The sequence below is a fragment of the Mustela putorius genome, unplaced genomic scaffold, assembly GCF_011764305.1.
Source record: "Mustela putorius furo isolate JIRA1106 unplaced genomic scaffold, ASM1176430v1.1 tig00003858_pilon_pilon_pilon, whole genome shotgun sequence".
NCBI lineage: Eukaryota > Metazoa > Chordata > Mammalia > Carnivora > Mustelidae > Mustela > Mustela putorius.
Genome location: NW_025422010.1, coordinates 6,836,742 through 7,125,099, shown reverse-complemented (window position 1 = coordinate 7,125,099; position 288,358 = coordinate 6,836,742). Strand labels below are relative to the sequence as shown.

The 288,358-nt window shown below is 43.3% G+C and overlaps 3 protein-coding genes, 1 long non-coding RNA gene and 2 pseudogenes across 5 annotated transcripts; 5 read left to right on the top strand and 1 right to left on the bottom strand.

Annotated features, from left to right (window-relative positions):
- The first annotated feature begins 72,399 nt into the window (after window positions 1-72,399).
- LOC106004839 lies at window positions 72,400-74,584 on the top strand. The gene is made up of 2 exons (XR_001177885.2): window positions 72,400-72,442; window positions 73,277-74,584. It is a non-coding gene; the product is annotated as an uncharacterized LOC106004839 (long non-coding RNA).
- Window positions 74,585-89,358: 14,774 nt separating this feature from the next.
- On the top strand, window positions 89,359-122,847 carry LOC101679223 (annotated as a pseudogene).
- Window positions 122,848-123,872: 1,025 nt separating this feature from the next.
- GNAL (G protein subunit alpha L) lies at window positions 123,873-268,667 on the top strand. 2 transcript variants are annotated; one of them, XM_045065365.1, is made up of 12 exons: window positions 123,873-124,549; window positions 165,491-165,563; window positions 166,249-166,303; window positions 166,463-166,582; window positions 222,754-222,851; window positions 253,421-253,475; window positions 254,857-254,930; window positions 255,426-255,484; window positions 256,033-256,153; window positions 258,421-258,551; window positions 260,611-260,678; window positions 264,653-268,667. In XM_045065365.1, the coding sequence occupies exons 1-12, from the start codon at window positions 124,183-124,185 to the stop codon at window positions 264,797-264,799; spliced, it is 1,368 nt and encodes a 455-aa protein (XP_044921300.1). In that variant the 5' UTR covers window positions 123,873-124,182; the 3' UTR covers window positions 264,800-268,667. The 2 variants fall into 2 exon arrangements, with proteins under 2 accessions (XP_044921300.1, XP_004742746.1); XM_004742689.3 differs by lacking the exon at window positions 123,873-124,549 and adding an exon at window positions 164,662-165,210.
- Window positions 243,773-246,471, top strand: CHMP1B (charged multivesicular body protein 1B). Its single transcript, XM_004742688.2, has one exon. It carries the CDS (start codon window positions 243,906-243,908, stop codon window positions 244,503-244,505), a length of 600 nt encoding a protein of 199 aa, XP_004742745.1. The 5' UTR covers window positions 243,773-243,905; the 3' UTR covers window positions 244,506-246,471.
- MPPE1 (metallophosphoesterase 1) lies at window positions 267,041-287,051 on the bottom strand. Its single transcript, XM_004742694.3, is given in 12 exon segments — window positions 267,041-267,572; window positions 267,574-267,693; window positions 268,659-268,799; window positions 269,470-269,592; window positions 269,687-269,752; window positions 269,913-270,021; window positions 271,777-271,851; window positions 272,997-273,100; window positions 277,274-277,382; window positions 280,096-280,454; window positions 284,018-284,115; window positions 286,724-287,051. Coding segments are annotated over 10 exon segments (1,179 nt in total). The 5' UTR covers window positions 280,365-280,454; window positions 284,018-284,115; window positions 286,724-287,051; the 3' UTR covers window positions 267,041-267,509.
- On the top strand, window positions 271,398-271,513 carry LOC123387675 (annotated as a pseudogene).
- Window positions 287,052-288,358: the final 1,307 nt, after the last annotated feature.

Here is a 288,358-nt window from a genome sequence, read left to right as displayed (position 1 = left end):
GACGATCTATTATGCAGTTCTACCATTTTGCAAGTCTCTAACTGACCTGGGCTTCAATTTATTCATTCAAAAAAGAAACAGTAACCCAAGCTCAGTTCACTGCAATAGCATAAGGAGGTGTTAACAATCAATGATAGGGTCCACTGAAATCGGATGCACAGTATGGAAAGCTTTATTTTTCAACATATTGGGAGATTACAGAGCCAGTGAAATAATCAAGCCTCAAATTAAGTGTTTTCATTTGCATTTCTCCCACACTCCTCACCGTCATGCCTAACAATCACAGACTCACAGACTTCAAAATTGGAAGGTACCTGAGTGGTCATGGCAGTACAATGGACTCATCAGTTCTCTGTTTTCTTGTCTTCTCTTCACATTCTTAAACACCAGAATTTTTGATGATGCACTCAGAAGGCTCAAACAACTCACAACACCACCAAACAAATCAGCAGCAATTTTGGTAATATCTCCCTTCAGCATTATACCTCCATCTGAGTAGAACTCAACTCTGTTTTGTCCCTGCTTGTCCTGACTGTAACACACAAGCTTTCTTTGCTATCAGCTGGAAATAATACCACTTGCCAGTGGAAAGTTGTCCCCACTCATGGTCTTCTGCACAATCAAGCTCAGCTCAAAGTATACTGGACAGATATGACTCAAGGGTATCTTTCTTCCTTTCTTTCTTTCTTTTTAAGATTTTATTTATTTATTTGACAGAGATCACAGGTAGGCAGAGAAGCAGGCAGAGAGAGAGGAGAAGCAGACTCCCCACTGAGCAGAGAGCCCGATGCGGGGCTCAATCTCAGAGCCCTGGGATCATGACCTGAGCTTAAGGCAGAGGCTTTAACTCACTGAGCCACCCAAGCGCCCCTGAAGGGTATCTTTCTGACTGGCACCATTAAATCCACTTATGCACTATCTAGACTGGACAGTAATCCTATGAAAGATCTGGATACACCAGAGAGCTGTGATAACAGAAGTTGCAAAACACCATTCCACCCTAATAAAAAGATGAGATGAGAACAGAGAACACAACTGTGTTATTAAGAAATCTGAATTGTAGAACTGCGTTCTTCTACATGACTTTGGAAAGTCAGTCCTCAGTTTTCTCACTATCCATAGGTTGCTCCAAAGATCTGTGGTCTTCAGAGTCTTCTACTGTAAAGTTCCATGGTTCTTCAACAAGTCCCATAGCGTTCCCTGAATGGTGTTCCCTCACACCCTAAAGACAGATAGTTCTTGAAAGGAGTGCAATTTCCTAGGTATATTGGATGACTTTTTTTTTCCTGCTACCTACTAAACACTCAATTCTGTCTTCAAAATTTGCTTAAGGCACTGGCATAGAAAAGGCTATGCTGTCTATAGAATTAAAGATTGGGTATCAGCCATAGTACCAATTTCTTGACATTCAGAAAGGTTGGTTAAAGGCCAAATAATGCATCTTTTGTTATAAATGCATCATCATATAATAGTGATTTGTGTGTATATAAGCTTCCCTTCCCTATACTCTTTATCTTTCCTATAGACATAAAGTAACACTTTCATCAAATGCAGAGAAAATATGTCCTTAAATACATATCCATAATGCCATAAAACATTTTACAAATGATACTATCGGGCGTAACATATAAAAAGAGAATAAAAAAATAAAAGGAGAAAAAAATAAGTTTAACCATATTTAATGATTATATAGCAATTATAAGAGAAAGTAATAAAATTTTAAAGAACTCAAATTAGCTTCCATAACCAAAAGTACTCATTCTGCTGAAAGTAAATTAGCGTTTTCTTATCAATGAGATAGACTTGCTTTTTTTCCATTCATTCAGAATTATAAATTGTATGAATTTACAATTTATTATTTTTTCTAAATTCTTTAAAAAATAATTTTATTTCTTTTCATTCAAAATTAATGCTCATCTTGGGACTAATGGCTTGGTTTCAATAGCCTTCAAGCCTCCATAACACAATATGGCACACAAGACCATACCTATGATCTACCAGATGGCTTCAGGGCCTCTGAAAGACTCCTCAAAGTTACAAGCAATTCCTCCATAAAAAAATAATACCTGATCTAGGGGCACCTGGGTGGCTCAGTGGGTTAAAGCCTCTGTCTTTGGCTCAGGTCATGATCCCAGGGTCCTGGGATCGAGCCCTGCATCAGGCTCTCTGCTCAGCAGGAGCCTGCTTCCCCCTCTCTCTCTGCCTGCCTCTTTGCCAACTTGTGATCTCTTCCTGTCAAATAAATAAATAAAATCTTTTTTAAAAAAATACCTGATATAACATAAAACCACCCAAGGAAATTTCACCCAGGGTTTGACTCTCTGGACTTCCAGAAATGGTGTATCAGAACTCCCTGAGACACTTCAACAATACTCATTAAATACCTCACAGTAGAATTGGCCTTTCCAACAATGTATTCACTGCCAGTACAATACACGGCAAGAATCCCAGCTGGGAATCAGTGGGTTATTTGAGGGTGCGCTCTAATCTGAGTCTGAGAGTCTCTAGGGATTCCTACATCAAAGTTTCAAGAGCTCCTAAAATTTTGGATTTCATTTTTCCCTTTTCGTTTTCTGTTAAACCTTACCAGTCAGCTTTGTAAAAGGCTAAAAGTTGCACCCCACTCAAAAGATATCCATACCCTGATCTCTAGAAACTTAAGTGGTAAAACACACACACACACACACACACACACACACACACACCTTTACAGATGCTTTGCCAATGTGACTAAGTTATGGATCTTGAGATGGGGAGATAATCCTTGATGACCTGAGTGGGTTCTCGGCACCATCACAAGTGTTCTGATAGAGGAGCAGAGGGAGTTTTTATACAGAGGAGAAGGCCATGTGAGGGTGAATGCAGGGACTGGAGGGGTATTGCTACAAGCCAAGGAATACTCATGGCCACCAGAAACTAGAAAACACCAGGAAGGATTCTCCCCTAGAGCCTCCAGAGAAAGTGTGGCCTTGCCCAGTAATATTGATCTTGGACTTCCAGTCTCCAGAATTATTAAAACCGTTGTTTTAGGCCACCAACATTGTGGTAATTTATGACAACGGCCATAGGAACTTAATACAATCTCCAACTGGACTTTCCATCGTTTTGCACTGACCATGACCTCAGAAACAAACTTTGGTATTAAACACCCCTAAGAGATCTTCTACAGACAGTAACTATGCTCATTGTGCCAAGGACTGCTCTCAAAATAGTTCTGCTGGAGAGAAACATCCATTTCTGCTGACGTTAAGAAGCAATTCAGCTTGTTAAATATAGGAAAATGCAATTTTAGATTCTGGTTTCGGCAACTAGAGCTGCTTTATATGCAAATAAAATTAGCATTCCCACCCTCACTAGCCAAAACCAATAAATAAATTCTGCTTTCAATCTACAGAATGGTTATAATTATACTATTTATTATTTGTCTGCAGACCAAAACCCAAAATCAGGTCTAAGGGAGGAGTTTTCAGGACAGATAAATACATTATCTAAAATATGATCAATTTCAGAGAATTTACTAAAAACAAACTCCTTAGAAATGGCTCTTTCCCCCTATAACATGTCAAACCTTTATAGCCTTTGAGATGTATGTAATTTCTGATAAATCCACACTTCATGTAGGATTATAATTGTTACTGTGCTAAATTGAGACTTCGGTGTATTATGGTTCGTTCATATAAAATTCCCAGTGTAGATCCTTCGGCTGTGTCTGTTACCTCTGTTACCAAGCTACCTCCTGGCCATACGGCCATGCTTTCTGCCAATTGTCTCAGCAGCTGGGCGGACTCTCTATCCTCCTGTTGCGCCAGGACCATCTGTGTGTGGACCATAGTGAGATGGACAGTTTCCCACTCGTCCAGACATGGGGCTGATGAAATCTGGGCTTTCAAATACCAACATTCATGGAGAACTCCTGTTGTTTACACGGCCGGCATCTGCCAACTCTAAAGTGACATTTCAAAATAACAAAAGCATTCTTCCTCTGCATCAGCAAATGTAACAAAAAGACCCCATTTTGTTATGAAGTGTGAATGAAGAGTAACTCCTGGGCTGGGTTAAGCCATTCGGGAATGAGGTCATGGGAGGATACTAAGCTCATGTGGGGCATTAAACAAGCCAGGAGCCTCTCCTTTGGCAGACTCCAGCTGCACCACCCCCAAGCTCCCACCTGAATCGTCTGTATCTGTGACCAAGAGGGGTCAGCTTGGATACTGGGAACAAAGCCAGCCCTGGATCAGCCCTTACTCAACCCAGCCAGGAAGCATGGTGTAAGATTTGGGATGATCAAGGTTAAAGTGAGCTGAGTTTTAAGGTAATCGTCAAACCCAAAAATGTGGGTCTCATCTCAGGAACTAGCTGGCCAAGTAACCTTTCAATTTTTGGTGCTTCAGTTATTCTGCTATAAAATTTAAATAAGAGTTGAATGGCGAGTAGTCTATGTCTATGTGTGTCTGGTGTGGAACACAGGTTCACATCCACCTCTATAATAAACTGACTGAGGCAGAATTTCCTAATGTGTGCTCCAGAGAAGCCCTGTCCTGTGTAATGTCCCCTGGAAAAGGACAGCAGAGTTCCATCAGCTGGAGACTCATTGCATATGGAGTCCCCTGCATAGAGAAAGTAACAATACACATTAACATATTCAAGATTCTGAGAAGTCTAGGTGGCAGATACCACTATTTGCCTTTCCCAAACCCCTTCTCCTCTCCTTCTAGTAGCAGGGACCCAATTAATGGAAGGGATGGAAATCCTACAATTTAGCCTTCCTGAATGGAAACCATGCAATCAGCTAAAATGTACCCTGCCAGCCTCCTTCACAGCTAAGGATGGAAACCTGACATAGTTCCGGCCAAGGAGATATATAGGGAGATCCCTCGTGAGAAGACTCAGATTATTAATATCATTTTTGTCCCTTAACCTTTCATTTCTTTCTTGCTGAAATGAAAATGTGATGGCTGGTGCTTCAGTAACCATATTGTAAACATGAGGACAAAGGGCAGCAGAAGGAAAAGCTACAAAAAACTTGGATCCCTAATGATACTATGAAACTTTGTACCAACTAAGCTAGCTACCTTCAGATTGGTATTACATGAGAAAAAAATAAATCCCTGCTTTGGTTTAAGCCTCTGTGCTCTTGGGTTTCTTGATACCAGCAGCCAAATAAAACTTGCAACTGATTCATCATTTTGAAACCAGCATGCACAAACTTTTGGAATGTGCATTGAGAAATGCTTCGTGTGCATGTCTGTTGATCTTTAAACATCTTCATGGCACTCTTCTGTTTGCCTGGAGGACTGTTTAAAAAAATTGAGTCTAGGGGCGTCTGGGTGGCTCAGTGGGTTAAAGCCTCGGCCTTCGGCTCGGGTCATGATCCCAGGGTCCTGGAATCGAGCCCCGCATCGGGCTCTCTGCTGGGTGGGGAGCCTGCTTCTGCCTCTCTCTGACTGCCTCTCTACCTACTTGTGATCTCTGCCAAATAAATAAATAAAATCTTAAAAAAAGATTCAGTCCATCTCTTATAACTACAGGTTTTAACTGAATTCAGACCCCAGCAGAAGTCACAGCACACACTCCATTCTGCAATTCTAACGATGTTTAGTTTCTCATAAAGTATGGCAATGTTAGCTAAAATCTCTCAGAACCCAAAGTTCAAGGGGAAATAGGACCCATCATCCTATTAAATTAATTGTTAAATATATAATACAAAGGGAATTCAGCATCTAAGATTAGAGCACTTAGTCCAATTATGTGAAAACAAGAACAACAATTCTTACTCAAAAGGATATTAACATGGATACTGAAGATAAAGGCGAGTTGCTCATGTTGGAAATCCTCAAAGGAGGAGCACCTAGAATTTATTATTCTGCCCTAGGATGCAGTTGGTTCAACAGAAGAACATCTAGTCTTGAATTGGAGACCTCCTTTGGGGAAGTTCAACCATTCAAATCAGATTTTTGCCAGATCCTAACCATAACTAGAGTAAGTCCTAGAAAAAAATATTAGTCTGTGAATATGTGAAAAATGGTAGGAGCTTTTCATAATTCTGATCTGGGAGGGGAGCCTGGGTAGCCCGGTTGGTTGGGCATCAGACACTTGGTTTCGGCTCAGGTCATGGTCTTAGAGTCATGAGATTGAGCCCCCCCCCCATTGGGGTCTGCACTCAGTGCGGAGCCTGCTTGAGCTTCTCTCCCCCTCACCGTCTGCCCCTCCCACTCATGTGTTCTTTCTCTCTCTAAAATGAATGAGGTGAATCTTTAAAAAATAATAATAGTAATAATAATTCTGATCCGTGGGACAGGCTTAGTAATGAAGATGTGTGTGGGTGTTCTTCTTTTCCTAGTGACCCTGCACTTGTTCGCCTCTACTGCAGGGATGGGGTGTGACAAGCCACACCCCAGGAGCTGGGCAGAGACTCCCCCAAAGTCAAAGACAGCTCCAAGTGTCAATTCAGCAGTGTGGGTTCTCAGACAGCAGACAGAGTTTAGGGGCAGGCCTCACATCCACGTTTTTATAGGTGGGACCAGAGAGGGGTCCCTGTGTGAGTGTACCCTCTTGCAGGTGGAGGGTTGGGGCTCTAGCCTACAGCAGGAGACTACAAGCCCGGCTCTAGAAGATACAGCAGGACCCTGCATCCAAGAGCTCTGGTCAATGGATAAGGAAACAGACACGTGTCCCCAGCGCACAAAACTTACCCTCCTGCAATCCCATCACCTTCCCCCATGTGCTAATGGAGAGGACTCTGAGGAACCACAAGCTGAGAGGCCACTGAGAAAAGAGACCTTCCGAGTCCTTCTGAGTCAGTCCTTCTGAGTCCTTCTGATGGATGAAAGGTTGCCACCAGCCAGAAGCACAGCATGCTGTACTTAAACTGAGAAAAAACAAATGGGAATAGAATTTATTTCTCAGTCCTTCAAATCCCAGGAAATTCTCTGGGACACTTGCTCTCATCCAATCCAGGATGCTTCTGTTCTGTCTTAGCAGCAAAAGAAGAGAGCATGGGGAAAACAATTCTCAGCTTCAGCCCCAAAGTACACTGGTCACATCCCTCCCGACACATTGGTCAGAACAAATAGTGTGGCCGAAGCTAAGTCCAGGGCACCGGGAAATGGAGTACTCCCATGGAAAATTTGGAAAGTCTTACTGTCTCTGTCACAGGAATAGGAACAGAAAACTCAGAGCCTGGGGGTGGAAAGGAACATGGCAGTCTGGGGAGATGGAACAATATGAAGAAGACTTGAGTGTTGAGGACCAAGGGCCAGGGCACTGGAGAGAGCAGCTGAGACAGGTGGCGTCCAAGTGGAGCAGGTCGGTGAGAATGACTCTCCTACTCTTAAAGCCCTCAAACCAAGGAGGTTCGAGGCACAGGACATAGATTTGCCCTTTTAAAGAGCCATCTCCAGCCATGACCAGTTAGGACACTGTTTGTTTGTTTGTTTGTTTGTTTGTTTGTTTTGGGGGGATGGTCACTGGACTAGTGCGATGGCGCCGGGGATGGAGAGACCTTGGTGACAGAATGTGGGGAAGAGGGGTTCACACCTGTCCAGGTGGAAGGTTGGGAGGATGAACTATGTCATAGATGGATTTGACACTCTTTACGGAGATGGGAAGCACCAGACCAGAGCGGGATGCCAATGTCAAGTTCTGCATTACAAAGTCACTTCCTAGTTCCGGAGTATGGCTTATGCAGACCGTACACTAGTGTTCTGGGGAAAATAACCCGATGTGCAGAATAGCCTTTTCTCAGACATCTGTGCCATTGAAGGCATCCCGGAAGGCATTGGATTGTACAGCCTATCTTTGTAAGAAGAAAGAGCTGAGCTATTTTTCCCTCCTCCTCCCTTCCAGCCGGGAGTGGTTTCTCTGCACACTGCTCTCACCACACCTCTTTGTGCTGAAACCCACTAAACTATCCCACATCCCAAATCCGTGGCAGAGCAAGACGGTAGATGTAACTCCCCAGAAACAGAAGACGGTAGTCCTTATACCTCACTGCATATCATGGGGACACGAACAATCAGTCATGATTATGCCCCAGTCCCAAAGATTCTGATTAATTGGTCAACGGTGTTTTCAGGACATCGGAATTTTTTAGGCTCCCCTTATTATGTGTGGCCAAGGAGAGCCCCTAAGCTAGGGAAAGGAAGTGGAGGGCATAGTCCATACCACTCACCTTCTGCTCAACAAAGGCTTTTGGTTTGGAAGGTCCAGGGTTGGTCAGGGGGGCTGTTTGACATATAACATAATGTTATATGTCAGGTATATCCTAATTATATAAAATACATAAAATTATTAATTAGGATATACATTAAATACATTAATACATTTTTATGTATTAAATCAACACATTACACCTTGAGCCTATGTAATGTTATATGTCAGGTATATCCTAATTATATAAAATACATAAAATTATTAATTTTATTTATTTATTGTATTATTTTTATATTTATATTTTATATTATATTATTATTTATTTATTATAAGTTATTATAATTTATTGTTTTATTTATTATTATATTTATATATTTTATATATTTATATACATGGTATTGTATAATAATTTATTATAAATTATTAATAAAAATTATATTAAAATATAATACAATTGGGGTGCCTGGGTGTCTCAGTTGGTTAAGTGTCTGCTTTCAGCTCAGGTCATGATCCCGGGATCCTGGGATCCAGTTCCGCATCAGGCTCCCTGCTCAGCAGGAAGCCTGCTTCTCCCTGTCCCACTCTTGCTTGTGTTCCCTTTCTTGCTCTCTGTCAAATGAATAAATAAAATCTTTAAAATATATATAATACACATACCATCATAGTGTTAGCTCAACAAAGGTTTTTTGAGTCACTCACTTGATGGTTTGGAGTCCTAAATGCTTATTATAATACCTGGCACACAGTAGACCCTTCACCTGAAACTTGGAATCCAATAGCACCACTAAGCCCTTTCATAGGACATCTTGTCTATGAATGAGTGGTTATCTCAGATGTCTGTGCCATTCAGACATCCTCATCCAGGCATTCCTAAGGAGAGATGTTCAAATTTGCATCGCTCATACTTATTGTACACAAACATCCCACTGAATTAGAACATGATAACTCTTGAGGCACCTGGGTGGCTCAGTCAGTTAAGCGTCTGCCTTCAGCTCAGGTCATGATCCCAGAGTCCTGGGATCAAGCCCAGCATCCAGCTCCCTGCTCAGCGGGGAGTCTGCTTCTCCCTCTGCCCCTCTGCACGCATCTTCACACCCTCTCTCTCCCATGCACGTGCATGCAAAAATAATAAATAAAACCTTTAAAAAAAAGAAAAAGAAGAAGATGATGATGATGATGATAACCCTTAACGTGCTGCCAGCAAATGCATCCTGCAATCTTACTCAGTCTAAACTAAATCAGTCCTTCTATGTTTTTATCTCATTCAGTTCTTGTTAGAACTAATAATCATCAAAGTTTCTGGTCAAACATTCCTACCAGTGGATTTCCAGGAGAACTTTTAACTGCAAAGGTAGTTGGTAGCAGACAGCCAGCAAACTTGCTAACAAATGCTCAGAGTTCCTAAGGAACTGTATAGCTCTGATTCTGTAGTCAGGTGACAATGTCTCCAGCCTATGAATTAATGATAATTACATAATTGTGCTGGGGGAAATGGAGCAATCAACCCCCCGCCCCCAGAGTGTGGGAGCCAACAGGGAGAGGGAGATTTGGATATTTGGTGGTCATGAAGAGCTGTTAAATATGTGTTGTATAATCTGGGGACATGTTTTATAAATAGGTCATTTGAATGTTATTTGCCTGATATAGTATGGGTAGACACCCAGTTGTACTGTTAAGTGGCTCAAAAGGACTCACACTGAGAGGCTGTGATGAAAATATGGGGCCTCCAGACACATTTGGTTCCCTCCCTGGTTTATGTAAGAGCCAGACCCTTGAGAACCACCTCTCTCCACCCACTACTTCATCCCCAAGTATTAGCAGAGAATAGATCCTCAACACATGCACCAATTAAACACCTGCCAGATGGTATTTGAATTCCAAACTAGGGAAGGGCCTGATTTCTTATTAATGAATCATTAACACTTGCTTGTTTCTTCTGACTTTGATTGACCCAAATAATAACAACCACGACAATATTTCTAATTCCATTTAATGATGGCTTACCATCTGCCAGGAAATCCTGCCATGATTGCCAAACATTACTGGTATAACCCCCCGCACAACCCTGTGAGGCTTAGATATTATTAGTACTCCCATTTTATAAGGGGAATATGACCAGCCTACATTGAATGAGCAGTGTTTTTAAAACATTTGGACAAAGGCAAGTTTACATAGAAGTCCAGATTCCTGATTTTTCTTTAAGAATTTGATGGTGTAAATGTTTATAGCAGCAATGTCCACAATAGCCAAACTATGGAAAGAGCCTAGATGTCCAACAACAGATGATGGATAAAGAAGATGTGATGCATATATACGATGGAATACTATGCAGCCATCAAAAAGACCTGAAATCTGGCCATTTGCAACGACATGAATATACTAAGTGAAAGAAGTCAATCAGAGAACAATTATCATATGATTTCTCTAATATGAGGAATTTGAGAGGCAAGGTGGGGATCATGGGGGGAAGGGAAGGAAAAATGAAATAAGACGAAACCAGAGAGGGAGACAAACCATAAGAGACTCTTCATCTCAGGAAACAAACTGAGGGTTGCTGGAGGGCAGGTGGGTGGAAGGATGGGATGGCTGGGGGATGGACATTGGGGAGGGTATGTGCTATGGTGAGAGCTATGAACTGTATAAGATTGATGAATCACGGACCCCTGAAACAAATAATACATTTTATGTTAATTTTTTTTAAAATTTGATGGTGTGGTAACAAAGGATCTGCATTGCCCCTTGGCAAGAGTCAGTGCAGCCCAAGTCAGTGCAGCTCACTCTGTGAGCACCCTGCCTGGTCTCTTTGCCTTCTTTCCATTACCTGCCTGGCCTTTAAAGCATTTGCCCTTCTAGGCTCAGCTTAGAGAGGTCATGGAGTCAGAGAAGCTGTGGCAGGGATGGACTCGAGTCTATGTGGCTTCAGAACCTGCATTCCGGGTCCCCAGAGTGTTATAAAAGACAGCATGCCCCAGGCCCCATCCCTGCCCTTGTCATGCCCAGAGGGCTCATTTCTCACTGCTCCCTGAAACCCTGACAGGAAGGCATGCCAGCTAGCGTCTCCTGCCTTCCTCCTCGGGCAGCAGCTCTCCGACCCCCGCCCCTGCTGTCTGGCCACACATGCTGGTGATCCAGGCACCTGTGTGTGTGTGTGTGACTGTTCCACGGGCTCAGCTGAGGTGAGACACACAGAAGAACTGTTCATGCGACTCCGTGAACTTGGGCCAGTTGAAAGCTGAGTAGAAAACCCTTAGAAGGAAAGGGGGTTAAGAATGTGGATAATTAAAGAAACAAAGTAAAAACAAACAAATAAAATTCACCCAGTAGAGTTGAAAAGCCTAACCTCAATTTTTCTTTTTTTATTTTACTTTTTTATTATTACATTCAATTAGCCAGCATATGGTACATCAGTAGTTTTTGATGTAGTGTTTCAACGATTCATAAGTTGTGTGTAACACCCAGTGCTCACCACCACACGAGCCCTCCTTAATACCCATCACCTGGTTACCCCAGCGCCCAACCCTCTCCCTTCTGTAGCCTTCTGTTGGGTTCCCAGAGTCCAGAGTCTCTCATGGTTTCTCTCCCTCTCTGATTTCTTCCCATTCAGTTTTCCCTCCTTTCCCCTGTGGTCCTCCGTGTTATTCCTTATGTTCCACATATGAGTGAAATCATATGATAACTGTCTTCCTCTGCTTGACTTATTTCACTCAGCCTAATCCTCTCCAGTTGCATCCATGTTGATGCAAATGGTAGGTATTCATCCTTTCTGATGGCTGAGTAATATTCCATTGTATATATAAACCATATCTTCTTTATCCATTCATCTGTTGAAGAGCATCTTGGCTCCTTCCACAGTTTGGCTATTGTGGACTTTGCTGCTATGAACATTGGGGTACATATGGCCCTTCTTTTCACTACATCTTTATCTTTGGGGTAAATACCCAGTAGCGCATTTGCTGGGCTGTAGGGTAGCTCTATTTTTAACATCTTGAGGAAACTCCATAGTGTTTTCCAGAGTGGCAGCACCAGCTTGCATTCCTACCAACAGTGTAAGAGGGTTCCCCTTTCTCCACATCCTCACCAACATGTGTTGTTTCCTGCCTTGTTAATTTTTGCCCTTCTAAATGGCATAACGTGGTATCTCATTGTGGTTTTGATTTGTATTTCCCTGATGGCTAGTGATGTTGAACATTTTTTCATATGTCTCAAAACTCAATTTTCCAAGGCCACCTTCAAGTACAAGTTATCAGCTCAAACCTACTAGAGTGGCCCTCCATGGTGTGGGCAAGGGACCAGGGCACACCTGCCATAAGATCCAGTCCATTTCATGGTCTCCAAGGACCCTGGCCTTCATGGCTTTTGCTACAGAATTTAGCGCCATGAACTTAACAAATGGGTTCCTGGATTTTAAAATAATATCTTTTTTAAAAAAAAACTTAGACTATGATTCAGAGTTGCCTCAGAGAAACCCCGCTCTCATTCCTTCCTACTTCTTACCTCTGGTAACAGCTAATGTTTGTGAGTAGTACCAGAAAAGAAAGCTCCAAAACCAGGGTTTTGGTGAATGACACATTGTTAGTTCACAAACCATAGTTCAAAGGAAAGGGAAAAAAAAAAAGAAAAGAAAAGAAAAAAAGGCTTATGAACAGACCAAGGGCACATTAATGTGTGTGAATATACACACTAGGCAATAACATTCATGATATAATTTGAAGTGTTCAGAAAGGTCCCTGTACCCGTAATATCTTACCATCTAGCCACCTAGAGGGTGGAGCACTTAGCCCAGACCTGAGTTAGAAGATACACTTCTAATCAAATCCTGGCGTTATGAGAGAAATAGCAAATCAGCCAGTCAATTTTTTAGCGGCGACCCATTCCATTGGTTAGGCTAGTCTACCTCCTGGCTCCTACCAGAGATCAGAGCCTGGAAGAAACAAAAGCAAAGAGTTAGGAAAGGTTGTGGGAACACTCAGGCCCCCAGGACCCACTCTGGGTGCAGGGCTATGGTGAGCCTTTACCCCAGGTGGGACAGAGTGGGCAGACCAGCTGTGAGGGCTCTGGGGAGGGCAGAGTAGAATCATCAAGGACAGCTCTCTCCTTGGCCTGGGAAATGTGCCCATCCTGTGTGCCACGGATAACCGAGAACAATCCCTTTCTCCTGCCATGGATTGAAAAAGAGCCAGAGGACCGTTCCTAGAGCACACATTCGAGAATCCCATATCGCAGGCTCACCAGCTATCCTAGAGCACTGTCCCCACCACAACCCCACACTCCACCAGAGAGAGAGGGACTGAATCAGGAGAAAGGGGAGGAGACAAACAGAAGGACATCTTCACTGTATAGCCAGAAAGATGTCCTCCCAACCCTTAAGGTGAAATTGGGCCAAGTGGTGGAAGATAATTACTATCAAGAAAGAAAGAGAGAGAAGAAAGAGGAAGAAAGAAAGAAAGAGAAGAAGGAAGGAAGGAAGAAAGGAATCTTTGTGTAGGGATCACTTACCAACAAGCATTTATTTGAGAATTCTCTTTTCTGATCAAACTGGGGAGTATGTTTTCTTAGAGTATCCTGGTTTGGATGAGAGATATCTTCTATGAGAAATGCGATTATGGGGCTGCCTGTCCCACCCCTGTTCAACCACAGAAGCCGGCTCAGTGTTGCATCCTTGGGTACCTTCATATAAACTAGTTCTCATTTCTGCCTTGTTTCCCTGGGGCTGTTCATAAGAAGAATGCCCATCCTAGAACAGCAAAACCCAGGTTGCACACTAAGGCTCCACTCCCTCCAGAAATAAGTCCCTGTGGCCAAGGTCACGTAATAAATGGCTTTTCCGCAATTGGTTACTTGTTAATGGGCCTATAAAATATCAAGAAAAACACAGGATTTTCACTTAATTAGACCCATTTCTAAGTAGACAGCTCAAATAATGTACAAAATATCCTAACATGTATATAAGATGTGAAACAAATTGCCCAGAAATACCTTTACAATTCTTGATTTTTGAAGACTTAAACTGTTACTTTGTATTCATTCAGACCAGGCAGAGAACAAAACAATTCTCAACAAGTAACTTATAGATGTCTAAGCTGCCAACTTGTTGTTACAAAATGATGCTGTGGAAAGGACATCAGTAACCACAAAAAAACAGACACCATCAGGATAAAGCACTCTGCCTTTCAGGCGCTATGAAGGTTGCAAAGCTCCTAGTAAATCTACCGTTCCTTTGTTAGCCAACAGCGCCCTCTGATGCTACAAGGAGAAATAATATTTCTGTTGTTAAAAGAATATTTGGATGTTATGCTTTATGGCTTTGACCTTCTCTAAGCAATTGCACATGAGGCAGGACAAAGAAGAGGTAAAGGGGAGGGACCTCTGAGAAGAGGCCCTGATGGGGATGGGCGGCGGGTAGGCTAAGGTTAGAAGGTGGCCGAGGGCATGGCGTGGGGATAAATCATAGAGTGTCTCAAAATCCCTGCGGTTTACAGAAAATAGATCACTGACTCCACTGAGCAAGGAAGTATTGTGAGGGGAAGTTATTTAGGAGTCCGTCTTGATTCTGTGATTTTGCAGCTTTCTGACCTGCGGAAAAGTTTGAGCTCCGTCCGCAGAGCAGAAGCAATGACACTGGAGATGCTCCTTGTCAAATCCTCCTCCCAGCAGTCCTGTGTGACCTTGGGCATGGCACCTCCTCCCAGCTGGTTTCTGCCTTTGTCAAGTTCATAGAGTAGTACCCCCTCAGGGCTACTAACAGATGAAGGAGATGGTCCCTGCTCTTCTGCCCACTTGCAAGAAGCAGCCTGTGGGGCAGCAGCAGGGGGCCATGGGAAAGGTTAAGGATCAGGATGGGAGCAGCCAGCTGTGTGCAGGGGGAGGCTGAGTTGCAATGGGCGCGCGCCCCTCCCGGCATCACTAGACCTGTCCCAGCTCTTCGGGGCTTGGAAAATGTTTGCTGAGGCCAGGAGTAAAGAATGGTTTGAGGAATGGAGCCATCGTGGAGCAGCCTGCAAACTCCCCTGTTCACAAGGGGATTTGAAGGTTGCTTCCTCCACGGTAACTTCCGGCCACCTGTGGTCAGTGGATGTTGTCACAGGGGTCAGGGGTCTTGCAGTCAGTCCTTTGTTCCCACCTTGGCCTTCATTCTTCTCACATCATTACGGATTCCTGTGTTTCCAGATCTTTCATTCCAGAGCTGAGTGGTCCAACGCAGCAGCCACTGACCACATGTGGCTCTTGGGCATTGCACTATAGCTAATCTGAACTGAGACGCACCATTAACGTCAGTCATGCACTCAATTGCAAAGACGGTGTTTTTAATATAAAATATTTCATTAATAATTTGTATGTTGAGTACATATTTACATGATAATTAGGATATCTGCTTAGGTTACATAAAATATATTACTAAAATAAATTCTACTCATTTCTTTAAATATTTTAATGTCACCCCTAAAACATTAAAATTACCTTGGAGGCTTACATTATACTTCTCTTGGGCAGTGGCCCTCTAGACTTTGAGTATCCTGAAGGCAGGGATTGTCTCCCTCATTCTTAATTCCCTTCACACAAAGACTTTGTCCTAGTCCTCTTTACCATCTCAGTGATCCATCAGCAATAGAATCTGAGTAGTTCTCCCCCACCCCCACATAGCCTGTCACAGCTAACCTTGTCTCTGCTGTGCCCTAAATTCAAGGCTTGCTGCTTCTTGCCTTATCTCAGAAATCTTCACTAACATATGACCTATCAATGACCTGTAGAAACACAGAAGCACAGATTTGGAGAATGAATGTAATATTTTCCCCTTCAATATCATATTCTCTTTATACTTCATTCTATGAGTGAGATTGCAAGTCCTTCCATCCATCTGTAGTTACTCAGTTCTATTACTGTTTAGATGAAACAAGATATGCAATGAAAAATCTCAATTTACTACAGACAGCCATGCTTATAGTTTAGCTTAGATTATAGCTTGGATTTAAAGCACAAGCCTTAAAAGTAGACTAACTGGGGCACCTGGGTGGCTCAGTGGGTTAAAGCCTCTGCCTTTGGCTCAGGTCATGATCCCAGGGTAGTGGGTTAAAGCCTCTGCTTTCAGCTCAGGTCGTGATCCCAGGGTCTTGGGATCGAGCCCGGAATCAGGCTCTCTGCTCAGCAGGGAGCCTGCTTCCCCCTCTCTGTCTCTGCCTATCTGCCTACTTCTGATCTCTGTCAAATAAATAAATAAAATCTTAAAAAAAAAAAAAGTAGACCAACAGTTTCATAGTCTCTTGCATTTGAGTTCAGTTTTTCTGGAAGGCTTGGCGGGGGGTGGGGGGGCGGTATTTAATGATAATGTTTCCAGATGACAACTTTTTAGTCTAAAAAATAAAGCCAGAGTAAAATTCCTGGGAACCCAAGTATTGGGCAATTATGAAATAGAAACCCCATGACTCTTATTCTAAATATGCTCCACTTTCTCTTTTTTCTCTACTTGGCCTTACTCAGGCTGGTTGCAAAACTTCCATCACCTGGAAGTCTTCCTAATGTTTATTGCAGAATACGAGTTCTCTGGGATCCCACTATAAAAACAGAATCTCAAACCATCCTTTATCTAACTCCTGCCGAAAATCCAAATTAGAGAAAACTCACAGTGAGTTTGAAGGCTCTATTTGAAGGCTGTAGAATCTATCCCCTCCCCCAAGAATTCCATACATTCCAGTTTGAATTGTCAGAAAACTGGATCTCTAAATACACACATGAATCTTTTTAACTTAGGTTCCCATAGTAGTATTACCTTCAAGAGGTATATTTTTATACCATGTCCTTGACATTTATAAAAGATCATTTCAAGGAGGGGGAAAAAAGCACAAGAAATTCAAAGCTTCATTGCTGTTAAATGTTAAGGTTATGGTTTGCTACATATGTGGTCTCAGTGTCCCCTATAAATCCCAAGAGAGGAATTCTTCTAAATTTCAGTTTGAAGGAAAACTCATCATGATCGGCATTTTCCTTTCAAGTAAGAAATGCTATGTAAATCACTATTTCCAAACTGAGTAGTTAAAAATCTGCTCACAAAGAAAACCCCGGGTTCAAAGAGAGGAGATTTATCAAACGTGTAAGAAACAAAACCTTTCGGGTAATAGAAAGAGAAAATTCCCTAATTAGCTTCTGAAACTAAAATAAATACTCAAGACAAAGACAGGACAAGGAGACAATCTGGTCATCACAATAAAGTTGAGGAAAATAATGAAGTTTAAAAAATTCATAATTAAAAAAAAACTCTTGGAAAGCTAAAATTGGAAAGAAACTTTGTTATCCTGATAAAGAGAATACCAAAAATCCTCAATGTTGAAATAGCAAAAAACATTGCTTTAAAATCTGGAGGAAGACAGGAGTTTCTTCCTTTGTTACCAGTCAACACTTTACTGGTAAACCTAGCCAATTAAATAAGACAAGATAAAAAGTAAGAGGTATAAATATTAGAAAGTTAATGAGAAACTGATTATTTTTAGTTCATGTAATTTTTGTGAAAATCCAAGACAATCAACTAAAAAGCTCTTGGGACCAATAAGATAATTTAGGATCATTACTAACTAGATAATAAGATAAAAATGTAAAAGGTGATAGTTTTCATATATGTCAAGAACTAAAGGAGAATTGTAATGGGTTAAAAGATCAATTTTTAATAGCACCAAAAAAAGTTTAAAAATATCTGAGACTAAATAAATGTATAAGAGCGCTGGGGTGGCTCAGTCGGTTAAGCGTCTGCCTTTGGCTTAGGTCATGATCCTAGGATCCTGGGATCCTGGGATCAAGCCCCATGCTTGGTTCCCTAAACAACAGAGAATCTTCTCTCTCCCCTGCCCCACTCGTCCTCTTTCTTTCTCTCCCTCTCTCTCTCAATCATTCTCCCTCTCAAATAAATAAATAAAATCTTTTTAAAAATAAGAAATGTACAGAACTACATGAAGGAAACTATATAGTTTCTTGAAGTTCTCTTAAACAGCCTGAGTAAATGGAGAAATGTACCATGTCCCTAGAAAGGTACTGTATTGTAAAAAATGTTCATCCTATCAAAATAATTGCCCAATAAATATCAGTTTTAATGAAATTCCAAAAGCAATTCACTTTTATGGAACTTGATAAATCTATTCTAAAAATCATCTGGAAGAGAAAAACTGCATGCAAATTTTTAAAAATTTAAAAAGCAGTGAAGATACCTAGTAGAACTTAAACATGATATAAACCATTAAATCCATGATAATTGGATGTATATGTTTGCATTTAAAAAGACAAGTAGACCCATGGAATAAAAAAGAGAATTCTGAAAGAGACATATTTATATGTCAGAATTTATAATATGGTAAGGTGGCCTTTCGAATCAGTGGGGAAGAAATAGGATAGAATTAGGACCATTATCTCTCTCTCTCTCTGGGAAAAAAATAAAATTAAATTCCTGATATCTGCATTCCCACGTTCACTGTATTATTATTCACAATAGCTAAGATATGCAAGCAACTCAAGTACCCATCAGATGAACAAATAAAGAAAATGTGGTATATGCATATCCTGGATTATTACTCGGGCTTTAAAAAGAAGAAAATCCTGCCATTTGAAACAAAATGAATATATCTGGAAGATATTATGTGAAGTGAACTATGTCAGTTATTGAAGAACAAATACTGTATGACTCCACTTGTTTGAAGCATCTAAAATAGTCAAACTCAAAGAAGCAGAAAATATAATAGTGGTTGCCAAAGGCTGGGGGATGGAGGAAATGGGGAGTGATTCAGTGAGTATAGTTTTAATTATGCTAGACTAATACATTGGAAAGGTCTGTTGTATAGCACAGTCCTATAGTTAACAATATGGTATTATCACTTAAAATTTGCTAAGAATGTGGATCTTATGTGTTTTTTTGTTTTGTTTTGTTTTGTTTAAGATTTTTTTTTTTTTTATTTGTTACAGAAAGATAAAGAGAGAGTGCACAAGGGGGGAAAGGCAAAGGGAGAGGGAGAAAGAGGTTCCCTGCCGAGCAGGGAGCCACACGTGGGGCTTGATCGCAAAACCCCAGGATCATGACCCAAGCCAAAGTCAGACACTTAACCAACTGAGCCACCCAGGTACCCCTCACACACATACACACACACACAAAATAGAGAGAAAGTACAGGAAACCTTTGGAAGGTATTATATATATCTATTACTGTGTCCGTGGTAATAGTAATGGTATCATGGGTCTTTCATATGTCTGAACTCATCAAATTGTGCACATTAAATATACACAATTCTTTAAACATCAGTTATGCCTAAATAGAGCTGTTTTGACAAAAAGCTCAATTCTTTCCTCCTACCATCCTCAAAAGTAAATTCAAGATGGAACTACGGACTCAATATAATAATTTTATATCATATATGTGAATATTATTTAAGCAACAAAAAAATCCATTTTGAAACTGAGCTTTAACTACATTAATTTTTTTAATTCTGTATTAAAAACTCTATTAAAAAGTTTAAAGACAGAAAATATCTGCAACACATATAATAATTGAAGGGCTATAATGTATCAATAAGGAGTTCCTTAAAACCAACTAGGAAAACACAAATAACCCAATGGAAAAGTTATTACAGGCCATGAATAGACTATTCATACAGGGTGGGGTTCTGCACTCAGCAGGAAGTCTCCTTGAGGATTCTCTCCCTCTGCGCCTTCCCCCACATGAGCTTTCTTGCTCTGGTGCTCTCTCTCTCTCTCTCTAAAATAAATGAATAAATCTTTTTAAAAAATTAACAGCATCCACTGTTGTAGTGGGTAAAGAGAAATGGAAACTCTCATTTATTGTTGATAGGACCATAAATTTGTATAGCCTATTGGAAGAAGGAACTTTAAGAACATCTATCAAAAATTTAAACACACATACTCTTAGAAGCATCATCCCAATCTCTATCAATTTACATATCCAAAATCAACATATATAGAGAGAATTATGCACAAAGATATTTGAAATATAATACTTAAGAACAATTTGAATATCTATCAAAAGGACAAAACTCAAATAAATTCAAGTGCACGTAGGTTATGGAATGCAATGTTGGCTATACCGCTGATCTAAACATACTAAGATAAAAAAAATTCTCTAAAATACACAGTTAAGTAAACAAAATCAAAGAATTTGTACTATGACATCCCATTCATTGGTCTGAATCATAGAGAATCAGAGAGAGAAGCAGATCATGATAATATTACAAACTTTCAGAAAAAGAGAGCTATAAAATCTGGTTTTCCAGTAAATTCAAATAAGCCCCCATAGTTAGTGTATTGAAAAATGGGTTAGAAATTACAGGGTTTTTTTAGGACTTTTTAAGAAGTGTAGTCTTTTGTTTGTTTTTAGTTTTGTTTTGTTTTATAACAGAAAATGCACTAACTCTTACTCAGTAAGTAAATGTTTTACTTATTATACTTGCTTGTACTTCTATAGTAGAGTTCCATGATAAAATAAAAATAGCATTATCCATGTGTGAGCAAGCAATGTACATCTCCTGTTTCATTCTCTCCTCCCCACCTTTATGTCACACACATACACACACACACACACACACACACACTTCCACACTTCACCTGGAAACTACTCTATATTTTCCTTCTCCATACAGTAAACTTTTAGAAAGTAATAACTTCTCAGTTTAAAACATTATTATTTGGATGCAACTAACAAGCAGATCCTCCGACAATGACACTCTGAAAGAAATACAAAAACAGTGTTATAAGGTAACAAGAAAATAAACAAAAGCAGGCAGATTTTTTTTTTCAGGCAGATTTTTAAAAAGATTTTATTTATTTATTTGTCAGAGACAGAAAGAGAGAGCACAAGCAGGGGAAGCAGAAGGGAGAGGGAGAGGCAGGCTCCCCACTGACAAGAAACCTGATTCAGGACTCTATCCCAAGACTTTGGTATCACGACCTGAACTGAAGGCAGACGCTTAACCAACTGAACAACCCAGGTGTCCCAAAAGTAGACAGATTTTGAGGGAAAGTAGAGACTCAGAAGAAGTGGCTAACATAGGGTGAGTTTCCCATTTTTGTGGTTTTGCTCTGTGGGTAGTTGTAGTTGTGGAGGTATGGAATAAGATAAGTCTGATAAAAAGCTTACCATGTTTCTGGAATTAGGGACAGGAGAAGGAGCCCAGAGAAGTCAGAGTGAGAGAGAAATTGCTACAAAAGAAGACAGGCAAAGAAGTATTACACCTAATTCTGTGTCTAGACTCTGCTCAAGTTTCTGCCTGGCCCTTCAATCACATATGTTCACAGTATACCGAGAGTAACCCAAACTGAGACCTGAGCTGCCACTCACTGCAGCCAAGACAAGAGACTACAGTTTGAGTCTAAGCTGAGCCCAAACATCAACACCCTTTGGAACAATATAACAAAATCCAGAGTCTCTACAATATAATGGTCACAAAGTCTAGAACACATTCCAAAATGACTCAAAATACAGAAGAATATGTATTTAAGAGTTAGTACAGTATGACCAACCTATTATCATATAAATAAATAAATGAAAAAAGAACCACACCAAGATGAGAGATGATTTGGAATTATCAGAAAATGGCTTAAAACTGCTACTATAACTATGCTTAGTGAGGAAAAAAATAAACAATAATGAATGAATATCAGCAGAAATAAGAACTATCAAAAAAGAAACCATTAACAAAAAATTTAGTACAGAAATATATAACGCGAATTTTAAAAATAATTGGATTGGCTTAATATTAGAATGGAAAAAATAGAGGAAAAATATCAGTGGACTTGAAGATGCATCAGTAGAACTTTTTCAATCTGAAAAAAAGGAGGAAAAAATTGGAAAGAAAGGATGAAAGAGTCTTAGGGACATGTGGAATCACTGGAGTCATAGAAGGATATGAGAGAGAGAATGGATAGAAAAAGTAGTTTAGGATATAATGACTGAAAACTTCCTAAATTTGGTAGAATAAATTTACAGATTCAGAATCTCAGGAAACTCCAAACACATAAAAATGAATAAAATAGGGGCACCTGGGTGGCTCAGTGGTTAAAGCCTCTGCCTTCAGCTCAGGTCATGATCTCAGGGTCCTGGGATCGAGCCCCACTTCGGTTCCCTGCTCAGGAGGGAGTCTGCTTCTCCCTCTCTCTCTCTCTGCCTGCCTCTCTGCCTACCTATGATCTTTGTCTGTCAAATAAATAAATAAATTTTTAAAGGAATAAAATAGGGTCTAGACACATCAAGGTTAAACTGTTAAAATAAAAAATATACAGAAAATCTTGAAAGCATCCAGAAAATAAAATAAATGACATATTAAATATATGGGAGCAATACCTACAGACCATTATCCCTTATGAACACTGATGCAAAAATCCTCCATAAAATAGAAAATCAAATTCAGCAACATATTAACAAGATGACACATCATTCATTACCAAGTAGGATTTATTACTCGATTACAAGATTGTTTCCATATATGAAGATTGATCAGTGTAATATGCCACATCAACAGAATGAAGGGGAGAAGACACATAATCATCTCAATCAAGCAGGAGACGCATTTGACAAAATTGAATCCTCTTATGATAAAAAACACTCATAACCTAGGAATAGAAGATAATTACCCTAACATAACAAGACCCATTTTGAAAAAAAAAACCACAGTGAATATCACACTTCACCATAGTGAAGGATTGCAAGCTTTTCACCTAAGATCAGGAATAGGACAAGGATATTCACTTTCACCACTTTTATTCAATACAGTCCTGGAAGTACTAGTCAGAGCAAATAGACATTAGAAAAGAAATAAAGGGCATGCAAATTATAAAGGAAGAAGTAAAATTGTCTCCATTCACAGATGATATTATCTTGTGTATAAAGGGTCCTAAAGATTTCACAAAGATCTCTTCGAACTAATAAACACATAATAAACATGGCAAAATACAAAGTCAACACATAAACTCAGGTACACTTTTATACATGAACAAAGAACAATCTGAAAAGGAAATTAAGAAAATAATTCAATTTAAAATAGCATAAAAAGTAAAATCTTAGGAATTGACTTAATCAAGCAGGTGGGAAACTTATACAATAAAAACTGTAAAATGTTTCTGAAAGAAAATAAAGACATAAAAAAAACAGAACAATTTCTCAGGTTTATGGAGTAGAAGACAACATTGTTAAGATGTCAGTACTACCCAAGGTGACCTACATATTTAATGTAATTTCAATCAAAATCCCAATGAAGGGAACTTTTTTGCAGAAATAGAAAAACGTATCCTAAAATACATATGGAATTTCAAGGAGCCCCAAACAATTCTAAAAAATAACAAAGCTGGAGGACTTATTTCCTGATTTTGAAACTAACTATAAAGCTACAATAATCAAAACAATGTGGTGCTGGCATATTTTAGACAAACAGATCAATGAAAGAGAATAAAGAATCCAGAAATAAACCTTCAAATATATGGTAAAATGATATCCAACAAGGGTGCTAAGACTATTCAATAAGGAAAATACTTTTCAGTGAATGGTGCTGGGGAAACTGGCTATTCACATAAGAAAGAATAAAGTTGGACTATTAACACAAAGAAAAATTAACTCATAATTAATCCATAGCCCTAAATGGAAGATCTAAAACTATAAAACTCTCTAAAAAAAAAATATGGGATCTGGCAATGATCTCTTGGAGATGACACAAAAAGTACAAGCAACCAGAAAAATATAGACATATTAGATTTCATGAAAATTATAATTTTTTGTGCATATCCTATGACCCTGCAATTGTACTACTGGGTATTTACCCCAAAGATACAGACGTAGTGAAAACAAGGGCCATGTGTACCCCAAGGTTCATAGAAGCAATGTCTACAATAGCCAACAGATGAATGGATAAAGAAGATGTGGTCCATATGCAATGGAATATTATGCCTCCAGCAGAAAGGATGAAAACCTAACTTTTGTATCAACATGGAGTGAACTGGAGGAGATTATGCTGAGTGAAATACATCAAGCAGAGAGAGTCAATTATCATATGGTTTCACTTACTTGTGGAGCATAAGAAATAACATGGAGGACATTAGAAGAAGGAAAGGAAAAGTGACTTGGGAGAAATTTGAGGGGAAGATGAACCATGAAAGACTGTGGACTCTGAAAAACAAACTAAGGGTTTTGGAGGGGAGCAGGGTAGGGGAATGGGTGAGCCAGGTGGTGGGTATTAAGGAGGGCATGTATTGCATGGAGCACTGGGTGTGGTGCAATAACAATGAATCTTAGATCACTGAAAAAATAAAATAAAATTTTAAAAAAACTGTGTATCAAAAGATGCTGTTGACAGAGTAAAAAGGCAAGTCACAGAACAGAACAGGGGGAATATTTACAAATCACATATCTGATAAAGTATTTCAAAACAAAACTCAACATCATTCAAAAACAAAAAATGGGCACTCAGTCAGTTAAGCGTCTGCCTTCTGTTCAGGCCATGATCCGAGGGTCCTGGGATTGAGCCCCATGTCTGGCTCCCTGATCAGTGGGGAGTTTGCTCCTCCCTCTCCCTCTATCCCCAGTTCATGCTCTCTCACTGTCTTGCTTTCTCTCCCTAATAAATAAATAAAATCTTTTTTAAAAAATGGTTATGATACAAGTTTTATGTGTATTTTACCACAATAAAAAATGGGGGGGGGATTGGGTAACAATAATTTAACTGACTATAATCTTCCCGTCAGAAACCATGGAGGCCAACAGACAGTGAAACATCTGTAAAGTTAATAAAGGAGGGGGTGGGGGGGGACTCTCAACCCAGAAAAATATCCTTCAAGAATAAAATCAAAGAAAGCATAAGGAAATTTGTAACCACTCAGATGCATTACAAGAAAGGCTAAAGAAAGTTCTTTGAGGCAAAGGGAACTGTATATAACAAGTATAGCATTAAGGGAATAGAGTAGTGTATGAACCTGTAGAGCACCAAATTGTTTGCTTGTGCAATGATACAATATTAACTCTAAGACTGTAAATAAGGCTGCATATTGTAATTCCCACAACAAGCATTTTTTGAAAATGTAATTCAAAAAGGTATATCTGAAAACAAACAGAGTCAATTCATCAGGAAGATAACAATTATAAATGTCAATATGCCTTAAGATATATGAAGCAAAAATTAACAGATTCTAAGAGACAATTCCACAACTCTAATAAGGAGTTTCAAAACTTTCTCTAAGCAATTCATAGGAAAAGGACATGAAAGGTAGATAAAGATGGAGAATCTAAGAAACATTGCCAACTACCTTAACCTAATTTATATTTCAGGACATTAAACCCCAAAACTTTAAGTACAAATTGTATGTTTACCAAAGAGAACATGTAGTGGGTCATAAAACAAGTCTCAATAAATTTAGAAGTTCCGAACTTACACAAAGTATATTATCTAACCACAATAGAACTAAATTAGAAATCAACAGAAACAAGATATCTAGGAAAGCCCCCAATACTTGGAAATTAAACAACACACTTCTAAATTATCAATGTGCTAAAAAAGAAACTGTTAAGTTTTAAATATTTCAAAATGAATAATAATGAAACACAACATATGACCATGTGTCTGATGCAGCTACAGCATTCTTAGAGGAAAGTGGATAGCTTTAAATACTAATATTAGAAAAGAAATGTCAAAAATCGATAATTTGAGGTTCCGCTTCAAGAAGCTATAAAAAGAAGAACAAAGTGCCCCCAAGGAAATAAAATGAATTAAATATTAAAGATAATAGTAGAAGTTAACAAAATAGAATGAGTTTTTGGTTTTGTCAATTATCTCCATTGTTTATCTTCTATATAAAAATCAATAAAATGTTAAACTCCTGGCTATATTAATCAAGAAAAAAGGGAGAGAACACAAAAAAGTTATTATCACTGCAGATCCTATATAAATTAAAGGAATGATAAAGAGAATATTGAACAACTTAATGTCAAAAAAAAATTGCTGACCTACCATAGTTAGAATGAACAAATTCTCTGAAAAACACAGCTTGACAGAAACATAAAATTGTCAGTTGTACTTACAACATCCCTATAAGGACTAAATGTGTTATCTAAAACCTTTTCACCATGAAAACTCAAGCTCCAGAAAGTTTAATCAGTGAATTCTGTCAAACTTTCAAAAAACAAAAATGATACAGGAACTTTTCCAGAAGATGGAGAAGGAAACACTTCCAACTGTGTTTTATTACCAGCATATCACTAATTAAAAAAAAAAAAAAAAAAACAGGCACCTGAATGGCTCAGTGGGTTAAGCCACTGCCTTCGGCTCGGGTCATGATCTGGGGGTCCTGGGATGGAGTCCCACATAGGGCTCTCTGCTCAGCAGGGAGCCTGCTTCCTCCTCTCTCTCTGTCTGCCTCTCTGCCTACTTGTGATCACTCTCTGTCAAATAAATAAATAAAATCTTAAAAAAAAAAACAGATATTTCAGGAAAAAAATTCTAGACTAACATATCTCTTAAACAGACAACAAATTTTCTTAACAAAATGTTAGCAAAGCAATCAAACAAATTATTAAAAAAGTATACTAATGACCACATGGAGCTTTTCCCAGGAAAGCAAGGGAGATTTAACTCTTTAAAATTGATCAAGGTAATTTACAATTTCTTTTATTAAAGATTTTATTTATTTATTTGACAGAAATCACTAGTAGGTAGAGAGGCAGGCAGAAGGGGGTGGGGGAAGCAGGCTCTCTGCTGAGCAGAAGATGTGGGGCTCCATCCCCGGACTCTGGGATCATGACCTGAGCCAAAGGCAGTGGCTTAAGCCACTGAGCCACCCAGGCGCCCCGGTAATTTACAATTTTAACAGAATAAAGAAAAGGTAAGATTCTCTAAGAAACAGTAAAGACATTTGCCAAAATTCAACATTCATTTATGATATTCGCCAAACTAAGAATAAAAGGGAACTGCTTTGATTTGATTAAGGATAGCTAAAAAAGAAATCTACCACTAACCTAGTTGATAGTCACATTTTGAACACTTTCACCTAAGGCTGAGAACGAGTCAAGACTTTCCACTCTCACCATTCATCTATTCAGTGCTGTCCTATAGGTCCTAACCAGCTTCAACTGACAAAGAAAAGGAAAATAAAAAGCATGAAGCTTAGAAATAAGGAAGTGAGTTTGGAGGGGAAAAAAAAGAAGAAGAAGAAGAAGAAGGAGAAGGAGAAGGAGAAAAAGCAGCAAGATTATTCCTCTTCAGGGTCACCATGATTTTTTTACATAGAAAAATTCTGAAAAATCTACAAAACAACTAATAAGTGAATTAAGGAAGGTTTTGGACTACAAGGTTTATAGACAAAAACCAACTGTGTTTTCATAGAACAGCAGCAGAGAATTGGAAATGGAATTTTTAAATATATATCTGTAGGAAAACATAATCTCTAAGAAATGGAAGCAGGGATGGATTTAACAAAAATGATGTAAGATGCCTTCACTGAAAACGACCTAAATAAATCAAGGGCTATATGGTGTTTATGAGATAGAAGAATCGATTTTTTTACAATGCTTGTTCTTCCTAAATTGCAGGGGCTGGCAAGTCTGAAATCTGCAGGGCAGACCAGCAGGCTGGAGCCCCAGGCAAGAGTTGATGTTGCAGCCTAAAGCCAAAACCAGTTTTCTCTGAGAATTTCCTCTTCTTTGGGGTGTTGGAGGGGGCCAGTCATTTTCTTTTAAGACCTTCAACTGATTGCACGAAACCCACCTCCATTATGGAGAGTAATCTACTTAACTCAAAGTCTACTTATTTAAATGTCCATCTCACCTTAAAAATAGGCTCACAGAAACACCCATACAGGTGTTTGGCACATACTGGGTATCTGGCCTAGCCAAACTGACACAAAATTAACAGTCATACATACCTTTATTAGAAATGGATCATAAATCTAAGCCTCAAAGCAAAAATTAGAAACAGGAGAAAAATCTCTGTGACCTGCTGATAGACAAAGATTTATTAGGAAATTTTCAAAAACACACAAAAAACATAAAAGAAAAAAGCAAAGGTTAATGGGAATTTATCAAAATTTAAAACTTCTGGTCTTTGAAACACACCATCAAGAAAACTAAAAAGCAAGCCACAGAATGAGAGAAAACATTCACAAGCCAAGGTATCTGACAATGGCCTTGTATCCAGAACACATAAAGATCCCTTATAATTCAATGAGAAGAATTCAAACAACTCAGGTGTGAACAAAAGAATCAGTCATTTAACCAAAAAATTATATATAACTGATCGGTAAGCACATGAACGATTCTCCATGTAATTTGTCATCAAGGGAAATGAAAATTCAGTTCACAATGAAATATTACTACAAACCCATTAAAATAGCAAAAGTCAAAAAGACTGGCCATAGTAAGTGCTGGGGAGAATGCAGAACAATTGGACACTCGTGGTAGAAAAATAAATGGGTACCTTGGAAACTGTTGGGCAGTTTCTTTAAAACTTAAACATAGGGGCACCTGGGTGGCTCAGTCGGTTAAGCATTTGCCTTTGACTCAGGTCATGATCCCAGGTGGGATCAAACCCCACATCGGGTTCCCTGCTCAGCGGAAAGCCTGCTTTTCCCTCTGCCTGCTGCTCCCCCCACTTGCGCTTGTTCTCCCTCTCTCTGACAAATAAATAAAATCTTAAAAAAAAACAAACAACTAAACATATACCTACCATACTATATTGAACATATACCTGCATGTTTACCAAACAGAACTGATAATACATGAAACAAGTACTTGTACACTAACCTTCATAACGGCATTATTTGTGATAGCCCGTGAGTGGAAACAACCCAAATGCTCATCAGCGGGTGGCTGGGCCAACAAGCTGTGGCAAAAATATCCAAACAGTGGGCTCCTACACAGAAGGAGGAAAATGCAGTGCCACAGTATGGGTGAATCTCAAAATCGTTACCCTGAGTGAAAGAAGCCAGACGTGGAAAAGTACAGGCTATGTGATGTATTCTAGAAAGTGCAAACTAACGGGTTGTGCCAGAAACTAGATCAGGGACTGCCTGGGGCCGAAGATACAGAGATGGCAGACTACAGATGGGCATCATTTGCAGTGACTGAAAGGTTCTCTTCGTGTTAGGGTTAGTGGCTTCACGGGTATGAACAATTGTCGGAATTCATCAAACGGCACACTGCTCAACACACCTCAGTGAAACCATAGCCTTCTGGGCAGCGACGTGGTAATGGCTACATAATGCGATGAGGGTAGTCACACTTGTGAGCCAAGCAAAATGTATAAACTGGTCACACCCCTAAGGTGTACACCTGAAACTAACATGGTGTGTCAAATATACGTAAACAAATAAATAAATGAATGAGTAAATGAAATGCAAGTTAACCATCAGTAAATAACAGCATGGACTTGTATGAGATTTTTCTTCTCTGTTGCTTTTTTTCCACCCTCTCCCCTTGGCAATCAGGAAGGGGAACAGGGAGTATCCATTTATCAATGCACTTGTGATGCATAACAAACCACCCCAAAAATGACAGACTTAAGACAACTAGGGTTGTTTTGTTGTTGTTGTTGTTGTTTATTTATTTATTTATTTATTTATTTGACAGATAGAGATCACAAGTAGGTAGAGAGGCAGGCAAAGAGAGAGAGGAGGAAGCAGGCTCCCCGTTGAGCAGAGAGGCCGATGTGGGGCTCGATCCCAGGAACCTGGGATCATGACCTGAGCTGAAGGCAGAGGCTTTAACCCACTGAGCCACCCAGGTGCCCCACAAGTAGGGGGTTTTTTTAAAATATATTTTATAGTTGTCTTTTCATGTTCAAAGTAAGATTTTTGTCAAAAGATAACAGACTATGAAGGCAGATATTTAGACACTAAAAACAATACCCATCAACTCGTTAACTGTGTTCCCTAAGAGCAGATGATCTTCAGTGGAGTAGTTCCGTGGTCTTTTCTCCCCTCCTATTTTATTTGGAAATGTTCTAATTTTTGGAAAAGTTGATAGCTTTGCCGAGGATACACCGGCATGCTTGCTACATTTTTACTAGATTAAAACAACAGGTTCTTGGGCTCACAGTCGTACTGGAACAATGATCTGGCCAAGGCTGACCTGCTGCTCTTGCTCATTGGCCGCAGGGGAAGTGTAGGTGGGGGCTGGCTGGGCTTGGGCCTCTCTCCTGTGTCTGGCTGGTGTTGGGAATGCCCAGGAGGACTGGATCCTTGTCTATCACCATCCAGCAGGATAGCCAGAGCTCTTTACATAACAACCGTTCCAAAAGAAGCAAGACTATGAGATCTTTGAGGCCTGGTTTCTAACTTGTATAACATATAACTGCTATAACATTACCTCCATTGGATGCGATCGGCAACAAAGCCAACCCCAAATTGGTTGGGAGGGAGCGATGTGGCGATAAGCGGGGTAAACTCTATCTCTTGATAGGTCATCACTCTTGAAGTCTACCGTACTCAACCAAGAGGTGGATAATGGACTAATTCTCTAAAATGTTTGGGGTCCCCAGCCTCACCCATCTCTTCAGGCTGTGTCCTCAGCCAGCTGATGGAGTCCTAGATCGCAGACAGGCCCTGTCCCCCACCAGGGTAAGGGCTCTAGGGCATCCATGATAATAAGTGCCCGTTAGGTACTGGGCATTCTGCTTGGTATTTTGCATCCATTCCTCCTAAACCCTTTAAACAATAACAGGAGATGTTCCCATTCTACAAATGTAACTCACAAAAGTTAACACCTACGATTTAACCTCGAAAGGTTTTTCCAGCTCGCAAAGGTAAATAACAAGAGACCCAAGTAGGACAGGGACACAGAACTCAAACCTGGTTCTGTCAGACTCCTGGGCCTTTTGTCTCTGACATTACCCACGCTGTTCAACGGCTCCGAGAAATAGTAAACATTTTCATTTTTTAGAACAAAACTAACGGCGGAAAATATCCAATTTTCCCTCATAGAGTCGAAGAAGTTTCAGAACATCCCTCCAACACAAATACACACACACACACACACACACACACACATCCCTTGGAGCACCTGGTAATATTTTTTAAATCTCTTTAGTATTTATTATCTGGGAAGGACAGTTTAGAGTGATGAGTCACTGGTCCATCTCCCAGGGTTTAATAATAGCAAAACCTGCTGGAAGTTAAAAAGGGATCGGGAGGACAGTGAAGGTGGATACAGGGTTGCTGAGGGGGATTTCGACCAGATGGCAAGGCCATGCGCCTGAGAAATGCTTGTCTTCTTGTCCTCTTACTTCAGTGTACTTTTATATCCTAAGCCATCTATCTAGCAGGAACTAATACCCAAAGGCCAATTTCTGCTTTTAGGATCAGAATGAAAGATAAGGAAGTTCTTTATGGTGTCCTTTGGAGGATGTGGTTATTCGGTTTATGAACAGATGAAAAATAATGAAATGTCAGGAACCGTCCCTGTAGACTGGCCCGGGGGAACAGCCTACACGTGAAGAGAGGCAGGGAAGAAGTTTAAAGGACTATTTAGCGCCCCTGGCCCGCCAGCAGGCCACGAGCCTGGGAGCGCTTCAGTTATCCATGATCAGCCATCTGCTGATTCTTGGAACCTCCTGAGGCTCCACAGTGTCCCATGCTAAGATTTTACTATCTCATAACATTATAGACAAGAATCTTGGAGTGGCAGGCCCGGATATGAAATTGCAGTTGTTTGTGTAAAGATACTCCCCAAATATCTTCTGCTAGCCCCAGGATTTCCTCCTGTAGATAATATGCTACAGGTGTTACAGGTTTCTGAAAGCAGAAGTGAACCCAAATGAAAACCATTCACATTCACATTTGCCAAAAAAAAAAAAAAAAGCCTTTCTCTTCTATCATATACTGAATTTTAAAATTTGGTTTTCAGAATGAGAAAAATAAATCTGATTTTGAAAATAGGAAAAAAAAAAAAGAAAAGAAAATAGTATGTCTTGATTCAGAATGGATGTAAAAAAAGAAAATCATTTGCCATTCAGAATCAGGTCTCCAAAAAGACCCAGAAGACAATAGAAAAGTAGATACATTGTTGGTTAGTCCAGCCTTAGCTAATTTAATTCTCACAACAACTTTATGAGGCAGGGGTGATTATTCTTACTATTCAGATGAGGATTTAAGTACTTTGTTCTCTTGAAGGTCATGCAGACGGTGATGGGGAAAAGCTAGAATTCAAACTCAGGACAGCATGACTCCAAAACCAAGCTATTTTCACCTCCGAGAAAGAGATTAAAAGTAATACCAACTCCAGGAACGTAGGGAGTATCCAACACAGACTCTGAAGCTACTTCAGGGAAAATTTAGGAGGCAGAGTTAAGGCGAAGCCCACCTTGGAATTGCTGCATTTCCATGGCTAATTTAGCCCAATTTCTGGCCCAAGATAAAACCTCCCAGTCCCTGCCAGAGTGGCCAGGATCTTCAGCAGGAAATTTCCACAAGCTGTAATGTAGCTAAGAAACATCTCTCCATGTCAGTCCTGACCGGTCTCTGGTGAGTATTTTATTTTCCATTGCAGTGATCCTCAAAGTGGGGGCCCCACACCAACAGCATCAGCATCACCTGCGAGATTGTTAAAAAGGGAAGTTCTCAGGCCCATCCCCCAGACTTACGGAATCAGAAGCTGTGGGGGTGAGGCAGGGAGAGGAGTGCTCTAATAAGCATTCCTGATGATTATGTTTAGTCCTGAAGTTTGAGGACTACACCCAGTGCATAGCCCCTGTGATTCTCTCAACAGATAATGGTTGTTTTTGCTACAGGACGATTTGAGTGCTGTAAGTGTCCTCAGGTCAGGAGTCATAAGTAGCAGCCTCGGGAGCAGCGTGGACAGAGGCCTCTCAAGTGTCTGGGCAGGAGGCCCTCACCAGTCACAGTGACTCAGGCTTTGCACTGTGCCTCAGCTCTAATCCCACTTTCCTGAGCTCCCTCCCTCAGTGAGCTAATTTTTATTCCGAACATTTAGATCCTTTTAGGGAATTGTTTTCAACCTCCTAAATGTTAATTTGATCGAGATTGTGTTTGTATCCCTTGGTGAAATTATGCCATTTTTTCCTTCTAATTTTCCTGCCTACCTGCGTGCAGCAAAGATGGCGTCTGCTTACAACAGAGGCTCGAAGTGAGAGGCAGACATAGGTCCAAGTTGGCCTGAGGACTCAGGAGCCTCTGGAGATGGATGCCCTTCCAAAGATAAACTCAAGTCCCCCAACCAAATGTCAGCGATGTGCTTCCATTCTATGTCATGATGGAGGCATTGACCCTGGGAGAGAGCTGCTCACCAGAAGTACACCTTCCTTGAGTCACTGGTAGTCAGGTTAGTGACAGGGGAAAGCCAGACCCTTCAGGGAGGGGCCTGAGGCCCAGGTAATATGGGCAGCATCTCATCTCTGGCCTGCCCATAACTTGTTCATCATGAGTAGGTGTTTTCCACTATCCTTTTTCTTAAAGTTTTTGTTTAAATTCCAGTTAGTAAACATATAGTGTATTATTTTTAAGGTATAGAATTTAGCGATTCAGCACTTCCATACGACACCGAGAGCTCAACATGACAAGTGCCCTCCTTAATCCCCATCACCTGTTTAACTCATCCCCCAAGCCCTCTCCCCTCTGGGGATGATTACTTTGTTCTCTATAGTTAAGAGTCTGTTTCTTGATTTGCCTATCTTCCCCACCCCCCACGCTCATTTGTTTCTTAATTCCACATATGAGAGGAATCGTATGGTATTTGTCTCTGACTTAGTCAGCAAAATTTTAGCTCCATCCATGTCATGGCAAATAGCAAGATTTCACTATTTTATATATATATATATCTATACACACACACACACACACACACGTGTGTGTGTGTGTATAAAATCTGTCTTCTTTATCCATTCACCAATCAATGGACATATGGGCTCTTTCCATATAATGCTGCTGTAAACTTCAGAGTGCATGTATCCTTCCGAATCTGTTTCTGTATCCTTTGGGTAAATACCTAATAGTGCCATTACTGGATTATAGGGTAGTTCTATTTTAACCTTGTGAGGAACTTTCATACTATTCTTCAGAGTGGCTGCACCAGTTTCCTTGCCCCTGTTCAGACACATTTCCCATTAACATCCAGCTTCTCGTGTTTATCTTTGTGAACAACATAGTTTCACCAAGGATATGTTGGGATTTCAGTAACTACTTGAGAAAAAATTTGAAAATCATGTAAGAGACACTTAATAACAGAAGTGGAATGGGCTCTCTTAACATCCAAGAGTTACCGTGCTTTCATTGACATGAAGAAGCTTCAAAAACAAATTTAGAGTCATAAACTATCTTTTTTAAAATTTTAATTCCAGTAGAGTTGGCATACAGTAATATTAGTTTAAGGGGGACAACATAGTGAATCAACACTTCCATACAATACCCAGTGATCATCATGGCAAGCGCCTTCCTTAAGCTCGGTCACCTATTTTACCCATCCCCCCTGTGGTAACCATCAGTTTGTTCTCTATAGTTTAGAGTCTATTTCTTGGTTTATCTCTTTCTCTTTTTTCTCCTTTGCTCATTTGTTTTGTTTCTTAAATTCTGCATAGGAGTGAAATCATATGGTATTTATCTTTCTCTGACTTGTTTCTCTTAGCATAATACTCACTTAACTTCATCCATGTCCTTGCAAAGGACAAGATTTCATTCTTTTGATGGCTGAGTAATATTCCATTATAGATATATATACCACCTCTTCTTTATCCCTCATCCATTAATGGACACTTGTGCAGCTTCCATAACTTGACTGCTGTAGATAAAGCTTCTATAAACATAACGGTGCTCACATGTATCCCCTTAAATCAAAAACAATCTTTGCAGCACCTGGGTAGCTCCAGCTCTTGATCTCAGCTCAGGTCTTGATCTTGGGATTGTGAGTTCAAGCTTCACATTGGGCTCCATACTGGGCATGGAGATTACTTTAAAAAAACAAAAGAAAAAACAAAATTACCTGTATCTTTAAGAGATTCCTTGACTAGGTCAGGCACCAACCTTGTTCATTTTGTCTTCCCAAAGCCATTTCTCTCCTCTGTACCTTCCCCCTATCTTCAGCTCTGTCTCCCCTTTCTAATTCAGTTCTATCTCAACATCTCTTAAGTCTCTTGAGTCACTTTGACTGTCCCTTAAAGCCAAACAACTCGACAGGGAGCCCATACAAGTAGACTTTAACCCATGGGCTAGGTCAAAATTAAGAGGCATCATCTAGGACTTTTCTAAGTGTAAAGAAGGTAAAACAAAAAATGTACTGAGAAATCCAGAATAGTCCTAGAGTTAAAATCCTGATTGCCAAATACATCAAGTAGTCTCATGCTGGCAGCGCCCCCCCCCCCCCAGAGGTGAAATTCTGGATGGGAAAGTTTCACTGTGATCATGCTGTCGAAGTGATCAAGGACAGTGGTTCCATGGAGTGGCTAATCAGTTCAATAAGGTTGTCAAAATAGACTGGCTTCCTATGGGTAACATAGGATTATAAACCTGTAGAGATTGACTAAGGTCTTTATTCTTGTAAGCAGGGAACCGATGAAGCCACTGAACAATTAAAAAACAGATTGTTCCGCATATTTCTAAAGCACTGAGCACACATTTCAATGCCAAAGTGACCACCTCTCAGACTTGGCTGTCTGTAAAGTAGACAAATTAAAACTTGAAATTGGAGATTTAATTGAACAAGTTAGAATGGTAAATAACTCCTTTGTTTCAACTCTGGCATCTGAAAGAATATTTTGAAAGGGTAAGAGATAATCAACTGATGGATGGATTAAGGAGAAGTGATTTTATATATATATACAGTGGAATGTTACCATCAAAAAGAATGAAATCTTGCCATTTACAACAATGTGGATGGAACTAGAGTGTATTATGTTAAGTAAAATAAATCCATCAGCGAAAGACAAATACTTTATGATTTCACTCATATGTGGAATTTAAGAAACAAAACAGATGAACATAGGACAAAAGGGAAAAGAGAAAGAGAGAGAAGCAAACCATAAAAGACTCAACTATAGAGAACAAACAGGGTTGATGGAACAAACAGTGTATGATGGGTATTGGGGAGGGTACCTGTTGTGATGAGTTCTAGGTGTAGTATGTAAGTGATGAATCACTAAATTCTACACCTAAAAGCAATTTTACCATTTATGTATAATGGAATACTACTCAGCCATCAAACGGAATGAAATCTTGCCATTTGCAGCAATGTGGATGGAACTAGAGGGTATTATGCTAAGTGAAATAAGTCAGTCAGAGAAAGACAAAGATCACATGATTTCACTCAGGTGAAATCATATGTGGAATTTAAGAAACAAAATGGAGGAACATAGGGGAAAGGAAGGAAAAATAAGGTGAAAACAGAGAGGGAGACAAACCCTAAGTAAGAGACTCTTAACTCTAGGAAACAAACTGAGCATTTTGCTGGAGGGGAGGTGAATGGGGGGATAGGGCAACTGGGTAAGGTCTTTAAGGAGGGAACTTGATGTAATAAGCCCTGGGTGTTATAAGCAACTGATGAATCACTAAATTCTACCCCTGAGCTAATAATACACTACATGCTAACTAACTTGAATTTAAATAAATTATTTTTAAAAATAGGAAAAAAATAAGTAAATACAATGGTCCTCAGGTTAAGGAACTCCTAATACCTTCATGGTCCCAAAAGGGGATGTTATTATAAAAGTAGACGCAAACACAAAAGAGCATAATTTAGATGGGTTTTTTTTTTTTTTTAATGCTGCAGCTAATCAATTTGCCACATGAGCAGCCCTTACAACAGTCAAGGTCTTCTGATACTATACAAGGACAATTCTTGGACAAATTCAAAGAGGCTATCCTATGATGTCAAAATGTGGCTCCAGAATCAGATAAAAAGATGTTGATAATAACCTGGCTATATGTTACATGAGAACATAGTCTTCCGCACTCTTACATCAGCCTTCCAGGGATGCCAGGGAACTTCCAACAGAATAATATTCACTTAATTCTGGTGGAGAAACTTTACTAAAATTGCTGGGCAAGTACACGGTGCATATGTCATTTGTCACCAACATCACCTCGGAGAAGTATAAAAGTAAGACATGGCTACGAGACCAGTCCTCAAGTCCCCCTTAGACATCTCTGAACAGATTTCATACAGTTATCATCATCCTACCTAGAAAAGTCAAATCCCATAGGTGTCCAGTATTAGAGGAACCCATGTCAGTGAAACTGTCATTATGAAAATGAGAAATCTTACCACTCACCCAAAAACTCCATTTTGTCCATTTTTTTAAATCTTCAGGAGATATCTATAGGACAATTTTTTTTTTAATTAGCAAAACTCTCGGAAACCCTTGAGCTTCCAAAATTGTTGCTTTGGTCATGACCTTAATAACCATGGACAAATCCCACCTGAAGCTCATTGACTCTCCCTTCATGAGTTGATGGCTGACAGCCTTATACATCAGCAATATCATCCAGATCTTATTTTCCAACCTGTTACAAACTCACATGGCTAAATATTTAAAGGAACTAGGGCATACTTTCTCTTACTATCTTACTGGTGTCTTTTCCTCAGCATTTTCCTAACCAATCCCTGCATGGCTAAATACCCAGAGACTGATCTTCTAGAGAAGACATCAGTGTGGGGGATAGTTCTTGAATCCAGATGAAAATGACTTTTTTGAGTCCTACTTACCAACAGCTCCCTAGATTAATGACAAGATATTGATCCTTAGGTGTGTGTCTCCCAATTAAATAGAAGCCAGCTTTTATGGAAAGAGATCCCAGCAGAAGCCTCCAGATTTTTAAGAATCCTCCAGATGCATATTCTCTTTTGAAGACAACTGCTGAACCAAAACCCCTGGATACAGCAGACATAGTGACTTGAAATATACTGCTTCCACCTAAAAATATCAGAACAAGATCTCAAATGCCTACAACCTTTGATTGACATGCACTTGATTGCATGCTTTCTTATTGCCCTACCTATTGTCTTTCCTCTGTAGTTTTAAGGGCCTGATTTTCTAACAGGTATGTGTTATTTAGCAGTAGGACATAGAATGCCTCTATTCTTAATACTGCCATATGCACCACTAGTTACTCCTTAATGTGAGTACCATACTTTGCTACAACTCACTTGTGATTTATCTAAAACATACCACTGAACCATCTATTGATCACTTTCACTGGGGCAGTAAGCCACTTTCTTTTGATTAGTACCAATATGCTTTTGAGTGCCACATGACACTCTGTTAGTCATTAAAAGTAATCAGTTTCTTCCATAGACTCAACTACATGACACTCTACATGGCAAATACCACAACAGACCAGACAGTTGAAAGCCTAAGACCCTCTTATCACATCATAGGTTTTTACTTTTTATAGGAGCTAGCTTCTAAACCAAATTTTCATAGAAATGGAAATTAGTAAGGAAGTAAGAACTGGATTACAAATTGAAAATGCTTCATTTTTATAAGCCTTATAAAGAAGATCTAGAACTTAAACACAAAATCATTCCCTTCTACTACAAATATGCCTGCTGATCTTCTTTAATTTTCATCACCTGATGACTCGTCATGCTCAAATCAGAATTGCATGGCATACCTCTAGACAACCTCTTAGAAGTATTTAGGTCAAAATTACTTCACTAGGTGTTCCGCAATAACTGGTATGAGATTTTCAGCACAAAAACCTCTTACCTAATACTATAAGTTAAATAGGGCTTTACTTTGCTGGTAAATTAATACCTACATATAAGAAAGTCCCTCATGTCACTCAAGGTCCATTTTGGCCCATCAGCTTTCTTTCTCAGGAAAAAAAAAAAAAAAAAAGCTCTTTAGTCCATTTATAAAGAAGAAAAATTGATCCTCAAGTTTGTGAACTTAACTATTCTGGACCACTTTTTCCTTTCCTCATAACTCCTCATTTCCAGTTTCAAAGTCCACCCAAAATGTGGAGACATTCTGCACACAACAATTGCAGAACTACAGAAGAACTTGACAATGCCTTTAGGGCTATAGATCTTCCACCAAAAAATTTCACAAAATAGACAAAGTGGTTAAAAAATGAGCAGCCCTAGTCAAATGCAGCCTTCAAGGCAGAATGTGTGCCATTTAGTGGGAATAATAATGCTCACAAACTTTTGCAGACTCTTTCTTGTTCTATAAATACCCAAAAAGCACACGAAGAGATTATAACATTAGGTAATCTGTCTGATATCCCTAGGTCTGCTACTACAGGTTCTACAGATTAAGGACAGGATATGTTCTCTGGTTTAATTTGACTATTCATGATTCCTAGAGTCAAAGTGGACTACATCCTCTGATCATAATCCTCTTCTTAGTATTTATATTTTTGCAACATTCAAATGTGTGGTTCCCCGTGTCTAAAGTGATGTTATTCAGTTACTGTCTCATCAATGACTGCTCAACAGAAATAAAACTTTACAAAGTGTACTGAAAGTCAAGTGACCTCCAACATAGCCACAGATACGGTGATCAGCAGTGTACACGTAGAATGATCACCCTGAGAATATAGTCTATCTTAGAGAATTTATTGGCTTAAGTATAGCAGAAGGCAGGACTGAGGAATAAAATTTCAAAAACCACAACATGCAAATTACACAAATTGTAAAGAAACCATAATTCACAAAACAGAGAAACTGTATAGGAATCACATTTAAAACACAAACGCTTTAATCCAAAGGGGCACATGCACCCGAATGTTTATAGCAGCAATGTCTACAATAGCCAAACTATGGAAAGAGCCTAGATATCCATCAACAAATGAATGGATAAGGAAGATGTGAGATATATATAATGGAATACTATGCAGCCATCAAAAATGAAATCTTGCCATTTGCAATGACATGGCTGGAACTAGAGGGTATTATGCTAAGCACAAAAAGTCAATCAGAGAAAGACAATTATCATATGATCTCACGGATATGAGGAATTTGAGAAAGAAGACAGTGGATCATAGGGGAAGGTAGGGAAAAAATGAGACAAGACAAAACCAGAGAGGAAGGGGCACCTGGGTGGCTCAGTGGGTTAAAGCTTCTGCCTTCAGCTCAAGTCATGATCTCAGGGTCCTGAGATCAAGCCCCACGTCAGGCTCTCTGCTCGGCAGGGAGCCATCTTCCCCGCCCCCCTCAACTGCCTGCTTCTTTGCCTACTTGTGATTTCTGTCAAATAAAATATTAAAAAAAAAAAAGCAAACAAACAAACAAACAGAGAAAGACAAACCATAAGAGATTCTCATTCTGAGGAAACAAACTGAGGGTTGCTGGAGGGTGGTGGATGGGAGGGATGGGGTGGCTGGGGGATGGACAATGGAAAGGATATATGCTATGTTGAGTGCTGTGAATTGTGTAAGACTGGTGAATCACACACCTGTACCCCTAAAGCAAATAATACATTATGTTAATATAAAAAACACAAATCCTTTAAGCTCTATGTGCATTAGCAATAGTTGCCTCCCAGCTATATGCTAGAAAAATAAAACCAAAGTTTCAACAATAACCTTGCTCCACATACCCACCGAATAAGCTATTCCCTGGTTTCTAACTTTCTAACCAATCACTGACAAGCCCTACTCACTACCTCCTACCTAAAACTACTTTATGTCAAACTCCTCTCCAAAAAACCCAAGTGCTCAAGCTACTAAATTCATTTGGTGAAGGCTTTCTCCCTTGACAAGTTTCTAATGAATTCCTCTTGTTTTCTAGACATAACTAATTTCTCCAACCACTTTTATGGGACCTTTGACTGAAACCACCTGGATGAACTTATATAAAGACCCATTTTTCCCACGTCCAGGAGATGATGGACAGCAACTCCATGAAGTTCACCTGTATGTTCTTCTTGCCAAGACAAGAGTGTCTGGCACCTGATAGGCACACAACATCTGTTAAATGGATAAAAATAAGCCACCAATATTAAGTAAAGAGATTTTACTGAGGTTAACATGCATATTTGCAGTTGCCTATTTAATCTCAAGAAATTACTGAAAAGCAAAAACTTCAAGTGCATGAAAATATGCCCAATTTATACTGAATGAAAGCCATACTGAATGAAAATATTTGGAGCAGAGCCACTGAATATGTTTGTGCCAGAAGTTCAATGAGTTGGGAGTTCAAGAACATCCTTCATATTTTTAAATAAAGGGCTAATATTACTTCTCCTACTAATCAAAGACCTCTATGGATAGAGGCCAGGCTCTGGAAGGCCCTTTTTCTGCTTCATCACACTCAGGGCCCATCTCATTGTCCTCTGGAGGAAACCTGGCCTCCTCATCAGTTCCCAGGGCAAGCCAAGACACAATGAAGAAACAAACTACTATGATCTACAGAAGATGCTGTAAGACAGACACCAGCAGGCCAGAAGTGAGGGGAAAGTCAAAAGATAGAGCAAAGGCAGACGTTCGGTGTACATACAGATGAATAATGCAAACTGACCTCTCATTAGCAGCAGAGTGATAGCTCGGAGAAAGTCTCAGCCAGGGCCCTGATCACCACTGCATTATTGTCCGAAAGAATTTTGTCTACGCCATTGAAACCACTCTTATTTGCTATCAAAAAGTTGAGAATGAGGCAAACAATGAAAAGAATGTGGGAAAGAATATTTTAGAATGTTCTTCCATATGGAAGCGTTAGTGGAGGGAGGGTGAGATTGATGGAAAAACTTAAAAGACAATGCCTGAATAAGACAGTTGCCCAAGATGAGGAGGCAGTAAGTTACTACCCTAATATGAACACATTTCTAAATTAATCGTACCTATTCTTTTGCTGAAACATGAACCAAGCAAATGCCTTTTCTTACATTACTCAAACCCTGTCTTTATTTTCTGTTCTCTTGTCTCCTTTCCTACACTTTCTTCAATGGAACTCACATTTACTTGCTTGATGATAAAGCTGGGGTTTGTATGTCCATCTTTCAGGCAGTCTTTCCTCGGTGTTTTCTAGCTACATCAGTCCATCCCTTATTTCTTGGCTTCTCTGATTTAGGGGGTTTGGTCTTTTAACTAAAAGTACTCCTTACTACTTCAAGGATGGTAGAAAGCCTTCTTTCCTTCTCCCCAAGTGCACTAGAAAGTAGTTTAAAAGGAACCATTGAGGGATGCTCTAAAGGTCAAAAGGCCAACAAGCATCCAGTAGGTGATCTACAGGTCTGTGGTAGCCTGCCTATTCTTGGGTTGCACACCACCTGCCATTTTAGCAAGAATGTTTTCACCTAATTAACCTGCACTCATGAGCTCTCAGAATTCAAATTCTCAGAATTTTAGAAGTTTACTCAAAACATGGAAGAACTGAATTAATCAGCAAGGAAAACTAGAACCCTCTGTGAATGAAGGGAAATGTGTCAGGGGTCATAACATCCTTAGGGTTCCATTGCATCATTTATTGTAAGTTTGTGTTATGAAGTCTGTAAGTCAATTCTACGGAATGATGTAATGGAGGAAGCTGACTCCTTCACTCTTGCTGGGTTGGGGAATATATGGAAGATTCTGAAGCCTAGTCAAGGGATTCAATTTTCTTTACTTTAGTCATATGACTAAACAAGGAAAACTGGACAGATCTACTGATCTATTTTCTCACATCAAGGATCTTTAAGAATTATAGCTCCCACCCCAGTGATTCACCAGCTGCTGCATTCTTACTGATGTAACAAAACATTTGAACACACTAAAATTTATCCTTTGGGAGAAAAAACATTTGTGATTTCCTCAAAAAAGTGCACTTGGACAGCCTCAAGCTCGATTTTCATACGGGAATAGGGACAATCTATCCAAAAACTGTGGCCCTGAAGTCACCAAATAGAGGTGAAAATACACCTGCCTTACAGGTATTTGCAAGATTTCATTTTCCAGATGGAGGCTTCTAGGCTATGGGCTTCCAGAAAAGCCATCACTCATGCTTAATTCAGAGGGAAGGACTTTGCAGTTTAAACCAAAACATTATGCCACCCTTTCAATTTGACATAAATTTCAATTTACGTGCCCTTCCATCATCAACCAGTCCCCTTTACAAAAGGTCAACAGCAGAAGTTTCCTCTGTGATTCTTAACCAAGAATTTTTTCTCAACCTTTTATAGATCATCTGTGATTCATCAACGGATGTGTAGGTATGGCAGCCTCTTCAAAACCCAAGGCCATATATCAAAAATTATGTTATGAACCATGCATATGACTGATAAGAAATAAGCCTTCCCCTCATTTTCTAAGTCCTTAAACAGGAGGCTGATATATTCTAAAGACATTAGTTGCCATCTAAAAGAAGTGCAGTATGAGTTCTGGAATCTGACTTTGCAGGTTGATCTCTTGATCCTTTGACTTACTGTGTATATTTGGGTTAAACATTTTACTACTCTATAAACTCTGATTCCTTCAAGCAGATATGTTGCATTTCTTCATTGGTAGAATTGTTTCATTTTACATTGTCTGCCATTATCAGTATTGAAAGCTCCATAATCTATTTCTAAAATGTTTTTATTGACAGGAGACCCATTGTACAGACACGAAATATTCTGACTTCCGGAAAAGAATGGCATAACTTTAATAAAGATAAGAAGAGCATAAAATTCAAAAGTTTTCCTCTTCACTCTAATTTTTATTTTATATTAAGCTTGAATATGAATATTAGTTACCTTGCAGAATTAGAGATTTTTATCCCATACATATTGAGCTCTGGAGCTTGGTAGCCTGGTTCCCTCAAGGCTCTTCTGCTTACTAGCTTTGTAACTTTGAGTGTTTTGCTTAACCTCTCTAAACTTTATTTTCCTTATAAGTGAAATCAGCATAAGAATAGTTCCATTCCATAAGGTTTTGATGGTTTTAAATGGGATAGTAATGGTTTAGCCCAACACCTAGCACATAGTAAGTTTTCAATAAATTTTAACATCTAGAATAAGAGAGAAAAAGTAGCATCATTTTGTGGAAAATTATCACCCAAATCTAGGATTTTTCAAAAAAAATTTTCAGGGATTACAAATCAGAAAGACCTTGGGAAGAATAAAGAAAAAGGTAACTTTGCTTAAATATATCATATTGAAAATTTGGTTATCTCTTTTTCATTAAAATAACACTTAAAATGGCTTTTAAAAAACAAAACACAAGAATGGAGGGAATGAGAGAGGATGACACCTGATAAAGATAAAATAAAATGCTGAATGGATAAAGAAAATGTGATACACACACACACACACACACACACACATAAACACACACAAACACAATGGAATACTATTTATCCACAAAAATAAAGAAGGAAATCCTGCCTTTTGCAACAACATGGATGGATCTTGAGGGCATTAGATTAAGTAAGTAAGTCAAACAGAGAAAGACAAATACTGTATGATCTCATTTTATATATGTGGAAACTAAACCAACACAAACCAAAAACAAAACACTGAACACAGAGAATAAAGAACAGTTTTGCTATTACCAGACACATGGGGTGAAGGAGTCAAAAGGTACAAACTTCTAACTATAAAATAAATAAGTCCTGGGGATGTAATATACAGCACAGTGACTAAAGTCAACAATACTCTATTGTATATTTGAAAATCGCTAAGGGAGTAAATCTTAAAAATTCTCATCACAAGAAAAAAATATTTGTAACCAAATGAGATGATGGATGTTAACTAGCCTTATTGTGGTATATCCAGACTTATGGATTTAACAATATACATTTAACAATACTCTAGGGGCACCTGGGTGGCTCAGTGGGTTAAAGCCTCTGCCGTCTGCTCAGGTCATGATCCCAGGGTCCTGGGATCAAGCCCCTCATCAGGCTCTCTGCTCAGCAGGGAACCTACTTCCTCCTCTATCTCTCTCTGCTTGCCTCTCTGCCTACTTGTGATCTCTGCCTGTCAAATAAATAAATAAAATATTTTTTAAAAAATTTAACAATACTCTATTGTATATTTGAAAATTGCTAAGAGAGTAAATCTTAAAAGTTCTCATCACAAGAAGAAAATATTTGTAACTAAATAAGATGATGGATGTTAACTAGACTTATTGTGGTGTATCTAGACTTATGGTGTTGAACATTTAACAATATACACAAATATCAAATCTCTACACTAAAACTAATATAATGTGTCATTTATATTTAAATATATATGTGGTTGAAATATGGAAAGCAAATGGACAGTTGTAAGTGATTTAGAAAAATAAAGCTGAAACCAAACTATCTAAAGAAGGAAAACTAGAAAAAAGCAAGTAAAATCACATCACAGAAAGTCTTGGAAATTAAAGGCAACAGGCATCTTTGAAGATATAATGGAGGAGTAGGCTGAAAACAACAAAAGTAGTTAAGGTATGTACAGAGGGTTGTTCATTCACCAAATGTACTTCCTTCAGAAGATGAGAGATTTACTCTCTGAAGATAAATGAAGCACAGTGACTCTGGACCTCAGAACATCAGGTACAGAAGAAGAAACAGGCAAGGCAAACTGCTATAAGCCAATAAAAAATTAGAAGCTTCAGTACAAATTGAGCAGGCTGCTACTCCTGCTCAACTCAAAAGGCTGGGGGCCATCTTACAACCCACAGTCAGAGGACTGTAAATTCCTCAGGGAATCTAAAAATCACAAAAGACTAACAGATACTGGTGCTTCAAATCTCTCAATGAAATAGTTTAGTCTCCAATCAACAATCACACAAGAATTCCACTAACAAACCACACACATGTAGCTTCCAATCAGCTTTTTTACCCTCATGCTCTTTAATATGAATGCACAGATGTGTATTAGGAAACAATTTTCTCAGTCCCTATTTACTCAGTTATGCTGTAGTAAAAAACACAAAAAATCAAAATGGTTCACAAAAATAAATAAATAAATAAATAAGGACTTCCTCTTTCTGGTCCAGCATATGAAGAGTGCAGATGTCCTCACTCTGATTATTGGAACAACTGAAGCAAAGAGATAAAAGCTGAACAAACTGAAAATTAACAACCTTTCTGGCTCCATCGGAGAATTGAGGTCACAGACAAACACTACTCAAACAAGCAGGCAGGTGCAGAAAATCACACCCTATCAGGAACAGAAGCTCAAGAGGAAAAGCCTACCACTGGAACCAGCACTGGGGCAGGAAAATCTAACATGCAGCTGTCTAATTGATTAACTGCTCAGTCTGGACAAGCCAAAGAGTTAAAACCTCCAGAGGAGGCCATGCTCAGAGGGGGCCCCATACTCTAATAAATTTTACTTCCATCAGCCAAACCAGGTTCTCATGGCAGAGGTCAGATTAAATCTCCTCATGCTTCTTGCAGGGAGAAAGGAAAAGTAGCCATTTCGAAGTACACACTCAAGAGACACTATTTTATCAGAGCCTGACTAACTGGGGAGGCCTCACTGTCCAGGGGAAAGGGAAATACCCAATTTCAATTTCTTCTAACCTTATCTTGACTAAGGGGGAAAGGGAAAATTGAGAAGCACTTTTGCAGGTCACAACCCAGTGACACATGGTCATTAAATGACTGAGACCCAGTCATAGGATTATAGACTGCTTCTTTTCCCCCTTCACCCAACATACACACTTTGCCAACACATCAGTAAGGCTCTTGTATAATAACAGAGGATTAAACTAAAAGCACTGCATGTCTCAGACCATATTTTTAAAAAAGTATCTAAGGGAAACCCAAAGACAAAAGAAGAGATAGGAATAAAAACATCAGAATAAATCTTAGCCTCTGACACCTACAGCTACAGCAAACAGTAAAGATAGCCGAACTTCTAGCAAAACAGATAAACATAAAACCTCACACTGAAGACCTATTTACCCCAGCTCCTTTTACCCAATACATGAAGTCTGACTTTCAACAAAAAAAAAAATTATAAGGCATACTAGAAGATAAAAAACACAATTTGAAGATACAGACCATCAGAGCCAAACTCATGCATGGTAAAGATTTTGGAACTATCATATCAAGAATTTAAAACTCTGAATAATATCATGAGAACTCTAATTTAAAAAGTAGAAAACATGCCAGGACAGGTAGATAATATAAATGAAGAGATAGAAACTCCGTGAAAGAATAAAAAGAAAAGGCTAGAATCAAAAACATTGAAATAAAAATGAAGAATGCCTTTGATGGGCTCATCAGTAGTTTGGACAAAACAAGGAAAGAATCAGTAAGCTTGAAGAAATGTCAATAAAAGCTTCCAAAACTTAAGTGCAAAAGAAAAAGTATGAAAAAGACACTGTTACATCGTCCCATCATTCTTGGATATTCTGTAACATACACATCAGTAGGAATGCCAGAAGGAGAAAGAATAGAAAAAAGAACCAAAGAATTTAAAGTAAAAATGACTGAGAATTTTCCAAATTAATGACAGACACCAAACCACAAATCCAGGAAGCTTAGAGAGCCCTAAACAGGATAAAAATCTGTCCCCAACAGGAAAAAAAAAAAAAAAAATTAGGCATACCATATTAAATTGCAGAAACTCAAGCACAGAGGAAATCTTAAAAGAAGCCAGAGGGGGAGAAACCACTAACTATGGAAGAACAAGGATAAGAATATATAATGGACTTCTCTTCAGAAACCACAGAAGCATGAAGAGTGGAGTAAAATATTTAAAGTGCTGAAAAGAAAAACCCACCAACCTTGAATTTTTTAAATCCAAAATTCCATTCAAAAGTTAAGGAAAAATACTTTCTCAGACAAGCAGAAGTTGAGGAATTTATTGCCAGTAGATCTGCCTTGCAGGAAATATTAATGAAATTTTTCATTTAGGACTAAATGAAAATACAATTTGTGAAAATTGGTTGTATGTAGCAAAAGCAGTAGAGAGCAAGTTGTAGCATTGAATGCGTATCTTAGAGAAGAAGAAAAACCTAAAATCAATAATCTACACTCCACCTCAGAAAACTAGAAAAATAAGAGCAAATTAAACCAAAGTAAGCAGAAAAAGAGAAAAAATAAATCTTTGACAAAATATTAGCAGTAGAACAAACAGCCAGAAGCACACAAAAAAGGAAGGAGAGTGACACCCTGTCAATGCCCATCTAGAGACCATGACTGGATGCTGAAAACAGCCAAGAGGGTAAAAATACCCTGTTAAGCATATGTAGGCAAAAAATTCCTAACATTTACCAACCATTCAAGAAAGCATAAGACAGAAATAAGGCCAACATTACTAATTTTTTTTCATATGCTAAAAAGGAAACAGAATCAGAAACAAGGGATCCTGAGAAGCTCCCAATCCAAGTAATACCTTGTGCATAGTAAGTCCAGAAAACTAGAACTAACTCTTGCATCATCAGAGGAGCCTAAAAAAATGGCCAACCTCTTAAAGACCAAATCTTACACCTATGAGTACACCGATAGTGATGATTAAAAATAAAATCTTAAGTTGTGAAAAGAGAAAAGAAATTAGCAAATCATCCAACAATGTATAAAAGGAATTATACACCATGACCCACTGTTATGTACTCCACTTTGAGTGGTGAAAGTACACAGCAATAAATAAATAATAATAATAATAAATAAACCATGCAAAATCACATGACCACAAAACTTCAGAATCTTAGGGGGAAAATTCTAAAAGCATTCTTTTTTTTTTAAAGATTTTATTTATTTATTTGACAGACAGAGATCACAAGTAGGCAGAGAGGCAGGCAGAGAGAGAGAGAGGAGGAAGCAGGCTCCCTGCTGAGCAGAGGGCCCAATGTGGGACTCGATCCCAGGACCCTGAGATCATGACCTGAGCTGAAGGCAGCGGCTTAACCCACTGAGCCACCCAGGCGCCCCCTAAAAGCATTCTTAAGGGAAAAGTGATCAAAAATAAGTATTTATCCAACTTCTGAGCAAAAACTTTTGGAAGAAAATGCAGCAATGAAAAATCTGAGGAAAGCATTTTCCCAAATTACATTTTTTACTATCTTCAAGCTATCAATTCTAAGAAAGGAAGAAGGCATTTCAGATGCACAAGTTTTCAAATATTTTTCCTATTATTCTTACATTCTCATGAAACTACTAGAGAAGGTTTGTTTTACAAAACTGAGGGAGGAAGGCAAGAATACCAGAACAAGAAATCTGACACTGGAAAAAATTAGTCAAAATTCTGAAGATAATGATGAAAAATGGCTAGCTGGCCTAAAGAGATATAGGCCTACTAGAAAAGAAAGATAAAGGGCTCCAGAAGAGGTGACATAAAGAGAAAAAATATATACCTAAAAGATGATCAAATGTATTTTTCCTCAATTGAGAGGAATTTTGTAATCCTGTATCAATGTTTAGAGGAAGAATTTATAACACATACATTAAGAAAGCAAAGGAATATTGAGGTAATTAACCCTAGGAAAATAGTACATGAAATAATATTGCATGAGAAGTAACAGTGCCACTAATGGTTTAATAGCATGTATCCTACCAACCTTCCAGTTAATAACATAGACTCCATATTATTTTTTCAAAACAACTATTTGGTGGAAATAAAAAGTGAGCATAAACAAACAAAAAAGAAGAGGTTATTTGATTTTTTTCTTTAATGCCTTCTTTCTTCTAAAAGAAGTGAGCCACATAAAATGAGATCTGTGTTTAAGTGGTTTATTATCTGAGAGCACGATCCAATCTCTTCAGCACAAAACTTAAACTCAAGCAGAAAACCACAGTATTGTCAGCTTGAAGTGTCAGTGAGTGAAGATTAATATTGCTATATTAGTGAGAAATTGAGGAAGTATACACCAGGAGAATGGGAGACAAAGAGGAGAAAGACTCCAAACAGTCATATAAACTCTCTTAATTTCTTGTTGAGCCAACATGAACAGAACATGCACAGAAGAGAACACTAGAGCCTTGCAAAAGCAATATCTAAGGAGTTGGGGAAAGTGAGGAGAGATTTCAGCTATTGTTCACCACAAATTAATCAATATTTGGAGACTGAATCTCATCAACAGAATCCTCAGAAGGGCAATGTCTTAGAAAAGGAAACTATGTCCCATGATTATGATTTTCCCTAAGACTAAGAGCAAAACTGAATCAGATACAATCTAAGGTAATGTACAATCAAACATCTACAACTTTTAAGGTGAACTGCCAATAATTGAAATGCATGAGAGAAAAAAATAACGTTCTTCAGGTTCTAAAATCCAGAACCTTCATCTTGTAACCCACGATGTCCAGTATACAATCAAGTGAAGATGAAAAAACCTGACCCATAGTCAATAGAAAAATCATCAAATCAAAACAGATCCTGAGATGATACAGGTATTGAAATTAACAGACAAGAACTTCAAAGCAATTATAATAAAAATGTCCAAGGGCAACTAGAAAAGATGGTCATAATGAGAAAACAAAGGGAAAATATAAATCGAGAAATGGAAATTTTTAAATGAACTTTCCAGAACGGGAAAGTACAATATCTGACATGAAAAATTAACTAGATGAGCTTATCAGCAAATTATAGAAGGCAGAAGAAAGAGTCATTAAACTTGAAGATAGAATAATAGAAAATATCTGCTCTAAAGGGAAAACTTGGAGGGGGGAAATGTGGGAAAAAAATTAACAGAACCTCAGTAACTTTTGGAATAACATCAAGAGGATTAGTGTATATGTAAATTGAGTCCCAAAAGGAGAGCAGGAAATAGGGTTTTTTAAAAATGTTTTGAAGAGAGCACCTGGGTGGCTCAGATGGTTGTCTGCCTTCAGCTCAGGTCATGATCCCAGGGTCCTGCTGCTATCAAGCCCTGCATTGGTCTCTCTGCTCAGTGGGGAGTCTACTTCTCCCTCTGCTTCTCTCTTCTGCTTGTGCACTCTTTCTGATAAATAAATAAAAATCATTTCTAAAATGTTTTGAAGAAATAGTGGCTAGAATTTTCCCTAATTTGAAGAAAAATATTAACTGAAAATACAATAAACTTAATTAATGCACCCCCACCCCCAAAATACAAGGAAACCCACACCTATGCAAACTGTGGTCAAATTGCAAGTAAACAAAGATAAGGACAAAATCATAAAGGAATCCAGGGAATAAGAGACCTTATATACAGGAGGAAATTATATAAATCACAATATCCATTAGGAAACAATTAAATGGATCAACAATATAAGGTACACTGGGAAAAAAATTAAAACTCTCAATTCAGAATTATATATCCAAGAAAAATACCCCTCAAAAAATCAAGAAAAAGGATTTACTTTTCTGCTCAAGAGGGAAGAACAAGAGCCAATTACTTTTCATCCTGAAACAGCTAAAAATTCAGCCATTTATAAAATAATGACTGTTACACAGTGGAAGTCAGAAAGTGTTGTACAGGGATTCAAAAAAGGGTGGAAATAAAAATGGTGAGCCCTAGAGTTGCTGAGCTTACTACCTTGAGATAGTTTCCAGGCAACACCTAAAAAAGGGGGAATCAAGGCACAAACGATGATCTCCCTGAGTTGAAAAGCAAGGAGTTGGAAGAGGCTAGCTAAGCTCATGGGGAAGATTATCAGAGATGAGGATGCTTCACTAAGGGCAAGCTCTGGAGATCTGAAGAGAGCTTCCTTGAGTCTTCATCACAGTACTAACCAACACCTGTATATGAAGAAACTACCCAAAACTTAGAAAAGACCACCATAATGTAAGTAGAGGGAAAAAACCTCACATGGGTTTGGAAGAATCTCACATGGGGCTTGGAAGTATATTTTACAACTGTCAGAGTGTAAAATATCATAATTGATACGACAATGACAAGACTGATGGGACACTCAGAAGGCTATTACTTCAATATTGCTTCATTGTATCTAATAAAGCTAAAATACAACCTTGAAACAAGCAAACAGTTTCCAAATAATTGTGTCCCAAAGTAAAGCTCAAGAATATATATAGGAGGGGCGCCTGGGTGGCTCAGTGGTTTGGGCTGCTGCCTTCGGCTTGGGTCATGATCTCAGGGTCCTGGGATCAAGCCCTGCATTGGGCTCCCTGCTCCATAGGAAGCCTGCTTCCCTCTCTCTCTCTCTGCCTGCCTCTCTGCCTACTTGTGATCTCTGTCTGTCAAATAAATAAATAAAATCTTAAAAAAAAAAAAAAGAATATATATAGGAAAAAAATACAAAAGTTTCCAGCATTAAGAGTAACTATTTGAAGATATGAATTTAGTGTCTATGTATATTACCTGTAAAGAGTCTGTTTCTGTATATTGTCTCTATTCCTTTGGGGTCAATGATACTTTTGGATTCTCTCTTTGCTTAGAGAATTCCTATAAATATTTCTTGTGGGGCTGGTTTGGTGATCACAAATTCTTTTAGTTTCTGTTTGTCCTGGAAGCTTTTCATCACTCCGGTTTTGCATGACATCCTCCTGGATAAAGTATTCTTGGCTGCATATTTTTTTTCTCATTTAGCACCCTGAATATATCATGCCAGTCCTTCCTAACCTGCCAGGTCTCTGTGGATAGGTCTTTTGCCAATCTAATGTTTCTACCCTTGTAGGTTATAGACCTCTTGTCCCAAGCTGCTTTCAGGGTTTTCTCTTTGTCTCTGAGATTTGTAAGTTTCACTATTATATGTTGGGGTGTTGACCTATTTTCACTGATTTTAGGGGGTTCTCTGTGTCTCCTGGACTTGGATGCCTGTTTCCTTCCCCAGTCTAGGGAAGTTCTCCACTATAAGTTGCTCCAATATACCTTCTTCCCCTCTCTCTTCCTCTTGTTCTGGGATCCCATTTATTCTAATATTGTTTCACTTTATGATGACACTTATCTCTCAAATTCTCCCCTCATGATCCAGTAGTTGTTTATCTCTTCTTTTCTAAGCTTCTTTATTCTCCATTATTTAGTCCTCTATATCACTAATTCTCTCTTCTGCTTCATTTATCCTAGCAGGTAAAGCTTCCATTTTTTTATTGCATCTCACTAGTAGCCTTTTTTATTTTGACTTGTTTAGATTTTAGTTCTTTTATTTCTCCATAAAGGGATTCTCTAGTGTCTTCTGTGCTTTTTTCAAGTTCAGTTACTATCTTTATAATCATTATTCTGAGCTCTACTTCTGACATCTTATTTATTCCATACTAATTAGATCCCTGGCAGTCAATACTGCCACTGGTTCTCTTTTTCCAGGTGAGTTTTCTCTCTTATCATTCTGTCCATAGAAGAATCTATGAACAAGAGAACAAAATACTAAAATGGCAACAACAACCACAGAGAAATAGCCACTAAACAAATCAGAAGAGACCCAAAACAGAAAAAAAAAATTTATAAGAGAGAATGTGAGACAGGTGAACAGAATAGAGCAATATTCTGGATCCTGTGTATTTCAGTCTGTTTGTTAGAAAACTAGATCCCAGAATTTTATAGAAAGAAAAATTCACATGTGTACAAAAATAAAATTAAATACAAAGAAAGGATAGAACATAACTAAAAAAGAAAATTAAAAGAAAAACAACAACAAAAAAGGGAGGGATATAAACAGACAGGTGAACAGAACAGAGCAATACACTATCTTCTGAGTGTATTTTTGTCAGTTTGTTAGAAGCTACATCTAAAAATTGTAAAGAAAGAAAAACTTCTATACATGTAAAAATAAAATTAAATACAATGAAAGGATAGAATATAACTATAAAAATGAACATTAAAAAATATTTTTTAAAAAGAGTTGATAAAATAAGAAATTGGCTGAAAAGGAAAGAGGAAAATTTTTTTAAAAAAATTCAAATTGAAAGACTAAAGAATCATGGGGAAAAGGCCATGAATTCTATTTGCTGTATTCCCCCAAAGGAAACAGTCAACAAAACCAAAAGACAACCAGCAGAATGAGAGAAGATATTCGCAAACGACATATCAGATGAAGGGCTAGTATCTAAAATCTATAAAGAACTTATTAAATTCAACATTGAAAAAACAAGTAATCCAATCAAGAAATGGGCAGAAGATATGAACAGACATTTCTCCAAAGAAGACACACAAATGACCAATAAATACAGGAAAAAAATGTTCAACATCACTTGGCATCAGGGAAATGCAAATCAAAACCACAACAAGAAACCACTTCAAACCAGTCAGAAAGGCTAAAATTAACAAGTCAAGATTTGACAGATGTGGGTGAGGATGCAGAGAAATGGAAACCCTCTTACACTGTTGGTGGAAATGCAATCTGGTACAACCACTCTGGAAAACAGTATGGAGGTTCCTCAAAAACTTGAAAATAGAGCTACCCTTCAACCCAGCAATTGCACTACTGGGTATTTACCCACAAAGCTACAAATACAGTGATCTGAAGGGGCACCTACACCCCAATGTTTATAGCAGAAATGTCCACAATAACCAAACTATGGAAAGAGCCCAGATGTCCGTTGACAGATGAATGGATAAAAAAGATGTGGTATATATATAATGGAATACTACTCAACCATCAAAAAAATTAAATATTACCATTTGTAATGACGCAGATAGAACTAGAGGGTATTGTGTTAAGTGAAATAAGTCAATCTGAGAAACACAACTATTATATGATCTCACTGATATGTAGAATTTAAGAAAAAAACAATGGATCATAGAGGAAGAGAGGAAAAAATAAAAGAGATGAAACCAGAGAGGAAGACAAACCATAAGAGACTTTTAATCATAGGTGATAGACATCAAGGAGAACTTGTGATGTAATGAGAACTGGATCTTATATTAGACTAATGAATCACTGACCTCTACATCTGAAACCAATAATACATTATGTGTTAATTAACTGAACTTAATTTTTTTTTAAATAGGGCGAAAATAACAAAACATTTGCTGAAGCCACAAAAAAAAAAAAAAAGTTTCCAGCAATCAACAAGATAAATTTCACTATGTCTGGCACCCAACCAAAATATATCAGACATGTAAATAAGCAGGAAATCGTGGTTCATGAGGAGGAAATCAATAGAAACAGACCCAGAAATGAAACAGAATATAGGATAAATGGGCAAGAAATCTTTAAAAGATTTATGACAACTATATTCCATTAGATGAAGAAGTAAAGGGGAAATCAAATATATTAAGATACAGAAGATATAATAAAGGTCAAATCAAAATGTTAGTGATGAAAACTTCAATATCTGAGATGAAAATTATACTGGATGGTTTAAAAGTAAAATTGACACTGCAAATGAAAGATTTATAAGCTTGAATGCCTGGCAGTAGAAATAATGCAAAATGAAACACAAAGGGGGGGAAGAAAAGCAGAAAAACTAGTTGAACAGCAGTGATATTATTATTCCAAATATTGTGATAGTTATAAACCCACAAATCTAATAATCTCAAAAATATCCAAACAGAAGAAAAATGAAGAAAAGCACACCAAGGCAAATCATAATTTCATTCATGCTCATAACCAAAGGAAAAATCTAAAAAGAGCCAGAACAAAAATTACAAAGAAACAAAAATCAGAATAAATATGTGTCTCATGACAAGTAATATAAATAGAGTAGATTGGAGAAATATCATTAAAGGAAAAAATGCCAACCTAGAATCTATACCAATTGAAAATATATTGCAGGTTTTAACAAAATGATATCAGATACAAATCCAAGTCTATACAGAGAAATTAAGAGCCCTAGGAATAGTAAATATAAGAAATGGAAAAGACTATTATCTTCTTTTTAAGATCTCCTTAAAAATAATTGACTCATTAAAAAAAAATAAAATGATTGACTCATTAAAGTAATAATAAAAACAGTGCATAATGAGGTTTCATAATATCTAGAGAAGTAAAATGTGACAATAGCACAAAGCATGAGAATGGAAAAATGAAATTATAATATTGTAAGATTCTTATACTATATGTGAATGACATATTGTTTGAAAGATTTTGATAAGTATATATACTACAAATCCTAAAGCAACCATTAAAATAACAAAACAATGTTATAGCTAATATGCAAAGAGAAAAGATAAAATGGAATCATAAAATAAATATAAAAATTTGTCTAAAAGAAGGAAGTGGATGACACAAATACCAAGATGATATAAATAGCAAGACAATAGATTTAAATTTAATCATAATAATATTCACATTTTAATATGTAAAGTATACTGAAATGTAAACTGTTTATACAAAAGAAAAGGCAGAGGATGTCAAGTGGGATTTAAACATAACAAGACACAAGTGCATGAGGCTTATGAAATAACCACTTTGAATTTATAGACAATTAAGTTGAAATGAAAGAATGAAAAAAGATATGTCAATGCTCCTACAGATTATAAGAAAGGTGAAGTAGTTATACTAATTTCAGACAGGACAGATTTTAGAGGAAACAGTACTATCAAGGATAAAGAGGAACACTTCATAATAATGAATCAATTCTTCGAGAAGATGTACAAATCCCAAAGGTTTATGTACCTAATAACAGAGTTTCAAAATAGCAGCAGCAAAACTTTTTAAAAATAAGGCGAAATATGTAAATCAGAGTCAGAGTTTTCAACAGCCCTCAGTAATTGAAAAAACAAGGGGACAAAAAGTAAGTAAAGATATACAGAAGAGTTGAATAACACTATGTACCAACATAAGACTTAACTGACTTTATAAGATAATCCACCCAACAAGAGCAGAATAAACTTTTCATTCAAATGCATACAGAACATGTGCTAAGATGGACCATATTCAAGACTATAAAACAAGTCTACATAATTTTAAAAGTACCCAAGTCATACAAAATGCATTCTCTGACTACCATGGAAGCAAATTAAAAATCAATTAACATGAGGATCTCTAAGTGCTGAGAAAAAGACTGCCAACTAAGAATTCTATATCCAGCAAAGCTCTTATTCAAAAGTGAAGATAAAATTAAAACGTTCTTCCATAAACAAAAACCTGGGAGAGTTATTCATTACTAGCAATCTGTCCAACAATACTAAAGAAAATACTTCAGACTGAAAAAAAAAAAAAAAAAGACACTGGATAGCAACACAAAAATCATGCAAAGAAATAAAGAGCACCAGTAAAGGTAAATATAACATTTTAGAATAGTATAAATGTAACTATTAAATGCAGCTCCTTTTCTTCTTGTTTGATTTCAAAAAGACAGTTGCAAAAACCAGTAATTATAAATGTATGTTAATGAAAACACAATGTTTAACAATGTAATTTGTGACAATAATAGCATAAAAGAGGGAGGAATGGAGCTATATAAAAGCAGTTTTTGCATACTATTGAAATTCAGTTGGTATTAATCTAAACTGTATTGTTATAAATTACGAACTAATGGTACCCTCCCAGGTCAATCAATAAGAAAATTACAAAAAAATTTATTTTAAAAGAAATTTTAAAATGAGTTTAAAAGATACAGTGGGAAATTTCTATTTGATACGAAAGAAGGCAATAGTGGAAGAACTGAGGGAAAAAATATAGAAAATAAATAGCAAAATGGTCACATAAATCCTACTTTAGTACTTATTGCATTAAGTATAAATGTATTAAACTCTCCAATTAAAAGGTAGAGTTTGGTAGAATGGGTATCTTTTTAAATTATCCAACTATATGCTGTCTATAAGAGATTCACTTTGAATCAAAAGGCATGGGGAAAGTAGAAGAATGGGTAAAGATATACTATGCAAATATCAACCAAAGGACAGAGTGGCTAAATTAATATCAAGGAAAAATGGACTAAGTAAAAAAAAAAGTTACCAGAAAACTAAGAAAGATGTTTTATGATCAAGGGTCAATTCACTAGGAAGATATGATGATTATAAACATATATGCAGCTAACAGCAGAGCCCAAAATATATATTTAGGCAAAACTGACAGAATAGAGGGAGAAATTAATGATTCAACAGTAGTTGGGAGACTTCCATATTCCACTTTCTGTAATGGGTAGAACAACTAGTCAGAAGGTTAGTAAAGAAATAAAAGACATCTGGGATGCCTGGGTGGCTCAGTTGGTTAAGCAGCTGCCTTTGGCTCAGGTCATGATCCCAGCGTCCTGGGATCAAGTCCCACATCGGGCTCCTTGCTCGACAGGGAGTCTGCTTCTCCCTCTGCCTCTGCCTGCCATTCTGTCTGCCTGTGTTTGCTCTCTCTCCCTCTCTCTCTCTGACAAAAAAAAAAGAGAAGAAATAAAAGACATGAACAACACAACCAACCAACCAAACTTAACAGACATCTACAAAGCATTCCACCCATCAACAGCAAAATAAGCATTCCTCTCAAGTTCACATGGAACATTCTGAAGAATAAACTATATGCCAGGTTATCTACAAATCTCCAAAATTCTTTAAAAATCAAAATCACAAAAAAAAAATTTTTTAAAATCAAAATCATGCAGAGTATATTCTCTGACAACAGTATAATGAAATAAAAAATCAATGATAGAAGGAAATTGGAGACTTCATAGATATGTGGAAATTTAGCACTCTAACCAATGAGTCCAAAAAAATTACAAAAGAAATTAGAAACTGTTTGATATGAATGAAAGGAAAACAGAACATACCAAAACTTGTGGGAGGCAATAAAAGTAGGGCTCAGAGAAAAAGGTATAATTGTAAATTATAAATGTAAATGTATAATTGTAAATGTATAATTGTAAATTGTAAATGTATAATTGTAAATGTAAATTGTAAAATATAAATGTATAAATGTAAATGCCTATAGTAAAAAAGAAGAAAGGACCCAAATCAGTACCTTGACCTGTCACCTTGAAAGTAGAAAAAGAAACTAAAAGCCAAACTAAACCCAAGCAAAAAGAAGGAAGAAAACATTTTTAAAAACTAGAGGAGAAATAAATGAAATGGAAAATAGAAAAACAACAGAGAAAAATCTATGGAATCTAAAGTAGTTTCTTGGGGCGCCTGGGTGGCTCAGTGGTTAGGCCGCTGCCTTCGGCTCAGGTCATGATCTCAGGGTCCTGGGATCGAGTCCCGCATCGGGCTCTCTGCGGGGAGCCTGCTTCCTCCTCTCTCTCTCTCTCTGCCTGCCTCTCTGCCTACTTGTGATTTCTCTCTGTCGAATAAATAAATAAAAAATCTTTAAAAAAAAAATAAAGTAGTTTCTTTGAAATGATCAACAAATTAACAAATTTTTAGCTAGAATGAATGGGGGAAAAAAAACCCTCAAATTACTAAACCCTGGGCACCGGGATGGCTCAGTGGGTTAAAACCTCTGCCTTCAGCTCAAGTCATAATCCCAGGGTCCTGAGATCAAGCCCTGCATTGGGCTCTCTGCTCAGCAGGGAGCCTGCTTCCCCCTCTCTCTCAGCCTGCCTCTCTGCCTACTTGTGATCTCTTGTCTGTCAAATAAATAAATAAAATTTTTAAAAAGTTGCCTGGGTGATTCAGTTGATTAGATGGCCAACTCCTTATTTGAATTCAGGTCATGATCTCAGGGTCATGGGATCAAGCTACTGGTCAGGCTCTGTGCTCAGCATGCAGTGTGCTTGGGACTCTCCATCCCTCTCCATCTTCCCCTCTCCCCTCTCTCTAAATTAAGTAAATAAAGCTTAAAAAAAAGATAAAAGAAAAAAACTATAGACAAATGTTCCTTATGAATACAGATATAAAAATCCTCAGCTAAATATTATTATCAAACCAAATCCAGCCACATATAAAAAAGATTATACACCCTGAACAAGTGGTATTTATCCTAGTAATGTAAAGTTGGTTCAATACACAAAAATCAATGTCATACACCATATTAACATAAGCAAAAAACTCCTGATCACCTCATTAGGTACAGAAAAGCCATTCAAAAAAATCCAAAACACCCTTTCATGATTAGAACAGTCAACAAACTAGGACAAAAAAGGAACTTCTTCAACCTGATAAAAGACATTAACTAAAAATTCACAACTAATGTCATATTTGGGAGTGAAAGACTGAGGGCCTTCCCCCTAAAATCAGAAACAAGTCTAAGAAGCCCATTCTTACCACTTCTACTGAATATTGTCCTTGAAGTTCTAGCTAGACAAAGCAAGAAAATTACTAACAATGACATTTGTGACAGAATAAAATACAGCAAAATTTAACAAAAGAAGTATAAGACAAGTACACTGAAAACTATAAAACACTGCTGAATAAGTAAAAATCTAAAGAACTGAAAAGACATCTATATTAATAGATTGCAAGACTGAATATTGTTTGGAAGACAATCTCTCCCAAGTGAATTTATAGATTCAAAACCTATCAAAATCCCAGCATACTTTTTGGACAACCTGATTCTAAAATCTGCATAGAACTTCAAAGGGCCCAACACAGACAAAACAATCTTGAAAATTAAGGACAAAATTGAAAAATTCACACTTCTGAGTTCAACACTAATTACATAGCCATAGGAACCAAGACAGTGTGGTACTGGCATAAGGGTAAACATATAAATCAATGAAAAGGAATCCAGAGTCCAGAAATAAAGTCTTATATTTATAGTCAATTGATTTTTGACAAAGACATCTAGAAAACCCAATGAAAAAGAAATAAACTTCAACAAACTGTACTGAGAAAATTACGTACCCACATACACACTAAAAAAAATTATTTGAGCCCCTGCTTCACACAATGCACAGAAAATTAATATAAAATGGACACATAACAAAAAAAAAATTCCACCTAAATGTAACAATCAAAAGTTTAAAAGCCTCCAAAGAAAACACAGGAGGAAAGATTTGTGAAACTGGGTTAAACAAAGCCTTATTGGATACAACATCCAAAGCACAAGTGACAGAAGAAAAAAGATAAATTGGATTTCATCAAAACTTTAAAACCATTGTGCATAAAAGGACACCGTCAAGAAACTGAAAAGATAACCCAGAAAATAAGGGGAGCAATGTAGGTCTAATAAGGTACTTGTGTGCAGAATACATAAAGAATTTATACAACTTGGTAACAAAAAGACAAATAAACCCCCCCCCATAAGACAAATAGCCCAGTTTGAAAATGGCAAAAGATCTGAATAGACATTTCATTTCCCCAAAGAGGATATGGTCAAATAAGGTAATTAGTCAATAAGCACATAATGGGATGCTCAAGGTCATTAGCAATCAGGGAAATACAAATCAAAACCATAATGTGATACCATTGTCACACCCACTCAGATAGTTCTGATCAAAATAATAGAGGAAAACACAAGTGCTATCAAGAATGTGGAGAAATCGGAAAAATTGTACATTAAAGGGTGGGAATGTAAAGTGGTAGCAGCACTGCAGCAAATGGTTTGGCAATTCCTCAAAATGCCAGAGTTACGGGGCACCTGGGTGGCTCAGTCATTAAGCATCTGCCTTTGGTTCAGGGAGCCCCGCCTTGGGCTTCCTGCTCAACTGGCAGGATGCCTGCTTCTCCCTTTCCCACTCCCTCTGCTTGTGTTCCCTGTCTTGCTGTGTCTCTCTCTGTCAAATAAATAAAAGCTTTTTTTAAAAAATGCCAGAGCTACTATATGACTCAGCAGTTCCATTCTTAAGTGTAGACCCAAGGGAAAAAAATCTCTCTACATGACAACTTGTATACAAATAGCAGCATTATTCACAATAGCCAGAACCAGAAACAACCCAAATGTCCACCATCTGATGGACAAGAAAAACTTGATAAATAAATCCTTAACCAAGTCAGGGTTAATATATCCAGTGCTGGCATATAAACAGCATGTACTTCTGTTACGATGTAACATTGTATTCTTTCCAAAAATCCACAACAGCATTTTAATCATGAGAAAGACCTAGACTGGGGAACCATGTTCAGGATACCCAGCCAATACTCCTCAAGATTCTCGATGTCGTGAGCAACTGCCAAAGTCCAGAGGAGACTGAGGATATCTGACAACTAAATGTGGTAACATGGATTGGATCCTAGAACAGAAAAAGGACATTAATAGATAAATGAGATCTGAATAAAACTTGGAGGTAATAGGACTAATATCAGCTTCTTCCTTTTGGAAAATGTGTCACAGTAATGGAAAGTGTTAATGATGGGGAAAACTGGGTAGAGGATATACTGAAACTGTATTATCATTGCAAGTTCTATGTTTAAGTCTAAAATGATCTCAGAGAAAGGGTTGAACACACACACAAGGGAACTAGAATGGTATCCAACTTCTCAAAAACAACACAGGCAACTAGAACTCCATGCTGCTTTCAAAATTCTGTTGGAAAGTGACTTCTTAGAATTATAAACTCCAAAATATGAATTCAGCTATGTAGAATCTCAATTCACTTTCCATGTACCTTTCTTTGAGAGGACTACTAGAGGATATGCATCAGAACAATGAAAAAGTAAACTGAGAAAGAGGACACTAGTGCACAATCATTACTTTGACAATTGTGAATAACAGGATTAGATTGTCAGAAAGCACAGTAGCAGACACCATTTTAGTAAGTCAAACAGAATTTTCTCACCTCAGTACTCTCAAGGAAGACAGAGAAGATCATCTACAAGCAGAAATTATTTTTTTAAAAAGCATTAGGAACAGATGAAGAGAGGAGGGTGAAAGTTTTCAGATCACATGACCAGGGCATAAAGAATTATGGTGAAACCTTCTGAGGACAGGTCACTTCAGACTTTCTGGATTGCACCCTCCTGGCCCACCTGAGTCAGTGACCCAGCTATCCCTATAACACTCACTAACAAGCTAGGTTTCTGGGCTTTGTTTCATATCTCAAGTACTTCAACAGGTTGAGTCAGCTGTACTCCTTCATTAATAGCACATTATTCTTTTTGTTTGTACAAACAAAACCATAATGTGATACCATTGTCACACCCACTCAGATGGTTCTGATCAAATTCTTTTTGTTTGTTCTTTTTGTAATGGCTTTGTTATCATAAGGACATATATCTTTATTTACATAAAATGTATTATATTGTATTGTTGCATTGCATCTCATTTTTTCCTTCTTTTTCCTCTAAGTTATAATATTTTAAGATACACCTATATTACTTTTATCTCTAAATTGTGTCTGATACAAATACCACACATGATATGTCCATTTTGTTAGAAGAGACACTGAAGTATCCTTCAACTCCCTGCTCCCACAAAAATGCTGCAATAAACATTCTCAAGAATGACTTCTTATAGATCTGTGCAGAAATTACCCTGGGATAAATACCAGGAGCAGTTGAATCAAGTCAGAGAGTACATGAGTACTTGACACCAGTACTGGCAGATTGCTTTCTAAAATGATTACATCAGGGGTGCCTGGGTGGCTCAGTAGGTTAAACCTCTGCCTTCAGCTCAGGTCATGATCTCGGGGTCCCGGGATTGAGCCCCACATCAGGTTCTCTACTCAGCAGGGAGCCTGCTTCCCCCCACTCTCTCTCTCTTCCTGCCTCTCTGCCTACTTGTGATCTCTGTCAAATAAATAAATAAAATCTTAAAAAAAAATAAAATTACTACATCAATCAACAGTCTGTCTAGCAGCCTGCAAGGACTCCTCTGTCTACATATTCCCACCAATTCTTAGCATTTGCACAGTTCCTTAGCTTTTGTCAATCTAATGGGTGAATAGTGATTTCCTCTTAATTTGAATTTCTCTTATAACCATTGATTTTGTGCATCTCTCTATTTATAGAGAGAAATAGACCAGTGATTGCCTAAGACTGAGGGTGAAAGTAAGGATTAACCACAAATCAGCACAATCTTATAGATGTATGGAAGTCACCAAATTCACAATAGGTCAATATTATGGTATGTAAAATATGCCTCAATAAAGTTGTTTTTAAAGATTAGCAATAACATAAGGATGCCTGCTTCACCACATCCCTTTACTGGGAGTCCTAGACAAAATAATAAAGCCAGGAAAATAAATTAAAGTGAAATAAATCTAAAATGAACTAGAAATGAAGGAACAAAATCATTTCTGAGTGAGAAGATTATCTACATATAATATCAAAAAGTCTACAAAGTAATTATTACAATAGCTTTTATCTGTAAGTGAGCAGATTAAAACTCAATTAAAAATTACTATGTGAAAGAAACAATTAGAAAACATAGTTTTATATTAGCAACCAAAAGGGTAAGGTAATTACAAATAAATCTAATAAAAACATGCAATCACTGTATGGGGACAATTTTAAAGCTTTATTGAAAGACATTACACATTGATACACATACACGTATCAGTAACACTGGGGAGATCTAAATAATATTGGTAGATTGCATCAATGTCAATATCCCAGTTGTAAGATTATACTGCAATTTTGCAAAGTGTTAACTTTGGCAAAAAGTAGGAAAATCTACAACCGCATATGAATCAACAATTATTTCAATAAAATTCAACAAAAAATATACACTAGATGGAAATAACAGCAGATAAAGCACTACAGAAAATAAGTTTAGTGAATCTAAATATGCCAACAACTAGAAACTACCCAAAATGGAACACAGAAATAAAAAAGGGGGCCAGTTAACTGTAAATCAAATTTAAGGAACATAACTGTAGTCCCCAGATAAGAGCAGAAATTAGGACAGAAAACAGTACATTAAGAACTAGTGGCTATAAATATTCCAAATTTAATGAAAACTATTAGCCCCTAGTTCCAACAAGCTCCATGAACCCTCACTTCCCCATGCACCATAGCATATCACAATCAAATTGTTTAAAATCAACAGTAAAGAGAAAATACTAAAAGCAGCCAGACCAAAAAGTGTACAGGAGAATAAAATTTTGAATGGCAGAAGATTCCTCAACAGAAACTATGTAAGCCAGAATGTAGCAGAGCAACATCCTTAAAATATGATAGGGACAAAATTGTTAACACAGAATTCCACTCTAAGGGAAAGGTCTTTCAAAAGCAAAGGCAAATTAATATATTTTCATACATTTAAAAACTAAAACAACTTACTGTCACTAAAACATTATAGGAAAAAGTCCTCAGGCAAAAGGGAATAAAGGCAAACGTTTCCAGATGGAAACTTGAATCTACACAGAGAATGAAGACCACGCTACCTTATAAAAATGTGAGCAAATATGATGTCATTTCTTAGGTTTTTAAATTTCCTTAAATAATTGACTGTTCAAAGGAAAAAAATAATAACGCATTGTGGAGCTTACAACAACATACCTGAAAGTAAAATGTATACACTAGGACAAAGACTAGGAGAGGGGAAGTGAAGAGATACAACTGTAAGATCATTGTCTTAATCTGCTTGGGCTGCCATAATGAAATATTCATACTAGGTGGCTTAAACAAAACTATTATGTTATTTTCTCACAGTTTTGGAGACTGGAAGTCTGATATCAGGGTGCCAGAGTAGTTGAGTTCTGGTGAGGCTCTCTATCTGGCTTACAGATGGCCACCTCTCACTATGTGCTCATATGGCTTTCCTTGGTGCGTGTACTTGTGTGTGCATGTCCTTGTGTGTGCATGTAGAGAGCTCCTGGTGCCTCTTTTGTAAGGGCACTAATGTCATCATCTAACCCTGGTTACCTCCCATTACACTGGGGATCGGGGCTTCAACATATGAATGGGGGGTGCTCAAATATTCCATACATAATAACTGTTTTTATATTATTTGAAGATAGACTATTTCAAAGATGTACACTTTAAACCCTAAAGCAAACATTATACAGGGTATTTTTAAGACAATACTGGAAATAAAACAGAATCACAAAAAAAACTACTCAGGTAAACCAAAAGAAGGCAAGAAATGAGGAGAAAGGAGATGATGAATAGATGGGACAAACAAAAATTCAAAAACAAGGTATAAAAGATTTAAACTCAATCAAGTCATTCGTCACATTAAATGTAGATGGATCTCAACACCCCAATTAAATTCACATATTGTCAGAATGGGGGAGGGGAGCATGATCTAACTATGTGCTATTTACAAGGAACTCAATTTAAATATAAAACATAAATAGGTTAAAAGTGAAAGGATAAAAAATATATACTACTCTGCTTATGTTAATAAAAAGAAAGATGGAATGGCTATATTACTATCAGACAAGTAGATTTTGTATCAGAGAATATTACCAAGGATAAAGAGCTATGTTTCCTTATGACAATTATATCCATTCATCAGAAGGACATAGTAATTCTAAATGCAATAACCGTCTCTAAAGTCATGGAGCGAGAGCTTTATAAAACTGAAGAGACAAAAATAGACAAATCCACTATTAAAGTTGGAGACTTATCATTCCATTCTTGGTAACTGAAAGAACAAGTGAGAAGAAAATAAGAATATAAAGACTTAAACAACACTCTCCACAACCTGAACTAATTGACATTTGTAGAACAATCCATCAAACAACTGTAGAAATAAGAGGAAACTAAATCAGAAGAATCAAGAGCAGATTATATCCAAACATAAGAAGAAAACCAGGAATAAAGACAAAGTGGAAATCAATGAAAAGACAACATATTATTGGCATGAAGATAAACAAAGATCGATTAGACATAATGGAGACTATAGAAAAAGAAATGTCTTTTTTTCAAGAGTGTAGGGAAGATTTACCAAGAGGAATCAAATTTTGGGCCATGTAATAGTGTCAATTTTGAAGAAATAAAATCAAGCAAAGAATGATTTCTAACCACAGTGAAATTCACTTGAAAATCTGTAAAAGAAAGGTATGTGGAAAATCCCCAAATACTAGAAAAAATAAACACACTGTATATAACACATGGATCAAAGAAGAAATCAAAAGGAAATTTTTAAAGTATTCTGAGCTGCATGAAAATGAAAATGCAACATGTGAAAAAATTTTGTAATTTAGCTAAAGTGGGGCTCAGTGGGAAATGAAGAGCACTAAACAGCTCTATTAGGGAAAAAAAGAAGGATATCAAGTCAATGGGCTAAGCATCCATCAGAAGAAATAAGAGCAAATTAAATCCAAATAATCAAGAAAAAAATAATAAAGAGCAGAAATCTGTGAAAAGATACAGTCCTATTGGCTTGAAGACAAACATGTAGATCAGTCATACATAATGAAGACTCCAGAAACAGAAATGTGGGACATGGCAATGGCAGAAACAACAATCTTTCTACCAATACTGGACTGACAGGAAAGCCATATACAAAAATAAGTTAAATGAATCTTGACCCTTACACTTAACACCACACACAAAATTCAATTCAAAATAGATCAAAGACCTAAATATAAAAGTAAGAACTTCCAGGAGAAAACAGAAAAGAGATACCTAGTTTACTGTACTTAACATAGATTTCTTAAACAGAGCATTATAAGCAGGAACTAGAACACAAGAAAATGTATAAAACGGACTTCATCAGAATTCCAACCTTTTGACCTTCAAAATACAATGTTAAGAAAACAAGGACTGGGAGAAAATATTTCCAAAACATATATGCAGGGAGTCTGGGTGGCTCAGTGGGTTAAGCATCGGCCTTCAGCTCAGATCATGATCTCAGGGTCCTGGGATCTAGTCCCACATCCAGCTCCCTACTCATCAGGGAACCAGTTGTTTCCTCCTCTCTCTGCCTGCCTCTCTGCCTACTTCTGATCTGTCAAATAACTAAAAAAGGACTTGTATCTAGAATGCAGATCTTACAAAGACAAATAGCTTAATTTTCTAAATTGCCAAAATATTTCAACAGACACTTTCCCAAAGAAAATATATGAGTAATGTAACAGCACATGAGAACACTCTCAACATCATTAGTCAATGAAGAAATACAAACTCCAATGAGATACCATGACATACCCACCAGAATGGCTAAAATTAAGAAGACTGAGTACGTTAAATGATGGCAAGAATTTGGATCAGTTGTAACTAACTCTCTTATACTGCTTGTGGGAAAGCAAATGACACAACCAGTCTGGAAAACAGTTGGGCAGTTTCTTAAAAGGTTATGCATAACATCTACCCTATGACCCATCTACCCCACTCCCAAGCACTAAACCAAGAAAAAACCAGTGTGTATCCAGATAAAGCCTAGGACATGAATGGCAGCTTTATTTGTAATTGCCAAAGTCTGGAAAATCACAAAATGTCCACTACCAGGGAAATCAGTAAATGATGGTATATTCATAGGATGGAGTGCTACTTGGTGATTTAAAAAAATGAACTATTGATACATACAATGGGGGATGAACCTAGAAATAATTACACTGAGTGAAAGCGGGAAGACAAAAACAGAGTCCTACTGTACAGTCCCATTTATAGAAAATTCTGGACAATACAAAGTAATCTATGGTGACAGAAACCAGTTTAGTGGTTACCGAGAATGGATTACAAAGAAATGTGAAGAAACCCTTGGTGGTCACAAATATGTTCCTTATTCTGATTGTGGCAATGGTATCGTGGTATGTTAAAACTCGTAAAATTATACACTTAAGGTAGGTGCCATTTATTTCATGTAACCACACTTCAGTAAAACTGGGGGAAATGGGCAAAAAAAGATTATAGGTCCTCTTAAGTAGGTGTACCATAACCATAACCTATTTCCTTGATCATGTCAGATCACACTCAGAAGAAATGTGTTTCCTGTAAGAGTGGGTTAGCAGAAGTACAGCCATCTTAGCTTGGGCAGCCTTCTCAGGCCCAAGGGCTGAACTTTCCCCTACTTTACTTTAGTTCCAGGGACCCCCCCACACACACACCCTGCATTAGTTCCAAGAAAGCACCCCACCCTGCAGCACCCCGGCAGCAGTTAGTCAGCTTAAACCACCAGGGCAGCTAGGCGGTTGCACCACGGGGACCAGCTGTTGAAAAGAGCTTATCTTACTAAACCACCAGGGGGGTGCAAGCCAAAAGTATGTATGGTCTTTGAAGTGATGGAAAGTTACTGTGAGTTGGATGTTCTAAAAAAATGCTATATAAACCCTTGGCTTTGAGTGCTCAGGGTCCTTGTAGAAACCCGCTGCATCAGGCAGATACTCGGACCCCAGCTAGCTGGAAATAAACCTGTGTGATTTGCATTATTGAGAGTGCTCTCTAATTGAGGGGTGGTTGACTCCATACCCTAACATTTGGAGGTCCCACCGAGATCTTAAGACCCCTCCTCAGGGAGACCGATGACCCCAACACGGAGGTTTACATAGAAGCCGCAGCAGGAGGTTTGGCCACCGCCAAGAGGGGAGGACTAAAACAAGTCCTCCACTAGAGAGACTGAAACAGGTCTCTGCCCGGCCCCAATTGAGAATTCTCACGGGAAAGAAGGAGTGGGTTGCGACCTGGAGGCTCCATTACTGGAAGTCGCGGGAAACGTCCCCAACGAAAGGGTGCCAGAATGACATCCACAATGGACACCATTTCGATGGCTAGGTACGGATCCTGAGTGTTGTGTGAGTGGGACGGAGCCTGTGGATGTGGTGTGGCTGATGGGCTAGCGGGTATTAGAAAACTCGGTTCGAATTTATGTGTTAGGTTAGAGTCCCCCGCTGTTTCAGGAGGAGTGAGAGTCCCCCTAGGTGGTCACCAGGGTGTTCGTGGTCCCCCAAGGCAGCCAGGGGGTTCGAGTCCCCTAGGCGGTCAGGCATCTTGTTTTTATTGTCAGTTGTGCTGTTTGTTAAATGCATGGGAATTTTGTCTGTTGCGCTGTTTGTTAAGTGTATGGGGCTTTGTCTTAGTGCGGACTGAGGCTGTGTGAGTGTGTTCTTTTTGTCATTGGTTGTCTTTTTTGCCTATTGTGTTGCTCATCCCTAGGGGACCAAGAAAATCCCCACTGATGAGTGTCTCTAGGGGGCCAAGAATGGTAATAAGACCCAGAAACTTGATGCCCTCTCTATGTTCCTGTTCTTATATAAAGCTGGCTCTCTTGGGCACGGGACAGCCACCTAAGTCACCAGGACGGCTGCCAATCTTAGGACTCCCGTGTGAGGTTTCCTCCTGACTGATCTAATGTGATCCCCTCCACATCCCTGGTCTAGCCACTTCTGGCTGCAGGACCTCCATTGGGAGCCAGCCGAAACCAGTACCCGACTGAATTAAAACGCAACGGGGAACCGTTTCCTAGGGAAGTTGACTATAAGGACCACATGTGTTGGAATGTCGCACAGACTGTGATGGATTTCAGTCTTTACTGTTTCTTGTCGTCTTCAACTACTTAAAAGCTATACCTTCATTCCTCATACCTAAACCTTCACTGCTCTACACCAGGACCCCGATCTAAGGGCCTTTTGCAGAATAAGCCTAGTATACCCAGGTTGCTGGGTCACCCCTAGCAAAGGGGATTCTGACTTTATCTATGTTCCTCCTAATAGATGTGGGGGCTTCTCCCTCATTCATTTCCTGTGTTAATGGCTATAACTGGAGCCAGCTGGGGTTGATCTAACTTGAGACAGAGACTTTAATATTTCCAAGCAGCTGCTGAAACTCCCTTTATTTCAGGGAAGTTCCTTGCCTGCTCTGGCCTGACATGGACTGCCTAGCCCCTCCCCCTTGCTGGTGGGAAAGCATAGCGTCTGCTCCTCTGTTGGGAGTTGAGAAGCTCTAAAACCGGGAATCCTTTCTCTGCCTCCTGGCAGCACCTTCTTTCTTCTGTCTCCCCCTTCTCATGTTCCTGCACCAACATGCATGCAGCCTGCATGACGAGCCTCTAGATCATGCACCATGGCTCCTTCTCTCTTCACTGTCAAGGAGGAGCAAGACAAGCAGCCCCTGGACCTAACACTCCCCACTCCAGATCCTACATTCAAAGTGGAGTGGGCCCAGGTGGAAAGTAAATCAGTATTTGAAATAAGTTTGTTAATTAGGATAAACGTGTCTTTTGAGTTAACAGTAGTAAATGTGAAACTTCAGAATTTTTACTTCAGGTCAAATAACCTCGTGTTATTTGTTAAAATCTGTTGAAATCTGTTAGCAAAGAGAGGACTAAACTGATGCTTAATTGTCTCAAAGTTTTATTGGGTAATTGTTAAAGTAGCTTTCAAAATCTTTGCTAACCCAAAACTTTAAACCAAATGGGATAAAATGCTAGACGCTAATTGCTAGAACTATGTTTGTGCTTTTGAAATCTGTTGGTAAACCTGTTTTGTGCTTAACTGATTGATCAATTTGCCCTCTAAAGAATTCTATTGTAACAGTTCACAATAGGTTTATATTTAATCTTCAGTAGAGGTTAAGGTATTTCTAAGAGTACAAAATTCTGCTAAGTGTAATTAAGACTGATGGAAAGAAGGGAAACGACTCTGTAGAAAAGTAGGAAATCTGTAAAAAGGGGAGAAAAATACCCGATGCCTGATCCTGTTTGAGTAAGAAAGAAAAACAGGCCTGGAGGCTCTGTCTGAGCTAGATCCATTCCTAAAGAATGGACGGGGAGACCGGATGGGAGGAAGTGTCCAACTTGTTTGAATCTGAAGAGTGCCTGGCTGTGTGAATGTGTATGGCTCCACCGCTTCGGCTACAGGCTACAGAGTCTGAGTGGGCTGCACCCTGAGTCTCGCAGGGCGTCATATGGCAGAACGGTCATCTTCTCCACGGAGTAGGCTGGTCCGGGGTTTATATGGACAGACCTTAGCTAAGACGCTCCTGCGAGGGACCCGAGCAGGAGGGCATCTGAAGGATCCCCCTCCCTTTGTTTGCGACGTCATTCACGATGGGAGAGAAACCCAGAAAACTCTCAAGATTGCACGCTTAAGAAAAAAAAGGAAAGGCAGGGGTATAGATAAGCTGGTTTTCTGTTTAAAAGGGCAAAGTTTTCTTTGGTTAATTGAAATGTAAATGGTTTTCTCTTTGCCTGCCCAGAGTTGTAAATGAGATCTCTGTGGCTCATAAGGCTTCCTTGATATGCTAAGTTACTCAGGGAGTACTGCTAAACCAATGGTAAACCTTGGGTTAGATTTGGGTAAATGCTGTAGCTACTCCAGAGGTTCTATACATTACAGCTTTATGTTTTGATAAGGGTCATCACTTGATATAGATATCACATATCTATTCTGAGTTTTTGTCATTTGTAATCTTTTTAATTCTCTTGTAAGATGAATTGCGCCTTAAAGGAAATTCACATGGGAAGAATTTCAAGACAAATACAGGTCTTTGATATGTTAAAATCCTGGGAACTGAAATGGGTAAAAATTACAGAAGTAAGGGCTACATTCAGACTAAACCAAATTTAGCAACATGGGATTAAATGAACTAAAAGATTATAGTGTTATGTCTCTTGTTTTAAACATTGCTGGTTCTCCAAACTTTTTCTTAAATTATCTGTAATTTACAGAGCTGTAAAAGTATTCATTTGTAAATGAATCCAGACGTTCACCTTTTCTTTCTATTTGAACCCTCTAAAACCAAAAGGTCTCAATAAGTATTCTTTCTTCCTTGGCAATCAGTCATTTTCATAAATTCAATAAGAATCTGTTCTCCTTGTAACAGGACACTATTGGAAACATGGGTTATTTTACCAAGGCTTTGACTGGAATGTCATATTTGAAAATACTCAGATATGACCAGACAGCTTAAAGGAACTAAGATTGGCTTTATAAAACCTGGAGCCATAAAGTCCCTTGGAACTGTTGGCCTGATACCTCGCTTACAGAGTTCCCAGCAGCCTCACCAGGTGAGTAAAGAATATCACTTCCTGGTAGGTGCAGAGCCTCAGGATACTTTGAGAACCTCAGGAACCGACAGGTATTGCAGGCTTGTCTGATGGCAACTGCGTGGCTTGGCTTCTGGCCTGGAAAGGCTACTGAAAGTTCAACCTAGAGATTCCTTATAAGAAGTTCCAACAAAGCAGATTTTAAAAGACTATATGATTTTTCACTGTTCTTGCTGAGCTTATGTAAACAATTAGGCCAAGCTTGTTAAAACTGGGCTTGTTTTTCAAATGAATTAGTCCTGATTTGGCTATCTCTGGAAATGAGGGTTATTTTAGAGAGGAAAAATTATGTTTTAATAACACACCTTTATGGGTTTTAAATTCTAAATTTGACTGTTTTAAAATGTTTACCTAAGCTAGACAACTTGAGGTAAACTTCAGAGAAGTTGCACGATAGCTCATTTAAATGATCTTGCTTTTGCCAGTCAGTCAGCCCCAGCATTGGCCTTCCCAGATGTTACCAAGCCCTTTAACTTGTATGTGGATGAAAAGGCAGGGGTGGCCAAAGGAGTTTTGACTCAGACTCTGGGGCCTTGGCAAAGGCCAGTAGCCTATCTTAGCAATTAACTAGATCCAGTAGCGGCTGGGTTCCCCCCTGCCTCTGCATAATTGCTGCCATGGCCTTCCTGGTCAAGGATGCAAGTAAATTGACTTTGGGCCAAAATCTCATCTTGATCACCACTCACGCTCTCAAGGGCCTTCTCCGGACTCCACCAGACCGGTGGACGACAAACGCTGGAGTGACGGGGTATCAGGTCCTCCTCTTTAACAATGACTGATCAGTCTCTACTCCAGTCACTGCAGGCATCATTACAGTGTGTCTAGCCCACACGGGGATCCTAACTGCCCACACGGAGATGGAGACGGAGCTGGAACCACATCCTTACCAACCCGGGGACTTAGTTTGGAAGCGCTGCCACCAAGTGGAAACTTGGGAGCCTGGCTGGAAGGGACCCTACAGCGTGATCCTGACCCCTCCCACCCCTCTCAATGTAGGTTGACCGCATTGGGCCTTGGGTCCACCACTCTCACGTGTGCCAGCCTACCCCACCAGAACAGAGACAAGCCACAGAGTGGACCGCGTGGCAGCACCCTGATAAGCCCCTGAAACTGAGGATCTCTAGACCTCAGGAGCATACCAAATCTTCTGCCCAGCCCGATGATGAAATGGCAATTGATCCTGACCCTGTTCAACAGCTGGAGAGAGACCCACATGGGAACCAACCCTCATCAACCTTAGAAGCAGACATGGATCCTAACGGATGGACAAACTGGGGGACTATGTGCTGCACTAGGAGAAGAATGCTGTTTTTACGCTGACCATTCAGGAGTAGTAAAGGAATCCATGGCCAAGTAAGAGAAGGATTAGCTAAGAGAAAAAGACAAAGAGGCACAGGAGAACTGGTTTGAGGCTTGGTTTAATTAAGTTTCCCTGGCTCTCCATCCACCCTAGTTTCTACCTTAGTTGGCCCATTTATTCTACTTGTACTCATTTTAACTTTTGGCCCCTGCATTCTAAACAAACTTACTAATTTTGTAAAGGACCATGTTAATACCATCCAACTCCTGGTCTTAAGACAACAATATGAAAAGTTGCCCACTCTTGAGGGCCCCCACGACTGCCCTACAAATGACCAAGATTCCTCATTATGAAGAACTAAAAGGGGGGAACAACTAAAAGTTGTTCATTATGAACTACTAAAGAGTGGGTTAGCATAAATACAGCCATCTTAGCTTGGGCAGCCATCTCAGGCCCAAGGGCTGAACTTTCCCCTATTTTAGTTCTAGGGACCCTCACCCTGCTTTAGTTCCAAGAAAATACCCCACCCTACAACACCCCGGCAGCAGCTAATCAGCTTAAACCACCAGCGCAGCTAAGCGGTTGCACCACGGGGACCAGATGTTGAAAAGAGCTTATCTTACTAAACCGCCAGGGGGCGCAAGCCAAAAGTATGTATGGAAAATTACTGAGTTGGATGTTCTAAAAAAATGCTATATAAACCCTTGGCTTTGAGTGCTCCGGGTCCTTGTAGAAACCCACTGCGTCAGGCAGATACTCAGACCCCAGCTAGCTGGAAATAAACCTCGCTGTGTGATTTGCATTATTGAGAGTGTTCTCTGTCTAATTGATGGGTGGTCGACTCCGTACCCTAACATTTCCTTCAGGGAACACCTTCCTTGTTCCAATCCATTCTCCATGTTTTTCAATAAAATTGCTATCCACCTTCAGAAGTGACAAAAGTCAAAAATAGACACTACCCTACATGTACACTTGAAGGATCTCTTTTATGGAAGACAGGAACTTCCTTTGTCTTGGCTCTGAAATCCATCCCATATCTGGCAAGGACCTGCTCCTCCAGACACTCTTGAGCCTGCAGATCCTCTCTGGTGGAAAGGATTGAGGCAAGCTGTGGATCTGGTGAAAAGAGATTTGACTCCCACACCTGGAGAGGAAGCGGATCCTCACAAGAGCTGAAACATAGAAACTACTGGAGACAGCAGGAAAACTTTCTGCTGAAAACACTGATCAGTCCAGAGAGCTGTGCAGGGTTAGTAAGCAAAACTGCCCACTGTTCCATCCTCCTTCTGCTCTGCTGCCTTCGACCTCATCCAGCATCAGCATTGCCTCCTACCAACAGCCAGAGAGCTGTGGACCCATCAGTACAAAGAGGAGAAGACGGGGGTAGGTGGGGATCCCCTTGGAGAAGTTCTCGCTGTGATTTCCTTGTTCTAAATGGAATGCAAGATTCCTCCTAGGGGACATTATGGCCCTCTCCCTGGAGCCTATTCCACAGTGATCCATTTGTCCTCCTTTTATGAAGTCTGGAGACGAAAAATCCCAAGAGCTCTAAGGCAAAATTACATTCACCCAACTCATCAAGCCCGCACTTGTCCACACAAGGTGTTTTCTGGCCACGTGACTGCTCAGGAAGAGGCGCAAGGCCGCACTCATGATCAGTGAGGCAGGTGGCCAAGTTTGGCAGGGTCTCCTCGGAAGAAAGCTATTTCTGCTCATTCCTGCAACATACACTACATGGGTGCCCATAGTGCATCGAGAAGGTGAAATATAGGGTGACAAGATGGGGCCTAATCCCTGGCCTCAATCCCTGGGTTCTCTGACATGCCCAAGGTGAACTATATGTTGCTGCCTCTGGGGGTGCAGGGCAGAGAATTTGAGGCTCAGAAACGTGGCAATGGCAAGCACACAGGCACCCTACCGGAGGCCCAGAAAGCGGCAGGACAGACCAAAACAGCCCTTGCTGTCTTTAAGGACAACACTAAGTTCACTGAATTTGCATATCAATTATCTGACTCAATAAAACATTTAAAGTTGGGGGGGGGGAATGAGAATCAACCCCAGAGAAAAGTAGACAGAAGACTGGAATTGACACTCAAAAAAGAAACAGCAATGATTCAAAACCCAGAATACAAAAGGTTCATATCCTCATTACTAATTAAGAAAACAGAAATTCAGGGAAACCTAACTCACCATTTAACATCCATGAGATCAAAAAATAATAATTGTGAAGTTAACGATACCCAAGTGTCGAGCAAAGGGAATTCTTTCAAATGGTAATCAGAATATACATTCTTATATCCACTTGGAAAAACAGTCTGACATTACCTTGTAAAGTTGAACACATATATATTCTGAGACCCAGGAACTGCTCTGCTAGCTCGTACCTAGAGCAATTCTTACACAAGTGCATCAGAAGAAATGTGTAGGTGATCTCATACCAGCAGGGTCTTAGCAGCAGGATAGAAAACAGAACTGGGAAGAACAAAATGGCCATTGTCAGGAGAGAGACTAAATACAATAAGGTATGGTCACACGGTAGAACACTACGCAGCAGTGAAAATGCTACACGTTTCCCCATGAACGAACCTCAGAAATAAAACAGCAAACAAAAAAGGCAAACTCTAAAAAAACATTCAAAATGAAACATGTTGGGTAGAGACACCACCACCAAGCACAGTGTTAGCCAGTACTCCCTGGCGTAGCCGTGCTGAGCACCATGGCCTCGTCTCAGCTGCCCATGCCCACATCACACCGGTTGTTAAATATTTTGAATGTTATCCCTCCACACATCTGTGAAGCAAGCAGAGGTCACATAACCACAAAACCCAATTCCTTCCCATTTGGCGAAAGGAACGAGATGTGGGGAACAAAGGCTTGAAAGTTAAAGTTATTGGTAATGTTCTCCTTCTCAGACTTGTCTGAGAGTACCTATTTCTCATTTTATTATTCTTTTATCCTAGACACATTTGTGTGTGTGCGCGTTTGGGGGTGGCTTTTTTCTCCACGTGAATACATGCATGTATTTCTGTACATTCTTCTGTTCACATATCTCAGGGGATAGCCAGCCTCCAAGATGGCTCCCCACCCCACCCCCCAACCCCAGTTTTGCTATCTGGCATCCGCTCCCCGCTGTGTGTTCCCTGCCACAGTAAGTGCAGCCAGCTCTCACTGCAGAAATGACACTGTGTGTTTTCCACGTGGTGGTCACAAAAAGTAAATTCTCACCCATTCTGAAAGAAGCCAGAGGTCGTGTTGTGAGGACGTCAAACAGCCTGGGATCCGCGCAGAAAGGAACCGAGGCTTCCCGCCTACCACCAGCAACAACTGGGCAGCCATGTGAGTGAAAAACATCTTGTGACTGGATCCTGCTGGTCCTGGGAAAGCCTTCAAATGACAAATGTCAGCTCCGGCTGACATTTTAACTGCCACTCCCAAAGAGGAGACACCCTGAAGCAGGACACCATCGGCTGGGTCGTCCCCTAATTCCCAACCCACAGAAAATGGGTAGAGATAATAAATGGTCACCGTGTCCAAAACATCTAAGTGTTGGGATGGTTTGTTATGCAGCAGTGGGTAACTAACAGATCGGGGACCACGGCAGGGAAGGGCTACCAAAATAAACTGACAATGAGAGAGAAGCTGTGTGCTTGGCAGTGGGCAACACCCCACAGGACTTTGAAGAAGGTTAATGAGAGCCTAGAGGACTTGGAACAAACTGTCAGCAAAAGCTGGTGACATTTGAGGAGGCTGCCTGTGAGGGTGAGGGCTTCAAGGAAGCAGAGGAGACTGTTCTTGGAAACAAGAGGTTGTGTAGCGGCGGAAAGTTGATGATCAACACTGTCATCTACAGAACATGGGAGCGTATAAACATACCTCGGGAGCTGAGGGACAGAACTGGATTCTGAAGGTGCACAGATTTTCTTCTCACTGCTCATACTAAAATGCAACAGGGCAGAGATAAGCCAGAGGAAGGACCATTTAACAGGAAGGATCCAGGAATGGTTGCATTTGAAACTGCCACTCCCTGTCATCTCCTCAAATGGAAAGGATGCTAAAATTAAGAACTGGGCTTCTGGGCAAAGAACAAATCCAGGGCCCTCTCAAGAAAATGTGGTCTAAAGACGAAGCTGGGAGTGGAACTGAAAAATCCTTCATTAGGACCTCAAAGAACGGTTCAGCCCCGCACTGTCTGGGACTTCTAAGGACTTTGAAGGTGTTGCCTTTCTGACTCTCAGTCAGTAGCAGCCTAAGGTAGAGATAAAGTCTTATCTGGAAGAGATTTGTGGGTGTGGTTTTCGTCCAAAGAAATAAACCCACTATGGCAGGACACCCCCTAAAAACTTTAAGAGGATCACTGTGGCAGAAACACCACCAGCTTGGGCTGAAAGGGCAGAGACAGTTCAAAATGAAAAGTAGACTTTGGACCTCAAACATCTACAGACAGGAAGACTGGGAAACTACTTGGTTGCAAGCATAGGCTGCCTCTCGTGGGAAAGGAAGGATGATTCAGGTAGAAGTGAGAGCCAGACGGCAAAGCCAAAAGGCAAAGAGACTCAATCCAAGGCAGGAGTCGGACTGAGTCCTTTTAAAGTAATTTTTTAAATGTATCCCAATGGATTTCAGAATTGCTATGGGCCAGTGACTCCTACGTGGCCCCCTTCTCCCTGCTTTTTGGGTAGGAATCTCTACAGCAGCTTTCCTGTGCCCACTGCCCCACCATTGAACACTGGGTGTGTAAGAGGCAAACAACTTGTCTCTTTACCTCACAGATCTTCAGACTGTGAGGCACTGGCCCTGAGTAGCCCCCACAGTTGGGCCTAATTTAAATAATGAGATCCTGGGGTTTGGGGTTTTGGTTTTTTGGTTTTTGCTTTTTTTGTTGTTTTTGTTTTGAAGACATAATTTAATGGGATGAGACCTTGAGGAGAGAGGAGTACATTTTGCGTGTGGGAAGGGAGTCACTGGAGGCCAGAGGGTGAACTGCGGTGGCCAGTCTCCAAGATGGCCCCCAATGCTCCTCACCTCCCGGTATTCATGTCCTAGCATCCTCTCATCTCACAGCAAGCAGGGCCTGTGTGTGTAACCAACGGAAATCACAGCATCTGACTTCCAAGACTAGGTCATCAAAGACATTTGGGATTTCCCTTGAGCGCTCCTGGATCACTGACTCTGGGGGAAGCCAATGACCATGCCATGAAAACATCCAAGCACCCCTAGCGGTGCAGGGTCCGTCCACATAACAAACAACTAAGGGCTCCAGCCAACAGCCAACCCTCCCTTGCTGGTCATTAAAGTGAGGCATCTTGAAATTGTTGTTTTAAGCATTTAAGTTTTGGGGTGACTTGTTATGCAGTCATGCAGCCATAGATAACTAATAGACCTTAGAACCTGGTAATAGGACACTACTCTAACCAAAACCTGAGATGGAGGAGAAGCCATGGATTTAGCAGTGGGCAGAAGCTGTGCCCTTGACCCCCTGCACAAAGCTTCCTGACAACTACAGGGCTGGACCAGGCCTTGACTATAACTTCGTGAGCAATTTCAAGCCAAACCACTCCCAAATCCCTGACCTCCCCCCACCGCAGTCAGTGTCAGAGGATACACACATGGCCATTGTCTAAAGCCACTGAGCATTGTTATTTTTTTTTTTATGCAGCAGTAGATAAATAATACATTTCATAGTCAATATTTTACAAAAGAAATTTACTGAAATGCAAGGGAGGTGTGGACCATGGTCAGGAATCGGTAACAGAGAGGGCCAGTAGTGTGGAGACCTCTGACTCTTGTACACAAATGAGATCATACTATACTTTCTATTCTGTAGTCTGTGATGCACCTGAAACTTCTATAATTTTCTGGAGAAGAAGGAAATGGTATGTCCGTTGTATGTATTTTAAGAAAGATATTTTTAAAGCAATGGCTACTGAAAATTAAATTCTGGGTGGTTTTCAAATGGAGATACTCATTCCAGTGAAAGAAAACAAAATGGAAATGTGATTTTTGCTCATCACTCTATAATGAACCATAATTAATAAAATGAATTTATGAATAATTGCATTTTATTAATAATAAATACCAGCTTCGTAAAAATCGACCCAGGTGTCTAACACAGACACAGTTTCAGCTCCTTGTGCTTTTATCCTGGCTTCTACCCAACTTCATATAATTTTCAGGGGTGAAAATCAAACACACAAGGTGTGTTCTTTGCTCACGTAACATCACATCTTATGGGATTTTTGTGTTGACCCACAGACTTTCTCATTATTATGAGTGGATATTTTCAAATATTTTAAAGCCAACTTCAAGTTTCTTGTAAAATTTATAAATTTCTCACTTGATACCCGAGTGTGCAAAGAAAACATGGGTTCTTTATCCTCTCTAACTACTTGGATATTCTCATGACCCCACACCTCCCTGGGAATAGGGACAAGTAACTATTTGTCTGCTTAACAGTTTATGCCACCACAGTCCCTGCCCAATTAAATGAGCTATTTTGCATGACTTCTGGGGGTGAATAAGATGTCCTATGTTCTTCCACTCCCATGCCCCTATCCAAGAAGGCATCAGGACGTAGGCGGGTGCTGCTGCCCTTATATACTCCCACTTCACAGTGTGAAGGTTCTGTGTAACCCATCCAAATCAAAGCATATGACGTCTAGGACTCAATCATTCGGGATTTCCCTTGAGCTCTCCTGGATCACTCATTTTGGGGAGAAGCCAATGACCATGCCATGAAAACATGCAAGCACCCCCTAGCAGGGGGGTGGAGACCCTGCCATCCTTCTGCTGACCTCCTCCTTGGACTGGGCTCTGGGTGTCCATCAGCTGGTTTCACTCAGCAAGGTGGTCTGGTCCTGCCCCTTGTATCCAGCGGGAAAATGAGGCTTTTCCTTCAGCATGGGCATTTCTCCCAAAAGGACTGTCCATCTGCTCTGACTGTTACACCCCAGCTAAGCCCTTGATGGTGCTATGGGCCCCTCGGGGTCCCCTTGTCACAATTACAGTACTTGTCCCCACCCCATTCCTTCTCCAGTCATGTTCATCTACAGGGTCCTATCAGCACCCCCGCCTTGGCAGTCATCCAGAAGATTCAGGCTGCATTCCCCTGAAGGTGGGCATGCGTGTCTGGGTGCCAGCCCCCCCTTATGCCACACAGGAGCTTTGGGGTTCAGACATGCCAAATGGTGCTTTTCTCTGTTCCTAGACTGTTCCATCCAACCTCATCAAGTTCCCCATGACCACTGCCACAACCACCACGGCTCCACCTACAGTTCTGAACTGGAAGCAGGACCAAGTTCCCTCCCCTTTTGCTTTTTATAGCCAACCTATCCCTCTCTGCTTTGGTTTCCCCACCCCACCCTCCCATTCCACCCCACCCACCACCCCGCTCTGTTTCCATCTCCTTTTAACAGGAGAGTGGGTGGAACAAAGCCAAAAAGTTACCTAGGACAGAACCCAAAAGGAAAAACAAAGGTGGTAGGACCCCCCCACACACACTCACTACAAATAAACAGCCAAAGAGGGAGGAGGGAAACCAGAAGCATCCAGTGTAACAGTGGTCGAGGGAAGGGAGAGGCTCACGGAGGGAGGGCAGAACCCTCTAGCCACGAGAAGACAGGAAATGCCCAAGTGACATGGAGGTCAGTGGTGACAAGTTTTGGGGGGAGTGGAGAGGAGGGAGGAAGCCAGACTGGGTGGGCCAAGAGGTGAGTAGGGGGAAAGGAGAGGGAGACAGTGAATGTAGACACTGTTTTCAAGAAATTCGGCTGTGAAAGGGAGGAGACAGAAGATAGAGTGGGGGTGAGGCATCCTGGGAGAGGCTCCCTTTTTGTTTTGTGTTTTGATTTTTTTTTTTGGACGGGGCAGGCATGAATAAGTTAAATACTGACAGGAGCCATGAGAGAGAGGCGGGCAGGGTAGGGGAGCTCTTAACCAAGAGCTTCAGTCTTCCTCTGTGAAGCAGGAGGGAACAAAAACATGCGCTAGGAGTTTGGCGATGGGTGGCAGGACTAAAGGACTGGAGAAGGAAGCTTTGAAAGAGCTCTTGTGCTCAGTGGAAGGGAAAGCGGTGTATGAATGTGCACGGGAACTGCCACGGAGTCGATGCCCTCGTGACCTCAGCAAACGTGACTCGACAGGGGCAGCCACCCAGAGGGAAGCGCACGTGTGTGCGTGTGTGCGTGTGTGCGCGTGTGCAGGCGCGTGTCAAGTGCTCAGGTCCAGTCACAGAGATGGCCAGTCAGCCATCATGTCAGACCACTTCACGCCACCAGCCACTCCGGGCCACACGCGTGCTTTACCACAGTAACCACTGGTGGCTCAAGTGAACGTGCCACCTGGACTATACACTCCTGGGAAGCAGAGATGGTGCCGCCGCCTACGATAGACACAAAGCTGGAAGAGTCCTTAGAAATCATCTAGTCAAACTACCTGATTTTTCTCACAGCTTAACACCCAGGTTGGGGAAGGAGCCAGGAATCCAAGGCTGTCCTCTGCCAGCTAAACCCAGCACCTTCTCCCCAGCACGGGCCACCCCTGTCTCAGTGCACATAGCCCCTGCTTTGGCTTCTAAGGAGAGTGTGGCTTTTCAAAGGGCAGCTTTACCCCAGTGCCTGGTTTTGGTAAAATCATAAAGCAGAAATACCATTCGATTCCTGAAGCAACACAACCTCCCCCTGGTGATGCTAAGCGATTTCCCAAAAATGTACAGCTCCGGAGAGGGGACCCAAGGGACATTAACAGTCTATGTCTTTGGATTTCTAAGGGGCTAAGTTGCTTGATTCCGGGGAAAAGCTGTTTCTTGGTTAACGCGACGCGGAGCGGGTTAAACCGAGGCTTTCTGCGGTCCCGAGTGTCGCCTGCAGAGGGCAGTCGACACCACCGTGTATGACCTTGCCTGGGGCCCGTTATTTTAGGGCTGAAATTCGAGGGGTATCCGTCCCCTCTCACTCTCCGAATGGCTCACACTTCTTGGCTCACCTCTAATTAATCCAACAGTAGAGAGGTTGGGGGAGAGCTACGTCTGGACAACGGGACCATTATGAGAATGCGGCTATTTGTCTACTAAAACCAGAGAAGAAAACAGAACTTGCTGATCCTCACAGCAAAAGGGAACAGGCCCCGCTCTAGAAATTCGCAAGTTCAACATCTGTTCTTTACAACTGAGCAACTCTTCTGAAAACTCGAGAAGGTGAGCACATCAAGAAAGTACGGAGTGTGAAACACTGGGGATACAAGCACGCGGGAGGCACCGTCCCGTCTTCCAGGAGCTGAGGGTGTCGAGGTAGAAGGAGGCACCGAGTCCAGAGTGCTCTGTGGGCAGCTCGAGGGGTTTCAGCCTGGCCTCCTTGGCATAGCTAGAGTAGAAGGTTCCTGCCATGTGAGCCTGGCCCAGGCTGGGAGAAGTCGGAAGTCAAGAGTGGCACGGGAGGCGGTGATCCCGTTCATGAAAAGCTGTTATCCTTCTAGCCCATAATCTTAACTCTGGGCACAAAGTTGATTCTCCCTCCTGAAGGAACTCATGGGAAGTCCCACAGCACTAAACCACAACTTCCAGACCAACACTACTGCCTCCCACAAGGGAGCCCATTATTGGGGCATTTCAGCCAGACACAAATCAAAATGGGGCCTCCGCCAAGATAGTGGTTTGCCACAGATCTTATTCCAGCCTTTTAAATCCCTTGGATCTCTGCCATTCCCAGAAGGGAATAGCATCCCTTAAAGAGCTTCTCATAAAAATTGTCTCTGAGTGGCAAGACATCGTTCCTTTTTATGGCAGAGTAATATTCCAGTGTATATACATTGGCCCCATCACCTTTGAATTTAAGGAACAAAACAAATGAATGTGGTGGGGAGGGGGAAAAGAAAGAGACAAACTGAGAAACAGACTCTGAACTACAGAGAACAAATGGTTACTGGAGGGGAGGTAGGTAGCAGACAGGTAAAATAAGGGATGGGGATTAAGGAGTGCCCTTCTTATGGTGAGCACTGGGTATATTGTATGGAATGTTGAATCACTAAATTTCACACCTAAAACTAATATTCCCCTGTATGTTAACTTACTGATTTAAATAAAAATTTGGAGGTGGGGGGGGGGGGAGTCTGATTTGTCCAGGTTATAGAGCACATGTGGCAAACCCAAGCCTCCAAATGTGGCCCCCAGAGTAGGACCATCATTTCTACAACAAAGAAGCACAAACAAGAGATAAGGACAGTGGCCCCCTCTGATCTGCGTGCACTTGGGGCCTCCCTGTGCCACTGAAATGACCCCCATGTCCCAGGGAACAAACTGCCCGAGCAAGAACAAAATGTACTCTGTTTGAAAATGTGTAGGTTTCGTCGCTTCAGCTATGTGGTCAAAAGCATTCCCAGAACGTGATTTTTTTAAGCCAAATATCAGCTCTCTAGACAGTACCCGGCCAATATCAGGGAGCTGGTTAGCTCTGCTGGTTCTCAGATGATGGAACTCAGTACCTTCAAATGTTACTTCAGACCTGCAGCTTTCCTCACTGCCATGTAGCCAGTGAACTTATCTCAAATGTTTCAAAGAAAATAGGAAGCCGCAGGTTGGGAATTCCATCCTATCCTGCCAAGGTCTTATTGGAACCTGGGGGCAGCCCCATGGCATTCACAAGGCCTTCTTTCCATCAAACAAAGGGCAAAACCTCATGGTGCCCTCCCCGCCCTACCTTCTCAGGCACTGGACTTCACTTTGGCCTCTTTCCCATATCACCTCAGCTTCTCCTTGCAAGCTTTCTTGCTGGCAGCCTCCGGACCTTCTCCGGTCTCCCCACAGTGAGCTTTCCCCTGTGGCGTCAGCGGCCTGCCCGCACCTCACCTCTCCTCCTCCCAGCCTCGCTCCAAGTCATCCACACTCGCTGTTTGCTTTTCTTCAGCTGGCACTCCCTCCCCAGCTGCTCCGATCATAAAACTCTCCTTTTCCTCCCACTCAGCAATGTCTTTGCACTTGGATAAACCTGCTGCCTCTCGGTCTGGATCTTTCGGAACTTTCTGTTTGAAACCCTCTTCCCTCGGCTCCCCATCTGACCACTCTGTTTCCCTTCCGATTCTCTGGCCACTTTTTTCTATATTTGCTTTGAGAGCTGTTCCCTCCCCTCCAAATCTTTAAAGAGTGAGTTAACCAAGACTCTGTCCTGGACTCCTTTCTGTCTAGGAGTTCTCCCTCGAAGGTCTACCCCTGGCTTCACAGAGATTCGTAAAGCCCCAATCCCTAACTCCAGGCCAGATCTTTGCTCCAGCTGGCCGCCCTCCGCACCCACTCCCTGCTTCCCACCTCCCAGGGAAGGTTTCATGGGGCCCCAGCCTCTACAAATCCAAAAGGACTGGCTGGGTCTCTTCCTCCGTCTCCCCATCCCGTTCCCCTCATGTGACACCTCCGTGCTGAAACCCTTCGTTCTAAAACCCAGACTCTTCCCTGTACCTCTCCACTTGCATTCAATGGGTTGTTGACCTGCCAATCATGTCTCCTGAGAATATCCCCAACCCATCTATCTTTCTCCATCTCCACCCCTCCCCTCCATCCCACCCAAAGCACCTGTCACTTTCACTGTAGGACACTCCCCAAAATGTCTTCAAGACTTTCCCCCTCTGCACCTGCTGCCACACAGCAGATGGTAGCGAGCACACAGCTTCAACTTAGACGACGGAAGTTGTGATCCTTAGCGTGGTGTCAGGCCGAAGCAGCCAGCTCCACCCCCCGCGAGGTCTCACCTCCTCCCAGTCCTCCCTTGGATGCCAGGACAGAGGATGTGGCTGTGTGGGGACGTTTGGCATCATCGTCCCAGCCAGGAGTCTCCTTCCATAGGATCCCCCGCCTGGCCCCCGGACCCTTCTCTCCTCCACCTGCCCCCCTCCTCCCTTCTCCGGCCTCCTCCCTCCCCCTGCCTCCTCAGGCTTCCCCTGCTCTGCCCAGCCCAGCCTGGCCAGTTCTGCTCACACTTTAGAATCTCACCTTTGACAGGACTCCCACGGGGTCATTTTCCTGATTGCCACCAGCCCCCAAAGAGGTTATATACCCTTCTATGTATTTCTCCACACCACCACAACTAGTCATTAAAGAAGTTATTTAATTATTGCTAAGTGGATATCCACTCTTCTCAACTATAGACTCCAGGAAGAGCAGATACCTGTGCCTGGCTTTGCACACTCCCGCCTCCCTAGTGCCCAGGCACTGTTGGCATTAGCAGACACTCAATAAATATTTGTTGAATGAATGAATGAACCCTCAACCCAGATGACCACCTAGGCAAGAGCTGTAGCAGAGCCCCACCCCTCCCCACCACCAGGCACGGTTTCAGGGCCTTGAGGCCTCGTGAGTCCTGTTATTCTGCTCTTCATGACCTCTACAGGATGATGGCCATGAGTCCCAGTTGGCTCAGTTGGCCAGACCAGCCCCAGTTTATGCCTGTTGTTCAGGCATAAACTTAAGTGTGTCTCCCCTCCTCACTCTCAAAGAGGTCCTGCTTTGAACCTTAAAAATGGTGCTGCCCACATGCCTCTCATCCCCAACCCTCAGGAGGTCCCTGGTAGACCACCAGGTGTCCACACCCCCACATGCATGGGTGGAGCCAGGCCTGTAGGGGAGCTGGACCTCCAGCATGAGACCAAACCCAATACGTGGATTCTTCCCCTTTCTCACTGCTGAGGGGACAATCTCAGAGCGCCACTGGCATGGCCCCTCAGAGGCACGGTCCCTCCACGGACTGGGACACCAGTCATGAGTAACAGCAGCAAGTTCCCTGCTAGGGACGCCCCCCCCCCCTTATCCCCACCCCTCCTCCACCCTTCTTCCTCCAACTTTGATTTCTAGAGAACTGAGGCTACAACTAGGACTTACTTCCATGGGGCACCCTCTGCAAAGGGAAGAATTAAATCTGGAGCATGGGAAAGAGCATGAGAAGATGCACCTGGGCTCAGTGAAACACCTCCCAGCACCAAGTACACACTGGTCCCTCTCCCAGTCGTCCCTCTTCAGAGGGACCTCTGTCCTCAAAATGTGTGGGAGCAAAGGCTATACACTCTCAAGCATCAAACCATGGGGGGTGTCCTGCACCCCAGGGGCCTGGGCAGACTTCTGCCTTCCGACCAAGGCTTCCGCGGGGTCCTAGAGGGGGAAAGGTGAGCTCGTGCACTATCGTGGTTAGAGAAAGTAATTGACATGTGGCTAAACAGCTATTTGGTTTACAAATCTTCTCCAGAGAGCCGTTTCCCACAAAAATTCTGGCTCGCTGCGTGTCCAAATAAAGGTACCACGGCCAAAAGATCAAGGCTTAAAAATGATGAGAAACACAGATAACTCCCCAACATTCGGAACTGGCATAAGCATGCCTAATCCATCAAAACAAATTTTGATCCCACGTAGTAACAGGCTTAAACTCCCCCACCCCACCACCAACTTAGCCCTCCTAAAGTCGTCCATTTTATTTTTAAGTTCATTTGCTTAATGCTCCGAACCTTTGAATATAAAGTTCACATTAACCTCCCCTATTAGTAGCACGCTAGGGCGGGGCGGGGGGGGGGTTGTTTTCAAACGTGGGGTAACTTCCCCTCTCTGGGACGCTTAGGTAAGCTCAGCACAGACGGGAACAAAAATGTCACGTCATTTCAGTACCTTGGACATGTCCAGGAAGGGAAAGAAAGGGAAGCCAGTCCGGGGCACGCCCTAGGCAGTGACCAAAGCTGGCCCCACCAGTATAGGCAAGCACACTCCTCCACCTAGTAAGTCTACAAAAAGATGCCCAGCGGTTCTGGCAACTTGGGGCTGGCTAATGTGGAAGCAACTGGCTGCAGTGGGGCAGGTGAGGAACCCGGGTTTGGCTGTTGAGGGGCTGGTGGGCGGCAGCCCTGTGTTTACAGAAACCATCCAGGCGTGGCCAGACTCTGACCACAACTGGAAGAAGGGCCAGCACATTCCTGCCAAGGGGACCAAGAAGTTAGGCCCGAGTCGGGGGAGGGGGGGTTCAGGACCCTGGGCACACAAGCTCCAGGGCCAGTGGGGGGCCTGTGGTGCTCCACGGGGAGGAGGAGGCAGAACCCCACTCAAATGAGCTGCAATGACTTGACAAGGAAAAAGAAAGGGGGGAAGCGGGCACACAGGGCCCCCAACACCCTGGATAGAAGGCCCACAAGGACCATTTTCAGAGCCCCCAGCCTTGGCCCGAGACCGCGGTCACTCACTGGGCGCTGGCTCAGATTTGCCCCATAGCGGAGGGGAAGAGAAATGTGTGGGTGGGAACCAGCAGAGACACCAGCGGGAGCAGCTGGGGAAGGCGCAAGGGCACCACCCCCCAAACCCAGGAGCTTTGGGCACAGGCCCGACTCATTTTTTATTCACATACACATTTGTCACTCAAAAGGGGTATGTCCTAAATCCATCTAGAAAGCTCCCACTCCCACACCCCTATGAAGCGCACAATTCATGCTTTCCAGGGGTTGGGGGGGGGGGTTCTCAGCCCACGCTCTCACTGAAAACAATTGTGTGAATCAGTTTTTCCAATCAGTTTTTCCTTTTCCTCTGTGCAGTGCATGTTGAAATTGTATCCAACAAGGCCTGAAATTAAACTCTTTTGCAAAATTGTAACTTCTGCCCATTCATTGTCCTCCTCCCCTCCATCACCAGATTGCTTTTCAAGGCCAGTTCTCCCAAATGAACGCCACATGGCGTTAGGAGCAGTCACGTGATCAACCAGCAAGGAACAGCAGGGCAGGACCCAGGCTTCTCTTCTGCTCTGCAGCTCTGGCGCCCTCCTCTTGCCTATATCCTCTATCCCACTTCTCAGTGACATCTCTATGCCTCTCACCTTTGCACCCGTTCTCTGTCCTGGAGAGAACGATGCCCCTTATTGATTAGGATTAAGCGACCAATATTAGCAAATATTCAAAGAGCCAAGGGGAAGCCACCTGCCGCTGGGAGACGGAGCTGGCCTCAAAGGACACCAGTCAGAATTTAGAGGGGAGAGGAAGCCATAGGTAGCCTCTGACCTCATGCCCATATTCCCAAGTGTGAGAGCTGAGGGTGTCTAGGGAACTCGCTCCCTCGGAGAACACGTGAAAGTACTTGCCCAAGGACGCGTGGCTGGTTAGTGGTAGCAGTGGAACTAGAATCCAAATCAAAGCTTGTCCCATGTCACACGACAGCGTGTGAGAGCAAATTCACAGCGCCACATGGAAACTTGTTACTCCAGATGCCTTCCTCTCCAATCACTGTTCCCTAAATGATAGTCAACCACACTCGACAACCTAGGAATCAGAGCTCAGCTGGCACTTCTTATGTGCCAGGCACTTTGGAGAAAGAGTCAAAGGAAGGGCAAGTTGTTCCAGTGCTCAGGAGCTTACAATCTATAGTTGGAAAAACAAAACATTTTTCCAGCATGGTTTACAGCGTGACCACATGCCAGGCATGGCTTCAGGCACCATGGGAGTGAACTCAGCTAGACCTCACTGAGCATCCCACCCCATGGGGAAGACAGGGCCAAGAGCAGACAAGTAAGAGGAGTCGAAGTGGAGATGATGAAGGGTGGTGTGGTGGACAGTGTCCGCACCACTCTCAAAGACAGGGATGGGGGGAGAGGTGGAGCTGAACACCATCTCTCCTCTGAGGCGCATCTCATGCCACAAGGGGAATGGTCTGGGCGAAGAGCTTTCCCAAGCACAGGAACAAGGTTGGCATGTCCCACGTACAGGACAAAGGCCAAAGGAGCAGGTAACCCAGGAGAAGAAGAGTCTGAGTTGAGCTCAAAGAGTCAGGCACAAACCAGACCATGCAGAGCTCTTAAGCCCAGGTCGGGAATTGGGGCTTGGTTTAGGGGATCAGCGTCCTCCTCAGACCCTCCAGGCACAAAGCCCACCGCAGAGAAATCAGCAGATACACCACGACCACGACTCATGCCACGTCCAGGGGAGGGGCTGCGTGGAGTGACGACAGAGAGGGCTGGTGAGAGCGCCAAGATTCCTGCCGCAGGGAGCAGAGCCAAAAGGCTCAGACGTCAAGGGCACGCCTGTCTGACCTCTGAAATGTACAACACACGTTTATTTCGGGTCTTGGCGGCCAAAGGCCGCTTTTTATGATTCCCAAGTCACTTTTGCATGCAGGACCTAAATACACAGGTAGGATAATTATTTTCACTTTTTGTTAGAGGTGGTACAAGAGCTTGACCCTTTGGGAGAGCTTGACCCTTTGGGAAGAAGAGGAACGGCCTTCCAGAACGTGAAGAGGGCAAATGCAAAAGCACTCAGCGGAGGGGCCAAGTTCAAGGCGGGAGGCGGCGGGCAGAACCAGAGAGGTGAACGCACTACCTGGAGTTCACAGCCAGGTTTCCAGTGAAATACCCTCTAGTAAGGGGGTGAGGTGTGCATGTCCCAATATCCTCTGGCCACTGTCAAGGGGCGAGGGCTGACTGAGACAGGATGGAATCAGGGGGGCGTTCGGGAGGCAGGGTGGGGATTCAGAGTGTATGTATAGTCAAAGAGGCCTGAGCTCAGCTGGCTCACAAGTAGGTCGTTCATGGTGCCCTAAACCACCTCAATATCACACTACTCTATTCATGCGGGTCCCACGCACAACAAGTACACTTTGCGTAGCCACTTGGGACTCTTTTAAAAAGCAGCACCTTGCCCTCACCGTCTCCTTTGCTGTTCACAACAACCCTGTGGGGTACACAGATCCCACCTTTACTTCTGGTTTGCAGACAGAGGAAGGGGGCAGCCCAGGCAGCACAGCCCGTGGGGCGGAACCGGGCCCAGGGCAGGCTTGGGCAGCTAAAGCTCAAGCCCAAGCCCTGCCACCCCCTTCAACGCGGCCACGGGAAACCTAAGCCTCCAAACACCTGTGGAGACTCCCAGACAAGTCCCTACTTCATGGATGCCCAAAGCTCTCCGTCCCCTGGGGTCCACCATGCCTCCCACACCCCACCCACCGAAGTCACGAAACTTCACATTTTCTCCAAGTTACCCCGAAAGAGCCAACTTGCACAAAAGCATTGGTGAGCAATATGGAGTCTACAAATTATTCAGCTATGTTCGTGGAATATGGGTGTCTGTCCCAATCCTGACAGAAATCTAAGAGTCCACAACAGGGGTGACCTACATTCCGGGTCCTTTCCCATCCCCTCGGCACCCAGGCCTGTTGGGCTCCAGAGTCTCCCCTTCCCACCCCTAATGCAGAGCCTTCCAGCCTACCCATTCCCTCAGCTCAGGGCCACACGCACAAAACCCACCATCCATGCAAGATGCACCAGGGATCCCTCCACAAAAGGTAAGTTAGTTGTGGTCTTACATTAAAAACAAGGCTTGATTTTTTTTTTTTATTACCCTATTTTTTACTTCTTGGTTATAAACAGAAATACAGGGTTAGGCTTTATTTTTGCTCAAAATGCAAGTCTCCCCTTTGGGGTCCATGCCTAGAGGACACTCGAAAGCTAGCAGTCAGATCATCCCTTCACAAGTAATAATTAAAAGTCGCTTCCCCTCACTATGAGGAGCTAAACCCTTCCAACTCCAAACCCAAGGGGTCTGTTGAAGAGAACAGGCAGTTGGGGGTTTAGGAAATTTTTCTGTTGTTTCTCCTGACAAGAAGGCAAGCTAAGGAGATTTCAAGAAGTCAGACAGGAAAGAAAAGGGAGTAGGCTTTGGAATGGAGAAAACATTCGGAGAGAAGAAGACCTAGAAGAAAGAGGCGTGATGGGGATTTAAGAAAGAGCAAGACCGAGAAAGGGTGCCCAATGGGATGGAGTCCCTTCATATCTCCTCAGAACCTCAGGAAGAGCCAGATTGTTCATCGTCGCAGAATGGATGTCTGTCCTTCAGAAGCAAGAACATACCAGGTCTGACCTGAGGGTGGGCAGCAGGCACAGAGGGAGGCGACAGAGGGTGGCTTTGGGCTTCTCTGACAGGAAGTGTCCCTGAGTGAGAGGACTGAGCCAGCACACGGGGGAGGGGGGGTGTTTGCCGGGGGGGGGGGGGGGGGAAACGCTAGTACCCATTAACCAATGGACCCAAGCCTGAGCGAGGATACAGCAGCACCCACTAAATACCCCCATCTGGGCCTCAGCCAAATCGTGACCTATAAAATTATTTCAACCTTCCTCCTGAACAGCAATATTAAACCATGATACCCGAATAAGTGAGAAGTGAATGCCCAAGATATACTGTGAATCCCTTCTCTCCTAAAAAGTTATGAATCACCTTTTAGGGCTTGCAACCCAGCAACGTCTCCACACACACACACACACACACACACACACACACAAAGAAAAACCCTCCAAACTTTAGTAAGAATAAGAAAAAAGGAACTTCTCATCTCCATCCATATGCGCTTTCCTTTCCTCCGTATGGGTTTTCTTTCTTTTATACCCCTCTCTTGCCCTATCTCCACCAACCAGCTTTTCTCTCTGACAAATGAGAATAAAGCAACACTCACCCCCAAAACTAAGTGAAGAGGACCCTCCCGTCTCCGGTGCCAGGGAGCAAGGAGGTCACATACGGCATCGCCTTGGGCTGGATGGCCAAGCGAAGGCTTTCTTCCCCTCCAACTCAGGGCATTTTGCCCCCCCCCCCACCTCACCCCCTCCTCAGCCTATGTGAAAAGACTGAGATCTTTTAAAGGACTTCGATAGCATGAGTAAATGTAGAAAATCAACAAAGAAAAGTCAAGTTTTTAAAGTGCAGATTTCCCTCCCTGTCGTAGCTAACTCTTGCTTCTTGCCTGGGCGCTCCACCCAAACGTTCCGTGTTTAAAACCTTTGATGACTTGCTCTGGGTTTACCCTCCCTTCTTCCTGTGAAGACCCCAGCAGCAAGAATCACAAGTTCCAGTAATCTCAGGGCCAGCCCAGGGGCCCAAAGGAGACCAACCTAACCCCATCAGCAGCGTCCCCTGGCGGCCATCACCGCACAAAGGCCCCTTTCTGTCCTGTGCACATACATGCCCAAGGCTGCCCGGTCTTCTGGATTTTTCTAGGGAAGCAGAAACATCAACCTTTGTGTGGCACGCCCCGATGTTTAAACATCTTTCCCCGATCTGAACTTTCTTTAAAGATTGTGTGAGCCAACCAAATCATCTGGGTGGGCCAGAGCGGATGAATGAAGTACGGATTTACAATCTGAAGCCCCCCACATTCCCTGTGGCTTAGGTTGTTTAGGTACCCACACTTCCCCGTGCCAAGGGGGATAGTGACTTTCCTACAGTAGGAATTATGGGAGTTCATTTGCACAGAAATACACAGTCAAAACAGGGATCTATTCTGTCTCTCTCTTTTAAGAAACATTAAAGGATTTTCCCGAAATTGGCTGTGGATCTGAATATCATTCAGGCTAATATTTCAAGTAATGTTTTCCTTAGGAAGTTAAGAATTTCCCCCCTTTGTTTTTTAGAAGGATGAGGAGCAAGTTGGGCAAAAGGGTAGACAGGCTTTATTTCTAGATCACAGTTCCCAAAATACAGACACCTTGACCACAAAATTCCTCTCCTTGTAAGATGAAGGATGAAAGGTAAGATTTTTAAAACTGTCCTTTTCAGTTCAGTTCAAGGAATATTGACTCTGCTCTTACTAGCACAGACCCCAGGAGTCTGTGCGCCAGAACTGCAACCCCATCCCACAGAAGGTCACAGAGTCACAACCTCTGACTTACCGAACCCCCACCCTACCACCTCATGTCAGACTGGTGCTGTGGGATCCTTTAGAGTCCCTTACCAAGATGAACTGTTAATTGTTTGCTTCTAGAAAACAGGTTTTTAAACACTCAAAGTGGAGAAGTTGACTGAGGTTTCTGGAATACACATCTCTTCTTAGAAGTGGTGTACCCACCTCAGCGGGACTCCAACAATGAGTGAGGAGGTCAAAAAGCAGATGTGTGACTTCTTGGCCTGCCACATTCTAGATCTTGTTGGGCCCCTATCTCTACCCACCAGATCCCCCAGACAAGAAGTCTTTGAGGGTCCCCAGTCATCCCCAGGGGCTCTCTCTATCCCACGGGGGCTACTCTGTGCCTTGCGCAGAATCATGATGTGGTAACTTATTCAGGCAGCAAAAAGGAGAGACATCTTGACTGAACCTAGATGTGGGCTTTATAAAACGGACAGAACATTTTTTTTTAAAGATTTTATTTATTTATTTGTCAGAGAGAGAGAGAGCGAGAGCGAGCACAGGCAGACAGAGTGGCAGGCAGAGTCAGAGGGAGAAGCAGGCTCCCTGCGGGGCAAGGAGCCCGAATATGGGACTCGATCCCAGGACGCTGGGATCATGACCTGAGCCGAAGGCAGCTGCTTAACCAACTGAGCCACCCAGGTGTCCCCCGACAAAACATTTAAAACACAAACAAGTTCACTCCCTTACACAGACATGTGAGAGGGTACCGTTTATAGATTAGTTCACATTGTCACATATGGGACATGTCTCCATGTTGTAACTGTTGGTTTTTATGAAGGCACTCTCCCAGGCATTATCTCATTTGATCCCCACAAAACCCTCTTTAAGGTCAAAGACTGATGGGATCACCCTCTTCCTACCAGTAGGGAAAGAGACGTGAAATGCTGAAGCCTCGGTTATGCAACTGTGAGAACAGAGACCTCAGTTTAAACCCCGGGGTCTCTGACATCACCGGGCAGTCTTCAGGACACAAAATGGCACCAAGCCTGTTCTTAAGACATTTATGAGAAAATACTTTGACCCCAGTTGCAAAGAATGTTCTGTCACATGGTTTGTGGTATCTTGGCAAACGCTTTGGGAGCTGAGAGAACAAAGCCATCCCCTGAAGGAACTCATGGGAAAATAACAGAAGGATGTTAAGCACCGATGCCTGAACTCTTGAGCACCTCGGCCTCCCTCAGTAGACATCAGAGCAACTATAACCTCCAGTAACGTAGTCTCTCCAAGAGCATCCCCCATTCCTGAGAAAAGCAGGTGGGAGGGGGCGAACAAAGTGGGGTTTGGGAAGAGACGTCAGCTTCCTTCCTTCCATAACTAGGGATGTAACCACTTTGCCCAAACTCCCCCCCCCCTTTGGGAACCCTCCCCATCTCCCATTTGTACTCCTTGTGCCCTTTGGAGCCGTTGAGCCCTCCCGCCTCCCCCCAGCCCTGGAGTGGATGCGTGCCCCACCCCTCACTCCCATGTTATGGTTATGCCAAATGGCCGTAATGGTTACCATTAATAGAATGGCTAAGAGAAGTGTGGGGTCGGTAAATTAAGTGAGCATGGTCACGAAAATCATCCCTCAATCTTGGCCGTGCAAAGAAAAAGAGGAAACGTTTACCCTCTTGTGACATACTTTAATCTCACCAGAAGGAAGGAAGGAACAGAGGCAGAACCTGGAGTCAGTTGTTCAATGGGAACGGCAGATGTTATGTGAGGATGCTTTTCAGCGTGCACGAAAGGGGGATCTGTGGGCCGAGCAAGCTTGGGAACCTCTTGGACATCGTATCTGCCAGTGGGTCTTATCAGTAACAAGACAAGTACCCTGCAGGCACAACGATAACTCTCTGAACCGTCCCTGGTAAAGGAACCCCCCGGGTCAAGAGAGGACAGAGCTCCCCAACAACTTCCACACAAACAGGAGTTTTATAGTGGTTTGCCGCCTTTTGTGCTCTGCAGACCCTTCCACCAACAGAGTATCAGGCCACCGCACCAAAGAGGGTAAGATCAGGTCAAAACAGATCGCGAGCTAGGATTTCAGGAAGACAAAATTAAATCACAGGTGAGTAGAGTTGAAAGGGAGTCCAAGGGCCATCTATTCCAACTCTCTTATTCTACAGAAAAGGAGGTCCTGTGTGTCATGTCTGAGTGAATTGGGCAAGTAAGGACTCCAATACCACACACTTCATGATGAAATTGGGTTGTGGCCTGTCAGAGTAAAGAATTAAATTTAAAATACCATATTCTTCCTACTTCCTGCCGCCCTTCTTTTGTGATTGTTTTAATTAACCACAGGCCATTCTGCACACCTATCCTCTCTCTGAAATCTTTGGAGGCTGCATTCTGGCTACCCCCTGGTTGGACCTCAAGGCGAAGTTCCCTGCCCATCAACTTTATAGGCACAACAATTCAATTTTAAGGTTAGCAAGGGCTAACTTCATGTCTTATCTGCATCATGTTCCTATAAGTACCTGAGGTTACACTTATTTAAGGTCCTGGTATGTCTTATTGTCACCCCAGGATCTCAAGGGTCCCCTGGATCCCTGTCCAGAACTTTTCCCACTGCATTTAGAGTGACCTTGGGGAGCAGTTTATATGACCCAGAAACAAACCCCCCATGTTGAAATGAGAACCTAATATAACCCCTTCATCTCTATGAGGCAAGCAAGTACCAGAGAAGTTATGTTCTTGGTCCAAAGTCAGACAGCTGGTGAATCATGAAACTCAGTCTGGGACATGTGTCCTGACTCACAGACCAGGGCAGTTTCCTTATGGATCCCACTTCCTCCCCTCTTCCAAATTCTGTTCACTCTATGCTATTCTGCACAAGCATTGTGCCCCCAACACTGTAAAGCACATTTTCTACAACCAAAATGTTCCTCTTTCATTGCTTGCTTTGATGGGAAGTGGAAAATCAACCCTGTGAGCAGATTTGGTTGGATTCAACACGACAGAAATTAGCCAATGGGTTGAAGTAACATTCAAAATAACTCAAAAGGATGGACTGTTACGTCCATGTTTATTTTTATTATTACAAAATATGAACATTTTGTGGACTAAGGATATTCTCCCCACCACACTTTAAAAGATTAACTCATTCAACTAACATTTATTAGAGCCCCAGGCATGCCTCAAGGCCCCAAAGATACAAGGGTGGTCAAAACAGTTAAAAATCACAGCCTTCAGGAAACCACAAGTTCTTACATTCTCGTAGGAAACTATGAACATGCTTTCAAAGGCACAGTGGAAAGTACTAAATTCATAGTCTTTGCCTTTTATAAGTTCAAGTTTTAAGTACTTGAGGGAAGACAGACAAGGCACACAATCACAGAAACCGTTATCGATACATGATGGAGTGACCAAAGTGAATGGTTTTGAAACCAATCCTGAAAATAATTCAGGAAGAAGATAGCACATTTTGGCAGCAAAAGACTTGTCACAAGAAGGTTGGGGGAGGGGGGCTCGATTTGGAAAAGGCACAGCCAGAAGACATGATGGAGAAGAGCTAGCTCGTTCAGAGGATGGGAAGGATTCTGCTGGGCCCCACTGGGAAGAAGAAATGCCCGCACACCTTGAAACCCTGATTGAGAGGCTGCAGATTCAGACAGTAAAAATCAAAGCTGTCAAAACTTGTAAGCCCATGACTCACACATCAGTGGAGCCTTCCTCCTGGCAGAGGGAAACCAGAGAAGCCATGTGCTCTCTCATCAGACAGGCACCCTGCACACTCTGTGCTAAGTGCCCAGTGCCAGGTGCAGGGTGCTGGGTGAGAAACCCGCCACGACGGCCACTGCCTCCGGGTAGACCGACGCTGAGCACCTATGTTGTGCCCTGTGTGAGAGGGTCTGTGAGGGAATGAACAGGACACAGAGACCGAGACTCCCAGGAGAGCGGGGAGGAAACCTTGTAAGGAAGTGTAGGTTTTGCTTTACCCAGATAAAGGGGGAGGAGCCCCAGAGAGAGGTAGGAAAATTTCCAGGATAAGGCAGGAGGCTGTGAAGTCTGAGGGAGGAGCAAAGGGGTGGCTCCATCAACACATGCGGCCCCAGACCGTAATAACATACCAAAGCTGGGGACAAGACCCCATAAGCCAAAGAGAGCATTACAGAGATTTGATAAGGAATCCCAGGACTGTTCTTCCTTGGCTTTTGTTTAATTTTTTTGTGTTTTTTTAATTAAGTTTTAAAATTGCTTTAAGGAGAGTAGATTGGAGTCGGAAACAACCAAGGAAGGCAGTAGCTATGCCCCCACTGAGAAATGGCAAGAACATGGCGATGTGAGAATTGGGGAACAGTGGATTTGAACCCCAACTCCCTTTGCTGGATTGCACTCTTGGCCAGCCTTCTAGGGAGTAGAGGTCAATGCTATAGTCCAACACACCCAACAGATGCTGCTGCCCAAGCCAAAAATCTCTCTCAAACTGGCCCTTTCACTCCACTGACCGGTGGTGTGCTCTAGGCACAGAGGGCCAGCCTGACCATGAAAGGGGAAAGAGGAGGGCAGAGTTGTCCTCTGAAGTCTTCACCCAACCCTTCCCCTGCTTGTTGCCCGACTAGGACAGATTTCCTCCCAAGCTTGCAAATGTGGCAGAAGCGCTCTGGGCCCCCAGAGTCCTGCTCCTTCTCAGACCCTTGCAACCCCAAACTGTGGCCCAAAGACACAGAGGGAAGTCAACCCTCCCCGTGTGGGTGGCAGTCCCTGTGCCAACACTTCCAGCGGGTGACCCACCCACAGCAGCTGCTCGGCACAGACTGCTGTATGGAACCCGACTCTTCCAACTGCCTTTGGGGTTCCAACGGCTGCCCCGCCCATCAACTGATTCCCAGCAACTGCCACTGCCTCGGAACCTTCTCTGGGTCCCCTCCCCCTTCCCCCCATGGGACCAGCCTCTCATCTCCACTGCCTTTGCCTGGCTTCTTAGCCTGCTCAGGGCTCCCCCCCCCCCCCCAGAACTAGTTCCATTCCTATGAGATTCCCAGCAGTGCCAAGCATGGGTGACTGTCTCAGAGCCTCAAGCTTTTTGAAGACACACTTAAATACTCTGTCAAAGACTCAGGATTACACAGAACTATTTCTTTAAAAAAAAAGAAAAAAGAGAAAACTATATATGTATAGTGCTGTGGAGCGTTGTTTTGGCTGGGTTGACCGGCCCTATAAGATTTGTCTGAAGTCCGGTTCTGGGTCTGCCATTCCCTTCTGCCTCAATGCCAAGGTTGTGACATCCAGACTCCCATGTCCAGAAATCTATCATTTTCAAATTTTGCTGCTGGGCAGCCAGGCTTTGCTCTGAAGGCCCATGTTCTCCCAAGCTGGCCGCACCTCCGGCCCATCTCTGTGTCATTTACCCTTCCCCCTCACCCGGGTACGACCTTCTCTTTCCCATACAACCAAATTTCTTGAAAGTGTTCCTCAGTTTGCTCCCCCTTTTCTCACACCCCTCCTGACCACTCTGCTTTCTGGCTTCCTTTACCATGTGGCCAACAGTGTCATCTGTCAAAGACGCCGGTGAGCTGCTCATTATCAAAAGTGATGGATACGTTTTGTCCTCATCCTGGGACATCCGGGGGCCACGTATTCCGTCGAGCACTCTGTTTTAAAACTCTGTTTGAGCTCTTCGTATTGCCAAGCTCAAGACACAGTCGAGCTTCAGAAGATGAATTTAGGCCCTTTTAAGGAGTTCTGAGTCTGGTGGAAAACATAGACTATTTGGGGGGAATACACAAGGGGAGCACCAGGCCCAACCTAGAAAAGTCTTGGGAGGCTGTTCCAAATGGGGAGGAAGTCCCCAAATAGAGAAGATGATGGTCTGTCTCCTGGACCCCCAAGCCAAAATCACAGCTGGGCCTCCAACAGGTCCTGGAAATGACCTTTGAGGAGCCCTCAGCAGTCTCTGTCTGGTCTTACCTGTGATCCTCTCTGAGCATCAGTTATGTTCTTTTCTCTTTGCATACTGGCTTCTTCTTGATACTTTCTTGATAGGTTCTTGATACTAATTCTTGACTTTGTCATCCATTCATCCGAAGTTAAGGCTCCATCCAACCCAATTAGGCACGGCAGAAGGAAGGAGTCACACAGTAAGGGTGTGCAAGTCAGAGCCCCCCAGGTGGAGGGGGCACCACGCCCACAAGCAAGGCAGACAGGAAGCCAAGCCCACCCATCAGAGGTGGATGGTAGACCAGAGCTACCACTGAGCAGGCTTTGAATTGAGTCTTCTTGCTAACATGATAAACTATCTCTTAAAGAATAGAATTAAGCTCCCACGTGTGGCATTCCCTCCCGCTCTTGTGTGTTCTTTGCCACTAGTCATCCTGGGAACCACTCTACTAAGAGTGAACTGGATATCTGTTTCATTCCTGGGGTCCAGTTCTTCCTGATCTCCTCCTGGGATTCTGATTTGATTCCTAAGACTGTGTAGTCACTCAGGCAGTAGTGCTATGGAGCCCGCGACTGGAAACCTTCCCAATGTCTTTCCAACCCTGCTTTCGTGCAGCTGCCTGCTGTAAGCTAAAAGTGCTGCCACTAGGAAGAACAACTCTTAACGTGAATCAGAGCCATCCTGGCTTCCACAGAGAGCACTGCCATTTTCCTCTTCCATGCCCACATTGCGGGGTACTCTGCTCTTGACAGCTGCCAGAATTCTGCCAAAGTATGCCATACCCTGCACTCCTACCATGATGCCGACTGCCCAGGCCTGTCCTGGAGTCCCCCGTGCCTTCCTTTACAGGAGGATATATTTCCTGTATCCCTAGGGAGTGGGTCTCTGCCTTTCTCCTTCTCCCCTCTGCACCGACGTGGTCCCTTGCTACAAGCAAAAACCTACATGAACTACTGTAACTCCCCCTCCCCAGCACACACACACACACACACACACACACACAAGTGCTCTGGGTAAACCTGAATTCTTCAAGCATGCCTACACGTCCACGTATTGTAATTGGTAGTGATCTTCACCCAATGCATTAATGTGGGTAACTGTGGGGACACACAGAAATGTGTGGGTCAGGGGATAAAGCAGGAAAAATAAAATGAGATAGGGACCTTCTATAGACCAGTGATGATAATGGGCCAAGAAGCAAGGAGTATGAATAAACCAGTCGCATCTTCTGAATGCTACCCAGGAGGAGGTGCTCTGCTGCCCTGTATCCTCAGGATATAAAACTGTCCCCAGCTTCTACGTCTGTGACCTTTTTCAGAAGATAACCTTTGGGCTACTGGAATGGCTTCAACTAGATGTGCTGATTGGTGGAAGTAATTGGGAGTTTGGGGTCCCTTGAGCAGCCTGTGGTCAGTGGCTGATCACCAAGGTGTGGGAGAGCGCCCCCCACACACATACCTCGAGGCAGGATCAAGACTGTAGTATAACATAGGCTCCATGGCTTCCCTTGGGATCAGGCCAAAGCTGAAACATCACCTGAAATCCAACCTGGCTTGGGTTCCTCCTACCTTATATTCCCTACTCTCTAACTATCTTCTCCTGGGAGGACTGCCTTAGCAAATCACTTGCATCCAAATCTCTTTCTCAGGGTCTGCCCCTGGGGCCCCCACCTAAGACAATTCTCAGCATGAAAACAAAAAAAATGAAAAATAGATTACGATCACAAGCATGCAGAGAATAACAGGTATTTTCCTACAACCCAAGCAAATTTCTGTTTGGAGACGTCACTCAGATTGAGTGAATTTCTGAGTCATTTACTGGCTTGTTCTCAGTGCTGTACTGGTAAACCAGGATGTCCAGGGAAGAGAAATAGGAAAAGTCCTGATTTCTAGCATTTGCTATTTCCCATGATATAAATACTCCCACCATAGCCAATCCCAAACTCCCAATATGATGTCACTGAATGGGACTGGAAAGAAGTGGCACAAAGTGTTCTCAAAAAGCCAGGAGAGCCAGCCTCACACCACTGTCCAATCAGCAACCCCCATTATTGGGGTTTTGTCCATGTTACTGTGAACAAATGTGATGCTGTGACTTCGGGTGTGGAGACTACCTACTCCCGGGTTCCCTCAAGAGACTTTTCTCATGCATGGCTGCCTCTTCCCTCAGATCTGTTGACTCTAACTTTCCTGACATACAAGGCTGTCTGTGGCCCTGTTTCCAAAGTGCAGCATCACCTCATAATTATCTCCTTCTGGGTTTTGCTGAAGTCCCTGAGGTACAGCCAGGAAGCGGGGCACTTCTCCTTACTCTTCTGTCTCTCTGTCCCCACATGTGGATAATCTACTCTGGGGTTGGGAAGTGAGATGGGGTGGGGGCAAGGGCCCCCCACTTTCTTTCCAAATGCTTCTCAATGCTTTGCCCCATCTCTTCTTTCTTTTTTTGATACTGTGTTTCAAATAACTTTATCTCACTCATTCACTGAGCTAGACACTGGATACAGGAAATTTGAAAAATTGGCTTCCTCCTCCCATGGAGCCTACATTCAGCTCCTGCTCCTTATGCCTAGCCGTTCACTCATGTTAGCTTCTAGCTGCCTGGGAATGCTGTCAAGGCAGAGGAAAGGGCAGTTGCAAAGGCCCTGGGGCAGGAATGAACTTGGTGTTTAAGGAAGAGAGAGAAAGCCAGAGACAGTTGTGCATGTTAACGGGGAATTAGTAGAAGAAGACTCAGAGAAGAAGGCAGAAACCAGATCATGCAGAGCACATAAGTCAGGGTACGGAGGTGGGAATTTTATTCCTAATGCAAAAGGAAATCCCTGGAGAAACAGAATGACATAATTGGACTTACATTTTTTTAAAGATTAGTGCAGCCACTTTGTAGTAGAAGTCAGGAAATCACTTAGATAAGGCTCCTGAAGAAAACCAGCTAAAAGGCGGCAATCATTGGACCCAGGGTACAGTTAACAGAGACAGAAATATTCAAGTATTCGAGGTACCTATGAAGGGAGAAGCGGCAGGACGTGATCCCAGATGTGGAGCATGAAGTAGAGGAACAAGAGAGGCCTCCTAAGTTCCTATCTTGAGCAGTGGATGGTCTGTGGTCCCCTTATCTGAGTTGGGGAAGACAGAAAAAGGAATCCATGAGGGGGCAGGAGAATGAGCTCCATTTTGCACATGTTAAAATAAGATGACCATTAGACATGCATGTGGCATTTTCAATTAGTTTGTAAGCATTGGAACCTGGAACTCCGGAAGAGTATGCACGAGCCAGCGGTGAAAAACCGGGGTCACTAACACGGAGGAATGGTTCAAACCAAGGTTTTAACCATGACCTGGGAAGAGAGAAAGGGCTGAGTCTGAGCACTCGCACCACTTAGAAACTAAGGAATAAACAAGTGGGGATAGAAAAGGAGAGCAAGACGGAGCAGCTCGAGAAGAATAGTAGGAGAGAGTGGTCACAAAGATGAGACCGCTTCCAAGAACTGTATCGAATGTAGCGAGCCCCATGGTGACCAGGAAGTGCCAGAGGGCTGTGGCAACAAGCAGGTCCCTGCTGACTTGGACCAGCGCTGGTTTCAGTACACCACGTGGTACAGGTGCTCAAAAGCGTGGGGCCAAAGAATGAAGTGGACCTGAATTCCTACTGGGAATGATTGACTAGAAAGGAAGAAATACGTGGTGCAAGAGAGAAAAGCCGTAATTGCGGATAGCAGATGCTAGAGGAAGTGAGAAAGAATGACACCCCCCAGCAGATCTAGAGGGACAGCCTTCCACAGAAGCAAAGACCCGCCCCCCCCAAGAGGAAGACAGAAATCAGAGGTATCGGTGAAATGGTTTTCCATCTCTGGCCATGAAAAGACAAGCCTTCTGTGCTTTTTCTTCTAGTTTCTTGGTGAGATGAAGCAAGATCTCAGACTTAATCATCCTTACACAAAGAAGGACTCTCAAGGACTATCTTAACAGTGGAAAAGTACTTCTCCCCTCCCTACTTCCCTACCACCATGGGCATCTAATTCAAGACCTCATACAGAGCCCACAGAGCCGTCAGCCGTAAATGTTTATTGAAGACACTACATCTGTGTTAATCCAAAGAATACACAGCTGTAGTAGGGCCTACGATCACCATTTCATAAATCGGAATATCATTTACACCTAAATTATGATACTCTTTCCGGGGAAACCAAACTGTCCCTATAACTGTGATTTTGCTATCGAGACAAAAGCTATCCCTTGATTGAGTTTTCCACATCACAAGTTTCGGTGTCCAAAAAAAGAGCAGACTGAATCTGACTGATAATGCCTGATGAGAAAGTCTTTTTTCGAGAATGGAGCCACAGGAAGGCTTTCTTTAATATCAAAGCATTCTATGTGTGCAATGTTGTGATCCCAAGGTGCACAGAGAATTGGATACTTGTTCAGTTTTATCTATATTTCGAACCTGACCCAAGAGTGCTTAAACCTCCACTACCTCTTTAAACCCCGTTAGGCTGAAATCAAACTAAAAAGAAAAAAGTAGGGGCGCCTGGGTGTCTCAGGTGTTAAGCATCTGCCTTGGGGTGGGGGGGGGTCATGATCCCAGGGTCCTGGGATGGAGCCCAAATCAGTCTCCCTGCTCAGCGCCAGAAACCTGCTTCCCCCTCTCCCACTTGTGTGTCTTGTGCTTGCCTCTCTCCCTGTGTGTGTGTCTCTGTCGAATAAATAAATAAAATCTTTAAATAAATATATAAATAAATGTAAAGAAAGAAAGAAAAAGAAAAAGATGGTAGGAGTGAAGAAAAAATTTTGGAAGCCAGAACAGACAGATAGATCAATTGTAGATGAGGTAGCAGCCTGAAGAAAGTTGTATCTTCCGGCAACAGCAGGCAAATGAGAAAAGCCCCTGATTTATGCCATTAGACTACCAAAGACACAGGAACATAACAGACATGAACATGAATCTAGAAATGAGGGTAATCTTAGTGCTAAAAAAGTTTTTAAGAGCAGTTAAGCCCTTACATTCCCTCCCACACTCTACATAGCTGAAGGACCACCCCTCATGAGTCCCCGCAGAGGGCCCTGCCTGGCTCTTTGCAGAGTATAAATCAGGATGTCTGAACTGGGAGTGGCTGAAGAAGGGATTGCGGAACTGAAAATAAAGGAGATAAAGTGAACGTTGGCTTGCTCCATGATGAGATTCCCCACTCAGCTGTCACCATGCAAGGGGCCAAGCTGAAGCTTAGACTCTTGGGGCAAAAACGTGGAGGAAACTTCTGGAGAATCTAATCATCCAGAAGAAAAGATCCAAAGATACTTGATTAGGAATCCCCCTCCCCTGCCAGGAAACTTTTCCAGCCACAAGCTCCCCCCACCCCATCCAGGGAAGACCACACCATTGAACAGTATTGTTCGTGTGCACAGAGCTCCCAGTACACTTTGAAGGTCAGACAATGTCTAGACGGTTTGAAGGAAAAATGTAGAGAATGAAAGACACTAAAATAAACATGTAAAAAGAAACTTGGAAGAATGATTCAAGAATAAGAAAATTTCAAAATATTCTCATTCATATGCTCTCAGAGGCAAAGAAAGACATGTCTCCAGTAAACAGAGGTGGAATGGTTTTATATTTTATATATGTATCTAAAGGACAACCCAAGGAAAAAGCTGTTGGAAATGAAGAGTTTGATAGTAGACTTTAAAAATCAATCAACATCAAGGGCACTTGGGTGGCTCAGTCATTTAAGTGTCCGTCTTTGGCTCAGGTCATGATCTCAGGGGCCTGTGATGGAGCCCTGCATTGGGGCTTCGGTGCTCAGCCAAAAATCTGTTTCTCCCTCTCCTTCTGCCCCTCCCCCCCAATTTGTGCACTCTTTCTCTCTCTCAAATAATCTTATTTAAAAAATCAATAAAACATCATTAATTTGACTCAATATCATTAGTTATTAGGGAAATGCAAGTCAAGACCACAATGAGATACCACTTACACACACACTAGGAGGGTATAACCAAATGGCAAACAAAATATCAAGTGTGGGTGAGAATATGGAGGCATCGGGACTTTTTTATATTACTGGTAAGCATGCAAAAATGGTACAGCCCCTGCAGTTCCTCAAAAGTTAAACAGAGTCACCATATGACCTAGCAATTCCCAAGACGAATGAAAACATGCATCTGCACAAAATGTGTACAGAAACAGTCATAGCAGTGTTACTCACAATAACCAAAAAGTGAAAATAATCCAAGCGCCCATATCAGGTGGACGGATAAGTAAAATATGGAATACAACAGAAAGAATGAAGTAATGATACATGGATGAACTTTGAAAACATTATGAAGTAAAAGATACTGATGTAAGGGCCACATATTATATGATTCTAGTCATATGAAATGTCCAGAATAGGCAAATCCATAAAGACAAAAAGAATAGTCGTTGTTGCCAGAAGCTGGGAGGAGAAAGGAAGAGCAAGAAACTTCTAATGGATACAGAGTTTCTTCTGGGGTCGGTGAAAATGTTTGGGAATTGGAAAGAAGCAACAGTTTTACAATCTTGTGAATATACTAGGGGGAAAAAACACTGAATTGTATGGTTTTAAAAGGTAAATTTTATGACTATGAGTTATATCTCAATATATGTATTGTGGGGTTTTCTTAAAGCAAGGAATGCTTGGGATACAAAGTCAAGAAAAACCACACAAGAAGTAAAACAAGAAGGAAAATAAGAGAAGAAAAATAAAATAATGAAGTCTAACATCTGAATGATCAGGTGTCTTAAAAAGAACAGAGAAAAGAAAGGAATAAAAAAATCAAGTAATAAATTTTCTCAAGATTGAAACATCAAGTATCTGCATTGAAGGAATCCAATAGGTGATACCTTAAAATGAAAGAAAGGAAAAACTTAACACATAGATGCAATTAGACCCACAGCATCAAGACTCACATTGTGAAATTTCAGAACCCTGAAAGCAAGAAGAGAGCCCATAAACTTCCAGAGGGGAAAAATAAAACCAGGTTCCATATGAAGGATTAAGAATCAGAACAGCAATAAAATTTTTGAAAGCAACACTGGAAACTAAAAATCAACTTCATGCCTAAAACACTGTAAGAGAAAAATATTTTAAATACAGAATTCTATATCCAGCCAAACTAGCAAGTAAACATGGTGAGGGAGGCATTTTTAGATATGCAAGTTCTCTGCAAGTTTACTTACAATGCACCTTTCTAAAAACAAAACAAAACAAAAAAACCAATGTTTTCTACAAAACAGAGTAAAACAAGAAAGAGAAATTCATAGCAGCCAGAAAGTAGAGAATCCTATATACAAGGGATCAATCATGCTCCTTGATATTTTTACCCAAAGGATCTGAAAACTTACATCCACACAAATACCTACACACAGATGCACAGATGTTTACAGCAGCTTTATTTATAATGGCCAAAATTTGGAAGTAAGTAGGTGAATGATAAATAAACTGTGGGACATCCAGACAATGGAATATTAATATTATTCAGTGCAGTGCTAAAAAAAAAAAAATTAGCTATCAAGTCATGAAAAGACATGGAGGAAATTAAATGTGTATTGTTAAGTGAAAAAGCCAATCTGAAAAGACTACACACTGTATGACTTCAGCCATATGACATTCTGATAAACGAAAAACTGCTGTCAATAAAAGGATAGTGGTTGCCAGCAATGGGAAAGAAGAAATGAATAGGCAAAGCACAGAGAATGTTAAGGACAGTGAAACTATTTTGTATGATATTTGATGGTGGGGACATGTGTTATGTATCTGCCAAAGTCCACAGACAACACCCCACCAGAGTGAGCCAAATGGGTCAAATTAGGTGTGTCATTTGTAACAAATGCATCGATCTAGTTAAGATATCAGTAATGGGGGAGGCTATGCACCTGTACTTACTGCTCAATTTTGCTTTGAACCAGAAACTGTTCTAAAAGAAAGTCTTTAAAAGAAAAGTTAAGGGGCATCTGGGTGGCTCAATGGGTTAAGCCTCTGCCTTCTGCTCAGGTCATGATCTCAGAGTGCTGAGATCAGCCCTCTATGGGGCTTTCTGCTCAGCAGGGAACCTGCTTCCCCCCACCCCCTCTCTCTGCCTGCCTCTCTTCCTGCTTGTGATCTCTGTCTGTCAAATAAATAAATATATATATAAATAAATATATATATTATATATATATATATAACAAAGTTAAAAGTTAATTCATGTCAACCAGTAATACTGCTTCTAACATTTCCTATGGAAAAAAAATCAGAATGATTAGGAAAAGTAATGTATGCCTAAATGATGAAATGTTACATAACAATTGAATTTTTGTTTTCAAAGGGACTGTAATAAAATGGAGGGAGGCGAAGACCAAAAGAAAAGAGGTGAAAACAATACCTAGGATGAGGAATTTCCTAGCAAAGGGAGAGAGCCCAGCAATACCCATGTCCCAGGCTGAAAGAGAGAGCAGATAGAAGCAGACAACGTAATTGATAATACTAATGTTTGAATGTGTTGAGAGGTGATTCCTACCATGGTAGGAATAGGAGGGTGGAAAATAGATTTGAATTAGTGATGAGAATGTAGAAAACCAAAGTAGACAGAGGATTACTCACTCTAGAGGAAATATAACCCCCTACAGAAATGGAAAAGTGATTCTGATCAGTTATGTAGCTCAGCTGTAAAGAGAATTTACCAGGGTGCCTGGGTGCCTGGGTGGCTCAGTTGATTAGGCCTCTGCCATCAGCTCAGGTCAATCAGCTCAGGTCATGATCTGGAAGTCCTAGGATCGAACCCGGCATCGGGCTCCCTACTCAGGAGCCTGCTTCTCCCTCTCCCTCTGCCCTTCCCCTTGTCCTCTCTCTCTCACTCTCTTTCTCTCTCTCCCTCAAATAAACTAATGAAATCTTTTAAAAAAATAGATTTTTAAAAATAACAGGAATTTACCTGATCATAATGATTGTAAATGTTAAATACTGGACTAAACTTAAAGAAAACTGTATAAGCAGTGCCTGGGTGGCTCAATCACTTAAGTGTCTGCCTTTGGCTCAGGTCATGATCTTGGAGTCCCCAGATCAAAACCTGCATCAGGCTCCCTTGTCTCATGCTCTCTCTCTTTCACTCTGTCTCTATCTCTCAAATAAAATCTTTTTTTAAAAAATGAATAAAACACTATGGGATTTGGGGGAGGGCATGAAGAGTGATGAAAATATCTTTGCACCCCCCGTGTTTGTTGCAGCATTATTTACAATAGCCAAGACATGGAAGCAGCCTAAGTGTTCATGGATGGATGAATGGATCAAGAAAATATATATACAATGGAATATAATTCCACTGTAAAATAAAAGGAAATCCTACCATTTGCAACAATATAGGTGGACCTTAAGGGCGTTATGCCGAATAAAATAAGTCAGACAGAGAAAGATACCGCATGACCACACTTATATGCGAAATCTAAAAAAAAAAAAAAAAGAAAGAAATGCAACTCATAGATACAGGGAACAGATTGGTGCTTGCCAAAGGTGGGAGTTGGAAGGCTGGAAAAATGGGTGGAAGGTTGAGAGGTACAAAAGTCCTCAAAAAGTAATGTGCAGTACAGTGACTATAGTTAATAGTACTGCCTTGCATACTTGAAAGTTGCTAACAGAGTAAATCTTGAAAGTTCTCATTACAAGGAAAAAATTTGTAACAGTGTATATTGACAGATATTAACAAGACATGCTGGGGTGATGATTTTGCAGCACACATACTAATTTCAAATCATTATGTTTCACACATAATGAATGTCTCATGTCAGTTACACATCAATTCCTTAAAAGAAAGAAGAAGAAGAAGAAGGCAATGTGAGGGGAGGAGGCAGCAAGCAGGGAATGTTAACATTTATGTTAATGTTTCCCTAATGAAACTGAACAGTCAAGCAGTAGCAGTGGAAACATGTAAATTACAAGAGTAAGATAAATATTTAAAAAAAAAAAAAAAAAACTAAGAAAGTTGAAATTGGCTGCCTCCTCAGAGCCAGAAATGGGTGGGGAAAATTGGCAAAGGAAAGCCAGTTTTCATAAATGAGAGAACAATTTGCCTTTAAAGTATGTGTATCCGACTTTGATAAAAATAAAACTAAACAAAAAGAAGTTTCTGAGAGACGATGTATCACACACAGATGGCAACTGTAGCTGGTAAGCAACAAATGCTTCCTCAGAGCTCACTACGCGCCAGGCGTTGCTGGAGATGCAGGAAGCAATCAGACACTTCCACACACACGCTCTTCCAAAACACACATACATATGCATATTGTCCAGTATGTTCACACCGTGAGTAACGAGCCGGTTGTTCATTTGGTCCTGGTGTTCTACTGCCTGACAATAGAAACATGGTCTGAGATGCAAAATGTCTAGCTCCGTTTAAGAAAGCTAAGAGATGTGAAGCTTGTGTGGCATTTCAGGTTTCATTAGCTTGCAAAAATGTCTCCTGTCTCATTGGTGAATGATTATTTTCATCATACCCAGGATATTCGTTGCTTACTGTTTATGTGGGTACATACAAAGCCTGGTGATCATCAAATAGTGATCATCAAATAGCTCCTTTTCGAGTGCTGTGTTGGAAGTAGAGTCTTCATGCACAATTCAACCTGATATCCATGGGTCAGGCCAATGAAATTGCAGGAAAACATCTAATTTTAGATTGCATCATTATAACGTCTTATCCATCGTTAAAGGAAAGTATGGTAGTTATGTTTCTCCCTTTATTTCCTGATTTCCTTCTTTTTGGAGCTCTAGGGTTTGGTTGTTTTCAGTTTGCTAAGTGTTGCCTTTTCAAACAGAGTCTAAATATAAGGGATATCAAGAATATTCTAAGTCCATTTCCATGATGTTAGTAATTTCGCTTCTTTTTTTTTTTTTAAGATTTTTATTTATTTGACAGAGAGCTAGAGAAAGAGCACAAGCAGACAGAACAGCAGGCATAGGGAGAGGAAGAAGCAGGCTCTCTGCCGAGCAGGGAGCCCAACATGGGACTTGATCCCAGGACTTTAGAATCATGACCTGAGCCAAAGGCAGACGCTTAACCAACTGAGCCACACAGGCACCCCGTGATTTCACTTCTTTATGCCTCACTTTATCCATTCATTCCCCAACCGTGGAAGATTGTTGAACTATTTGGGGTGCTAGTTTAGAACAAATGTTGGGGATCTTCCTCATGACATTGGTTTGACCTGTGATCCACAGGCTAGTCTCTGCTTAGGGACCAGCAACCAGAACCCCATGCCATTCCAGTTCCCCACCGGAAACCCGTTCCAACAGCCTAGGAAGGTCCCACCCCAGGCCTCCCAGCATGCCTTGTGAGGAGCTCCCCAAGTAGCACAGCTGGGCAAATATCCTCTAAATCAGTGTTTTCCAATAGTTTTGTTCACCCAAGTCAGTGAATTTCAGCTCAAAACCTTAACATGTGCATGTTACCAGTCATTCTACTATATCATGATTGTTATGAAACCTACAAGACAGATACAAAAAGAATCTAGATATAAAATACAAGTTTACCAAGATGTCTTTTTATTTTCTATTGGAATTCCAGCAAAACCACTGTGCACAGCCCATGGGTGTATTAACCCACTATAGACATATCTTGTTTTATTGCCTTACTGAAGGTTTGTGGCAACCCTGTGTCAAGCAAGTCTACCAGCACTGTTTCTCCAACAGCATCTGCTGACTTCATGTCTCTGTGTCGTGTTTTGGTAATTCAAGATTTCAAACTTTTCCATTATTATTATATTTGTTATGATGATCTGTGATCAGTAATTACCACTTGCTAAAAGCTCAGGTGATAGTTAACGTTTTTTAGCAAAAAAAAATTTTAATTAAGGTATATACATTATCCTTTTAGACAGAATGCTAATAATTTAGACTTAGTGTGCACTTGATAGACTGACTACAATATAGTATAAATGTCAATTTTATATGCACTGGTGAAGCAAAGCATTTCTTTAACTCAAATTTTTGCTGTATTTGCTTTGTTGTGGTGGTCTGGAAGCGACCTACAGCATCTCCAAGGTGCCTGTACTCTGAATGTCTCAGCTGCCTGGAATCTGGTTAGGAGAAGCAAATTCATCCCTCCTGGGTCTTAGTGTCCTTTTCTGCACTTGTGGAGATGTAGAAAAACAAAATGCCAGACCAGGTTTGGATTGAACTAGATCTCATCTATCTGCACAAATTGCAAGAAAGATGTCAATAGAATGATGAAGGTGTTCATTAAGGGCGGGGGAGGAATGGAAAAGAGAACAAAGAAAAAAACTTACCCATAATTCAACAGAGACAACATTACTTACACTTTAGAAAGCAGGTTTTCAGTGACTTTCCATGCATTAAGATGCTTCTTTTCCACAATGTGCTGTTGTAGAAGCTCATTTTTTTCATTTTTGATGAATATTTTGTATGTCCTTAAATTTGTCAACATTTTTCATTATCATAATGTCATATATTTTTTATTAGTTCATGACTTTTAAACATTTTATTAGCAAAATTTCAAACATACACAAAGTAAACAGAAGGGTATAATGAACCCAAATATGTCAATCACCCAGCTTCAACAATTACAAACATTCTGCTATTCTTAGATCATCTGGACCTCGACCCACTTCTCACACTCCACCAGATTTTAGGGTTTTTTAAAGTAACATATAATATAACATATAATGAATAATGATATAACATATAATATACTCCCAGATCTTAGTTGTACAATTTTGAGAAATGGACATAACCCACACCCTATCCTATCAAATCTTCTTTATATCCCTGAAAATTCATTCAATGCTATCCACCAGAGAACCATTGTTATTTCTTTCAATTTGAATTTGTTATGTCCCAGAACTTCAAGCAAGCAGAATGTGTAATCTTTTGTGTCAGTTTTTTTCATTCAGCAAAATGCCAGTGAGATTAATCCATGTTGCAAAATTCATTAGTAGTTTGTTTCTTTCTATTTAGGAGTAATATTCTATTGTATGAATATACTAGAATTTGTTTAGTCATTGTCCTGACAATGGGTATTTGTGTTGTTTCCAGTTTGGGGCTGTTGTCAAAAAGCCTGCTAGGTTTTCTTCTACAAATCTTTCTGTGGTCACATCTTTAAACTGCTCTTGGATAAATACCTAGGAGTGGAATTACTGGCTTAAAGGACAAGTAAATGTATACTTTTATAAAATAAGAGTGCAAAACTGTTTTTTTAAAAATATTTTATTTGTTTGACGGAGCTCAAAAGTAGGCAGAGAGGCAGGCAGAGAGAGAGAAGGAAGCAGGCTCCCTGCTGAGCAGAGAGCCCGATGTGGGGTTCGATCCCAGGACCCCAGGACCATGACCTGAGCCAAAGGCAGAGGCTTTTAACCCACTGAGCCACTCAGGCGCCCCAAAACTGTTTTTTTCTAAAGTGATGGGACCATTATATTTTCCCACTAGAGAAACTTTAGTGTTCTGGTTTCTCCACATCTTCACCAACACTTGGTGTTGAGTGTCTTTTCAATTTTAGCCATTTTAGTTGATACAATATAAATTTGATTTTGCTGAGGACTAAAGATGTTGATCTTTTTTTCATTTGCTTGTTGGCCAATCATATCTTCCTTCATAGAGCATTCAAGTATTTCACATTTTTGAGGTATCTTATTTTTGCTGGTTTGTCAAAGCTCATGTATTGCAAATACTTTCAGTCTACCCATGTTAACGGTATCTCTTGGTTAAGCAGTTTTTAATTTTATGAAGTCCAGTTTTTCTTCTATGGTTAATTTCTTTGTATCCTACACAAGAAATTTTTCTATCCCCATGTCACAAAGTTATCCACTTACATCTTCTTCTGAAAGCTTTATAATTTTAGATTTCATAGTTAAGACTCTGTTCAATGCCCATTTCTTTTGTGTGTATGATGTGAGGTAGGGGATAGGGCCCATTGATGTGAACATCCAGTTGTTCCACTGCAATTTGTTGAAAAACCTTCCTCTTGTTAAATAACTTTGGCACCTTTGTTGAAACCCAATAGACCGTGTTAGTGTGGGTCTATTTCTGCTCTGAGCATTCTATTTCACTGACAAATTTGCCTATACTTGTGTCCCACAGTATTTTTTTAATTTTTATTAAATTTTTTAATTTTTTTATAAACATATAATGTATTTTTATCCCCATGGGTACAGGTCTGTGAATCGCTAGGTTTACATACTTCACAGCACTCACCATAGCACATACCCTCCCCAGTGTCCATAACCCCACCCCCCTCTCCCAGCCCCCCTACCCCAGCAACCCTCAGTTTGTTTTGTGAGATTAAGAGTCACTTATGGTTTATCTCCCTCCCAATCCCATCTTGTTTCATTTATTCTTCTCCTACCCCCCAATCCCCCCACGTTGCATCTCCACTTCCTCATATCGGAGAGATCATATGATAGTTGTCTTTCTCCGATTGACATATTTCACTAAGCATAATACCCTCTAGTTCCATCCACATCATCACAAATGGCAAGATTTCATTTCTTTTGATGGCTGCATAGTATTCCATTGTGTATATATACCACATCTGCTTTATCCATTCACCTGTTGATGGACATTAGGTTCTTTCCATAGTTTGGCTATTGTGGACATTGTTGCTATAAACATTCTGTCCCATACTATCTTGATTACTGTCCTTTTGCAGTGAGTTTTGAAGAAAGGTGGTATAAGTCCTCCAGCTTTGGTTCTCTTTACCAAGATTCCTATAGATATTCTAGGCCATTTGCATCTCCATATCAATTTTTTATAATCCGCTTCTTAACACCTATGAAAATGGCTTCTGGGTTATAATTGATACTGCGTTGAACCTTTAGATTAATTTGGGGGAAAGAACAATACTGAGTCTTTCATGTTTATATCTCTCCATGTATATAGGTATTTAATTTCTCTCAACAATGTTTTGTAGCTCTCAATGTAGAGGTTTTTTACATATTTTATCAAATTTATTCCCATTCTGTAGTTGGGGCTCAACTGTAGGTGGAATTCTTAAAATTCCATGTTCCAGTTGCAGTGGCAGTGGTGGTGTTTTTGTTAGGATATAGTAAAGTAATTTATTTTTGTATACTGACCTGGTATCCTGGTATCCTGAGACCTGGCTAAACTCACATGTTATTTCTAGAATGCTTTTAAGATTATTCCTTTGTGTGTGTGTGTGCAGGTGGGTATGGGTGTGGGTGTGTGTATTTTTTTTAAGATTTGATTTGTCAGAGAGAGTACACACGAACAAGGGTAGAGGCAGGTAGAGGGAAAAGCAGGATTCCCGGTGCAAAGACTCCCCACCCCATGCAGGAATTGATCCCAGGACCCTGGGACCATGACCTGAGCTGAAGGCAGATGTTTAACTGACTGAGCCACCCAGGGACCCCTAGTCTTTTGAATATTCCCAGTTATGTCATTTGGAAATCCAGAGAATGTGTTCTATCAACCTTGCATCATGGGGATAAATCCCACTTGATTGTGACATATTATTTTCATACATGGATGGCTAATATTTTTAAAGCTTTTTTGCATCTACATTCGTGAGCCATATTGGCCTAAAATATCCTGGTCCTATATTGTACTGGTCAAGTCCTATATTGTATTGGTCAAGTCTTTGTATTGAGGTTGTGCCGGCTTCAAATAAGACACTGAGTTTTAAAATGCTTTCTTCCTCTTTATTCTGAGTTTAATATTGGTATTATTTTCCTTCAGTGTTTTATAGAATTCACCAGTAAAGTAGTCAATACTTGGAGTTTTCTTTGAGAGGACATATTCAGTAACAATTTCCATTTATTTGCTAGGTACGCCACTATTCAGTTTTTTTGTTGTTGTTGTTTCTTCTTTTGTTAGTTTCATTAAATTGTATTTTCAAAGAATTTGTCCATTCCACCTAAATCGTTGAATGTGTTGATATAAATTTGTCCATAACAATCTCCTATGTCATTTTGATGAATAAAGTTACTGCGGTGTTCCCTCTTTTATCCCTGATATTGATGATTTCCCTTTTCTCTACTTCTTGCTAGGAATTTAGTAATTCTATTGAACTTTCCAAAGAACCATGGATCATTCAGAAGTCTATTCCTTAATTTCCAAATGTGTGGATATTTTCTGTTTACCTTATTGTCCTGCTGACTAAATTCCATCATGGCCAGAAAGCATGCTCTCTAAGACTTAATGTTTTACAATTTGCTGGTATATTTTTTGGCCCCGTTCTGGTCTATGTCAGTGAACATTTCACTAAAATTTGGGAGTAGCATTTTGCAATTATTGGCTATAGTGTTTGTATTTGTTATGTCTTCCTAATGCATTGACCCTTTCGTCATGATGAAGTAGTGTTTTTTGCTTTCAGCAAATCTCCTTATAATAAATTCTATGCTGCCTGATATTCATGTAGCCATTCCAGGTTTCTCATGACTAATATTTCCATATGTAGTGAGTAAAGCAGCATGTCTCAAAAATTCATGCCCTCCCCCCCCAAAAAAAACCCCAGAATGTGACCTTATTTGGAAATAACGTCTTTGCAGATTATAATTAAGGTAAGGATAGAGATGGGATCATATTAGCCCCAACTCTAATAAGACTGTGTTTATAAGAGACAGAAGAGGACATACAGAGACACAAGAAGAAGGCAAGTGATCACAAGGGCAGAGATTGCTGTGAAGCAGCCACAGTCAGTGGGCACTGGGAGCCACCAGAAGCTGGAGGAGGTCAGGGTGGATTTTTCCCCCCAGCTTGCAGAGAGAACATGGCCCTCCCAACACCTGCATTTTGACTGCTGACCTTCAGGACTGTGAAAGAATGAGAATCTGTTGTTTTAAACTTCTTAGCTTGTGGTAATCTGTTACTGCAATAGTAGGAATCCAATACACCATCATATACCTTTTTCCTTCTTTTTACTATCAACCTACCCGTGTCAGTAGAAAGTAGGGGTTCTTAGGTGGCTCAGTGGGCCTTCAGATCGGGTCATGATCTCAGGGTCCTGGAATCAAGCCCCGCATCCAGCTCTCTGCTCAGTGGGGAGCCTGCTTCCCCCCCTCTCTCTCTGCCTGCCTCTCTGCCTGCTTGTGATCTCTGTGTCAAATAAATGAATAAAATCTTTTAATTAAAAGGTTTAGTCCACTTTCATTTAATTATTAAAATAGTCGGATTTAAGTTAGCCATTTTGCTATTTGTTTTCTATTTGGTTCAGTTGTTTGTTTCCCTCTGTTTCTTCTTTTTTTGGGGCTACTTGAATATGTTGTGGTATTTCAGTTTTCCTCCCCAATTTGCTCTTCAGGCATCCCACTTTTCACTCTTTTTTGGTGGCTACATCGTCCAAAATGGTAGCCACTAGCCACATGCCACCATGGACTTCATTTTTATAAGTTATGAAAGTAACATTGACATACAACATTACATTAGTTTCAGGTGTGCGACATAGCGATTTGACAATTCTATACATTGACTCAGAGTTCACCATGGTAGGTGCAGTCCCCACCTGTCACCAGTGTTATTACAATATTATTTACTATATTCCCCGTGCTGTACCTTTCATCCCCAGGACTTACTCATTTTATAACCAGAAGTTAGTACCTCTTAATCCCCTTCACCTAGTTTGCCCATCATCTCACCCACCTCCCCTCTGGCAACCACCAGTTTTCTGTAGCTAAGAGTTTGGGGGTTTTTAAGCAATTAAAATTTAATTCTCAGGTGACAATACCCACATTCCAAGTGTGCAGTAAGTACATGTAAGTAGTGGCTACTTGAGAGAACAATGAAGATATAGAACAGTTTCATCCCTGAAGGAAATTCAGTTGATAACTTACCGCAACCTACTTATGGTTAACACTACTTTCCATCAAACACTGGAACGTGGTGAGAGTATAGTCCCTTTGCCCTCCCCACCCTTTGTAACATTTTCATAGATTGCACCTGCATACACTATAAACCCATAATACACTGTTAATATTTTTCCCTAAATAAGCATATGTTTTTAAAAAAAATCTTTAAAAGAAACATATAGTCTTCAGATTCACCCACATATTTACCATTTCCACTGGTCTTTATTTTTCCTCTGGATCTGAGTTTCCACCTGGCAACACCTGGTGTCCTCTATCACTTTAGCCATAAGACTTCCATTTAGCATTGTTCATAGTGCAGGTCACCTGATGCCCATTGTCTCCTATTTTCTTTAATGTTACTTTTTTTATGTAGAAGATTTTATTTATTTATATAACAGAGATCACAAGTAGGCAGAGGCAGGTGGGTGGGGGGGAGCAGGCTCCCTGCTGAGCAGAGAGCCCAATGTGGGGCTCAATCCCAGCACCCTGAGATCATGAACTGAGCTGAAGGCAGAGGCTCAAACTGCTGAGCCACCCAGGCATCCCTAATGTTACTTTTTTTTTTTCCCATTTTATTCTTGAAGTATAGCTTGGTAAGATATAAAATTCTGGGTTGGTAATACTTTTCCATATTTCAGCACTTCAGCAATGCTGTTTTGCTGTCTTGTGGCATCTGCTGTTCCTGAGGAAAAGCCAACATTTTTCATAGGCTGCTTCCTATACATCATTTCCCTGGAGTCCTTGGCTACATCTACATTTCTCTCTTCATGTTTGAAGTTCAACTCTTTTATCATACATGCTTGTGTACATTTTTCTTTATATTAATCCTGCCTCTGGTTCACTGGGTTTCTTGGATTTGTAAGTTAATGATGTCTCATCAAATATCAGAAGTTTGGGGCCACTACTTCTTCAAATGTTATTTCTATCCCAATTTCATCCTCACCTATTTCTAGGACTCTTAATTGCTCTTTGTTTAGACCACTTAATATTGGTGAACAGGCCTCAGAGAAGCTGTTTATTTTTCTTCAGTTGTTTTTTTCCTCTCTGTTCTTCACGTTGGATCATTTCTCTGGATCTAATTTTAATTTCATCAATTTGTCCTTTTTCTGTCTTCCCCCTGTTGGTAAGCACATGCAATGATTTTTTTTTTTTTTAATTTCAGTTATTGTACTTCTGGGTTTAAGAATTTCCATTTGTTTCTCTTCTATAATTTCAGTTTTTCCAGATTATCCATTGGTTCATTCTTTATGTGCATATCTTCCTTTAACTCTTTGAATATGTTTGTGGTCACTACTTTAAAGTCCCTCTCTGTTAATTGTTACATCTGGTTCATCTGGTCATCAATTATTGTCTTTTTTTTTTTTCTTAAGTACAAGTCACATTTTTCTGTCTGTTGTGTTTGTCTAATGCTTTTTATTGGACTCTGGGAATTATAAATGATATCTTGTAGGGACTTTATTTTCTGTTATATCTCTCGAATGAATGATTTTTGCTTTGCTATGTTTTTTCTCTAAACTAGTTAACATAGCTGAACTCAAAATCTTGTCTGTCCTGGGCACCGGGATGGCTCAGCGGGTCGAGCCTCTGTCTTAGACTTGGGTCATGATCTCAGGGTCCTGGGATCAAGGCCCATATCGGGCTCTCTGCTCAGCAGGGAGCCTGCTTCCTCCTCTCTCTCTGCCTCTCTGCCAACTTGTGATCACTCTCTGTGTCAAATAAATAAAACCTTTTAAAAAATAAAAATTAAAAAAAAAATCTGTCTGTCCTGAAGAAAGAAGATGAAATCTTTGCTCTGTCCCTTTATATTTTTTAGGTGTTCTCGTCAGGCTCCCAGGGTCTCCTCCTGCATTGTTGATAGTAGTCAACCAAAGACATGAGTGGATTTTATGTGCAGATTTGTGGGGCTCACATTTCTAAAGTTTCCTCCCTCCTAGAATTTCATTACTAATTTTCTGGGCTATTTCTCCACCTCCAAATTCTATTCTCTGAGATCTCAAGCCATTAAGTGGGCCCAGCTTCATTGGCATGTTATCTGCAAAGTCGCAGAGGACTTCATGGCTGATTTAATACTCCGTTATCATTGCCTTAAAATTCTTAAATTTTCAACAAGGGGTATGGGATTTTTATTTTGCACGGGGCCCCCCAAATCATGTAGCCAGTCGTGCCAGTAATATTGTGGCTTTCTGCCACCCACTAATGGTGAACTGGGAAGTGTCCTCAAGCAAAAAAGCCTTCAAATCACAAAGCTTACCTATGATACTTATATTTCAAGGATAGACTTGCTCTGGTTACTCTCCAGTACATTAAAATAGGAGATATAAATACCATATCTTTTAATTTATCGGTCCAACTGAGCCAATCTATGGTAACTACGGTTTTGAACTTGAGGCAGTTTTGCCTAAGGGCATACTCGGCATACCTGGAGATATTTTGTTGTTGTTATTGTCACTACTGAGGAAGAGTACTACTGGAACCTACTGGGTTGAGGCCAAGGATGCTGCTAAACATCCTATAATACACAGGACAGCTCCCTCCCTCAACAAATTTATCTAGCCCCAAAAGTCAATAATGCCAAGGTTGAGAAAACATGCGTTATAGGAAATGAGCCCTCTTTCATTTTTAATGGATACATTATTATTGTATTCTTGAGAAGGTATCATTGTTTAATCATTCCTCTATAACACATTATGCTACTCAAATATAGCTCCACCTGGGGAGAAAGAAGCCAAATTGGCCTTAACTCATTTCTACAATTTTACTCAAGTTTCCAATTAAACAGTGTGAAAATTTGCAAAAATGTGCAATAATAATATGCTACTTTCATCAACGGAACATGATTTCCATACAAAGACCTAAGACATAAACTTTTCAACGTATCTACTTCTGATCGTTCTTAGTTCAAAGGAAAATTAATTTTGACTGAAATAATCCTATTGGATTATATCTTATATGCTATAATTTTATGTTTACTTTAGAGTTCCCTCATGATTTCTGTTTTCAGATTTGTAATCATTCTTTGACATTAGAAATTGCTTACTTGTATGACCTAATTATACATGAATTAAAAATCAACCTTGGATTGAAGAGAAAACATTAAATTTAACTAAAGTGTTATATAAATATTAAATATTTTATTCTAATTTATCCTATGCAGAGAACACATAATCCAATTTTTTACAACTGGTATGTAATTAAAAGTGCTGAAAGAAATTGAAATGTGGCCAAAATGGGTCCCCAACAGCTCTTTCTTAGGATTCTTTTAACAGGATTTTAAGAAATTATTTTCAGTTTCAGTACCAACAGACAATGTTGTCTTCTATCTCTCTAAGTAAATCCTTAACTGAGTAAATTTCCTCTAGATACAAATTAATTCATGTACTTTTAAAATCTGTACTAGGGACACCTGGGTGTCTCACTCAGTTAAGCATCCAACTCTTGGTTTTGCTTAAGTCATGATCTCAGGGTTGTGATATCGAGCCCCAAGTGCTCTCTGTGCTCCACGTGGAGACTGCTTGAGCGATTCTCTCTTTCTCCCCCGCTCATCCTCCCTCTCTGTCCCTCCTTCCTCTCCAGAGAGGTCCTCTCTCTCTCTCTAAAATAAATTTTTAAAAGTCTATATTTGTTTCTGTTTTCACCTGGCTTCAATACATAAAATTTTATCCATCTCTTGTGATATTAGTTGATAAAGCTTAATAAGTTATAACAGGAAAAGAATTGGTACATATTCTTCTCAATTCAAATATCTCTTCCTCTGAATGGCTTTCCCTGTATCACACATGAACTTCTTCCCCTACCATTGTTTTTACTGAAGTATAATTAACATACAGTGTCCTAGAAGTTTCAGGTGTACAATATAATGACTTAATTCTTTATAGTACTCATTGCTCATCATGATAAGTGTGCTCTTTAATTTCCATCACTTATTTTGCCCATTTTCCCCCAGCCACCTCTTCTCTGGCAACCACCTGTTTGTTCTCTGTATTTAAGAGTCTGGGTTTTGCTTGTCTCTTTTCTTTGTTGGTTTGTTTCTTAAATTCCACATATGAGTGAAATCATATGATATTTGTCTTTTCCCGATTTATTTCACTTGGCATAATAACCTCTAGGTCCATCCCTGTTGCAAATAGCAAGATCTCACTCTTTTTCTTGGCTGACTAATATTTCAGTGTGTATATATGTATATGATACTATATATAATATATGTGTAATATACATTACTAATATAATTTTATAGTTGTATTATTGAATTTTTGTGTATTTATGTTACACTGTTGAATTTTCTGTACATAAAAGTAAAAAGTTCTCTTTCAAATATATATATGGAAACAGCTTCTTTATCCAGTCATTTATTGATGGACACTTGGTTTGCTTCCATATCTTGGGTATAATAAATAATACTGGTATAAACATAGGGATCCATGGGTTCCTTTGAATCAGTGTTTTCCTTTTCTTTGCCTCCTTTGCCAATTTTAAGTTGGGCCTTCCCTTATTACTTCTTAGAGAACCCTCTTCTTTCCCTTCACAGCATTTGCATAATTTGAAATATATCATAAATCTATTAACTTATACATATATGATTAAACATATTTTTACCTCATTAGTGTATACACACCATAAGGACCCATGTCTTTTGCTTCACCTGATACCAACCAGAATGCCCAGCATATTGTTGGTGCTTGATAAATCCTAAATAAGTGAAGGGATAAATGGAATATGGGCAGGTGAATAGCAAAAATCACACTGATATTTGATAGCTTTCTCTGTTTTCTCAGTTAGATTTTCTATAGTAGTCCTACTACTCTTCAAAAACCTAAAAGTGCAGCTAATTTTGGTGAATATGGGGGTAATGTTAGGTCCAAAACATTACATGGTATATACATTTGTTATTAATAGGGCCCTAAAATAAATGTGAATCTAGATCTCCAATTTCCTTTTTAAAAATGTAATCAAAATGTAGCCTCTCCTCCAGCCATCCAAGATGCCAAAAGGAAAGAAGGCAAGGGGAAGAATGGGGCCCCGGCTCTTGTTATTGTGAAGAAACGGGGGACCAAGAAGGCGTTCAATACCCTGTTTGAGAAAAGGCCCAAGAATTTTGGCATCGGACAGGACAAATGCCCCTGCTACATCCAGCTTTAGCGGCAAAGGTCTACTCTCTAAAAATGTCCAAAAGTGCCTCCTGTGATTTTAACCACTTCACCATGGCCTTGGACCGTCAAGAAGCGACTGCTTACATTCACCCACAAACACAGACCAGAGACAAAGCAAGAGAAGAAGCAGAGATTGTTGATCCGGGCTGAGAAGAAAGCTGCCGTCCAAGGGAATATCCCCACTCAGAGGTCACCTGTCCTTCAAGCGGGGGTTAATATGTCACAACCTGGGCAGAAAACAGGAAGGCTCAGCTGGTAGTGATTGTCCATGATGCGGACCCCATTGAGCTGGCTGTCTTCCTGCCTACCCTGTGTGGTAAGATGGGGGCTCCCTACTGCATTGTCAAGGGGAAGGCCAGGCTGGGGTGTCCATTCCACAGGAAGACCTGCTCCACTGTGGCCTTCACACAGGAAGACAAAGGAGCTCCAGCTAAGCTGGTGGAAGCCATCAGGACCAATTACAATGACAGATATAATGAGATCTACTATCACTGGAGAGCCACCATCCTGGATCCAAAGTCAGCAGCTCACATTGCCCAGCTGGAAAAGGCAAAGGCTAAAGAACGGGCCACCAAACAGGCCACCAAAATGAGCAGACACTGTTGAATTTTCTGTATGTAAAAGTAATAAAAAGTTCTCTTTCAAAAAAAGTTAAATATTTAATCAAATGTAGTATTTACAACCAAGTGCCAGTGGGTACAGTGTACCCTTGTTAGCAGGCCTTGCATGAAACAGACCAATCTGCTGCTTTTAATGGGATTTACATTAGATATATTTATCATATTTCATGTCATTTGGTAGAAATTAAGGAACACGTGTTAGAGCAGAGTTCTTAAAAACTATGGAAATTTTCAGCAGTTCCTCTCTAAGACGATGGATACTATGTGGGAAATAGTAGAGACAGTCGAGATCTCTGGTGGGGTTGTATCCAAAGGAGGCCTGGAGAAAGGGCACTTGGCCTGAATAGCCTCTGCTCCTCTCCGCCCTATACTGTGGATTTTAAAAAAGGATACAGAGTGCAATTCCATGTATTTGTTTTAGCAAATATAATATAGTAGATGACAATGACATGTTCTCCTTTTCAATATTCTAGTAAGTGTAATTTTTTAAATGATGTCATGGACCTCCGGATTTGGAGATTTTGTCGAGATCAAAGGCATAAAAGAATTAAGGTAAGAATGAAAAGTGTGCCGATGTGTGGGTGTGTGTAAATGAAAAAGAGGCAAGGTGATCTCTGCAGGTAATACACCCGGCAATTCGAGATCTGAAAGCTAGCACCTCCAGCCTTTTGTCTGGCTTCCCGCTCTTATTCACCACTGTCCCAGATCAAAGCCAGTGTGTTTTTCGAGCGCTGCAATGGCAGCTCTGGGTGGTGACGGCACCACCACCGCCACTGCGGCACTGGCCGGCTCGGGCAACCGTATTTACGGTATCGAAGACTCAAACGCGAGGCGGTGCCTACTGTCTTGGGGGTCGGGCCAGGCGGCTATATTTACCGTAACCAGAGTGGAGCCTGCGGTGGTATTTGCAACGGAACCACCCAGGCTGCAGTATTTACGGTAACGAGGGCCGGCCCTAGCGGCGGTATTTACGGTAAAGGGGGGCCGGACCCGGCAGCGGTTTTTACGGTAACGGGGGACAGCCGGGGAGGCGGTATTTACGGTAACGGGGGCCGGGCTCGCGGAGGCCCGTCGGCGCGGCCCGCTCGCCGCGTTATCAGGTGATCTCCAGCCCAGGCGGCCGCCACCCCCTGCACCCAGCGGAAAATGCAAAATGGCCCTCTGGGACTGTGAGGGGCCGCGGCTCCCAGCCCGGGCCTGCCGCACCCCCAGCCCGCAGCCTGCGGGCGGCAGCGCCGCGCCGGGTCCGGGTGTAGCCCCCTCCCGCCCCTCCGCCGGGGCCCCGGCCTGAGCCCCCCACCCCCAGCACCCCGGCGTCCACATGGGTCTGTGCTACAGTCTACGACCGCTGCTCTTCGGGGATCCGGAGGACGTCTCCCGCGCCGCCTCGGAAGCGCCTGCGGAAGACGTGCGGCCCGGCCCGGCCCCGGCCCCGACCCCCGCCCGGGCCCCGGCGGCGGTCGGGGGAGACGCGGTCCCGACCCCGCTCCCTCGGGGCGCCGGCGGGAGCTCGGCGTGTACGCGGCCCAAAGCCGCCCCGAAGAAGGAGCGGCGGCGGCGTCCGGAGCAGCTGCGAGCCGAGGAGCGCGAGGCCGAGCGCGAGGCGAAGAAGGTCAGCAGGAGCATCGACCGCATGCTCCGCGAGCAGAAGCGCGACCTGCAGCAGACGCACCGGCTGCTACTGCTGGGTAGGTGCCGTCGGCGCGCGCCCCGCCCCGCCCCGGGCGCGGGGGCCCCTCTGGTTCCGCGCCGGGTGGGCCGCGGTCGCAGAAGTGTGCTCGGGGAGGTGGGGCAGGCGAAAATCGTCGCCGCGTTGATTTTTACACGGACAATATTTACTTTTGTGATGTGGCCCAGAACCCCTTTCCGTGTGATATTGCTGCTTTCCGCGCCTTGTGATTTTGGCCAGTTGTCCATTTGTTACTAATTAATGAGCTTCTCTGGGAATTTCCGCCCCCCTCGATTGATTTCCTCCCCCAGTCTGTAATCCACAGGGATGGCTAACGCGAGCATCTCATTTCCTGAAACGGTGTAGTCGTTCGGCACTTAGGTTTTAGGAACGCAAATGGCAGGAGGCTGGAAGACCTCTTAGCGCGACCACAAAGCTTTCATTCCAGTCGCAGAATGCGGGCAGAGCGGTCGGTGGGTGTGGCTTGGTCCCTTTGGAGAAGTGACTTCAACCGCTGGAGACATGGCACTTCTTTTTCATTGAGTAATTTCAACCCCGGGGCTCCCAGAACATACGCTTCCCTTTCAGAACCAGAAGCAGAGTAGCGTGGCAGGCTCCCCCAAGAGCTGCGCGTGGTGCTAAGGGCCTGCGAAGCAGTGGGTGCCAAATCACCAGCGTTTTAAAGGGAACAAACTACAACATGGTTTGCTAGGATTTTTCTCCGAGCTTTCGCTGTAACGAGCATGGCAGCAAGGCTTCTCCAAGTTAACGCCCAGAAAGCATTTTGTATACACTCTACTGTAGAATCTTAATAAATAAATAAATAAATGAAATGTAAATAAATAAAATCATGAATTCCTGATGTTGCTTGTTGCCTTTTAAAGTTTAAGACAAACAACAACAACAAATTTAATACGTGGGCTTTGACCCAAATTTTGTAACATATTAGGAAAAAAGAACTGTTTGCCTCTCTGCTCTGCCATGCATAGGAAAGGAACCAATCCCCGTGACCTGAGTAAGATACCTGGTTGTAAGTAAAGGTGGCTTTTGTTTTAAAATTTCGAGAACCAAATAAGTCATCAGTTAGAGGAGTTCACTTACAGCAAGAATGAATAACTAGAACAACACAAACCCAACTGCTGAATTCTAAGATAAGGGGAAACTGGGGAGGGGAGAAACAAAGAAGAAAAAAATAAAATAAGCAAGCAGTTTACCTGAAAAGGGAAGAGGACCAGATCAGAAATAGTTTTCATCTACAGTACTCACATCTACCCTATGACAGAGCCATGTTTCCAGGGGTCTGAAAATAGAGACTTGTAATCTTAGAATTTCATACCATTAAACCATTACTTCTGTCTGGGATCTTCAGGAATGCAAGTGCTCAGAGTACACTCCTACCCACTTAGTTTTCTGTAAGAAACTAATTTGAAATTACTCAAGTCAAAAATGTTAAGTGCTTCAGATTAATAGAGCTCAAAAAGGAGAGGATTGTGGTCTCAAGAAATAAACGAAGAATAAAATAAAGAAGATCTAGAGTTACGGCCATGCAATACTGTTACAGTGTGATGGTACAGTTGAACAGAAATTCTTTTTAAATGAAAGGATATGTGAAGCAGAACATGCTTGATATATGTAAAAATTAATAAGCTCATGATTCTTTGAAAGGGAACTGGGAGATAATCTCTGAAGAAGGGAATGGTGTTCTCTAAGGAGCCCGCCTCTGGTGCATATGTTGAATGACTACCCATGTTAAAGACATTATCTTAGAGCCTGATAGAGCTTGTGTATCAACATCGTATTGGAAATGACATTGACTCAAATGACTCACTCTTTGGGGATAAAGTATATTATATCTTTCATCCAGTGATGTCAACATGAAAACACACACTGTTGTGTCAGGATGACATCGTTTATCGGATTTTGTATAGATTTGAATTAAACTGAGAAAGGCTCTTGGTTTTGTTAGGATAGAGAGTGGATTTAGCTGGAAATCTTTGAACCAAAGTACCATTTACTGACCATTCATGCCCTCAGATGTTTGCTTCTGCCGCCATTATGTTTTGAGCAGGCATTTATCTGGCTTACTGATCCCTTTCCCTTCCTTCTTCTAGAATTGGAGAGCTCTTCTAGCATTGGAGAGCTCACAGGCTCAGGAAGGACGCATGCACTTTAGGCCCCTTCCATACTCCATGCCCACCGGTCTGAGGTTGTCCCATCTTCCGTGATGATGTCCTCCCGGAGACACGCCCAGTCCTCCTATGGGAATAAATGTGTAACTCCCTTGCGTCCCTACTGAATTCCATTTGCACTTCTTGCATGGCATTTTATTATAGCCCACATGATCTCTGGGTCCTTTGCTGCCTGCTGACACCCCCCCTGGTCTATCCCGATGGCCTGAGCTTTGTTTCCTGCACAGGACTTAGTACCCCACATGGTGCTAGGACTGCAAGAGTCTGGGAACCACTGTGACCTTGAGGGCCAACTGCAAGACCGTTGTGGTTCTGTTCTAACTCTTGGATGGGGCCTTCTTTCAGGCATGGAGTGGCTGGATTTAAAGGGAGAACAGAGGTGAGGTGCAGATAGGATGGACGTTCCAGTTAAAAGGCCACAGGTCCTGAAGGGCTCCTGGAGTCAGAGCTAGAGCAGTGTAGCTGGAATGGGGAGGGAATGGTCTCAGAGAAGGGGGCAGATGACCAGTGTGTAAGGAGGGTCACAGGGAAGGCCTCTTTTCCCGGCTTGCCGATGGCCGCCTTCTTGCCGGTCCTCCCATGGCCTTTCCTCTGTACGCCTTGGCATGCGCATGAGGGAAGGGGGAAAATCAGATTAGGAACCCAGCCTTATGACCTCATTTAACTTTAATAGCCCCCTTAAAAGGCCATGTCTCCAAATGCGGTCACTTTGGGGGTTAAGGCTTCAACTTATGAATGGGGGGTGGCGGGGTGGGGGCACAATTCAGGAGGAGGTTTCAGAGAGAGAGCATGTGCCCTTGTCTGAAAGGGACAGTTGTGTCCTAGTTTCAACATGTCTTTGACCAGTGAGAACGCAACCCCAGTGTTGCCAGGTCTTCTGAATTTCCAGAACAAGGTGGAAATGGCCGTCTTCATCTGACACCCGCTTATTTTTAAGCGTTGGCTCAAGTTAATAAAACACGCTCTCTGTGCCTGATGCAGTCCACAGGCCACCAGTTCTTACCTCTGATGTCTGTCCCAAGCAGCACAGACCTCCGGGCGCCAACTACAGCCGCCCTGCGTCTACACCCAGTAAAAGCCCAGCTGACAAAACTGGGTGTGGGATCAGAAGAGCTCATCTGTCCAAACACCTGTAGCAAGCAAAGCTGCATTCGCCGTTCTTTGAGCAAATCTGTCTACCACTGAGCTCCCAGAGTTATAACATAGTGGTTGTCCCTGATTTTTCTTCCACATCTTTTGTTAACTGTGATGTGACTTCCCTGTTCACCACGTTCCTGTGGGGGAAGAGTGCTCACGGACCCCCTAACCGTTCATTTGATGCTATTCTTTTCCAGACTATTAGTCAATTTAAAAATTCTCCATCGTGGGTAGGATTTGTGGTATTTTTTTTTATTTACTTTATTCCATTACTTCCTGTTATATTTTTGTGTGATTGCCACTTCCCTGCCAGGAAAACATCTTTCAAGAGGGAAGCAATCTCTCTGGGACATTTGCTGCTTTTCCTCTGCATTTGGCTCTTAGTATAAACCAGAATGACCTGTCTGTGTCTGGAGTTGCTTCAAGAGGAGGTGCTTGGTGCCATGACAAGCTCATGGAACATGGAATGTTCTTCTCTGTGGGGTTTTGATCACTTGTTTTTTTCAAAATAAATGTCAGGGTTTTGGGGGGTTTCTTTTTGTTTGTTTTGTTTTGTTTTGTTTTACTTAACCTGTGGTAAAGCGTACGGTGGCCAAGACAGCAGTTTCTGAGTTGTGAGCTACACTCAAGCTGTGAGGACACCTGGGGCCCAGCTTCATCGAGTCGCTGCCCCGCTTTGTCCCAGCCTCCTGTAGCACCGTGGCTTTTAAGCCAGTGGAAATCCCACATACTCTGGCTATGCCTTCACTCTCCTGAAGACAGGAAAGCTTCACACTTCCTCACAGCCCTGGAGGGGGAGGCCGAGCCAGCGTGGCATTTTCCTCACAACTGTGTGTCATTTTATTGTATCATCTATGAACTACAATTGTATAGGCCCGAGGCGGCCATTGTTCACGAGAAGCCAGATTCCATCCCCGGAATTCACGCTGTTCTCTGACCTGTCCACACTGGAAGGTCAAAGCCCTCCGTCAAAGCTGCTCTCTTTGACGAGGGTTTTAGTCAGCCGTGGCTGTAATAATACCTCAGACGGGTGGCTCAAGCCACAGAAATTGATTTCCTCGCACTTTACCGAGGCTGGCAAGGCCAGGATCGAGGCCCAGTAGGGTTCGGTGTCGGCTGAAGGCTCTCTTTCTGGCTTGCAGATGGCCAGCTTCTCCTGGGGCCTCTCACAGCAGGAGAGGGCACCGTCTCCCTTCCTCATGTTATCAGGACACCAACCCTATTGGCTTAGAGCTCCACCCTTATGGCCCCATTTAACCTTAATTACCTCCTAAAGACCCTGACTCCAAAGTCTCACTGGGGATCATGGCTTCACCATGAGGACTTTTGAGGGGACACTGTTCAGTCCATAACAACTTGCTAGCCCATCTCTGTTCAGACAGATGATTAGGACTGGCCCTGAAATGACTCAAACTGAATGCCATCTACTGTGGTTAAGGCATCAGTGGACTATATGAATACTCTCAAAACTTGGGGATACACCTATGATCCACGAGGAGATGCAGGGTGGTTAGGAACAAGGCACCAGAGTCAGACTTGGTCTGAAATTCCAGCATGCCCGTTTACCAGCTTTGTGGCCCGAAATTTGGGCTCCGGTTTCCACATGGGTACCAATCCCGATGCCGCGTGGTAACTGAAAGGATTCAGTGGAACTAATTGACAAAGTTGTAGGTAAACTGACTTGGCGTAGAGCTTGGCACAGGGTAAACACTCCATTGATTGTCACAGTCTCTGAATTCTGTATTCAGCTGAGCCACTTCTCTCTGTGATACGCACACTCGAAATTGTAAACGCACAGGTCACATGAGATCACACAACCTAAAACGGCTAACCCCATCCCAGGCTCACCCAGCCTCTCTGGGACGGAGCCAGGATTCAAACCCCGGCGGTCTGGCTTCACTGCACCAAACCGGCAAATAGCCAGCTGGAGACAGTTGCAGTGGTCCAGTCACAAGATGCGAGAAGGTGAACACAGGCCGACGAAGTAATGATAAAGAAGGGCCAGAAAAGGGGCGCCTGGGTGGCTCAGTGGGTTAAGCCGCTGCCTTCGGCTCAGGTCACAATCCCAGGGTCCTGGGATGGAGCCTCACATCGGGCTCTCTGCTCGGCGGGGAGCCTGCTTCCCCCTCTTTCTCTGCCTGCCTCTCTGCCTACTTGTGATCTTTCTCTCTGTCAAATTTAAAAAAAAAAAAAAAAATTTTTTTTAAATTAAAAAAAAAAAAAAAAAGAAGGGCCAGAAAGGATTGGGACGGAGGCAAAATGGGATCCACTGAATCTGGTGACCGAGGAGATGGTGGAATGTAGGCATGGAGAGGAGTCTCTCCATGAACTCTTAGTCTTCTCTCTTAGGCAAAATGGCAATGACATGCCCCACCATAAAGGATTTAAGAGGAAGAGGCAGGTGGAGTGGAAGGAGAACAATGCTTTGAAGGTGAGCCACCGGGAGAAGCCAGTGGGCATCCTCGGGGAAGCAGGTGGGCGTTGACTGAAGGTCTGGAACCCACGCGGCCCACTGAGCCGAAGATAGACTCACCGGAGTAACCCCCTGGGGACCCCTCTCCCGGGAGAATGTGTACAGTAAGAAGAGAAGAGGGCCCAGGACAGGAGAACACAGAGCCCCCCTCTTTCAGAAGAGTGTTGGAGAAGGAAAGATACAAAGAATAACACAGACCCCCGGGAGAAACCGAGAAAGAAGGAGTTTCAGGAGGAAGGGAGGAGCCAGGAATTTCAGCTGGGAGTTCAAGGATTAAGACTGAAAAGGAATCCATTGTGTTTGGCTGTTTATGCAAAGGTGGTACAGGAGGTTGAAGACCACGGGGCTTGTGAGTGGGGAAGCTGTCACAGAACCCCTTCTGGGGGTGAGGTGGGGGGCAAAAGAGCAGTGACCACACCTTTCGAAGTGGGCCTTAATGGAACAGCTCAGAAGGATCCAAATGGAACCGCAGATACAGGTGGTTGCCTCCTGCAGGTCTTCCATTCTCAAGCGTTCCTGGCTGGCTTGGCACCGGCCAGGAGTCTGCCATCTGGTGCTCAGGTCCGTGAGCCAGCAGCAAGCAGATCGTTCAGTTGAGTTGAGACCAAGAGATCTAGCAAATTCGCTAGCTAATTCAGTCGAGGAAAGGTTTCCAAGCATAAGCATTTTCAAAGGTAAGACCAATCTACTAGGACCTAAGATCCGCTCATGACCTTGAACAAGAACCAAGAGACTGAAAAAACCCCACGACGTAAATAAAGTGATTGGAATACACGAAGAACCCTGATTCTTCCTTTCCCCACAGCGCCCAGAATAATTTACTTCGTGTCTGAATTTATTAAGATGTAGATATTTTGTTTAGTTGGTTTCAAACCAAAACAAACTCTTCAACTGGAAAAGAGGAGAATCAGACCCATCAGAGGAAGCAGTGACCCAGTCGTGTTTAGGGATCTAGTGAAAACTGCTCCCTAGTGTTTTAAAATTCCCTTACTAAGGAAGACTAGGCAGAGCACAGAGGAATTGTAAGGCAGTTAAACTACTCTGTATGATACTATAATGGTGGGTATACATCTTTATCTATTTGTCCAAACCCATGGGCTATACAACACCAAGGGTAAGCCCTAATATAAACTACGGACTTTGGGGAATCAAGATACATCAGTGTCGGGTCATCAACTCTAACAGGGCGCCTGGGTGGCTCAGTGGGTTAAGCCGCTGCCTTCGGCTCGGGTCATGATCTCAGGGTCCTGGGATCGAGTCCCGCATCGGGCTCTCTGCTCAGCGGGGAGCCTGCTTCCTCCCCTCTCTCTCTCTCTGCCTGCCTCTCTGCCTACTTGTGATCTCTCTCTGTCAAATAAATAAATAAAATATTTAAAAAAAAAAAAAAAAAAAACTCTAACAAACGTACGGCTTTGTTGATACAGAGTGTGGGATGTTGGTGGCAGGGTAGGCTGCAGGAAGGCAGGGAGTATGTCGGAAATCTCTGTACTCTCTGATCACCTTTGCTGTGAATCTACAATTGCTCTGAAAAATTAAATCTTGGGGCACCTGGATGGTTCAGTGGGTTAAGCCACTGCCTTCAGTTCAGGTCATAATCCAGGGTCCTGGGATTCAGTCCCACACTGGGCTCCGTGCTCAGCTGGGGGCCTGCTGCTTCTTCTTCTGCCTCTTCCCCCTGCTTGTGCGCACGCTCTCTCTCTCTCTCTGACAAATAAATAAATAAAATCTTTAAAAATAAATAAATAAGGGGTGCCTGGGTGGCTCAGTGGGTTGAGCCTCTGCCTTTGGCTCAGGTCATGATCTCAGGATCCCAGGAACTAGCCCCATATGGGGGCTCTCTGTTCAGCAGGCTCCCTGCTGAGCAGAGAGCCTGTTTCCCCCTCTCTCTGCCTACTTGTGATCTCTCTGTCGAATAAATAAATAAAATCTTTTTTAAAAATTAATTAATTAAAATTAAAATTAAATACTTTTAAAATTCCTTTAATAGGAAAAGAGAAAGATTCTTATCCCTGATTTAGGATCCAAAGAGGAAGAGCTCAGGGCCACAAGCCTCTGGCCTTCCTCTTAAAAAGTCCAAAAAGTTGACCAAAGCAGGGAAGATCATGTCCCATTATTGAAAGCTATAGTTTACCAATTTAAAAAAAAAGAAGAAGAAAAAGAAAAAGCACCACTTGAAGACATTTCCATCCGCAGTACCACGGGGTAAGTTTTTCCCTCCGAAGAAGGATTTTAGACTCACACTGCCACCCAGCCCCTCCCAGTTCTGGGGAAGAGCCCACCGTGCGCTGTCCCTCCAAACTGGCCCTCCGTATGTTCTGTAGGGCTGCCTGATCTCTGTGTCTTGGTCAGAAGCAGGCACCACATCCTTATCCTGCTGCTATCAAAAGGGGCCATACTGATGCCACTGAAGAAAGACGGGCTGTTGCCCATAACCCTCCCCCACCAGCCCTTCATTTGCCCTTCTGAGCAGAGAAGATGCAAGCTGCCAGAAAGGAAGTGTGGGCCACGGGTACAGCTGCTGACTGACAGAGGACAAGGAAGTGTGAAAACATCCTACCGGGTCAGCTCCTCTTTAATCCTAACAGAAGAGACCCAGGGAACGCCTGCAACCCCATCCCGTGGATTGACCTTCACTCAGTGTATTTTTTCTGCCCCTGAAAAGCGAGTTTTCCCTCCCAGGAAGTGAAACACGGCAAAAGAGTCTCCCAGGAAAAACTCAGGAAGAGCAGATTGGCATTATAGGAAAACAAAAAGCAATTCTCCCCCTCACCCTGAGCTACAAAGGAAAAAGTTGCTTTATTCATTGAATCACTTCAGCTGCCCGCCAACCACACACATTTCTTTGCGAGCCTACTATGCGGCAGGTGCTTTTCTGGGTAATACGGACATCCCAAGGGGGAGAGGACATAGTCTCACCCGAGGAGAAATCCAAAGGAAAAGGACAGAAGCCCTCAAAAGAATCAGCAGTATGCGCGTGCATGCGCTATGTGGTGAATGGACACAGCTCGGGTTAATGATACCATTATTAGGGTTCAACATAGAAGCCTAAATATGATAAGCATCCTACTTCCTTAGGGTGTGTTATTCGCAGGAGAGCCCAAGGAAGGTGGGAACTTAATTGCTTAGGGGAATGTTGGTGTTTGTGCATAAGTCCATAATGCTACTCTAGATCCTGGATGCATAACCCCCTGCAGAAACATCCTGAAACCTGCCCGGGGTTCACACCTGGCAGCCTGGTTTTCCTCTGCATCCCAGAGCAGCAGAAAGAACCCAGAAGTATTCTCAGCATCCAGGACGCCACAGAGACCTGGGATGCTGAACAAACAGGACCAGCGGTTTGGGAACATGAAGAAAGTTTGAGTGGCAGGATAGAGCAGGATGGAACGGGAAGGAGATGGCTCCTTTGATCTTCAACCACCAAAGTGCTCCAGAAATCAATACTAGCCCCTGCCTTTTATGAAAGACGCCATCAAGGGGGACTGACTCTGAAGCGGCATGAAGAAAACAATGAAAGGTTATCTTTTTTTTTTTTTTTTGTAAGGAATATAGTCATTGTGAAATTCAGGAGCTGTCATGTGATGGGGCGCCTGGGTGGCTCCGTCGATTAAGCAGCTGCTTTCGGCTCAGGTCATGACCCCAGAGTCCTGGGATCAAGTCCAACATCAGGGCTCTCTATACAGTGGTGAGCCTGCTTCTCCCTCTCCCTCTGCCTGCTGCTCTGCCTACTTGTGCTCTCTATCTCTCTGTCAAATAAATAAATAAAATCTTAAAAAAAAAAAAAAACCTGTCCACATGTAAGCAATGGACACTGTTTATTTACTACTATTCTAACAGCAGCATCAGATTTTTTTTTTAAGTTTTCACAGAAGTGGTTTTAAAACGTGTGAGGGGGAGGGGAATAGCTAACCCAGGATCCAGGCATCAGCAGCATCTCCGTGCACAGTAGTGGGTGAGGAATTTTTGTCGGCATAATTCTAATGAACTGTTGTTTTATAGCTTGAAAGAACGTAATGGTAAGAATAAATGCCAAGCTCCAGTGTGGAACCTTAAACTTAACTGCAGAGAAGCGACTGTGTTTCGCGGGAGCTTCTAGAAGCATCGTGAGAATACAATTTTGCATCTCTGTGCTGCTCCAGCTGGGACGCCAAGCCCTGCGTTTCTGATTCTCTTTCCCCACAAGTGGCTTTCCTGTAAGAGGCATCAGGTCGAGTCTGAATCATAAGATGAACTTAGACCCAGACCGTATTTCTTCTTTAGGGGAAAGACAATTAATCAGAGGTTGGCCAGCTACTGAAATCAAAAAAATCACCATTCTGAATGAGCAGAGTGAGACTCCGAAAGCGGGTTAGGGCCCACAGAATGGACCAACACAGAAAGAGAAGGGGGTTGCTGATCCCCTGGGAGTGCTCGGGCCTCATTCTAGCTGAGCCCTCCGAGGCTGGTCAGACTCAATGGCTGATGTAGACAAGGCATAAGAGCACAGCTCCCCCAGAAGGAAACCTAGGACAAGACCAAACAAAGCCAGCTTGTCCCAGAGGGGTGGAAATTGCAAATCAAACAGCTGTTTGACGGCGGAGCAAATAGTATGTTCAAAAGGAGTCCGTGCTGTGTCGTGGGCTAGTCGTTTGCTAATTCAATCACGGTTAATGCACCTGCTCCAAGACAAGTTCTGCCAGGGGTAAGCATATATCATCCTCAAAAACTCCTGGCCTCCTGCAGGAGACACGGGTATGAAGCACCCATACCACACAGCCCAACCCAGCACCCATGTGACAGCACCGAGGACAGAGGGACAAGGCAACACAAAGGAGCTTGCAAGGGGAGGTCCCCCAAGTCCCACTGCCAGACATCTTTCTCACGAAAGAGCGAAAATACACTTGTTGAATATATTTCTGTTGATAAAGTTAAGGGGTTGGGGTTTGTTGTTTTTTTTCCATTTTGAGCAGTTTGTTGGAATACAGAACATTAAGGCCCCTCTCAGAACAAGTGAAAAGCAAAAAACAGCACATTTTCCATAGTTGCATTGAAACTCTTCATCCGCGCCAGATTTCAAAGTTCAGTTCAGAGACGCAGTAATTGACGTAGGTGACCTTCCTGTAACATGAGGGATGCCCCTCTTTCTTTGGTTAGTATAGGTTTTCGTTGTACAAAGAAATTCAAAGTGCTAAAGAAAGCCAATCAGACGCTGTGGGGGACGGGAGAGAGAGCCATCTCCTGAATCCGTTTCCTTCCGGGCTGATAAAGGACAGTTGCATAATTCTTTATCTCTGAAGTTCTTTTAACTGGCATTTTATTGCAGAATGATTTTTTAATGTAACAGCTGAACATCCAGCTATTTCTAAGTGCTGCATAGAACCAAAAAGCCGGCAGAGAGGCAGTTGGTCTGACACGCTCTTGCTGTGGCTAATGGAGAATGTTTATTTAATATTCAGATTCACTTCCCTCTTCGGATCTAATGGCATTATCTCCGAAGGAAACTCTCCGATTTGGGCTTGGGTACAATAATCAGCTCGTAACAGGGTGCAGGGTGTCAGGGTCCATGGTCTCGCGCCGCAGGTACAGACGCCGGAGCTCTGCGGTCACCTGTGGATGGAGGGGAGTGGTGGTCTGGTGTCAGCAAGCCACCAAAGTGGACCCAGAGAGGCGAGCTTCCCGGGACACTGCCGGGGCCCAAGGAGGCCTTTAGTTCCAGCCTCAGCCTCTCCCTTGACCTAAAACTCCTAAGTGCAAATGGTCCCTGATTCAAATCAAGTGCGGCCAGATGTTCACTTAGGAAAACAGATGATGGGTTTCAAAATTCCTGTTGCTCGGGGTGCCCGAGTGGCTCAGTCGCTAAGCGTCTGCCTTCTGCTCAGGTCATGATCCCAGAGTCCTGGGATCGAGCCCCGAATCGGGCTCCCGGCTCATCTGGAAGCTTTCTTCTCCCTCTCCCGCTCCCCTGCTTGCGTTCCCCCTCTTGCTGTGTCTCTCTCTGTGTCAAATAAATAAATAATCCCCCTACCCCCCCCAAAAAAAAACTCCTGTTACTCAAGCCAAAAAAGGAAAAAACAGCATAGCCATTCTTCAAAATAGCCTGAACACCATGGATGGCCATGGGTCACACGGTGGGTCACAGCCTGGAGCACACAGTGTATTAGGAGTTACTCTTTTTTTATTTTTTTAAATCCTATATAGGTTTTCACTGTACAGAGAAATTCAGTGTGCCAAGGAAAACCCATCAGACACCGTAGGGGAAGAGTCTCTAGTTCCACTGTATCTCTTATCCTGGCCCTCTGTGCCCTGACCCTCAGTACGGACCCAGGACCTACGGGGGGCCCAGGGTCTTAAGGCAGAGAGTGAGAGCAGTGAGGAATGGGCTGGGAACTTCAAAGAGGCTGGGATGGCGATGGCCAGTGACCCCCGTGGTGATGACGGGTTACCCCACGTGAATGTGCCCCTGCTCCTGCCAGCCCATGTGCTGGGGGCCAACACCAGCTGCCTGGCCCGCTTACTCGCACCCGCCCTGGTCCCCAGAACCAGGCAGGTGGCCTGAGGTGGGGTCTTCAGGCTCCATGCCTGCATTTCTGTCTCTCCTCCTCTTTCTTCATAGCAGTCTTTTCTTTCAGTTTCTCCTTACAGCACCCTGTTCTTAAATGGGGCATTTCGGTTATTCCTATCAAGTTATTGAATGAGGTAAAGACTAAGTCCATTACCAAAAACATTTTATTATGAGAAACTTATCATTCCATGGGGGCTAAACGATGCCACAAAGATAGTTGTCATTTTTTTCTGTAGAGTTTCCAGTCCGATTGGAAATGTCTGGTCTCCGGCCCTGGACCCTCTGCAGCCAGCATGGGCTTTGCTCCTCCATGCTCCCTCTTTTTTCTTTTTTTTTTTTATAATTTTTTTTTAAGATTTTATTTATTTATTTGAGAGAGAGACAGTGAGAGAGAGCATGGGCGAGGAGAAGGTCAGAGAGCAAAGCAGATTCCCCATGGAGCTGGGAGCCTGATGCGGGACTAGACCCCGGGACTCTGGGATCATGACCTGAGCCGAAGGCAGTCGTCCAACCAACTGAGCCACCCAGGCGTCCCCTCGGTGCTCCCTCTTAAGGGAGGGGAGGACACAGCCGCACCTAGTCAGGCTCCAAAGGAGAAGGGCTGCGGGGTGAACAGACTTTTTCATGTCAGTCTAGCCACCAGTCCCCGGGTACTCCACTAAACAGTCTGTTCCCTGCATCTCCCCTGCACCCCTTTCCCAGGAAGGGGCCACAGAGAGGAGAGCGAAGGACACCCCCATCCCAGCCTCCCTGAAGTTTCCAGCCACGGGCACTGTGGAACTCTGAGATGGAACAGCACTTCTCGCAAAACACGGGGAGACGCTGACCTGTGGTGCTCCCTTGCGCTAACCAAGAACGATTTTATCGGCCCAACGCAGCCACAAGCTGCGTGCACCCAGCCCTCCACGTGTACCCAGCCCTCAGTGGCTTCTGAGAGCACACTGTGGATGTCAGTGAAGACCGCCCAAATGAGAGCAAGCAGAGGCTGTTCGTTCAGAGCTGGTGACAGCGGGAGAGTCAGGCACCATCACTTGATCTAGGGGTTCAAAGACAGCCAGTGGAGCCAGGAGGCTTTTCAGTGCTAAAAGAGCAAAGACCTCGGGTATAATCCCGCGGGATGCTGCTGGTGAGGGCACGACGTAGGCGGGCCAGCTAGAAATAGGGCATCCTGATTGGTTAAGAGAACTTGTCTGCTTTTCTCCTAATTGGTCCTGCTTTGGGGTGGAGGGCAAAAATGAAGGAAGCGGTCAGTTACTATTGGAGTCCTGGCCCTTTGGGGCCAGTTGTTACAGGATTGTTGTTTGCCTTCCTAGACAGGTTGCTTGAGATAATGGCTTCATTTCCTGGGCTGGGTGCTGCAGGCTGTGGGTCAGAATTTGATCTTTACATATGACAAAGCCATCGTCCTTTCCTATTTTCTGTCCTCCGCATGCATCCATAGAGAGAGCGGCTAAGTCAGTTAGCAGAGAGCCCCCGTCCTGTGTAGGCCCTGGAACAGGATCCAGGGCCAGGACCTATCTGGAATTCTGGCCCTTCCTACCCTGGAAGGTTACTTAGCACCTCTGAGCTCCCTTAGCTTTAGTATAACATGAAGACGAGAGTACTTTCCAGAAGGACCATAATGAAAATTAAGGTGATGCACAGGACACAGAGCAGAGCATGGTGACTGCCCTTTCCTGCCCCCCAGCCCCAATTCCCATCATGCCTCAATTCACACTGTGGTGTAAGGGCAGGATCTGATGGGTTCCCCTTCCCAGGAACATCTGCACCTTACAGGGGACAAAGTCCAAGTCTGATATAAAGAAACAGCCCAGAATCATGGGATTTTTCTAAGGGCACCTCCAGTTGCCTGCAGCCAAACTGAACCGCAAAAGGAAGGGATCCTAGGATTTGAGCCCCTCCAACCCACTCCATAACAACATTTCTTTCCAGGGACCTGCCCAGGAGGCACCTCTGCCATGCTCCATCATTGCTGCAGCTAATGGACAACTAATGAGCACAGGGGCTGCTAAATGAGCACAGGGTTGCAATTTTAAATAAGTTGGCCAGGAAGTTTCATTGAGAAGATGGATATTTGCACTAAGGCCTGAAGGGGATAAAGGATGGGACCAGGAAAACTATATAGAGAATAGCTACTCAGGATAGGGAGAGGCAAGTGCAAAGGCCCTGCGGTTTGTATGAACATAATGTCAGGGCCACTATTAAGAAGAAAGGGCCCCAGGTATTTGGATGTGTATGGAGGCCAGCATTCAAGGCCTAGGGGAGCCTGTGGGGCCTCCCCGCGGATGGTACTAGTTTGCATGTTAGGCTATAGAGTCTATAGAGAACCGCACCTGTGAGAAATCATGAACAGCAAGTCAATGGCTTAGCAGTTGGTCGAGTTTTCTTGTGAATTTGTGAGTTCAGGGCTGAGACTGACAATTTTCTGCAAGAGTACCTTCCACCAGTGGTAGTTTCTCAGAGCAGCCCTAGCGAATTCATACACCATAGGTTTGCCTTTCCCAGAATATCACGTAGTCAGAATCCCACATGATGTAATCTTTGCAGATCGGCTTCTTTCACTTTGCAACACTCATTTAAGTTTCCTCCATGCTTTTTCATGGCTTGATAGCTCCTTGCTTTTTAAGAATATGCCGTTGTTTGGAGGTATTGTCATCCATTCACCTACTGAAGGACTTAAAGGCAGCGTGCCTTCTGGCCCTGGGAAGACAACCAAGGCTTAGACAACATTCCAGTTCAGCCCAGAAGCGTTCTGATTCCCTTTAAGCAAAGAATTTCTAGTTACTTAATTTCTTGTCTGTAAAATGGGATTGTGCTACCTGGCAGAATTTCTTCCACCAGGTGCAGGAAGGGGGAGCTCCGTGGTATGGTGGGGCAAGGATGCTGAGTGTGGTCTGGAATTGCTAAGGTGGTGGGATTTGTAGAGCAGCCTGCAAGGCAGACCAGAAGCTAGCTGTTGCAGGAGGACCTCAGCAGACCTGGTGGGAATTCCTGGGCTACGGATGGACTTTGGCCAGCCTCACAGAGACCCCTGTGCTGGGCTGAGGCTGAGCACTGGAAGGAAATGTCCTCAGGGCACAGGTGCAAAGTGCTTATTTCCAGAACATAAAAAGGAATCCTACAGACTGACATAATAAAAAGATGCCCTATTAAAATGGACAAAAGGCTTGAAGCAGACATTGCATGAAAGAAGATGCATGAAGAGGCAGTAAACAGGGGCGCCTGGGTGGCTCAGTGGGTTAAAGCCTCTGCTTTCAGCTCAGGTCATGATCCCAGGGTCCTGGGATCGAGCCCCACATCGGGCTCTCTGCTCAGCAGGGAGCCTGCTTCCTCCTCTCTCTCTGCCTCTCTGCCTACTTGTGATCTCTGTCAAGTAAATAAGTAAATAAAATCTTAAGAAAAAAAAAAGAGGCAGTAAACATCACTGGCCATCAAGGAAATGCAAATTAAAATCACAGAAAGCAATTCATACCCACTAGAATGCCTTAAAATCCAGCAATACCAAATGTGGGCCAAGATATAGAACAGGGTTCAGCAAACTTTCTCTCTAAGGAGTAGATGTTAAATATGTTCTGCTTTGCAGGCCATAGGATCTCTGTGGCAGCTGCTCAGGGCTAAATTGTACCAAGAAAGGAGCCACAGACCACACAGAAACACATGAATGTTGTTGTGTTCCAATAAAATTTTATTTATAAACACTTAAATTTGAATGTCCTAGAGTTTTAAGTATCGTGATGTATTATTTTTCTTTTGATTTTTTCCCCCTAGCCATTTAAACCCTTCTTAGCTCATGGATTATATACAAAGCAGGTGGCAAACCAAAGTTTGCTGAGTCCTGATCTAGAACCTAAAATGTCACTCTTTGTTGGTGGTACAAGTAAAATTGTACAATTAAGTCAAAGAATTAGTGGGAAATTTTTTGAGAAGTTAAACATAGACCTATCCTAAGATTCAATAATACCTCTCCTAGGAATTTACCCAGAAAAATGAAAGCATGTGTTTACATAAAGATTTGTACAGAATGTTTATATCAACTTTATTCAAGATGGCCAAAAGCCGGGGCACCTAGGTGGCTCAGTTCAGCATCTGACTCTTAGCTCACTCAGGTCTTATCTCAGAGCTATGAATTCAAGCCCTACATTGGGCTCCACACAGGGCATGGAACCTATCTAGAAAGAAAAAGAAAAAAGAAAGATAGCCAAAAATGGGAAACAACCCAAATTTTCATCAACGGGGGAATGAATAAACAAATTACATACATTCAGGCAATGAAATATTCAACAAAAAAAAAGCTACTAATAGAAAACATAACATGGATGAATTTTTTAAATTTCATGTACTTACACAAAAGAGTGTACTAAAACAACTATTTATATGTAATTCCAGTAAAAGGTAAAACCAATCTATGATGATAGAAATCAGGATAATAGTTTCACAGGCCAGATTTTTGGAAAGAGTCATGAGGCAACTTTCTGGGGTCATGGAAATATTCTGCATCTCAATTGGAGTGGTAATTATACAAGTGTAAATGTGTCAAAACCTATCAAACTGTACACTTAAGATCTTCACTGTATTTTATTGTACTTCATTGTAAATCTTTTTTTTTTTTTTTAAATGCAGTCCTGAAAAGTAGTGCATGGCACATACATAGTAAAAGATTAATAAATTCACTATTTTAAAAAGGACTTTTTATAAGGATAGATACGTTAAAATTCAACAAGCATGATTCTAGGTATACAATGAGATAATAAATTATGGTTTGCTACATCATACCTAAATTTAATATGCTTCATACAGAAAGAAGGTGATTACCACTGTGTTCTAATGATCCCAAAGATTCAACACCAAACTCGGGAGTGGGACTGCAGTATTGGGCGGGCGGGGGGGTGGGGGGTCGCTTCTCTCCGTCATGAAGTTGGGATTGGAAGAGGAGTTTTGTGTCCAGACTGCCTGCCTGTTTGGACACTTACTGAACTGGTACATAATGACAGGGACCCCAGTACTGCTTTTTTTCTTTTATGCCCTGTTCCCATCTGTCTTCTCTCTACACCAGGACCCCAAATTGAAGTTATAAACCTGAAACTAAAAGGCAGAAAGCCTGATAGGAAGCCATTCACGGGGCCAATGGTGTAGAGAGAATGCACGTGGCTTGCTTTAATCCGCACTCTTTCTATCCTGAGGGATGGAATTCCAACTCAGGCTCATGGAAGTTGAGAGACAGAGGAATAGCATATAAACAAGAAGTCGATGACATCGGTGTCATGGGTGCTCCGTCGTTTCCAGGTCTCTGTTCTGCCATGTTCTGGCTGTTATCTCAGATACACTACCGGAGACCCTGTCATCACTGAGTCTCGAGAACCCCTGGGAAAGAACCCTCTCAATGCTGGGCTGAACAGCTCAAATGAGAGTTGAAAATTGTTTCTAACTGGCATTTGTTCCTGTCACATATCTCAGGGTTGCTTTGAAAAAAAAAAAAAAGAAAAGAAAAGAAAAGAAACAAAGTCTAGTTAACATACCATGTTCCTACTAGTTGCAGGCATACAAAAGGGATTCAACATTACATGTATTATGAAATGACCACAGCGCTGAATCTGTTCACTGTCTGTCCCGGCACAAAGTTGCTTTTCAAGACGAATTCACTTTAATATTTTCTAAAATTCTTCCTGACCTTAGTTTCACCATTAGTCTTTGGTAAGGTACCTATCGAGTTCTCCGTACTTTTATTTCCTTACGGTGAGGAAATGAACAGAAACATAGATATTTGCTACGTCACCATAAGGAAAGGAAATGTTCCTGGATTCCTGTCTTAGACAGTGAGTGTTATAACACCAATCAATATCGCAAGCTAAAAACACTTACGCATTTTGAAGGTAAATTGTTTCCTTGGGAGCCTACTGCTGAAGGACTGCTTCCTCTCAGGGGAGAAATCAGAAGGCATCACTTAAAGTCCTGGGGGTTTAAACACATTGGTGTGGGTGGACCATTTAGCAAAGTCTCACTGCGAAACGTCAGAACCACTGGGAGGGAAGGATCGCTGGTATCATATCCTTTATTTGTTCTTTGGTCTTTGTGTTTGGCAGCAGACAAGATATGTAAGCCATTTTTCTAAAACCATGGGAATGACATTCAGAATGTCGTGTTGGTGGGATCGAAGGCTCACAGACCCGTTGGCCATCGCATCATCTAACACACAGACATGGGACCTTTTTTCCCTGAGAAGTTAAGAAGAAAACAAGCTTCCCTGACCAAAGTTAGGTCGTTTTCAACATGACACAGCTGTGTTCCTTACCACTCACATCCTTGCCTGTGTGTGTGTGTGTGTGTGTGTGTGTGTATAATACCACCAGTAACTGCCATTCTGCCATTTCAAGAGTACTTGACAGCTGACTCTCTCTGTCCCTTTGTCCTTCTTTTTGGTATCTCTTCACACTTCCAGTTTCCACCCATGGAAAACTGGTCTTTTTTTTTTTTTTTTCTTTTTATCACCTGCCTAAACTCCATCTTATCCTTCACATCGGAGCTCACTGATCACTTTCTCTTCAGAGGGTCCTTCCTGGTGCTCATTTTATTCTTCCCCAGGGTAACTGTCTCTTTTCGTCACAGAACTTACCACATTTCACAACTGTATTTTCATTCATGCTTTTGCTTAGTGTCTGATGCCCCAAAGCTCCTAGGACCAGGGACCTCATCCTTCCTGTCTTCTGCTCCGTCGCCAGGGGCCATCGTGATGGCTGCAGGAATGGTTTTCAATAAATAAATGTCAGAAGAAGACCAGAAGGATAATAAGCACCAAGTGTAAATGCTGGTGGGCACCCGTCCTTTCTTCTTGCACCCCAGCCAGTGGAAGTTAGGGGGCATGGTGCGGAAGATCCCGTGAAGAGATAAGGCAGCAAACTTTGTTTTAAGGTTATTTTGTTTTAGTATCTTTTGAGGCATGACTGAACCTGTAACATACGAGGTCCAGGTGTACAACATAATGATTCAACATCTGTAGATACTGCAAAATGATCACCATAATGAATTTGGTTAACATCTGTCACCACACAGACTTATAAATAAATGGTTTTTCTTGTGATGAAGACTCTTAAGATCTACTCTCTTAGTAACTTTCAAATATGCAATGCAGTATTATTAACTCTAGTCACCAGGCTATGTATAACATCCCCAGGATCTACTTATTTTATAGTAGGGAGCCGAAGGGTACAAACCCCCCTTTCTAGTGAACCACTTCCCCCTTTGATCCGCACTGTGAACCCACCAGACAGGACCTCTCTGTACCCTCTGCTTGCCTTGTCCTTTGCTCCTGGAATCCCTTCCCCATGCCCTTCCAAGGCTTGATCCTCCCCACATTTCAAAGGCCATCTCAAGTGTTACCTCCTCTTTGAAACCTATCCTAATCCCTTCTGTTGGAAGTCATGTTCATATTATACGTACTTCCCTTATAACGCTTTTTACCATATATTGTAGATATTTATAAATGTAGCTTAAATCTGCTATCGGATTCTATATTCCATGGGAGCCATGTCCATTCTGGTTCATTTCTGTGTTCTCCATACAATCTGGAAGAATCTGGCACAGAATAAATCAGAAATAACCATTGACAAAACAGAAAGGAGAACAGGGACATCCCACTATGCTTTTTCATTTCAATTCAGAAAGACTGTCATCTTTTTTTTTTCTTAATTGAAATATAATTTTCTTTTTCTTTCTTCATTGACATATAATTCCCATACCATGAAATTCATTGTTTCTAAGATCTTACAAGTCGGTGGCTTTTTGTGTATTCACGAGGTTGTAGAATCATCACCACTGTCTAGTTTCAGAACATATTCACACTCCCCCCCAAAAGAAATCCCCTGCTTATTTTCCACCCCCTCCCAGTCCCTGGCAACCACTAGTCTAGCTTCTGTTTTTATGGAATGGTCTATTCTAGGCACATCACATAAATAATGATACAATATGTGTTCTCTGTTGTTTAGTTTCTTCTGCTCAGCATGATCTCATCCACGTGTGTCTGTACTTTCTTTTCATGGCGTAATAAGACTCCACTGCACAGACGTGCGACATGATTTGTCCATTCATTCAGTTGATGAGCATTTGGGTTATTTCCACCTGTTAGCCCTTATGAAGAACGCTGGCTGAACATTCATGTACAAGTTACAGCCTACACATATGTTTTCTTTTCTCTTAGGTAAATATCTAGGAGCGGAATTGCTGGGTCATATGATAACCCTGTCTACCCTTTTGACAAAGTGTAAAACAGTCTGCAAAGCAGCTGAATCATTTTACATTTCCACCAGCAACAGGTACAACCTATTCCAGGCTTTCCTCATGCTCGCTGACACTTGTTATGGGGTATTGTCTGTCTTCTTGATTTTGCCATCCTAGTGGGTGTGTTGTTTTCACTGTGCTCTTAATTATTATTTTCCTAATGACTCATATATTGAGTCTCTTTTCATGTGTTGATTGACCATTTGTGTCTTCTTTATTTTTAAGATTTTATGTTTTTATTTATTTGAGAGAGAGAGTGAGCATGTGCAGGAGGGAGGAACAAATGGAGAGGGGGAAGCAGATTCCAAGCTGAGTGCGGAGCCCACTGCCAGGCTAGAGCTCATGACCCTGAGATCATGACCTGAGCCGAAATCAAGAGTCCACTGCTCAACTGGCTGAGCCACTCAGGCACCCCACCACTGGGCACTTTTTTTTTTTTTTTTTTTTTTTAGTATATGTGCTGCCGAAGCGAGCACTACTTTTTTTTTTTTTTTTAAAGATTTATTTATCTTGTAGAGGAAGGATGAGGGAGAGAAACTTAAGCCGACTTGCACTGAGCAAGGAGCCTGACAGGGGCTCTATCCCCTGACCTTGAAATCATGACCTGAGCTGAAACCAAGAGTCCGACAATCGATGGAGCCACCCAGGCGCCCCACGACTCACCCTTTTATGTGCTAGCCAACGGGTACAGTATATACTTCAAAGTATATTGAAGATGTCAATATACTTTGAATCGCTGTTTTTTTAATCAATGTCAGTGTTAAGTCTGCAGAACCCAATGACTGATAATGAACAGAATATTTTAACAGCTAACAGCAATTATGTAGGCAGAAGTACGGGGCCATTCAGGAAGAGAGGAAACAGTATTAGGAGGAGAGAATGGAAAGAAGGAATGGATAAAGGAGATGCTGTGTATTTTTGAAGTAGCAATTTTCTGAGCTTTGATTAGCTGACACCTAAGAAACAGCAAACAGGGGGGAAAGGAGAAATGAAACTACGCACCGTCCTGCTGAGAAGGAAAAGGAGGCGGTGCCTGGCAGCCCAGCTTGCATTGGAACTTGTGAGAAGTGCTTAAGTTCTGAGCTCACGGTTGGGTTATTCCTAGATCCAGCCGCCAGGTGGTGATGTCGAACTGGGAAGGGCCAAGAGCTCTTGGGAACAGGGTTTTTACAGTCAGCTACCTGTGCACCAGGGACTCTAGTAGCCAATACTGGTTACTTGAGGTGGCTGCCGCCCAAGTCAGTGTTCTGTTAGTGGGAGAAATAGCATGTATTAAGCTCCTTGGTATGAAATAGTGGGTACTGGAAAATTTCTTCCATTACCTTGCGTCAAAGGGAAATTAAATTGGTCTGTTTGATGCTTGCCCTGCCCAATGGGCTGCCACGCAGCCCCCATGGATGAGGCCGAGGCTGGGGGTGGTGGTGGGGGGGTTGCTTACCAGGACACCCCCCAGCAACACTCTGGAATTGGAGTTAAACCAGCAGCAGGCCCCATCCTCTCATCTGTATGTTCTCTTTCTTCTCTTCCGGGAGTATTTTTTCTGTGCTAGAGAAATCCAAGCCCCCAAGACGTGTGTGCATATTGTGTGCACTTGTGATTCTGCACATTCCTGGGCAGGCCACACCCCTGTCCATTCTGCAAAACTTCTCTGGTCCCCTCTGTCCCAGGGTTAGCACACCACCTGCTAACTGCCTCCTGATTCCAGTTTTGTCCTACCTGTAGTCCGTTCTCCACGGACCAGAATTCTTTTGAGACCAAACTTTCCCCATCACTGCCCTGCTTCTGACAGCTCCATGACTTCTGTGGTCCTTGGGATAAAGGATAAAATCCTTAACAGAACCCAGGGCTAGTCGGTGTGTGTGAATCACTCCTTGAGACACCTAGCACGTAGTCGGCGCTCAATAAATACTTGGGGAGATCAGTGATACACTCCACCTGAAATGCCCAAATTCCGAGACCCCCCAAAGACAACCACCAGAGTCCAGAGTCAAAGCCAAACAGCAAGGGTCGTTTATTACGAGTTCGAACCCAGAACTCCGTGCACCCGTTATTGGTGACGCTAAGAGGTCCCGAGCTCGGGATCACAACACCTTTTATACACTATTTTGGGGGAGGCAGGGACTTAGCATACATCATAGTATCGCCACATACCACGGGAAAATCATAAAGCAACTCTATAATATGACTGGCACACTACAGAGCGGGAAAAGGCTGGGAACAGATTATTGGTTAGGTCAAAGGGCTGTCATTCTTCAAACTGCTTGGTTGGCACCGCTAGGGTATGTGTCGCCTCCGGATTGGCCGGGGTCTCCTTGTCAAGCCGTGGGGTGCCAGATGGTTATTATCTCTTGCACCCAGAGCCAGGTGGGGGGTCTGGGAGTGGTCATTCTGTCAGGTTCAATTCTGGGTGGGGGATGTGCAGTTACAGAGTGTCTATAGAAAGTCTGCTGGTATTTTTCCATCTCCTCATGGGTTAGCAAGTGAAGGTACAGAAGCAGAAATAGCGGTTAGCTGTATAATGATCATAATTTTATTCCCTAAGCTTCTCACACCCAAACAAAACGCAAATATCAGGCAGGTGAGAAGGTAAGGAGCTGACAGAGAGTTAGCAGTCAAGAAGTGCTTCGTATTTTCCCCTGACTGATCTGTGCCACGTACTGGGGTGGGGGTGGGGGAGGGGTTTGCAACTGCAAGACTTTTTTCAAGACTTTCATGCTCCCAGCTCACCAGGAAAGATTAAAGCATGGGGTTGGGGGGAAGAAGGGGATGCTCTCATGTTCTTGGACAGATGCAACTGTCTTTCCAAAAGCTCAGTGGTTTCTTGGTGGACTTGAGGGGGTGACAAAGAGCAATAACCATTTCTTTATGCAAAAGGATCAAATCACATGGACTGGATTATGTTGAAACCATCATCGCTGGAGCTCTGGGGGCTGAAGGCAGGTGATGTGACCTAAGTGAATTACTCTCAGGCTCCAGGCAGCTCTGGGGAGAGGACAATGGCTTGGTTATTTGCATTTGTAGTAAAAACATGATCGACTAGATTCAAAGGAATCCAACTTTTCTTTATATACTTTTTATAGTATATACTGTACTTTATATACTTTTCTATGTTCCACTTTTAAAGGAAAAGGGGGAGGATGACGAAGGATCACATTCTTAACATACAGTCAAAACGGGATCAATAAAGATTCTGTCACTCTTCTGCTCTATTGTAGGAATTGTGCCTGGAGTTGGGTGTGTTTTTGTAAGTAAAGGATATGTTTTTAATTTCCGTTCCAATATACTCGATCAAATTATATCAGGAGTCAGGAAAGTCACATTTTTCATCTCATTGTACTTCACCACTAATTCTATAGCAATAATTCCCGTCTTGGGATTGGTGAGAGGATGGATATCCAGAGGTCCTTGAAACATCTGGATTTGGGAACTAGAGTGTGGGAACTCTCACTGAAGCCCGAGACCCAGTGTCAAAGACCCTTCTTCCACACTGACCGTGACTGCATATTTTATGACATTAAGCAATATTGTCAATTATTTTATGTAGAACTCATCATACTCTTCTGTCTTCCTTTGCATATGTTTGAAAATTTCCACAATAAAACCTTTTTTTAAAAAAAGTCTCCTGCAAGAGCCTGAGTAGCTCAGTTGGTTGAGCCTCTGCCTTCAGCTCAGGTCATGATCCCAGGGTCTTGGGACCGAGCCCCACATCAGGTTCCCTGCTCAGACCCCACCTCACTCATGCTCTCTCTCTCTCTCTCTCTCTCAAATAAATAAAAAAAAATTTTTTTAAGATATTCAAAAAAATTTTTTTAACTTTTAAAAAATGAAGACATCTCCTGCATCCTACAGTGAAGAGTGTAGAATTTTGATCATTTCTTTTGGTTTCTATAAGATCTTATAAAATCAAAGAAAGATAAGTTACTTTAAGAACACTTTATTTGGTTAAGCAGGAATGCAAAGTAATGTTCCAGAAATATATTCCATGAAGACTCAACTATCTCCTTTTATTCTTAATGGCAGGGGAGAGGGGGTTCTACTCTGCCAGAAACATTCATATGCAGTGGTAAATCCTTTTTCCTTTATGGATTATAGACTTTAAAAAGATGCTAATAGTGTTCATGGAAAATCTATGTCCATAAATACATTACTTCAGATTTTTAATAACCCAAGATCATAATTTAGAATAGGGTAAACAGAAACAATTGTGAAACATGATCAAAACAGAAAGAGCTGAGTGTGAGGAGATTTCTGTCCATTTGGTACTGACAAGCACAGCACAGAACAAAACTAGGCACAGCTGGGTAGGGGTCCTCACGGGCATCATGGGTACCATGGGGACGTCAGGGGCCTGCCTAGGATCCTAATCTCCCCAAGGCATTGGCTTTGGGTTCCCAGAAGGATACCACCAGTCCCTTAATGGAGGCCCTGGAGTCTTTCTTTCATTCACTCAGTGAACATCAAGGATCTGACAACCATGGTAGGAAATAGCCTTTGGAGGGGCTTACTCTAGTAGAGAGTCCTGGCCTTCACAGAGCCACGGCCATGAGGGAGGGAGTTAAAACCCAAGTGGGATTTTCATGAGATGAGTCCAGGGACCTCTTTGGGCAGGAGACACTGGCAGGGGCCTAGGTTTGGGAGAGGATTTGCAGAGATGCACAGAGATGCTGTAGGAAACCTTTCCAGACAAAGGGAGGGGCCAAACTACCTTGGGAAGGACAGAGTGCTGGGTGGGTGGGAGGGTTGGCAAACACTGAGAGGATTATTAGCAAGCCCTGCTGGCAGAGCTGTGGGGCGAACTGAAGATGTGGCTACAAAGGATGGGTGACTTCAGTAATTTCCATCGCCAATTGGTTTCTTTAAAAGAATGTAAATTAGGGGGCCTGTCAGTTGGTTAAGTGTCTGCCTTTGGCTCAGGTCATGATCCCATGGTCCTGGGATTGAGTCCCCATCAGGCTCCTTGCTCAACGGGGAGCCTGCTTCTCCCTCTGCCTGCTGATCCCCCTGCTTCTCTTTCAAGTAAATAAATAAAATCATTTTTTAAACATATAATAAAGGAGCACCTGGGTGGCTCAGTGGGTTAAAGCCTCTGCCTTTGGCTCAGGTCATGATCCCAGGGTCCTGGGATTGAGCCCCGCATGGGGCTCTCTGCTCAGTAGGGATCCTGCTTCCTCCTCTCTCTCTCTGCCTGCCTCTCTGCCTACTTGTGAACTCTGTCTGTGAAATAAAATAAATATATCTTTAAAAAATATACAAATTAATTGTAAAAAATGCAGAGAATGTGGAAGGACAGAAGCAAAAAAATGAAAACCTCCCCTTCCCCCAGGCCCACAGTGTGCCTCCAGAACTGTTATTTTTCCCCCCCACTGGTGGGCTGAGATTGCTTTTATTAAAGATACTTGTGTGCAGTTTTATCTCTTTCTATCGTGGAGGCATTGATTTTACTTTTAACTAATTGGAAAGTTAAATAATAGTAAAGGCAATCGCCTGAATGTGGACTTGAAAAAGCACCAGGGCATACATGCAATGGAATATGACTCAGCCATCAGAAAGGATGACTAGCTACCCTTTACATCAACATGGAGGGGATATAAGTGAAGCAGAGAAAGACAGCTTCCCACGGTTTCACTCATCGGTGGAACAGAAGGAAGAGCAGGGAGGACCACAGGGAAGGGAGGGAAATCTGAAGGGGTAGAAATCAGAGAGGGAGATGAACCAGGAGAGACTATGGACCCCAGGAAACAAGCTGAGGGTTTCAGAGGGGAGGGCGGAGGGGGGAGGGATAGCCAGGTGATGGGTATTAAGGAGGCACATGTTGTAATGAGGACTGGGTGTTATATGCAACTGACGAATCACTGAACACTACAGCCAAAACTAATGATGTACTCTACAGTGGCTAACAGAAGATAATAAAATAAGTAAAATAGAATAGAATAAAAATTTTTTAAATGAAAAAGTTCCAGGGACCCCTTGACAATGCCTTTGTACAGCATCTGTCCTAAAAGATTCACGCCAGTACTCCTCAACCCCCATTTGCAAAAGGCCCCCGGGGTGGGGGGGTGAGCCCGTGTCTGAAAGGAGATTTTGCTGTGTGTTTGGAAGCTGCTGGTGGTCATATTCTCCTTCGGCGCCTGAAAGGCATCCTTCAGAGTTTTCCCACATCAGCTGTGGGTGGACGTTTCCCAGATGTACTAAAAAAGACAGACATGACAGCTAAATGCTGTGAGATGGCAGGTCAGCTCCTGAAAGAGGGATGGAGGGGTGACTCTAAGAGTCATCTTCCTTTCTATTGGTGGACTGTCAATGGGGACTGTAGATTAGCTCATAGGACTGGAGTGATGTTAGCAGTTCGATGAGAGACTCTTGTTCTTAGGAAAGATGCATTGACAAGGACCTAATATCTGCATCTTACTCTCAGATAGTCCCTGGAACATGCGTGTATCTATGAAGTATGTTTTCATAAGTATGCATGCATCATATGCATAGAGCGTATGATAAAGCAGATACAGCCAACGTGCTTACATGGGTGAAGGGTATGCAGACCAATGTTGTGCCATTCTTACAAAGTTTTGTAAGTTCAGAATTAAAAACTGCAAACATCCATGTAGCCAAATATCTATGTGGTGACGATGAAATTAGCTTGCACGTTAGTTGTCCTTGTCGCAGAATAGCTTGCTTCTTTGCAGTAATAACCCGTAAATGCTTCACCTTGTGTATATCGTCTTCTAGTCAATTCTAAGGATCTTGAGCACCTTTCCACTCACCCTCTCTGACCCCCCAAGTTCTAGCAAATTTTTCTCAATGCTTCTCCCTTCCACTCTTCCTCAAAATGTGTATTGTCTTCACCACCCTGGCTGGGTCTCCAGTTCTGTGTAGATTGGACCCCCCCCCCACTTGCTTGCCCCTTCCCTCATCTTTCCAGTGAGGGGGTCATTCTTCCTTCCAAAAGCATGGCCCACGTCGGATTACAGCACAGGGTCACCTGCCCAACATAGCAGTGCAGTCTCAAACCCAGGTGACTCTGCTTCCCAAACCATGAGCCTGGCACAGGGACACATCAGCTCAGAGGTATGGGTCAGGATCCTGGCAGGAAACAAACAGCCCATTCAAACCACGTGACTTAAGGGAGCTTGGTGAAGGTGTTACTGACAGGACTGCGGGAAGCACTCTGACCTGTGCCCCCACCCTTCTGTCCCCTCTGCACCCTCGGAAGCTGGGAGCAGAGAGCCCAGATGAGGTGGTGTGCAGATGCCAGCCTCCTGGGCACAAGGAGCAGAACCAGGAGAACACCCAGCATAGGATCCTCTCTGCTGCACATAAGGTAGTGGACTCGGGGATAATGGGCCTGCTGGTATCCCAGCACTAAAGGGAACCAGGCCTGATGTACGTGTCTTATTTAAATATTTGAAACTTCCCACAGACCCAGTCCGTCACCATTGGAGACAACTCTTTTCAGGCCAAACAGGGACATTGTGTGATGTGAGTCCCACGCGGGACCACTGAGGACCCATCTGATGGCAGTAGGACAGCAAATGATTCTCGGGGACTCAACAACGTCCAAGCTAAACGAACTCTCATAATCACAGAGGCTGAGGGGGGTCAGAGGCTCTTAGCTGTCCAACGTTAACACCATGTTATTCCTGTACTCCATGCTCTCGACATACCACTAAAGGACATGAACAGAAATACTGCGGCTGTGTAGGTTGTTGACAGAACAAGGACACACAGCCTGGAGAGAGCTCTGTGCAAAACTAGGTGCCCTCGGGGCACTTGATTCTTAATGAGTTTTTGAGCCTTTTGTGAAGCCTAGAATCCCTGTGGGGTTGTTCTAATTGTTTTACTTTTTATTTGGAAGGGGGATGCCTTCCCCTTTTATTCAGAAGGGGTTCCTGGCTGGCTCCTTTGGTTAAGCGTCTTCGTTTTGGCTCAGGTAGTGATCTCATGGGTCAGGGGATCAGCCCTACACCGGGCTCCGCGTGCAGTGGGGGAGTCTGCTTGAAGATTCTCTCCCTCTGCCCGTCCCCCAACCCGGTGTGCCTGCAAGTGCATACCCGGGCTCTGTCTCCCTCTCAAATAAATAAAGAAACCTTAACAACAACAAGAACAAAAGAACTCTCTGATACCTGTCGCCCGGATCCCCACTGCTAGGATTAGCTTCCTCTGCCTTACTATTTGCATTCTTTCCATGAATCTTTGGTCTAGATATAGATACATAATTTTTTTTCCCTCACTCAATGATGTGTCAGCATCACGACCCTTCACCCCTAAGAGACTTCAGCGTGCGCTCGTCTTACAGAACCAAGGTGCAGGTAGCAACTTCAGCAAGTTGAACGCTGACGTCATCGATCCATCTAATTTCCCCTCCGTGTCCCAGTTTCATCAGTTGAGCCATTTATCTCTTGTGTGGCTTTTCCCTTCCAGCACGGGATCCAGGCTCGGGCTGGGGCTGCGTGTGGTTTCCATCTCTCTTTAGTTGCCCTTGACTTGGAACAGCTCCAAAGTATTTTGCTTTTTGTTTTGGTTTGGTTTTTGTTTGTCTGTTTGTTTTTTGCCTTTTCTGACCTTGCCATTTTTGAAGAATACAGTCCTCTCCCTCCCTTTTTGTTAAAGTTCGCATTTGCCCAATGTTTCCTCCTGACTTAGGTTCTGGCTATGATGAAGTTCTCGAACCTAGGTGAGGTTTGGTGGGGTGAGGTTCGGAGCCGACGGCTAAGAAAGAATTCTTAAGATGTCTTTGGTGCAAAAAGGTGGTTTATTAGAGCACAGGGACAGGACCCATGGGCAGACAGCGATGCTGCTGTGCCATTATCCTGAGGAGTGGCTGGTTATATACACAGGAGTTGGGTAGGTGAGGACAAAGAGGTGTTCAGAAGGGCTATTGGGGTAAAGAAGACTGTCAGGGTATTGAAGACCTGGTTACTATCAAGCCAAGGCCGCTTTCCCTCTAATGAGGCTCTAACATGAAGACAATTGGGAGTCTCCTGGTGGAATGTCACATTCCTCCTATCAAGTGTCCTTGTTAGTGAGATTTAGGTTTAGAAGAAATTTTAACTTTATTTACTTTTCCTTCTACCTCAGCCTCCTTCAGTTTTTATGGAGGGGAGGGTGACATTCGGGCTTGAGGAACTGAGTTATGTGCCTTTGGAAATTGGGCTATTGATAAGGTAACTTCTTTGTTGTAAATCTCAAGGACATTTGTAAACCAAGGGAGACTCCTGCCTTGCAGGATTGTGATCTCTGCAAGTTAACTATTTGTTTTCCTTCTAGGGTAGTCAGGGGTGCCTGAGGACTGTGACATATTACCGAGGGGAGCGGGTGGAGAGGGGGTGCAAGGTGCCAGCTTTTGCTTTGTCCTCAACCAGCCTCCTGCTCCCTCATCAGTTATGTCCCCTGGCTTGGGTACTACCTAAATGACCAGTGTCCCTCTCAACAAAGGTGCAGACCACATCTGCCCCTCCTCCTTTGATGGTGTTCATTTTAATCACCCAAATTGTTGTCTAGTTTCTCCACTGACAAGCTACTCTGTTTTACTCTGCAACTGGTAAGTAGTCTGTGGGGAGACCATGCAGAAATGTTGTCGCTCATGAAAATGATCCCCTGTGTCTGGCTCAGTCAGAAGAACATGCCACTCTCAATCTTGGGGTCGCGAGTTCAAGCCCCATGTTAGGTACAGAGATTACTTAAAAAATAGAATCCTAAAAAAAAAAAAAAAAATAGTTCCCATAGATTGATTGTCATCTGTTTCTGGATCTTACCTGACCCAGACTTCACTATGCATATGCTGATTCTCCCTTCCCAGGACTCCGTTCACATTCTCTGGCAGCTGGCTAGCAAGAGCGCTCCCTTCTCCAGCATTTATTTATCTCTTGGTTATTGGCACAGACACAGAATCTCTGTATTTTTCAGTGGTTTAGAATTCACTTCTGTACCTAAATATTTGGGTGCTTATCTCATCCCCGATTTGACTAACTGAGAGCCCCTTCGATCTGGCTCCTGTGTCTGATGACAGACCCCCAATGGTTATAAAGCACTTTCTTTCTGGCATGACCATGTTCCAGGTTTACGTGGCAGCGATCCTGCCCCCCAGGCTTTGAAGGAACCCTGGTTCCTTGGAGTGATAAGTAAGACTAAGCATCACACCTGGGTGGGAGGTGTGCTCATTGCTGCTGGTGTGTCTTAATGTCTTGCCCTTTTCAGCAGACAAAATGAAGAAATATATGCATGTACACTTGACCCTTGAACAATGCAAATTTGTACCGCACAAATCTACCTGTATGTGTTTTTTCAATACAGTACAGTACCATAAATATATTTTCTCTTCCTTCTGATTTTCTTAATAACATTTTCTTTTCTCTAGCTTACTTTATTATAAGAGTACAATATAAAATACATATAACATACAACATATGTATTTAATCAATTGTTTATGTTAACAATAAGTCTGGTCAACGGTAGGCTACTAGCAGTTAAGTTTGGGGGAGGGGTTGATTCTTTTAAGATTTTATTTATTTATTTGAGAGGCCAGAGCAAGAACAAAAAGCAGCCTGAGCAGGGTGCCTGATGCAGGGCTCGATCGCAGGACCCTGAGATCATGACATGAGCCAAAAGCAAGTACTTAACCAACTGAGCCACCCGGACGCCCCATAATTAAGTTTTTGAGGAGTTAAAAGTTATACACAGATTTTTCAACTGTAGGGGGTCAACACCCTAACCTTGCATTGTTCAAGGTCGACAATATATACATACATATGTACACAGCATACAAATGTACACACATGCGTACCCAAACTAGCAACATACACATACATCTTTTGGAAATCATGATTTTACAGCGACCACTACAATCCCAGTTCATCCTCACAGGCTTTCCCTTGCCTTCTCTCCTTCTGTATTTGTATCTCATTCTTCATCTCTGAAAATCCTGGCTGTCAATAACAGCATTAACACATTCCTGTATTGGCTTAACCTTATAACACATCTAAGATGGACTGGGATTTATCTGCAGGCAAAGACTCCCCTTTCGAATGTCGGTCTTTCATGTAATTATAGTTTAAATCTGTTGAATCATTCCTACTTAATGACAAATGGAAACCAATCATTTAATATATAGATATATAGTCTCTATCTCCCTTATTCTTTGTCAACAGCCCTGCAAGCTTTAGGAAGAGCCATTCCAACTTTTCTGAGAAAGCTACATAGTCCCCACCTGTGGTAAAATGTGTCTGTGTTCCATTTAATTTCATATACAATTTGAATGTTGTCAAAGGAACACTGTTGCTTTAAACTCTGTAACCAAGCCAAATTCTAAAAGAAACCAGTTGCTACGGCAACTGGGCAAAGAGTTAATTAATTCATCAGTCATTATATGCAGATTAATCTGTCTAACTGAGTTACAAAGGAGGTAGGCTTGTTTGAGTTTTCCTTTTGGAATTAGAGGAAGAAGAATGGTGTGTTTTATTTCATTTTGTTTTTAATCTGTATGGGCTGAAGAGTTCCTTCTAGAAAAAGCACAGGCCTTGTGATCAGACAGGTGCTCAGCTCTTTCAGGACGCTGTGGGGCCTTCAGGCCAACAGCCTTATCTGCAAAATGTGGGTAATAACGGGCATCTTGTAGGCTGCTGTGATGATCAGAGAAGATGCCAGACATGAAGCACTTTTCAGTGTCTTTTTAAAATTAAGATGAAAGGTGACTAGCAAAGTTAAGCATGCATTTCTCCAGGAAGGGAAATTATATATTTTCTTTGCTTTTACCATTGGCCACACACACCCCTATGGGATCCCTCTGCAATCTCCAGAATTCAGAGAAATTTACCGCGTTTACTTGACTGCATGTCTGTCCCTCTCTACTAGACTAGTAAACTTCTTGAGATGGCGGATAATGTCTGATTAATCCTTACAATCTCTAGGCTATGTGTGTCTAGGCTTTCAAAAGAATACTTAATGGAGAATGAATGAATGTAAATGTACCACTATAAAACATCCTTCCCGGGGGGCGCGTGGGTGGTTCAGCGGTTAAGCATCTGCCTTCCGCTCACATTATGATCACAGGGTCCTGGGATGGAGCCCCATGTCAGGCTCCTTACTTAGTAGGGAGTCTGATTCTCCCTCTCCCACTTCCCCTGCTTGTGTTCCCTCTCTCGCTGTCTCTCTCTCAGTCAAATAAATAAATAAAATCTTTTTTTTTTTTTAAGCATCCTTTCAACCTCCATCTGTCCTTCCTGCTCTATATTGCCACCTTCTGGTAAAGGGCTACAATTGCAGCAAATGGAGTCCCTTAACTATATAAATCAGAAAAGTCCCAACGAATATCCTGAAACCATAACGGAGAAAGATTCTCTACTCCACCATTGTCATTATGAAGATTCTACATGCGATTTTTTCCTGTTTTTCTTCTGGTTAAATACACATAACATAAAATTTACCACATTCACCATTTTTAAGGGTAAAGTTCTGTGACACTAGGTGCATTCCCATTGTTGTGCCCAGCCACTGCCTCCATCCATCTGCAGAATTTGTCATCTCCCCAAACAGAAAGTCTGTGCCCATTAAACACTAACCCCCCAGCCCCAGGCAACCACCGTTCTAGTTTCTGTCTCTAGGAATCTGACCACTCAAGGTCCCTCACAGAAGTGGGATCATACAGTAAATGTCCTCTTGTGACTGGCTTTTCTCACTTAGCATAATGTCTTTAAGGTTTATCCACATTGCAGCATATTTTAGAATGCCCTCTTTTTTTTTTTTTCTTTAGAAAGAGTGAGTGCGAGTGGAGGGACAGGCAGAGGGAGACAGAATCCTCAAGCAGGCTCCTTGCTCAGAACGGAGCCCCACATGGGGCTCAATCTCATGAGCCTGAGATCATGACTTGAGCCAAAAATCAGGGTGGGCACTTAACCCCCTGTGCCCCAAATGTCCTTCCTCTTTAGAGCAGACTACTATTTTATCAGACACATAGTCCACATTTTGTTTATCCACTCATCCATCACCTATGCCTTTTTTTTTTTCCATTTCCAACCTGTCTCATTGACTTTATGTTCCTACCTAGAAGCTAGTACTTTGCTCAGCTGAGTACCTAAGCCCTCAACAAATCCATGTTGACTGTACCGTATGTCATTGCTTGTGTGTTCGCTTACTAGAAAACAATCAGGAGCTCCTCCAGGACAACATGCTGCCTCACATAGAGAAGTTAAATGGCTATGTATTTGTTACATGAATGTTGAATGATAATAATTGCTACATTCATGGAGACCTCGCTATTCGCCAGGCATTGTGATAAGATGACTGGATTCCTATCATTCTCACCATAACTCTGTGAGGTGAGTGCCACTGTCCTCACCCATTTACAGAGAAAGAAGCAGAACCACACGGCAAATGACGGACCTGAGTCCAGCCATTCCTGCTCAGCAGCCCATGCTCTTAACCGCTAAGCTACACACACCATAGTAGAGCTTTTGCCTTAAGAGAAATTGCAGTACCAAGAATCTATATTTTCCTGTGGCTCATTGGGTTCACCCCACCTGAGACAGTGTTTGCTGTGTGTCCCTCCGCCTCCTCTAAAGTACCTATTCCCTCTCCTTTGCTTTTACTTACGCAGATCCTCCTGGCCTGAAGTGTACTCCTTCTCCCTACCCGGTCCAACCCCCTTTTTCAAGACACACCTGGGGTCCCTTCCCCTTGGAGAAGCTTTTGCCATTCCCATGGACCCTCCCATCCCTGCAGGGGCCCTACCACACCTTTCGGCGCTGGGTGCCCATAGACTGTCACACCTTGCCCTCTGAATGGTGTAAGTGTGCCAGTCTGATATCCCCCAACTGCTCAAGGAGGTAATAAATTGGCCTCAGAGTCTCCTTACCCTTTTGGTGGTACATCTCTACAGATGATAGCCTGTAAGAAGAAATAAACACAAGTTCAATGCCATGAATCTAAGTTGTGTAGATTTAAAAAAAAAAAAATTGGATCCTCTTAGCTATCTTGCTTTACAGCATCCTGTTACTGGATTTGCTTAAATTCTGAGAACAGTTCTAAGACAGGTAGACATTGCTGAAGTCCGACCCTGAATCGGTGTGTCAAACCCAGGATTCTTGTCTCCATACCTCGTGAAGCTCTGACCTTGCACAGGGATACCTCGCTGACACCAGGAGAGGGTTGGCAAGCATTTAAAATGCAGATGGCATTGTTTGTCTCTTTTTGTTCCAAATCAGGGGAAGAGGGTAATTCACTTTATTTAAAAAAAAAAAAAATAGGTTTGTGGGGAGGGTATGTGCTATGGTGAGTGCTGTGAAGTGTGTAAACCTGGCAATTCACAGACCTGTACCCCTGGGGATAAAAATATATTATATGTTTATTAAAAATAAAAAGAAAGAAAGAAATGTATTTTTTTTAAAAATTGGTTTGAAGAGAACTCTAAATCATTGGACACATTCTTATAACCCCAGAGACTGCATGAGATTGAATCTTTAAAAACAAACAAACAAACAAACAAACAAACAAAAACTTGCGGGGTGCCTGGGTGGCTCAGTGAGTTAAGCGTCTCCTGTCGGCTCAGGTCATGATCTCAGGGTCCTAGGATGGAAGCCCCTATCATGCTCCCTGCTCAGTGGGGAGCCTGCTTGGATTCCCTCTCTTGCTGTCTTTCTCTCTCTCTCTGTCAAATAAGTAAAAATCTTTTAAAAAATTAAATTAAACCATGATTCAAAATTCGCAAAACAAAGTGTAAATGAAATTTAAATAATTATGCGCTAACGCTTGAGAGGTCCTGTCTTAAATATCAACCAGAGTAAAGAACCCATCCCTCTGTTTGACCTTTGTCCTTTTGTCCCAAACTCTGTGCCTTTGCAATCCTCCTCCGGGGACCCAGGGCCTCCTCTGCCCTCCTAGGGAGGCGCAGGCGGTTCCCCGACCCGGCCACCGCCCCCTCTACGGGCAGGCAGCTGTGCGGCGGCCCTGGCTCTCCGCACGCAGGTGGGTGTGCGCATCTCGGTGAGGGCGATGCTGCCACAGCCGTTGCCTGGCAACAGAGGCCTGCACCGCCCGCGGCTCCAGGCTGCTCTCTGTGCTCCCCAAAAGGCCCGCTCCTGCCACTGCAGGTGAGCCAGCTGGAATTTGGGGTTCCGATCCCATGGTTTAAAACACCAAGGATTGATTTTCCAGACCAGACTAGGAGAAGGCCAGATGATTGGATTAAAGGGAGGGAGGGAGAAGGAGTCTTTTCTTTTCTTTTCTTTTCTTTTTTTTTTATTATTTGACAGACAGAGATCACAATTAGGCAGAGAGGCAGGCAGAGAGAGAGGAAGGGAAGCAGGCTCTCCGCTCAGCAGAGAGCCTGATGTTGGGCGCGATCCCAGGACCCTGGGATCATGACCTGAGCCGAAGGCAGAGGCTTTAACCCACTGAGCCACCCAGGCACCCCAAGGCGTCTTGATCTCCTACCTGATAACAGACTAGATAAAGCTGCCTTTGCATGTCTCACTAAAAAAAGTTGCATCACTGTAAATGGCCATTACTTTTCTGTTTGGAATGTTCAGCGGCATGTTGTGAAACACACTAAACGTGCCCCTGTTAAGTCAGGATTCAAGGGTTTATATCCCAGATACACTGCTTACTCGCCCCTCAAAGCCTCTGTAAAGTAATGGCAACAATAGTTCCTTTTAGGGTTATTGCAAATGCTACAGAAATTACACCATGGGAAGGACTAGCGCAGTGCTGGCGGTCAGTGACCAACTAGGAGACGCTATTTTACATGGAACCTATTATTCTTGTATTGATATATTAACTTCTTGGGTGTAGTATTCATCATATAGGATCATCTAAATCTTACTGGAATTCCAAATATAAAAATGTATCTTTAAGCCTGTTTAATGATAAACTTAGGGATATTAAAATACTTAAGAGTTTATTTGAGCAAAACTTGATTCAAATCAGGCAGCATCCCATCTAACTGAAAGAAAGGAGCTTGGAGGAGCTGGGCAAAATGAAAGACTTTCATAACCAGCATAGAGCAGAAACAAGGACAGAACTCTAGGTTAAAAAGCAGGTTGGTTATTGTAAGGTGACAGTGGTGTATGAAGCAGATTACCTAACATGTGCTCATTGGGTGATTGCGGATTGACGGGTTTAAGATTTCATTTCTAGGGAAGTCAAAACTGTAATTAATTCTAAGTTTGGTCATGTGGGGCTAGCATAAGCATCTCGATTTGGAGCCCCTTGTCTTGTTTTTTGACACCCCTAATTCCTAGATCTGAACAAATGGAAACTTTTTGCTGCATTTTTAGGGTAACTAAATTATCAGGCTATCTGAAAAGTGTAGCTTTGGGGTTCTAATTTAATTCTCCCTTTATGAGTTTCCTTGGGATTTGTTTTGAAATTTTCTTCCAACTGTTTATAAAAGTCGTTGGCATTAAAGATGCCTCAGTGGTTGGCTTAGTGGCTTAAGCATCTGCCTTTGGCTCAGATCATGATCCTGGGATGCCGGGATCCCAGGTAGTCCCGCATCAGACTTCTTGTTCAGTGAGGAGCCTGCTTCTCTCTCTCCTCCCTGCTTGTGCTCTCTCTCACTATCTCTCTCACTATCTCTGTCTCTCTCTCTCTCTCGCACGCGCAAATAAGTAAATAAAATCTTTTTAAAAATCTTGGCATTAAGAAAACTGACAAGTCCTTATGAACATCCCACGATACTATGCAATTTTTATATACCTTTTCTTGCCTCCTGAGTGCCCACATCACCCGCAGTATATGCTGGGTTGATATTATTATGCGTGAACATTTGTGTTAACTCCAAGTGCAAGGCCAGGCAATGGTGAGAATAATCCCCTCCCACAAAACTCGAACCTTTCACCTAGCTCAGCATATAGTATGGCACTGTATGTTTGCTTCTGCCTGTGTCCAGAAGAGTAATTTATTACTCTTGTTTTTTAAGAAAGTATTAATATTTTCAGCATAGTACCAAACAGGACAAGTGCTTCCTGAACTTAAAATCTGATGACAAAATGCCTTTCATGAGACCCCTCCCCTCTTGGAGCAGGAGTTCTCTTTGACTTTCAGGAATTCATTCACCCATTTGACAAAGATCCATGGGGCACCTCCTTCTGGCCACACACAGGACAGACACAGGTGCAGCAGATGGAAAGTACAGACTCAGGCCCCGCCCTCATGGAGGCCAAGGTCTAGCTGACTTTGGGAAAAGCTGTACATAAACCATTACAATTCAAGGAGCTGGTGGGATGATGGAGCATGGGGAGAGGCCTAACACTGAAGATGGAGGGAGTAGTGAGCCTAGAAGGGTAACTAGGAGGTGGCCAACTGAAGAAGATATCCCAGATATTCCAGAAAGCAGCAGCATGTGAACCCAATGGATAAGCCAAGGTGTTCCAGAAGTCCACAGGGTTGGAAGGAGACTCAGGGCAGTGCTGGGAAGGGGTGACCCTTAAGAGCTGAGGCCACAGAGTTTACACCAACCCAGTCTTGATGGATCATGGTCGAGGACTTGATGGTGGTGGGGACAGACATGGTAGATCTGTGCTGTTACTGTGGCAACATGGGGCACTAGACTATGAGCTGGAGACCATTGCCAAAATCCACGTTAGATTAGTGATCTAAGACCCTAGTAATGGAAGACAGTGGAAGAGACAGCTGGTGTTTAGGAAACTGACTCCATGGGACACAGGAACTGTTTGGGTTGGGGAAAAGGAAAAGGAGTCAGGAATGAGTCCCATGTTCTGGTTTGGAATCAGAGACCCTTATCACAGAGAGAGAACGGATAGGATATGGGCTGGAGATGTGAGGGGAGACAGGGCATGAACTCAGCCTTTGGCAGGCAGAACTGGGGATCTATGTCAGGGAGATGAAAGTGGAGGTCTGTTCCAGGATGGCAGGGGACAAGAGGGTGAGTTGAGCTGGAGATGTGATGTGGCTGCAGTCTGAGCTGTGTGCATAGACTATGGAGGGCACAGTCAGCCCTGCCAGAAGTGTGTGTGTCCAGGGAAAGAGGGTGGGTGGGGCCCCAGACACCTACACCAGCCAGAGGGTGGGCAGAGCATCAAAACCACCGTGACATGCCAGCCAAAGGGCCAGACAGTCTCAAAGGACCGTCAGTGCCAGCTCCATGGAGAGGTCAAAGAAAGCAAAGACCCAAGTTCTCAGATGAAGGTTAGTGCCTGGGAGGCCACTAATGCCCCTAAAGAGAATATTTTGAGCGTAGGGAGGGGGGGCCAAAGCCAGGATCCTAGGGCTGAGGTGTGAACAGGAGGTCAGGAAGGACAGGCCCGAGTCAGATTCCCTTTATAACTCTTTGGCTGCTGTGAGTAGGAGGGGTACATGGTGGCCCTAACAAGGAGCCTGCGACATAAGGAGGTGCTGTTGGGTTTGAATGAGACACACTGACAAGTAAGGCTGGCTGTGCCCCCTCGGGGTGCGGGCTACAGAGGGAAGAGGGCAGCAGAGCGTCGGAAGCCCCCCCCCACCACCACACACACACACGCCGGGTGCCATTTGCTCTCTGTAAAGAAGATCGGGCCTTGCTGAATGTGAGAGAAATGTGGGTTGGGAGAAAACTGGAGCACTTGAAGACAGACGAACAAGGCCACATAGAAGAATCAGTGTGCAGGGCCTTGAGGCCCCCCAGAGCCTGGAGACCATCACTGTGCCCCAACAGTGCCACAGGAAAGGAGGTGATCTCTGTCCCGGACTTCTAAGTCATCCTTCCCTCAAGTCCAAGCATGCGAGTGCAAAGCTGCGGCGGACTGACCGTCTAGGCAAGGTGGTGGTAGCAGTAATCGAGGAACTCGCACTCAGCACCGTGGATGAGAACGCGGACCGGTCTCTACGCTCTTTGGTTCCGGGGCTACAGTGCCAAAGTTCGAGGCCGCAGTGTCTCCTAGGAAAGGAGTAGAGCGGCTCTGAGAACTGCGAAGGAGAAACGGGGGCTGGAGAGAAAGACAAGAGGCTAAGGGAGGCGGCGGCGTGGGTGCGCTGGAATAGTCTAGAAAATGAACGGAACAAAGGCGGTGTGACTGGTGAGCCTCTTACCGATCCTCCTCCCTGATAGAATATGCATGATCCTGAGCGAGTCCTCGCCTGCCTGGGAGCAGGGAGGCGTCCGAGGCAACGGCGGGGAGCGCACGCCCAGACCCAGTCTCCCGGGCTCGGGGTGCGAGAGAGGCACGCGGCCGAGGTGCGGACCCGGCGCGGGTGAGCCTCCCGCGGGCCCGGCTCGTAGACGTCAGCTCCCGACCCCTCCAGCCCCAGTAGCGCTAGTGCCCCCGGAGAGATCCCCGCGAGCAGGCCAGCTCCCCTTCCCTGCCGCGCGGAGGCCCCCGGGTCGCTCGGAACCGGGAGGGGGCGCGCGTCCGACGGCGGAGGCGGCGTAGGGCGCGAGCGGACCGGCAGGTGCGCACAGTCGCCGGGAGGGGACGGGACCCGCGCGCTCCGTGTCCCCGCGCCGCTGTCCGCCCGCACCCGGCGGGGGCGGAACCTCCTCTCGCTCCCTCGCGGGGCGCTTCCCCTGCAGCGCAGGCGGAGGCGGGGCTGAGCCGGGCTGAGCGCGGCGGGCGGCGCGCGGTGCGGACGGCGGGCGCAGCGCCACCCTGGCTGGCTCCAACAGAGCCCGGTGCTCTCGGCCCCCGTCTCCCTTCATTGTGTGCGATTTGTCCAGCAGAGAATTCTAAACCTGTATCTTTAAAAAAAAAAAAAAAAAAAAAAAAAAAAAAAGGATCTGTTGGGCTCCGCGCGTCTTCCTCGCATCCTTTTTAGTTGCGAGTTTGCGGTGGGCAGAGGGAGGGAGAAGGAACGCCCGTTCCGATCGGCAAACACCGAGAGACCAGAGCATCTCTTTCAGCGGCAAGGAAGAGAAGCCGTCGCAGGATCCACACACATCTACAACTCTCTATTGCTTTTTGTGCAAATACCTAAGTCTGCCTGACGTCCATCCAAGCGGGCAGGCATGGGGTGTCTGGGCAACAGCAAGACGGCGGAAGACCAGGGCGTCGATGAAAAAGAACGACGCGAGGCCAACAAGAAGATCGAGAAACAATTGCAGAAGGAGCGTCTGGCTTATAAAGCGACCCACCGCCTGCTGCTACTGGGTAAGGCCGGAGGGCGCGCGGCGGCTCCCGGCCCTAGCGGAGCGCACTGCCCGGAGCGCAGCGAGCGCGAGGGCCGGGCGGGCAGGGCCAGGCGGGGGCCGCGCTCACCGCCGCCCGCCGCCGGGACCCGCTCGCTCCTCCAGGCGCCAGCTGTCGTGTACTGGAAAATGCCTACGCTGGGGTAGGGCGATTGCCCTCCGTGGGGGGGGGGGGGGGGGGGCAGGAGAGATGACGACGGCGTTGGGCCACAGACCCCAGCATTCTTTTTGTTTGTTTGCAGGGGCTGGTGAGTCTGGGAAGAGCACGATTGTCAAACAAATGAGGATCCTGCATGTCAATGGATTTAATCCTGAGTAAGGAATGATCCATTTCGCTTTTGCTTCCAAACTGCATGCAAACTTTTTCACTTCTCTCCAGCATTTCCAAACGTGCTTTCTCTGAATAGTTAATTTGATCATCGAATAAGACCTTTTTGGGGGAAGGGGGATTGAGAGAGAAGCGTGTTGTTGAATTTGGTATATGTAGGCAAATCTTTCTTTTGGTAGCATCTAGATAAAAAAAATGACATAACTTGCTTAACAAAATATGATCGATTAAATGTTCTTGCGATGTTGGTCTGTGCTGCATTTCTTAACCAATGTCAGTATACACTCTTCTCTATATCCTTGGTCTGTCTCTATTTCAATACGTAACAATCAACAGATGGCCAAATCAAGTAAAATAGATTTACAAGTGTAGCTGTAGAGTTTTTATATCCAGTTTTCATAACAACTTAGCCATGCTTTGTGTAACCTGTGTAGTTGCTTAAAACTACATTGTAATGTATGCATTCAAGTTTGCTTAGTGTACAAATTAGGAAAGAAGTATGGTTTCCTTTCCCAGTTAAAAACTATGCAGCTGCTGTTTTGGGGGTTGATGTTGACCTCTAAGAAAACCAGTCTAGCCCCATGCTGTAGCTGGAAGTTTAAAATCCCACTCAACGGATTCAGGTCAGTGCTAAAGATAAATTAAATTAATAACAATTCTCTTTTAATACAGAGAGAAGAAACAGAAAATTCTGGACATCCGGAAAAATGTTAAAGATGCTATTGTGGTAAGGATTTTTTTTAATGTTTGGTTAATAGAAAGGAAAGTAGAAAGTTAAATACTCTGCTCTCTAAAACTGTATAGACAAGAATTACATACTTTAGTTGTCATACAAGGAGCCTAAATATTATATTTATCCATATTTTTTTTCTTCATTCCATTTTAGACAATTGTTTCAGCAATGAGTACGATCATACCTCCCGTTCCGCTAGCCAACCCAGAAAACCAATTCCGATCAGACTATATCAAGAGTATAGCTCCTATCACCGACTTTGAATATTCCCAGGTAAGTAAATCCTTCTTGAAATATTTTAAATGGTGGAAGAGGGAACCATTTTCAATGAGATTGCTTGAAAATCCATGTTAATATTATTTTATCTTTGGCTTTCTTCAAAATCGAGCTCTCTGCCTAAGAAAAATGCTTTCCTTCATGCCAAAATATTAACATTTGTTAAAAATGTTAAAGACAAAAGGGTTGTAAGAAATGCTTTTATGAAGGTATTGGTGATATAGGTAATCAGGAAAATAGCCTATCTTTGAGAAATATGGGTAGTACTTTTTTCTATGTGTATTTCTAAATTAACAATGAGGCAGTTTCCCAGAGAACAAAAGAATAGAAGTGACATGAGCAGAGAGAAATAGTTATGGTGACTGCTTCCGTGGGGATAATAGAATAGAATTCAGTTCACTCTTAAGATGAGTATCCTATGGCTCCAATGAGAAGAGAATGCATGCTATAAAGAACATAGATCACTTCTGAACGTTTATTCAATGATGGGGGGAAAACATAGTTTGCCTCGCATCTGCAATATTTTGGGCCGTTTTCCTAATTCCTTGGATAGCAGTATTGCTTATGTGAAAGGGTGAAATGAATAATAATTTTCTCTTGTTTTGTTTACATACGTATTCTTAGAATATTGTTATTTCGTCATTTGATTAAGCATGCGCCAAAGGAAAATATACTTGTTAGATTTCTCAGAAAGTCATTTTTCTTACAGTTGTGCCAAAAGAGCATATTTGTGTGTGTGCCTGTGTGTGTGTGTGTGTGTGTGTGTGTGTACTCCCAACAGTAACAGAATTTTAAAGGGTTCCTTGCCTAGCACAGTGCTCTTGAGACATTTTGCATTCTTACAATCCCCTCTTTGAAAGGAAGGTGATGCAGAAAGCAGCGTGTAAAATAGATGGGTCCTGCCCGGCTCTGACTGAGGTCTGGGCCAGTGTGCACCTGCTCAGCTCTACTCCGCTCACTTTAGCAGAGCACCCTTGTCTCGGAGCTTTTGTAGCAGGATGGTAGATAAGAGTGACCCTTTTTGTGGAACATAAGGAATAGCATGGAGGACGTTCGGAGAAGGAAGGGAAAAATGAAGGTGGGCGCGGGAAATGGAGGGGGAGAGGAACCATGAGAGACCATGGACTCCAAGAACCAAACCGAGGGTTTCAGAGGGGAGGTGGGGGGGGGGCATGGATAAGCCTGGAGATGGGTATTAAGGAGGGCGCATATTACATGGAGTACCGGGTGTTACACGCAAAGAGTGAATCATGGAACACGACAGCAAAACCTAATGATGTACCGTATGGTGACTAATATAATAATAGTAATAAAAAGAATGACCCTTTTGAAAGCTTTTATGTGCATCCTCTCCTGTGATTTTTGCATCTGATAAGCATTCCAGGGTAGCTACCAAGAGTTCTAGAATTTCTAACAGGAAGGAGTTGGAGGTGGCAAACTGGCTAGAAAAGGGGGTTGGGTGTCTGCGGCAGCTGGCACCCTTTCTTTACTGAACTGTGTCTTTAACTGGATGGCTTAGAGGGGTAAAAGGAGTTGACAGGACGGAGGTGTCCGGGTAGGACTAAAGTAGTGATTCAGCTGGCTAGAGCTATAGGGTGTCATCCAGGACTGTGTGACATTGCATCTATCAAAGAAGTTGATACTTTGGGGGAAAAATTAACTTTTATTTAAAGAAATGCCTATTGTTAAAGTCATAAAAATAGAGCTAAATCCAGTATCTTAATAGTAAATATAATGCAAACTTACTAAACCTAGGACTTTTGAGACTGAATCCTTGAGAAAGTCTTTTGGTGTCATAATCCAACACCTTAAAGGTTCATTTTCTTGCAGCTATAAAATAATTTTATAATAAAAATTAATTTCAGAGTTCTTTAAGAAGGAAAATTCAAATAATATGTATTAAAATTACTTGAGGCTGCCCCTTATAATATAAAGTCTAACCTTATCTTGAGATATCTTAATGATTCTCTCTAAAAATGTGACACTTAAGTTTACCTTTTGGTTTTCGGCTTTGGGCTGTTGTTTTTTGTTTTTTGTTTTGTTGTGTTGCTGTTCATATTGCCTTCCGTTTGAATTTCTTTCTTTTTTTTTAAGATTTTATTTATTTGGGGTGCCTGGGTGGCTCAGTGGGTTAAAGCTTCTGCCTTCGGCTCCGGTCATGATCTCAGGGTCCTGGGATCAAGCCCCGCATCGGGCTCTCTGTCTCTCGACAGAGACAGCCTCTCTGCCTGCTTGTGATCTCTGTCTGTCAAATAAATAAATAAAATCTTTAAAAAAAAAAAGATTTTATTTATTTATTTGAGAGATGGAGTGGGGGAAGGTGGGGAGGAGCAGAGGGAGACGGAGAAGCAAGCAGACTCCCTGCTGAGCAGGGAGCCCACCAAGGCGCCCAATGCCAGAACCCTGGGATCATGGCCTGAGCAGAAGGCAGAGGCTTAACCGACTGAGCCACCCATCCAGCCCTCCATTTGAATTTCAGTTGAATTACAGGAAACCTAAGCTTTCACAGAAAAGGCCAATGTAGATGGTGAAGAGTGCCCAGTTGGCTAACTATTGATGGGGTTTAGAGAAAGCATTCAGGGTCAGACCTCACTGGCCTCGTAGGCCAGGTCTGTGTTGATCGGGGGGGACCTTCAGAGAGCTCCGAGCAGGGCAATTACATGACCTGGTTGTGTTTTATCAAGATCACTCTGGCTGTAGGTGGAAAATGGTGCCGAGGAAGGCCAGGTTGCAGTGGAACAATGGTCTGGGAGTCCGTTATAACGATCCATACGTAAGATAATGGGGCAGCTTGGTGTGGGGTGGTGTAATTCACTGATAGGTGCCTAGTTAGTTCTTTTCTCGTTCATATAGCAACACTTGTCTTTCTGTGGACTGGGGTCCATCCAGGAGCCCCTTTGCTAGTGGGCACCATGCCTTTGCATCTACACATGAGGAGATAGAAAACAGTCTCAGTTTCACGGTGACTAACATAACACAATTAAAAAATAATAATCATAAAGAGAATATAGTCTCAGGTGATGATCATGACAGATCCTCTCCACCTCCCAAAAAAAACTCGTAGCAGGACACCACACCAAGAGCAATTACTTAAATTGAATTATTAATTCGTCTGTTCGGTTTTTTCCTTCTTAAAATGTGGGTATTTGATCGGTTCTTTTAAAATTATAGTGTGCTAGGTCTTTAAAAATTTTTTTAAAGATTTTATTGATTTGACAGAGGGAGATACAATGAGAGAGGGAATACAAGCCAGGGGAGTGGGAGAGGGAGAAGCAGGCTTCCCGCTTCTGGGATCGTGACCTGAGCCAAAGGCAGATGCATAACTGACTGAGCCAGTTGGGCGCCCCTTGCTAGGTTTTTTTAAAGGGGAAGATGAAAAAGAAGACTCTGTGAGAAATGTGACAGCAGTCTGACATGTTGATCAGGGATCTGTCATTACCGCCTGGCATTTCCTACGTTGACGTTTTATCAGAACTGTGTGTCAGCATCAACCCAGAGAGGGAAGAAGGACACTGTCCCCTCCTCCCGGCGAAAAGGACGGGTGGGAGGGTTGGTTAAGGAATAGGTTGGCACCCGGCAGGCACAGGGGCAAGGCCCAGGGAGTCTGGCTGCCCCCTTTGGGTCTTAGATCCGTCACTCTCTAAAGACACAGCCCGAAGCGGGTGGCATGCCACTCGGCGAGAACGGCGGTGGGAGCCAGGCTTCCCAGAGAGGCTCTTAGAGGGGTGCGGACGCCCACAGAAGGGCTGGGAACCGACCCGTCCAATGCTGAGGTGCCCTTAGTGGCTCCCGCCTGTGTGCTTGTCCTGTGTCCTCTGGGGAAGGCACGCAGAATTCTAGAACATCACATCATCAAGGTTAAGTGATCTAGTGTTTTTTAACCAACTGAACTCCTCATCCTGCCCCCCACCACCTTCCCACCACCACCATCCAGAAAGGCTTTGAAGCCCACAAGTTGCATCAGGAGCAGGTTTTCCCTCCGGAGCCCAAGATGCCATGTCCACCTGGATCCCCAGCCTTTGTCCCTGAACCTCATCAGAGCCCTCTGGACTCCCCAGCACTGTTGGAAAACAACGAGCCACTTGTGTTAGCTCCTAGGGAACAAACGTCTTCTCTCTGGGCTGTCTGCCTGTCCTCTTCCCCCACCACTTGCACCACTCACACTGAAAACCATCCCTGAGTGCCTTAGAATGTAACAGAATTCTCTGTCCACTTCTCTAGGGAGCTGCAGGTGTAACAAGTCAGGGGCCTGGTCCCCTGGGACGTCGCACTGCATCCCAGAAAGGAAGGTTCCCCTCCATAGAGTAAACCAGCACTTTCGCCCAAGATGACACACTCAGATCCACCTCCCAAGCATCCACTCTTTCGAGGGAGTGAGGTTTAGCTTGCGTTTTAAAAGAGAAAGGAAACTAGAAAGTGTAAATTATGGGAACTACTCCTGTGGGGAGTGAACTCTTAGAGATTCGTCTATGTGGCATCCGAGAGAAAAGTCATCTTGGATCGTTTCAGACGTCATGAGTAAACCAGGATGACTGCACAGGGGCGCCCTGGGGCTGTGCTCTGAGCCCACTCTTCTTCCATCTCAGCTGCCCCTGGCGCGATAAACCACCCAAAGGGGGAGGAGACTGCCCTGAACCAGAGCCCAAGGGGAAACCAGCTTCACGGGGCTCAGGCTGCCTCTGTGCTTTCAAGTGCCAAGGCAGGATCTAGAAAGAACGTCCGCCTGGGGCAGGAATGCTCCAGAGGCACCTGCCCAGGACCTCTGAGTCTGCGGACTGGACAGTGTCCCTGTCTCAAGGAAATATACTGGAGCCAGATCACCTAGGCTCAGATTCTGACCTTCCTGCCACTGTGTGACCTTGAGCAAATCACCTCCTTGCTGTCTGCCTTTTCTCAACCATGAAATGGGGGTAGATGATCATAATACCGACTGCATGACATTGTTAGGAGGCTGGAAGCAGGGATGGCGTGTGGGAGGGGCACCTTCAGGATCCGCATCACTGCTGTGTGGAAGGGCAGGGGCTCTGGGATTGACTGGGTGCCGCCATGCCTGGCTGGCGCTCTTCATCACCATCCATTGTCCCAAGCCCTGGTGGCCTCAGATCAACTCCCAACTGTCTACACACTGTCCATTCCTCTCTGGGTCCAAGGAGGGGAGACAACTGAACCCTCTGGCTATTCCCCCACCAGCCAGCCCCACACTGCAGCCCTGCCTTGAGCCAGCACCTATAACCATGTCCTCGGTCCATACCAAGAGCTGATGTCCCCAACACCTCAAAACATACCTGGGAAGTGGTGACTGTAATTACCCCCAGAAAGCCATAAAGCCATGGGCTGGCCCTGACTGCTCAGGAACACTGGCCTGCAGGCCTCCTCACGGCACCGACGTCAGGGTGGGAGGTCTCCCAGGCAGTGTCCCACCTGGCCTCTGTCACCTGAAGCTGCACCCCCCCCCCACCCCCCGGATCTCAGCCTTCTTCCTCCTCCTTCACTTACTTCCAGTCAGATTTTCTGGAAGTAACATTGGCAGTCTTCCTCCTTTCCCGCCAGCTCTGCCCATCTTTGTCCTCCCCTTCCGCTCTGTGCCTTGCCTAGCGACAGGTTCTCTGAGGCCACCTGGAACTGTCCTAGATTTGCCAGATCTCTGTCAGACTTTTCACCTTTCTCCCTGGGGCTACAGTCTGTGCCCAGTTTTGCCACAAGCTCCAGCAAACTTCTGGCTTATTCTTATAACCCAGTACTCACCTCAACATAGGCTTCATAGGCTTTCTAATAATAGGAAGATGAGCTGTATCCTGAAACACCCCCTCCCCCCACAAGGGGAGTTAATACTGAAATGCATCGAATGTCAAGAATAGGTGTCTCCTCAGGAAGGTTATCAGCATTTGACTTTCTAAATAAAATATTTTAAATGCCCTAGGTATGTTCTCTAGTTTGTTTGTTTGTTTTTAATAAACAACAACCATTCTTTTTTTAATTTGCACAACTGGGTTTTTTTTTTTTCCTTTTCTGAAGTTTGCTCAAAGTGGTGAGTGCCTGTGTCTTAGAGCAAGGCCACCATACTGATTCTATAGGGCATTGTCAAAGTCATATTTTAAAAACAGCACTGTTGAAAATAAACTGTTGGTGAGGTCTTAGAGACCACCTAATCTGAGCGTTCCCGCTGAGGAAACAGCAGCAACAGAGAGAAAGAACTTGCCAGGGAGGCAAGAAGTTTGATTTCCTGCTGTGCATGGAGCGCTGTGGTAGTTGGCAAAGATGGAACATGGCTTCCAGTGAGAACCTCTTGTAACAGAGTAGTCCGAACAGCAGTCTTCAGTGGGATAACATTAATGATCCCCAAGACTTTTTCTGACAAAACTGAGTGTGAAGGTGCTGCAGAGGGGGAGGAGTGAGATGAACAAGAGGTTACCTCAGCTCCTCTTTCTTCTTCAGTATTTAGTCAGTGAACTTAAGTGTCTGTGGATACTAAGATCCTCAAAGAGCTCATCTAGAGGGAATACAGCCTTATAAACAAGGTTGATGGTATTGTATAATGCTACAATAGAGGTATTTGTGGGGAGCTACTGGAAGTATGTGGGGGACCCCACCTGACCAGCTTCATGCTGAACCAAGGCCGGAGGATTTGGGCCTCCTCCTCAGGGCTATGGAGAATCATCCAGTGATTCTAGTCAGGGATGGACAAAAGGCAGGTTCTCTTTGGAAAGACCACTCCTGAACTCAGGAAGAGGCCACTATGGCATGTCTGCTCTTGGCATGGCGCTCTGAGTGTTCATCTGTCTGGGCAAAGGACATCTCCTCGGTCAGAAACCTGCTTCCGAGCCTTACATTGCTTATGTCAAAAGGCGTACCTTTTGCACATCTGGAATACTAATGAAAGAAATTGCTGTTAATTTAATAAAATATTCCCATTGGATCCATCAGCTACACTAGAGCTTCAGTGGAAATGTTTTTCTAAATTTCCATTTTTTGTTCTTTGAAACATTGTCATAAGGGTTTTCCTAACAAATAATAACTTTTTTATTTTGAGACAATTTTAAACTTACTCCCAAAATGTAAAGTAGTACCGAGAACTCGCAGACATTCATCAGACAGATTCAGTAATAGCTAGTGGCCATATTTGCTTCCCCGTTGTATCCACATGAACACACATTTTCACCAACCGTTTCAGAGTTGGCTGCAGACCATGTGCTCCCTTCCCTTTAAATACCGCGCTGTGGATTTCCTATGAACAAGGACACGCATGTTTATAACCACAGTACGGTTATCAAAATGAAGAGATTTAACATTGATACGCTCTTGTTTTGTAACCTATAAGTGTTGTTCAGATTTGACCAATTGTCCAATAATAATACAGTGAAGTTATAGTAGTAATAATGATAGTGATGACTCTGGCCAATAATCCAATCCAGCATCAAGCACAAATTCAATTTCCATTCCTCCTTCTTATATAGCAGTTCCTCGGCCCTCCTTTCTGGCACGACATTGACCAGACCTTAGTTTTGTGGAGTGCCCTCACTGTGGCTCATCTGATGTGTCCTGACCAGAGGCGATTAGGGCTTTGGCAGCAAAAGCACAGGAGTGATCTTGTGTCCTTCCTACTGCATCACAGACATGAACAATGAATCTCTTACTGAAGGTGGGGGTCTGCTACCCTTTTCCCCCCTCAGCAATTCCGAAGTATGCTCTAAGAATGCTTTTTGGGGATTGTATACATATCCTGTTTTGGGGTTTTTTTTTTTAAGATTTTATTTATTAGGACGCCTGGGTGGCTCAGTGGATTAGGCCTCTGCCTTCAGCTCGGGTCGTGATCTCAGGGTCCTGGGATCGAGTCCCACATCGGGCTCTCTGCTCAGCGGGGAGCCTGCTTCCTCCTCTCTCTCTGCCTGCCTCTCTGCCTACTTGTGATCTCTCTGTCAAATAAATAAGCAAAAATCTTAAAAAAAAAAAAAAGATTTTATTTATTTATTTGACAGAGATCACAAGTAGGCAGAGAGAGGGGGCGGGGAAGCAGGCTCCCTGCTGAGCAGAGAGCCCCCATGCAGGGCTTCTGAACCTAAGGCAGAGGCTTTAACCCACTGAGCTACCCAGGTGCCCCTAAATATCCTGTTCTTATCAAAACAGTCACACTCTCTAATTTTAGCAGACTAATAAATTTTTTGTGCAATACATATTGAAGGGGTAAGCTGGGAGCAACTTTTTTGGCTATTTCTAAATACTGCAGTGAAAACCAAATACAATGTAGGTCATGACACTCTGCCTTTCACATAATTAAAAAGCACATCACTCCGTGTTCTTAATAATATAAGCGTGTGGAACGACCTCTGACCTAGACCGACACACCAAGAAATCCAAGCTGGAGGCACAAGGCAAGTCTTCCCTACAGTGTTTTTCCTGACAAAAGACACATGTTCAGGGTCCCAAAGTAAAGCAACATGTTTTGTTTTGAATTCCTGATACATTTTAAGGGTCGCAAAGTGAGACACCATATTTTTTTTAATTCCTTAAGTAAGAAGTCATCAAAACTTAAAATCCTTTGAAAGTACGAGGTTTTTGTTGTCAAGGCTCACCTCAGATTTTGATATATTGAGAGTTTGTCTCTCGGCTTACCAAAGCAGAAGTTCACTTCAAAGGACACTTGATCTTTTCAAAAGAATATGACATTAAAAATACCTTAGCGTTAAAGCATGTTGTCCTTATCGTTGCTCATTTTATGTAACTGTGAGAGAAAAGGTCTTGCACTTTGCAGTTCTCTCTCTCAGAAAATGGTGGAAGGTACAGACAAGTAAGCTGTTCTTTCGACATGAAGCCTTGAATGAGTTGACATATGTGATTTGTGAGAAAGGTATACTGAGGTTTTAAGAAGCAGAATATTGAATTTACTCCTGAAAAGATTCCTCTAAAACACTGACTTTTAAATTTTTTTCGTTTTGCATGAGAACATCATCCAGAATGTGTGGGGTTTTTTTCCTCACCTCTTAAAATAATCCTGTACATTTCTTTTTTATTCTGCCCTTATTATAGCACTGGGATTAAATTAAATCGACTTTATGCATAAAATTTTCACTACACAAAGCAGTTTCATTTTTTAAGTTGTATTTGTGGTTTTTTTGAATAGGAAGTATTTGTACACGGCACAAAATCCAAAAGATGTAAAGATGAGTGAAAAGTCTCTCTCATACTCTTGCCCTCAGACACCAAATTTCACACCCAGAGACAACCTATGTGGCATAAAATTGACTTAGGGCCCTCAGAGAGCAATGTGTTTTTATCTCAACATGTTTTTATCTCACAGGGAGTAGTCAGTTATAAAACACAATTGGAGTCCATCTTATTGGTATGGAGAAAAGATCTAGCCTGAATCGCCAAGTAAATGTTTTTGAAATAAAATTTAACATGAAAGACTTAACTTTTAAATTGTAAGGTAACTGTCTTACTGCTCAGGCAAAATGCCAGAGTACTTGATTATGAAAATATAGAAAGATTGTGTTAGGCATCCATTAAATATCCACCTTCTAAAGAAGCCACAGTCTTCATGCCTCTGAGGGGAACCTTACAGTATACAATTAACCCCAGCAGAACACCTGGAGGGCATTTGACCTTCAGAGTCTGCATGGCTAATAACCTGTCAGAGCAGCTGGGGGCCCTTGGAGGCTATTTCTCTGGCCACATAGGGTCGGACCGCATGCCTTTCCCACATGAGTTTCCCATTCATTCCTTACCCATCCTGTAGTGTTCCTTCTTGGCTTTAGGGCATTCGGTCCCTCCCATGCTTCCCAGCCCTTGAAATCTCTGCACAAGGAAAAATCCCTTGTCTCCTCCCATGTGATGTGCTTATGTCCATCTGCATGTCGTACATTGCCCCGCCTGCCCCTCCCCTATTCTTGCTTTACCACCTGCAAAACCCGCCAGATGTTTTCTTCTTACTCTACCCGAACAACCAAGATTCCCAGAACAGTCTGGATGCTGTCTGTCTGTCCTTATCTAAATATTGACTTGCCCAAGGTCCATTTCAAACTCTTAGTATATCCTCAATTAATGCCTAGTGGTTAAAATAACTAAAGAAAGGCCTTATTTGCTCCATTTAAATTCCTCCAATTAACAAGACAAACTCACTCCAAAAGAAGATTTTGTGTCGTGATTTCAAATGTTTACCTGTCCTTTTTTTTTTTTTTAAGATTTTATTTATTTATTTGACAGAGAGAAATCACAAGTAGATGGAGAAGCAGGCAGAGAGAGAGAGAGAGGGAAGCAGGCTCCCCGCCGAGCAGAGAGCCCGATGCGGGACTCGATTCCAGGACCCTGAGATCATGACCCGAGCCAAAGGCAGCGGCCCAACCCACTGAGCCACCCAGGCACCCTTTACCTATCCTTTTTATTTAAAGTTCGGGTCATGGTCATGAATTGGCCACTGAACATACCTTTATTGGGCATTGAATCCATTTCCTCCTGGCTTGCTATGACATTTGCCACCAAGTTGTGCTCAAAAAATGTGTCCCAAAAAAGTCCCTAAAAGGTAACTGCCAAGTGCTTAACACTGTACTTAGGACTGTGAGTTGCACAAAGTTATACCAAGACTTCTAGCTTCAGGAACCGGAGGACCCAGTGAAGAAACAAAATGCACATACAGCAAAATCTCCAGTATGTGTTGTAGAATGAATGTAGAATGAATGAACCACCCAGTGTCATGTGATGTCATGCTACCTCACGTGGGATAGACTAGAGGCTATGTAGCTACTCAGGATGACAGGGCTCAGACCAAAGGCTTCAAGGTTACACTGATGTGGTGGGTCTGCCGGGAGAGTTGTGTTTTCACCAGCAAAGCCAGAAGAGCCAAGGACAGTGGTGGGAAAAAACCAGCTTGGCTCAAGTCAAGCTGAGTGTTGAAAGGAAATGAAGGGTTAGGGAGTTGGGAGGCAGGCTGCCACCCCAGCTAGAACACTTTTTATTCATTATATTTAAAAAAAATGACACACTGTGTATTTGGAACATGGCTGCTGGGGTACTGAACAAGAGAGCACTGACGGGAGGGGATCGTGGCAATCCACAGACTCACACGCACACTCATCTGCTCAGGAAGCACATCTCCATCCCAAAATCAAGATACGTTTGCCAGAGTAGCCACTTCCCTGTCCTTCAGGACTCGGGAACTGTGAACTTGGCTGAACCCAGGGTGCACCCCTGGTCTATCAGCTCTGTTCCATGGTGTTTGGAAAAACAGAGACTGTCATCCTTTAGCTTAAGTAGTGAAGTCACAGTTGTGGCAGTCACCTTATGACACAAGCACATAGTTACTGAGTCTTTAAAGACGTGTCAGTAGTAAAAACTGTGTTCAGACTCATTGTCTTTTCTTCATTCTATAAAGCACGTAAATACAGGAAAAGAAAAGATAAATAAATATGCTGGTTGGTTCACTCATTTCCATTGGAACTTGTTCATCCCAGACTGAGGTGAAATGAACCTTACTGAAATCTTGTTTATCCTACGTATTTATCCACATACACATCTAAAACACACACACACACACACACACACACACACACACACACAGGCTGAATCCCACACAAAGTATTATGTAAGTTATGAACAGTGTTTTAAACATATTACACTTAATTCAATGATTGTACTTCAAAAATACCTAAAAGGAACGAAAGATGTTACACAGCAAAAACTGCTTTTACGGTTATCTCTGGAAAAGGAAAACAGGCATTTTTCTCTTTATTTTTCTTCCCCTGCTTCCATCCATCCACCAGATAAGAGAGTGATGTTTGGTTTCAAAAATGACTTTTACCATCCCCTGATTCTCTATTGGGTTCTAGAACTATCTATGCAATCTCAGTCAAATGAGTATTTGTAGAAAAACAAGAATTGTTCCTTGCGTTTTCATTTTTATCAAAAATATTAGCAGTTTTATGGAGTTGTTATCGGGTTTCATTTATTTTTATCCCCAACAGTGTGTTTATTACTCTAAAGAATACCTTTGGTGAGAACATGATTGATTTGAGAAATTACTGGGGGAAGCCTAACCCCTCTTTCTCAAGCTTCCTCTTCTTACCCAGTATCCTAAATTTTGACATTATCTAAGTGTCCTATTGCTTTGCATTTTAAATGATTATCTCTCATTTCAAAGTACTAGGTCTTACATTTCTTTAGTTTTTTTAAAAATATTTCTTAAACCATTATATTTGTATTTGTTTTTATTAAACTATGTAATTGCTTACCCGAGAAACGAAAATGACTCAACTGGCATCTGCATCGACTTGAATGAATTAAGTCAATAAAGATTATCATCAATGTATCCTATTTTTACTGTTACAAAGTTACTATTAATTAGTATGTCATATCATCACGTGAATTTCTCTAATTTACTAGAAGATATTATCTTACAAATTAACCATTATGAGTTTTATCTGCATAGCATTCAATTCCATTCAGTTCTTCAAGAATGATGAAGGAGTCAGGAGCTTGGAAATACCGAGGTGAATTTTTATGTACCCAGAAGGAGTGACAGGGTGCACAGGGTTTGAATAAACAACCAGGACACGTTGAGATGTGTTGTCCATGCAGAAGAAAGTGGGATTCGCCTGTGTGGGAGCAGTTGGTGGCTCTGTCCTGGGCAAGTGATGCTTGGACCAGACTTTGAAGAATGAATGAGTTGGGCAGGTAGACCGGAGATGGAGGGCACTGTTACCAAAGTAGTGCCATGTACAAAGTGTGACACATCCGTGGAGTCCTTCTCACAACTAGAATTTAGAAAGAGAGTCTAGCCCTGCAGAAGTATCATGGTGAGACATTCTTAGAGTCATGGCTGTCTTGAAATGAATTGTTATGTAATTCAGCTGGAGACTTTTATACTTTCTCTAGCATAAAATGTTATAGTATGAATGCTGTGGTAGAAATAAATAAAATCTATAGTTCTACAGATCATAGAAAAGAATTACAAAAAAAAAATTTAGAAAATGTTTGAGCTTCGGTAGAAGGATTGCTTTAAATGGTCCAAGTCAATTTCACTGAGGATAAAATTGCAACTGCTTTGTCTTTAAGCCAAATAACTACTTATGCTTCTCTGGTGGTTTTTGTGACCTAGAAATTTGGGAGACTCAGTCTTCACAAGGTTCTACTTCAAGTCCTTGCTCTGGCTTCTGTATTACTCTTACCCCAGTTCGTCATGGCTCATATGCAGTTGACTTCTTCCCCTCATTTGACCATACCTCCTCCCTTTTCTCTTTGATGGCTTCTCCTTGATTCATAACACTTCACTTGGAAGTGGAATTAAGTGTGTCCAGTTTAGACTTAAGTGTGGACTTACTTTATAGATGAGCAGGATGTGACAGCAGAACTTTAAGAGACTTATCTGGAGTCATCCAGATGTGTTGACTCAAGGGTCAAGTCAGAACTAGAACACAGAGTCTCCTAATCCTCGTTCAGTTCTCTTCTCATTTTCATTTTCATCTCATTCAGCTCCCTTCTTGTCGTTTTCATTAAGTTTGTATAGCAGACTTTTATTCTCTACTAAATGAATAATAAGAAATCGGCAGTGGGACTACCTCAAAATAAAAAGGTTTTACTTAGAAAACTAAAAAGGTTTAACTTAGCAAAAAGTTTTACTTAGCAAAGGCAACTGACCTTAGGGAAGAAGAAATTTGCAGCTGATACAACCAGTAAGGGGTTAATGTCCCAAAATGTATAAAGAATTCATATAACTCAACCCAGAAAGAATTTAATTAAAAAATAGAAAAATGATTTGAATAGACATTTCTCCAAAAACATATAGGTGGCCAAAGATACAGGAAAAGATGTTAAACACCACTCATCATCAGGGAAATACAAATCAAACCCCCAAAGACATCTCACCTCACACCTGTCAGGATGGTTCTTATCAAAAAGATAAGAACTAACAATTGTTGGCGAGGATGTGGATTAAAGGGAGCTCTCATACACTGTTGGTAGAAATGCAGATTGGTGTGGCCACTGTGGAAAACAGTGTGGAGATTCCTCAAAGACTTAAAAGTAGAGCTACCATGTTGATGTAGCAATGCCACTTCTGGGTATTTATCCAAAGAAAACAAAAACACTAATTCAAAAAAAAACATGTACATCACTACGTTTATTGCAGCATTATTTACAGTAGTATAGGCAGGGGAGCAACTTAACCATCCGTCCATAGGTAATGGATCTACAGTGGAATATTACTCAGCCCTGAAGAAGAATGAGAGCTTGCCATTTGTGACAAACATAGAGGGACCTAGAGGGCTCCATGCTAATTGAAATAAATCAGATAGAGAAAGATAAATACCATGTAATTTCACTTACATGTAGAATTTCTGAAACAAAACAGCAACAGAGTCCTACATAATAAAGAACAATCTTGTGGTTGCCTGAGGAGAGAGGAGGGAGCTAGGGGGAGGGGCAAAATTGGGGAAGGGGATTCAAAGGTACAAATGTACAGATTACAAAAAGAGAAAATTGTCCATCTATCGCCCTTTTTGACCTACAGTTGGCAGTTTCATGTGGCTTAACCTTACAGTTGGGTTCCAACCAGCAGTCTTCAGTGCCTCCACTGGCCAGGCTGCAGCAGGGCAAAGCTCTTCCCTTCTTGTTCCAGAAGTCTCCCTCTCCTCTGCCTTTCTGCTTCACGCTGGTCAAGTACCATCTATGAGGGTCCCCCCTTCTCATCATCCTCTCTCCTCTGAGGTATTTCTTCTCACATCCTCAGTCTCCTCATATGTTTGGTCAGAGCCTTCCAAGGAGCCATCTCCTGTGGAAGCCTTCCCTGGCTGGGAGGTGAGAGGTGGCAAATCCTCCTGTTTGTTAGATCCTCGGGGTCCCCTTGTCTTCATGCCCAATGTCCCATGTCCCGTGCCCTGATCCATTTAATCTGAGCTGCATCAGTGCTTGTTGGGTCGAAGTTACACATTCTTGGTGGCCAAGGACATAACAGATTTGCGTGTTTCCAGTCATAACGAGAACGTCAAGCCATCTGCATAAAGGATTTGGTGTGTGGTTACCCTGGGAGAGTCTCGGGGTATGTTGGAGGTGGGAGGGAAACAGGAAGGTGCTCTGTGTAACTAGTCTCTGAACTAGTTCCCTTAGTCGGTTTGGTATCCTTTCTTCAGACCCTCATTTGAAAAGAAAGGAAGCAAAATAGTGCCAGAAATTTAATAATAATAGCTTTACATATATAGTTGTATTAAGACAGTTGTATCTGAGTCATTTTGGTGACTAGAGGAAAGGTTCCTTAACATTATGGAGCTTCTTGTCTTATTTCTGCCATCTACTCTATAACATTGGGTGAGCTGAATGACATCTCTGTGCTCAGTTTTTTCATCTATAAAACGGTGATGATAATACCAATAATAATAATAATGCTTACCTTGTGATGGAAATTAAATGCACTAACGCATCTCGGTGCTTGGCACTGTTCCTAGCGCCCTGGAACTATCCAGTAAATGTTAGCTACTACCTAATTGCCTTCCTTATGGCATTTTAAAATGTACTTACACTGCCTTTGTGGGTGGTGCCACGTGCTAGAGCTTTGGAAACTTTCCTTAAGGGATTTTGCTATCAGACATGTGTGTGCCAGAAACATGCAGAGTACCTCTGCTCATGGGGAGGGGGACACCCCCTCCCCAGAAGACAGTGTAGTGCTCAGGATCCTTGCTGAATTCCTGAGCCCAGCAAGGCGCTCGGGAGCAGGGAGAAGGGAGCAGCCACCGACGTGGGAGGCTCGCACTGTCCACGTTAGCCGGCACTTCTGGGAGTGGCCCCAGAGCAAGTCTGGCTCAGGGCACAGGCTCAGACTGTCGCATTTGCAGGGGACTCTATCTCTCTGCGGAAGCTTTTCAAGGGTTGGGCTTGCGTGGGAAGAGCTAAAAATATTCTGCAGAGAATGTGTTCACCTGGAGTAAATTCTATAGCTTCGATAAAAAATATAAAGAAAAAACCAAATTGGGATTGTAAAATGTATTCACAAATCGTGAAATATCACCAACATTTTTTTTACCTCTCGGTTTTCATCGGAGTTTTGTTTTAGAGTTGTTGGTTTTTTGTTTTTTGTTTTGTTTTTTGGGGGGTTTTTTTGTGGATTTTTTGGTTTGGTTTGGGTTTTTTTGTTGTTGGGGGGTGTTGTTTTTTGGTGAAGTTGGTAAATTGAGTTGATAGCTATGAAAATAGTAAGTGATGCTCAGACACGGCTCTTCAGGGCAAGGGCTGCCCGGGCAGGGTATTTCCAGCAGGGCTCTGTGGCGGGCACCCTTGCCATCTGTCCTTTCACACCGGAGGAAACACAAGCACAGAGAAGCAGTTGACATGCCCAGGGCCATGGGGCTGGCGAGCACGTGGTTTAGGACTGGAGCCTGGGTGGTTGGACTTCCAGAACATGTTCTGTCACTTCCTGGGCTCAGGGACCAGTGGTCGATGCCACGCGCAGTCAGCCTGATTCCAGCAGCGGGGTGGGACCTGGACAGGTCACTCACTGTCATCATTTTGATCTTTGTTTTCCGAGGTCAGGTCAGTGGAACTTGCTGGTTCATGCGTGGGTCTCAGATAAGAAGGAATCAGTCCCTGAGTGCAGTCCTGTATCTGACTGTGTGATCACCTACCTGAAGGAGGGAGGGGTTCGCCCCGCTGGGGCCAACTTTCAGGCCCTCATTGGAGAGATGACAGCTCTTCCCACGACAGAGGCAAGGCTGCCATCTTGTGGGGGAGCCCAGTGTGTAGGCGGAGAGCTCCCGCTGAACCTGCCCTCAACGGTGATTTCTTTCCAATTCCTGATCACTGAAGACAAACCTAATGCCTTGAAGGGATTGCTCTGTATCATGTCCCAAGTCGGAGGGCGGGATGAATAACCAGTTGTTGACGCTCACTATGCAGGGGTAAAGAAGGTGGCCAGGCTAGTTTTGTTTCAAGTCCCTATGGCTTATCCATCCTCCCATGAGCTCTCATTTATGAAAATATCTTTAAGCCATTGGTTTGGGTATCACTGGATTCTGAGCTCTGCAGCACATACCGTTCTAAAGTTTTACACAGATTATCTCATTTCCTTCACACCCGCGCATGCACACGTACACACCTGTGAAGCCGCCGCCATTACAAACCTTATGAAGTGGATGGAGAGGTTCAGGTGAACTAACTTGACACACATCCCTGAGCTCTGCCGAGAGAGCTGGTTCTTGCTGGAGCCCACACTCCAGGCCACAGTTTCAAAGGGTCTATCTATAATTTAGACGAGGAAGCCTGTATCAGATTGAAAATTAAGAAGGGGCAGCAAAAATACTATGGACAACAAGGAAAAAGACAGAAATGAGTAGAACACTTGCATCAGAACTCAGAAGCAAATCCCCAGAGGCATTCTGTGTGGGGACAAGTTTCCTGGGGTGTCACTTGTCTACAGTGATTGATGCTTGTGATTTCTATGCTGGGTCTTTAAGAAGCAAGAGGTGAAATACCAGATTTTCAAGAAGGCAGGGATGTATGGGCTGATTCAAGAAAGATTTCTGATCCCTGCCCCCATCCCTCATTGACATGGGGGAAGAAAGTTAAACCCATAAGTATCTAGAAGTCTTTGATTTGGATTGATACGTTCTCTAGAATCTTGTTAGCTGTTGGTTTACCTAGGGTTTAACTGTCATAGTTAATGCCTAGAGAGAAGAGTCTGGATAGAAGTGACCTGGAATCTCTCTACCCATTACCATGGTCCAATAATGCCTCAAAATAAACAGCTTCAGTTTCTAGAATCGCTCATTTTTCAGTAGAATCTGGAACATTTTGCAGTACAATTCTGAAGGATACGCATTTTTGCTGGCACTTGGCTCAAACCCACTTTTCTTGTTCTTACATTTCAGCTGTCCGTGTTGCTCTCTTGGTTTCTCCAGCTATTCTTGTTTTGACTATACAAAATGCTGTTATAGGTAACAACGCAATTTCATTCGGCTCACTAGAAAAAAAGAATTCCATACTTTTTAGAAAAGAAGTATTTTTATGGGGGCGCCTAGGTGGCTCAGTGGGTTAAGCCGCTGCCTTCGGCTCAGGTCATGATCTCGGGGTCCTGGGATCGAGTCCCGCATTGGGCTCTCTGCTCAGCAGGGGGCCTGCTTCCCTCTCTCTCTCTCTGCCTGCCTCTCAGTCTACTTGTGATTTCTCTCTGTCAAATAAATTAAATAAAATCTTTAAAAAAAAAAAAGAAGTATTTTTATGTCAAGAGCATGTTGAAGAGAGGTTTCAAGTCTTATAAGATCCACGCTTTCTGATGTATATAAATAATGAGAGATAACGCCTATAATAAGATCTGAAAACTTAGAAATAGTAGTCTTCTCTTCATCCTTTGGCTTTGTTGAAATCTTTAATTTTTTTGAAAATTTACTTTCTGTTCATCACTAAGATTTCCTCCTGGATCATGTACTGTAGGTTCCCTTTGCCATTTGTCAAAGTTCTTTACCTGTTATGCTCCCAGTCACTTGTGCATAACAGGGGGAGCACCCCAGGAATGAAACCTCAAAAATAAATAAAATCATAAAAGCCTAAAGATTGTATCAGAATAAAACGCCGTTTTGCTTTTCCTCAACATTAGGAAATCGGAAGGCCAAAAGCATTTTTTGCACCCTTCTTTCCTTTGGTCCTCTTGTAAAAACTCAGTTTATGGCGTGCATTAGTAAGCCCAGAGACGGCAGGAGTGACATCATAGACAAGGAGCAAGAATCCCAGAGAGACGGAGGGATTTGCCCACATTCACAGCATGACTAGAAGGGACAGCCCTTCCTTCTGGGATAAGGTTTCTTCCTATTCGTGTGTCAGATGACACAGAATCAGTGAGAATTTCTCACTTTAAGGTACAATGAACCATACGGCTTAAAATCCCATTAAATTCCCTGTTACTCCAGCTGACCTACTTCAGGAGCTCTGTTTGTACGGCACCTCCTGCGTGTGTGAAGGCCTGGGCAACAGGTACTCAGACTAATTCTACTTCATCTCCCAGTACCATGTGCTCAGAATACAGCAAACTGCCCCAAGAATGAAGGAACGTATACAGAGATACATTAGCCCAAGCAAGGCGTTCATTCGGACACTGCCGTTGGATGCGAAGGGTAGGCTCACGACAAGCGTCTTCAGATCTTAATAAGAATGACAGGATAAGAGAATAACCTACCGTTGTTCAGCCTGTGATAGAATTAGCACTTGGGAATTTTTTTCCTGAATGCCTTTCTACCTGCTCTTCTTTGCACGTTGTTTAGACAAAACCCAGTAGGTCACCTAGATGGGCGCCCACCTCTGTGGGGAAGGTTGCCAAGGATTTCAAGCTCCCCAGGAGAGCAGACACTCACCCAGCACTCTCTGAGGGCTGCAGATATACATGCTCCCGTAATCCTCACACACCCAGCCCCCCAGCAGCGGGGACTCGGGGCGTCCCATCTTATAAACGAGGAGATTGCAGTGCAGAGATGAAGCCCTCACACTGCTGCCTCTGGGTCCCCGAGTCTACACCCGCCTACTGGCTTGTCCGGTACCTGAGGTTCCTGTGACTGGCTTGCCTCCCATGCACAACTGTGTTGTCCCTCCTGTTTGGGAAGGGACTCTGACAACCACCCATGACATAGACACAGTGAGGAGTGACTGTTGTGGAAGGGGGAAGAGCAGCGGGCTAGCTACCTGCCTTTGGAGTTGGAAACTGGTTTGTCTGTGTGATTTTGATCCATTCTTGGAACAAATAAACATAGTACAATATCAGAGAAGTTAAATTCTCCAGAATATCTGAACCCTCTGTGGTTCTCTAGACAAGGTACCTTTTGTGTCCAAATTAAGTCCCATTTAGTTCTCTTCTTTTCAGTTATTTCTTCAAAAGTGCTCCTAACTGCAGACCGACGGACCATCCTCTAGATCATTATGCAAGTCTTCTGAGCCTGGAGTCAACATCCTGCAGAGAAACTCTGTAAGAAGAGTCTTAGCTTCTCCTCCCTCAGTGAGGACAAGTGATGAAACTTTCAGAAGCATCACTCAATATCTAGGGGGTTGGTTACATCATCTGTAAAACTGGGTGCTGAGCGAGATGATCCCCGAAAGGTCAATTCAGCTCAGCGAGCCAGTAGAATTATGACAAAGGTCTCGTTTAAACAATGCAAGGGGTACATGGATGAAAATTCATATAGAAAGTAAAAATCCAGGGGCACCTGGGTGGCTCAGTGGGTAAAGCCTCGGCCTTCTGCTCAGGTCATGATCTCAGGGTCCTGGGATCAAGCCCCACATCAGGTTCTCTGCTCAGCAGGGAGCCTGCTTTCCCCCACCTCTCTCTCTCTCTCTGCCTGCCTCTCTGCCTGCTTTTGATCTCTGTCTGTCAAATAAATAAATAAAATCTTTTTTAAAAAATGAAAGTAAAAATCCCTCTTCTCAAGAACCTGTTTTTTATCAGTTCTCAGCATGGATCAGGAGATACATTGACTACAACTACTGAAAGAACTAGAAACAGGGTATAAATGTCATGGAAGGATCTGCTCTTCCTAGCCTGGTAACCATGACATTGGCGGAGTGGAGACAAACACACTGTGGGTCAGAGAATGGACCTCATGGTGTTGCCAAAAGTAGGGCAAGAGATTATAAGCCATGGTTAGGAAGGAAGCAACTTTCTTGGTTCCCAAATCTAGACCTTTCTGATAGTTGGCCATTGTACCCAAAATTTCCATTAGTAGGTCTCATCCCATAGGTTGCAAGTATATGGTATCCATATTATGACTCATTACTGTCCCTGACAGATATTAGTGAAATGGATTGGTGGACACTGAATGGAATAAGTCGTTTGATGAAGTGCCTTGAGATTAGTGGGTAAACTCCCTTACAGAGAGGGACCTGCTGATAGGAGCTTGTGTAGCAGGGGCTCAATTTCCTATAACAGCCTAAAAAGAGGAGATTACCTGGAACGATAGGGCATTCTTTCAGTTCACTCTGACCTACCTCCAGCTAGTCCGTAAATAATCAGATGTAAAAGCCACTCTGTTTCTTTTTGGAGCAAAAATGCAAGTAGATGAAAATGGAAATATGGGAAAAACTGGATCATTTTTTTCAAGTAGCATTTCCTGAGCACCCCCTCGGTGATGTCTAGGGTAACCTGCAAACTGGGATGGCCTGGAAACTGCCCTGAAGGACAGTTCATCAACCCAACTTACACTTGCAAGGCAGCCATTTTCACTCGCATACTATTGTAGCTTTCTTTATTGCAACCTACCAGAAAAATTCAGTCTTGCCATCATGAACAGAAAGCAAGGGGAAAAGTGGGACCTTCCAAGTAGAGATTTCTTTTTCCACTCAGTTGAGGAATTCTGCAGCTTACTGCACCGGTTGAGAGAGGTCTTTAACATTATCATTGGACTACATGCTCCATTAAAACATGAATCTTGTTGGCTCACTTAGTGCCTTTTGCAGTGTTTGGCTATATGGTCCTCTTCTTTTGTAGGGTCTCAGGTGGTTTGTGTTACTCTTCTCTGCTGTAGCATAAAAATATCTCTGTGATAAGTTTCTATTATAAGTTTTTAAATTTCTTTGCAAGTGCTCTTACGCAAAGTTACTCTATAGGGACTTGAAATCAGTCCCTGAAGTTGAGGGATTTTTGCTTAGTCACATTCCCACTCTCTTGTCCAGGAGGTTGGCCTAGCACACTGCTTTTATCTATTTGAATCTTAATACGTAAGGCCTTTCTTGGAGCACGTATCTAAAGTTTCATATTATGCCCCTTCTATCTAAAAAAATGATACGTTTCTGTCAAATTGAAGACGTGCTAACTCTAGATCTTTAAATATTTTAAGGTCTTCCAAAACCATAAATACTTACTTACAGTTATGTTTTGAGAAACTGTTTAGCTCTTTAAAATAAAAATATTTTAGCTATATGGAAGATGGGTCGTCTGTCTAAGCAATTTTTCAGAATTATTCCAGTCAGCCCTAGTGAAGCATGGTGTAATAGAATGAGCCCGAGATTAAAAAGATTTAAGTCCTCTCTTGGCCAGACATGGCCTCTGAGCCAACTTGCCTTTGAATTTTCCCATCTGTACCATGGGGAGAGTTATACCTAATTCATAGAGTTGCACTGGGGAATGAATTAGATCCCATACATGAAAAAGCTTGGTAAGTTAAAGAAACACCATAAATGTAAATTATTGCTATTACCATTGGCCAAATTCCAATACTAGAACCAGAAAGGGACTTGAATCATAATAAAAATTAGCAGGTAACACAAAGACTTTGATGTACATGGTCCTGACAATTCCATGCCCAACCCTGGAGAACTAAGTCTCACCAAGGTGTGAACGACTGATACCAGACTGCTAACCCATTCCCCTATCAAGTGTCTTGCCATTTTAACCAACTCAGAGCCTGTGGCTACAGGATCGAAATTCTAAAGGATTAAAATATCAACCAGAGCATGACTGAAATTACAAGTGATTTTTAGGGCTGTTTCAAATGAAGACTTTGGGATGGGAAGGCGGTTTGGCTGGGACACCTGTCCCCCTGTTAATCGCCAGGATTGATTTCCCTGGTCAGGCTGGCGAGGTGGTGGCCTCTTCCTCCCTCACCACTCCATGTGTGTCCCTCCTAATCAAAGAGGGCGACCTTCCCCAAGAGAAGAGGACCAAGGACCGTTCTTTGGTCAAGGGTATACAAGTATACCATATACCCTTCTCTGCTAGAACCTCCAAACGAGGTCTCAAATTCTTTCAGTGTAAAGAAAATAAGTTTTCTTTTTCCTTGCCATAGCTGTGGTCCCTATCAATAAAACATTCCCTGATATATACATAAAAAAATGGACTTAGAAACACCCATTGAACTACAGCTGTGAATGATTCAAGGTTCCTTTATGTCACCCATGCCAGAGAGCCCATCCTGGGACTGAGAGTGCCTATTGTACACCTCTTAAAAATGTAGAGTTTCTGAAGTTGCCATGTATCTTATAATAGATGTGCACACTTAATTTGGTAGCCTTCTCCTCCCATCCACCCCCATACCCTCAAAAGTCTATCACCAAAACAGTAGAACATTAAGAATGGAGAAAATACAGCATTTTGTGAAAAATTAAACATAAGATTGCTTTGAAAAAAGAAAAGAGCACTTGTAAACATTTCCTTGGCTAATTGCATAATTCTTTAAAAGAAGCATCATTTTGCATAATGAACAGATTACTGAGTTCTTTGAAGATAAAGCTTGTCTTTTGTGAGGATGGTAAACTACTTTGTGATTTATGTATAATTTATGATTTATATATATAATATGATTTCTACGTGTTCTATTTGTGATGAAAAGGACTGAAATGCTGGGTTTGATAAGTAACGTGGAAAAGAAATTATGAATTGCACAAAATAGAATTATCATGCTACTGGGTCTTTGTTTATTCTGCCATTTTTAAGGAAAACCTAGGTAATGCTATAGCCAGAAGGGCAGGGATTACAAATGGGTTTTAAAATTAGATTTGTTCTATTTATTTTTTCAAAGATTTCATTTATTTATTTGAGAGAGAGAGAGCACATAAGCAGGGGCAGGAGAAAAGGGAGAAGCAGACTTCCTACTCAACAGGGAGCCTGATGTGGGATTCAATCCCAGGACCCTGAGATCATGACCTGAGACTAAGGCAGCGCTTAACCGACTGAGCCACCCAGGTGCCCCTAAATTAGATTTGTTGTAACAAATAAGTGTTATCACTAGGAATATGTAACAGGAAATGTGTTCAAGAATATTCGTAAGGGTACTGTTTTTAAGAACAAAAGCCTGGAAATAACCCAAATGTCCAGTAACCGGATAATGGGTGCATAATGCGTGGAAAGGGCACAAAAAGAAGTGTGCAGCAGTAAAATGAACGAATTACACCCACACCGCAACCGATGAAGATAGATAGATCTCAGTATCTTAATGTTGAAGGAAAAACTGCCGTGTTGAAAGGTCATCTATAATACAATACCATTCTGTAAAGTTCAGAAACAAGCAAAACTAAATATCATATTGTTTCCGCATACATATATGTGTGCTAAAATGTTTTCAAAGAGGAGAGAACGGTCATTGCACTCTTCAGGGGAGCAGAGAGGAAGCAGAGAAAGGGGGTGTGAAAGAGCACCTGGGTAAATGTCAGTTACTGGTCGTGTCTGGTGGGGGGAGGGGTGGGGGGAGGGGCTTGAGGTGTTCATTGTATTATTGAACAAATAAATAATCAGATAAAACAGCAGAAGACCCTGTGAGGACCAATGGTGACCTTGTGTGATTAGCCAGTAGCTGTTCGCCTGTGGCCCCCATTAAAAAGAAATTCAAGTTTTTTGAAGTTTATTGACCTATGTGCTTCTTTGCGTTGTGTCCTCTCTTAATATCAAAGATGATATTGAAGGGGCTGCATGAGCATACTGTGTAATGAAGAGAATCATAGACCTTAGGAATTCTATTTGAGATTTGTACTTATTGTGATTGATGACAATACTTTAAGATTCATTGGCATAAAACAGATTCTGATTATGCAGAAGATGTGGCAGAGAATCGATGTTTGTAAAAGTAACTGTTGTTCTGTAAATTTCATATCACTTTCTAGCAGTCCTTCTTGCACTTAATCAGACTCCAGTTCCAGAGACTGATGCCTCTCCCATTTCTTTTTTATGCTGAGTATAACCCAGGTTATTTTTAAAGTAATTTAAGGGCACCTGAGTGGCTTAGTTGGTTAAGCGTCGGCCTTCAGCTCAGGTCATGATTCCAGGGTCCTGGAATCAAGTCCGGCATTGGGAATCCCTGCTCAGCAGAGAGTCTGGTTCTCCCTCTGCCTCTCCCTCTGCACCCCTCCCCCTTGTTTGTGCGCATGTTCTCTCTCTCTCTCTCTCTCTCTCGCAAAAATGAATAAATGATAAATTTTTTAAAATAAAAGTAATACCTTTCAACAGTGAACAGAAATGTTTGTGATGAGAAGCCTGCTTCCTGGAGCCAGGCTGTCTGAGTTCAGATTTCAGCTCTGCTTTTTGGTGTGCTTCAGTCTGTTCCCCTTGAAAATGGGCAGGATAATGGTACCTACCTCACAGAGCTGCATTGAGGATTAAATGAATTAATATATGTGAAAGATTACACTCAGTATTTGCACATTGGAAGTACTCCATATTAGCTATACAGAAGGAAAATTTTTAAATCAAACTTTTATATTATGTGTTCACAAAGGCAAAACTTCTACTGATCTCAGAGTGACTGCATCGACACATGTAACTGTGGCCACCCCTCTTTTAAGGAATGTGTTCTCTAGACCAGCACTGACCGAACACTGAAAATAGAAATGTCATGTAAGCCACGAATGCAGACCACATACTTTCACATTTTCTAGTAGCCACATTTTTAAAATGTAAAAAGAAACAAATAAAAAACCACAATATATCCAAAATATTCAGGTGATGTGCAATTTCTAGAAATTATTGATGAGATTTTTTTAATCAACTTTCAAAATCCAGTATATATTTTACATGTGCAGCATACCTCAATTTGAGCAAGCCATGTGTCAGGTGCTCCAAAGCCACCTGTCACTAGTGGCTGCTGTATCAGACAGGCGGGGCTGACAGCAGAGGATGTGGGCAAAGAGAATAACAATTTCTTTTTCTTCTTTTTTTAAAAAGATTTTATTTATTTGTTTGACAGAGAGAAAGAGGCATCGAGAGAGGGAATACAAGCAGGGGGAGTGGGAGAGGGAGAAGCAGGCTTCCTACCGAGCGGGGAACCGATGCGGGGCTCCATCCCAGGACCCTGGGATCATGACCTGAGCCGAAGGCAGACGCTTAACCGACTGAGCCACCCAGGAGCCCCTCTGCTGAACTCATTATGGTGTCTTTGGAATAACAGAAGTTCTTACCTTTTTAATACATTTTTTATATATTTTTATATTTTTAATGCGTTTTTATTTTTTTTAGTAATCTCTATCTCCACCGTGGGGTATAGAGATTTACAACCCCAAAGAACAAGAGTCACATGCTACACTGATTGAGCCACCCAGGCGCCCCTAGGATTTCTTCTTCCCTGGCCTCAGCATTAGACTTACTGACACATACAGGGCCAGGTGAGAAGCACCATTTGTGGCCGTTCGTTGTGCTTCTCGAGTCCCACTGCACCCTCAGAGGTTGGAGGGTGTCGTGAAGGGTGGCCCATGTTAGCTAGCGTTCACTCAGGAGTGGGCCCAGGCCCCGGAGCCATGCTTCCTCCTCAAGGGGCCAGGAACACTCGTCTTTGCCCTCCGGGGGCTGACAAGATCCTCTTACTCTTGTAGAACTTTCTCTGCGACACTTTTCTTTCTTCAGGCCAGTGGATGAGTGTCCTGCCAAATGGGCACGACCCCTCATCCAGCTGACTGCTTCTAAGACTGAATCCAAGCACATGACCCTTTTCTGACGTTGCCAACAGCCGTGTTCTCTGAGTATGCGGCGGGTGTGACTGTGAGACCTGACCTTGCCACACCTGAGTTACCGAAAGCTGTGATCCGCCTAACGCCGTGTTTTTGAATGTATTCTTCCTGCTGCCTTTGCTCAAAAAGAGCTGCCTGGTTATGTGTTGCTGGAGCAGAGACAGATTGTGTGATTTTGTTCTTTTCATTTTCTTTTATGCATGCACTTTTTGGGGTGTTTAGTAATTCACTGAAAACATACAGATTAGCGTTTTATTTCTGAGCCAAGAAATCGGGTTCTGGTCTGTGTGTGTTTTAGAAGACTATATTATGAATCTGAATGGGATACATGGGTGGGGGAGGCTTTTTCGGCCTCAGTGAAATTGGAAGGGGGGGGGAGCCAGTGCCTGATTTCTGAGCCTTAAAGGAGCTCGCTGTGCGTGTTCTGTTGAATTTGGAGGAAGCTGCGCGGGCCTGGGTGTCCTGTACATGAGGCAGTCAGAAAAGTGGGAGGAAATAATATGAGTCACGGTGTACAAAGAAGTCAAGTTTAGAAAAGGGGCATAAACAAGAGGCATTACTCAGTCACTACTATTTAAAACTGAGAACCAGAAGACAATTAGCACAATAGTGTTCGACGAGAGAAAGTTCCAGATATTGTAACATTTATAGTTCTTCCAAAGTCTAGAATGACTGTGATTCATACTCTTTGTCAAGCCTCACATCGGGGCCCTTCTCTATCAGATGCCATTTGAAATTTCCTGCCTCACTCCGCTCCAGTGACGTTGCTGGACAGTTCTTCTCTAAGACTTGCCCCAGCAGAATCTGGAAATGAAGTCTAGAAAGATGAAAGATGAAAGGGTCCAGAAAAGCTGATAGAAAGCTTAGGTGGGTGCCCTTGAATTCTGCCCTAGTCCCGTGCTGCCAGCCCTTAGCCAACTTCTGGAAACGTGGGGTGTGGGGCGCCTGGGTGGCTCAGTCAGTTAAGCAGCTGCCTTTGGCTCAGGTCATGATCTGGAGTCCTGGGATCGAGTCCCGCATCAGGCTCCCTGCTCAAAGGGAAGTCTGCTTCTCCCTCTGACTCTTCCCATCTCTTGCGCTCGCTCTCTCTCTTTCTCTCAAATAAATAAAATCTTTAGAAAAAAAGGAGGGAGGGAGGGAAGGAAGGAAGAAAGAAAGAAACGTGAGTGTGTATCCGCACAGCAGAAGGATGCGGGAGTGCTCTAGAGTTAAGCAGGAGTGCCTGGGCCCTCCCAACAAGTAGAACAAATGGAAAATACACTTCACACAGGTCTAATAATTAAAGGGAACCGGATGCTGGGCCCAGGGTCTGGAATTGCCAGCACTAGCGCCCCCGCAACCCCAGCTCGGGCAGGACCCACCCAGCAGTGGCCACGCCTCTCCAAGAACATTGTCCCAGAAGTCTCGCCATCTAGCCTCTCTAAGGGTGTTGTTACCGGCAAATTTAAAACCGAATTGCCTTGTTTTCCTTCAGTTTTTTTGCAATGTGCCCTTCCTAAGTTGGGTTCCAGGCTGGTGCATGGGAGGCCAGAAGGGGTCATTCTGACCAGGGCCCCAGTTTCATTCCCAGCCTCCGGCGAAATCCCAACTGTGGCCTCGGCTCTGAACGGGTTACAGAGCCAGCTCAGCTCTGTGTCAGGCTGTTATTGAAGGTCTTTAAAGATTTCCACCCACCTTCCTCCCACTCCCCTGGCAAGTGAAAGACGTTTGAATTCCTCTCTCAAGGGAGAAAATTATTAAAGTGAAAGAAAATGACTTGTTCTCTGTTCTAAAAAGGAGAGAGAAGAAAAGTGGGTTCTGCCCCTCCTTTATTTTTCCTTACCTGGGAAGGCTGCTCTTAGAAACAGGGTACAGAATCCCGGCTCTCAGAAATCGGGAGAAGGGGACGTTTATCCCCTGTGCTTGTGTGTGCTCATTCCAGCTTATAATCCAGAGTCCTAAAATACAGAACAAGTTCTAATACAGAATGGATAGCCATGATGGTCGTCCCCCCCGGGGCAGTTTACTCCAGGACCCCAGATGACTGAAATATAGAGAAGAACATGTAAAGGGAATAGAAACTCTGTTTATTCTTCCTATCCCCTTGAGCACTAGAACTTCCATTAAAAAGAAAACCATTTGGCCGAGGGCGTGGGTCAGATCCGAATGAGAAATACTGTTTGGTAAGGATTCTTTCCATGTATCTAAGGAAAAGTAGTGAATGGATTTCCACAAATGACCATTTAAATCTTTTTATATTTTGAGAACATCGTTTCTTAATTCCTTTGTTAATTCAGCTCACTTTTGTACATCCCAAGCCAATGAAACAATACAGCGTATGTTCCCTTAGCACCATCAGCCTTCAAGAAACTGAGTTAGGGGCTGAGAAGGATATAGGAAAGATCTTTTTAAATCTCTATTTTCAGGCTTATGGTTTAGTAAGGGAGAGAGGACCAACATCCATGAGAAGCTAAAGACCAAGAGATCATAACATTTAACACGGTCCTCGTTTGGAATGGTCTCTACTTCCCATGACCAGATGAAAAGGAAAATAAGAGTCTGACAGTGGCAAAAGCCTGTTATTGTACAAACTTGAAAACAGCCCATTCCTACACCTAAGATGTATAGATCTTAGAACTAAAGCCTCTGCTAAGAACACATCACTTTTTTGGCAACAGCTCTTGTGCCTGGAGGCGACAATATGATATTCAGGAAGATGGGCTGAAGCTGCTCTCAACATTTACGGCATCGCCTAATTTTATCATTAGTGACTTTTTGCAACATTGACATAAGATATGGAAGTAGAACATTTCAGACTTTGGCATCATTTGACAGCCATCATTTAACTGGTAAACGTTCATCCTGGTTGGATGGTTTCCTGTATTTGAGATCTATCAGCCCTGATGAATTTTACTTCCCTCATGAGGTTTTTCATGTGTTTAGCAGATCATGGGCAACCTGCTCTAGATGGCCTTGATCGTAAAGAAAGGCCCAGAGTGGATTTCAGTGCCAGGTCTCGGACGCTGCCCGCTTCCCACTTCCCTCTGTAGATTTCCCTTCTTTATTTCTTTCTGTCCCCACTAAATGAATCCTTGGTCGGAAGGGCAGCCGTTCCCATAACCAGGCCTTTGAGATCTTAGGGAGCCCTAAGAATTTCAACTCAGCCAGGAGGTCAGGGCATTATTCTCCAGAATCACCTGGGGAGCTTTTAAAACAAGATTCTTTTTTTTTTTTTAATTTTGTTTATTTATTCAACAGACAGAGATCACAAGTAGGCAGAGAGGCAGACAGAGAGAGAGGAGGAAGCAGGCTCCCTGCCTATTAGAAAGCCCGATGTGGGGCTCGATCCCGAGACCCTGGGATCATGACCTGAGCCGAAGGCAGAAGCCTTAACCCACTGAGCCACCCAGGCGCCCCTAAAACAAGATTCTTTTTTTTTTTTTTAAGATTTTATTTATTTATTTGACAGACAGAGAGATCACAAGTAGGCAGAGAGGCAGGCAGAGAGAGAGAGAGAGAGAGAGAGAGAGAGATGAGGAAGCAGGCTCCCTGTTGAGCAGAGAGCCCGATGCAGGACTCGATCCCAGGACCCTGAGATCATGACCTGAGCCAAAGGCAGTGGCTTAACCCACTGAGCCACCCAGGCGCCCCCTAAAACAAGATTCTTAAGCCTGCTTTCCGAGATTCTGATTCAGGAATAATTGCAGGAAGGTTGGAGGAATCCATTTTACAAGCTCACCGGTGGTTTCTGCAGCACCCTTGGGTGGCAGGGAGGGCAGAATAGGGTGCAGCTTAGTCAAGCGAGATTGTCCTCAAGAATGTTCTGTGGGCGTCCTGGAACTTTCTAGTTCCACGATGAGTGGTCACCAGTGCAGGTTGTCTGACTTACGAAGGTTTCTGTGGGACCAGTCACGGTCATTGTCATAACTGCATCTCCCTGGAGCCATTTTTATATTTACGAGAACAGATCTCGATTCATTAAAAGTCATCAACAGTATCTTCGTCTAACAACAGAACATCGATCATAAACGTGACGGAACGGTTTGAAAGAGGGTTTGATGCCCCACTCCCTCTGCCAGCCCTGTGTCAGTTCAGGTAGCTGTTCCCCCTCTGGCTGGGCTCCCGTCCAGCGAGCAGGAGCTGGGCCTTCTTGACCTGCAAAGTCACCCCCGCTTTGTCTGGCAGACACAGAGGGGCAGCTGGGGCGGGGTTTGGGGGGAAGCTCCCAGCTGCAGTCATGAGGACTTGAGTACTGCTTTGGAATGCCCAGAAGTAAGTCAAGGCTAACCCCAGGCAAGATTATATAGGGTCTGTGACAGAAGGCCCTAAAATAGCCCCAAATGGTCCTGTTCTTGCAGCGTGCATCTAAGCCTAGGGAGCTGTGAGTGACTGATGAAGCTTAAAATGGTGGTGGAAATTCTGGCCCCAACAAGGGTCTCTGAGTGGTCCATTCCCACCATGTTGGCATTGCTTCCAGGCGGTTGGCTGACCCATGTTCAGCATTTTCTCACAGCCCATACTCAGGTGGGGACTCACCATATGGGGAGGGCAAGGTAGAAGGCAGTCCCTGTGAAGCATAATGAAGGCAAGACTCTGCCTGTATAGACAGATTCCCCACAGATCAGATAACACAGTGATAATCTTCTGGACCATAAACATAAAATTATCCTTTTTTAAGTGCATTTTTCACTGAAGTACTCTGTGTATCTCCATCCCACTTACATTTTATCTCCGCTTTTGTCTTGGCGCTTACTATCATAATTTGGAAACAAGCTTAACCTGACAAGAGTTTCACATGCTGTTTATATAAATTATGTTCATTTGACTTTAGGCCAAGAAATGGAAAGCATAGACCTGGGAGCTTTAAAAGACCCTGTTATCAAAAGCCAGTGTAACCAGAGGTAGCCTGCGACCCTGTGACCCTCCAGTGTCTCAGAGTGAAAATCTCAAAGCAAACATTCTGTTGGAAGTACCTCATGAATCTGATTACTTGCAGTATACAGCAGCAGTGGAAGAAGGAAAGGTTCATTTGCAGGATATAAAAAAATTAAAACAGTATGTTGTACACCTGAAACTAATGCAGTGTTATATGTCAATTATGCGTCAAATCACGAGGAAGGAAAGGCATTGAAAATAAGAAGAAAAATCTAGAAAACCAAGTTCAAGGCTTCAGTTTTCTAGGACTCTCCAGTGGCCCAGGAATGGTGCTTTTATTTTAACATAATGAGAGACCAGATGTATACCAAGTAAAAAATTAAAGGGGAAGAATGGTTTTTGATAGCTTGAATTAAGTCACCCTGGGCCTTGGGTTGGGTGAGTGGGGTGTGATTTAGCACTCTGGGACCTCACGGCACCATTGCTGGGACAGGAGAATTCTCCAGAGCATTCGTTAGTGCCTCATGTCTCCCCAGCTTCCAACACTCTGACATCACTGCATCCCTTGGGGGGGGGGGCGTGTTGTTTATGATAGTGTGGCATTCACGCTCAAGAGAGACCTCATCGTTCCTGCAAATGCACCAAGAGTTTGTAACGTTGATTTGAACTCGGTAACTCTTTTTATTTTTTAAAAGATTTTATTTATTTATTTATTTGACAGGGAGATCACAAGCAGGCAGAGAGGCAGGCAGAGAGAGAGAGGAGAAAGCAGGCTCCCCGCTTAGTGGAGAGCTCGATGTGGGGCTCGATCCCAGGACCCTGAGATCACGACCTGAGCCAAAGGCAGAGGCTCAACCCACTGAGCCACCCAGGCACCCCTGAACTCAGTAACTCTTAACATTAGAGGCACACTCACCATGATGACTGTGAAGGAAAGCGTCACGTTGGAAAGCGCGCAGGGATCTGTTAGCCACCGCCAGCGTCCTAATGAAGGTTTCCAAGAATGTGATGCTGACACTCTAAAGAGATCTCCTGGCCACAGTTATTTTTAACTTCCCTGTTCCTTTGTATCTGTGTTACCAGCCACAGTAGCCGAAACAGCTCGGTGTTTTTCTGGAGCCACAGCTCCCTCATTGCATGATAGAGACACCCAGGTTGAAAGGTGATCAGAGAAGCCATCAGGGACTTTTCCTTGCCTTCTAAACAGAGGGTTGATTACCAAGAGATCATGCTTGTTTGTTTCAACTAAATGAGGTGGCTTCTCTCCTGGGTGTTTTTCTTGGTAAAACATTTCAAAAGTTTTTTAAAAAACAAACAAACAAAAACTTGTAACCAACTCCCCACTATCTAAGTAAGATACTGGGCCCATCTGGTAGACAAGCGCGTGCACATTAACCAGCTGTGCATGTGATGTATTTGGGTAAAACATTGTTACCAGGGAAAACGTTAGTCACCCGGACTGCTGAGCCCCACCAGCAACACCTATGTGTAGGGCTTTCTGTTCCATTGGGTGTAGTGGTGAGGACCCAGAGGAGGACGGTATGAGGAACTCTGGGCTCGAGTAGCTCCCCTGTGTCCATCTCTGCTCCGCCCCCACAGTGGCCCCACCAGCCTCACCCTCGGGGCTCCCCGCTCTCAATTTCTCCACCCCACAAGTTCAGCCAGTCTATTCAGAGGCTCCTGGCTATGACCACCTTCATTGTTCACATCCTGCTGATTCTTGGGAGTTAAACCTACCTTCTTTGGAGACATTTCCAATCTGATCTCTCCCTTTCCCGATTTCCTGCAGCTTTCACTTCCTATGGCTGCCCTAGTAGACACCATAACTTAGTCATTATATTATATTCAGTACTTTACTGCCCTTTATTATTTTCTAATGATTTGGTATTCCTGAGCGTGGTGTCTGTACTAAAGAGCAAACTGCTTGAGACCAGGAGTGGTGACTTAAACTTGTGGCCCATAATCCGCAAAATTTCAAATTCTTTCTCCCTCACCATGGCCTCCCCACCCCCTAACATGGTACCTAGCACACAGCTGGAACTCAATAAGTGTTTGTTGAATGACTGATTGATTGTTGGCACTTAGCAAGTACTCTGGCATTGAAGACAAGTTTTGAGGAAGAATGTAATCCTTGTTTCAAAATGTCTTTCACGGGCACCTGGGTGGCTCAGTCAGTTAAGCGGCTGCGTTCGGCTCAGGTCATGATCCCAGGGTCCTGGGATCGAGCCCCACATCGGGCTCCCTGCTTAGCAGGGAGTCTGCTTCTCCGTCTGCCTGCCACTCTGCCTGCTTGTGCTATCTTTCTGTCAAATAAATAATTAAAATCTTTTTTTAAAAAAATGTCTTTCACAAACTGCCATCTCAGTGACATGATTGTGAAAATTCTGTGTGAGACTCTTCACATTCCATTTGTGGGAAAGAGGACACTACAAAATTCCTTAATAAAATTACGTGTATTTATGTAGTATAGACTTCCTATAGTATTGAAATATGTCATTTCCCAACAGATGTTCATGTGGTTTGAGAAATAATCCAGACTGAACTAGCTTTAAACAATATACATAACCTCACACCACACACAAAAGTTAAATCAGAAGGGATCAGTGACCTAAACATAAGAACTGAAACTATGAAGAGACTTAAAAGAAAATACAGGGATAAATCCTCATGACCTTGGATTTGGCAATGATTTCTCAGCTATGACACACCAAACACCCCCAAATAAATAAATATATAAATTAGACTTTATCAAAACTCAAAAATTTCGGGCATCTAACGACATTATCCACAAAGTAAAAAAATAACCCACAGAATGGGAGATATATTTGCAAATCGTTATATCTGATAAAGATCTAGTATCCAGAACTTATAAAGAACTCTTACAACTCAATAACAAAAAAGATGAGAAAAAGACTTGAATAGACATTTCTTCAGAGAAAATGCACAAATGACCAATAAGCATATGACAAGGTGCTGCGCATTGTTGGCTGTGAGAGAAACACACATCAGACCACAATGAGCTACCACTTCACACCTACTAGGCGTGCTGTCATAAAAACACAAACAACTCTCAGGGGCGCCTGGGTGACTCAGTTAAGTATTCAACTCCTCATTTCATCTCAGGTCACAACATCAGGGTCGTGAGATCGAGCCCCAGCTTGGGCTCCACGCTGGGCTTGGGGCCTGCTTGACGTTCTCTCTCCCTCTCCCTGCCCCCCGCATATAAAATAAAATAATGAAAAACAACACTGATAAAAACAAGTATTGGTGGGGATGTGGAGAAATGGGAACGCTCCTGTGCTGTTGGTGGGAGAGGAAGATGCGGTGGAAAACAGCTTGGCCATTTCTCAAAAGGTTAAACGGTATTACCATATGACCTGGCGGTTCCGAATAATCGAGAGCAAGAATCAAACAGGCATCCATAAACTAATGTTGATAGCAGCGCCCTTCACAATAGCCTAAACGTGGGACAAACTGAATGTCCATCAACGAATGCAGAGATCAACAAAACGTGGTCTGTACATACGATGGAATATTACTCAGCCATCAAGGAATGAAGCCCTGATTCAGGAACGAAAGAGCCTGGGGAATGTGGTGATGAGGGAAAGAAGCCAGACATGAAGGCTAATGTGTTATGTGATTCCAGTTAGGTGAAATCTGCAGAACAGGCAAATCCATAGAGACAGAAAGCAGATCAGCAGTTGCCTGGTACTGGGGGAGGGAGAAAGAATGGAGTTTGCCTACTGGGTATGGATTTTCTTTTGAACCTATGAAAGTTCTGGAACCTATTTAAACAGAGATGGTGGGTATACAGCATTGTGAATCTACAAATACCACCAAACTGCATGCTTTAAAATGGTCAATTTTATATTATGCAAGTTTCAGTTCAATTTTTTTAAAAAATCGCAGGGCACCTGGGTGGCTCAGTGGGTTAAGGCCTCTGCCTTCAGCTCAGGTCATGAACGCAGTGTCCTGGGATCGAGCCCCACATCGGGCTCCCTGCTCAGAGGAGCCTGCTTCTCCCTCTCCCTCTGTGGCTCCCCCTCCTTGTGTTCTCTCTAGCTCTGTCCAATAAATAAATAGAATCTTCAGGGCCCTGGGTGGCTCAGTTGGTTAAGCGACTGCCTTCGGTTCATGATCCTGGAGTCCCAGGATCGGTACCCACATCAGGCTTCTTTCTCAGAAGGGAGTCTGCTTCTCCCTCTGATCCCGCCCCCTCCTGCTCTCTCTCTCTCTCATTCTCTCTCTCTCTGAAACAAAGAAATAAAATATTTTAAAAATAAATAGAATCTTCAATAAATAAATAAATAAACAGGCACCTAATAAACAATAAAGTAAAAAATAAACAAATAAGTAAACAGGCACCTAACAATGTTTGTGTCCTTCATCAGGAACAAATCGCCTTCTTAAATTTCTGCTTAGTGAAAGATTAAAATAATTTAAAATACTGCAGTTTTTCCAAGTATCATTTACACTAAACTACAGATTTGAGGACAGTGATGAAGGGGCAGATACAACAACAGACTTTATACTTAAAATATTATAAATCCCATACGGGAAAGGTTTAGCTGAGAACCTTTTTCAGACCGATATTTCCTTGAAACTCGAGCGTGGTGGTGTCTGGGGCTCTGTTTGCATGTCTGGGCTGTCTGGCCGTGTCAAGAGCTGGTGACAGCAGGACACCTGGCCTCGGCTCTCCTGCACACTCTAGTCAGAGAAGACCAGCCTGGTGCTGAAGGTCTGGAATTCATCCGGGTTCTTTGGATCTCCTCAGACCCCAGTAAGGAGGAGAACAGATTTCTCTGAGGAGAAAGGTTTCCCGTGGGGTAGACATAAAACAGTCCCCGTTTCATCAGCTCCGAGTGACTGGGGACCGTAGCATTTCACTCATGCAGGAATAGAGGGGCCATCCATGAGGCTTATTAAAGCTGCGGTCTGCTGTCAGACTCCAGAACATTCCCCCGCCAGGAGACTGTTACTGCACTACAGGAAAACGATCGTTCCATTCTGTCCCATTACTTCTGTGCAGGCACGCCGTACATGCAGAGATGAACATAATTAAGCAGAAAGCCTGTGAAAGGGAACCCCAATACCTACAACATGCTAACATGGTGAGGGTCCATAGCTGTTGTAGGATTTTTTTTTATTTTTAACACAGGAAAGTACCATGAAGGAAAACAAAGTCCTTCTGTAACCCCATTCTCCAGAGATAAACATTATAAACCTTTGGTGACATCCTTCCAGTATCTTAATGGACAAGCATACCCAGTTTTTATTAAACTGGAATCTTCGCCCACTACTGATTTCAAATCTACTTTTTAAACTTATTAGAAATATTTTTCATTTAATAAATATGCCTTTACAACTGGGTTTTTAATGATTGCAGAGTATTCATCATATGAGTATCCCATTACTCATTTCACAAACTCCCTATTGTAGACATGGACTTTTTTGCTATTCTACAATATATGTAACTTATGATATATGTAAAATACTGCATGTAACTTTTTACAGCTCTTGATTTTTTTAAAATTTAGGATAAATTCCTGACAGTACTGTTTAAAGATACAACATCTTTAATGCTTTTGATTTATACTGCTAACATTTACTGCTTTAGGGGACTAATTTTAACTTCTTGCAGTCAGAAAAAAGAAATGTTTTGGGGCACCTGGGTGGCTCCATGGATTAAGGCTCTGCCTTCAACTCAGGTCATGATCTCAGGGTCCTGGGATCGAGCCCCTCATTGGGCTTCCTGCTCGGTGGGGAGCCTGCTCCCCACCCTCCCTCTCCCGCCCCCTCCCCGCTTTTGCACTCTCTCTCTCAAAATAAATAAAAATAAAATCTTTTTAAAAAATGTTTATGGTAGACAAAGTTCTTTCCCTTGAATTACTTAATTGTTTGGTATTCCTTTTTGATAACTCTTTGGGAACAGCATAATCAAAGAAATAAGTTTCCAGTTGACTTTAGAAATGAATCGGTCAGAATCTGCTATGTAGTTTTTGCAAACAGACCCACACACAGAGAAAAGCAAAACAGAAGGTCCCAGTGGCTTTGGACCAGCCATGAACAAATGTCATTACGCAGAGTCAGAGAGAGGAGTTATCAAACTAATCACTCAGTGCTCGTGTAAACATTACAACCTCCATGAGTAAATTAGATTTTCTACAAGAAACATACTCGGACAAATACTTTCCATAACAGATACATAATGAGCAGGTACGGTGGCAGAGGTGCACAGGGCACTGTGATACTCCTGCCCTGGGTTTATGTTACGCACCCCAAGAGGTACTGTGGAACCTGTGGGGCTGATGACAGGAGGCTTCTCCTTGCACACCTGGAGGGAAGGTCGATTTCAGGAGGACAAAACACAGAATCAGGTGGACTGGACCTCAGCAAGACCTTCCCCTGCATAGCTACCTCTCTTCATCTTTGTGCCTTTAAAGTCGGTCATGCTTAAGTCTTTCCCCGTCTTCTGTCACCTTTATAATAAAAGGCAAACCCTAATAATCTCGTTCCTCAAGGATGTATGAATTGTGCTTGGATTTAAACACTCATACGTACAATGGTTTGCTGACATTTCAGAATTATATCCTTTGACTATAACGTTGATATATTTGTGGTTAAATGTCTTCACAGAATTAATTCAGTGTTTATATCATAACATGGGACCTTCAGTCTCACATGTGGATCCCAAATCATTAGCTCCAAGTACTTCAGTAGCTGAACATATTTTAAATGAATGTACCCTCTCTAACAACATCTTTAGAAATTACACTTCACGCTAATGAGCCCTAAGCTCCCAGGCCTGATCCCCCAGGCACAAGGCCGCTGTCGGCTCTGGGACTGTGCTTGTGGCAGGGTTTTCTCTCTGGCCCAGGAGCACTGTGAGTGCTTTGCTGTCAGGACCATTGTCTTCTTAGACCCAGGGTTACAGCAACATATTTAAATGTCTTGTGACATCTTGTCATTGCCCTGTCTTAAACACGCAAGTTCTACTTTTCCTGCAGTGAGGCTGTTTCCCTGCTTTTATGCAATAACACAGTCATATAATTGGTCACCATCCAGCCCGTGCCAGCCACAGCCTTCTGTTTGTTAGTGACTGACCCACCCTTAGTTAGTATTACTTTTGCTTAAGCGCTGGCTTTAACGTTTACCTAACAACCCCTGAAAATGACGCGATTCACGAAATGTCCCTCTGTCTCCAGGCTGCCAGGCTTGTGTGAACCCCTGTCTCTCTGAGTCTTTCTCTTGGCCTCTCGGCCTGTCTCCTGTCTTCCTTCCTCTTTGTTTCATGCTGCCTTTCTGTCCCCAGTATGTGTCTGTTTCCTCTGTCCCCTTTCTTTCCTTCTCTCCTATGTCTCTCTACTCTCCACAGGCCATGAAACCAAAGTGCCCTTACTGCGTTATTATTATTGTTTATTTTACTTTGTAAGTTGAATCTAATAGGCCATGTTCTGATCTTTCCTCTGGGGACCAACAGCCTTAAAAAATGACAACTATAGGAGTGCCTGGGGGGCTCTGTCGGTTAAGTGTCTGGCTTTCTGATTTTTGGCTCAGGTCATGATCTCAGGGTCGTGAGATTGAGCCTCACACTGGGCTCTGTGTTCAGCGGGGAATCTGCTTGGGATTCTCTCTCCTTCTCCCTCTGCCCCACTTGCTTGTTTGTGCTTTCTAAAATAATTAATTAAATCTTTTTAAACATTATAACAACTATGTATTTGTGTATATCCTTATCTCCATATATTTATTTCAACTACAAACATACCAAGCAGATGATAGGCAGATGGGTAGGTGGGTGAGTGGTTGTGTACATGAATAGATGAATGGTTGGAACGACGGTTGGCTAAAATGACCAACAGCAAGTGTCCTACCAACCCTTGTAGGGAGGCCCAGTATTTAAGAATTATGTGAGACTTGGGTGACCAGATGTACGGAAGGATAAATGGAGGGATAACGGTACACGTTGGTTGTCTGTTATCCGTGAACACCTTTGGTCATCATTAGGAATTTTATCCTATGGAATAAAAGGCCCTTGCTGGACATTCTGGGGAGGCGGGTAAATGGGAGGGGGCAATTTGCTGCCAGGTAGAAAGAGCGTTTGATAAGAGGAGAGGTATAAATCCTGGCAGAAGCCAATGGAAGGAGAGAGGCCACTGCCTTAGTAGAATTCCTTCAAGCCACAGGCCTGGGCAGAACTTGACCTTGCCAAATTATATAGCCAGCCAAGGGTTGGGAAAGGGCTGGGCAGCCTTGGACTTGCTGAGTGTGTTGTGGTCAGTGAGGCCGGGCTGCCGTGTGGACGGCTTGGCTCTGCCTGTCAGAGAAGAGGAAGCTTTTTCCCATGTGGTGATCACTACACTGTCAATCACATGAGTTCTCTATAACTTTCTAAGGACGATAATGTTCTTGGGTTCCGGAAGAGTTAATTTTTAAATTATTTGTGGGGGAAAACCAGGACAAACATTCTGCTAAATGTCAAGTTATAGGAATGCCTGAGTGGCTCATTTGGTTGAGCATCTGCCTTTAGCTCAGGTCATAATCCCGGGGTCCTGGGATCAAGCCCTGCATCGGGCTCTTGGCTCAGCCTGCTTCTCCCTCTCCCTCTACTGCTCCCCCTGCTCATGCTGTCTCTCTCTCTCTCTCAAATAAATAAATAAAATCTAAAATTGAAAAAAAAATTGTAGGGGCACCTGGGTGGCTCAGTGAGTTAAAGCCTCTGCCTTCAGCTCCGGTCATGATCTCAGGGTTCTGGGATTGAGCCCCACATCTGGCTCTCTACTCAGAGGGGAGCCTGCTTCCCCCTCTCTCTCTGCCTCTCTGCCTACTTGTGATCTCTGTCTGTCAAATAAATAAATAAAATATTTAAAATTTTTTTTTAAATTAAATTTAAAAAATTATAAAACCCACTTGGAGACACACCCAGGTTCCCATCAATTCAAAGTTTGGAACAAATCAGGTATATGAATTTTCAGCTTTCTTAATTAGCATAAACTTTTGGCATGGAGGTGATCATTGACAATAAAGCAAGTGGAAGACGGAAAAAGAGAAGAGAACTGCCCAGAAAAGTTTATTCATCCACTTGCTCCTGAAGCAAATATTTATTGAGTTCTTAGTGTCCATCAAGACTGTCTTAAGTGCTTGATAGACATCAGGAGACAAGCAGCAAGATCCCTGCTCTCATGGGGCTTATAATCTAGCAGGGAATGCAAGTAATAAGTAGGACATAATAAATAAATCTATAAAAGAGTATTTTAGGGGGTGCTAAGCACTACAGAGACAAGGGCCATTGGGACAGGTTAGGGGGCATGGGATCGGAGGAGTGGGAGCAGCATGGTTTTAAAGAGGATGGTCAGCGAGGGTTGCATTGAGAAGCAGGTTAAGGACAGAGCCTCGAGAGGCAAGGCAACAAGCAAAGCAGGCTCAGGGAAGCACAGTCCATGCAGCCTGAGGGGCAGCAGTGCTAAGGTCCTGCCCCGGGGCAGGAGACCCCAGCGGTACAGGGAAGATCAGGAGGCCAGTGTGGCTGGACAGTGAGCAGGCAGAGACTGATGATGGTGTGATTGCAGAGAGATGCATGGAAAGAGGGGCACCACAGAAACGGGGTCTCAGAGTTATTGTGGGGACTCTGAGTGAGTAGGGCTCCCCAAGAGTGACCTGAGCTGACCTTCTCTGTAAAAGTGTCATCCTGACCCCAGTTGCAGAAGATACTGTAGGGTAGAAGCAGGGAGACCCAAAGAGGATTCTTGCTGTAATCGAAGTAAGAGGTGTTGGTGGTTAGAGCCATGCAGGTGGTGAGATATTTACCCAGGAGAAACATTAGAACTGCTCTTCTCCAGCATCTTTAGGTACCGGGTGCTTCTGAGGACAATGCTCTGTGGGTGGGGAAAGAGGAGACATTGTCAGGTACATGACCCAGGCTAGTCCTTAGAACAATGATCAGTGCAATGCTTAACCATCATATATAGTGGGGTGTTTTTTTTTTTTTCAAAGCTTTTTTCAAATATGAACTTAATTAGCTGTTTCACTGAAAGTTGAGGGACATTTTTCTTGTGGTAGGAAGAAAGGTGGATTTAGGATTTAAAAAAAAAAAATGCTGGGACCCTGGGTGGCTCAGCCAGTTAAGCGTCTACCTTCGGCTCAGGTCATGATCCCAGGGTCTTGGGATCGAATCCCACATCGGGCTCCTTGCTCAGCAGGGAGCCTGCTTCTGCCTTTGCCTGCTGTTTCCCCTGCTTGTGCTCCCTCTCTTGTTCTCTCTCTCTCTGACAAATAAATAAATAAAATCTTTTAAAATATATATATATAAAATATAAAAAATGCTATGAAAAATATTTCTTCTTCCTGTAATCTGACAGATGCCTTAACTTATTCCCTCTCGATACTCCATTTGCTGAGAAAACATCATTTTCTTGATATTTAGAGTCAAGGTAGGAAAAAAACCTGATAAACCTCATCCTTCTTTTGGACTTCCCCCTAAAATCTTACAGCTGCTCACTCATTTTATCATTTGGCCCTAAAAGATACCCTGAGACAGGAAGAACTAGAACCATTCTGTTTGTGGGGTTCCCTGGAAATTGTTTTCAGTTCTTATCAAAGTAACTCAACTGATTCAAAGGAAACCATCTGTCTGCCACCTTGTTGTGCATGGTTTTGCACTTTGACCTTGGTAATCTGACCTTGGAATTCCACCTTTGCTAGCGGCCCTGCCCCTGAGTACGTCTTGATTTTCATTCTCCTGGCTCTCCTGTTCCTCTAACCTTCTAATCCTCCAAATCGAGGGGATTTCTGAGGCCCCGTCCTTGTCATCCTTCCTGGCTGTCTCCCTCCGTTCTTCCCTCCCTTGGCAAGTTCATTCCAGTCTTGCTGTATACAGTGGTTTATCCCTGTGATCCACGTCCCTGTCATCCCTGGATTCGTATTCGTAAAACCGAGGTCTGGGGTTCTCTTAATCCAAACCCCCAGTGACCTCCCATCCATTCACAGATTCCAAAAATAGCCACTGACATGCGCCATCAGAGCTTATGTTCATGGAGCCGATGTTCTAGTGGAGCAGGAAAGATCCCAGCCGCTGAGTAGGTAAGCTCACAGGGTGTTGATGGCTGGGAGTGGGGAGAAGGGAGAACAAAGCAGGACAGGGACTACAGCGTGACCCTTAGAGTCGCTGTTTTCTGTAGGGTTGTGAGGACAGTGTGGTGTTTGAGCAGAGGCCGAAAGAGGGTCCAGCCAGTGAGAAGAGCAGGAGCAGTGTAGGGGTGTGGTGGTGGCAGAGTACTGGGAAGAGCCAGGCAGAGCCACTAGGCAAGAGGCCAGGGAGGTGAGGTCAGAAAGGGAATGCGGAAGAGGGGAGGAGTCAGGTAATGTGGGGACTTTGGATTTCACTCTGAGATGGGAAGCATCGAATGGGTTTGGTTTGCTTTGCTTCTCTTAATACAGTCTTGTTTTAGTATGGTAAAATATACAAAACATAAAATTAACCATTTTAACCATTTTTAAGTGTACGGTTTCTCTTGCGTTAAGTACCATCCACATTGTTGGACGACCATCCCCACCGTCCATACCAGAACTTTCTCGTCTTCCCAAACTGAAACTATGTCCCCACTAAACACTAACTCCTCGTTACTCCCCTCACCCCACCTACTGGCTGCCATTATTCTACTTTCTTTTCTATGAACCTGACTACTCCTGGGGCACAGTATTTGTCCTTTCGTGTCTGGCTTGTTTCATTGAGTATAATAGCCTCAGAGTTCATCCACGTTGTAGCCTACCACAGAATCTTTTTCCTCTTTAAGACGGAATAATTCTGTTGTATGTCTCTACCATGTTTTGTCCATTCATTCATCATCTGTGGACACTGGGTGGTAAGCATAGGATTGTCTTGAACCCAATTGTAATGTGATCTGACTTATGTTCTCAAATAATCCATGGCTCCCGAGCTGACTAGACTGTGGCAAGAAAGGGTAGAAACAGGCCAGGTGGATTCTGTGACAATACCTGCCAGTCCTAGATGACACCTTCCACCAGGAATGCAGCGGTGCAGGTCTAAGACATGATCAGAATCTGGGCGTGTTCTGAAAGTACAGCCAAGGAGATTTCCTGAAGGATCCCATGTCAGGTGTGAGAGACACCTGTGAGAGGTGTCTCTCACACCTGACATGGGATCCTTCAGGAAATGTATTGGATGGAGCAAGTGAATCATGTCATTGCCGTTGACTGGGGAAGACTTGAAGCAGAGCACATTTTAGGGGGGAAATGAGGCCTCCCATTCTGGACTTCCTTAGTTGCAGTTGCCTGTTAGAATTCAAATGTTGCTGCAGGCAGGCAGTAGGGCTGTGAGGGCAGAAATCAGAGGAGAGGTCCAACGTGGAGATGTCAGTATGAGAGTCACTAACACCTTCGCATGATTGAAGCCCCAAGATGGAAGAAATAGCCAAGTAAGTGAGCTTAGACAAAGAAGAAGACCCAGGAGGATCCATAAGTCCATCCAGTGTTAGGAGGCTATGGAGGGAGAAGGACCAAGCAAAGAGCACCAAGCAAGAGTGACCATGGAATGGGAGGAAAGTCAGGAGAGAAGAGACGACTTGGAAGCCTGGAGTACGGAGGCAGCTTGGCTGGTCAGGAGCCTAATCATCCGCCAACAAGAAATCCCCTTTTCTTGCCCACCAGGCCATTTGTTTTTCTTTTTCTTAACTTTGTTCTTCTTGCCCTCATAAGTCTTACCCATCCCAGGTCCTCAGTAACATCTGCTGGCATGAATGAACAATACCTGTGGTTTTGTGTGAGCCCACGAGTGGAGGGTTTGGAAGGAACAGACTCCTCCCCTTCCCGACACTCATTTGGTCACTCTCAGCTCCACAGCAAGAGAACCGGCTCTGCCCCTTCCCTGATGCCTCCTGTTTCTACACAACATGGCCCCCAGTGAGCTCAGGAGGGGATTGTCGACCACAGGAACAGAAGAGCAGAGGGGTGGGGTGCAGTCCCGCGGAAGGAGCTGGGCCCTCAGCTCATGTTTGAGGCTTCCTTACTGTTTTGCCATTGTCGGGAATTCAAGAATGCCAGGTCTGTCTGTGTTCAGATTTAAACCTGAACTAAATTCCAAATCCAGACCAGATCCGCCATTTTGTAGTATCTGCCGCACCACCTGCCTGGGTGAGGACACGTAAATGACTATTCTGTCAGGTTATGAAACACTGAGGTGAACGAGACAAACATGTGGAATTAGAAACCCAACTTGTAACTCCTGTAACTGGTTTCAGATGTTTCCCTCGGGAAAGGAAGGAGACCTGTTCCTAGGTATATGCCCAAGAGAATTAAAAACATATGTCCACCCAAAAACTCATACGTGGATGTTCATGGCAGCTTTGTCAAGAGCCAAAGAGTGCCAGCAACACAGATACCCATCGGATGGTGAATGGATACATGAAATGTGATCTTCCACACCATGGAGTGTTGTTTAGCCATAAAGAGGAGTGAAGCACTGATTCATACTCTAACATGAATCAACCTGAAAATATGATGCCAAGTGAAAGAACCAGAAACAAAAGGTCGGTCACATCTCACACAGTCCCATGTATATGGAATGTCCAGAATAATCCAAGGAGACAGAAAGTAGATTGGTGGTTGCCAGAGGCTGGGGGCAAGGAGGAAAGTTGGAGGGGTACTAGTGACAGTATGGGGCTTCTTTGGAGGGGTCATGTTCCAGAAGCAGTGGTGGGGATGGTTACTCAGCTCCGCGGATATACTGAAGAACCGTTGAATTGTACAACTTTAAATGGGTGCATTGTATGGTATATGAATTACGTATCTCAATAAAACTGTTGCATACAAAATTAAAAGGAAGAGGGAAAATATAAAACTTAAAATCAGAGAGTGCCCGAACTTGAAGAAATCTGCAAGACTCTTGGACAAGCGCGTGAGGATAGCATTGCGAGGTGTTCAGAACTTGGCATCAGGGACGGTTTTCTTTCCCTCTTAGGTCAGTTGTCTGTTGTCTGAGTTGTAGCTGCTGCAGAATTGTGAAGGGGCTCAGCCACTTTGGAAAACAGTATGGAGATTCCTTAAGAAATTGAAAATAGAACTACCTTATGACCCTGCCATTGCAGGGTATTTACCCCCAAAGATACAGATGTAGTGAAAAGAAGGGCCATATGTACCCCAGTGTTCATAGCAGCAATGGCCACAATTGCCAAACTGTGGAAAGAGCCAAGATCCCCTTCAACAGATGAATGGATAAAGAAGATGTGGTCCATATACGCTATGGAATATTATGCCTCCATCAGAAAGGATGAATACGCAACTTTTGTATCAAAGTGGACGGGACTGGAGGAGATTATGCTGAATGAAATAAGTCAAGCAGAGAAAGTCAATTATCATATGGTTTCACTTACTTGTGGAGCACAAGGAATAATAGGGAGGACATTGGGCGATGGAGAGGAGAAGGGAGTTGGGGGAAATTGGAGGGGGAGATGAACCATGAGAGACTGTGGACTCTGAGAAACAATCTGAGGGTTTTGGAGTGGAGTTGGGGGAGGGATCAGGTGAGCCTGGTGGTGGGTATAGTGGAGGGCACGTATTGCATGGAGCACTGGGTGTGGTGCATAAACAATGAACCTTGGAACACTGAAAATTTAAATTAAATTTTTTAAAAAACAGGGCAGGAAAAAAAAAAAGAATTGCAAAGGGGCTTAGTGAGCAGATGCCTTTGAAATTTTACTTTTCATTTACCTCTACATAGAGATTTCAGTCACCTAATGCCTCCGACGGAGTGCGAGGTGTCGAATTTTCTGGAAGCTGGATGTTATCTCCAAAGAAGGCTCTCACTGATTTGGTGCTGCAGAGCTGCAGGGCCCCACATTTCACGGAACAAAACTCCCATGTAGTTCTGTTCCTTCCCACTGAAGGCACCATCCTCTAACTTTAGGGTCAGGGTACACAGGGAGCTGCCCCACATTGTGGCTCCTGGCTGTACCCTGTTGCTGCTGCAGAGGAGAGCTGTTGGTCCCTCGAGGTCACTGGCCCCCTCTCCCTGTGCAGAGGCTCAGGGAGGCAGATTTTCCAAGCCATAGCACACGTTCTTCTGGAAGCAACCTGTGCCCTCTGCTTCCCTTCCTTCTGGTAATCTGCCACGGTTCTAGAAAGCCAGCTTCACTCCCTCCCCGGCTGGTAAGTGCATAAATCTGGACAAGCCACATTCGCGGAGGGGCCTTTCCTGCAGGGTCTGAAGCCTAGGGCAAACCGAGGAATCAGAAGCCTTCAGCTGGGAGTTAAGCGCTGCCCATATTGTTGGTTCTTAGCACAGCCACACTGTAGCCTGCCTTGAGCTGGTGATTGGAGCTCATCCCTCTCCTGACGTTCTGAAATCATGTGCCCTCTCTTTCCCACACCCAGCAGCAGGTGTTCTGTAGATGTTTCTAGAACTCAGTCCTCAAACCCACCCATGACTTCTGTGTCCTTACCATGTGCTTCTCTCTTGGCTCTTGGAATCTGGCAGGTCTCGCCACATTTTTACCAAAATTACAGCAGCACCACCTTCTGGATGCCGTCCTGTGTCCAAAGCCAGAGGACTCCCCCTGACTGTTGCTGCTCATCAGCATTCAGCATTTCACCCTATTGACTTCTTGTCAATAGGGTGACTTGACTTCTTGACTGCCCTGAGTCAGAATCTCCCCCGCTCACGTCACCCCATCCTGTTTCTCATTTGGTCATTTTAGCCATCCTTTCTTCGTGTCCTTCCCGCCCACACCCATCACATGTGCACTTCCTCAGCCCCCTGCCTTGACACCCATTCACCAGATTCTGATCTGTCCCGGCCCACCTCTGCCCAGAACTGCTACATCCCTGTGGAGCAGAGGAGGAAACTGAGTCCCAATCACTAGGATTTGAACCCGGGCACCCAAATACAAAATCTATGTTCAAACCATAAATACCTTCTGATCCCTCCTTAGACTCATAGTAGATTTTACACTAAAATGTTCCCAAAGAAATGTGTATCTAATTCTATAACTGTTGCCAGTTGGAATACAGCAAATGCGCTTTTAAAGACATTGCCTTTAATTCTAACTTTCTTCCCAAAAAGGAGGGTTCCTCACTTCGTTTTGCCTCTCAGCACAGAAAGGATTTGGAGTGACTAAGAAGACCAAGAATAATACCTTAAAGTGTTATGTAATTCGTGCCTGATGTTCCAAGGAGAACTTTTGTCAGAAAACTTGATAGAGAATTGTCTGGAAGCAAGGACCAAAGTCGTGATTCTTTGAGTCTCTTATCCCTAATGAAAATACTTAATTATTTTATTTCTGTTCCCACACAAATAAGTTTCTCTGGTGAGTCTCTTAGGCATTCTCCAAGTGCAAAATTTTCTCAGAGAATGAAGATTTTACAGAGAGACTTTTAGGCATAAGAGTGGGAGTATTGTGAAGGGGAAATCAAAAGCTAAAAAATTAAGTTTGTGGAAGAAAAATACTTGAGGAAAATTATGTTCTCATCACTAAAGGTCGATTTATTTGATTCTCTGTTATGTTTCATGGATCTGAGTAACTAAACTTTATACTTATCACAGTTGTTTTGTGACATAATTTGGAAATGAAAGAATCGCAAGACACATCTTAGTATAGCTTTTGGGGGGTGGGGGGTGGGCAAAGTGTTTAAAAGCAGCAAAAGCAATGGAAGTTGGCCACCGTGGGTGGTGAAGTCCCTTCAGATCAGAGCCCTGTGCTCAGAATCACAGAGAATTCTAATATGTCCCAGGCCTTATGGGTCATGCTTTAGGAAGAGAAAGAGGGAGAAGCCAGAGCTATGCAAGTAACTGTTTCTGTCCACAGCTGCACTTTTTGTTTTTATTAAAGATTTTATTTATTTATTTGACAGAGAGAGACAAAGCGAGAGAGGGAACCCAAGCAGGGGGAGTGGGAGAGAGAGAAGCAGGCTTCCCACTGAGCAGGGGGCCCAATGCGGGGCTCGATCCCAGGACCTGAGCCGAAGGCAGACGGTTACCAACTGAGCCACCCAGGCGCCCCACAGCTGCACTTTAAAACTTCTAGAACTAACAGGTGAAATTAACAAGGTTGCACGAGACAAGCTCAAATACAGACACCAATTGTATTTCTATGTACGAGCAATGACAAAAATCCAAAAGTGAAACTTTAAATCCTGTACATTTAAAAATAACATCCAGGGACGCCTGGGTGGCTCAGTTGGTTAAGCAGCTGCCTTCGGCTCAGGTCATGATCCCAGCGTCCTGGGATCGAGTCCCACATCGGGCTCCTTGCTCCGCGGGGAGCCTGCTTCTCCCTCTGACTCTGCCTTCCACTCTGTCTGCCTGTGCTTGCTCTCGCTCTCTCTCTCTCTCTCTCTGACAAATAAATAAATAAATAATCTTTTAAAAAATAAAAATAAAAATAACATCCAAGAAATCTACAGAGGAAAAAATTCAACAGATGAAATGAAAGGTCTATACACAGTAAATGTCAAAGTATTCTTGAAAGGATTTAAATAAATAATATAACACATAAATAAATAAACACATCTTGTGCATGGATTAGAACACTCAATCTTGTTAAGGTGGTACTTTTCCCTTCAGTGAGCTATGGGTTCAGTGCAATCTCAGATCAACAGGCTTCCTCATAGAAACTGACAAGCTAGTTCTAAAATGTATGTGGGAATTCGAAAGACCTAGAACAGCCAAAATGATGTTGAAAAAGAGGAGTGAAAGTTGAAGACTTCACACTACTAATTTTAAGACTTACCATGAGGCCACAGAAATCAAGACAATGTATTGTAGACATAAGAATAGACATATGGGGGACACCTGGGTGGCTCAGTCGGTTAAGCAGCTGCCTTCGGCTCAGGTCGTGATCCCAGGGTCCTGGGATCCAGTCCCAAATGGGGCTCCTTTCTCAGTGGGGAGCCTCCTTCTCTCTCTGCCTCTCTGCCTACCTGTGATCGATCTCTCTCTCTCTCTCTCTGACAAATAAATAAATAAAGCTTAAAAAAAAATAAGAATAGACATATGGGTCAGTAAAACAGAACTCAGTGTCCAGGAATAGACCTCACATGTATACAGTCTATTTCAACAAAGGTACCAAGGTAATTCAGTGGAGCAGAGTAGTCTTTGCAATAAACATGCTGGGGAAGCGGATTCCCTGTATGGAAAAAAGTGAAATCTGACCCTTTCCTCACACTGTACTCAAAAATGAACTCAAATGGATCATTGACCTAAATATAGGAGTTACAATTGTAAAATTTTAGGAAGAAAACTTGGGAGGGAATTTTTCTTTTCTTTTTTTTTTTTTTTTTTACTTCGGGTTAGATGGAGATTTCTTAGAACACCAAAAAAAGCAAAATGCTAAATGGATAAAATGGATTAACTAGACACTGGCAAAATTTAGAATTTTGCTCATCAAAAGATGCTCAAGAGGGGCACCTGGGTGGCTCAGTGGGTTAAAGCCTCTGCCTTCAGCTCAGGTCATGATCCCAGGGTCCTGGGATCAAGCCCCACATTGGGCTGTCCTCTTGGCTGGGCCAGCTTCCCTTCCTCTCTCTCTGCCTGCCTCTCTGTCTACTTGTGATCTCTGTCTGTCAAATAAATAAACAAATAATCTTTTTAAAAATTTTTTTTAAATGCTCAAGAAAATTAAAATGCAAGCTGCAGTTTGGGAGGACATATTTGCAAAACCTGTAGCTGACAAAGGACTTAAATCCAGACAGTTTTTTCAAGTGTCTTATTCTTGTAAAAGAAATAAAACTTGATAGTAAGAAGACATACAACCCAATTTCTTTAAATGGGCAAAATATTTGAGCAGACACTTAACAAGAAGATATGCAAGTAGTCAACGGTCACATGAAAAGATGTTCATGGGGCACCTGGGTGGCTCAGTGGGTTAAGCCTCTGCCTTTGGCTCAGGTCATGATCCCAGGGTCCTAGGATCAAGCCCCACATTGGGCTCTCTGCTCAGCAGGGAGCCTGCTTCCTCCTCCTCCTCTCTCTCTCTCTGCCCTACTCTCTGCCTACTTTTGATCTCTGTCTGTCAAATAAATAAATAATTTTTAAAATCTTTTAAAAATGGGATGCCTGGGTGGCACAGTGGGTTAAAGCCTCTGCCTTCGGCTCAGGTCATGATCCCAGGGTCCTGGGATCGAGCCCCGCATCAGGCTCTCTGCTTGGCGGGGAGCCTGCTTCCTCCTCTCTCTCTGCCTGCCTCTCTGCCTACTTGTGATCTCTCTGTCAAATAAATAAATAAAAATATTTCTAAAAATTTTTAAAAAATAAAGATAAAAATCTTAAAAAAAAAAAAGAAGATGTTCAAAGTCATTGGTCATTAGGGAGATACAAACTGAATCCATAATTAGATGCCACTACATACCCACCAGAGTAATTCAAATTAAAAAGATGGACAAAACCAAGTATTGAGGATGTGGTGTAACTAGAATCACTAGACACTGCTTGACAGTGTATAAGGGAATGGCCACTTTGGAAAACAGTGTCACAGTTTTTTAAAGTTAAACACATTCCATATAATTCAGCAATTCCTCTTCTGGTGGAATCAACCCAGTCCGGTACACAGATAATCCAATCAGCAGTATTCACAATAGTCAAGAACCAGAAATATCCCAAATGTCCATCCACTGCTGAATGAATACACAAAACGTGGTATATTCATACAGCAGAGTAGAACTCAGCAATTTTTTAAGAAGAACAAACTGCTAATATACATAACAAAATGGGTGAATCTCAAAAACTCCATGCTAGTTCAAAGAAGACAGGCACAAGAGGACAAGGTGGCTTCATTGATATGAAATTTCTTGAAAAAGGCAAAACTGTAGGGACAGAAGTGAGATTAACTGTGTCTGAGATGGGGGTGGGAGGTGGGGGAGAGCTGGGCTTGGCTCCAAAGAAGGGTAAGGAGATGATGGAGGTGTTCTAAAACTTGAGTGTATGAATAATTGGGTGAATTTTTTGGTATATATAGTATACCTCAAAAGCTGTTAAAATGATCCTAAGAATAGTTAAAGTAGGCTGTCCTAAAGGGGAAAAAAAAAGAAAACAGATGAGTGTGGGGTATATTACAAATTTGCCTTTTTCCTCTCTGGTCTCCCAGGCTCACGGAGTAGCCACTGAGCAGAGGAGAACAGGGAAGGTAGAAAGCCTCAGAACACGCTTTTGAAGCCAGGTTTGACCACTTCCTTCCAAGAGAATATAAAATATCCTTAATCATACTTGTTTTGTCATCAGTCAAATGGGAACTGAATCGCCTACAAGGCAGGGTTGTCTCAGATGAGACCTTGTACATACCACCCTTAGAACATTGCCTGGAACATACGAAGCGCTCAGTAAATGCTAGGGGCGGCCTCTTTTTCTATGTGGTTCCTTGACAAGATTCTTTCCCAGGGTGGTCAGCAGAAAGACATGGGCAAGGGGACTGCTAATGATTTTAATGTTTGGGGTTTGGGTTTTTTTAGCACAGTTTCTGAAAGTTGTTTCTAGATAGACTTTTCGACATACTGTATTCAATTTGATTTGAGGATGGACAGATTATGAATAACAAAATCATGGTGTCGGCAGGCATGATAGCGCCCACACAGACTTGATACCCATCAGATCTTTGAAAAAACAAATGACGAAAACCTATTGTGTCATTCTCTTAATCCGAGGGCTAAAACTGAGTGTGTGTATGTGTATTTTAAACGAATCAGACCTAAACTTGAGCTTTGGACAATCCCATATAAATAAATGGGTTCCGACCTGAAACTGCCTATTTCTAAGGTCCCTGGATTGTGGTGGTGGATATTATCCACTATGTTCCCCTAAAAAGTTTAGTCAGACATTTATTTTTGTTTCAGCTTGTTCTGGAAAGTGTTTAGTGCTGTTCCCAAAGTTATAATACAAGGTAATAAAATATCTGAAAATGCAGGAGAACAGAATTAGGAATACGAGTCAAGTTAGGTGGGACCAGAAGTGAAATTCGCATCCAGAATATAAGGCCAAGCCCTACACAAAACATGAACACTGACCCCCAAATGGGACCTGTATGCTTTCCTGAATCAACTCAGTAATGTAAATAAAAACAGAGAAGAGCCACAGAGCTCTGAAGATTAAAAATCAATAAGAAAATATAAAAAGCGTCTTCAGAAATGCAAAAAAAAAGAGTCATCCTGATACTAAAATTCGAGATTTTTCCATAAGTCACCTCAGAAGGAATATCGGCTAACGAGCATGAGGAAGAGTGTTTTTACACTCAACCTCGTGACAATTTCCACCCGTACTGTGTGTGAAAGCAGTTCTTCCCAAGACCTGTGTGTGTACCCAGGGCGTTGACTCCAAACCACTGCACAACATTCCCTTCCAGAGACAAGAAATAGGCTTTAGGTTCTCATTTCAAAAATGAAAAATAGGGGCACCTGGATGGCTCAGTGGGTTAAAGCCTCTGCCTTCGGCTCAGGTCAGGATCCCAGGGTCCTGGGATTGAGCCCCGCATGGGGCTCTCTGCTAAGCAGAGAGCCTGCTTCCTCCTCTCTCTCTGCCTGCCTCTCTGTCTACTTGTGATCTCTGTCTGTCAAATAAATAAATAAAATCTTTTTTAAAAAAATGAAAAATAGATCTCAGGTGTGAGTGCAACCAGAAAGTTGTATCAGCAGGGATATCATGCAAGAATTTGTGTTGCCTACTGTTGCATGATTTCCATTTTAGAGAGGTTAGGAGGAATTTAAAGAAAAAGAAAAAAACTGGTTACCCATCTGAGAATCCTATGTTAGCTTTGTACTTCGTGTGGAAAGGGAGATGTAGACCGCAGGACCAGAAGGAAAATGCTGTGACACAAAACACAAGAGCTAGATACTTGCATTTTTTAAATTTTAATTTCAATTTTGATTGAAAAATCAGAATGGTGTTATGAAAATGTTAGAGCCTTGCCTTTTCAAAAGTAAGTTTAAATTTTTTATCATTATTATTTTTCTTTTTATAACACAATTCAATCTCCCATCGGTTTTTTTTTTTTAATTTGAGTTGAGCTGATATACAATGTGACATTGGTGTCAGCTGTACACCTCAGTGACTTGGTAAGCTTATAGGTTATGCTATGTCAAAACTCTTTAAATAAAAGTAACAAATATTTACATATTTCAGTTGCTAAATACATGAAGATCTCAAGTCGATTCTTTTTTGTTTGTTTGTTTGTCAAGTCAATTCTTATTCAGTAATCAAAAAAAAAAAAACAAAGAAATGTCAGTAATTTTCTTTTTATACTCTCAATTTCTCCATATTCTCAGTTGTCAGAAGTGGGTTACATTTCTCTGTGAATCATCTTTTTTTTTCCTTAGGCACACACGCACACTGAAATTAGTTTTATTTAATATTATTCATCTTAGTTGCTAATGGAGGCATGCCAAAATTACTCCTCATACTTATCTCCCAGTTGGTTTCACAAATGCGTGAGAATTCTAGCCTGGCTCTGGACAACAGGTTAAGTATAGCTAGAGAGGCTGCATTGGCTAACTGAATATTTAATGATTTTACAGAATCCTTTCTTTTTTCGTTGTTATATTTTTAGTTGAGATAGTGGTGCTGTGGCTATGATTTTTTAAGAGCCTTTATCTTTTAGAAATAATGTTGAAATAAAATTATATGACATAAGAGATCTGCTGCAAAATAATAAATGTGAGGAAAGACATGAGTTATTAAAAAAAAAAAAAAAGAAAGAGAGAATTGGCTATGTGTTGGTACACACAGAGGAGGCTGAGTAATGAGTGGCCTGGGGAATTCTCTCTACTTTTGTAAGTTTGGAAATTTTCTCTAATAAAAGGCAGAAGCAACGGCAGTAGCAGCTCTGAAATTTTCCACGAGGTTTTTGGAACTGCTTAAAAAGTAAACATGAAGGGAAGCCTGGGTGGCTCAGTTGTTAAGTGTCTGCCTTCCATTCGGGTCATGATCCCCGGTTGGAGTCCCACAAGGGTCTCCCTGCTCAGCGGGAAACCTACTTCTCCCTCTCCCACTCCTCCTGCTTGTGTTCTTTCTCTTGCTGTGTCTCTCAGGCAAATAAATAAGTAAAATCTTAAAGAAAAAAAAAAGTAAATATGGAGAATCCTGGAGACCTAGCTATATTCTAATCCAGTATCTTTGTTCACCAGCACGAACTGGAAGCCAAGATTGTTGTTGCTTTTGTGTTCCTCCGGTGTTGTCCAAAACATCTGCTTTAAAAACACAGTGCCCACCATCCCTATTAACACGGACCCCAGAAATCATGCATCTTGGTTCTTAATTCGAGCTCTCCTCTCTAATTCTGTCTCAGAGGCTTCAGCTCAGACTGCTGCAGAAAAAAAAAAAATGATTCTGACACCTGATGAAGACTGTAAAGGGACTTTATTCAGGAAACTACTACACTGGGGGTTTGCAGGAGGGAAGAGAGATGGAGCTTGATTCCAAAAATCACCATGACACTAAGGTTACCGTTGTCTTTCAAGAGCATCTTTACAATGGAAAATAGAGGATTTCTCATTTGGGGTGTGTGTGTGTGTGTTTTCATATGGCTCTTTGAAGGGAAAAAAGAAATTTAAGGAAGCCTATATAAACACCCTCACTGGAGTGATAAGAGCAGCAGTGCGAGATTCCAGAAGGAACCATAAATCTAGGGAGACAAAAACTGAGAGGTTCAGCTCCTCTCCATCCTACGGAGATTTACCTTCATTGTCAGCTGTGGGTAGTTGGAGTTGTTCGTGACAATGAGGAGCCCAACAGACCATAGGTGTAGAGACTCGGCAGACCTCTAAAGATTGTCCCTGATACTAGGACGTCAGAACCTCACGGCCCCTCACCTCTCCTGCCCCTTCTGAGGTTTTGTACCTAATTGCGAACGTGTGACTTTAAGTTTCTTTTTTCAAAGAGGGCCCCCACAGTATTCAGGTGCACCCTTGTATGGAATCGTGAATCTTCCAGAAAAGAACCAGCTCTTTATTTTTCTTTTTCCTCCAAAAAATCAACAGACATGAAGCATCAGAAGCCCCAGATTTGGTGCAGATCAGAGATGGGAATGGGTGCTTCCTGGGGCTGCCGTGAGGATGACTGATGTGGGAAGGGATATAAATATTCTAATGAAGGGGTTTGTGAAAATTTACGTAACTTCTTTTATATTTAGCAGCTGATGTGTTGTCATTTGCTTCCATAGCACTGTTAATTTAATTTGGGTAATTTTGGAAATATGAATTCATAAAGCCACCTCTTACTTGAAGAGAAGGAGAGCTTGCCATCATGGGTGAAATTGAGCTCTGTGCCCACAGGGGCTTGAGGAACCAAAAATCAGAGTTTGCTTGTAATTTGTAGTTTTAGAAAATGCCCAAAAAACAAACAAACACACAAAAAAGTGAATTAGTAACCCAAAGAGTGAAATTTTCAAGGTTTCCTTTCTAATATACCTAATGCTTCTGGGCCATATTTAACCCATCTGCTCAGTCACGGCTATTAGTAATCGTGGCTCACGGAAACCTGAAGGGACAACAGCTAAAACCGAACTTACCGTTACGATAGGCATGCTTTTCCCTGCTGACGTGATGGTACCACTAGGCAGGTGACTGAGTACGAAGAACTTTAAAATTACTCTTAGAATAGCTGTTGTATGTATCATTGGTGAATGCCATAAAATTACTTTAGACTCGTAATTTTCATTTGGTGGAACTTTCTGGAAGGACGAGAATGTTTGGCAGATGGAATCGAGTGACGATAACACGGGTGTATCCATTTCTCCTCAGGCTGATCTCAAGTCCTGTGCATTTTACCATGTGTGAAGTCAACTCCTATAAGGAAAACAATGCATGGGCTACCTGCAAAAAAAAAAAAAAAAAAAAAAAAAAAAAAAAAAATTGGTGGGGTGAGGGGCAGTTTCTTTTTACTTGTAACTTTTTAAAAGATTCTAACACCTGTGCTTTCTTACTCGAATTTTTTCAAATGTTAGGAATTCTTCGATCATGTGAAGAAGCTCTGGGATGATGAAGGCGTGAAGGCGTGCTTTGAGAGGTCCAACGAGTATCAGCTAATCGACTGCGCGCAATAGTAAGTCATCTCCTGAGCATGGCCCAGCCTCTCTGAGGCTACCCTTCCCCCGCCCCCAATTATGCTGCCCTCCCAGGTCAATGAAGTCTCTTGAGTGAAAGGAACAAAGCATTAACGTCTTACTACAGAAATCAGTTTTTCAAAGGGCCCGGGTTTGGTAGATGGAAAACTGAAACTCCGACGGGAATCAGTGTTTCAAAGGAAGAACCAGAAGCAGGTGTGTTCATTTTCCCCGGACCCGTTTTCAGTTCTGTGCGTCCTTTTGCTTTCTATAAAAAAACAGGCATATCTGCGAATTGGGAGGTGCTTAGATATTCATTATCATATTTTCACTTAGGAACAGGACCCCCAAATGAAATTTTAAAATACTATTCACGTCTGCCGTCGAGCCCAAGCACTTATTTGAATGATAAGTGATACCCTATACCTGTTAGAAATAGAGGACCCTTGAAAGTAGATGGTAATTAATAGAATAAGTAAAGCCTTGATGGAAAAAAATGCAATGAAGAGAAATAGGAAATAAGGAAAGAACTCTGGTGCCTAGGCTGGCTCGTTGTTTTTCCCTGAAATGCTCACTTTCCTATTTTCTTTTGCTATTTTAGATTCATTCTATGACCATTAGATAATAGTGGGCCCAAGAAGAAAGTTAATCAAGAATGTCTAGATATATTTGCTATTTTGGTGACAAAAACTGTATTTACAGTTGTTTTATATAACACTTGGGACAGCAAGAAATGAGTGCTTTTACATTTTAAGTCTGGAAACTCTAAAAATGCTTACCTGAGGAAGAGATTCCATAAGCATGCAATCTGGTGGAGCTACGCTCGGAATGATTTCCAGGAGAGGGTCGCTGGGTGGACACTCCAGCCCCTCCCCATTCAGAGGAGGTCAGGCACCATCACCTCATGACAGGCACCGAGAAAAGCCAACGGCAAGGGTGCTGGGTGTGTCCCAGGCAGTGACAGGAAGCCAGTCTGGGGACAGAAGGGTGAGGGAAGAGTGGCCATAAACACATGAGAGGGGTCAGTGAGGCCAGACCCTCCCGATGGCCAAAGGTTCTGCCAAGGACCTTGCATTTCTTCCAAATGCAGTGAGTGACCATCGGCTCCGTGACAGAGATTGTTAGGGTCACTCGGGCCACTGTGTGGCACATTAGAAGAAGGGAACAAGGACCCAAGCGGGAAGGCTGGGGTCAGGTGCAGCCATGGCGGTGAGCCCTGGGACCCAAAGGGGTTAGAACGAGGCGGTGAATCAGAATGCTGGGGGCAGAGGAAAGTGGGGATCAGGAGGTCAAGAGGGAAGGTCATGGTGCCATTTATTGAGAGGGAGGAACCTAGGAGATGTTAGGTGGGCGAGGGTGGGACAATATCAGACTCCGATTTGGGAGAAGTTAGATTGGAGATAGAGGGGCTGCCCAAGGGGAGAGAAGAAGCAGATGGGGGCTTATAGGAACCTGGAGCTCAGAATCGACAGGGGCCTGGACAAGGAAGTTCAATCCCCAGAGATTAGTTTCAGGAGGAAGAGGAACCCAAAACCACAACAGAGAAGTATGTGGGAGGGAGTCCTTCAGAGGACGGGGAGGATCTCAGGGTTGTGATGGGGGAGATTGATGATGTTAAGAAGGTTCACTTAACCTCCTTCTTATGATGACCAAGAACTGGCTCACCGTCGCCCCAGCCCATGAGCGCTGGGTGAGCGGCAGGTGTGTCTCGTAAGTGGTCTTGGTGCGGCAGGGATAGTGAAAAGGCGTTGCACGCCCACCTGCTGCGTACACCCTGAAATGAGCACCATGAGCATTAATGGCCCTCCACTGTATACGCTGAAGAAACTATTTACTAATTAAAAATTTTGCGATCTAGAAAAGTAGGTAAAATTTCCCGTCTCCTGCCACTCTTAACCATTCCCTCAAGATTTACCTTCAGTCAATATTCCCTTTAGTTGACATCTGTGAGTACACTGCTGTGGTTACTGTCCTGTCATTTGTTATGGATGTTTGCTTCCACGAGAGCGAGGCTGGGTTAGATGCGGATGTAGAGTGGGGGAGTGTTCCCCGTGGAGCTCCTCACCCTGGGAGCGTCTCAGGAGGCACACCCCTTCCCAAAGGGTCCTTATCTTTCCTTCTGGCTCTCACTAGCTCTTTCTCGAACCTGTCATCTCTGTTGTTTTAAAAGCCACCGCGGTGTCATAGAGACAGAAAGAGTACCCTAAGTTAATGCTAGCAATTTCAAGCAAAGCTCATAATGGCTTTAAATTCACTTACATTGGTATTTCGAGTTGATGGGAATGTGTGCTCTATCGTCCTTTTCTGGTATTTCTTGAGCAGAGAGGTGGTGAGGGAGCGTCCCAGTGCTACTCAGTAGTAGCATATCAGGAATTTCTCTTTCTTAAAAGAAAGAACAGACCACTTACTCTCACACCACCCCAGGGATAGAATGAATGGCTTGATTTAACGTAGAATAAAAGGAAGAGTTCGTATGAGCCTTGACAACAGGGAGTTAGGATTCAGATGTCTGCTCTGCCACGGACAGTCATATAAGGCTCTGGGCAAACTCATGGGGACAATTACGGATCCTGTTCGCATACAGTTCTCATAGCATTAAATATGTATATCTCCAAAGTCCTCAAAATAGTGCCCGCAAGCCCTAGATCAGCTCTTGCTGTTACATCATCATGTGGGAGCTGAGGGCCAGAGAGGTAAACTAAGGCACGTAAGATCATGGCTTCCCAGAGCCAAGGTCTGGCTTTCCTTTGGTCCCATCCTTTCAGATGACTGAGAGCCATGGGCACAGGCTGCCTCGTGCATGAGGTCAAGACTCCCTCCCAGACTTGACGGGAACAAGGCGCCAAAGCTTGAGCGGTGCTTTCTTAACTCTGGGTCTGGCCGAATCACAGAAAGCAGTTGCCCACGGAGACCTCACTATCTGGGTTAATCCTCACTGCTACGACGTTGCTTTCTTTATCCATTTTAATACACACGGGAATCAAGTTGGATCAATAACCTTTGTTATTAATAGCTTAACAACTATTAATAGCTTATTGATAGCTTAATAGCTGCTGTTTTGCCTCTAAACCCAGATTTCAAGATAGGGGGTGAGAGATTTTTTTAAAAACAAAGAATGTCATGGAAACATTTGTTAGAGCAATATAGGGCTAACAGAAATATTATGTTGTCAAATTAGAAGTTAAAGAAATAGAAGCTGCCGGGGCGCCTGGGTGGCTCAGTGGGTTAAAGCCTCTGCCTTCAGCTCAGGTCATGATCCCAGCGTCCTGGGATCGAGCCCCGCATCAGGCTCTCCACTTCTCGGGGAGCCTGCTTCCTCCTCTCTCTCTGCCTACTTGTGATCTCTGTCTGTCAAATAAATAAATAAAATCTTAAAAAAAAAAAAAAGAAGAAGAAAGAAAGAAATAGAAGCTGCCTCCACCAGTCGTCAGCATCCCTCCAATGAAAGAAAGGACATGTCACATCAAACCTGAGACAGTGATACTCAGGCCATCTTGTCCAACCCTTGTAATCTTTAATTCTTCAGGGAAGGTGTCTTATTCCTCCTTAAATGTCCAGGTGAATGTTCTTTCATGGAGTCTGTGCACAGTAGGCGCTATTTGAAAAAAATAATTAGCAAAAGAGGAGCCTGGTGTGAGCTATGGTGGTAATAGGAAAAGCTGGTCCGTCCCTTTAGAAGTGCACACCCTACCCCAGATTCAGGTTCTGTGGCCTCCTTCTCGCCCCTTGCAAATCCCCAGTGTTCTGACACGTTTTCTTTTTTCTTCCCATCAAAATTGCTCTGAGAAAAGATCTGACTTACATCTCGGTACGAATCTAAGTCACGGTGTTCCCTCGCTCAACAGTATTGCATTTCGAACCTTAACACTTATTAGGAAGGGAATAATTCTAAGCCCCATTAAAGTCATTTCTTCCATGGCAGAAACCAGGAGAATATTTTGGGGAAGAGGTGTTCTCAGTGATGCTGAAATTCTGTTAAGGCAGAGCTGCCGATGAGGAGTCTGGGAATATCTGAAAGGTCCTTAAAAGCTTATACACAGAGGTACCCAGAAGTTCCACTCTTAAATTACTCAAGAAAATTAAAAACATATATCCAGGGTCACCTGAGTGTCTCAGTCAGTTAAGCGTCTGCCTTCGGCTCAGGTCATGATCTCAGGGTCAGGGATCGAGCCCTGCATCAGGCTCCCTGCTCAGAGAGGAGCCTGCTTCTCCTTCTCCCTCTGCTTCTCCCCGTGCTTATGCTCGCTCCCTCTCTCTCTCTCTGTCAAATAAATAAATAAAATCCTAAAAAAAAAAAAAAATGCGTCCAAACAAAAACTCATCCAGGGATATACATGACAGCATTCTTCAAAAGATCCAAAGAGTGCTAACAACCCAAATGTCCATCAAATAATGAATGGGTACAGAAAACAGGGTCCATCACACAATGGAATATTTTTTGGACTAAATATGGATGAAGCACTGATTCATGCTACCACATCAATGAACCTTTAAAACATAACATTAAGTGAAAGAAGACAGACACAAAAGGCCACTTATTATATGGTTGGGTTTATATGAAATGTCCAGGATAGGAAAATCCACAGAAACAGAAAATAGATTACTGATTGCCAGGGGCAGGGAAAATGGAGAGTGACTGCTAGTGGGTATAGGATTTCCTTGGGGGATGATGGGAGTTTTCTGGAATAGGATGGTATTGATAGTTGCACAAACTTGTGATTATAGTAAATACCATTGTACAATTCAAACTGGTGAATTTTTATGTTATGTGGAATATATGTTATGTGAATTATATCTCAATCTTTTAAAAAAAAAAAAAGACGATTATGGAGGAGGGAGGGAGTCAGGGCAGGAAAAGCAACGGGAACACTGGTCAAGGTCGGCCAGAAGGGCAAGGTCCTCCCTGAGCCGGGGGTCCTCTTGTCAACCACAGATGAAAGTCTATGTTTGCATTTACAAAGCCTACTTTTTAGAAGGCCTCCATCAATCACAAAGGCGTGCCACTCTGATTCTAAAGACACATAAAAGCAAACAGGAGCCCCCAAATTGTAAAGCACCCATGATATAAAAATGAAAAAAGCTATGGTGATCTTTCTCATGCTATTTGACATGCAAGGGGTGGATACTTGCTTGGGCTTCTTCAAGAAATTGCGAATTTGTTCTGAGTCTCTCTGGGGAACCACTGCTGAGTCAAAGGCACTGTGGGGACCAGCTCTTCTGTTCCTGCTCTCTGGGCTTTCAGTTCTGCTTTCCCTGTCTGCTTTTCTCAGCCCTGGATTCTGACGGCAAGTGCACGCTGTAATCTGCAGGCCAGATCTCAGAGGAAACAGAGAGATCGGTTTTGCTAAAGGCCAGGTGGCCTGCATCAGGCCGTGGCCTCACCCACTGTCCCTGGGACCCACAGGTCCAGTCAGTAGCCACCCCTACATCCCTGAGCAGAGGGTCAGTAAGGCAGGCAGCCTACCGCCCTGGCTGGAGGAGTGTGGGAACAGTCATTATAATTGAGCATTAAGTATTGTACTTAGGGGGAAAATGAGTCTTTGAGGCACCAAGCAAGCTGTGCAAATCACCAGAGATTATATTTTATCCGGAATTGCCCAGTTCCCACTGTGAAAATTAAAAGACAATCTCTACTGCCTTATCCCCCAAAATGCATTTCCTCTAAATCCTAATAATAAGTGATTATGTAGCCATGGAAACAGCTATTTTGGGAGAAAGAAAATCAGAGAAAATTGGATCTTTAGAACAGGTTTATAAAAATCAGACTTTGCTTAATGTAACTTGAAACTCCACAGCTCAAGAGTGTAGGTTCTTGGGCTTTGTACTGATTGTTTACATGAGAAGCCCTTCTGGGCGCACACCCATTTGATTAATTGGTTTTAGAATACTCTCAAAGACCGAGAATATTCCAGAAAAAAAGGGAAGAGTCATGAGAAGGGTACAGTGATTTTCTGCCGCGTCCCGGTCTTGATGGTCTGTCAGGAGCCCTGATGACCGCATCGTCCGCATTTACTGCCCAGCGCCATGTGGCTCCCATGGCTCCCAAGTTCCCGAATCTAAGCTTTGGAGACAATCAGGATATTATTAGCAAAAATGAGGTTTCAACTTCAAGGTTGATCTCCCCCCCCCCAGGTCATTTTAAAATAAGAGAAACTATAATTTAAACTGTGTGTGTTGCTCTATACTGTTGAACTCATTAAATATATAATCAACCGCATGGGGGCACGTAAACCTTCTTAACGCTCATTTTGATCTTCATCCCTGGCCAGATGAGTTGTCAGATTTATTTTCTTGATCTGTAGAATTGGAAATGTTGCTGTTCATGGGCAGTACAGTCTGCCTCTTTTTAGATATGAGGAATAAATTTAGTATCAGGGCAAAGGAGGTAGACCAGATAGCTCAGAATAAGACAGTCAGCCCCTGATTATATCCGTTTCTCCCATGTCCATTTGGAAACCCTGCCCTGAGAAGGAACTCTGAAGAGGGTTTGTGTGACACACATGCTTCCATGTGAGGAGGAAGCCCACACCTCTCCCCCTGTGTCCCCTTCACACTCACCTGTGAACCACACTCACAACACTTCTTTTTTTTTTAATTTTTTATTTTTTATAAACATATATTTTTATCCCCAGGGATACAGGTCTGTGAATCGCCAGGTTTACACACTTCACAGCACTCACCAAAGCACATACCCTCCCCAATGTCCATAACCCCACCCCCCTCACAACACTTCTGATACCAGACGTGTGAGGTATTTTCCTCACACCAGGCCATTCACCATGACACCAGCTGGGTGTCGTCCCATTCAACTCAATTCTGACACTTTCTACCTGGAGCCCATGTCACATGCCACAGATTAAGGGGACGGTCCCAAGAGATGCCGGTCTCAAGGAACAGGTTATGTACGGTGTCAGCCCTGCCATTGACAACTCGAAGAACTCAGGGACACTTACTTAAATTTATTGGTTTATTAAAGGAAATGACAAAGGATACAGATGAGCTGCCGCATGAAGAGATGTGCAGGGTGAGATCAGGAAAGGTCTGGAGCACAGGAGCCTCTGTCTCCGTGGAGCTGGAAGGTGTCATCCCCCTGGCGCGGGCACACGTTCACCAACCTGGAGGCTCTCCAAACCCCGTACTTATGGAGGCTCCATCATGTAGTCATGATCTAGCCTCAACTCCAGCCCCTCTCCCCTTCCCAGAAGATGGAGTAGTGGGGAGCTGAAAGGTCCAAGCTTCTAATCATGGCTTGGTCCTTGCAGTGGCCAACCCCTTTCAGGAGCCCAGCCAGAGTCACCTCAACAAAACAAAAAATGCTCCTGTCACACAGAAAGGTGCAAGAGATTTAGGAGCTTAGTGTTGGGAACGGGGGGCCAAAGATGAAATATTAGAACAGAAGATGCCCCTAGTGCTCTTCCCACTTAGGAATTTACGAGGATTTCAGAAGCTCTGTGCCAGGAGTCAGGATCAGAGTCCAATAGAATTTTTTAAATCTTTCAGAAAACTACTTCCTTGAGTGGAGAATCCTGGTGGGTTCCCACACATCACCTCATTGAATCCTCAGACCTCCTATAAAGAGAGGATGCTGAGATGGGGCTCCAAGTCCTGTTCCTTCCAGCACATCACACTGGTTTCTGGTGTTTCCCTTTCCCTAGATATTGTTAGATTCATTTTGAGGGCTGTGAAAATCAAGCCTTTGAACTATATGTGGTAAATAATAATAATAATAGTAATGTTGTTGCTGCCTTGGAACTGCATTTCCCCAATGATTTCTTAGAAGTAGAACCCTTGTCCAACTGCCCTGTGCGGGGTACCAGGAGTGAGGAGGAGTCAGTAGCAGTGAGAAGCCCAGCGTGTCGCCCTTAGCCTCTCCCATGCTCCTTGAGTTGGCTCATTTGGTGCCAAGAAACACTCCACAGGACCCAATTTAAAGACTAAGGCCAGTGGGACGCCTGGGTGGCTCAGTCAAGAAAGCGTCTGCCGTCGGCTCAGGTCATGACCCCAGAGTCCCGGGATCGAGGCCTTCACCGGGACCCTGGCTCAGTGTGGAGTCTTCTCCCTCCTCCTTTGCCCCCTGGCTTGTAATTGCTCTCTCTCTTTCTCTCTCTCTCTCCCAAATAAATAAATGAAATCTTTTTTTTTTAATAAATTTTTTTAAAAATTAAAAAGTAATAATAAAGACTAAGGCCAGATTCCAAAATTGTAGTAGCTGGACCAAATGCAATTTGCATCAAATACCAAACCAAAGTCGTGTTTTATGAGAATAAATGTATCAAACCAGACTGGTATTTTATTAGAAAGAAATTTATTTTAGATGCTCACATGGATTACACTGACTTCATATAAGATCCATGTGGCCGTTTTGATAAAAACAGAATTGAAACCCAGTGCTCAGAGATGACAATTGAGTCTTTCACTTGGGAATACTCTGGTTTATGTAGATGAATAACAGCAAATAATAGCAAAAACAGGGTGGTGGTTGTTGTTGTTGTTCCGTTTTTGTGGTTTTAATTTGCTTTGTAATCCAAAGAAATATTTTAAGTGAAATGATGCTGAACATGAAAAGGAGAAGAGTAAGAAATTATCTTCCTAGCAGCCTCTGCCCATTTCTGAAGATTAATGCAAAGTCTGATAGACACTTAAATGTTTTGGTTTTGTAACTTTTAAATGCACAAAGACAGTCTTGAAGACAGAATTCTGTTCTGGGCCACATTTGCACCTGTGGTGATGTGATCGTTGCTCTGTGATAAGAGCCCAGAGCTCAGCATGGGACCGGCCGTGGTGCAGCTGGGCGTGGCACCGTCTGTATCCCGTGGGAACTTACCTTCGTGGTTATACTACGGGTCAGGTGCTGGGCCATCTGGACGATGGCCAGTGTCCTCCTACAGATTTCCTGCCAAACAGCAGCACGGCTGCAAGAAGTGGAAAATATGTGCATAACAGCTTGATAGGAGCTTGGGTTCCATGCGTGTCCATTCACACGTGTCAAGATTCCACAAAGGTATACTCTAGAGTCATGTTGCTTTGGACCTAAATTTTACCTCAACAGAAGAAAAAAAAAAAAAAACCTATAAGCAAATACTGATGTCCAGACAAAGATCTGTGTGCTGGAGTATTTAGGAGGAAGTGAATTTGGTTTCTACCATTTCTTTGAAATGCATCAAAAGTAAGGTAGATAGACAGATACGTGATTTTTTTTTTTTTTTAAGTACGATAAAATGATAATGGCAAAATCTAGATGGCGGGTGTTCAAGCATCCACTATAAAATTATTTCAAGTTGTATGTTTGAAGTATGTCATAATAAAGTGTAGGGGGAGGGATACACACGTGTACAGAAGGCTACAGAAAAATAAATTACAAAGCAGCACTAGTTAACCATCAGTCGTACTCCGCACATTATAACATGCCACGTAAGACGTTTGCCTGTAGGAGGGTTTTTATTACAATTCTCTGAAGTGTTTGCTAAATTCTTTGAAACTTTTCCAAGGACCCCAAGGACCTCAGATTGAAAACCATGAGTAAAGTGTGCAGCTTCAGAAAGACTTGCAGGTGTGTCCCAATTTCTAAACCTCTACCGCTAGCTTTGAGATAGACTGTAGTTATAGAAATTTACCAGGTGGGGCACTGTTCTGTGCACATCCCACAAGTTGACCACTTGATCTCACACTAACCCAAAGAGGAGGAAACCAGATCACCTAAGATTACACAGGACCACATCGTGCATCTCACAACTTGATTTATCCAAGATTTCAAATCTTAAATCTAAAGATGTGAGAGACTGTTTTAGGTTAAAAGTTCAATGTTATGTGAGCTTCAGGTGTGTGCCAGGTGCCACCAGGTGCTGAATTGTAAAGATGACGAGGCCTCGCCCTAAGCTTATAAATAAGTGGATTTTTCACCCATTTTCTTCTCTGAAGCCACTCTCATCTACCTTCCATTTCCATCCAATTCCTATCATGAGCATAGTTTGCAGGTGAAAGCCAGGATGGATTTTTTTACAGACCTCCTCATGGTTCAAGAAAGTGAAAAGACAATCACAGAAGGGAGACTATATTTATAAATCACATATCTTATAAGGGACTTATATTCCTGAATATATAAATAACCCCTATAGCTCAGGAACAAAAGGTTAAAAATAATTTTAACGTTAATGTTTTCATCAATTTTAGAATAAGCAAAGGATCAGAATAGACAGTTCCCCAGTAAGATATGTGAATGGCCAATACGCTCATGAGAAGGGGCTGAATAGCATTAGCCACTGGGAAATGCAAATCGAAACCACTTCACAGCCACGAGGATGGCTATAATCGAAAATCAAATAAAAACATGTTGGCAAGCATGTGGAGAAATTGGAACCCTCAGATGTTGCTGTTGGCAATATAAAATGGTACAGCACCTCCAGAAAACAGTCTAGCAGTTCTAGAAAAAGGTAATCACAGAGTTCCCATATGACCCAGCAGTTCCACATATTCAAGAGAATGGAAAACATACGACCCCACAAAAACTTCAGGGCAAATGAATATGCCCGGCATCTTATTCCTAGGAGCTGAAAAGTGGAAACAACCCATATGTCCGTCAGTTGATGAATGGACACACGAAATGTGGTCCCTCTGTGCAATGGACGATTATCTAGCTATGAAAAGGAATGAATCACTGATACAGGCTACAGCATGGAAGAGCCTTGGAAACCTTATGCTCCGTGAAAGAAGGCAGATGCAGAAGGCGACATGTTGTGTGATTCCATGTCTATGAAATGCCCAGAACAGACATAGAGACACAGAAAGTAGATGACGGTTGCCTAGCGTTGAGGGAGGGTGAGGGGGGCAGATGAGCAGTGACTGCCTAACAGGTGCAAGGTTTCCTTTCAGAGTGATGAAAATGTCCTGAAAGTGGTTACATGGAATCGTGCACTGCAAATGCACCTTCAGCCAGAATTCCCTGTTGGAATTAGTCCTGTTAAATCTTAACTTGGACGCCTTGGTAAAAATTAATTTGGACACTGCTGGTCATGGGGATTTCCTAATTTCAGGGCCTTTCTAGTTAATTCCAGGCAGGGGAAGAGACTCAATTCAAAAGTGGTGAACGATTGCTTGATTGAAGTTCGTATTCCTGACGCCATCCATTGCATTCTGGTTCATCTGTGCGCTCAAACTGCCACTGTAGTTACGCTGTGGAAAGCATTCAGTGTAAGATTTATAACATTTCACATTTTACGCATGCTTCCGTTTTTAAATCAGTGTAAGCCAGAAAAGTGAAGAAATGCAAAAGCACTGATTGAAACTATGATTCTCATGCTGAAAATACATCATGAAGACCTATATTAAATCTCTAAAAAAAGAATTGTCATGGAAGTTAGCAGGTAATTTTATCAGAAGTTATTTCCATGGCATTTTGAGTTACTCCTGTCCATGCAGAGCCTGACACTGTAAAGACTCATTAAACAGATGTTGAGTGAATAATATATCTGATCAGGTTTTTTGAACTCTTCCTCATGGATGGTTCATGGGCCATTGTTGGCTGCTCACGTGGGATTGTTGCTTGCTGTACCTGGAACCATGCCTGCCTTGTAGTAGGTGGTTAAGAAATAGTTGTTAGTTGAGTGGACTTTAAAAACTTTTCCTTCTCTGTGTTCTCTATCATTCATAGTCACCATTCTCGTGTATGCAGACTCAGTTTTGCTGTAAAGCTCAGATCGAAGCACAATATCCGTTTGTAGAAGCATTATTCAAAATAGCTAGAGAGTAGAAACAAAGTCCATCATAATGATGAACGGAGAAACAAAATGTGGTCTGTCAGTACAATGGAATATTATTCAGCCCTTTAAAGGAAGGAAATATTGATGGTTGTGACCACATGGCCTCCTTTAGGACAGACGTGCCCACCGTCTCAGAGAAAACCGTGTACCATTGCAGTACATTGAACAACTACTTCCCTCCTCCTGGTATACAACAAGAATCTGTTCACAGTCTCAAGAAATTTAATTATAAGCCTTTAAGTTGGATTTAGCAAATAAGAAAGCTACCCTTGGGTAAGGTATCAAAGAAACAGGGAGAAAGAAAAAAATACCACTGACATGCGTCAGTGGTTAGAATTACGTATCTTTCTTAACACCAGACCATGTTAATCACATAATAATTAGAACCCATGATATCAGTGAAAAGCCACCTTTCAAATACAAGTTTATTCTATTACTATTTTTAAATTAAGGAAATCTAAGCACAAAGAGAATTTCCATTTGCTCACTAGCACTTGTATTCATATGACAACAGTTAAGTGCGTGGTATGCCTTTGTGTCTTAATTTATTTTATGTTACTGGGAATCTGGAGTTCATATTTTGCATTAAGGTGAATGTCCTGCATTATTTCTGTGAGGAAGGAAAGAAAGAGTCTTCCTATCAGCTACCTGAGACAAATGGTAACTGCTAAGAAAGAAATCACTTTGCCATACTCTGCCAGGAGGCAGGCAGTGACTAAATATATCTTCTAAAATCTATGAGACTTAATAGGCTCGTTTCTCATTCGGGTTCTTCCTGTGACACACAGTGTGATCTGAACAAATCATATACTTCGTTGCTGAAAATAGAGAGCCCCAGGGGCACCCCTCCTCAGAAGGCTCTCCCTACAGCTTCTTTCTCCAACTACATGCTTCCACAATTAGATTCTAAAGGTCAGCTTCCTTGTAAGGACCTGGGGCAGGTAGTGGGACACTGTTGTGGGACGCTGGCAAAAAGGAAACACAAGGAAGCTTCCAAGTGAGCAGGAACCATGCTGACTGCAACTTGTGGTTGTTTTTTTGTTCTCTTTCATGTAAGTAGCATTGAAGAATTCACAGAGTCTCACACAGTCCTGTAAGGTGAAATTCATTTAGCTTTGAATTCTCCTTTAACCCCTAAACTGCTCAAAAAAAATTTTTATTTTCTTTTTCCTGCAGTAGTCAGATACACTATTAAGTATTGTTTTCCAGATGTTAGTCTTGGCTGGGACTTACTGTATTTAGGACATGGCTAATCATGTCCTGAGGCAGCCTGGTGGTTTCTAGAAAGGAAGCCACACGTTGAATTTGTCAGGAAGTCTCAGCTGGCACCTCCGTGCCTCGATTGGGCAGAACCTTCCAGGAGAAGAAACGCTGGGGAAATGAATACCCCTGCTTTCTGGAACATTGCACAAACATCACGTTTGCGGATACTTACCTACCATCCCTGAACGGTGAACTCGGTAAATATTTATGGGATATAGGCATGAGCTGGAAGATTCTAGCCCAACCCCATCAAAGATGAAAGGAAAAAGAATGCATATCCATTACGCTTTAGTTGAGATATCATCCTTCCAGTGACTTGAGTTCAAAACCATTTTGAGGTTAACACTTTATTTTTAAAAGAGGCAAAGTTTCTCTTTTTTTTTTTAAAGATTTTATTTATTTCTTTGAAAGAGAGAGACAGCATGAAAGAGAGAGAGTACACAAACAGGCTAGAGGGGTTAAGGGAGAGAAGTGGACGCCCTGCTGAGCAGGAAGCCCCGTGTGGGGCTTGATCCCAGAACCCCAGATTCATGACCTGAACCAAAGGCAGACGCCCAACCAACTGAGCCACCCAGGCGCCCCATGACATTAACACTTAAATGTATATATTTTTATATTGTATATATATATTTATATTTATTATATTTAATACATATTAAATTTATATATAAAATTAATATATTTTTATTATATAAATATGTAATTATTTATATATATATAAATTACATATAAATAACATATAAATATAAACAAAATATTTTTAAAATATAATATAGATATATAGATATATATCTCGATCTTTGGCTTCCTTTTAAATCACCAGTGTTCACTGTCTCAGAGAAAACTGAATCCTGCCATAGTACATTATAGAAGTATAGATGTGACAAGAAATACTCTGCTTTGTTACAAAGCTTTTTACATTCTATACAGAAGGGTTAAAAATGAATTATTTGGGGCACCTGGGTGGTACAGTCGGTTAAGGGTCTGACTCTTGGTTTCACCTCAGGTTATGATCTCCAGGTGCTGGGACCAAGCCCCCGCCTCAGACTTCACGCTCAGCAAGGAGTCTGCTTGGGTCTCGCTCTTCTTCACCCTCTTCAGCTCTCACTCATGCACTCTCTCTAAAAAATCAATAAATCTTTAAATAAATAATAAATAAATAGTTTCTAGTAGGGCTCACTGAATTAAGTTGTATTTGGTTTCTAAAATGTTGTTGCTTCTTTTTTTTTTTTTTTTTTTTTTTTTAAAGATTTATTTATTTATTTGACAGAGAGAGATTACAAGTAGGCAGAGAGGCAGGCAGAGAGAAGGAGGAAGCAGGCTCCCCGCCGAGCAGGGAGCCCGATGCGGGACTCGATCCCAGGACCCCGAGATCATGACCTGAGCCGAAGGCAGCGGCTTAACCCACTGAGCCACCCAGGCGCCCCTAAAATGTTGTTGCTTCTTAAGCTGAAGAGGCCAGCTGAAATTAACAGATGTTTATGTGTGCCTTTAATTGCTTTAATTTGGTTTCATTGCCTTCTTCCTTGACTACAAGGGATGACCAGGCTTAGCCTTGCATGGACACTAATGGCCAATGACTCCTTCCTTTTTATCTATAGTGGGGGTTAAACTAGAATTGAAAGGACTCTAAATGGTTCTCAGAATATGCAGTTGTTAGAACTAGTACTGTCTGCCCTGTGGCCATGGGTATTCTAAGTCACTTGACTTAAGCGTAATTTAACTGTGACTTGCAAGCTGTGTCTCGTGGCAGGTCAGACACAGCGCTGATTAGGAATAGGAGTGCGTCTGCCGCATACACTTGTTCCCAGGAGCAGCAGCAAGACCCTACCACCACCACCATCTCGCAGGACCCTGTCCAAACTAGCTCTGGGGATGCTCCCAGCTTCCGATGATCTGATTTCATGATATATATATACAAGGTGCACTGAGAGAAGGACAAGAGCAAGTTTTCATATGCAGTGAAATTTACTGCCTAGTGTGCAGGTGAACAATTTTTTAACTCACGGATTATAAGTTTAATGTTCAAGTTTTGTTTTTTTTTTTAAAGTGGTGTGGGAGCAGCCAGCTTCCTGGTTCCCAGAGTGGCCTGGACAAGCCAGTGTGCAGTCCTGCTCATTTGCCCCAGATCGGTAGTTGTGAAATTGCTCTCCATCCAGAACTGTGGCTTCAGGATGCCCCACCAATGTCCCATTAGACAGTCAGGCAGCAGGAGATATCACCATGTGTTTCTTTTCTTTCTTTTTTTTTTTTTAAAGATTTTATTTATGTATTTATTTGACAGAGATCACAAATAGGCAGAGAGGCAGACAGAGAAAGGGAGAGAGGAGGAAGCAGGCTCCCTGCTGAGCAGAGAGCCTGATGTGGGGCTCGATTCCAGGACCCCGAGATCATGACCTGAGCCGAAGGCAGAGGCTTTAACCCACTGAGCCACCCAGGCGCCCACGCCATGTGTTTCTTTGGAGGGAAACAAGCTTTTCTTAAAAAGAAGAAAAAAGTAGCATAATAAAGATTTCTGGTGAAAAATGGGAACAGTGATTAGAAAGAGGAATACACTCATCTCACAGACAAAAAATATTTCATGTTTTTGTTTTCCTTCTGTAATTTAGTTTTTACTCAAATTTTTCTCTCCCTCTGAGGCAGGAACCCCATCAAAGAAGTAGATTTTCTTTCTACAGAATGTTCTGTAAATGGAGGATTCACATAGAAATAGACACAGTCTGCCTTCTCTTTTTTTTGCTTAATCTACTCCACATGTTCCTGCGAGATCTGCAAACATCCATCACCAGTTGCTGGCAAAAGGACAATTTAGATAATAAACATTTTCTCTTAGTAAATTTTACAGTAAATCTATACAGATTGTTTCAGAGATTTTTTTTAAATGAGATTTTGCAGTGTATACCATTTTGGTCTGGGGGTTTTTTGCTCAAATTAAGTTTCTAAGATTTATTCATGTGTTGCGTATCGTTATAGCTATTTACTTTCATTACTACATAATATTCAATTATGAAGCTCTACAATTTATTTTTCTGTTCTGTTCATGGACAGCTGGGTTGTTTCCAGGTTTGGGCTATAACAAATAATGATGCCCTGAACATTTTGTTTCGTAACCCGGTATACATGTGTGAAATTGTTTCTAGGGCAGATAATAGACATGGAATTAGGTGATTCATAGTTTAACTTCATTAGATAATGCTAATTTTTTTCCCCAATGATTGGGGAAAATACTGACACCCTCACTAGTAGTGTATGAAAGTCTTCGTTGTTTCATACCTTTGTCAAAACACATTGTCTGAATTATTCTAAGGGTTTTTTTTTTTTAACTTAGTAGTTTTGAACAGTCCTTCCTGAAAGTGCCAAGGCCTGATGTAGGCATTATTGCTCACTGTTAGATCATGGTTTTATATGATGCCTTTCCAGCTTTATAAATGATGTAATGAGGTCTTGGTCACACAAATGATCACACAGCTTTGCCCAGAACAGAAAAAGAGCCCGGTACCCAATGCCCAGTCAGGACCACATTGCACATGGCCCCCACGGCTTTCCTATTGCTTCATTACTTGGGAAAGTCCAAAAGCATCTTAAAGTAAGACTGAACTAAACAGAGTCTAATAAAACCCAAGCAGGAAAAGTTATGTTTAGAGACTACTTTAAAAAAAAAAAAAAAAGTGACTTCCACTGATTTTTCCTAAATCTAGATCTTTCTTTGTTACAAGGACAACTAGAAAGGCATATGGAGCACACACCCTTCCCACCGGGTCTATGAACATCTAGAACAAGGTGACCATTGCTTTGCTCAACATGGAAAGAATTCCTGGACTGTCCTCAAAGGGCCAGGAGTATCTAGATTTAATTTTCAGCCTGTCATCAAATTGGTAATTATTCAGTGTAGATTAGGAACAGGAGAATCCCTGTGTTAGTACAGTGGTAGATGCCAAATGAGACCATCAGGACATAGGGAATTCGGATACTCCCAAGAGTGTTAACTTCCCAAATCACCATGAGAACTGATAACCCAGACATCACCAGCCAGCATGCACAACAATGTGGAAGCCCACTCAAGTGCAAATTCTCTGTTTCCAACCCTTTCTTGGTCTCTTCTTATAAACCTTGACATCATGTTAACATAATTGAGGTGCAATGACTTTGCAGTTTCCCAAGGTTTGAAGACTCTTGAAGTTTTAAATTATAACTGTGTTCTGAAATAAGAAAATGATAGATATAAATGTATATATACAGTGATACCGTAAGTATGTAATATAGTCCTTGAAATGGTCACCAAGTGGGTATATATCCAATGCTGTTTTCTTTGGATGCATTCATACATTCAGCAGAAATTTACGAAGCATCTGTGTGTCCCAGAGGTTGATCAGTATCAGGGGTGAAGTCTGACTTAAGAACCAAAAGTCACCATGGAACCATCTAAAAAGACAGACTACTGCTGAGCAAATCACAAATATATACACCGCACAAATTGTGGTGAGTGAGGAGGAGCTCTAAAAGAGAATGCAAGACAAAACATTTCAAAACCATGGGAAGACTACCTGTGAGAAGCCAACGTCATTTAACACAAACAATATTTATTTTTCATGTATATTTAGTTCCTTCATTTATTTTGGAATGTCTTTAGATTTAACACGTGACTCTTTTCCAGTGAAACCAAGCCATAGGTCCTGCTTAAATATCTCATGTATTAGTTCAAAGGAAGAAAATAGGCTATAGGAGCTAAATTGAAACATATTTTTCTTCCTCGTTTCACGATAAAAATAATTAACTGGTTTGACTCACAGCTTTCTGGAAATGTCTGTACTCTAATCAAAATTTTCTTACAGTCCCTAAGAAGAAAATTTCTACTTTGGCTGTGGGTGCTAGAAGGTGGTATTATTACTGCAGAAGTTCTGACTAGTCCCAGGATGGTAAACTGTATACAGAGGGTCCCGGACTTAATGATATTTCAACTACAACTTTTCAACTTTACAATGGTGTGGGACCAATACATATTCAGTAGAAACCATACTTGGAATTTGGAATTTCGATCTTATCCCAGGCTAGCGATGTGCAGTGAGCTCCTCTCCAGAAGGCCTGGGCAACAGAGTGACAAGCTCCCAGATGGCCACATGATCACAAGGATAGCACACTTACAACCATTTTGTACCCATTCAGCCCTTGTGTTCGTTGCTTTCAGTACAGTGCTCAATTCCTTAAGATAGTCAATACTGGATCATAAAATATGGGCTTTGTGTTAATTTGGCCCAACTGTAGACTAATGGGAGTGCTCTGAGCATGTTTAAGGTGGGCGAGGCTCAGCTATGATGTTCAATAGGTTAAGTTTATTAAATGCATTTTCAAATTATATTTTCAACGTACAGTGGGTTTATTGAAATGTAGCATACCGTAAATCAAGGAGGGTCTGTATTCTTTCTTTGCACCATGAAATGAATCCAGAAGATTCTCATGTGCAGGCAGAATTGCCACAGGACCAAAGTTGCCTTTGAAAATCTTTCATAAACTAAAAATAATCTCCCCTTTGCTAGCTATGCAAGAAAGAAAGCATGCTAGTCAGAAACAGACCCTGAAGGTGTTCACCCTTGATGGGAAGTAAAGAATGAACAACTTAGTGACAGAATGTAGGTATAGAGAAGGGAGTTGTCCAGGATTATTCCTAAGGACGTGGCTTGAACAACTGCAGGGACAGAGGTGCCATTTAAGCACCTCTGTTGGGGGTTAGGACTGACAGTTCAGTCCGTTGAAGGAGTTGCCAAACAGTCTGGCTCCCAAAATTCTCCAGTGTCAGGAGACAGTTGGGGATACAGGAACACGGAAGGAAACTTTGCTGTAGAAGTGTAGAAGTGAGAGTGGTAGCTATAGATCATACTGAACGCAATGGGGTTGGCTGAGAAGAGGGGAGAGAACAGGACGGGGCCCGAGAACTGCTACTCCTGAGCTCAAGAAGAAAAAAAAAAAGGAGGATCACTGGCCAAAGGCAAGTCTGGCCTCTTCTGTGTTCCTGGCTGTCCTGTATCTGAAAATATGGCTTCTGGAACTCCACCCCAGCCCAGAGAGGAGCTGGGCCATCCGTCAATGACTGTACCATCAGGGCATGTCAGTTGCTTTTATCACCTGACTTAGGTCACGTGAACCTTGCAGTCAATGCAATTCCTCAGTCTTCTCAAAAGAACAGCTAAGTCACCAGCTTCTTTTAAGCCAAAGTTGGTTAGTCTTTTATTTTTGTTAACCGATTGGACTCCGCCTTGTTTTATTACTGGTCTCGCTGTCTCCGCAGAATCTTATTTCTAACGCTTAGCAGGTGTGTGGTCTCGGGCCTGTTGCTTTGCTCTCTGTGCTGCAGTTTCCTGACCAGTATATCTGTGGTATAGCATCCACCCCACTGGATTTTCATAATACAGTAGGTGCCCTCAAACTCACAGGCCCTGCATCAGGAATTAGGCCCTGTGTGCTAGGGCAGAGACACAGGGTACAGGGGCGGCCCAGAGGAGAGGGCTCCTGGGAGGCTTCGTGGAGAAGGTGGCTTTTGAGAAGGGGCAGGATGTTAATAGGCAGAGATGAATGCAGTGTAATGCCAGGCAGCAGGGACTAAGTATACACAGAAAGAGGAGCATTGCGTGTACCTCACTGTCCACACTGGTCAAATGACACAAATGATCCTAGACTTCCATGCTTCCGTCTGATTTGACTGGCACATAGGGGAAGGAAAGGAAAGAAGTTGGGGGACCCAGTATGTCTCCTAGAGAAGTTCAGCGTTTCTGCCCAGGTTTTGGAGCGAGTGAGCCATGTAGTCAGCACTGTGTTTTCAGAAGATACAAGGGGCACCAGCACTCCTTTACTCTGCGGTTCAAGACTGCTGGCAAGTTACCACAGGAAACTGAAAGGGACGGTTGGTGAGACGCCGAATGAAAATTTTCTCTGAACAGAATGAGCTCTCAGTATTCATTTTCAGCCTGGCTCCTTAGGGCAGGTTGGGCCTTCTTGTATTTTGTTATTGTGTGTACCTGACGAATCTTGCAGGGAAAAAAAAAAAAAAAAAAACCAGAAACAAAAAACTACAGCACACAATGATACCATTTGAAAGCCTGCGTTTTTCAAGTGACAGTTTGATGTATCCCAGTGGGGGTGGGTCCCCATACTTCATCATTCTTTGCCTTCATGATTTCAAATGACAGTGTAGCCTGTCAAAGTTAACTGTGAGTGAAGTTCTTGGATATTTATAAAACATCAAATAGATAGAATTGTGTCAGCAAAAGATGGGTCCTTTTATGACTAAACCACAGAAGGATTTTTGGATGATCGTTGCTGGCGACACATCTCTACGCTGAACTGAGAGCTGTGGGAAGGATATGGTGGCCCACGGTTGTGAAGGTATTTTCATCCCTTGCCGTAAAGAGTATCCGAATACTCCAAGCAAGTCAATGATGCAACTTCTGTTTTGTTTTGTCAGTGATTTATTGATCCACGGTTTCAGGGTCCCCTGAGAAAGTGGCAGTTACCCATGCGAATAAAGAAAGCATTAGTCTGCAAACCTAGTTGACGCTTTGCTGCTTTTCAGCCCTTTTACCAGATACCTTAAGGCCTGCCAGGCTGGAGTTCAGAGATTTTTTTACTCGTAGTTCTAGACACAGCCTGCCTGCTTCGATGGATATATTCCCAGGTGTGCGTGGACACTAGTTTTTGTGAATTTACTGATGCATAAATACTTTCAAAACTGGGTTTAGAGAGCGAGAGCCCTAACCGACAACCAGAGCGACCAGACAGGCGTCTGCGTCGTCCGGTCCGAGCCCTGCCTCCCGCGACGCGTCCGGGCTCTCCTGTCCCCCTAGGCCCCTCCCCTGGCCCCGCCCCGCGTCCCGCAGGCCCCACCCTGGCGCCGGGTTCTAACGTCACCGTCTGCGCCGCGCGCGGCAGAAACAGGAAGTGGGACCAAAACAAAGGAGCGGCGGCCGGGAGCGGATCTGTCTTTTTCTCCCTCTTCCGAGCTCATTTTGGCCCTGGCCACCGACCCTAAGGAACCGTCCGACTATGTCCAACATGGAGAAACACCTGTTCAACCTAAAGTTCGCCGCCAAAGAACTCAGCAGGAGTGCCAAAAAATGCGACAAGGAGGAAAAGGCCGAAAAGGCCAAGATTAAAAAGGCCATTCAGAAGGGCAACATGGAAGTGGCGAGGATACACGCCGAAAATGCCATTCGCCAGAAGAACCAGGCGGTGAATTTCTTGAGAATGAGTGCGCGGGTCGATGCGGTGGCTGCCAGAGTCCAGACGGCGGTGACGATGGGCAAGGTGACCAAGTCGATGGCCGGTGTGGTTAAGTCGATGGATGCGACGTTGAAGACTATGAATCTGGAGAAGATCTCTGCTCTGATGGACAAATTCGAGCACCAGTTTGAGACGCTGGACGTCCAGACGCAGCAAATGGAAGACACGATGAGCAGCACGACGACGCTGACCACTCCCCAGAACCAAGTGGATATGCTGCTCCAGGAAATGGCAGACGAGGCTGGCCTAGACCTCAACATGGAGCTGCCGCAGGGGCAGACCGGCTCCGTAGGCACTAGCGTGGCTTCCGCCGAGCAGGATGAACTGTCCCAGAGACTGGCCCGCCTGCGAGATCAGGTGTGACGACAGAACCCGTTCGGAGGTTTCCTGACCGTAGCCACCTTCTCATATGCTCTGTATATTAGTGAGATATTATACAGTAGAAACTGAACATGCAAGAATGCTGAAATGCTCTTTACTTAAGATGCTTCTACCTTTGGGTTTACAGTGCTCTCCAGATACACTAAGAAAATCCATCTTAACTGGATTTTAAAGTTCCCTATAGCTTGTGATGTGTATTTTTATAGCTGCCTCTTAACAGAACTAGTGAATTTGGTGTGTATGAATCTTTCTCAAAAATTTGGTCAAAACTGTTGTTCCGTGTATTCCGTTTTCTGCCTGAATTTATCAAAGTGGAACTTTTTTTTTTAATCTAGTGTAATTGGTAATATCTAGAATTGACAGGTGGTGCATAAAAATTACAGAGAGGAGAATGATTACTTAGATTGATTACAGGGCTATCAATACGTCATTCAACTTAACGGACACTGCTATTTCTGTATATATCTTCTTCTTTGCCATCACATCCAGACTACTGTTCTATTGATCTGTTCTGGTAACTTATACTAAAATTATGGTAGGGCATTCTGCGTAATATTTCTTGCTGTTTATGTTCCACAAATTTTCTGTGTGGTAGTTCTTTTGTAACTGGAAAAAATGCCACATAATTTCATTTACTATGAGAAAAATCTTTTGGCTCATTTATAGTTTCATTTACTAAAGAGTTTTTCCAAAAGACACAGTTGAACATGACAGTTTCAAATGAACATCTTGAACACATTTTTAGTTCTTTTTCTATTTCAACACTTTAATTAGACTTGTCATAAAGTATGTTAATTAGCATGGCAGTCATATGACTCTGACATTGCCAAAGAACTGTTGATTGGTTTGAGAAAACCATGGGGTGGTGTGTTTGTAGGTTTTCTTTAATTATTAATAACCAAAAATAGACATGAAATTAGAACTGCTTTTTAAGTTCTAATTATTTGCATTTTTTATTTTCTTTTAAAGCAACAGCTTGAGAAAAACCTTAGAAATAGAAGTTGAATGTTTTATTTAGCCATGCAAATAACTTAAATATACGTGCAGCCATCTGGAAGTCTGGGAAGAAGGCAATATGCAGAACGGGACAGCAGGGTTGACCCTCCAAGCCTAGAGCCCATCTGTGCTGCCTTTTGTCTTTCTGGAACAGCAGTGTGTATTCTCTGGCTGCAAAGTAAAGCCTGTAGCCACCACTTTCTCATAGCCTCCAAACATGGAGGCTTTGCCCGGGCAAGTAGATTAATCTAAGTCAAATACTTCAGGATGTTTCAAATTCCCCCTTTTCCTTCACTGGTAGATTTCCCCATACAAGAATTACAGTGTTTTGGAAGATAACTTAAAGGGACTCTTCCAGGGCCTTTGAAAGATTCATGACCAAATTAGTCACCGTTATGTTTTCCAGTATGAATGAGTGTGTTAAAAAAAAAAAAAATGAACAGGTATATGCAGATGAGGGTGACCCTCGTATTTAAGTGTCTTTATAACTGACTGGGTGTTATTCCGAAGTTTTCCGTAAGGGACACCTGTCGATTGTCCTCCCTGTATCTTCTTTCTAGAACTCTCCCCTTTTGGTGTCTCTTCTCATCCACATGGTTGCACAGAAGCAGCTATGTGAGTATAGCATGAGTTGTAACCCCTCTTTAGACTGGAAAAAATAATTACAACTTAAAATATAGCTAGTGTTCAATCCTTTGGTAAATTAAAGACCCTTTTATAGTACAAATATTCCCAACAAAATTAATATATTTTGTGAGATTAAACAATGCTTGTAAATGCCTGAACTTTCTTAAAATATGTTCATTTCAAACTATATGAATGTACATTTTTATGAACCATAAATATTTTCAAAAACATACCAGGCCCATGAATTATTTCCTCACTTTTGCAGTTGATGAAATGCTGAAATGTAAGCCACAGAAGTTTGTCAAATAAATCAGTTTAAATTGCATATTATTGCATGTGAGTGTACATCCTGTTTGAAAAACTATTTTTAAAAAAAACAGTTCAGGGACGCCTGGGTGGCTCAGTTGGTTAAGCACCTGCCTTCGGCTCAGGTCATGATCCCAGGGTCCTGGGATCGAGTCCCACATCGGGCTCCTTGCTCGGCAGAGAGCCTGCTTCTCCCTCTGCTTCTGCCAGCCTCTCTGTCTGCCTGTGCTCGCTCGCTCTCTCTCCCTCTGTCTCTGACAAATAAATAAAATCTTTAAAAAAAAAAAAACAGTTCAGAGGTAGATTTGGTTCAGAAAGTGTGGTATCTTTCCAAACTCCCTGTTACCACCTTAATTTCTGTTTTGTTAACATGGAATGTCCACATATATTTCTAGAAACCCTAGCTATTAATTCTTTACTATAATAGTTTTGTCATGGCAACAAGATTCTTCCCCCCATCTTGAAACTAACCTGGGCTTTAAAAAAAAGAAAGAAAAAAAAAACTAACTTGGACTGATGACAAAATTTATAAAAGGCTCAAATCAAACATACCAAGGATATAGTTAATGTTCCATACAGCCACTAGTACAATTTTTACTCTTACTTCTTTTTTATTTTCTGCTTTCACATGCACAGTTTTAACATGGATTTGGGATATAGTTTTATGAACTATTTATTTTAGTTCAGATGATACATGTGCCATTGGAAAAGTCTTACTAAAGCTGTTTCTTCTGGAAGTGTTAATGCATATATGTGTGCCCTTCAGATAGAGGTGTGCTATGAGTCTTGTACACTTTGTTGCCTACACTGTGTCCTTGATTTGGCAAAGAGCCACCTAAAATAAGCACCAGTCTGATAACCTGATAAACTGAACATAGTCTCAAGTTAGCCACACAAATCTCACATCATAAAGCAGATGCTTCCTCTGTAATATGCACACCATTCTGTAGGAGGCATTTCTATAACCAAAATCCAAAGCTCAAGACCTTCAATACTATTGGCAAAAAGCTATAAGCCAGTGGACATTGAATAAACTGATGATAACCACCTGCAATTTTTTCTTTTAATCAACTGACACATTAGTAAAATACGTACCTCCTTTACCTAGGTTTGTTATTCTACGACTAGATGGTAAAACGATGTCTGTCTGTCACAATTACTGGGCTTGGTGTGGTACCCAGCTCAGCTCGCTCCTGGTCATGTCCCTGGTGTGAATGCATAGCTCTCTTGGGGCTCTTACCACGGTGATGCCTAGAGTTCTCTAATGACAACAGTGGGTTAAGGGGTGCAGTGGGCACTCAGCCAGCACGCTCTCATGTCTCCTTGGAAGCACTGTGTCCTTTTTCTTCAGAGCATTTCCCCAAATTGAAATGTTTACTCCTGGTCTTCCAGGTTTATACACTGCCCCTCCCTCTTGAATAGTAGCAGAACAAACAATTCAGCAGTTTTTATTCAGAATGAACACAGTAAAAGATTTAGACTAAAGTATATCAGATGTTGGCTATCTGGGGCTTCTTTCTAGAGGAAAAAAAAAAAAGGCACACTTCTGCCTTAAACAGTCCTCAGGAGTTAGGCAGATAAACCATACACGTAAAGAGAAAAATGGACATGAGTGTATACAAATGTTACAAAGCCATCAAGGTGAACGTTTAAGATTAGTGCACTTGACACACATGCTGTGTTTTATACCTTGACTCTGAAAAGGGAGTAAGTCACCGTATAAGGCAGGAGCCCATGCTAATCAAATCATGAACGTGAACTACATAGAGAAGGGAATCGGTGTCGTTAGTGGTTAGAACTGGCTTCTTGCAGGAGATAGGGTTGAATCTGGGGCTTCAGAGAAAAAGAAGTAGGAATTACATGAAGATTGGAGAGGCCCCGAGCCATATGGGGATTTGAAAGGAGTGCAGGGTTTGTTCAATGTCAAGACATCAAAAAGAGTGAAGAGGTTGACCAGTTGGGAATGGCTTGGAGGCCAGGTTGAAAATATGAACTTTACCCCAAGGGAAGGGAACAGGAGCTTGAGTCATCAGAAGCTGTGTCATCCAGGTGAAGCGAGGTAGAGCCTAGAGCAGGGTGGCAGGAAAAACAGAGGAAAGGTGTTCTGCAAACTTCAACGTGCACAGGGCTCCCTGAGTCGCCAGGGAAACTGCAGCTTGGAACCACCTGGGGATATGGCTCAACTGTAAATCCCCATCCCCAAGGTCTACAGGTGCTGCTGCTGCTGCTGCTGCTGGTCCTGGTCTGAGCACCTACCCCCTTCTAAGTAGCACGGATCTTTTTTTTTTTTTTTTAAGATTTTATTTATTTATTTGACAGACAGATCACAAGTAGGCAGAGAGGCAGGCAGAGAGAGAGAGAGGAGGAAGCAGGCTTCCTGCTGAGGAGAGAGCCTGATGTGGGGCTCGTGCCCAGGACCCTGAGACCATGACCTGAGCCGAAAGCAGAGGCTTTAACCCACTGAGCCACCCAGGCGCCCCTAAGTAGCACGGATCTTAACCTGCCACAAGCACAGCAGAATTGCTTGGTACTTCGTCACTGCAGGGATGTTTTTCTCCTCTACAGTAGTTTTATATCATGTGCATTAGCATTAGGAAGTAAATTTCAGTAACACACTGAGAGAAGTCTCTTATTAACCTTAGACAGAGTTCTAACTTGCTACATTGTCACAAACAAAATAATCATGGATACTTTTTAATTACATTTAGTTGGTGCTTTTTCTCAGATCTCATAGTTTAAAGGTATTTAACAGAATGGTTTTCATCTTTTCGTGATCCCTGGTCCCTCCTCATGATCAACTCCCTGGTTATAAGAAGTCTGTGACTTTTGAGTCATTTTAGTGGGATAGCGGACAGCAGGTGAGAAATAAACAATGAATGCTGTTTTGTGCCAGTATCCAGCAGAGGGGGATCTAAATGACAAGAATGAAAACGTTTCTACAAATATGACTATCCTCAGCTGTAACAGGAAGTAATTCGACAAAATATCAAAAGTAAATTGCTTTTAAACTACGTTTTTATAGAGTCCATATCACTGTGGTGATTTTTTATAGTTACAGCTTGGTATTATCTTGCAACTCTGTATCTAGTGTGAGTGAACCCTCAGGAAGGTTGATTCTTTTATCTGGTTAATTTTTCCACTAAAGAGGCAGTGGCATATTTAAGAAGATAATTTTACTGTTAGGCCCATTATTAAACAAAACAAGACTGAGACAAAGTGAAAAGTTATTTAAAGCTTTATTTTATGATAAATATTAGAAGTTAGACTGATCGGCCAGGGGAACGTGACTGAGACAAGGTGAAAGTTATGCAAAGCTCTATTCTATGCTAAGCATTAGAAGTCAGACTGACCGGCCAGGGCCATCTCCAAAGAGAGCAACCACCCCCAGCTTCCAGGCTCAAGAATTGACTGACTGACGTCAGGGCCGCCTCCGAAGAGGGCAACCCCTCCCCATATTACTGACTCCCTTTTATAGAGCAAAAGTCTGGCCACACATAGGTGGCCAATGAGATTGTAGTCATGTTAGGTCACACACAGGTGGCCAATTGAATTACAATTTACCCTATAGTAGCTGTTTGACCTAACCTATTAGTCTGGTCAGAATTGGTACTCTAGGTTGGCGCCCAAGCAGCGGGGTTTACATTCTTTGGTGGTTAGGGAAAAACTATGTGTGTTTCTTACTGATTGGATGTCTCTACTTGGCCTGACTCGTCCTTGTATTCTGGGCTCTGTTATCAAGAACTGGTCAACCTGGCCGTGTATACTGGGCTCTGTTATTAGGAGCTAGCTGACCATATTTTACTGGTTTCCCAGACTTACTTCTAAGTAAGTTTCTCTGGGGGAAGGGGGGCAGGGTCAGTTTAAGTTTTACTGCACAACAACAAAATGATTTAACCAAGATGGATGTCGCGCTGGCTAAATAGGTCCTTACATTACTAACCCTTTAAAATGTAAGCCTACAAAATTTAGAACGCCCTTTTAAAACTCATAGATACTATCTTAGGAGCTCCAATTTGAAGTACTTCTAAAACATGCTGGAAAATGCACCGAGTGAACCAAAGACTAAGGCAAAAAAAGCTGGCAGAAATCTACTACTATAGATTCTCTTTCGTTCCTTTATGCCTTAGAGGGTCACATTCACATTCAGGGGGGGAGTTTTCACATTTTATTCTCATTGCACAAATTTGAAATGCATGAACTCACAATACCATTCGGTATCAGTAACGATGCGGAAGGGACCCTTGCAAATGTTCATCGATGCCTCTTGGGTCTCGCTTAGATCATTAAGTATCAGAGCCGGAAGAAACTTTGAATATCCATCCTGGAGATTAGGGATGGGAACCAACTTGACATCTTTGCCTTTGTCATTGGCATCTCTGAGCCTCTTATTTTTAATAGTGTTCTGTGAGGTACTCCCACCGCTTCCTTTGGAAGGCAGTCTCTAATCACATCTATCAAGAACTTTTGATGTGTTTTTTTCACCATGTTTCACTGTTTCTACTTGTACTAGTTATTACCATCTGAATCAATTCACCCTCCTACCTTCACCCTGTTTGCATCCTGTTTGAAATTGGTTGCTTCCTAAACTCTAACTATAGCCGAGGGTTCCATATTTAGTTTAATCTTCTAGCCCAGTTATTTGGAGATGATCGGTTTCCGTATTGCACATTCAGTATTATAGGTCTCCTGCCAAGAGCACAGATCATCTCTGAATCAAATTCGTGTAGCCCACGCCATGTAAGGGAAGCAGCTCATCTCCCCACCGGACCCACCTGGTTGTCTGGGTTATAGACCAGAGCCCCTTTCCAGGAGCTGTAAACTCTCTCACTCTGTCAAAAGAGTCTTTCTGCCCCTTTTCTGCTAGATGGTCAGGAACTCACTGTGTACTTCGGAGGTGCTCTCCACTCCGCCAAATTGAAGGCCAGCAACGACTGAGCCAAACTACACCATGGCTCTCAAACCACGCCTCAAGCAAGCCGGACCCTCCCTGGGGCCTCCCATGTTTTCCCCAGCTCCCAGGTTGTCTGCACTCTGTCCAAACTCCTCCCCCTTGAGAACGAGCTTTGTCCCCAACCAGTTCACCCCCATTCTGGTAGGCACACAGCAGCACCTACTAGGACTCACGGTAGCCACTCTGGAGAGGCCGCAGGCAGATCACAGTCCCTTTAGCCTCTCTGCAGCCTTGCCACCCAGCCATCCTTCTGCAATCCTTCTCCAGAAGATGATTCTCTGACAACACCCATGGCGGGCGGTGCCATCACATACCCGCCCACCACCACCATAGCTGAAATGACCTCATTCCTGATGCTGTCCTCCTGCTGCTTCCTGTCTCTGACAGGAAATCCCTACCGTCGGCAGACCCCCTCTTGCTTCTTCCAACATTCTGCTTGTGGCTTACCTGCGCCAGGAGGCACCTCTGTTGCAGTTCTAAGGGAGGCTTTGGCTGTGAAGATGCTGGCCCTTATGCACAAGCGTGCGTAGGTGAAATGTCACCGGTCAAAATGTCACCCCAGCGCCAGGCCACCATCCTGGACCACTGGGGACTCTCTTTAGCTCTCCAGGAGGAAGGTGATACAATGGCCAAGGGAATTAGGTGAACTTAATGTGTCTTTGGCCTCCCTCTTTCCCATGCTGGAAGCATCTCATGGGCCTGCCATGCAGGCTGGTGGAGGGAGCATGTGGAGATGGGAAAGTGACACCCTTCTACCCTGTGCAAATGCCCACAAGCTTTAGAGCGTTAGAGGAAGGCCCACCATCACTTGACTTCAATAAAGGAACCCAAACCATGCTGAATTGGACAGGCAAGGAAGTCAGCCATGTCCCTTTAGTCTGGGGCACATTTACTCTCCCCAGGGCTGGAGCCTCACCCCCGATCAGGAGCCCCTCAAACACCTCCCTCCCCTATATGCTCTCCTCCCCGTTGAAGCCTCTGCTGCCCCCTCTGTCTCCAGAAGTAGTTCTTGCTCACCAGCTGACCAGTCCCCATGTCCTTCTGTGCTTTGAAAATCTCCACAGTGTCCATTATGGGCTGGGCCTCTCAGCCACCTGCTGCAGGAGGACGAGGGGAGCAGACATTCATTCCACAAACAGAGATTCAGGGCCTGTGCTAGGTGCTGGGGATACCCAGGCCAACAGGACGAAGACTTGTCCTGCAGTTCTTGCATTTTGGAGGAAGAAATAGATAATAAGTGTAAAATAAACACATGCAAATCGTGTCAGGCCACGGTAGGTGCCACGTCAAAAAGTAAATCAAGGTTGGGGTGGAGACGGACAAGGCACCATTTTAGCTAAGATGGCCAGGGCGGCCTCCCTGTGAGGAGGGAGAGCATGCACCCGTGGGGCCCCTTGCGTCCACATCTTCTTCCATGCACAGATATGACGTGATTTCCTTTCCCTTCACTCTCGTCTCCCTCCTTCCGTATGTCCCTCCAGATGCCCACACCAGATGAAGCCTGGTGATGGGTGCACACAGGCACATGACTCTGGGACTTTATTAGGAACTTGTTACGCTAAAAGAACGTCTCTGAGCTCCCGTGTCGTATTTGCACTGCAACATGGTCTTCTGCTCCTAGCTTAGCCTCGGAAGAGGCCCCGTGCCCCTTCCCAATGTCTGAGTAGCCCCTCACCCCCAACTGTGGGTAAGAGGGAAGATGGAAAGCAGAGGTTAAAAAAAGATAAAGAAGGGAGGGACGGAGGGAGATAGAGAGAGAGAGAGAGGAGGAAAGAGAAAGAAAGAAAGAAGAAAGAAAGAAAGAAAGAAAAAAGAAAGAAAGGAAGGAAGGAAGAAAAAGAGAAAGGAAGAGAAAGAGAGAGAAAGGAAGGAAAGCAAAGCAAAGCAGAACTTACCCCAGGTCCCCCACTGGCTCCTGCCCTCCTGTGCTGCTGTGACTTATCCCACCCCCTTGGCCCACTGCCCAGGAGAAAGCCACCCAAGAACACTTCTGAGCATGTGTTGGCTTTCTTTTCAGCTTCCTGGAGAGAATCGACAGTGTCAGTTTGGTGGACTACACACCCACAGACCAGGTAGGTGAGCTAGAGCCCACAGCCACCTGCTTGAACTTGGTGAGATTCGGGGAACTCTCACTATTAGTCACTGATTATCCGTAAATGGCTTAAGGCATGAAATCTGTAAAGCAGCCACTTCCTGCAATTGTGTCCACTGTCCCCTGCACGTGCACGGGGTATAGTTACCATACCCTGTGATTCGGGCCCTTACTTAGCTCTCTAAAATCTACCAGATTTCTAAACTGCCAATATGGAAATAATCTTATTTGTGGAATAGGAACAGGCAGTTCCCAGTCCTCTTGGAGCTGTCCACAGAGAGCTCCACCTTTGCTCCTCTAGCTTCGTCCCCTCTGCCCATTGTGCTTTGAGCCCTGGCCTGGCTCGCATATACAGGTGTGACTCAGAGTTCAGTCTTTGGGCTGAGCTGGATGATAGCACCCCGCAGCCCATTTGTAAGTAGCAAGAAGGAACCTTCTTTGCCCTGCCCCCCCAACCCTTGACCATCAGGCATCTGCAGAGACTCAATCACCCTGAAGTGCTCAGCTTAGGAGCCCCGCCCCCAGGCTCCTCTAGAGCTACTGAACTCCAAAGAAGCTGGGTACTCCCTTCAAACTGCTCCTCTGAGACTCCCCCAGGGTCAGTGTCCCCTCCAGGAGGGCATCCCTCCTGGAGGCTCTCTCTTCCCAGGCCTGAGCTCCTGTCTCCCCTGAAATTCATGTCTCTGTGAGGCTGACCCCACGGCTCAAAATTACCCCACAGAGCAATCAAGCCCTTGATTTCTCACCCAAACGGCGGCAGGCACCAGGAGCAGATGGCTGTCCTGGAAGGTGCAGGGCTCTGTGGAGCCCCATCAGGGTCCCTGTGTCAGCCGCGCCTATGACAGGACATCCTGGGACCTGCACAGAAGTCTTTTTTTTTTTTTTTTTTAAATTCCCAAAGGAAAAAGTACAGCTCTTAAGTCTCTAAGACCAAACCAGTACATTAACTGTGACTTTCTGCTTGGGGGGGCAGAACATTTATCTGACTTTTTAAGTATTATTGTCTCTCGCACATTTGGAAGAAATAGTTATTTGAAAAACTTGGGGAGTGCCTGGGTGGCTTAGTCTTTAAACGTCTGCCTTGGGCTCAGGTCATGATCCTAGAGGTCCTGGGATCGAGCCCCACATCGGGCTCCCTGCTCAGTGGAAAGCCTGCTTCTCCATCTCCCATTCCCCCTGCCTGTGTTCCCTCTCTCGCTGTGTCTCTGTCAAATAAAGAAGTCAAATCTTTAAAAAAAAAAAAAAAAAAATGAAGGAAGAGAAAAGAGAAGGATGAAACTTGGTTATTATGGTTGTGGTTGTGTTCAGGGCTTTCCTTCCAAAGAACAGTGATGCCATCTGGTTTGTCTTCTTGTTCTCAGGACCTTCTCAGATGCAGAGTCCTGACATCAGGAATTTTCGAGACCCGATTCCAAGTGGACAAAGTAAACTTTCAGTAAGTCGTTGAGAGCAGGCCTCCCAGACATGGGGTCAAGGAGTCCAGCCTTCCCCGCATGGGCCCTGGGGCTCCAGTCATCCCAGATGTGCCTCACTGCCCTGCTGGACACGTCCATACAGACTCCGTGGCCCTAAAGGGGAAGCAGTAAGTTTAGGGCAGGGAGGAAGGTGGGGGCCATGGCCACCCGAGGTGAGGACACTCCAGCAGCATTTGGGTTGGTCCAGAACAGCCGCTCAGGCAGGAGGGTGTCCCGTGTAGGCCGCCCTGAGAAAAGAGGCCCGAGCCGGCCAGGTGACTGCAGGGTGAGCGCTGTACCCCCAGAAACAGCGAGGTGTGGACTCCCGGGCCCGGCAGGGATGCAGAACCTCAGAGCAGGCCTTGCCGTCTTCCCCGGCCACACGGGGAGCAGAGCCACGGGCCAGGAGCCACGGCAGAGGAGAAACACAGAGCGGGTCTCACCTCACGGGATTGTGTCCTTGTGCTCCTCCACAGCATGTTCGACGTGGGTGGCCAGAGGGACGAGAGAAGAAAATGGATCCAGTGCTTTAACGGTGATTGCTCTGCTTTCTCAAGACTAACTATGGAGTCCCACACTCATTCCCGCTGCTGCCCTTAAGTAGCTTTGAATTCGATCCATTACATGCCTTAAATGTGAATCTCATCAGGAATCAAAGCATCCAGGGGCACCTGGGTGGCTCAGGCGTTAAGCATCTGCCTTCGGCTCGGGTCATGATTCCTGGGTCCTAGGATTGAGCCCCGCATAGGGCTCCCTGCTGGGCGGGAAGCCTGCTTCTCCCTCTCCCACTCCCCCTGCTTCTGTTCCTTCTCTCACTGTGTCTCTCTCTGTCAAATAAATAAACAAAATATTTAAAAAATAAAAATTAAAAAAAAGGAATGGAAGCATCCCGGCTTCACGTTTCGCACGGGCTCCTACGGGTGTGTCACGGAAACCACCTATTGGACACATGATGCTTCTTTAAGTCTTTCGCATAATATCGGGGTGAAAACGAGGAGCGGTTGGACGTGGGCTTTGTCATGACCGCACAGTAGCTCTCTGTCTAACGGAGGCTCTTCCCTTTCTCTCTCTTCTCCCACAAAGACGTCACGGCTATCATTTACGTGGCGGCCTGCAGCAGCTACAACATGGTTATTCGGGAAGATAACAACACCAACAGGCTCCGAGAGTCCCTGGACCTCTTTGAAAGCATCTGGAACAACAGGTGATAAAAATCAGAAATTCAGTTGCGCCTCTGGAAATGGCAAATGTTCCTTTGTGACAAAGATACCACTCAGCTCACTTTCATTCTTATAATCCGGATATATTCATTCTTTCCATACTGATAAATCCAGAACCGTTAGCAGGACCTCTTTGGGTCCATCTCATGTATAGACACACTTAATAAGAGGAGTGTTCTTTGAGGACGCTCCGATTTGTCAAGAAAATTTAAATATCTGCTTTGAAAGCTCAAAATCATATCTGTAGTTCAAAACTGGTTTTGTTTGGTTTTTGAAGTTTAGAAAGTACCACCCACGCATCACTAGATCATCTCTAGAAGATCCCCTACAGGTCAGAAGCACAGCATAATCATGTTTGAAACTGCTACTGTTGGAAGGGGTCATTATTTTAGAAGGGAATACCCACCAAATGCATACACACACGCAATACACACAAAAATATTAAAAATCAAAGTATCAAAAAAAATTTCAAAGTATCTTCTGAACTACTTAAGAAGAAATATCGCCAAGGATGACAGGAAATATTAAGCTGAACTTGCAAAACATTTGGTTTATCAGAGAAGTATTTCTCTATCAAAAGTGTTCAACAACTGTTCTCAGCGGTATAGTATTAAGACAATGAGAAAGAAAGTGTCAGGAAATACTGGATGTACGGAAGAATACTTTGGAGTCATTAAAAATTTATATGTCTATCAATATATATGTTATATATAATATATTATATTAACCAAATATTTATGTCACTTGCTGACATATATAATATATACCTATATACATATTTAATATATAAATATAAAAGTATAATATGTGAATATAATATATATGTGAATATATTATATATATTTATATATACATAAATACACACATGAGAAAATGAGCACAATATTGTTAAGTGAAAAAGCAGATTTTAAAATACGATGATCTTGTTTTTATAAATATGTCTGAAGGTAGGAAAAAACCTGGAAGTAAAAACATAGCAGTTCTAATAGTTGCCTCTAATAGTAATTATATTTTTCCCTATGTATGAATTTTTCTATAACTACAAATTCATTTTTACCAGGATTCTTTGTAACAAGGAACAGTAAAGCTATTTCCATTTGGAGGAAAAATGGGTTGTGTTTCTACTTCATAATAAGATTCCTGGGCATAAGGAATCAGCTTGATTCCTTGGAAATAATGGAATTTAAAAAGGCTTTGCTGGGGCACCTGGGTGGCTCAGTGGGTTAAAGCCTCTGCCTTCGGCTCAGGTCATGATCCCGGGGTTCGGGGATCGAGCCCCGCATCGGGCTCTCTGCTCAGCAGGGAGCCTGCTTCCTTTCCTCTCTCTCTGCCTCTCTGCCTCCCTGTGATTTCTGTCTGTCAAAATAAATAAAATCTTAAAAAAAATAAAAAATAATTAAAAAATAAAAAGGCTTTGCTGAGGCACGTACTGAGTTCATCTTGAGCCTGTTCTCGATGTCTGTTTAATAAAAGAGAACCTTCCCTTCCTTCACGGTCCCCGTACCTGAGACCCTCCTCCCCTTAGCTCATCCACTGCCGAGGTCTTGACCGAAGTCTAATGTCCTGCTCCACCTTTGGAGAACCTCAGCCTGCTCAGACGCAGCACAGGAAGAACCGAGCCAGCTACAAACTACATTCGGTGTGACTAGCTAATGACTCATGTATTTCCTTGTTGTTAGTAATGCTCCAACGTCTCATTTTCCTACCCTTTATTAGTAAACTGCACTCAAAAATCCAGGCGTATTTATTCCATAAATAAATCTTAGCTTTGGTAACAGTAAATTTACGTTCCCAGTAAAGATGAATTCAAAAATACTGAACTATGGGGCGCCTAGGTGGCTCAGTGGATTAAAGCTTCTGCCTTCAGGTCATGATCTCAGGGTCCTGGGATGGACCCCACATGGGGCTCTCTGCTCAGTGGGGAGCATGCTTCCCCCTTCCCCCCACCTGCCTCTCTGCCTACTTGTGATCTCTCTCTCTCTCTCTGTCAAATAAGTAAATAAAATCTTAAAAAAAAAAATACTGAACTACTACATCAACTATCAGTATTTATTTATAATAAGGTTTACTTATTATAAGAATGTGTTGCTTGCAGCTGGAGTGGGGGGTCCATGAGGTTGGTATATCAATTCTAATTCCTATACATATCAGGAAGGTGGCAATGCGGTTCTTTTCGGCAAGTGACTCCTGTGTTACAGGTACTTTCACATACTAGCGGATGTGAACTTTGAATGTTTATTTCTCTCTTCAGGTGGTTACGGACCATTTCTATCATCTTGTTCTTAAACAAACAGGATATGCTGGCAGAAAAAGTCTTGGCAGGGAAATCAAAAATTGAAGATTATTTCCCAGAGTATGCAAATTATACTGTTCCTGAAGATGGTAAGATTTCAAAACTAGTTTTTCCTAAGGAAAAGGATTGATTGATCAGTTGTTGTTGTTTAATACTCCTATTACTATAGTTCAAACAGTTTCGATGATTTTAGTGAATTCCAGTCCTCTGGACTACTGCCCTCCCTTAAAGTACTAGTGTATTAAAATGTCCCATTTAGGATTCCATGTGTAAAAATGTCAAGGTTTGACTTTCCATTCAAACTGTGCAATAGGAGACAGGACGCTTTGGAGCGTCTGTCATAGGCTGAATTAAGTTCTGTCTCCTGGTGCTTTGGTTGGGTCGGTCGTGAACTGGGCACTGTGTCAGCCCTTTACATCGAACTTGACCCTCACTGTAACCCTAGGAATAACCCTTTCTGTTATTGGCATGCTTTCCTGTGGAAGTGAGCTAAGAGAAGGTGTCGCTTGTTCAAGGTCAGTCAGGTGGAGCCTGCCAGGACAGGCAGCCTCTGAACCTTCATGACCAAGACCACGCTTTCAGCCACCACGTCTAACTCTCTTGTCCCCAGAGATGACTTTGGCCACCACCACCAGGGCGGTCAACCACCCGCTGGCTTCAGGGACTGGGTGGGAGCCTATCAGTGCTAAATCCCAGAAGGCCAGGAACCGGGCAGACCCCCTTCCCACTGCTGCTCCTCAGTTCATTTTGCTGCAAATAAATCCCTCTGGGCTACCTTGGAGGAGGGATTTATTTGTGGCAAAATGATACCACTTCTTAAAAATTTGAACCCCCAACTAGATAAAGCAGAACGAAAGGGACTGTCCTAGAAACTCAGGGAAACTCAGGTAAGACGTGAAGAAAATCCATGGTGATCCTTGAGCTAACCTCAGCCAGCCTCGGGGCCAGTCCCCTGTCTAAGAGAAGTCAGCAGAGCTGGGTGGACGTTGACCTCTCAACCCTGGATTATGGCCTCCAGCGAGCCGGGCCTTCTTTCTTCTCCAGGTAGCCAGGCCCCCATGGCCCACACCCTGGACAGTCAACACTCAGGCGTCCCCTGTGACGTGTTCATCCTTCTTTCCCTCCTCTCCACCTTGGTCCTGGCCCTCGTTCGCCTCTTCTCAGCTCTGGATCTGGTCAAGACGACGCCCTGCCCAGGCTCCCTTACACTGCTCACTCAGCTTGCCAGAACATTCTCTGAATTTCTGCCAAAATCTTTCTGAAACACAACCACAGCCCTACCTCTGATCCCTACCAACATGGATTTAATCTCACCACAAGCTGAGGCCAAACCTGGCCTGGCCAGGAAATATTACAAGCTGGGTTCCCCACCACAACCCTCCATGGCTCCTGTGCTCCTCCCACACACACCCTCCGAGGATCCTGTGCTCCTCTCCCTGCCCCCTCCCTCCCCTCAGGAGGGCCCGAGCCCCGACCCAAGGCACCTGCCTGGGCCAAGCATGGCAGGTCTGCAGGTCAAGCCTGATTCCACACCTGTAGCCCTCCCCATCACCTGCTCATGTGAGTAATGATATAATCGTAGTAGTTGCAACAGAGAAGGAAGAGGGTAATGCAAACATGCAGTGAAGCCTAGATTCTAAGGAAAGTATATTTCAGGGGTCACAGCAAATATCGAATGATCCCATGAACTCCAAATCTGCATGGGCGAATCAGGTCACTACAGCTGATTTCATAGAAGGGATCCAAATCCCTTCGTCGGTGGTAGGAACAGCAAATGGAAGGTCTTCCCTAAAACAAGGCTAAGGAAACAGAATGCAGACCAGATGAGCACAACCACTAAAACCACAGGCTCTGGAACCTTCTTTTTCACCAGAGCTCTGAAGGGGATGGCAGCTGTGGCATTGGTCAGTGCCCAGTGGCGTGCTTTCGTTTTACTTGAGTGGGAGTCCTCCCCTACCACCAAAAACAAAACTTTTATCAGAGCTAAAGGGGAGGAATAAAGTTACATTTTAGCTTTTTCCCTTCCTGTAGGCGCCTTTTAGTGCTGAGTCTGCAGCAGCCCAACTTTTTAGTTCCTCCTCTATTTTCCCTAAAGTTGGATCTTTGTTTCATGCTATTTAAACTGAATTCCACTTGTCATTTTCACAGCAACACCAGATGCAGGAGAAGATCCCAAGGTGACCCGGGCTAAGTTCTTTATCCGAGACCTGTTTTTGGTAAGCACTTTAGCTCTTTGTCTTCCTACCCCCTTATTTATTGTGTTCTTTGCAATTTACATAGTATCTACCCTTTCATGATCTCACTTAATCTCCCCCCCCCAATTATGAGAGATGAGGGGAGGTGTTGCTTCCTCTCACCACTGAGCATACCGAGGTTCAGAGAGTTTGGACTTCTCCCCTCGGGTCACACAGCTTCTGAGCAAGAACAGGGAGCACTTCTCCCACTGTGCCCAAGGTCCCGGGGAATGACACGGAGACGAGCCAGACTGTGTTCCTTTGCATTTTCTAAAACGAAAGAGACCTTTGACAGACCTCTCCATTCACCACGAGGAGGCTAATTCAGACAGACAGACAAATTCCAGTATCTCTCTCTTTTTTTAAACTTCTTATTTTGAGATGATTTCAAACTAACCTAAGAAGTAAAAGACTTCCCACACTGGTACCCCAAAACAAATAATACATTATATGTTAATAAAATTTTTTTAAAAAGTAAAAGACTTATACAAGTAACTCCTGGATACTCTTCACCCAAAGTGACCAACTGGTAAAATTTTGCTGCATTTGCTTTATTCATCTATCCGTCCATCCATCCATCCATCCATCCATCCGTCCATCCATCCACAGTCTCTTGAATAAAGTGCAGCATGTAACTGCTGGGAGTTTTTACTCGATTGAAAGTAGTAGATGCCACAACACCAAGGACATTTTCCCAGTAGTGCCCGACAGCTTCCTCCCAGTCTGCGGCGGGGGCGCTCCACATCGGGCCCCGCCTGACCCAGGGGAACCACCACAGCCCCTTTGGGTGGCCTCCTGCCTCACATAATGAGTGTGAAAGTAAAAAGGAGAAGAAAATCCAGTCCTCAAAGTGAGTTCTGACGCACAGTGTTTCCCCGGGGGTTAACAGGTAGCACGGGGAAGGGTCCTGCAGTGAAGGGGTCAGGGAGATGCCGTGTAAATCAAGTGAGACCGGTCTCTCCGTTGTCAGAACCTTTGCTGTGCCCATGTTCATGGCGAATCTCTTCAGGAAGGTGAATTTGTTTGTAGAGTATCACAGACTCCCTTTTTGAGGAATATCTTGCAAGACCATAAAATAGAAAAGCACATAGAGAGTGTCCCATAAAATGCTGTCCTGATGAGAACTGGAAGGTAACCAAGTGTGCACAATAGCCACGTAAAGATTAGAAACAGGGCTCCCCGCTCCCAAAATGAATGGCCATGCCACTACCATGAGGAGGTCGCGCAGAAATCTTTTCTTCTCTAACAATGGACGTAGTCTGGCTCGTGTGCAGTTTGCAAGCCAGGGAAATAAAAGCCTAGGGGGTTACGGACACCTTTTTTTTTTTTTTTAAATGATGGAATTTGCCTGGGTCAGTGAGTCGTCTGATGAGTTTTGAGTTGGGAGCCCTGACCCCAGACTTTGAAGGAAGCAGGGCGGGCTGCAGACATGGTTGTTGATCTGTATTGAATCTGGACAGAGCAGGTGTGGGCAAAACAGTAACTTTGGCCATAAAAGGCCCTGAGCCGGGATGGGGAATACGGGCTGTACATGGAGAGGGCGAGGTAGTTGGGGGGACCTGGCCTGGAGGAGGGAAAGGTGGGCTTGGGCAGAGAGGAGGAAGGCCTAATGAGAAGAGCCCCTCGGTGAGCCAGGGCCACACCCTGTCCAAGTGGCCTCCTTACATGTCCTCCCATGAGTAAGGCGCTGGCCCACCAGGACGCTTGTCCTAGTCACGTCACTTCCTCCCACAGTGGGAAGGCCCAAATCATCTCCCCGTGGGAGGAACTCAGAATGGAGAGAGCCAGGAGCCAGGAGGGAGGGAGGAGTGGGTGATCAGCCCCCAGGGTTCCCCTTATCACCTTCAGGTGGTCCTGTCCCTCAGACTGGAAACCACCCACAAGCCCACCATGCCCAAACTTGGGCCGGAGGGGCCCCGAGGGCAGACAGCACCAAATCTTTTAGAGCAGAAGGTTTCAAAGGCATAGCGGGAGGTAAGTATCCTGTACCCTGTGTTTTGATGCTCTGGCATCTGGTAGAAGCCTGTGTTTTAACTGGGCTCCTCGTCCTGGTATTTTATGGGCTCCCCTCCGTTTTACCCTGAACATCATCTCCCGCCAGTCAGGCAGAGTCTGGAACGGCCCAGCTTTCCTTGACAAGCTCGTTTCTGTCATTTAAAATGAAAGGTTTAGAAAAGCCAGGAAACGGTTAGAGATAAGCTGAGTGCCGCACGCTCTGGAGTGGCTCTGGCTTACGTTCTGTGGCCCCAGGCAGAGATAAGCCGTCCCATTAGTACAGAAGGAAGCCTGTTTCTTGCCCACTGCATGCTTCCTCCCCAGGTGCCTGTCCCTCCCCCAGTGCTGTACAGCTCCCTCTGTCTAACCCACACATTTCAGGGTCCATTGGTCTTGCAAAAGTTGTAATTGCTCAAGAGAAACCTGACTATTGCTAAAAATAAGTCCTCCCAGAAGGACTTTCATAACCTGAAGAACATCGTTAGACAGTCCAGCTGGGGGTCTCAGCATCTCTCCAATAGCTGATTCCCAAGATGCTTTGCAGGAAGAGGGGTTGGGTTGGTGGGGAGGGACAAGGAGGATGTGCAGGGATCCCTGTGGGCACCTATTAAGAGAGCTCCACATGACCTCTGCGTTCCCCAGATGGGGCGGCCATAACAAAGCACCACAGACTGGGGGCTTACCCAACATTTATTTTCTGACACTTATGGAGGTTAGAAGTCGAGATCAGAGGGTCAACAGGATTGGTTTCTTCTGGGGCCTTGCTCCTTGGCTTGTAGATGTTCACCTTCTCGTTGTATCTTCTTCACCTGGCATCTCCACATGGCCTTTACTCTGTGTCCCAATCTCCTCTCTTCCTATGAGGATACCCGTTTCATGGGATTAGGGCCCGCCCACATGACCACTGTTTAACTTACTTACTTAGTTTAATTACTTCTTTAAAAAGAGATCCTGTCTCGGGGCGCCTGCGTGGCTCAGTGGGTTAAAGCCTCTGTCTTCGGCTCAGGTCATGATCTCAGGGTCCTGGGATCGAGCCCCACATCGGGCTCTCTGCTCAGCAGGGAGCCTGCTTCTTCCTCTCTCTCTGCCTGCCTCTCTGCCTACTTGTGATCTCTCTCTGTCTATCAAATAAATAAATAGAATCTTAAAAAAGGAAAAAAAAAAAAAAGAGAGAGAGATCCTGTCTCCAAATGGTCACACTCAGAGGTGCTGGTGGTTAGGACGTCAGCATATGAATTGGTGTGGGGAGGACACCGAGAGCCATGACAGGCTCTCTCCACATGTGCCCACTTAGTTTCTCAGTGCACTGGGCATGTCACCCCAAGATGTCCTTATGAATCATGGCCAGCCATGCTTTTTCTCCTCTGGGAGAAAAGCCATGAACCTCCCACAGAACCTCCCACTGCTCACTAGAGGACACCCCCAGGAAACACTCAAGTTCTAGGTGGAGGAGGAGGCAGCGTGACCAATGTGCAATCCGCCTGGAACCACTAGTCATATGTGGATATTTAAACTTGATCAAATTTAATGAAAAAATCCATCTCTGTTGCATCAGCTAGTAATAGGGGCTCCTGTACTGACAAGGCAAATAGAGAATATTTCCATTATGCAGAAAGTTCTGTTTGATAGCGCTAGTTTAGGAGTGACCTTCATTTCTGGAAAATTCTACCCTGATTTCTCTCAGTGGCCATCTTTTAAAGGTGTTTCCTATCTCAACTGAACCCTAAGCTTCTGTGGGCAGAGGTAAGTGTGAGTTTCTTTGAGTTTCCAGCAGTGCCTACAGCTAAGTGTTCCTGTGTCAAACACACCACAACCCCAGATTCTCTTAACTTTGGTCAAAGAGTTGCCTAAATCCTTCTCCAAGAACTAATGGGGGTGGTGGCCCCAGTGTTCCCACGTACCCCATGGGCGCAGTAACCAGGGCCCCACCGCACAGACAGCTTTTCTTTCTTTTTTCGCAGAGGATCAGCACAGCCACAGGGGATGGTAAACATTACTGCTACCCACACTTCACCTGCGCCGTGGACACTGAGAACATTCGCAGGGTGTTCAACGACTGCCGTGACATTATCCAGAGAATGCACCTCAAACAGTACGAACTCTTGTGAGGCAGCCCTGGCGGGGAGGGGGGAGGGGGCGCGCCTTCTCGCACCTTCTCTCTGCCCGCCTGGCCTCCCCTGGCCATCCTGCCAGGTGGAGCATTTACTCCAGCACTGTCACCCCCAAGCCGTGGTCAAAAGTAGGCAGTTCCCAGTCTCATCCAGCTGCCACCTGTCCTGTTCTGTGTTCGCTCCTGTGTGACCACCAAGCCTCTGGCTACCTCTGTTCCCCTCGGGTTTGGTTTGTAGCTTTCCTCTTCACTGAGCACAACCTTCCCCAGCATCCCCACTTGTACCCATCTGTGTCACTGCAGACACCACTGTCACGCAGTGGGGTGCTGCAGTGAAGTCTCTCTGGGCGAGGGCCCCTCTTATTCATCCACTCAGTGCTTTATTGATTCAGCAGGAGCTTGATAAATGGGGGAGCAATGGCCCTTTTTTCCAAATGATCAAGCATGATTTGTTAGAAGCAGGGGAACGATACAGTCAGGTGGATAAGTGGCCTCCCTTTCGGAGCTGAGTCGGCCCAAGAGCGAGGCCAGACCTCAAGTCACAGAGTGGAGGGAAATCCTCTTTTCAGTCCTCTTTGAGTCACTGCCGACCTCAGGCATTACATTGGACCTACTTGGAGCCTTTTACATTTAGGCAGAAAACCTACCACATGCACCGCTGTCCTGTCTCAAAATGATTCTCTAGACTTTGATTATGCTTGGACAAGAGTCTCCTTCCATACCTTGTTGTTGTTGTTGTTGTTGTTGTTTTATGGCTGGTTTATAGTAACTGTACAGACCACCAAATGTAATATTATTTTATATAACTCCTTCAAAAGTCCTTGTAGGTCTTTGTGCCTTGATTACGGCTCTATCTGTAAAGAAACCGTGTTTTTATCGTGAACAGCTAAATGTCAACATTACCTGCTGCTTGCTCTAAAAAAGAGAATGGTATCTGTAGGATTTAGAATATTTTATCAGGTTAGTGCTTTTAAAAATATCCTTGATTAAATATATATATACACACACATATATAATTATACACATGAATTAGTCACATCTTACAATTTTGTACCCACATCACAAGCTTCTTACAGAAACCAAGGATTTTCTTTTCCTCCAAACAATACCTTTTGAATTTTTGCAATTTAAAGACTTTTACAAGCCCTCTGAGTAGAAACAGGCCAAGCATTCCCTTAGTCGAAGCTTTTGCACCACTCACTTGACCAGTTTCTATTGTAAGCAAATAGCTAGAAGGAAACAGAGGACGTCAGTATCTGTGTCCAGTCTAAGAATCAAAGGATGGCATCTCCATTTGCCCCTTGAAGAAATATTACGAAACCTTTATTTGAAATGTGAAATGCAGAGCCAAAAACCTATGGCTGTTTCTCACACAGGAAAGACTTGCAAATGCAGCCTTATAAGTTATAGTATGGTACAAGATCTAGAAAGCAAGAATTACTATAGCAGTGATGCTTTACATGTTCTGTCCACAGCCAGGCTTGGAGGGCAGTTTTCTTGGGTCCAAGATAACCTGCAGAGATATCCAAAGTTCTATTTCAACAATACAAATCCAGAAGTGACAGCCTCACTGACGTCACTTCATTTCCTTTTAGTCTTTAATATCTTAAAGTTTACTCTGGAAGGCAGCATTTTATAATCCTTTATATTTTAGTATAAAGCGAGCACTTATAATCCTTTATAAATGCATCCAGATTTAAATTCGACTTTTCCAGGAAAGAGAGGATGACAACTTTCCAGATGATCGATCAGGGTAATAAACACATCATTTACATCAGCCTCACTCAATTCTGCACCTCTCATCCTTGTTGCGTAAAACCCTGATCTGAAATGAGACACATAAAGTGGCAATTATTTTCTTTCCGTTGCGCTTTCAACGTAGAACATGGAAGAACTCCAGAGCCACGCACCCCCCACGTGTGTCCAAAAAGCAAAGTTATGCACTTATGTACATTATTCCTCAGCAGTCCCCCTGGGACTAAGCTTCCTATTCAGAGACAGAGCCAGGCTCACAGAAGACACACAGAAAGAGCACATTTTATCTGGTGGAAAATTATCAAAACATATTTATTTTTAAATACTATAAGCCACTTCCGAGTCCTTTTTTTCAAGTCCCTTTGGATCATGGACGGGCATTACATTCAGATTTTAACAGCCTGGTCTGCTGGAGAGAAAATTATCTTCTCTAAAAATCCGATTCCATGATTAGCACAGAAGTACAAAAGTCTGCAAAAACATATTCCTGCTTGTAACATCTGTACTTTTATTATTTTAAGTGTACAGCTTTATCATATATAATAGGAGTTTGTGGACCACTTCATAAGGGGACAGAAGCAAACCCAGTGTTTGTGCACATACAACCCTGAGTGTGTTCCCGGGCCGCCGGCTCCATCCTCGGGAAGGTAGGACAGCCTAGTGCATGCAAGTGATGACTTTAATAGCTTTTACATACTGTACAGACACGATCTTTGATTATACATATATTTGATAAAATGAGACAAGACTTGTTGTAGAGTACACGTTCCATTTTTATAGCATGAGAACAGTACCGTCAACTATTTATTCTGCAGGAATTTGCATCAGTGATTTACAGTTTCCGTGATGTGTATAAAGACCGCCTCCTTTGATCTCATCTCCCGTGAGCCCTGCCCAAGGTCCAGTTTCTTTGGCTTTATTACTTATGACGAAATACACAAGTCTCCTGCTCTTTACGTTGTCTTAAATTTTCTGAGCAGGTTCCAGCCAAAAAGAAAAGGTGAGGGCAGAAGTCCTGGAGTGGACTAACAGGAGGACCACCAGGAGCGCAACGGCTACACAGTATGTGGCCAGAACGGTAGTCTCCTGAGGCAGGTAGCACTTGGCAAGGGCGTACTCTGTGGGCGTCATACTGCCCTGGAAAGGAAATGAGGAGGTTAATGCTGCAGCGAGAGCCCTCCCACAGTGCCACGCAACAGACTTAGACACAGTTGAGGCAAGGCAGCCATCTTGGTTGAGTCAGATGAGGCCAGGAAGTAGCTCTTCTCCCCAGAGGAAGGGGAACAGCCTTGGGCCTCCACAAGCCACCACCCACCAACTGGAAGCACTGGTGGAGACATGTAGGCAAGGCTCCCAGCGTGCTGAGTAGAGCTGAACCCTCCATTGAAACTAGCCCCTGGCACAGCAGGTCCCCCCCTATAATGCACTGGGCAACATGACAGAGATGCAAGACGCATGGAGACTTTACATCAGTGGGCACTGAGAAACAAGGATTACAAGGCCATTTCTCATGCCACTTCTGCAAATTAAGCAACCTGTTACCCAGAAATGCATGGGCCGGGGGCACCTCAGTGGTCTTTTCTTGTAAGTGTTTTTGCGGTGTGGACTGACACGGAGGAGTGGTCTCATTCACTTTGAACTTGAAAACATGAGGGTTTCCCTATCTTTTCATGAAGTAAAAGTAGCCACTAATTGAAGTGACATGTCAAGGGCACTTGCCAGAGCTGTAACGTTCTCCTGACATAAGACAAGATGATGGCGTCTGGCCAATGAAGACAGGCTCTGGTTTCCTTTGAAAATTAGACATGCAGAGCCTCCTATCTGAGGACCACACCAGGTCCGTGGGGTTGACGCATTCTGTAGGATGCCCAGCACCCACCTCACCCCCTCCAGGGCCATGCAGCGCTCACGCGTCCCCAGAGAGGCACGAGGCATGGGGAAAGGGGTCTGGGAATCAAACCAAGTGCACATGGGGAGGAGGGAAAGTTTGTATTCACAGCGTTTGTATGTTTTTACAGATTGCAGCAATTAAATAGTTGATTACTGTGTTGATTTCAATACTTCTATGCGAGCGTTCAGATGAAAATAAACGTTCACATTACCATGATGAAGCTGGGGTTGTTTCTGTTCCTCCAACTGAAAGATGGCACGCTGATCTCGGGGATTCCCGCCCCATGGAGCACCTCGCAGGCACTGTGCGTGTGGCCACTCAGGATGAGACGTGGCTGCAGCCACCAAAGTAGCTACCACACCCGGTGGGGTGGGGGAACACAGCAACAGGTGGTCAGTGCCTGCACAGAGTCTCCTCAGGGCGCAGCGACCAGCCACCCACTTATCTCATGAAGCTAAATATAAAATCCCTACTTGGTCGGGGGCTTTATCTTTTCCTTAACATCCTTTAATTGGCTGAGACCCTATCAAGAAGTAAGCTCAGGCTTTTAGGGAGACTCCGTCCATCTCTCAGATTTTATATTTTTACAAATATTTTTATAAATTTATTTTATATTTCTATTGTATGATATAGTGTATCATCCACTATACAAATATGTGTTTCTATAATATAAATATAGTTATAAACATATACGTAAGCTCACCTGAATCAAGTCCCCCAAAATTAACTCTTAAATTCCATTCACATTTTCCAAACACATTTAAGGTTGAGAACAAATCTCAGACTAAAGAATAGCTGAGGATATTATTACTCACTTGATATTAGGAAATAGAATTACTGGGGGCAGGGGAGGAACCAAAGGAGGACATGAAAACCTGAGCCCCCATCCCCTCAACCCCCCACTCCTACCCCCCAAACCCCCCAATGCTCCACTCCCCCACCGCGCCTCCAAGTGTGCCAGTGGCTGTCCATGGCGGTCCGTCAGTCCCGTGGGTGGGTAGTCATCCCACTCCCCCGCAAACCTGCTGAGAGGCCTCCCGGGAAAGCACATCGTACCGCTCCTTAAAGGGGATGCCCCGCTCTTCCAGAGGTGCAGCATCCTCCCCAGAACAATTAGCATCGCTCCTCCGGTAAAGTGGGAAATGCTGCCCAGATATTAGAGGGTCAGATGTGAGCAGGGGGGCCTCCGGCCATTTTGGCCCAGATCCGGGGAGACGGAGCTGCGTGGTCCCCGCTCACCTGCAGGAGCACCGGGGCGGACACGGGCAGCAGCGGCACATCTTGGCAGGGGCCGGAGCCATGTTCCTGCTGGTGAAAAATTGGTTAACCTGGCAGAGCCAGCGTCCCTGAGCCCTGAGCGGTAGGAAAGGAAGAGGGAGCTGAGCGATGCAGGAAATACCAGGTGCAGTGACCGCCCCCGTAGAAGATGCCAGAACAGAAGCCCTGTGCCTTCAGGTGCTCCTACCTCACGGGAGCAATTCAGTTGGTGAGAAATTTCCAGGAGTTCAGCTTCTGCTTCAGAGCAGATGTGGCAGCCGTCCCCTTCCAGGGCAACGCTGTTGACCATCACGAAACTGAGGCAGAGGGAGCAAGCGGACAGTCAGGGCCCCTGGGCTTCCCGTGTCCGGACTCTGGCAGTTCTGCTCCCATGACACAAAAGCTGAGGGGCCACAGTGTGAAGAAACCCGTCCCAGAGCGGCCTGAAGCCTCAACTAACCTGTTTTAGGTTTGAGCTGACACTAAGAAGGCACCAGAGCGTTATACTGGGAGGGGAGCCTAAGACACAGTCAAAGGAGTTTGAACCTTGAGTGTGTGAGAAATCCCTGAACAGTGAAGCACAGGTCATCTTCACTAACATCTGTACACGCAGCAGACAGGGCAAGGCGGGGCGGGGAGAGGGTGCAATGGCCAGAGCTAACGCGTGCAGATGACCCCAAACCAGGATGTCAAGCCAGGGACGGCTGCCCTCTACAAACCACTTTACCTAGATCTGTACAGACTACCGTTAAACAGGCTTTTGTTTCTGACACACATATCAGCTGGGCCTGAAGAAGGCACCTGTCAGTAAACACTGCTTGAAATTTAAAGAATCTTAGCGATGGGGAGCGAACTAAATGATTTGAAATACGATCAGCGTGTTTCTAGTTTCTTAAACTCTATGCCTAAGGAAAAAGAACTGAAACTGTGCCCAGTCTTCATAGGACTCAGGAAAAGGAAGCTGCTAGAGACTCAGTACTACAGGTCAAGGGAGGGAAGGAGTGAGCATTGGTGGAGAACCCTTGACCTGGTATCTGGGAGTGTCACAGGTCATCTCTTGTGACGGACCCAGGGAGCTGCCATGGCCAAAGCCATGAGCGCCGGACACCCACAGGGGCCATGATCGAAAGAGGAAGAGCCTTCCTCTCCCATCTTTTCTCCCTCCAGTAGGTCTGCAACCAGAGCAACATGTACAGTCTTATCCACCACCCTGGGAACACACACCCACACATGACAGCGTCCGGGGATGGCAGGAGAATGGCCACACAGAGGGGGAGCTCACGGTCTGAGGAAAGGGTGGGGAGGATTTGGTCTACAAATCAAGGCTGTGTCGGGGTGGCACACAGCTAAAGGACGGTGAACATACCCGCCCCCAAATCCTGGGACAGCATACCCACGAGGGCATCCTTTATAAAGGAAAAGAAGTGCATTTTGAACAAATAAAAATAAGATCCTTTACGGAGTGGGTTGATGAATGTTCTAGCACCCAGAGACATGGCAGGCAGGAAGGGAATGCCCTCAGTGGCCAGGCAAAGTCATCAACTGGCCGGTCCACTTGCAGCTTGTTAAGGAACACCGGGCTGGTGACCCTGATGGTGACCATCAGGGAGGGAGGAGGCCTGAAATGGTACAGCAGGCCACACGGAGCCCAACTCCAACCCAGGACAATGGCTCCCTTAGAAAAAGAAGTCCAGTCTACGGCCATACCACCCTGAACGCGCCCGATCTCGTCTGATCTCGGAAGCTAAGCAGGGTCGGGCCTGGTTAGTACTTGGATGGGAGAAAAAGAAGTCCAGGGGCGCCTGGATGGCTCAGTGGGTTAAGCCGCTGCCTTCGGCTCGGGTCATAATCTCAGGGTCCTGGGATCGAGTCCCACGCATCGGGCTCTCTGCTCAGCGGGGAGCCTGCTTCCCTCTATCTCCCTCTCTGCCTGCCTCTCTGCCTACTTGTGATCTCTCTCTGTTAAATAAATAAATAAAATCTTTAAAAAAAAAAAAAAAAAAAAAGAAAGAAAAAAAAAAGAAGTCCAAAGGAAGGAAAGGGCTTCCTAAGAATTTAGAAATAATACTCACTTTGTTCCCTTCCAAGAAAACAGCCTTTTGGGGTTGAAAACTTTCTCAAATCGTTTTATTTTGTATGTGCTCATCCTAGATTCAATTGTAAAAAGAAACATTTTTCAGAGCAAGCCATTTTAGGACCTCTTAAGAGTTAGCATAAACACAGGAAATAACTCGGGATCTGAGTGTTGGACTAGCCTTGTGAGGTGCGGGCTCCAGCCGGCCCAGGCTGTCGGGGCAAACCCTCCACCACTGAGTGACCACAAACACTGGGGCAAGTGACTTAGTCCCCAGAGCCCCAGTTTCCTCACCGGCACAATGGTTAAAGTAACAGGACCATTAGAAAGATTAAATGAGTTGATATATGGAAGTAAAGTGCTTAGTTAGCCCTGATGTTTATAGCAAGATTATCCACAACAGTTAGACTATGGAAAGAGTCCATCGACTAACAAATAGATAAGAGGTGGTCTATAACCATGGAATATTACTCAGCCATCAAAAAATATGAACTCTTGCCATCTGCAATGACGCAGATGAAGCTAGCAAAATAAGACAGAGAAAGACAAATACCATGTGATTTTACTCATATGTGGAATTTAGTAAACAAAACAGATGAACATAGGAGAAAGGAGAAAAGAGAGAGAGGAGGAAGCAAACCCTAAGAGACTCTTCAATAGAGAACAAACTGAGGGTTGCTGGAGGGAGGTGGGTGGGGGATGGGCTAGATGGAGGATGGGGATTAAGGAAGACTCTTGTGACGATAAGCACTGGCGATACGTAAGTGATGAATCACTAAACTCTATTCCTGAAACCAGTATTACACCACAGGTTAACTAACTAGAATTCAAATAAAAATTTGGAGGAAAAAATAATACAATACTTAAAACTGACTGACACATCGTAAGCACTATGTAAAATACTATTTACAAAAGTCGAAATGGTCTTGTTTTCTGAGTCCCAAAGAAAATAATTGGTCATTAATTGTAAGCTTCAAGTTCATCACCCAAGGGCACAGACAAATCATTTATTCAACAGAGATTCATTAAAGGTGTACATTGTGCCAAGACAAAAATCTTCACCCTGTGGAGTTCATGCTCCTAGGGCTTCCATCTTTCAAGGACAACAAATGTCTGCGCCCTCCCCCAGCACAAATAAGGCTCTCACCTGAATGGTGGCAGGTTTAAAGCTCTAGTTAACGAAGCTCTCAGGGGGCAATGCTTCACTGAACGACTTACTGATAGTGGAAGCCAATGTCATGGTTGCCAGCAACCACCTTCAGCTGCACGTGACGTGGGTGTCTGAATATTTTCTGAAATCGCTGCACATCATCTGCCCAGGCCTATGGGGAAAATGGATCACTGCTGAGACCCAGAGAACCTATCTTCTCTGTGGCTAAAAAAAAAAAAATGCTCCCTATTCTGATGATGAGACATTAATTCCCCCTCCAAATCAGATGCCCAGAGAGTTAATGTAGAACTTAGAATGTCTTTTTTTTAACTTTTTTAAAATAGATTTTATTTATTTATTTGAAAGAGAGAATGAGAGAGAGAGAGACCACAAGATGGAGGAGGAGGGTCAAAGGGAGAAGCAGACTCCCTGATGAGCATGGAGCCTGATGCGGGACTCCACCCTGGGTCTCTAGGATTATGACCGGAGGCGAAGGTAGTCACTTAACGAACTGAGACACCCAGATGCCTTAGAACCTAATTTCTAATTCTATGTCACACTGCATTTTCTAAGACTTAATATTTCCATGATTTAATTTGATGCCAGCTTTTAATTCAATGGTATTCCCCCATATTAAAACATTAGATGGCAATTATATACCCATTATTTTAAGATCCCCTAAAAATATCCCCTGAAGCCCATGCATGGACCCCAGGTTAATAATCACTCCAGACTGGGACACACTGTGAGAACAGGCTTGTAGGAGATGTCCAGTAAATTCACGTGTCTCAACCAAAACAAAGATGAGCACATCCCTCATTTTATCATTTCCGTGTGGCTACCACTGTGGGAATGAGAACAGATAGAATGCAGAGGAAAGAAAGACAAAATCCAACAAATATTTCAACATTATTCGGACATTTACTTTAACTATTAAAGCTTGAGAATTATGTTTGTATCATTCTGGCTCTTATTAAGTCGAAAAACATCAACTGGACAGACACAGGAAAGACAATACGGAGTTGGAGAATAATCAACTTTATCCTAAGAGTTTTAAGTAAGGCCCAAACCAGAGAACCATGCTAGAGAGAAAGTTCAATACATTTACAAAAACTTCACTTTAACAGATAATATTTAAAGTTAAGATAAGATAAAAGCAGAATAACAAAGAATGAGAAAAACAAAAACAGGGGTGCTGGGCGGCTCAGTCAGTTAACATCTGCCTTCCACCCAGGTCAGGATCTCAGGCTCCTGGGATTGAGCCCCGTGTCAGGCTTCCTGCTCAGTGCAGGGCCTACTTCTCCTCTTCCCTCTGCCCCTCCACCCCCACTTGTGATTTCTCTTTCTCTCTCTCTCTCTTTCTCCCTCTCTCAGATAAATAAATACAAACTTTTTTTTAAAAAAAAGAAAAACATAAAAACATAAAATGCTACTCTCAATTTGTAAAAGCAACATATACATCCAACTTCATTTTATAACTACTTGCTTGTTAAATATACTATATCCATTATCTCATATTTAATTATGAGACCCTATAAACAGTGGCTTGCCTTTTTTTTTAAGATTTTATTTATCTGACACAGAGAGAGCAGAAGCAGGGGGAGTAGTATGCAGAGGGAGAGGAAGAAGCAGGCTCCCGGCTAAGCAGAGAGCCTGGTGAGGCACTCAATCCCAGGACCCTGGGATCAAGACCTGCACTAAAAAAAGACACTTAACTAAGTCACCCAGGCACTCCAAACAGCAGGTTTCTAATCAGATCTGGACCAAGACTTTCTTTGTAAAGCTTTTGGATTATCCTGGGAAATGGCTTTTTTTTTTTTAAGATTTTATTTATTTATTTGACAGACAGAGATCACAAGTAGGCAGAGAAGCAGGCACAGAGGAGGAAGCAGGCTCCTTGCTGAACAGAGAGCCCAATGCAGGGCTCGATCCCAGGACCCTGGAACCATGACCTGGGCCGAAGGCTGAGCTTTTAATCCACTGAGCCACCCAGGTGCCCCAAGAATGGCTTTTTAAAAAATCTCCCACCCCAGTGCAAACTGATGCAGTCACTCTGGGAAATAGTATGGAGGTTCAGTTAAAAACAGAGCTACCCTACCACCCAGCAACTGCATTACTAGGTATTTACCCAGAGGATACAGACACAGTGATTCGAAGGGGCACCTGTACCCCAATGTTTATAGCAGCAATGTCCACAGTAGCCAAACTATGGAAAAAGCCCAGATGTCCAATGACAGGGGAATGAATAAAGATGTGGTACCCACACATATAAACACAATGGAATAGTACTCCGTCATCAGAAAGAATGAAATCTTGCCATTCGCAACAATATGGATGAACTAGAGGGTATTATGCTGAGCAAAATAAGTCAGTCAGAGAAAGACAAATAACCACGTGACTTCACTCATTTGGGAATTTAAGAAATAAAACAGAGGATCATAACAGAAGGGAAGGAAAAATAAAATAAGATGAAAACAGAGAAGGAAACAAACCATAAGAAAACTCTTAACTCTAGGAAACAAACTGAGGGCTGCTGGATGGGACGGGGGGTGGAGGGCATGGGGTAACTGGGTGATGCACACTGAGGAGGGCACGTGATGCAACAAGCACGGGGTGTTACATGCAACTGATGACCTCTGTTGCTGAAACTAGTAATATACTCTATGTTAATTACATTGAGTTTAATTTAAAAAAAAATTTTTTAAATATCCCACCCCAGAAAAATACTTCTAAAACCATTTATGACCAAACATTTTCATAAGCAGCAAAACAGCTTTTTTCTATTTTCCATTAATTCCAGGAATACAGTAAGTAAAATACTGGACAGTTAAAGTGAGACAGCCCTTCTCTTTGGTTATAGAAAGGCATATGTCACCACAACACCCAGATGGAGTCCCCTGAAGGCACAAGAACCTCACACCAGGTCCCTGAGACTCCTTCTCCTAAGAGGGGGGGTGCCTGGGAGGCGCAGTCTGTTAAACATACAAATCTTGATTTCGGCTTAGGTCATGATCTCAGAGTTGTGAGATCAAGCTCCATGTTGGGCTCTGCACGCTACACAGAGTCTGCTTGAGTTACTCTCTCCCTCTCCATCCGTTCCTCCCCAGCTCACTCTCTGTCTAATAAATTTAAATTAAAAAAAAAAATTAAGAGGGCGCCTGGGTGGCTCAGTGGGTTAGGCCGCTGCCTTCGGCTCAGGTCATGATCTCGGGGTCCTGGGATCAAGTCCCGCATCGGGCTCTCTGCTCAGCAGGGAGCCTGCTTCCCTCTCTCTCTCTCTCTCTCTCTGCCTGCCTCTCCGTCTACTTGTGATCTCTGTCTGTCAAATAAATAAATAAAATCTTAAAAAAAAAAAAAAAAAAAAAAAAAAAAAAAAAAATTAAGAAAAGGAGGGTAGCAGTCACATTTATAGCACAATTCTCATAATTTCATGGCTAAGTAATCTAGTGTAAAGTCAAATTACATTTCAATATGTATTTTATAATTTTGGTGACAAGCGAATTTACGCACCTTGCCTCTTTTTCCCTTTCCCGAGAGGCTCATGGGAATTTGCATTCCAGCAAAGCCAGTTCTGACTTATCTACCTGTTTCCTACGTAAACAGATACAGTTGACAGTCAAACAAGTTTGAACTGCGTATGTCAGCTTATACATGGACTTTTTTTTTTATAAAGACAGTTGAGTACTGTAAACGTATTTTCTCTTCCTTACGATTTTCTTAGCAACATTTTCTTTTCTCTAGCTGACCTTATCCTAAGATTACAGAATAGAATACACGTAACATGTAACATACAAGCTGACTGTGTTATCAGCAAGGCTTCCAGTCCACGGTGGGCTACTGGTAGTTAAGTTTTGGGAGAATTCCAAAGTTATACAAAAATTTTTGACTGCACAAGGTCAGCATCCCTAACCGGCATGGTGCAAGCATCAACTATCTATGATTAGCCAGCCTAACTCAAGACTGGCAGGAGATACGGACCCTAACAATCATCAAGATAGACTACATGTGGGGCACCTGGGTGGCTCAGTGGGTTAAAGCCTCTGCCTTCGACTCGGGTCGTGATCCCAGGTCCTGGGATTGAGCCCCACATCGGGCTCTCTGCTCAGTGGAAGCCTGCTTCTCCCTCTCTCTCTCTGCCTACTTGTGATCTCTGTCTGTCAAATAAATAAATAAAATCTTAGAAAAAAGAAAGAATTAAAAAAAAAAAAAAAAAAAGACTACATGTGTTTAATGTTGGTGCTGAGCAAAACCCCCAACCCTCCCGGATACTGCTTCATGGGTTTTCTGGGCTGCCTGCCCTGGACCCTCAAAGCAGGATTAGGGTGGCTGGATCACGGGGCCCTACCTGGGGGGAACTCCACTTCCCTTCATCAAAGATGTCCCCTAGAATGAAGACAACTTCAGGCTGCAACAACCACAGAGCCGTCTGGAAAGCTCTCTCCATTTGCCATTCCCTAAGGTCAACAGAGAAAAGCACAGCATCAGTTTCTTTCTTATGTGCAGCCTAGATCTGTCTTACGGGCCATTTAAAAAAGTCAACCAAATGGCCCCATTCTCCTTCCACAGCCTCACCCCTGCATTCCCTTCCCACACTAGCAAGGGTCAGAGTCCACGTGTGATTCAGTGTAGGAAATAAAGGGTCTGAGGGAGAGTCGGGCTGCCCCACCCATGCATCTTAAAAGCTGACTTCCCCCCAACGTGGCACACACAGATCAGACACCACACTGCACCCCAGAGGCCATCCCTCAGTCATAACAAGCCCCAAAGTTCAGGGAGAGCTCAATGCAGCTTCCAGACACTCAGTGTAGACTGAGTTGACACCCCAGAGAGGAGAGGATAGCATCTGCCTCAACTTCCACTTCTTGAAGGACCTCAACTTCCTACCTGCCTTCAGAATTGGGGGAAGATAATGGGAGAATCAGACTAGCCAATACCGAGACTATAAATGCTGCAGACTTCAGATATCCAAGGAATCACCCCATAGGTAAGACAAGTCAATGAAAAGAGTCTGGAGGGAGCTTGGGTGGCTCAGTCGGTTAAGCATCTGCCTTTGGCTCAGGTCATGATCCCAGGGTCCTGGGATCGAGCCCCACATTCAGCTCCCTAGCTCAGTGGGGAGTCTCCGTCTCCCTCTGCCCCACCTTCCCCCCTCAGCTCGTGCTCTCTTTCACTCACTCTTTCTCTCAGATAAATAAAATCTTAATTAAAAAAAAAAAAAAAGCCTGTGCTCTTGAACCTGACAGGCAATGGCTTAACACCCCGGCTCCACCCATAACCCCCTGTACGGCCTTAAGAACGTCACCCACTCCCTCTGATTCCTATTCTTCGTTGGTGAGCAGGAATTGTAAAACTTTCTCTCACAGGGCAGTTAGTAGGAGTTCAAACGTCCACGCTTTCTCGAACCACCCTCCCCTCTCCCTGACCGACTCTGACCCATGTCATTCTCCTAAGGAGAATTCTTCCCTCCTTTTTAAGGCATCATCCCAGCTGTTTCTCCCCTGCCAAAGGGGACTGTGACGTCCCGGGGCACAAATAGGGAAAGGTAATTTGAGGTCAGCAAGGACCATCCAGGCCCCACGTAAACTGCTTGCTGCATGTGCACCACCTTCACTCAAGATACCCCCAAAATTCAGTGCTGTTTTTCTCGATGAATGTAATTCACCCTGGAGAAGAAAGATCTAGAAACAGCAGCAACAATGGACAGGGAAGAAAGCTCAACTGGTAAGGTCCAAATGGAAGCAAAGGAAGTCTCACCCTGGCCCTTATCTCGTGCCTCCTGTGGTTTAAAACTCTTGAGTACAGAAGGACGGCAGCCCCTCCAGCTTTCCTTTTTCTGTCTGTCTTGCTTCTCACCCCTGGGGACGTTATACCTCTTCCCCCTCCCACTCAGCATAAGGTTCCTCCATATCCAGACTACTCCAAGGATATTCCTGCTCACAAGGATAAAGACCTGTTTAGAGATGATGAGGAAAAGGGGTCAGGGTGGAGGGGCCTCTAGGGGAAAGAAGAGAGCTTGGCTGCCATGATGGCTGAAAGCCCCATCAGTCACCATCAGCCAGAAGGTAGACGTATCCATCCACAGAGGAACGGAGAAACAAAACATGGTCTAAATATACAACATCATTATCCCTCCGCCTTAAAAAGGAAGGAAATTCTACCACATGCCCCAACACGGATGGACCCAGAGGACATTCTGCTCAATGAAATAAGCCAGACACAAGAGGACAAATACTGTATGACTCCACTTGTATGAGGTCCCAGAGGAGTCAGATCTATGGAGACAGAACAGCATGGCGGGCGCAGGGGCCAGGAGAACGGGGAATGGGGAGTCAGTATTTAGCAAGGACCAAGTTCCAGTTTGGGAAGAAGAAAACGTTCTAAAGCTGGCTGGCAGGGACGGCTGCCCAACACTGTGAATGTACATGATGCCACTGAAATATACAAAATAAAATAAATATAAACATCTGGAATAATTAATAAATAATACATATAAATATTATATATAATAATAATTTATATATAAATTATTTATTTATATATAAATAACTGTTGACCATGGTAACTTTCATATTATGTGTATTTTACCACAATTAAATTTTTTAAAAAGAATTCTGATGGGAAAGCAGGTGGACTCTGCTTGGGCCGGTCTAAGTTGGACAAATAGGACCTGATCCTCTCTCCAGAGTGACAGCCACAGACCTGCTCGGCTCCAGCTGCCCAGAGCGGGCAAAAACCGAGTGGGCTCCAAATGACACCCCAGTGGCTGCGAGAGGGGACCACCACCAACCCAGGTATGTTTCCTCTGCTGCCCAGGGAAAGGGGAAGCCAACCTTGGCCCACCACACCCGCGTGCCAGACCTTGCTGGGGGAATTTTCCTCACACAGCCTGCGAAGTCTCTGGTATTAACCAGTTACAAACAAGGAGGCAGAGACAGGCTTGGAGAGACACTAGGAACTTGTCCAAAGTCGCAAGACTCTAATCCAGACATGCCTTCCAAGTCCTGGGTCCTTAAAAATAAGAGAGGCTCTGCAAACACTATGTTCAAGGAAAAGTCAAAGGGCCCATGTCTCTCTTTGAGAGGAAAATAACTAACGACAAGCCTGACCTAGAAGGAGAGGGATTCGCCTTTGGTAAAATTTCAGAAGGATTCCTGATTGTAGCCCTACCTTCGTAATTTGTCTAGCCAATGGCCTCGTACTTCCCCAAGCAAGTGGGTATCAGCCAAAAACATGGCTTTCAAAGTCTTTTGTCCACTCTCATGAGCCGGAGTTTTCACCTCAGGCCAATCACATCGAAAGATCACCAAGTAATAGATTAAAAATTCACAAAATAGAACCGTGGCAAAGACAACAGCAGTGAGTTTCAACAGCAGGAAACTCCTTCTCTTGAGCAGACACAGATCCTGGTTTCCAAACCCCGGCCTGATCGGAGCCATGTCTCCTGCCCAGGAGTCGCCAGCATCCAGGAGTGAAATCCATCAAGAACTGACCGCGAGAGAAGTGTGGAATCTTGGGTAAGGCGCAACCTGCGGGGAAAACAGAAAACAGAAAGGATCGGATTTCGTTTCTTAACACTGCCATAAACTCTCCTTCTAGTAAGAACTATTAAGTTACTGAATCCCACCGATATTCCCGAATAAATGAAGTGTCCAGTACTTGTACGAGGCTAGTAAGTCAGATTACACTGTAAGAATGATCCTCCCACAGGGGCGCCTGGGTGGCTCAGTGGGTTAAGCTGCTGCCTTCAGCTCAGGTCATGATCTCAGGGTCCTGGGATGGAGTCCCACATCAGGCTCTCTGCTCAGCAGGGAGCCTGCTTCCTCCTCTCTCTCTCTCTCTGCCTGCCTCTCTGCCTACTTGTGATCTCTCTCTGTCAAATAAATAAATAAAATCTTAAAAAAAAAAAAAAAAGAATGATCCTCCCACTAACATGATAAAGTTTGACTACCACTTTGGAAGTCATTAAATAAGAATCTACCCAAAGGATGTTAAAGTAGGACACATAATGGAACAGTCGACAAATATTAGTAAGTGTAACGTGATTCCCAAAACTTGACTCCCACGTCCCTGACCTTACAAAATCAACAGGCCAAGAACCCCCTGTATCGTGTTGCCTCTGGTGTGAATTCCTCACTTTTCCATATCGTTTTCCACAGAAGAACTGAATATTCACAATGTGCTTTAGGAATGCAAGGAATACATGCCACTCTGGGCTCAGAGGCCGGGGTCTCCCAGAGCCCCCCATCTGTCAACATGGCAGCTGGGTTATATGTTTCCATGAACGTGGGTTTTCATCTGCATATGAGCCTTAAAATTCGGGATGGCCTTCGGTTAGGAGACATCTGTGGGTAGTGGTTTCTCAATGGGAAACTTAAGGTGGTTATGGATTCTTCTGAATCATAAATGAGGTTTGTTTCCTATTTAAAAAAAAAAAAAAAGCAGCCACTTTTTGACACATCTGAAGAGCAAGGCTGGCATGAGGATGACCTGAAATGGACTTTAAGAAGTGACATGCTGGGGGCACCTGGATGGCTCAGTGGGTTAAGCCTCTGCCTTCGGCTCAGATCATGGTTCCAGGGTCCTGGGATCGAGCCCCGCATCAGGCCTTCTGCTCGGCAGGGAGCCTGCTTCCCCCTCTCTCGCCACCTCTCTGCCTACTTGTGATCTCTGTCTGTCAAATAAATAAATAAAATCTTTAAAAAAAAAAAAAATTACTGAAGTTCCTCACCTTAGGCTCCAGACAAGGATCTTAAAGAGCAGTGACCTGAAAGCTGCAGAGAACTCATCTGGAAGAAGCTCGAAAGTCTCTCAGTGGAGGTGTGGGGGAACACTGACCACAGATCCTCACTGAGCCCATAAATATAGAAAATCCCTTTCTGGGGGGGATGCTTTTCTAAGATGAATCCAGGAAACTTCATATGGTTGATTGACAGGCAAGGACTCAAGAACACACTTCTCCTGTAGGGTCCAAAATAATCTCCACAAAATTCAGTTTCCAGAACTTTCCACATTTGCACATAAGCCTGAGTCCCTATAAGAGTAGGTAGCTTACGGCACGGTGGCATTCTATATAACAACCAACCATCGAGATATGGAAAATTTTTTAACTCTTACCTAAAGAAAAATAAATGGAGGCAAACATGTATTTTGAGCCTTTAACAGAAGTTTAAAACATAACCTCAGAATTGAAAGTGATAAATGATGGATGCCCTTCCGGCTCCCCACAATGGGGCACTGACAGCTGTCGGCTCTAGCACTGGGTCCTCACCTGGTCTGTGGCTTTTTGGAAAAGAAGAAATGTCAGGATCATAGGGCAGGAATGGCTATGGGCCCAAGTGGTCACCCCTCCTCTGCCTGTTCTCCAATGGTGGTGTTTACAGTAAATACTTGATTGAAGAGGCAACAGGATACGAATGCCAGATTGTAACTGTGTCCTTTCAGATCAAGAGGTCAAAGGCAGCTGTGCACGTAATCTGGGATCCAACGCTCTTCCTGCAGTTCTACTCCAAACATCCACACTACCTTCATCAAGCGCGTCCGGCCACCGGTGACCACATGCCACACCCTGCCCTTGTCCCTAGAACCTCCTCGCCACCTCGGTTTCTCGAAGGACAGACAACGCGTGCCCCATAACGGGAATCACTGGACACTTTATCTTCCCACTGGGGACATATTTGAGAGGGAAAGTGGCATTAAAGATAAAAAACAGGGCAGTGGTGCAAACCATGACGTCTTCAGGTTACTCGGGGAGCACAGTCCCCCCTGTGCTTGATTCCACCCCGTGAGGCTAGCACTTAACTGAATGCCGGTGGGGAGAAAGTAATGCGTCTGTCTCCTGCTATCACCCATCTATCAGCACTCAAAGTCCAGAATATGGTATAAATGCCCCTAGTAACCATTCACTGGGGAGACCAAGGACAGGGACCCTCTCTTAAAAGAGAGAGACCCTCAAAGGACTCATGAATACATTTCTTGATACCATCTCATTTCCTTTGGTTTGATTCAATCAAATGTATCAGAAGCAACCATATGGCTTTACTATCTTTCTTTCAAAAGGCCCAAGAGTGTTCTGAAATCCTAACCACAGCAGGTGAAACTTCCCCCAAACCCTCCTATTTCCTCAGGCTTTAGAGGATGAGGGGAAGAGGAAGGAGCCCAGCCTTCTGCGGCCCGCCCTACAATTCTCTTAACATGCACACCTTTGCTCTTTAGAGGCTCTGAGCTCCCTGAGCTGAAAACCAGAAGATGACTTCGTAATTGCTCCTCTACACCCACTTCCTTTAATCTAAGAAGCCGGTTTCAGCAGTGGTAACTAAGATCCAGAACGCGGAACACGACCAGGGGAGAGGAGCAGCCTGGAACCAGGCAGGCCCAGGCTGCAGTCCAAGTGCAGCACACAATGGGGGGTCAGGGGTTGAGGGGACTCAAAACTGCAGTCCCAGGGCACCTGGGTGGCTCAGTGGGTTAAGCCACTGCCTTCGGCTCAGGTCATGATCTCAGGGTCCTGGGATCGAGTCCCGCATCGGGCTCTCTGCTCAGCAGGGAGCCTGCTTCCTCCTCTCTCTCTCTCTGACTGCCTCTCTGCCTACTTGTGATCTCTCTCTGTCAAATAAATAAATAAATAATCTTAAAAAAAAAAAAACTGCAGTCCCCCAGCTTCCCTGGACCCTTGGGAACAGGACGGGACCCACAGAGACAAGCCAGGGCGTTGTACTCACAGTCGGTCGGCCCAGCTCTCCGCCAACCCGGCTTCCCAGTACCTTTGATCCCACTGAGGCTGGGCCTGGCCTCTGTCACCAGGCTGACAGCTCAGATAAGGAGGGTGAACCAACAAAAGGTTGGGGAAGTCCTTGCCCTTCCTTCCAGCATCTGCGTTCTTTTTTCCATAAAGATATATATATAAAAAAAAAAAATACCCTACACAAAGCCCTTCAACCAGAGGACTAAGAATAAAGAAAGGGAAGGAAGAGGGAAGGTAGGACGGAAGGAGGGAGTGGAGGAGGAGGGAGGGGATCCATTCTCTCCCCAGAAATGGCAGAGCCAGGCCAGCGTGCCAGGCACACACCAGGTAAGGAGACACCGCTCCTACCTTAGGGTGGCTTCCAGATGGGTATCAAGGGACCTTCTCTTTGTGCTCAGGCTGACCTCAGGGACAGCACCTCTCCTTCATTTTCTGACGCAGTTGACCTGTGGAAAGAGCACGCTGACTGCTAGGAATTGGGAGCAACGGCCATTTCCAGCACCGGGACAGTCACGGCACAACAGAGCCTACCTCTCTCGGCAGGAAAGAGGAAAACCTCTCTAGAGAACCAGCCACTTCCCCCTCTTCAATATTTTATCCTAGGTTACGATACCCACCAGCAGCAAAGAGCTATGCTGAACCAGAAAAAGCCCAACCTACAGCTTGGCTCTGTGACCTTGGGCAAGCCACTTACCCTTTCTGAGCCTCATAATTGGGGTCACAGTACCTGCCTCCTCTGCTATCATGGGATTGCTAGAAATGATGCTCACCAACTGTTTGAGCAAAGCTCTTTCCAGGAGGCAAGTGTGGCAGGATTCGATTAGAGAGCAAGCCTTCCAGTCTGGGGAGTTCAGAAGCAATGGGACTTGATTCAAACAGCCATGGGAGGAGGGAAGGGGGAGAATGAAGCCCAGCAGAGAATAAAGGCCAGAAATCGGAGAGCATCTAGAAGCTGTGGCCATTGTTCTCCACTCATTTACTGAGTTGGACTAATACTTGACATCCCAAGTCCCTAGACCCTCTGCTCACTAAATGTAAACCTGAACTTTTATCTCAACCATAATAAGCAGGTTAAGGACTTAAAATCCCCATAGCCACACAGCCCGAATAACTAAAATGCTACTCTATCTTCCATGTCTAGGCTCTTACAGGCCAAAGGAGAGAAACTAGGTTCTTTCCAAGAATGATAGGAGGGTCCGGTCCTTCATCGGAGCACTGTGGAGCACTCTACCCAGGCCGGAATATGGAGAGCTCTTCTGCCAGCTCTTCCTGCCTACTCAATGAATACATGAGGGAAAAAATGTGTTTATCCATCTTTTATCACTAGACGTAAAACTAGGCCATGAGTGGCTTCAATAAAGACAATATTCTGTGTGTGTTGCCTTCTTGTGGTTAAGTGACTAAGAATTCTGTCCATATTAGACACTTAACTTTGCATTAGCAAGTTTGGGATTAAAAAGCAAAATTACTAAAATGTTACTGTTTTCACACACACACACACACACACACACACACACACACCCGACCTGAGGTGAATCTGTCAATTTTATTGAGCTCATCAAATACCAGCAGGAAAAATTTACAGGCCTCCCAACACTGTGTGTCCTGGTCATGAGAGAAAACATCTTTCTTACTGCACTAGTCTATAAGCTCTCTAAGTTAGGGACCCTACCTGGTCCATCCTCACATCCCCCCTCTGCTTGCACCCAGGATCCTGCCTGCAAACAAGTGATGATAAACCTCTGTGGAGCGAACAGCCTACATTTATTCTTACTGTCCCAAACCTTTTAGAATTACAAACATATATTATCACGCCTTTGGTCTTTAAATGCTTCACAGTCTCCAGCCATAGAAGCAGGAGGAACAAATGGAGAAGATGTTCTGTTCCCCTTGGTCAGAGGGCCAGGCTACAGAAAAATAACTGACATGTTATTGTTCCAGAATAGCTCTTTTAAATTATAGCATAAAATATTAATATATAATACATGCATGCCACATTGTTCTATATTGCCTAATATATAAAAATAGCAGCTGCAATTCCTAACTAGGAACAAAATATTTTATCCAGTGTCTGAGTTTTAACTTCAAAGCCACCATTAAATATCTAAATTCCCTCCACCCAAAAACAGCATTAAAAAATGTTTAATATGGGTGCTTGGGTGGCTCAGTGGGTTAAGCCGCTGCCTTCCGCTCAGGTCATGATCTCAGCGTCCTGGGATGGAGTCCCGCATCGGGCTCGCTGCTCAGCAGGGAGCCTGCTTCCTCCTCTCTCTCTCTGCCTGCCTCTCTGCCTACTTGTGATCTCTATCAAATAAATAAATAAAATCTTAAAAAAAAAAAATCATATGCCCCGACCTATATAGTTTGGCCTCTTACTTGTCCATTATCTTCAATATACTCCCAGTGTCAACCATGGCTATTCGAATGTTAAATGTTCCACCTTAAATAAGACGGATTTGATTTTTTTTTTTTTTTTTTTTTTTGGTCAAGCTTCATCAGTAAATCAGAAAATGAGAGGCGCCTATGATTTAATACCCGGGCCTTAAGTAATCGTCACTCTCCAGCCAATAAATGACTAATTCCCAGAACCCCGTGTTTTTCAATCAGCTAACTCTCAATCCTAAAAAGGCGAGGGGGTTCCAGTTTGCAGCAACAAGAAATAGCAATGAACCTAGAAGCCTAAATATTACAGCACGGTCGTTAGAATCCTCGGAGAATCCTGCTTGCAGTGGGCTGCCAGGCACCCAGCGAGGCAGATCTGAAAGTAAAGCCTCCCGGGGGGAGCCTGGCCCCCATCACTTCACCTGTCCTCCGGCCGGCGGGGCGTTCCCGCCACTTCCGGTTTCCGCGCACGTGGCCCAGCGGGTACCCCCTCCTCCCTCTCCCCCTCCCCCCCACGCCGTCGTCCCTGGCACCTTGGGCGGGCGGGCGACACCGAGTGGCTGCGAAGATCTCGGCCCCGCCCCAGGCCCCGCCCCCGCCGCGCCGAGGCGGAGACCCCCGCTGGCCTCCGCCGGCGTCCCGTACAGTGGCTGCCAGAAAGCAAAACCTTACCGTCGGCCGTATCTTCCTCAACGATTCGGCTGTTCGTGCCAGCCTCACTGTCTTCTAGACGTTCTTCTCCGCTCAAGGCCTTAGCGCCGCGGCTCCCTGCATCCCCCGCCGAGCAACGTCCGAGAAGGCGCCGCAAGCTGTTGGCGCCCGGCAGGGGGCAGGCCGGCCGGTGCGGATCGGGGCGGCCCCGGCGCCCGGCTCGTGGTCAGGGCGGCCCCGAGTTCGCTTCCCGAGTGCACGGCCGCGGCTCGAGGCGGGCTCCACGAGCCTTGGGAGCGCCCGGGCTCGGCGTCCCAGGCGCTGGGGGCGGGGCGGCAGGAAGCCGAGTCGCGGGACCTCCGCGCGGCGCCGACAGGTGGCGCTGTGTGACGGCTCGCTCCGGCCTCCTTCCCCGAGTGCCGCGCGGCTCGGCCTCACCTTGCTTGATCTTCTCCAGGTCGGACAAGTGCCTCCGGGGAGTGTGTGATGAGTTTATTGGGCCTTGCTTTCTCTTTTTCTTTTTCTTTTTTTTAACCAGTGTTACTTAGTATAATATGACCTGGTCTAATTTCCAAAGAGCTTTCACATCCATTACTTAAAATAATCCTCAAAATAACCGTGTAAATCAAGAGCAAGAAACTCATTACCCCGCGTTACGAGAAGTAAACTGAAGCCCGAAGCAGTAACACACAGGGCTTCCAACCAACCGGTTCTAGCATATTTTTGCACATCTATGAGTATAGTTGATAAACGGAGATATAATAGAAATCATATAGAAAGCAACCAGCAAAATTCCGGGTATCTAGGAAGCAAGCAGTAAATCGTAGTATTATTATTAATTAAGAATATTGTAATATTTTCAAATACGTCCAGATGAACAATTTTACCATCACAAAAAGTGGGACAGTGTATGTGCACCAACACGATGCAATAGGAAGTATGCAGGATTGACTGAAGTATTCCTGTTGACGAGAAAAGCGAAAGAAAAAACAAATGTGAATCCTGGTAAAGCCTGTAACTAACTCCAAGCTTAAGGAACTGTAGGAACCAGTGAACAGGTTAAATCACGTCACCAGGAAACAACCAGCTGGATCCAGAATGTGCAAGTTCTACAGACCAAATGACCTAACTTCTTAATTCAACAAATAAACAGCATCAGAAAAAAAAGGAGAGAAGAGAGGGAGATTTGTTACAAAGCAGGCCTGAGACACATTAGCCAAATGCAAGTTTGTGAGCCTTCTTTGGTTCTTAAGACAAAACTATTTTTAAAAACAAAACCAAAAACACCCAAAGATTGGGGAATGCCTGGGTGGCTCAGTTGTTAAGCGTCTGCCTTCGGTTCAGGTCCTGATCTCAGAGTCCTGGGATGGAGCCCTGCATCAGGCTCCCTGCTCAGAGGGAAGCCTGCTTCTCCTTTGGCTGGGACCGTGCTTCCCCTCTCAACCACTCCCCACCCCAGTGTTCCCTCTCTCGCTGTGTCTCTTTCTGTCAAAATAATTTTTTTTTATTTTTTTAAAGATTTTATTTATTTATTTGACAGACAGAGATCACAAGGAGGCAGAGGCAGGCAGAGAGAGAGGAGGAAGCAGGCTCCCCGCCAAGCAGAGAGCCCAATGCGGCACTCGATCCCAGGACCCTGAGATCATGACCTGAGCC

Excerpts from the sequence above, each read along its gene's own strand:
- GNAL (XM_045065365.1), top strand. The coding sequence starts at position 124,183 with ATGGGTCTGTGCTACAGTCTACGACCGCTGCTCTTCGGGGATCCGGAG. Across the intron at positions 166,583-222,753 it reads CCGACTTTGAATATTCCCAG|GAATTCTTCGATCATGTGAA; the intron begins GTAAGTAAATCC and ends TTCAAATGTTAG. Across the intron at positions 260,679-264,652 it reads TTATCCGAGACCTGTTTTTG|AGGATCAGCACAGCCACAGG; the intron begins GTAAGCACTTTA and ends CTTTTTTCGCAG.
- CHMP1B (XM_004742688.2), top strand. The coding sequence starts at position 243,906 with ATGTCCAACATGGAGAAACACCTGTTCAACCTAAAGTTCGCCGCCAAA.